Source organism: Megalops cyprinoides, chromosome 2 (assembly GCF_013368585.1).
Source record: "Megalops cyprinoides isolate fMegCyp1 chromosome 2, fMegCyp1.pri, whole genome shotgun sequence".
NCBI lineage: Eukaryota > Metazoa > Chordata > Actinopteri > Elopiformes > Megalopidae > Megalops > Megalops cyprinoides.
Window position 1 is genome coordinate 18,090,813 of NC_050584.1, and position 267,003 is coordinate 18,357,815.

At 41.2% G+C, this 267,003-nt stretch overlaps 5 protein-coding genes and 1 long non-coding RNA gene across 18 annotated transcripts in view; 3 read left to right on the forward strand and 3 right to left on the reverse strand.

Annotated features, from left to right (window-relative positions):
• ythdf3 (YTH N(6)-methyladenosine RNA binding protein 3) overlaps positions 1–1,856 on the reverse strand; it is a 15,576-nt gene extending 13,720 nt beyond the window's left edge. Inside the window, exons 1-2 of the mRNA XM_036522234.1 lie at positions 1,520–1,856; positions 758–782 (exon numbers count right to left, since the gene is read on the reverse strand). Of these exons, the coding sequence (XP_036378127.1) occupies positions 758–782; positions 1,520–1,543 (49 nt within the window). The 5' untranslated portion in view covers positions 1,544–1,856. The remainder of the gene's footprint in view (positions 1–757; positions 783–1,519) is intronic.
• A 26,760-nt stretch (positions 1,857–28,616) lies between these two features.
• On the forward strand, positions 28,617–33,535 carry LOC118773761. The gene is made up of 3 exons (XR_005004744.1): positions 28,617–28,651; positions 32,932–33,027; positions 33,458–33,535. It is a non-coding gene; the product is annotated as an uncharacterized LOC118773761 (long non-coding RNA).
• Positions 33,536–38,735: 5,200 nt separating this feature from the next.
• ggh (gamma-glutamyl hydrolase (conjugase, folylpolygammaglutamyl hydrolase)) lies at positions 38,736–47,540 on the forward strand. The gene is made up of 9 exons (XM_036521109.1): positions 38,736–39,158; positions 40,285–40,393; positions 40,649–40,699; positions 42,827–42,911; positions 43,032–43,170; positions 43,258–43,364; positions 45,286–45,376; positions 46,028–46,162; positions 46,606–47,540. The coding sequence occupies exons 1-9, from the start codon at positions 39,065–39,067 to the stop codon at positions 46,722–46,724; spliced, it is 930 nt and encodes a 309-aa protein (XP_036377002.1). The 5' UTR covers positions 38,736–39,064; the 3' UTR covers positions 46,725–47,540.
• Positions 47,541–53,456: 5,916 nt separating this feature from the next.
• Positions 53,457–135,722, reverse strand: LOC118772971 (sodium/potassium-transporting ATPase subunit beta-1-interacting protein 3). 4 transcript variants are annotated; one of them, XM_036521678.1, is made up of 7 exons: positions 135,228–135,722; positions 95,517–95,654; positions 91,362–91,442; positions 71,943–72,140; positions 61,316–61,376; positions 56,001–56,073; positions 53,457–53,899 (listed from the first exon to the last, which is right to left on the reverse strand). In XM_036521678.1, exons 1-7 carry the CDS (start codon positions 135,279–135,281, stop codon positions 53,890–53,892), a joined length of 615 nt encoding a protein of 204 aa, XP_036377571.1. In that variant the 5' UTR covers positions 135,282–135,722; the 3' UTR covers positions 53,457–53,889. The 4 variants fall into 4 exon arrangements, with proteins under 4 accessions (XP_036377571.1, XP_036377570.1, XP_036377572.1 ...); XM_036521677.1 differs by having other exon boundaries at positions 56,001–56,085; XM_036521679.1 differs by lacking the exon at positions 56,001–56,073.
• A 6,157-nt stretch (positions 135,723–141,879) lies between these two features.
• Positions 141,880–200,139, forward strand: unm_hu7910 (un-named hu7910). 9 transcript variants are annotated; one of them, XM_036516886.1, is made up of 35 exons: positions 141,880–142,168; positions 150,201–150,356; positions 150,762–150,806; positions 151,745–151,813; positions 162,724–162,801; positions 165,648–165,728; positions 166,107–166,406; positions 166,662–166,715; positions 167,028–167,069; positions 167,230–167,268; positions 167,436–167,468; positions 167,570–167,611; positions 167,898–167,942; positions 168,336–168,374; positions 168,609–168,644; positions 169,214–169,249; positions 169,626–169,679; positions 170,282–170,314; positions 171,279–171,320; positions 171,604–171,651; positions 173,147–173,185; positions 173,574–173,621; positions 174,076–174,120; positions 183,457–183,498; positions 188,619–188,704; positions 189,118–189,204; positions 189,698–189,848; positions 190,556–190,692; positions 191,311–191,409; positions 192,004–192,093; positions 192,429–192,566; positions 195,635–195,770; positions 197,239–197,330; positions 197,781–197,914; positions 198,801–200,134. In XM_036516886.1, exons 1-35 carry the CDS (start codon positions 142,132–142,134, stop codon positions 198,949–198,951), a joined length of 2,784 nt encoding a protein of 927 aa, XP_036372779.1. In that variant the 5' UTR covers positions 141,880–142,131; the 3' UTR covers positions 198,952–200,134. The 9 variants fall into 9 exon arrangements, with proteins under 9 accessions (XP_036372779.1, XP_036372771.1, XP_036372760.1 ...); XM_036516878.1 differs by lacking the exon at positions 141,880–142,168 and adding an exon at positions 146,975–147,211 and having other exon boundaries at positions 169,629–169,679; positions 198,801–200,138; XM_036516867.1 differs by lacking the exon at positions 141,880–142,168 and adding an exon at positions 146,975–147,211 and having other exon boundaries at positions 167,901–167,942; positions 198,801–200,138.
• Positions 200,140–208,533: 8,394 nt separating this feature from the next.
• Positions 208,534–227,273, reverse strand: LOC118773288 (clavesin-1-like). 2 transcript variants are annotated; one of them, XM_036522152.1, is made up of 6 exons: positions 227,097–227,273; positions 225,205–225,751; positions 221,567–221,741; positions 217,256–217,366; positions 215,307–215,539; positions 208,534–208,888 (listed from the first exon to the last, which is right to left on the reverse strand). In XM_036522152.1, exons 2-6 carry the CDS (start codon positions 225,603–225,605, stop codon positions 208,804–208,806), a joined length of 1,005 nt encoding a protein of 334 aa, XP_036378045.1. In that variant the 5' UTR covers positions 225,606–225,751; positions 227,097–227,273; the 3' UTR covers positions 208,534–208,803. The 2 variants fall into 2 exon arrangements, with proteins under 2 accessions (XP_036378045.1, XP_036378044.1); XM_036522151.1 differs by having other exon boundaries at positions 226,592–227,273.
• Between the last annotated feature and the right edge of the window lie 39,730 nt (positions 227,274–267,003).

The window sequence follows — 267,003 nt, forward strand, 5'->3', positions numbered from 1 at the left end:
TCATGGTTAACGCTACCTGGAATGACACACATTTCGCTAGTCCGTCAGATATATTCCATTTTCAAACAAAAAGGCACTGAATCTACTGCTTGTATAGAAATACACTCGAGAGAATACAGTACTGTAAATAACATTACATTAATCAACGCCATTCTTATCACAGTTCTCATCACATGGTACTGCATGGACTTCAGCTACTGTCGCATGTATATTCGCTAATTATCCTATGACTGGGAAGCTATCCACAAGTGGTTCGAGTCCCTACAACGGGAGAAAATGGGCTTTCATGTCCTGCGATATCTCTCAATTACACATGGAGTCAAGTAAACACACAATACAAATTAGTCCAAAAGTATTCATATCCAAGCCCAATGGTAGCAATTGGATGTTTCTTATTAGCACCCGCTCTTCCGAAGAACTGAGCTGACATCAAGAAGTGCTGTGTAACAGTTACTCATGCTACTAGCTAGCTACAGCTAATTGCTATACATTTAATTTACAATATTGAAACATTAATTCCGTTAATGATAGGAACATGATGTTATTAATAATCTGTTACTGAAATGTTTTTCAATGTTATGAAATTACTGACTGCTATGTAGCTAAGCAGGTAACCTGCTGTAAGAGCATCTCCACGATGTGGCAACACCTTATCCATCACTCGCCTACCGACCGTAATAACCTAGCAGGCTAGTAATCAATACAGCTCCCCAAAGAATCTCCGTCGGTACATAAGTAAAAGCATTATGTAACTTACCTTTATTTCCTTGTCCCTTGGGTCTCTGATATCACAGTGAGTATGTGCGCATCAAGGGGTGGGGGAAAGAAAAGAGGGTCGTCAGTGTATGAACATCAGTTTTGATTAGCTTGCTGGCTTGCTTGCTTTTGTTGTCGCTCCCCAAAAAATAAACATTTAAATAGGCGTTGTGTACACTGTGAAGGCGCATCTGGAGGACCAACCGCCACCGGCAAATGAAAACTCCCAATCAGCGGCCCAGGGTTTAACTGCAGCTTGTACCAGTAGCAATCTCCTTGGTTTCTGAGATAAATTACGGTTTTGAAAATAGCGGTGTTCTGCTTAATGTACGCACACCTTGCACTTTCTTGACCTAATGTCGAGTGGTCTCACAGCTCTGAGTACAAAACTAAAACAACCTCCCATGCCGCACTAGTTAGCGTTATTAGCTCGCCAGCTAGTCAACCCAAACAGCCACATTGATAGCTAACATTAGCTAGCCAGTTAGCTAGACTATACTTTGCTAGAGATGCGTGGCCGGTGAGCGAATCGGTGTTCGGCCTAGCTATCTTGCTAGCTACATGCATCAAACAGAAGACTTGCCCTGGCAGACTGGCATAGCTATCTTAGCAACTAACACTACTACTGGCACAGCCAAGACTGGGTTAGCCAGTTAGCTTGCAAGCGTTCACTCTTAGGTAACAGCTAGCTGGCTAGTCACTCTGCTTGCTAGTTAGTTAGCTTGCTAGCCAGCTAACAAGATTGCAAACTTGCAAGCGTTACCTGATCGACACTGGTCGCAGACATCCTCCAGGAACCAGAGCTGATTGCTATTTGTTAATGTCCACGGTCGCTCTTACTTCTGTGGTGGTACTGGTATTTTCTCTCTCGTCTCGGGTTATTCAGTGTGTCTGTATTTTTAGTCGCTGTTTTCTTCTATTCCAGAGGATTCGTATCGTCTTGAGTTTTAAGGATACCAACTTTTTGTTTGCTGTTAATATCACACGCGGGAAGGCTGTCTTATTTTCCTCGATCACACTCACTCCCTATAACTGTTTCAAATGTCAGATTAAAATATCCCTTACTCTATCTTGCTACCACAATGGCGGAGAGGCTCCGATTCTCACTTCCGCTTCACAGCTCCGTGACCTTCCGGTCTTGACGTTCCGAGTCATGCTCCAGCGTTCCAGCGGCTTGTTACAGCACATGTGCGAGTTTTGTAAAAGTCGTTAATTTATTTTGTAGCGAAGTGAAGAGCAATTTACTTTGCATATTATGTTAAATACCGTGTGACCTCGCAATGCTAGATAAAGCGAAAGTTGTGCGTGATGTAGCTACATTATTCAACAGGGTGATATTCAGGTTGCTTAAAATGGAAAAAAAAAAAAAAAAGTTCCATTCATTTTTCAGGTTATATCCCAAATTAAAATGTAGTTTTTAAAATGTAGACAAATATGAATTCCAGATTCCAGGCGGCTGAAGTTATGGGATCTATTATAGGTTGAGTAGGTTTTGTGTCTTATCGCTGGAATATTAATTTATATTGAAGGACACAAGGGTGCATTTGGCTGAAATATAACCCTCCACCATTTTCTCTTGAATTTGAAATGTTAGTCATTGGTTTTATCAATAGTCTTTTACATCATCAGACTGAAATTATGTGCAAAGATGTTCTTGCTGAAAAATCTAATCTATCTATCTATCTGTCTATCTATCTATCTGTCTGTCTGTCTGTCTGTCTGTCTATCTATCTATATATCGATGTATCTTATATGCCTGTCTGTCTGTCTATCTAGTTTTCAAATGTTTATTTCATTTCCTGAAATTTCAAAAAAATAACATCCACTAGTGTCGGTCAGGCCAAGTTATTTGTCTGTACAAGTTTGAACATTGATGGTTTTCTTTTTAAAATGTGTTTTTCATATGGGCATTGCCGTTGTATCATTGAAAAATACACAGTTCATTTGAACTGTGAAACCAAATTAAAACAAAATAACATAAATAACTACATAAGCACCATAACACATGGATTGCCCTGTTATTTTCCAGGGAAGGAATATAGTAGACTACATTCCAGAACAGCATGATACAAGAAGGAACAGGATTACTTAGACAAAATGATAGATCTGTACCGTAATTGAAAAGTCATTTACAGTTCAACAGTGTGGCTGAGTTGGTTGAGTAAAACTGTCGGCCAGGCTAAATAAGTGGGAAACACGCTCTGAGGAAGACGTTTGATTGCAGTAGTCCAATAGGTCAGTTGGAGTAATTGGAGACCAAAATAGCTATTGGAAACTGATATTGCTGTGATGCATTTGACTGTTCACCCTGCATCAAATTCCACTGACCGGTTATATACTAGAAGACCTCTCTGTCTAAAATGCTGGTGACAGAACAGTCTTTCAAATAGTGCTGCAATATCTGTTAAATGTGCTTTGGAAACACACACACATATGCGTGTGTGTGTGTGTGTGTATATATATATAATGTACGCATACATGTATGTATGTATAATGTATAATATTGCTATGCTATGCTGACACTGGAAACAAGATATCAATGATCAGTGTAAATGGGAGAGATGTATGTGAAACTGGCCTTTATATTCAGTGTTTTTCTCTTTAGTCTGTGGAAGAGAACCATATCTTATTTTACTCTTATTTCCTTAAAACAAGGACAGCCTTTCCCAAGGATTAAAAAAATGCGGAATTTCTTTCTATTTTCAATGGTGTGTTATAGAATAAATCATGCCTTGTTTAGCCTTGGTTATAGTCTGGAGCTGAAAACTACTGTATGAGCAGGATGTGACTCTCCAAAACTGTAAATCACTAAATTAATTACACATTGGCTAACCATGTTTACCAGGCATATGCCAGGTCTACTTCACCCAGACACTTTTCTAGCTGGTTAGGGAGACTATATATGCACTAATTACTTTGGAGTCTTGTAGACGATACTTCATCTGTCACAATATCTATCATTTAAAGGCAATGGTTTTCCTACATTTACCCATATAAGACTCAACCATGGATATAGAGACAACAGTCAGCTTATATATTGTTATATGAATTAAACAGCAAAGATTGATCTGATTGTGTGCAGGGTCATATTTTTACTGTACAGTAACATTTGAAATATGGAAAGGCTTCTGTTAAAAAATCTGAAATGTTTCTTGACGTATCTAGAGCATTGAGTGAGTTTAATGCCTCAGGCTATTTTCATACTGGTTGCATAGTATTTCAGAAGTGACTCACCGTAAAATTGCCAACACTTTCTAAGAATGTACTTGCCAAATTATGATTCTGGAGATTTATATTTGCATTATCAACTGTTCAAAAATCTACTAGGATTTGATTTGTTGTATAATATGATTACAGTATACACACTGTTGTTCCTACATTCAGCAGTATCCTTAGTGTTTCCAAGTTCAGGTTTTACTGCCCTTTCAGCCTTTGCCATTCTTATTCCACTTTGAACATGTTTAGCACCACAATACCTGTCACCACTGTACTGGGTGTGGTCTATCAGTCACCAACCATTGAAGGGCCAGCTCAAAATGTTTATAACATTTTAATACCCAATTCATTTATTATTCTGGATACTGGATACTGTCAAATGGTTTATTATCCATTCATGTGTTTGTTTGCATGTGAAATGTGTTTTATTTTCATCTTGAAATGAAGGACTTGTGCTGGAATTGATATTTTGCCAAAAGCTCATTGTAGCTCTACTTGTTTGATGTTTGTGGTGAGATGAAAGGGATAATTTATGGCTCGATAGTGCCCTTGTGTGTGTACTGAAATAGTACTTTATGTATTTTGTGGGACTCAACAGTAACGTTGGTCATTTTAACTTTAATCCAGTTTGTAATGGATATGTTTTTGAGGCCTGACTCACTTCAGGGGCCACACATCAACCTCTCAAGGGCCACATGAGGCCCCAGAAATGCAGGTTGTCCACCTCTGCATGAATATAATGATGTATATTTTTTTTATTTTCAGGGTAGTAGGATCCCAAAGGCTTTACAGACTGCCAAATGTCATGTGTCAGCCCCCTAGTTTGACATGACTGCTTATGAGCTTGTCACTCAGAGGAGTGAACCAAAGACTGACTTCAATCCTCATTCTGGTACTTTGCTCATGACTGCCAAATCACCCCTTCACTGGCTCATCACAGTTGAACAAGCAGTGGGCATCTGCTCACTAGTGTCTGTGTTCAGTAAGACTGCTATTTCATATGAGATAATTGTGCTCTCATAACACAATTGCTAATGACGACATTAGGAACCACTCTGCTGTAGGGGATTCATATTCCTGCATGTGCAATTTAACCAGCAATATCAGTACTGAAAGTCTGTACAAAGAACACACTATGAAATCAAATGGAAGGGCGAGGTATCATTATGGCTGTTTTTGTTTCCCAGATAACAGGAAAAGAATGGTGAGGCATCCCTTCAAAACGAACAGATTATATTGTATTATATTATGAATAGAAAAAAACTATTCCTCATATAAGTCCAGTTGACTTTTAACTGTCCTCCATGTCAGGGATTTCCGAAATGGTCTGGGTCCATGCATCCTGTGACCCACCTCAATCCCTCTCACAACAGTTTTGGAAGCACTGCTTTGTGTAATGCCTACACTCAATTGCAAACATGTGAAATAATTATGTTTTATTCACAGCTTAATAAAGAACAAATGCTAAAGTATCAACACTTTGAGACTCATGTTTACCCATGTTATGGTTTCACTCTACAATCAGAGAATACAATAACAGAGAACACCTGTACTATGACAATATGCCATAATTACTATTTGCATATTCCCGAATATTACAACTTTTAGCACTAATGTTACATAACATTATTGTCATTTAGCAGACACTCTTATCCAGAGCAACTAACATAGTTTAAATTTTACAAAGTTTTAATTTTTACATGTTATCCATTTATACAGCTGGACATTTACTGAGGCAATTTGGAGTTAAGTACCTTGCCCAAGGGTACAGCAGCAGTATCCAGGAGGGGAATTCAACTGGAAACCTTTCAGCTACAAGTGCTGCTCTTTAGCACTATGCGACACTGCCACCCTACAGGACACACATTTAAGAATAAAGGCACATTTCTTGGTTGATACCTTGTTAACCTAAACACCTAAATTTCTGTTACCATGTGCTTAAGTAGCTTCAAATAAACTGGATAGTATCCCTCAATCGTTGGGAACTCTCTGATTTACAAAGTCTTGACTGGATTTCAAGTGTTTATAATGCCATCTTGTGGCTATTTTGAGCACTAACAGCTATTGGTGAAAACACTCTACACTCTTCAGCCCATTGCTTCAATATACAGTACATTAAAGTAATAACTTCTACTTTTCAGCTGAAAAGGTACACCTCTGTAAGACAGAGGTCCTCTGTTATTATACACACATAGTGTATAACAAAACCTGATGGATAAACTCATTTACTTATCAAAATCCAAATTTATACACGACACTTGATGAGACAATGAAAGTGGTCTCACCAATCAGCCCTTATTTCTGTATATACCTAAAAGCAGACAGGTTTAAAAAGTGCAAACTGCAAATGTAGCATGAAACATATGAGAATATAGGTTGTGTATAAGCCTACTAGGAAAAAAAGACTGAGTTGGTCAAAGCTACGAATGTGTTGCCTAGACTGGGCTGTGACTGTGTATCAAAGGTCTCTCCTCTTATCTCGGTCTATTCTTGTTTGGAAATCAGTGTGAGTTTATTCTTACTGAAGTAGAAAGAAGAGACTTGAAGGATTTAGGGATAGGATTTAAGGAAAATATCACTATATGTAGAGACATACAACATTTAAAATGTCACATTTTCATTAGTAATAAGCTTAGCAAAGAGGAGTTTTAGATGGAAGGGATATGAATCAGCTGTGCCTGTGTGGTACAGAATGTTAAGAATCCATGATCACCCTAGCCCTGACCCCACCCCCTGTGAAATTGGAGTGGTCTGGCAACTCTGCAGTGACCAAAGCTGTATGAGTAGCTTCATGCCCAAACAGGCTCATGACTGTGCAGCTTAACTCAAGAGGTGACAAAACAGAGCTTCTGGACCTAATTACTTCTGGACCTACTTGGCGAGTCTGCCCCAAGAATGGTGTACAGAAAAAAACAAGACAGCAGCCAAATCCACAGCTGTGTCCCCATAAGCAAATCTTGCAGCTAATACAGTTTCTTCAATGTCTATCAGATAGTATCAGAGTCTTTCACAAACTTCAGTCTCAAGACCTGGTTTGTATTCAGTGTCACAATTTCTCTCTCTGAGGTTTAAGTGCTGAAACATGTTATGTTGTTTTTCACAGTAAGTTACATATATGATTGTTGTACATACATGGTTGTTGTACAGTAAGTGTTATCTCACAACTTCCCAATAGTAGCTGTTTAAATGTCTCATTCTGGAAAAGAAACATAAATCAGAAAAGTACACCTTTCATCGTTTTCCTACCACCAAGGACTGCCCACAAGATCAGCCAAAATAACTGCTGGGGTTCTGATAGACAGCTGTGACATTTTGGGGAATAGTTGCTACTTCAGTTTGGTCAGAAAAAAGAGAGAAGGCTGATCTACCATAACCCATAATATTCTTTTACATGAAAAGGATGAACTCAATGAAAATACCCTGCTGTTTCGTAAATGAACAGAACCCTTACTGGCAGTGTTTACATCTGAATTATATTCATATTCATATTCATATTCATATTCATATTCATATTCATATTCCAACTTCCCTCCTTGCTTCCCAGTCAAGCAAAATCATATGTTAAGAGGTTTGTCCCACATCACATTTCCCTCACCTCTCATGTTCCAAAATAAAAAGCTCATAGCTGATTGATTTGGAGTTATTCATGCTGCATGGCAGGGAAGAGTGGGGTCACAGTGACTGCAGTGACATTTTCTCCTTCTTTCAAATGGTTGTTTGTAGCTAAAAAGGCTTCTACCACACAGGGTGAAATACGTTTGCGGGGATCTGGGCTATTCATATCAGTATGTGTTAGTTTTGAGTCACAGCTATTTATAAACAAATGCCAGCCACCGGATTACCCCACTGCTGACATGAATTGCAGTACAGTACACACGCTGTGCGATAAAGATGGCTTTTCATACAGCGTGATAACGGAAAGACAGTGAGGTAGATTTTATTGTTAATGCTGAAATTTTCTCCACCTCTTGCAGATCGAAGTAAATGAGGAGCAGTGCCTGGTGAGCTGGAGACGCCAAAACTAGGAAAAGATCTGCTGTGTACCACACAGCACAGTGCGCGTGGAGCAGGTGGACACGTGCCCCTGCGAGTGTGTGAGGTGTGTGATTGGTAGAGTGAGTGTGTTTGTGGGGATGTGCCCATGACTAAATTGACAAAACAATTGACAAGGCCAGCAAACAGACCATTGTAATATGTATGCATTTTACATACAATTAACTTTTCATCTCATTTTGCGAAGCCTTTTGGCTTGCCATCATTTCTGCTGAAAAAAAAAAATGTAAATATGATCACTTTTTGCAATGCACTTCCTGTATGTAGTAGCCTGGGATTATTAAATATAATACTGCAAATAGACAGTGGTTAGAGCTCTGTATTAATTGGATTCATAATTGATAGTGCCATAGTTAGCTGTTGAGAGTACAACATAATGAGTTGCACACACTACATTAATGTAATAAGCCTCTTCTACCTGTAGCTACTAAGCAACATTAAACTAGTTCCCTGCAGATTACAGCTATCTAATCATTACTGAATTCTTTCACAATACACTAACTGACTTGTAAATTTGTAGTCATAATTTTTCATAAGCATACAGAGAATGTAATGTTCACATCTGTATCTGTCATTGCAATATCTTGTGAAGTCTACTTCTACTTAATTGCCTTATGACTGTGTCTACTTAACAAGGCTAATACCTCCTTATAGCCCCTTGAAAACTGCTTCAGTCTCAGGTAGCTGGCTACCTCATAGATCCAAGATGACCAAAAGTAACACATTGTGGCAGAAACCCTCAGCTATGTACTAATCTGCCAGTTTATGTTTGGGAATCAACCACAATTTCAATACAGATAAAACTAAGACAATAAAAAAGTAGTATGATACTGACTGTTGATCAGAATACAATGCACAAGGCCGAGGCTAAAGAATGACCTTTGCACCCAGCTGTTTCATATTTCCATTTGTTCATTTGTTATTTATTTTCTCATTTCTTTCAATTTTCATTTGTTGTTTTTTTTTTTCCTTTGGTTCATTGTTCAGTGCTGTTTACATGTTACTCATGCTTAAACTTAAGTAATACCGCTGAAAGTAAATATCATACAAGACAAAATCTGAATAATTATGTGGCATCTAGAATGAAAGTCATAGAATGCAATTACCATGACCCAAACATTCATGAAAAAAATAGTGGTCTATGGAAAATGATGCAACGTAAATTTCTTTTCAAAGGTATGCTGTTTATCCACGTAGATGCTAGCATTTTATTATTAGGCATCTATTAAAAGATGGCCTAAAGAAGCAGAGACCTTTCTTTGAGTAAAGGAGCTCAGCCCCAGTTTCTCACTCTCTGCCTGGACCAAGAGCAACTCAGATGAAACATAACCCATGCACCATTCCCCAACATTAGCACAGCCCTGAATAACTCTCAGGCGCAACACTGCAGAAACCAGGGTTTACCCCTGTGACAGATGTGAGAAGCTTTTAATGTTTTCCCTTCCAGCATCAAAGATGATTGCTCTTCCCACACATTATTTTAGAGCTCAGAGAATTTGGCATCATTCCATTTTACACCCTTCATATTTCATTTTGGCTAGAAATTAGGAAATATTTTAAGTTATATGAGTGGTAAGTGTATTTCTGGTTTTAATATTGCTTGTGACCTGTTTGGAAACTAAATTATCTGTCAGACCCACCTCCAGCCAACTCCCTGTTCAGCCACGCCCATGCTCTGAGTCGCCTGAGTTTTGACCACACCTGCAGCAAATTCAGTCAATCACCACAGGGATTTCAGGCACCTCTTTGTGCGGTATTGCACTTGTATGCTGAAACCAGTGTCTTGGTGGTTGTGCTTTGCTCTTTTCCTGTTTTGACCTGTTTGCCTGTGTTTTGACCCTGCTTATTGTCTGGCGGTTTGGATTGGTTGTTTGGTATTACGGTTTGCCCTCCAAGTTCTTTGACCCTGGCTTGTGTTTGGACCATTCTTGAAGATTTCTGTTTTGGATTTGTGGACACTATTAAAAGTACTGGAGCTCTGCACTTGGGTCTTCTGACTCTTTCGTTACATTATGTCATGGCGATGTAATTGCCACTCTTATTAATATAAGCAAATTAAATTTCTTTCTCCTACACATTCTTTTCTTACCTTTATATTTACTCATTTTGCAGGAATTTTACATCATCTATTTTTAGCCTCTAGTTTGACATATCAAGAAAGGAAAGAGCAGCATTTTGGTGACAGACTATGTAAGAAAATTCTACTGTGTAACCATGCACAACACTACAGAAACAAAGCCTCAGCTGGACCAGGCTAAGAGGACAGCCATTTACAAGCTGTCTATATTTTCTTACAGTGGAAAGTCAGCTCACATGCCACAGTCATAAGACATTTTTTAATTTAATCAGATTTTCCTGTATGAATTATTCCACTGATATATATATATATATCTGTGTATATATATACACACAGTATATATATCATCATACAGTATATATATCATCATCACCATTTTTTTGTAATCTTTTAAGTTAAGCAAACTATTATTACACAGCAAAAGTTTTGCAAATTTGTGTTTGGCAGTTCTCAAATATGTCATTAAATGTAAAGAGCTATTTTTATTTTCAATAAAAATGGCCTTTTCATTAACCTGATAATGTAATGCTGCACAGAATGAACATGATAAAAAAAACTGTGAATACAGCATGAATGACTTTTTCTGTAAAAATCTGATTCCTGGATGCAGGAAAGTGTTACTGGCTTGTATCTGACATTTACAGTTACCAGTTTTAGTGGAGAAATTGAATAAAAACTCAATGTTTACAGGGGGTGAAAAGAGAGATTCTGATAAACCACTTAAATTTTAAAAATAGGTTTTGTTTGAACAACTGGTATGACTAAGACTTGCTTTTTAAAAAGGCATTTAATTGAAACAAAAAAAAATTGTTTGAAAATTCTATAAAATTGAGTTTAGTAGTTCTCATTAATACTAATATTCTGGAGTGGAATTTTCTTTTTTGATAATAGAAATACATTTTTCCAACCTCCGTCTTGATTATGCTGATTATAAATAGTGTTACAAGCAATGAATAGCAGAATTTAAGAATACTATAAAATGTGAAGCATTTTGAGAAAACATTCTGTAAAAAAATATTTTCTTGTATATTCACATAAATACAAATGCATTTCCTACGTAAAGAACACATTGTCCAAACCCCTTCTTGTTTAGGCTGCGGGAGTGTAATCTCACAGAGAAGTGCTGTGCTGAGCTGGCCTCAGCTCTCAGCTCAAACTCCTCACACCTGAGAGAGCTGCACCTGAGTGACAATGAGCTGCAGGATTCAGGAGTGAAGCTGCTCTCTGCTGGACTGGAGAATCCACACTGTAAACTGGAGACATTGCAGTGAGTACAGAGTCTGTGTTTCTATTTCCATTTAAACTGGAGACATTAACCCTTTTGTAAATAAGTTGTAAAATATTTCAAACTGCCCCCCAGCATAACTTTTTTTATGCAATGGAGTGTGCGTGTTACATTACATGGTTCATTATGTTTTCATTAGCATTATTAAGCATCTCATCGTTTTCACCACTGCATTTGCTGTACTTTGTAACGTTAAATCACTGTTTGCTCAAAGCTAACATTAGCTAGAATCTATTGTTCTAATCACACTGTGGTGAATGTACTCGCGAAAGGGTTAATCACAATGGTGTGTCCGTACGCGCGAAAGGGTTAATCACACCTGTGTGACCATACGTGCGAAGGGGTTAAAGGCTTGAATGATGCAGGTGACTGAACACATTTTTCATTAGTAAGTCACTATTTTAGGAGACACTGAGGTCAGTAAAGAGTCTATGTGTCTGTGTCCATATAATTTGGATTATTGTACAGGATATATTAATTATATATAATAGATCTTTAGATCTTTACCCACCCAGAGGGGAATATAGCTTGCACATATGGAGAACCAGTAACACACAGTACAATTACAGGACATAAATGCTCACACATATTGCACAAATCACACACACTGCTGTTGGAATTTCTACCCCCTCTCTTGCTCGAGAGCAACTCTGCAGCACCCAAAATAGTTAGCACTGTTTATGTAAGCCTCAGCCTTGCATGGCCTGGAGTCTGGTGCCTAATTGGAAAAACATTGCTTCAGAAGGTATCCTTGGATTGATAGTGAGACCACACTGACCCGACTCCTCTCTGTCACAAACAATGACAGGCGAGGCAGAGTGGGAGAGTAGTTTGTGGGGTTCACCTGAGCAGTGTGCACCTATATCACCCAGGACAGGCCTTCATATGAGAAACTTTAAAGGTATGAGGTATTGTGGTTAGAATTATGTAGTGATCAAACTGATCACCCCTAAGTGGTTAAATATGAAGTGATTGAACTGATAACAACTACATGAGTGTATAAAATCATGGGCCTCTCAGTTGGTCGGCCTGCACCACATACACACGATCACAGCGTGCATGTGCGCGTGATTAGTTCAACATAGCAGCATTACATTGGAATGTGTGTCACATAGCCTGATTATGTGATCACCCTAAAAACTACATAAACACAATCACACCTATATTTATACTAATTATACCAGACTAATTATTATACTGATTACTACGTATGCTAAATGATCACTAAATAATCACCATTATTCTTCACTGCACACACAAAAACAATCCGTCCAGGAATATGTAACAGTAGAGCAGACATGGTGTCATCGGGAGGCACAGTTCAGCAGCTGGACACTAGAGGGGGTAAATGAGGTAGCAGCTCTTTTTGGTTTCAGTCGTGGGAGCTGGTAGTGACGGCCTGAGGGCAGGATGGTGTATTCTGTGTGCAGGGGATGTGCTGATGGATCAGCATTGATCTTCCTAACAAGAGATGGTGTATGATGTTCAAGGTGATGGGTCATATTGGAGATGGTTGTTTGTGTTAAATTTGCTGCAATGGTTAGTGTCCTGTTGAGTTTATTTTAGTTTAGGGTCCAAAAATAACTTATTGCTCCACCAGACAGAGTTGCTGGTAAATTCACCAGCCAGCTGGATTTTCCACAAGCCAAAATAATTTATTGCAATTTTAAAAACTTGTACAGAGATTTTGTGCCGCATTGCAGCTGTGATTTATTCCCGTTTTAGTCCATCTGTTGTCGGTCCGATTCTGTTTAACAGGAGCTATTGTAAAGGGCCCACTGTCTTACTTACAGTGCGCTGTGATGTTTCACACAGTGAAGGTGATCAGTCATAGTCGTGTCATAGCAGTTCTATGTCAAGTATTTTAGCACAGGTGGAATGCTCTTTGACAAATTAGTCAAGGACTGGAACTATCCATCTGGTGATTTGATTCAGAACCTTTTGATTGTGACCAATTTCAAGGGGAACAGAGCAGGATGGGGTGGGACCAGACTAGATGTGGATTGAAGACACACGTCTATCATCAGTCGCTTAGTCATAAGACAACATTAGGAAACATAAATGTTCTGAAAGAAGGATGGATGGAAAGGGTTTTCAAGAGTGCTTGACGGAGATGAATGTAAGGTACAGTGTGCAGTTTGTAAGATGTTCAAGTTGTGTACTGTGTCTTACCTTTTAATAACACACACACACACAATTTTTTGACAAACATCAGCAGACATAGGATATATCCCTAAATCAATAGGTGCCATTTTGCTTTACAAAGTAAATATGCATTGGATGGAATACTCAAAGTAAAACCTTTATTAAATTTCACCCACAGTGACATTGAAAAGGGTCGTAAAAAGTCTGAAATTGAATTTGCTGATACCTGCATATACCCTGAGTTTATTTTTATTTCATATTCACTGCCAGGTGATGACATACTTATTTCAAAATGAGCATTTCTATTCGAACTTCTTCATCAGACAGCTGATTATTAAACAGTCGATTAAAGAAATCCACAGATGTATGAGCAAGTTATGGTATTATTGTGGCCCAGCTCTTCATGAGATTCTCACACTACAGCTGACCTCAATCCTCCTTGATGAACAATGTTTTAAATTCCTGTAAAAGCTCCACAGTGACGTACCTCTGTTTTCTACCAATCTGCAAAGATGAAGTCATTCTGTTATTAGTTATCAGTTCTGATTTGAACTCATGGATAATTCACATTCATCTGTCTTCATGTGGTAAGCGTAGTTCAGTAAACCAGCAATTATCCCTAAGCTTTTTTTTTTTAACTAATCAACTACAAAAACTGTCTTAATTAATTAAAATGAATTCATCAGAGACAAAATGTTAAAGTATGATTCAAGATTTTAACTGGACCCTGTGATGCACACATCTGAATTGTACAGTTAGTAACATGGTGTATTATTCACTAATGGAGTCTGTCTAACCAGCGAGGGAACGTTATAACTAAAGCTGAGAAATAAAATGCAGTTATTTTTTCTGGTACTAATGGCTGTTTAGTTATCTAGCCAGACATACATCTGACTGCTTCTCATACACTAAGTACAATTCCTGAGAAACCTACACTGCTCTGTTTGTCTGCCATTTTTGTCAGGCTTACGCTTCTTAGGAGGCTTGGTAAAACGTAGCTAACTTCCTCTCAGTCTGAAATTAATGAGTTAGTTGTTGAATCAAGCCAAACCCCCCTCTCGGTAGAAGAATTTGCATAGTGCTGTCTTTGATTTCAGCAGCAATAAAAGAAAAGCTATAAAAACCAGACTGAATGAGGTGTGCATTTGAGCATTTTACACTTTACAAGGGTTATTTGACTGATATAGTACACTGTGATTCATTTATTTATGCCAGTTAGTGCGCCTCCTCAGCATTGGATATTGAATGCCAGGACACATTGACTGAAGGTCTTTCAGCTGAAGCATGCTGATCATGAAAGAACTGTCCGTGCACCAGTGTGAAAAGGTTTGAATGGCATATCTGTAGCCAGCATCTTTGTAGTTACGATCAGGCCAACCAATGCTGCATCATCTGCAAACTTGTTGAGGGAGCGGTTCTCCTGGTTGCTCTTACAGTCGTTGGTGTACAATGTGAAGAGGAGTGGTGAGAGAACACAGCCTTGGAGACCTGTGCTTGTTGTGATGGAAGAGGATTGGCCTAGATGGAGCAGGACATACTGTGTTCTGTCGGACAGAAAGTCCCTGATCCAGTGTTATGACTAGGTAGCCCAGCTCGCAAACTGCTAAATGCTAATGCTAAATGGCTGCAAAAGGGGAAATTGCTAGCCAAACCTAGCTGCATGGGTGTGAGGAGGAAAAAAAAAACAAACCCCAAAAAAATTAAAGAAATATGACTTTTATGATTTTTAACAAAACGCCTCACAGACAGTGGCATGCTGGTTTGCATGGCAATGCAAAATCATGTTGGCTGCTTATATCACATTACATTATTGTTATTTAGCAGATGCTCTTGTCCAGAGTGACTTACATTGGTTACAGTTTTTTACAATGTTATCCATTTATACAGCTGGATATTCTGGAGGCAATTGTGGGTTCAATACCTCGCCCAACAGTACAGCAGCAGTTCACCACTGGGGAATCAACCGGTAACCTTTTGGTTACAAGTCCTGCTCCTTACCACTATGTTACACCGTTGCCCCCATATGGCTGTTACTTCATATGGGAGAAAGTGCTATAGGAGAGAAAGATCATTCAGGTCAGAGCGTGTGGTATGTGACAGCTAGATTGCCGGCCAGACAGATAACTTTATTTCCCTTTCCAGACATCAATCTCTGTTGCTACAGATTCAAGATGCCGATCAAACAAAATCAAGAGTTCATACATCACATACACGACCACGACCTGTTGGGATGGATGCAGTTTAAGGTGACAGGAAAGAGGATCTTGGCAGGTGACCTCGCAGTCGCCAGTTTCACCTCTGATGGAGCATCAGGAATTGTAACTTGTAGAACGATGGAAGGGTTTAAAGAGTAAATTATAAGTAAAATACACATCACATTGAAAATAAAACTGCATGATCATCTCGCCTTTTGACAATGTAAGCGTTACTGATAACAACACATGATTAATGATGTCCATTGCTGTACTTGGGAGATGGAACACAAACTCATGGTCACTGACTGTGTAATACTCTGACTAGCATTACAATGTGGGAGTATTAATTTCACAAAACGGTTTTGCAGCAAAATATTTGCTTTGAAATGTCTTGCACTAAGAGGTGGCTGTTGAGGGTGATTTTTCTTAAGCACAAAGCTGGATTAAAAATAACTCTTTTCACCACACCACACCCTCACCTCCAGCACAGCGCAAGTGGTGTGATTGTTGGAGAAGGAAATTATCATCTTTGCACAAGCAAGGCACTTCTCACACAGCACTGGTTTTTCGTATCTCTTTTCATAACTCATAGCATAAAGTTGTGTTTCAGAAATATGCATTCATACATTTGTCACAAAATTAGGGTGCAGAGAATTACCAGAGCCCTCTGACATGCAGAATAGTCAAGTATAAGACTAATTATATTATATGAGAAGAAATCTGGACATGTCATTACTGCAATTGCATGTCTGTGATTACATGCTTATACAGTATGTAGTCTCAGTACCATAGAATCAGAAACTAAAATTAAATTTAGCCACTATAATACACTGGCACCAGTAGAGGGCAATATGGAGTCACACTGGTAGAGGGAGGAGTTCTGGTTTCCCTCTCTCTGCAGGCTGATGGAGTGTGGAATCACAGAAAGAGGCTGTGCTTATCTGGCCTCAGCTCTGCGTTCAAACTCCTCACACCTGAGAGAGCTGGATCTGACTGTGAATCACCTGCAGGATTCAGGAGTGAAGCTGCTCTCTGCTCTACTGAAAGATCCACAATGTAAACTGGAGACATTGCAGTAAGTACAGAGTGTGTGTTTCTATTTATTTTTAGAGGCGTTTGAACACACAAAATCAAACTTTTGTTTGAAACTGCATGTTACAAAAGAGCTCATTATATTTAATAACATTGTTATTATGGGGCTATTAAACATGCAAGGAAGTTATCATTTTAAGAGCTGTGTATATCCTTTAAAAATTCCACTCACCTGTGACTTTATTGCAGAATGTAAGAGTCTACACCCTGCATCTCTGAAAAGACACAAATCTGTCCTGGTCACCTAAACTGCCTCCTTGAAATAAAGTACATCTGAGGGAGTCAGAGTACAGATGCTTGCTCACTGGCTTTTAATGGCTGCTCATTTATTGCTGATTGGTTGTAAACACAGGAATCTCATTCTAATAAGTCTGTTATCACGGAATCTTCTTCCTGGACTGTGACACAGATGACTGTTAAAAGCAGTAGGAGATGTGTGTGAGTGTGACTGTGTCACTGTGTGAATCCTGACAGTGTGCGGAGCTCTCCCTTTGTCACAGGGCTTTGTGTTTCCACACTGCACTTCATAGACAGACTGTGTGTCTCACTTCATCCCTGTCTGCCCCTACAGGTTTGGCTCTTAAGAGCAGAACTACAGCTCACAAGACTGCAGAAATGTAAGTCAGATGAGATTCATGTTAAATATGTGTCACATGTTTCTAACTTTCACATGTTTAAATAGTATCAGTGCATAAAATCCACTTTGTAGGTAACAGAATGAGCACAGCCTGTTCTTTCTGTGTCAGCCTGTGTCAGTGAGACCAGCCTGTGTCAATGGCCTGTGTAAGGACTCAGGCAGGGACTCAGTCGCAGACCAAGAGAGCTTCAGGTTGCAGGTGGGTTTATTAATGACGGCAGGAAAGTAGCGAAACCAAAAGCAGGCAGGGTCGAAAACCGGAAGGCAGTCCGTGGACAAAAACAGGGTCAGTAACAGAAGCAGGCAGGATCAGGAACCGGGCAGGCAAACAATCAGGCAAAGGGACAAAACGGCAGGCAGAAAACGAAGACGAAGGGCAGGCAGAGTCAGGCACGGAGAATACAGAAATCCAAAAAACTGCGGGAACGAAACAGGTACGAAAACGCTGAGACGAACTGGCAAACAAGACAGGAACAAGCAGGGTAGAAATAGGGCTGGACTGATGAGGAGATGGGATGCAGGTGAACAGGCAGGCAGGTGAAGGTAATGGGGCAATCAGGTGGGCGGGGACCAGGCGGGGAGCGGGGCGGGGCTGGAACACAAGGAAAAACAAAAGCACATGGACAGGGAAAAACAAAAACACCACAGCTAGGAGGGCGGAGCCCTGACAGCCTGGCTGTGCTTACAGAGTCCTGACCCTCTGTTAAAAGCAGTGAATCAGACCCTTCCATACAGAACAAAAGAGCCCAAACCTGAAGTGTCTCTTTGTTAAATCTCACACAGCGAGTCCCCTTCTGCTTCTGCTGACATTCATAACATAACTCATTTGGACAGTTAGTTTACACACCCCAGTAGCTATACCTGCAATTTCCTTGTAGAGATCAGTTTAGAGTCAGTCATTTAGGGTTCATCTGTTAAATGTGTATGTGTAATATGTGTGATATTAAATAATAAATACATAGAAATTGAGTGGAAGGAAATTAAATCCAAAAGCCAAACCTAAGTGTTCTGAGTTGTCTCTGTGTGAATCTTGTCTCAGTTGAACTGAATTTGATTCCTGGTTCTGATCCAGTCGACTCTGGTGGAGACATCTCTCTGACTCTCTCTCCTACAGAAGTCCCCCCCGCTCTTGTCTGCAGATGTGTGTCATCTGCACATCCGCACACAGAGAGCTGTCTCTGTCTGAGGGGGGCAGGAAGGTGACACGGGGGAGAGAGGAGCAGCTATGTCCTGATGGCACAGAAAGATGCGACTGCCGTCACTCAGAGCTGTGCAGAGAGAGTGTGTGTGTGGGCGCTGTTACTGGGAGGGGGGGGGGGGGGGGGGGTGCGGCGTGTGTTTGGGGGGGTGAGGGGGGCTGAGGTAGGTATGATGAGCAGGAAACCTGCATTGGAACCTGCTGTTTAATAGTTCTGTGTGGGACAGTACTGTTTGCCCTGAGACACCTGCACCCCTCCCACTGTCTCAGAGAGTATCAGGACTGAACAACGCCCCCCTCTGGCCACCTGCAGAGCCTCCTCTGACACAATGAGCCTGTACTCCCTGCACAGCACATTGCATGCCAGGATGCAGGTGCACTCTGACTCTTAACCTCCTGTGTCCTCAACCAGCACGTCTTTGAGGAAGTCACATTCTACAGAAGACTTTGTACAGAAACTCGATAAGCGTGCAACTACCAGCATGTGAATATACATTAATAAATGTGACCACTGGAAAACGTGTTTTGTTAGACTTGGTGCACTGACACTTGTTCACCTCGAGAGAGAGTTGAAATGTAAGGAATATGTGCCTATAGACAATGACCGTGTCTGCTGTGTCCGCTCCTGTATTCTGTATAACACTGCCAAAATATGGCACTTCCTCTTAAAGTTTGATTATTATTTATTTTTACCTTTAACACAATCTTTACACAGCTGTAGAAAACGTAGTTTGTGTACTGGAGATTTTGTTCGGAAAAAAAGGTTTTCTATTCTCTGAAGAGTTCATTTCATATATGATACTCATTTACAACAGTAAATTCTGACATCAGGACCTCTGTGTGTTAAGAAACAGCAGAGTGTAAGCATACCTTATTGGTTGTAATACTATCGTAGACAAGGTCTGTTTTCTGTGTTGTATCAGTACTCTTTCTGTATCATTCCATGAGGTTTGCTTAATGTTTCCAGGCTACAGATGACAGATACCTGTGGCTAACAGGCAGCTCACAGACAGACTTCACTGCTGGGACACAGCTCCTGTGAGCTTATCACTACCTGCTCACCCTTTCACTTGTATTTATATTTATCATTCATGCAGGACTGGACAGAGTGTGCATTCAGCAGGCATGGCTTCTTTTCCCCTCTTCCACCCTGTTAAGCACCCATGTTAAGCTCTAACATGGAAACATCACCTTCCAGCAGCTGCACTGATCAGCTGCAGCTGATGCTTCCGGCCACAGTGAGCAGCTATTCACACACTACTGTCTCCCTCAGAGAAAACCTTTCTAACTCACCTGACAACCTGGCAGTCCTTTGGTACAGCTTGTGCTTGTATCCAGTAACGTGGGTTGAAATCCAGTATGCAACCAAAAACTGTTTTTTTGCAAACTAATTTTCAGTCTCTACTAGTTATGAAAATAAGCTCTTCAGGTGCCTGTGAGTTGCATCTGAAGTGAACTTTTCTTCTATTGTATCATGTTGCTCCGCACGTCCTGCACTGCTGCCTCTGCCACACTCCTAATAAGGAAACTGAAAGTAAAAATGACACTTCCTGTTTGAGTGCAGAAGAACATGAAGAGGAATTAACACATAAACACACCACACATTCTCTGAGTAAGCTCAACTGTTTGATTTGAAAAATGCATTATTCAAAAGGTGGACTAATAGATAAGGCAGACATATTTGAAGGAAATGTTGCTGGTTTGTATTCTCAGATTTGGCACTGCTGCTGTGCCTTTTAGTAAGATTTTTACCCTGAATTACCTCAGTAAATATCCAGCTCTTTAAATGCATGACATGGAGTACTGTAAGCTTTATAAGTCACTCTGGATGATATTGCCTTGTATGCAAACATTCCATATACCAGGATGTCCGGTTGAAAGAGTATCACCCAAAGTAAACTCAAACATCTCTTCTCAGGAGGCAAACAGAAACGTGAGAGAATCTTTATACTCATCATGAGGTGCTCAGAGAAACACTTCACTAAATTACCTCTCAGAACTGAGACATGAACATACACAGAAACCCCAGCGATACAGTCAGCAGCAGCAGCAGGGACAGTCAGCAGTGCTGGAGCCCAGGAGCAGTGATGGACGACTCACTGCTTTAAGTGACACTGTAAACCATGTGGATGTACAAACAATATGACACAGAACGTATCAGTTTACCGTGAGCTCATGTAACCTGTCTCTGCTGTAAGCTGTGAGATAGGAGAGCTGAACCTGAGTATCAACGACCTGTAGGATTCAGGAGTACATTTGTGGAAATGTTGATTTCTGGAAACTTGGAGCATATAAACAAGTGCAGAAGGGACAATGTTCCCAGATTTTGGAAATCGGGGGTGCATGTTTTAAGGAATTATATTAATTATTTGTCAACCCTCTGTGAGTTTTTACTTCTTTTTCTACAGTCTCACAAGCCTGGGCAGTCATTTCATTGCTTTGTTTGCTCTCTCTGGTCATACAGCACAGCAGTGAAAATTCCTTTCCCCAGGACACTCCAGGGTGTCATGTGATTGTTTAGCCGCCTCCCCCCTCCTTTGTGTGTAATTACCTGACAGAACGGGATGTGTGCAGGGGATCAGCCTGCCTGAGGAGTGAAAGAGCAGTTTATTGAGCAGAGAAGCAGTGTGGTCTTCACAGGTGTCAGAAAATATCATTTTTAATTAATAAAAATATGAGCTAGCAAATGGAGGCTGTGGGTGGTCATACTACAGGGGCACCAGGGAGAAAGGGCTACCACTTCTTCCTTGGGTGCTACTCTGAGTTGGCCCCTTTTCAGACAAATTCAAGAACCACCAGGAGGCAATTGAATGAGTAAGTTCATCAGTTTTTTCTCTCTGTAGGCCTGCTGGTGGGCGTTTGCAGTACCTGTATGGCTGATAGCCTGTGCTGGTTGGGTTGCTGACTGAGGTGTGGTGCTATGATTGCACTCTAGGATTGCTTGGTGGTTCACATGCTGAATGAATAAACTGTGACTCTACAGCATTACTTGGATCTACGCTTTGCACAACATGCTGCTGTTATTGGGATCTACTGGGTTGTTAATTTGCAGCTGTGTTGGACTTTTGTTCTCCTGGACTGATTGTTACTTTCCCTGGCTACTGACCTGCAGAACTAACAGTCTTTAAAACTTACTCTCACTTAGTCCCTGCTGTTTGATTTAGAAATGTCACTGGGCCTCAGAAGCTCCACTAAAGCTTGAAACATTACGGATCTACACACCGTGCCACTGATGGCTACATTAGCTCAAGGTGGCTGAACTGCTGGTCTACTACCCATATAAGAACTGTAGAACCCCACTGCTGGTGTAAGGGTTAGAGACACACTCACTCCACACACACACACACACACACATAGGGGGGTTTTATTTGGCACATGCTGCAACATAACTACGCAGCTGGAGGCAGCCTCCCTTCCAGGTGAGCCTGTACAGGTGAACCACTGACCAGAAGAGGGAGGCTAGAGAAAAATTGTAGCAGAAAATTTTAATGCGACAGCATTGGTGTTTGCAGTTTTTCATGCAGTCTGGATGGGGAGACCAGTACAACATTTGTTGGGGGCTTACACCATTTGTTGTTTCTTTAACAATGTTTGTTTTCCTTGGGATGCTGGTGTACAGAGTTTTGTTTGGGGCCCACCATGACCGTAGGTGATAAGTATGTACTGTTTGTATCACTCGGGCTCAGACAGCATTGTGGGAGTTACCTGTTCGCTGTTGGTTCCGTGAAGCCGTAGTTTGGACCATCGCTGCTGTGCCATTGATTTAAAATCAAAATAAAGTAAACTGAACAAACTGCTGTGGGTCCGGTGGCTGTGGAGCCCAGAGGACAGAGCTGGCCTATAAGCAGATCCCCAGAGTCAGTAGGTTCACCTCTGCTACCTCGGACTGGGAGATCTGCTTGGTGCCACTTTTCGGGTTTGACTGTTTTTCTGCACACTCACACCACAAAATCAGGTTATGCTGTGTTTCCCTTGTAAAGCCATTGTCATCATTTTATTTTGAGCCAGGGAAGGTTCAAATAGGTTCAAATAATTAATTTTAACATTCATACTGCAAACCAAGGTATTGACTTCTGATCTTAAGTACCGTTTGCTAGCTAGCTAGCAACTTAACGTTAGGTAGCTAACTAGCTAGTTTCCCTGGCACAAAAGAGGGAATAAATAACAACAAAAACAAAATAAACAAACAAACAGACAAAACACTTTGGAATCGGCTGTCGGCCAAATTGTTATTTTAAACATCGGTATCGGCCCAGAATTCCACAATCGGTTCATCCCTACTATTAAAGAAGCAAGACATGGTTAAAATATTTACATTTTACACCCTGGTCAACCAAACTACAGACTGTACAAAAAATGTATGGGCAAAGACTTCTTACACCAACTGTACCATTGTTTTAAACTGCTCAGTTATATGGAGTAATGCATGATACCCATCTGAATCAACTAACAAGTTTTTCCAAGTGAAGATGTTAAATAGAATACTGTACAACACAACACAAGTTGTCTGTCATTATATTGTAAGGGATGGAATAACTAGATTCCCAGAGGCTTAAAATAAAATCTTCTCCTGAGTAATGACATAAAAACAAATTTTAGCACCATATCAGCAGCCAGGGATGCGCTGACTACTGGAAATATGAACATTCTTAATACTTGGAAAATGTTTTGACTATGACTACTATTCATCTATTTTTGAAGAAATACCTGAAGATTGAAAGATAATAGTAAACTACTTTAAGTTTGTGCTTTCATTTTTATTCTATAGTACTGCCAATCAGTACATGAACACTGACCTGTGACCTTCTCAATGCCGGTCATCAAGTGAAAAAACGTCCTTACCGGATACACCATGTATTCAATTTTGTCTGCATATCTTGATCATATCTAACGTATGGCATCTGTTTAATCAGAATAAGAATACAGTATTGGTTGTTTTGCATTGTAACCTTAAATTTGAACTGTTGCATAAACTCATCTGAGCTACTAGCAGTAGCAAGCTAGCTAGCACAATGTCCCCCTGAGAGAGACAGCATAGTGCCTGTATTGTGACAAGACAAACTCTTTCATTTAACTACATAACTTTGTTTTATGTAGTTTGCTAGCTAGTATAGCTCAGCTGAGTCCAGAAGTTAGTATTTGCAAATTGTGTGAAATACTAACAAAAAAATGTTGGTCTCGTACTGTTATTTCATGTGACTGACTTTCTGACTGGCATCTTTTTGTTTCATGTCTACCATATTACTGAACTGCTGCTGTGTTGTTCATGTGAAGTGTCCTTAGGGTGAATGCATTTTTACAGCACCTTGATCACTCTGATAATATGTACTGTTACAAGCAATGAATGGCATGATTAAAAGCATTCCATGAAACGTGAAGCATTTTCAGAATATTTCATGTAAAAATCAAATTGTTGTATAGTCACATAAATACAAATACCTTTTGCAAACAGCACATTGTCCAAACCCCTTCTTGTTTAGGCTGAGTTGGTGTGACCTCACAGAGAAGTGCTGTGCTGCGCTGGCCTCAGCTCTCAGCTCAAACTCCTCACACCTGAGAGAGCTGGACCTGAGTGAGAATCACCTGCAGGATTCAGGAGTGAAGCTGCTCTCTGCTGGACTGGAGAATCCACACTGTAAACTGGAGAAACTGGAGTAAGTACAGAGTGTGTGTGCTAGAGTAGGTAAGGCGGAGTGAAGGAGTTTTTGAAATTTCAAAATTAGTTTTAATGTATTTTATCTTGAAAGTAGTATTTGGTCACAGAGATTACGGAATTTATGGTTTGCGTTTGCAGAAGTGTGAAGTGGTATGAATTTGCCTCTCCCAGAGTCCCAGAGCTGGTGACAGGCTGGATGTAGGAAGGTGTTACTGGCTTGTGTTTGATATTTGCAGGTATCGGTTTTAGTGGAGAAGTCATGTAAAAGCAGACTTTTACACTCATTCAGAAAGGGAGAAAGGAGAGGTTCTGATCACCACTTAAAAATTAACAATTCAATGTGTTTTAACCCTTTTGCACGTATGGTCACTCCAGTGTGATTACCAGTTTAGCACGTATGCTAAAACCGGTGCGATTAGAAAACTAGATTAGAAAAACTGTAGATAATTTCAGCCTTGAGGAAACAGCAATTTAACATGAAAAATATAGCTAATGCTAATTGAAAACTATGAGAAGCTTAATAACGCTAATGAAGACACAACAAACCATGTAACGTAACACATGCGCTACATAGCATAAAAAATAATGTGAGAAAGGGCTAAAAGTAGCATGATCAAGAATCGCATTTTTCTAATAGCTTTTAAGTTAAATAAAGTAAATTATAACGTAACAAAATCCTATAAAATTGATTTTGGAAGTACTCATATGTTACTTCATCTAAAGTGGTAGGCTATTTTCTTTTTTTGAAAATATCGATGCATTTTTACAGCACCTTGATTACATTGATAACATGTACTGTTACAAGCAATGAATGGCATAATTAAAACATTCCAGGAAATGTGAAGCATTTTCAGAATATTTCATGTAAAAATCAGATTCCTGCATCTTTCCATAAAGATTCATGTTTCCTTTGTAAACAGCACATTGTCCAAACCCCTTCTTGTTTAGGCTGAAGAGTTGTAAACTCACAGAGAAATGTTGTACTGCACTGGCCTCAGCTCTCAGCTCAAACTCCTCACACCTGAGAGAGCTGGACCTGGGTTTCAATGAGCTGCAGGATTCAGGAGTGAAGCTGCTCTCTGCTGGACTGGAGAATCCACACTGTAAACTGGAGAAACTGCAGTAAGTACAGAGTGTGTGTGCTAGAGTAGGTAAGGGGGAGTGAAGGAGTTTTTGAAATTTCAAAATTAGTTTTAATGTATTTTATCTTGAAAGTAGTATTTGGTCACAGAGATTACGGAATTTATGGTTTAAGTTTGCAGAAGTGTGAAGTGGTATGAATTTGCCTCTCTCAGAGTCCCAGAGCTGGTGACAGGCTGGATGTAGGAAGGTGTTACTGGCTTGTGTTTGATATTTGCAGGTATCAGTTTTAGTGGAGAAGTCATGTAAAAGCAGACTTTTACACTCATTCAGAAAGGGAGAAAGGAGAGGTTCTGATAACCACTTAAAAATTAACAATTCAATGTGTTTTAACCCTTTTGCACGTATGGTCACACCGGTGTGATTACCAGTTTAGCACGTATGCTAAAAACGGTGTGATTAGAAAACTAGATTAGAAAAACTGTAGATAATTTTAGCCTTGAGGAAACAGCAATTTAACATGAAAAATATAGCAAATGCTAATTGAAAACTATGAGAAGCTTAATAACGTTAATGAAGACACAACAAACCATGTAACGTAACACATGCGCTACATAGCATAAAAAATAACGTGAGAAAGGGTTGAAAGTAGCATGATCAAGAATTGTATTTTTCTAATAGCTTTTAAGTTAAATAAAGTAAATTATAACATAACAGAATCCTATAAAATTGATTTTGGAAGTACTCATATGTTACTTCATCTAAAGTGGTAGGCTATTTTCTTTTTTTGAAAATATCAATGCATTTTTACAGCACCTTGATTACTCTGATAACATGTACTGTTACAAGCAATGAATGGCATAATTAAAAACATTCTATGAAATGTGAAGCATTTTCAGAATATTTCATGTAAAAATCATATTCCTGCATCTTTCCATAAGGATACATGTTTCCTTTGGAAACAGCACATTGTCCAAACCCCTTCTTGTTTAGGCTGAGGAGTTGTAAACTCACAGAGAAATGCTGTGCTGTGCTGGCCTCAGCTCTCAGCTCAAACTCCTCACACCTGAGAGAGCTGGACCTGAGTTACAACGAGCTGCAGGATTCAGGAGTGAAGCTGCTCTCTGCTGGACTGGAGAATCCACACTGCAAACTGGAGAAACTGCAGTAAGTACAGAGTGTGTGTTTCTATTTCCATTTAAACTGGAGACACTGAGGATTACTCTTTCTGAGGTACTACAGTAACATAAGCTTGAAATAAAATCATTCACAAAATGCTTAAATAGTTAAATAGGAGTACATTAATTAAATGTTTTACGGTTATTTTGTTACTAAGTCGTTATTACTGGAGACATTGAGGCCATGAAGTAGTTTGTGTTTCTGTGTCTGTGTAATTTGGATTTATATACCAGATATATTGGTTTCATAAAGGTTGTATTTATCACAGAGTTGTTATTTACATAGTTCATAACACTTTCTGAGGTGTGCTGGAGTAGGGAAGGGGCAGTGAGGGAGTTTTTGAGATTTCAAAATTAGTTTTAATGTATTTTATCTTGAACGTAGTATTTGGTCAGAGAGATTATGGAATTTACGGTTATTGTTTGCAGAAGTGTGAAGTGATATGAATTATCCTCTCAGAGTCCCAAAGGTGGTGACAGGCTGGATGTAGGAAGGTGTTACTGGCTTGGGTTTGATATTTGCAGGTATCGGTTTTAGTGGAGAAGTCATGTAAAAGCAGACTTTTACACTCATTCAGAAAGGGAGAAAGGAGAGATTGTGATAACCACTTAAAAATTAGCAATTGGTTTTGTTTAAATGTAGCATGGTCAAGAATTGAATTTTTCTAATAGCTTTTTCATTAAATAAAGTAAACTATAATGCAGAAAAATCTTATAAAAATGATTTTGGCAGTACTCATATATGGTATTTAATCTAAAGAAAGATAAAGATTTTGGAAGTAGTCATATATGTTACTTCATCTAAAGTGGTATTTCCTTTTTTGAAAACATAAATACATTTTTATAGCACCTTGATTACTCTGACAATATGTAGTGTTACAAGCAATGAATGGCTTAATTAAAAACATTCCATGAAATGTGAAGCATTTTCAGAATATTTCATGTAAAAATCAGATTCGTGCATCTTTCCATAAAGATACATGTTTCCTTTGTAATCAGCACATTGTCCAAACCCCTTCTTGTTTAGGCTGTGGAGGTGTAAACTCACAGAGAAATGCTGTGCTGTGCTGGCCTCAGCTCTCAGCTCAAACTCCTCACACCTGAGAGAGCTGAACTTGAGTGAGAATCACCTGCAGGATTCAGGAGTGAAGCTGCTCTCTGCTGGACTGGAGAATCCACACTGTAAACTGGAGAAACTGCAGTAAGTACAGAGTGTGTGTGCTGTTTTAGGTGTGCTGGAGTAGGGAAGGGGCAGTGAAGGAGTTTTTGAAATTTCAAAATTAGTTTTAATGTATTTTATCTTGAAAGTAGTATTTGTTCACAGAGATTATGGAATTTATGGTTTGCGTTTGCAGAAGTGTGAAGTGGTATGAATTTGCCTCTCCCAGAGTCCCAGAGCTGGTGACAGGCTGGATGTAGGAAGGTGTTACTGGCTTGTGTTTGATATTTGCAGGTATCGGTTTTAGTGGAGAAGTCATGTAAAAGCAGACTTTTACACTCATTCAGAAAGGGAGAAAGGAGAGGTTCTGATCACCACTTAAAAATTAGCAATTGGTTTTGTTTTAAAAGTAGCATGGTCAAGAATTGCAATTTTCTAATAGTTTTTGAGTTAAATAAAGTAAATTATAATGCAGCAAAATCATATAACATTGATTTTGGAAGTAGTCATACGTGGTATTTCATTTAAAGAGGTGTTTTCTTTTTTGAAAATATCAATGCATTTTTGCAGCACCGTAATTACTCTGATAATATGTACTGTTACAAGCAATGAATGACATAATTAAAAGCATTCCATGAAATGTGGAGCATTTTCAGAATATTTCATGTAAAAATCATTTTCCTGCATCTTTCCATAAAGATGAATATTTCCTTTGTAAACAGCACATTATCCAAACCCCTTCTTGTTTAGGCTGCAGGATTGTAATCTCACAGAGAAATGCTATGATGCGCTGGCCTCAGCTCTCAGCTCAAACTCCTCACACCTGAGAGAGCTGGACCTGAGTTACAACGAGCTGCAGGATTCAGGAGTGAAGCTGCTCTCTGCTGCACTGAAGAGTCCACACTGTAAACTGGAGATACTGGGGTAAGTAGGCTAGAGTGTGTTTCTATTTCCATTTAAACTGGAGACATTGCAGTAAGTAGGCCTACAGAGTGTGTTTCTATTTCTCTTTTTAGGGTTTGATTATATAAGAGGAAGAGTGTTCATTGTACAATAATAATCACAGACAGAAATGGAGCTGGTGTTATGTTATGGGTGGCCTCACTGGCTGTCCCTCAGGTTATGACAAGCTGCCACAAATTTTGCTGCCAGAGAGGCCAAATCCTTGTTCTCTCCCAGAATGTACGGTTTCCTCATTCGTGTAGTTTCGAAACTCAGGGAGGATTGAGTAGAATTTATTAATGTCAGGGCTCCTGCCCCCTAGCTGTTGTGTTTTTGTTTTTCCCTGTCCATGTGCTTTTGTTTTCCTTGTGTTCTTGCCCTGCCCCGCTCTCCGCCCTGTATCCGCCCACCTGATTGTCTCCACCTGCCTGCCTGCACACCTGCTTCCCATCACCTATCAGCCCAGCCCTATATCTACCCTGCTTGTCTCTATGTTGTTTGCCAGATTGTTTCAGTGTTTCTGCCTGTCTCGTTTCCCGCCTGTTTCCCTGTTTGGATTTTGCTGGTTTTTGCCTTGCCTGTTCCTTGACATCGTTTTTTGCCTGCCCTTCTGTCCTGATTGCCTGATCTGCCTGCTTCCACGGTTTGACCCTGCCTGTTGCTGTTTTGATCCTTGTTTTGCCCTTGGACTCCTACCTGCCTACCTGGTATTTTGACCCTGCCTGTTTTGGACTGCCTGCTTGTTCAACGATTCTGTTAATAAACACCTGGAATTGGAGCATTCGTGGTCCGTGCCTGAGTCCTGACCATTAAATGAAGATTCTCTAATTTCAGTGTATTTAGTGCATTCGGTTAAGACTGCAGACTGCAGTGTGAGCACAGCCTCTCCTCTCTGGGCAGCCAGGTCTGCCTGTGTCTGCCTTTTTCGATGGCAAGGCTGTGCTCACTGAGTCTGTACATTGTCAAGGTTTTCCTGAGTTTCACGTCTTACTGTACTCAGGTAAGTAGCTGTTGTATATTCACGTTTTAGGGCCGAATAGCATTGTAATCTGTGTTTTAGTGATTTCCTTCCAATGGTTAATGTAATTTTCCTTTTCAGTGGCTGTAATTTTGTTGGGTCTAATGCTTCTGGCTATTGTGTCATTGTCCTGAGCCTCTGTGATGTGCGCTGGTGTTAAATCACTGAGTCTCAGGACAAATTGGCTCAGTGGGCTCCTTCCTCTCACACTCACTCACACATTCAAATTCAGATGCTTTATTGGCATGACAAATAGGCTCTTGTATTGCCAAAGCAGTCATAACAATCAGAACATTTACCGAACACATGCATATACATCGACAGATACAAGACAGAACAGATACATATGCAGAATCAGAATATATATAGGTGCAGTATAATAACCAGATTGATAATCGGATACCATTAGTACTTAAGTATTTATTATTTTTGTTGTGGTTGTTGGTGGTTTAAAGCTGTAGGATAGTTAGGACGACTGTATCTGTGTGTGTGCATGTGCACTTATGGGTCTGTGTGTGTGTGTGCGCATGTATGTGTGTAAAAAGTAGGAAGTATGTGTGTGAATGTGTTATTCAGTGTCCCTCAGGTGTTGGCAAGTGAGAACATATTGTGCAGCTATAGTACAGCTCTTTGTCTTCACCCAACAAGTAGGGTAGTTTTACTGTGGTTTGGTAGAGCATTGAATTTGCGGTGTTGTTCAGATTTTGGGAAGAGGCAGTCACGGATTGATTGGAATGCTCTGTTAAAGTGCAGCTCTTTCTCAACTACATTGTCTTTGCACTGCTAACACAGACGTTGGCCGCCAAGTCTTTTTGTGTCTGCCAGTTTCTATTGCTAAGTGGTGCTCACTGAGTCTTTATTTCGTCGGTGTGTTTTTCAAATTAGTTTATTTTAGTTAGGTAATCTGCTAATGTATATTCTCTGTTAAGGGCCAAATAGCATTGCATCTTGCTTTGTGATTTTGTTTTAGATCGCCAATATTCGTAATTGTCTTTTTAGGTTTGAGCCGAATATGTTGCGTAGTTTGGACCTGGTCTTGTGCCTTTTAAGTGTTAGTGGAACAGAATGGCTGAAGACCGGGTTCGTAGGAGAGTTCTTATCTTTGCTCAACTCTTGGTATTGCAAGGCTTTATAATGGAAAGAGTGTGGGCCGCTGAGTGTTAGGTGGTTGCAGAATTCGATTGCCCTTTTTTGATTTTTAATGAGAAGAGGATATTGGCCTAATTCTGCCCTGCATGCATTGTTTGTAGTGTGCCAATGGACTTTTAGGATGTTTTTGCAAAACTCAACATGCAGGGTCTCAACTGGATGTTTTTCCCATTTGCAAGTGGGCCCCACACTTCACTACATAAAGGGCAATTGATTATGTCACTGATGCAAATATTTTTAGCCAAATTTGGATCAGAATTTCAAAAGAAATTTGTCTTTTTATGGCAAGTAAAGCCCTGCGTGCCTTGTCTCTTAGTTCATTCACAGTATTCTAAGGCCTAGGTAGGTGTAGTCTAGTGTATGTTCAATTTCATTTGGTCCTAATCCAAATATGTGCTTGTCTTCCCTGATGTCTGGATCTTTTTTGAAAGATTAATATTTTAGTTTTGTTCATGTTAACTGCCAGGGCCCAGGTCTGGCAAAACTTTTGAAGAAGGCCTAATTGAATCTGGAGCCCTTCCTCCTTTGGTGAAAGAAGGACTAGGTCATCTGCATAGAGTAGGAATTCGACCTCACTTTCGTGCACGGTGAATCCAGGTGCCGATGACTTTTCCCAGTATGGTTGCCCACTCATTAATGTATATGTTAAATAGAGTTGGGCTTAAAGAGAAACCCTGTCTCACTGCACACTCCTGAGGGATATATTGGGTTCTTTTGGATCCAGTTTTAATGCCACACTTAGCTCCTGAGGACGTTGATTTTATAATGTCATATGTTTTACCCCCTGCACCACTTTCAATTAATTTGTAGAACAATCTATAATGCCAAATGGAATCAGGTGCTTTTTTGAAGTCAACAAAACAAGTGAATAATTTTTGATTTTGAGTATGTTTATCAATTAGGGTGTGTAGGGTGTAAATATGATCAGTAGCCCGGTAATTTGGTAAGAATCCAGTCTGGCTTTTACTCAAGACATTGTGTTTCATAAGGAAGTTCATGAGCCGGGAGTTAATAATACTGCAGAATACCTTCCCCAACTTACTGTTCAGGCACAGATGCCTTGGTAGTTGTTGGGGTCAAATTTATCTCCACTTTTGTAAATTGGTGTAACTAATCTCTGATTCCAGATTTCGGGGAAATATCCCACATGCAGAACTAGATTGAATAATTTAAGTGTAACAGATTGGAACTTTTCATTCATAGATTTTAGCATTTCGTTTAAATGCCATCAGGCCCATATGCTTTTTTTTGGCTTCGACTTGTCAGTTTGGACTAAAAGCTCCTGCTCTGTGATGGGGGAGTCAAGTGGATTTTGATAGTCCTTGATGGAAAGTTCTAATTTTTCTAGTTTGCTTACTATGTTTTCTTGGTCCTTGTTTTGATCTGATTGCACCTTCTTAAAGAGTATGGAAATAGTTTGTCCAGATATCTCCATCTTGTATCACTAATTCTTGATTTTTTTTTTTTTTTTTTTTTTTAAGTGATTCTGATTGTCCCAAAACCTATTGGTGTTTATTGACTCCTCAATCGATGTCAGTTGCTTATAGGTGTACTGAGCTTTGTTAGTGCTGAGTGTGTGTTTATATTGTCTTAGTGTCTCACAATATAGAAGTCGAATTGATGTATTTGGATCTCTGCATTTCTGATTGGATAATTTGCAGTTATTTCCTTATTGATTGACATTCTGCATCAAACCAAGTGTCTTAAGTGTTGGTTTTGATCCTGAACTTTTTAATCTTTTCAGCTTTTAATCTAATCAGCTTTTTCTGCTGTTTTTTCAAATATGTTGTCAACTGTTTTGGATTTCATGATTGTCAATGGCTTTCTTGAATTCCTCACATCTGTATGATTTCTTTATGTAAAACAGCTTATTGGGCTCTCACTCTCTCTCCCAGAGAATTACCAGAGCCCTCTTACATGCAGAATAGTCAAGTATAAGCCTAATTATGTTATATGAGGAGAAATCTGGACATGTCATAAATGTAATTGCATGTCTGTGATTACATGCATATACAGTATGTAGTCTCAGTACAATGTTGAGTCACACTGGTAGAGTGAGAAGTTCTGATTTCACTCTCTCTGTGATTCCACACAGCATTACTATGCATAGATACAATCGCCTGCTGGATTCAGGAGTGATGCTGTTCTCTACTGGACTGGAGAATCCACACTGTAAACTGGCGAGATTGGAGTGAGTACAGAGTGTGTGTTTCTATTTCTCTTTATAGGGTTTGATATGTAAGAGGAAGAGCGTTCATTATAGATTCAGATGTAACAGATGAGTTTCCTATGAGTGAAAAAATGTTTTCTATGCAGCCAGTCTGTGAAGGTTTTATTTTATAGATAAAATTTTTATTGACAGCATTGAAAGAACTGATTATTATATATAATACACAGTCCCTCTCTGTCTCTCCCTCTCTCTCTGTTCTTTCCTTATTGATTGACATTCTGCATCAAACCAAGTGTCTTTCTTTCTCATTTCACTCTCCCTCCCTCTCTCTCCCTCTATCTCCCTCTTTCTTTCCCCCTCTCTCTCTCTCTCTCTCTCCCTCCCTCCCCCTCCCTCTCCCTCACTCTCCCTCTCCCCCTCCCTCTCTCCTTCTCTTTCTCTCTCCCTCCAGGTACAGTTAGAGCTGCTGAAGAAGTGGAAAAGGTGGAAGCTGGGGAAGGACATAGAGGAGGAGTCCAGACAGGCAGCCAGCCCACATCAAGAGCAGCAATGTGTGCACCACATTACAGTTTAGATGCACTTACCTGTGACGATTAACCTTCTATATTTTTTTTCTGTGTGATCCAGTTTGTGGTATTCCAAGTATTGAGTCAATGACGGAAAGTAAGTGCCTGTTGCTTCGTTATGTTTATATCTTGTAAGTTTAACCACACATTCGTATGTATCCAGATAAGAGATATTGTCAATATTGTCACGATGCTCATGCTGTAATTGACTGGAGGAGTATTAGGTTCGCTATTGAGAAGGCTGTGATCCTTCATACGTATAAGTTAAAGTGGTACCATTTATACCGCTGTGAAGAGTTAAGCTAATAGCGACTCCACATAGGGAGGAAATATCCGCTGTATGTGGACACCATTATGTAGTACCCTCCTCTACCACAAGGTGTCGCCACTGTCCTTTATATAACCTGGTCAACGATACTATATGTGAAAGTTTATTTCTCTGAAGGGTAATATTATCATTTGTATGTAACTGCAGGTTACTGTTCCTGTTAGGAATGAGCATTGTGATGCTTCTTGATATATTTGTTTGAATGAGTCTTGTTGGCTCTAATTTGGCACTATATAGACATTTCTTTATTCAAGCTTCACGCTCAGCAGCAACTGGACGCCTTGCTCCCTGCATGGTCAAGGCAGGAGGTGCTTGTTCTGCCAGACATCGGCGTTTCGCCTACATTGCTCCCCAGTGGTGGAACGAACTCCCGGTCTCACTACGGACAGCTTCTTCACCCCAGTCCTTCAGACGGGGCCTGAAGACGCACCTCTTCAGACTCTACCTGGACTGACCCAGCACACAATTGCTGCCCCCCCCCCCCCCGCCCATCAGTGCTGTCGTAAATTGCTGTGCTTTTTAAATTGTGCTTTTAAATTTTGTCTCTTGTTGCCGCCTTTACCCTGACACTCATCGTGCTGTTTGAAGTTGTTGAAGTTTGCCGTTCGAAAGTGTATCGTACTAGTTGCCCTTTAGGCTGTAATTGTAAAAATCTGATAGTACTGCGTCCTCAAACAGACCTTGCTCTCAGCTGAGAACTGTCTCATTGTGGAACTGTACACACCCTGTCCCCGTACTGTCGCTGTACCTACTGTATGCACTTTTGTAAGTCGCTTTGGATAAAAGCGTCTGCTAAATAAATAAATGTAAATGTAAATGTAGTTTATGCCCTGTTGCTGTTAAGATGCCAGTGCCAAATGGTGATGTATTTTATTTTAGACTGATGACAATACTAAGTATGAATACTGCCTGAACGCAATACAGTTCAGTGAAGAAATTACGTCTCCACATCTTCATTTACCATCCTGTTTACTGCCACAACCTAGACGAGCTAGCCCTGCCTAATTACCTCACAAACACACCCAGATTCACTCTCATACATACACATGAATGTCATGAACTAAAACGCAGCATGCTCACATGAAAGAGGACATCTGTGAAAAAAATATGTACAATATGATCAAAATGTTAAAAAACAGCAACCTGAAGTAAAGCAAAAAAGATACAGGGTCTTAGCTTTAGCCTTCACACACACACACACACACACTCTCGCTCACACACACCCTCACACACGCATGCACACACACACACTCATACACATGCACAGACGCACACACACATATTGACTCTGAACCTCATACACTCCCTCACATACACACACACACACACACACTCGCTCACACACTCATACACATGCACGGACGCACACACACACACACACACAGCAACTCTGAACCTCATACACACACACACACACACACACTCTCATACAAGAAACAAGAATTATATATATGACTGATGAAAGAGATCAAAGAACTTCTGTCCAAAGCCAAACCCAAGCAGTAATGGCCTTTGAGATGCACTTTAATGTATTACAGAGGTGTTTATATGAATGTAATCTGAACTGATTGGAAAGGGGACAAGGCAGAAAGAGCAGGAAGCACAAGGTTCTATCAACGCTGACTCAGTCCTGCTGAGCAGAGAGGTGCTAGCTTCTCCCCCAGGCTCTGCCAGGCCTGGGTTCTTCTGTTCTGACCCAACAGCTCAGGCCATAACTCGAGCCCGGAACAGGCCCAGCTGGTACTCTCAACCAACCTATCGGAATGTTGTGGCCACAAACATTCCAAGAACCCCAGGGATCGTTCCAGAGATCCAAGGGCTGCTGGGACAGGGGTCAGAAGGAACTATGGGTAGAATTTCGTTGTACCCCCACCGTGCAATGACAATAAAGTCTATTCTGATTCTCTGATTCTGATGAGGTAACCACAAAATGTCATCTATGTTCAGAGCTTGTCACCACAATCATCAGTAAGATATCCCCCCCACCCTGTGCTCTGACCTCTGACCTTTGACCTCTGATTTTTGGCAGAATAATCAAAGCAGGTCTAGTTTGATTATTTGGCCATTTTTTTGCAGATTGCTGTGGGATTGACCTCGTGCTACTTCTTTATGCTGACTACCTGTACAGACCAAACGTTCTTTGATTTCTCAGTCTTTGCTGGAGAGTAGTGCGAGCACTGTGAACAGTTTAGCCCACAGCGTTTGGGATCCAGTACAGCTAAACCCTTTCCTTCGCATTCTGTGCTAGAGACGAAATCTCTTCACTCTCATCAGCCCTCCGCAGGGTCTCTCCTCATGGTTGCAATGGGGCACTGTGTCAGCCAGGTCTCCGATACGTCCGAACATCACGCATCTCAGCTCCGATGAGGAACCTTCAGTCTCGTGCCCTTGGAGTGTTTTGTCATTCTTTTCTCTCACAGCTGTGTCACTGTAATATTGATGTATATTTTGTGCTGTGCCAAGTGAGACAGACAGACAGATATTGCAGAACTTCCTTGCTGTACATAAATATGTTTGCTAGGAATTGTTTCAATCCCAGTGTCCCTCTTTTTGCAAAAGCACATTGATGACTATTCTGTGTGGAACCTCAGGAAGCAGTTGCTGGTAGATGTGAAACAGAGGTGGATGTCACATTTCTGGCACTTGACTTTTGGAGTAACACTGCATCCTGGAACCCTACATCTCTTTGTCAGTCATGATCATCCAGTGGGCTGTGGCGTCCAGGCACACATCAGGGGTTGGGATAGGTGCAGTGGGTCCTCTTCCCTTCTCCTCATACTCTCCAGCAATTGTGGAATTAGGACGACCTTTCTTGTGCTCCTGACTCTCTCCACTTCTGCAGAGGCCTTCGGCAATGTATGACTGTATAGAGCCTCATTTGGTCCTCCTTTCTAATGCCAGTGCCATTGCAATCTTTCCTGTACGGCAGCCAGACTGTCACAATGGTCATATCCAGCAAGTGGAACACCAGCCGGTGATACTACTTCTTTGATCTTATTTTGTTCCGGTACAGTGCAATCAGGGAATCAAGTGGATCCACCCCACCCATATTCTTATTATATTCTTTCACCACAGCAGGGCAGGGGACTTTGGTGATCACCTCTTGCTTGCCGTCCCACCTCTCAACCTCGGTGACTGCGGATGCTCCAACGTAGTCCCTCAGAAGGGTCACTGAGCGGTTATCGTACCACTTTACAACGTGCAAGGCGGTTTGTCCAACAACAGCAATTCTTCTGTTCAAAAGACCCACGTCCTGTTTTCTTCAGTTCAGCATTGCCCATCAAGTTGACACCGGGCAGTCTGTTGCCACGAACAGTACCAGTGCAGTGAATTCCCTGCTGAGCCAGGGACACCCGTGAACCAATTGCCGAAGAAGAGCTTGTGGTTCTGTTGTTTGGGTATAGGCTGGGCCAGGCAGAGGACAACATTGCCACTTGCTCCCACATCCGGTAGCTCAGGGGGCTGTACAACTCTCCCTGTGTAGATTTCAAAGTTGTGCGGGACACCATCAGAGCCAGCTAAGATGAGTAATTTGTAGCCCCATTTCCTTGGTTTTGCTGGCAGGTATTGCTTCAATCTATTTCTTCCCTTGAATGAGACCATCTGCTCATCTACAGCCAGCTTCTCCCCCATTGGGATCATCTTGAGCTTTCAGGTGAGATGAGTAATCAGTGGTCGGATCTTGTGGAGTGGACCAGCATTTTACTCCTGTCTGTCTTCATTGTTGTTGAAGTGCAGGGATTTTTTGATGGCCTCCCATCTATTCAGTGCCATAGTGTCAGCTACTTGGGACACTCGGCTGGCTTTGTTCCAAAACATGCAGGTGCCTGGTAATCCAAACAAGGACATGTACATGACACTACCTAGAAACTACTCCACTTCTTTAGTTTTGAGGTTAAGGGGCTTGTTTGTGTCACATTGTATAGCATATACAGGTGCATCTCAAAAAATTAGAATATGTATTATAGATGTTCCCCTATTCCACCTCTCTCTCTCTGGTACACCCCTAAGCTCAGGGTTCAGAAAACAACTGGGCATTGCCCTGAGTGGTTGTTCAGTGCAACAGGCTCACAAGGACCATATCCCTGACATCATGCCCTACATACTGTCCTCCTGCTTCTGATGTGATTAGTAAGTGATTTGGTAGTCAGTCATGAGTATAAACCAAACAACAGACTACCAAAAATGTGTAAGCAAAGACCTCCTTATATCTGCTGTACCATTGTTTTAAACCGGTCAGTTATATGTAGTAATGCATGATACCCATCTAAATCAACTATTGAGTGTTTCTAATTGAAGATATTAAATAGACTATTGTACAACAGAAAAATTCAGTAACTTCGAGTCATTATATTGTGAGGGATTGAATAACTGCATTAAGCAACTCTGAGGCTTATAATACTTATTGTCTCTTGTGTAATGATATAAAAACAAATTTTAGCACCATATCAACAGCCAGGGATGTGCTGGCTACTGGAAATATGAACATTGTTAATACTTTAGAAAAGTATGACTAGTATTCAACTTTTTTAAAGAAATACCGGAACATTGAAAGATAATAGAAAACTACTTCATCTAAGTTTGTGCTTTAATTTAAATTGTACAGTACTGCCAATCAGTACATGAACACTGCGTTTGGTGTCCATACGATCCACAATTTTATCACCAAAGAACCGCAGACTTCAATGAGCTCGGCATTTCGTGTCTGTATAATACAAAGATGTATTTTTAAAGAGATAGCCATTAGTGCTTCCGTTCCCCCCAAAATGTGTATTTCCGGAGTTCCGTCTTTCATCAACATCCTGAGTGCAACCGTTCCAGTTGATTCCACTTTGGATTGGTAGCCTACTCTCGAGACTGTGGTGAATATACTGTATACTTCTTGTTCAAAAACAGCAACACAGCAACTACTGAACTCGTGTAATTTTACTTAAAGTTAAACCACGGGTAACTGACCCAGGCTTTCTCTTGCAACACACATGAGAACTAAAAACACGAAGTTACGAAGTTGAGGAACTAATAGATGACTAAATAGCTTTGCTCCGCCCCAACACTATAACCCACATTTTATATTTTCCGTTTACAGTCCACTACGCTACTGTCTGTTGACCGCTTAGTAACAAGGAATGTTACTATAATTGGGCTTTCAGAAATAGTTTTGACCATGCAATGCTTCACCCTGCTTAGTCTGTTTGTTTTCGTAGACTTTGGCTCATCTGCAGTTCTGAGAACAGAAAGAAACGACGCGCCAGTAGTCGGTGAGTTATATAGAAATGTTAACATGCTTAGGTTAATCTTTTAGTTCGTGAGTTCGCTGAAACTTGAAAATACATGCTAGTAGGCGACAGGCGGTTTTTGAAGCTCAAAAGAATGTCGAAATGGAGTGTATTTATAGCAGACAAAAATGAAATTTACCCACTTTAGTTATAATTTAATTCTTGAAAACCTTTCGGTTTACAAAACTAGGAAAACAAATGCGAGAGTTATATTTGTTGTCCTCAACTGACCTTCATTTGGCATTCCGTCACGTGTTTTATAAGAGAAGCATAGCCTGCGTATCTCTCCTTGTCTTGTAAATTTTAGCGTCGCCTGAATACTATCTTAACGAAATGTCTATACGTCAGAGCAAATGGATGTTTACCCCAAAACTGTCATCAGCAGGTTACCCGCGAGTTCTGTTTAGCTACGTTCATGTGCGTAACGCCGTTTCCATTATTAACTAAACCACCAGAGACGATCACGACGTTCTACAGCAAAAAGACCTAGCAACAACGGACATTTTTAATTTTTTAGAGATTGTTAGTGATCGATACTGATGTTCTTATTCTCTTTTTCAAACATTTTATTCTGTCAGCTTTAACGCTTTTACTGATCTGCTGGTATGAAAACCTAAAGACAAAAACACTGAATTGGGCAAACTTACAGAAATACCAGGAACAGAGGAAGTAGGCCTGAGTTTATTTCTTAATACAAGAAAATTTCACAGACTCAAGTAGCTGTAATTACCGTGCGCACTCTGCTTAGTGAATTCCAAATCCTACCTGTAGACCTTGTTACAGTATTTCAAATGTAACAGGTAACCACTCGAAAAGCTCTGGGTTCAGATTTTGAACCATAGTGGGAATAGTTGTCCTATAGTGAAATTGGTTTAAAAAAAAGGGTTTGGTTTCAGGTACATTTACATTTATTATTTTGGTAGACGTGTTTATCCAAAGTGACTTACAAGTGAGGCAGAGTACAACACAAACGAATAGCGATATAAGGAAGTTTTTATCTTCTGGCCAGGGTGTCTGTACCACAGTGCTTTATACCTCTGTTAACGTAGGACCTTGCATTTCTGATGTGACTTTTAATCAAATATAAAATGTATCATGAATTACCTAGGTGTTTTGGCTCAAGAATTGCCGAAACCTCAGGCCTTCGCAACGTCATACATTGCGGCATCATATGTGAAGTTTTTGGAGTCAGCAGGAGCCAGAGTTGTACCTGTGAAGTAAGAATCACGGTTTTATGTCAAAACAATGTTCTTCCACTACAGCATGTACTATCTGTGATATGTTATTGTTACTGTTCATGACAGTTTGTCAGCGTTTAGCTGTTGACTTACGTTAACATATGTGGACTAAGTGCATTCTAATGCAGTTTTGAAAGGGGAATATACCCACAGCACATTGAGTACAGTGAAGTAACTTTATTTAGAGCTGTGACTGAATTGTTTTGATGATTTGGTTTATTTCCCTTAACACAGGGTTAACCAGACTCACCAAGAATATGAAAGGCTGTTTAACTCCATTAATGGGTAGGTTTGCACCATTCTCTTTGAGTTTGTGTCAGGTAGGTATATATGTAGCATAATCATCCACTATATGGACAAAAGTTTTCGGAAGCCTGACCATTACATTGTAATGACATTGTATTCGAATACATATACTTTAATATGGAGTTGGTCCCCTTTTGCAGCTATAACAGCTTCCACTCGTCTTGGAAGGCTTTCCACAAGACACAAAATGTCTTGATATGCTGAAGCATTAAGATTGCCCTTCACTGGAGATAAGGGGCCTAGCCCAAACCCTGAAAAACAGGTGTGGCCAAATACTTTTGTCCATATAGTGTATGTAAAAGCCTAAGACTACATTTATTGCAGCAAATACCTCATTTTGGCTAACTTAAATTTGCTAACATGTGTAATAAGAATGCAAGTAAATATGCAAAAGATAGATAAAAAAGACTTCTCTTGAATACAGTAACATCAATACTATATTTGTAAGTGGGATGGAAAGAATTGTTATGTTTTTGGGGGAAAAAAAAACTGTGTTTTCAATGCAATTTCTGAAAAACTGAGAACGGAAATGGGGAAACGCAATTTCCAAACAAAAATATAAGCCAAAACATCCACGTATGTATATGTGTGTGTGAATGACTGTCCAGGACACCAAACTGTGCTACTGGTAATTATGTGGATAATACGGTATTGGCCTTACCTCAGGGTCTTGCGAGAACAGTAGGGAAAAAATCAATGGTTTCTATAAGTGGTCTTATTCTGAAAGTCAAAAAGACAAAATAAATGATAATTGATTTTAGGAAGGCTAGAGGACATGCAGAACCTGTTTACATAAACACAGAACAGATGGAAACAGTGGAGGAACACTAATATTTCGGTGCTACCGCAGATTATAAACTGACATTCACACCCAGTGTCCAACAGGTACACAAGAAATGTCAACAGAGATTATATTTAACGAGAACATTCAGACAGTACAATATGGACAAAAAATCATTCAGAGTATTCTCACTTTTTTGTTTTTAAGAATGGCACAGCCAACTATCCATCAAAAACCAGAACTTACTAAACAAAACAGTAAGCATAGCAAGTAAGATTTTTGGGGAACAGTTTGGAGGTATTTGAGGATTATACATGGACAGAATCAGAAAGCTAGGGAAGAAAATCTCAAGATGGTCAGGTATTCACCTTGTAAACAGTGGATGGAAACTTCTGCCATTGGGCTACAGATGTAGAACACCAGTCTACAGTACAACCAGAACCCAGAAGTCTTTTGTAAGGACTGTGCAAACCCCCAACCCACCTTTTGCTGCTTGTCTGTATCACTGCATTTGTATGTGTTTGCTTTGTGTGTGTGTGATGCAAATCAAATTGTCCTGCATCCCACAGTGACAATAAACAATCGGTCAATCAACCAGAGAGAATGTGAAAGCTTACCAACAACAAAAATCAAAGAATACACCAGCAATCCAGTGCAAGGCAGAAGTTAATGACTCCATTTTGCAGTTGCAAGTGCTCTCCGCATTGACTGGATTCACCTAAATTAATCCGGTCTCATAGACAACTGTTGGCCCAATCTGTTACTCTAAAAGAGCTTTAAAATGTGACCAAGTCACTCCAACAAAGGAAGCTGCCTGGACTTGGTGATATCTCTCCAGAGCTACCTGATTTCAAGATCCATAAATTATTCTATGCAGACTGTTTCATTTAATACAGATCAGAAAAAAAAAAAATTCCTGTTGCTGGTGAGCAACAATGACTCCATGTTCCCACTAACTCAGCAATGTTGTTTCTGAGTTTTATAGCCACAAGAAAGATAATTTTGCAGTACAGGCTCCAGATCATGGATTAAAATTTGTCTAGTTGGTCTAGGTAACAGTTTTCAGATATCTAAGATATCTATCTATCTTACATATCTGCTATATGCATTGCTCTGTAAACAAATAGAAACTCTTGTGTTCACAAATCTTGTGAAGTGCCCTACATCTAATAAATGGCTTGTGTAAAGAAGGCCTAAGAAAGCCCAAATGACATGACACAGACTTTTATTAGAGAAACTTCCAAATTTAGTTTCGGGTTCATTGCTTGTGTTCCATTTTTACACACAAACCTTTGTTTATCAATCTTAAATTCCCTTTTCTGTAGAGTCCTGTTTCCTGGTGGAGGTGTTAACTTGACAACATCAGGGTATGCTGAAGCTGCAAGGGTGTTTTATAATCTTGCTCTTAAGGTCAGTTTTTTTTTTAAATACTCACAGTTGATAGCCCATCACTCACTGTTATGTGCCGCACAAGTAACAGGTTATTAATAATTATTTTAAATCATGTTCATGGTGTTTTTTTTGTCCTAGGCTAATTCTGAAGGTGATTACTTCCCTGTTTGGGGTACGTGTTTGGGTTTTGAGGAGTTGACATACCTGACCAGTGGAAAGTTTCTGCTGTCTCATACTAATACCACTGGCGTTGCACTTCCACTGGTTTTTACAAAAGGTGGGTTCTTGTCAAGGCAACTTGTTCAGTCTTTGGATACTTACCCTGAAAAGTATTGCATTCTGACAACTGATAATGTTTTTGCAGATTCAAGAAATAGCAGGCTCTTCAGGAACTTCCCCACAGACATCCTGGAAGCTCTGGCCTCAGAGCCCCTAACAGAAAATTCACATCAGTGGAGTCTCACTATGAAGGTATGTCAATCACTCACAGTTAAAGACCAGAGCTTTCAAATTACTTATTTATTCCCAGTACTAATGTTAATATACAGTGGATTTTACATTGATAAAATATAAAACCCAAATCAAGACTAGCAGCAATCTGCACAGTGTTAAGCAGTAACTCATGTATGAAGCTGTCTTTTATTGGAAATACAGTAATAAAAGTTCCACATTGTGGAGCTTCAAATCAAGCATACGATATACAACTGACCTTTTGAGCCAACTTGAAAAGGCCATGAAATATAATTCAAGATTACATATAAAGTTTGAAATTGTGGTGCTCTTTGAATGCATAAACAGAGATGAACTTGTGATGTGGATTTGGTATAGATCAGCAGTGTGGCACAGTGATAAGGCACAGGGCTTGTAACCAAAATGTTGCTGGTTCAGTTCCCCAATGGGGCACTGCTGTTGTACCCTTGGGCAAGGTACAAGGAACCCAAAATTGCTTCAGTAAAATCCAAATGTATAAATGGGTACAGCTGTAACCTATGTAAGTCACTCTGGATAAGAGCATTTGCTACGTGATAATAATGTAATGTAAGATTCTTTTAAAAATGGAAATCCACTTTTTTTGAGATGGAGACAGGGGGATTGTATTGAGTCTATAGGAAGTCAGTAATAGTACTGTAAAATAGGTCACTGTACTACAGCCAAATGCAGCACACAAGTACTTTTTTGTTGTTTAGAGACAGAACAAAGGGAAAAATGACAGCTGTGCCATAGTTGCTGTTTCTCAACTTTTTTAGCAGTTGTGTTGAGGGGGTGTGACAGGAGTGTGGCCATTAGTTTTGGTATGCAGAAATTGGCAGAAATGCTCTATGCATTAATATTTAAATGAACCTAAAATATCTCTTCTCAAAGACTGTCTTAACACAGAGATAGAACACAACAGTGCACCAGTTGGTAATACCAAAACAACTGGCAGGGGGTGATCATGAGAAAAATAAAGCTTTATTGAATGGATAGGAGAGGCTTCTACACAGTGACAATATCATATACATGAATCCATTGTATTGTTATAACTTATTTTGTTTATTTTCATTTATTTGACTCCTTTGTTTTGAGTCAATTTTCATTTATGCATAAAAGTTTTGTTGGTACACATATGTTAACTTCCATAGATACACTTCTGTTCTTTTGTGCTGGAAGTCACTCTGAAATGAATGTAATGTAATGTAAACATTTGATTTATGTTTATTGATTATGGACAAGTGTAGTTTATTGATTCTGGACAAGTGGAGTCCTTTTGATTTTCCCCAGTTTTGGTAAAATCAAAATATGGTGTAGTATAAATTGGGAATCAAGTATCAAGTTGAGTTTCCATCTAGGTACATATCAGATGTTGCTACAATCAGTATTTCAGATGAAGCAAATTACAAACATTACACAAAACGCTATTATAGAGGCAAAAATTATATGAAAATTCAGAACACTTAATTTTGCTTGGTATTTACATGAAACAGCCATGTGTCTCCACAGCATTGTCTTCCTTTTGCTGTAAAACACTGGCAAATTAGATTCAACTTGCTTCCTTTCTGTCCCTCTGACAGTTATTTGGTCATGTGTAATGTTTAGTTTGTGAAGCCCACAGTATTTCACACACTGAAATAGTGTTATGCATCTTTATTTTAGTAATCATTTTCTGAGCTAAACTGTTCATTGTTCAGTTGTCATGCATTTCTGCATACAGGCCTAGAGAGGAAGAAGTGTACTGAATCATTCACATAGGACACAAAGGATCTCTGATAACACTGGTTAAGTAAACATAGAATCAAACACTTTCCATAGTAAATAAGGCTAGTGTATTGGTCATATTTGAATTATAATCAAAGTTTAAGAGTCTGCACATTGCATACGGTTAGATTATTCTTTGGTCTTTAATTTGTTCCAGAGTTACAATAAAAGCGAGGAACTACGAATGTTCTACAAAGTCTTGACCACCAATTTTGATGGTAAAGTGGAATTTGTTTCAACCATGGAAGGTGAGCTCTTCCCAGTAACTTACCTATTATACATAATTAGGCCTTGATCACTGATGAAAGATAAAATGTCTTTTTTTTTTTTTTTTTTTACATCTCTTTAATGTGAACTCCTAACCAAAGATGGTGAAACTTCCAGAACATGGAATGGAATACAGGCAAAGAAGTTGTTATATGAAAATGGACATTGAGCACTATGATATTACATGTAATTTACTTAAGTACAAAAATGCAGACAAATTCTTAAATAATTCTTAATTTTTTAATAATTCTTAAAAAATGTAAAATAATTACATTTATGCATCCACTTACACAGACTGGTTATGTATTGTCAAATCAGCCTAAGGTGGGTTGTGTTTTGTAATGCGTTTTGTGTCGTAGGTGGGTGATAATCACAAATATGCTATTTATAAATGCACACAAATTCAGAACAATTTCCTTGTGAAAATATTAGCACTAAGCTGAAGGTTAATCATAGTTTCCGTAATAAAGCATACTTTCTGATACATGTTGTTGACCATATTTTTAATTTTGCATACGATATTTCCCTGGTGTGCATGATATTGAATGTTCTTCCTTAACTGCTAAACTGCTAACTGCTAGGGTATTTTGCTTCACTCATTCCTGCAGTGATGTGTTTTATGCGCTCTACAGCATACGAGTTTCCTTTTTACGGGACTCAGTGGCACCCTGAAAAGAATCCCTTTGAGTGGACAAGGCCCTACATTCCACACTCACCCAATGCTGTGAAAGCTACTTTTTTCATGGCTGACTTCTTCGTCAATGAAGGTAACATAATGTCAAACTTTTTATGTCCATCCAGAAAAGTCATGGAAAAGGCAACCGTGTTTTCAGGTTGTTCCTCTGTGTATCTGGTCTTTGGGTCAGCTGTTGGTACATGGATTTTGATGAAACCCAACAGAAATCCACCATTCCAATGCTAGCTAACAAAGATAGTTTTTCATTTCTTGGACATTTGTACAATATATTGAAAGCATTATAGTCTTAATTCCTGTTTTGTACTTCTCAGAGTTGGATATCAGCCCACTTACTTAGGATTTCCTCATACTGAATATTTTAAGACTTGTTGGGCATTGAGATTCACATTGATTATTTATTTAATGAGGTATGTTTTGATTGAAAATATTCTGTTATTTGCTTTACAGTTTGATAATATTGTGTTACTTTGCAAGCTGACACTTTTGCATGATACAATCTTGATTTTTTAACAGCAAGAAAAAGCTCTCACCGATTTCCAAGTAAAGAGGAAGAGTCTGAAGCTCTGATCTACCAGTACAGTGCAACTTACACTGGGAAAAAATCTGCATTTGAGCAGATATATCTGTTTTAATGGAAATGTGGAAGAAAAAATCCTTGTAGCAAGAGTTCAAATGAAGGAGGTGAACAATTAGACTGTGTAGTTCAGGGTGGATGCAGACACACACATACACACATCACACATCAGATGCAAGTAAACTACATATAAACACATAATAGGGCAACTATTCATAATATGATTGTCACCCCCTCACTCCTCAACAGTACACCAGAGTAGGTGGCAAACTGACTGGTATACTTCTCTGATTGGGAGAAAAAGTAAATAGCTTTCCACCAGCTAGCATATCTAGCAACTACACAAGAAGTAACTGAAGTGCTTTAAAATTAAGGGGGAACATTAACTCCACAACAGCCTGCCCCATGTGTCAAGCCACTTGTATCTTGAAAAACCCATGCTGGCATATTTAGAGCACTTTAATTCTATGCACTGTGTCTTATTTGTTGTCTTCTCAGCCACTGGACAAGGGTGATTTTTCACACTGTCTAATTGCACTGGTAACAGTGGAAGACGGGTATTAAACAGTGGTTTTAGCTGCTGAATTTAATGGGTAGGCAATGTGTTTACATGATGTGAAACATCCAAGAGAAAATGATTTACCAAATATTAATTTTTTATAGTATTTTGTCCTGCTATACTGCCAACTGCTTTGTTGGCTGACAGGCTATCAAGCTAGCTAGCTACTGTAGCCTAGAATTATGGTTTGTTTGTTGTGATGTATTGCAGTTACATTTTTGTTAATGTCACATTAAAAGTTGTCTGCGTTACTTACTAAGTTGAGTGACAAGGTAAACTAGCTAGCTAGTTTAATATCTATAGTACCAGTCAAAGGATAATGGGAAACATGCATTCAAAGACAACTTGATGTAAAGACTTATGCTTCAATGCTTGAAATTTGTTTCTAAGACAAATATAAATAGTGAAGTTGATGCCTATTCATGAATTTCCTTCAAAAAATGTCTAATTTTAAAAATGTTTTTTGGGTAGCTTTAAGAATCTTATCTTTTTTATTTCTTTATAACTGTTTCCTTCACTGCATAACTCCATTTGTGTTCTTTCATAGTTTCGATGTCTTTACTATTATTCTAAAATGTGGAAAAAAAAAACAAACAAAAAAAAGTGTGTCCAAACGTTTGGCTGGTACAGTTTCTTGCTTTGTGCATTAATGATTGGATGGCATATTCAAAGCACACCCATATTCCTTGCAGTAAATACACACCTAGCTAGCACGCCAAATTATCAGAGTTGTTGTGCAGGTCTGGAAAGCATGGAAAAAAAATCAATTTACAGATCGGGAAATTTTTACCGAGAGATTCCATTAGCTGAATTGCCAATTGTCAAATTTGACACTTTTACCTTAGATGTATTAAGTTCCTCAATGTAGGTAAGTAGCTAGGTTACTAGTTATGCATTGTAGCTGTCAGGAAGAGCATGCTGTAACAACTATACATTTTCATTATTAATTTTAATCATACACATTTGTGTAATACATAATGATGCTAACAGTAGTCTAAGCACATTGCACTGCATTAGCACTGCCACTTTCATTCGTATTTATTGAGGAAGGACATGACTATTGCAAACATTGTTGTAATATAAGAAGCTCTCTGCAGTAGGCATCACCATAAACTACTATATGATAGACCATAGATCATAGGACATTTTTCTGCTGCAGTTGTGCACCAAAATAACAACAGTAACATCGCTTAGTTTTTTGATAATTTACAAGTTTATTCATCAAGTGATAATGATTTTTTACAATGTGCGATCATTCAGCACCTCCACAATATCTGATTACACCCACATATTCCCTGCTGCCCTAAAAACATGCCCTGAGGATCAGAGCAAAAACTTCCTCATAGATGTCTAGAACCCAGTGCCTGGAAAAGCAAGGAATTTTGAAATGAGAAAGGTTGTGGAGCCCTATGATCTGCGTGCAATCTAAAGATTATTCCCATTGTGCTGTACTTCTTCATTTTGTTTCAAAAAGCAATAATAAAGACATCTGAAGTAACTTTTTGTCTTTGTGTGACTTCCTTGTCTGGGTAGGAGCTTTCAGCAGATCTTGTCCCGTAAGGTATGTCATTTAAACAACAACCTGTTTTGTTTTTGTTTTTTTTATTTTATAAATATGTTTGTCTTTATGTTGCGTTTTACCTGTTTAAATGGGGCACATTCTTGGTCTGTAGGGGTTGATTCCTGAAATTATTTTTCATATGAAACATGAAATTGAATGCTTTTTATATTTACAAGAGGAAGGCTAGCTTGCCTTGATTTAATTCCATGTATTACATAGCCAGCTTTCTAGCTTGATAAAAACAAAGCTGACACAGCAGATACTTTAGCAGGCGCTATGGTCAGCAGTAGTTGTAGGCAGTAGTTAGCTGGCAACTCTGCTAATAGTACTAACATAGCCACGTTGCTCAGTATCACATAAATAGATTGAAATGAATAAATAGAAAAATTCTGGCAAGATTCATATTTATTTTTATTTTCCCTTGCACCTAAGATGTATGTGGGGATAGACCAGTGTCAGAAAGCTGTTGAGACAGCATTCAGTAAATCAAAGCTGCTATCAGTCTTGTTTTAAATGTGTGATGATTTCATAGTGAATAAGGTACATTTTGCATTTGCACGTTTTACTTTTAAAATTCTGTCTATATTGCAGTCAAAAGCTTATACATTCTACTAAAGCTGTATTTTACAGCTACAGCAAGTAGATGCTATCTTTCTTGTGTATTAACAAAGTAAGTGAAAAATTCGGGTGTTAACCCATAGAAACTGGTTTGTCAGATGATGATGCATGGTGATGTAGTTCACATTCTATACATTTTATACATGTGACATTTCACTGCTTTGCCCAAGTAAACCATTTTGGCAATACAGCAGTCAGACCATGGATGTGTGACCATGGTCATCAAGGTGTACTTAAGTGGTGAGATCATCGATAGTACAGTCATACGTTGCCTCTTGATTCCTGAACTTATGTGTGTTGCCTTGTTTGACTGACAGAAGGATTTTGCCTGTGTTTCACAGTCATATGGCCATATTTCAGTATTTCATTGATCCATCGGCCGTGTAGGAGGTTAAATAAGTGAGTTTTTGCACTTATCAGCAGACCAGTCTTTCTGGGAATGTTATTTTATACTCTTTGGATGGAGGCCACTGCTAAATAATTTGTCTTGGCCCACCAGCAGAGAAAGTCTAGATGTCATGTAATTCCGTGCTAATTATGAGGACATCACTTAGCAAGAGGACAGGTTTAATTTCATCCAATACTGAAACTTAAAGAAAGAAGACCATGTGTATTTAATCTGTATGAGGAATACAGATTATAGCTTGTTGTGTGACAGCTAGGGAGGGCTTTATTCTTTGACACTTTGCATGAATGTGTCCCAGCATCGTTCTTCTGGCTTTGAGTGCTCCTTGCAATTCTGACATGTGAACTGATCTTCCACTTGCAGAGAATGTCACCTTGGAAATGGCTGTCCTCTGAGCCTGATCCAACTGAAGCTTTGTTGCTATAGAGTGTTGTGCATGGTTACAAGGGTGCATTCTCTTATGTGGATTGTCACCAAAGGGCTGCTCTTTCCCTCCTCGATATGTCAAGCTAGAGGCTAAAAATAGATGATGTACAATTCCTATGAAATGAGTAAATATAAGGGCAAGACAGAAAAATGAATGTGCAGGAAAAAGAAATTTAATTTGCCTGACAGTACCTATATTATTAAGAATGGCCATAACCTCTCTATGATATAATTTAATTTACAATTTTTCACAAGCAAAAATAAAACCAGGAATATATGTAGCTGAACAAAGCTTAAAACTAAAATAATTTATTTCCTAATTTCTAGCAAAAAACTGGTATTTGAATGGTTTAAAATGGCAAGTACAATACAACACCAAACAATTGTGTAGTGCATTCATTGTCTTCCATTACTAGTTTCTGGTGAATGATATTAGGGTATTTTATTTTTTATGAAAATTTTGGTAAACAATATTGAATAACTGAGAAAAAAGACCCTCATACTTAACAAAGTATGGTAGCCCCATTTTATACTATTGGGCAGTACTACCTTCTCATCAGTTCTCCATCAGTTTGCATCTCCTACTATAGTGTACAATCTTAGTTACTGGAGTTTAAAAGCAACCACACACTTCAATGGTATAGCAGGGTGCGAAGATTTACCTATGTATAGTAACAGGGAAAAGACAAATTGGATCTTGTTGTGGTACAATATAATTGTGTGTCCATAAATGAACAATGCCAAAAAGGAATATCCCTTTGGTATGGAGTAGACTTCTGCATGTGCGATTGGCCAATGGAGGTGCCACAGTTCTGTTTTACAGTAAAGAGGTAAAAAAGGCAGACTCCAACGAAACAAAGAATTTTGTTACTCCAATGTACAGTTTATTAATAACTGACAAGATATTTCCTTTTATTAACACTAATTTTACACAGTACCAAGACAAGGTTCTGCCTTGCTGAGGTTTTTTTTTTACATTGCGTTCCTATCAATAATACTTGTCAGATCACGTAAGAATGTGTAGATTTTACACAAGATAAAAATTAAATGTGCAAAAAGTTCTACTTTTCTACACATACATACACACAAAAAACATCCACAGACTAAAACCTTCACACATACAATGCCTGAATTAGTATCGGTGTGTACTTTCCAAAAGAAGAAAAAAATGACTTTATTGCAAGTTTTAATAACCTGGCAGTTGCTGTAGCATGGAAAATAACATAGGAGAGGGGTTGTACTTGTTTCAAGAACAATTAGGGGACAGTGCCAATAACCTAAAATGTCAGCTGGCCTTTCATCAGATATATTCTAAAGAATTCAAAATGGTACCGGGGGCTGTTATGCAAAGATAGATCACGCATAAAACATGTCATGGTTTGGGCTTTGTGTTGTAGATGGCACAAGAAACGTAGATTAGTATATACAAACTTCATGTCTTACCTAGCTACCCGAAGGATGGGCTTTAAAAAAATACACACAGCAATCACAAAAAACAGTCCATGCATGCATCTGATATTAATTTACATCAAAAAACATTTTGTACAAAGTCATCTAAATGAATGTATTCTTTCTGTAATGAAAAATGTTTACGTTAGAAACATTTTGTATGAAGTTTATACCTAAAGGAAGCAGTTGTTCTGTGACAAAGCCCATTCATGATCTAAGTTACTTCAAGAGTAAAAATAATAGCTAATTTACCTCTCTCAAATTACACACCTGCCCTGTGTTTCTTTCTCTCCATCTCAGGGGACTTATTCTTTATTTTGTTTGAACTGCAAGCAAGGGCGTAGTTTTGGTCTCAACATTGGTAGGGACACAACAACCGAGGGACATTGGAATTATGTAATATGACTTCACTCCAAAGGTAATGCGAACGAGTTCGCTCACATATTGGTAGGGACATGTCCCTACCGTCCATATGCAAAATTACGCCCGTGACTGCAAGTCACAGGTCTAATGCTGTGGTTTTTCCACACTTTGTGTATGATTTCTGGTTCAAATAAAGCGTCACTGTTAATTTCTGCAAATGCCCAGCAGGTGGCAATACAATCCTTGTGGTTCACTTTGTGAAAGCTTGCTGCAAGAGAAGTTAACAAATCCTATGCTTTGTCCCATTTGATCATTTTATTCTCCATGCCATGTAATTGTTAATGCTCTTGGAACCAGTCTATTCCATTGCTATGGACAGTGCAAAACGGCTTCTGTTTCCATGGTCTGTTGCTGTAGACAACAGACACATTTGTACACATTACATGTTCGTACAGACATCTCACCTCTATTTGGTTCCAAATGTACCCCATCAAGTCGCTGGAAAAGGTAACGATATGCTACCTTGTGATGTTCAATATTTCCATCACAAGCTTACATGATTTCATTAATTCTCTCTCAATAGGGAAGTATAATGTAAAATCATATATAAAAGGCACTATTTCAAATGTCACAGAACATGTGCTTTTCTCACTATCCTGTATCAAAAGAGTATTTGAAACCAATACATCACAAATGTGTCACATATACCACACATATATATGTGGAAAGGCTGCTTAACATGAATTCACTCCACAAAAATTGGTCTTGATGTGTCAAAGTCCATTTCATATTTCAGCCCTAAAAGCTTTTCATTGCATGTGTTGCTAAGGACCTGAAGCTGAAATGAGACTGACTTTCACAGTATGGAACATGTTTAAAGTAGAGATAGAGACAGCCAGCATATTTGGAGTTTACCTTTCTGTAAATGCATGAAATTTAACACATAACAGAAAATGTATAACAAAGATTAGATTTGTCCATATATGTGCTGTATAATATTCCTATATACACATGTATACAAACAGTCACTTACTGTTGGGGATTTGGATCTGTTGACAACTGAGGCAATCGCCGAAGCCACTATTTGCCATAGAATTTGTCTTGTTTCAAGTTTTAGGGAGTAATTTGAAAATGGCAAATTGTATGGTTCAATGAACGAAGTATATCAAAAGCATTGTTACTGTCCTTCAAAATAAACAATGTCCGCAATGGTCATTCTTTGCATTCAAAGCACAGCATACGGAGAGTGTTACAAATTATAAGACTAAAAAGTAACATGTAAGTACATTACAAAAATGATCATATTAAACCTTTTTTACAGGAGCTCTTATCTTACACAATAATGACATACCAGTTTAAGACTTGATAAAACGTGATGACATACATTCCGTTGACACCAAAGATTGTAAATGGCGACTTGGTTGTAATGAATCATATCATTGAAAATGCATGGGTATCACAAGTTCCTCATCTGCTTTTGGGAAAAATACATCATAAGACATAAAGAGGATGGAAACAAAAATCTGTTCTGCATCTTGCATTGCCGTTACGACCCGCACTCCTTAGGCTATGGTTTTCATTCTCTGAAATATGTCTGCTTGATTGAAACTGAATTGTTTGCAGTGTTTTTTTGTTAACAGAGGGATGCTCAGTGATTGATTTGGTCAAAGGTCATGGTGCGTGGGCACCTCCCCACGAGCACACTCATTTCTCACTCATCACACACCTCACACACTCGCAGGTGCACGTGTCCACCTGCTCCACGCGCACTGTGCTGTGTGGTACACAGCAGATCTTTTCCTAGTTTTGGCGTCTCCAGCTCACCAGGCACTGCTCCTCATTTACTTCGATCTGCAAGAGGTGGAGAAAATTTCAGCATTAACAATAAAATCTACCTCACTGTCTTTCCGTTGTCACGCTGTATGAAAAGCCATCTTTATCGCACAGCGTGTGTACTGTACTGCAATTCATGTCAGCAGTGGGGTAATCCAGTGGCTGGCTTTTGTTTACAAATAGCTGTGGCTCAAAACTAACACATACTGATATGAATAGCCCAGATCCCCGCAAACATATTTCACCCTGTGTGGTAGAAGCCTTTTTAGCTACAAACAACCATTTGAAAGAAGGAGAAAATGTCACTGCAGTCACTGTGACCCCACTCTTCCCTGCCATGCAGCATGAATAAATCAATCAGCTATGAGCTTTTTATTTTGGAACATGAGAGGTGAAAGAAATGTGACGTGTGACAGAACTCTAGATTTACTGTTTCACTTGCATGAGAAACATGGTGGGGACTCAGAATAAGGTTCGCACTTAAACACTGTCAGCAGGGTCTGCCAAACACCAGACATCAGAGTGTTTTCATCAAGCTCGCTCTTTGTGACCGAAAATGTCTGCTGATCTGAAAAGCCAACCTGGATTATGATAGACACATCAGCCTTCACTGTTTTTTCCTGGCTGAATTGAGGCAGCTCATATCCCTCAAAATGTCACAGGTGTCAATCAAAAACCCAGCTGATCCGATCGGTTTTGAGGGCAGTTCTTTGAGGGCAAGAGAAAGTGAAAGATGTGTTTTTATAATGAATATGATCCATTTCAGAGAACTATTTAAATAGGTGCTCTTAGAGAGAGATGTGCGATACCTCAACAGTTTGCTTACTGTACTACATCCATATATGTAACCCTTACTGTGAAAATGGCTTGAAAGCAGCAGACTGCAGGATGCTAGATATATTTCACAGAACAAAAGAGAATCCAAATAATTTTTAGAGATTTACAAATGAGAGTTGCATTGTTTGTATACCACCTTAACTTCATGTCATGATGAACACTGACCAAAGGGACTTGTAAATGTCCATGTACACTTGTACCATGTATACTGCTATTGCTATACAAAATGCTATTGACAATTTAATGGCATAAATTGTGCAATATGAAGTCTGACACACCAGTTCTTTTGCACGTGAGAGATGAGATTATCAATTCCTTTTTTCAACAAGCAAGCATCGTTGATCATTTTTGACACTTTAAAAAGAAAAGCAGATTGTTAGATGGAAATAATGAGGAATCAACTTCCAGCACTGGGAGAAAAGAGACAGCATTACATGCTAAGGAAATGAAGGCAGTGATAAGGAAATCAAATTACAGACTTCCTCTTCAGTTGGGCCTTTAGGAAAAGCATTTGATATTTAAAATTAGTGAAATGAGCAGACATAAAATAATGCATTTTTAAAAAACAGCAGTAGCTAATGCATTTATTAATGTTTGTGTAGAGGATACAGCAGCCTGTGTGTATGTGTGTGTAACACACACAGAGAGAGAGAGAGAGAGAGAGAGAGAGGTGGAACTCCCTGTCTGAGGTCTGTATCACCCTCACACTTGAATGCACTGGCAATTTTAAATCTCCACTGGAATTAAAGGCAAGGGCCCGAGCAGCTCTTTGTGTGTGCAACCACTAGACGAGAAGCTTGTCTTTGTATGACTTGCATCTGGTACTGTTCACTCAGTGGAAATTGTGTAATGTATTGGAACATGAGCATAAGACCCTGGGATGATGCATTCTTTCAGTACAAAAAGGCCTCCTTGCTTACACTGAGTAGCCATGACTGCAAGGCTTACAGTACTATACCTCTGAACTGCATTTATACCACCTATAAAACAACCCAAGGAAACACCCCACATTTAGTAATCACAGAAGCTAGAATTACAGAACCATGTTTAAGCATATCATGTGTCTCCCTCCAAAAACACTATAGAAACAATAAATAAAAAATTGGCCTTGTCACATTAGCTCACAGAAATCCCACAGAACCAGCATTAGAAGCTCTCGGTTAGTAGGTAGTTAAGCAACTGTTAGTTGTGGTTTCCATGGTCACCACCCCAATAAGATGTTAGTCCTTGAGTCCTGTTAGAAAGGAGACAGCTGGTAGGAAATACCATTCCCTTTACTTACAGGTAAACCGGCTTTAATTGGACATGGGAAGTTTTCTGGGGTGAATGGTGGTAGGTGTATGAATCAAGTCCACCTATAAAATCAACTGAAATCACAACACAACCAAAAACAATGAGAACTAATAACTGACAATAAAACACTGACAGATTATTTGGAGACTGGGAAAATAAAGTAATGCACAGCATGCAAAAAATCGAAATGAATATTGTCTGCATTTCTATAAAACTTTACATAAGAGAAAATGTTGTGTATTTTATGAATAGATTAGTTATGTCTGGTATTGTGGGCCATCTAAAAAGCCTAATTAAATATGAAAGTATGCTCTTTATACTTCATTTGCATAACATATCAAGCTTCCAAAGCCAGCCTTACATTAGGGGCTGGCAGTAACCAATGGAATGACAACATTTGCACTAATGACCTTTAAATAAAAGAATGAATTAAATTAAATAACGTAATCATTGCATTTCCAGCTGTTTCCAATCAGCTGTTTCCTATATCTTATTTTCAGTAAACCATATGACTACTTCCAGTCTCACTGTAGAGTGGCCATGCTTTTACTTCCATGAATTGAAATCCACTTCACCATTCAGGATGTCTTTGTTCCTTTCCTTGTTTTTTTTTTTTTTTTACAGACAATGCTATTAGTCTTTTTCCCTTGATGTTAATCTGAAACTGTGTAAGCACTTTTATGCATGTGGAGGATGGTGGTCTATATGGGCCTCTGTACTGAAAAAGTCACACTTGGGAAGACACTGTACTGGCATGAAAGATGAGAAGTTAATAACTCTAATCCTCTGATTTAAAACTTAGCTGTATATCGGTCTGGACTCCTATGATTTTTCAGAAAAAAAAAATGTGGCCAGGTCATCTTTCACAAAATTGTACAACATATTAAGATGCAGGATCCTTTCTGGTCTGTGGTTTCTTGTCTTAATCACAGATGCGTATGATCAGGATGTGGGCAAGGCATGTTTTATTACCTACACAACCTCAACAGATGGCTTTTAAGTTTCTGTGTTTGACCCACAATGCACCTAAGCCTAAGTGCAGAATCCTTCAACAACAAGGGTATTAATAAAGATATTCCTCAAGGTTCAAGTTTACTTCTCACATCAGCAAGGCTGTCTTGTGAAATCAGAAATAGCACTCTTAGAGACTTGGGATGATGTCCTCTGGTGCAAGTCCCACAGACCCTTGAATGGGTCTGTGCTGCCAAAACCAGTGACCGTCTGTACTCCTCAATGGACTGAAAATTATTACAAATGTCAGTCAGGAACATGCCAGGACTTCTAGTGTTCCTAATGGAAATATGTAGAGGGAAGGAAGACTCCATTAGCAACTATCCAATTACAGCTTCCTGGAGAAAAACTGCATGAGACAATTGTCTTTGCAAGAATCCCTCTACTTAGTTTGGGTCCTGCTGATCAGTGATGACAACAGCATTTCTGGGGCTTTGTGAGTCAGACATACAGCCAGGAACATAACAGTTATGATTCATATATTTCAGTATCAAAGACACATAAAATTTTGACAGGAATGGGTGATTAATTATGATCACAATCATATCAACTGCAGACGGGTGTTGGACTGTGAGCAAGGTGCAGGAAGTGTGTTGTGGGTTTACCCTTAGATATCAAACACTTCTAGTATCCTCCATGAAATCTCTACAGCTCAATGTTTAAACAACATATTGCTGTATGCTCAACTTTATATGGCCCTCTGAATTGGCTCTTACTCTACAAACGCACTCTTGTGTGTGTGTATGTGTTTGTGTGTGTGTGCGTGTGTGTGGGGCGGCAGTATAGCAGGTTAAGGAGAACTTGACTTGTGAGAACAGAACTTGTGACCGAAAGGTTGCCAGTTTGATTCCCCATGGGGGCACTTGGGCAAGGTACTTAACCCACAACTACCTCAGTAAATATCCAGCTGTATAAATGGATAACATTGTAAAAACCTGTATTTGATGTAAGTTGCTCTGGATAAGCATGTCTAGTTTATGCCATGTAATGTGTATACAGGGAACATAAACACATTACATTGAAAAACCCTTTAATACTTTTTAATTTTAGTTGCCATTACTTTAGCAACTCTTTTCAACTTACAGCATCCTAATACTGGAAGGAAGAACTTCCTCTTCTGTTTTTTCATGACTATCTGGTATAAGTTAAAACAGTCTGCAAATTCAGAAATGTGAAGCAGACTATCACTGCTGTATATCCCTGATGGTTGAGATGAAGATCTTATCCTTAATTAAAGGGCATTGAAAGAGTTCCACTTTCATCAGTATTGCTGTTTCATTTGGCAAGGTTACTTGTCTTCCCTGAGATAGATTCTAGCTATTTTTACTTGTCTCTGTGGACATGCAGCCCATAGACTTGAGCAATGCTGATGGCTTCACAGAGAGTATTTTTAACACCGAATGACAGAACATCGTCTGTACACTTACACAAAGTGGAATGGGCTCAGTCTGAAGAAGACTGTCTGATGTGGATATGGCAGCTAGTGCACCAGGGGAGCACATGACGACAGGACAGGAGGTAAATGAGATCTCATTCTTGGGGAATGCTGCACTGAAAATGTTGCATAAATACTTACGCAGACAAGTAATTTACAGAAATGAATGAATACATACATATTTCATACAAATGATCCCAGCTTCAGAACATTTCAAGAAGAAATACTTTTATAAAGCATCAGATCTCTCCCCAAATAAAACAGAATTGTCTTAAATAATTATATTAGTATTAAAATATTAACATTGCAAATAAATGTTTCTGATCCTGTTCAGTTATTGCAGCAATCCAAATAAATAGCATTTCTCTCATTATACTGTCCCTTTGTAGTAAAGCTTTAAAGTCAATCTTAAATATCCAAACATGCAAGTAACAAATGGATAAAACCCATAACTCAATGAGTTTGCTTGTTTGAGGCTGACTGAACATACAGTAAAGTGTAAGCTCTGGATAAACCTGTAGGTGTGTAAGTTTGTTGCCTGTCCCTAACACTCACAGTACCACGCCATTAAACTGAATGAGTCTTAAAGGACAGAGTGTCAGGATGTTAGCAGCGTGCAGCAATGTAGAGGCTAGTGAATTGGGTCTGTAACCCAATTAGTAAGGTAGCTAACTCAAGCTGCCTCAGTGAACATCCAGCGGTATCTGGGTAAAAGTACAGCACAATGTAACTTAGGCAATTTACCCTGTATAAGGGTGTCTGGTAAGCAAAATGTAGGGCTGGGGAAATATTTGGGCATTGCTACAGAGTGAATATTTGTATGTTGTATGGTGCACTCAGTGCACTCCTATTGGCATCTGTGAGTGTCGGGGGTATGTTGAGATTGAAACAGACCACCAACCTGCCTTTCTACAGAGTACATGCAGTGTAAAACTGAAGTATTTTTATGCTTGGATTCTAGGACCTTCTATTCTCTTGTTACAGCCATGCACTGACAGTACAGTGTATGCAGAACACAAAGCCGATGAGGTAGCCTTGCATGCTCAGAAGAGATTATACTGTTTCAGCGTCATGCATAAGGCACTACAAAAGCTACTCACATGAGCATGCTGAATTACCAAGACAGAGGCAAGGAGTCTCCTCTCAGGTTCTTTACACTGACTCCAAAACAGTTGAGCAGCTGCCTTTATTAACACCCTACTGTACTGACAGGATGCTGTCAAGCATCAGTGTGTGCTCTGTGTGCCCTTGTTAAAATCTGCAGCTGCCTCCAGACTCAGAGGCTAACGCAGAGGTGCGAATTCTCACCTCACGTTGTTTATTAGTTCCAACAAAAACTGCTGTTCGATTCAAATTCCGTCACTTTGATACACTATCCCAAAACAAAAAGACCCGCTCCAGCAGGAGCTAATCCTTCCAAAATAATTTTTCAGCTATGATGCCAATTGCTTGCTTATGTTTTTCTTCCTCCCAAATCTCAAGTGCTTTGGTCTCCAGCCTGTTTAGAGGATGTTTGTTGTCGCAAACATAGAGACTGCTCATCCACAGCATCAGATCAGAGCAGGAGCTTGATAACTTGATAACTTGATCCCCATAATGTTAGGATGGGCCGATACTGGACACAAATGACTTGATCAACCAATGTATTATCCATAACTCTGGATAAGCGCATCTGCTAAATGACTACAGGAGAATGTAAATGTATGGCATAAAGTATGTTGTATCTGTGCAGTGCCCACTTTAAATGGCTATTCAAAAACAAAGACAGTGACATTTGCTCAGTGCTTTTTGATCTCATGCATGCCCAGAATTCAGAGCCCAGAATGTGAAGGGAGGGCCATCTTAATGGAATTACATTCTACATTGATCTGCATACAACCACTTTCTAATGTTCACATATGTCACAGATTTCAAAGACAGGAGAGCAATTTCCGTGCCATTCCAATTCTAGCAGCATATATGACCACACCTTACTAACTAGTTAGTGTTGAGCACAGCACCACCATGCCTGGCAGGTTTCAACCATCTTTTGCTGTCCGACTATTGTCTGGAGAAAATCTGCAATGCCTCTGTCATGTACAGTATGCAGCTTTAACTGCTTTAATGATTCTGCTTTAATGAGTCTTTGTAAACAAAGGGCTTTGTGGCCCAATATCCAAGAAAAAAAACTGTAAGAAGCACAAGGCAGAGCCATTAAAATCAGAATATAATGAGCTAGGAAAAATATTTATGAATGCATAAATGTAAAGCGTGTTACATGAATGCATTGCTTGATGTGTTTTATTGGCCTATTAACATTTACAATGTCTCTGTGTGGATGATTAGGCCTCTTTGGTGGCCAGTAGCAGCAGGCCAGCAGAACAGAATGGGCCCCTCAGAGGAAGCCTAAAGAGACCAGGGGCGTAGAGATTAACGGATCCTGTTATCCTCTGTTGTTGCTCTTTCAAACACCAGCGATGCCATTACCCAGATCAGAATTGCTCAGGTACAGCAGGCTGATGGGAGGAAGAGACAGAATTAGCTTATCACTTCATGTGCTATTTCCACGTCCCTGCAAGGAACCTGATTGCTTATTCTAAAAAACCTGCTGGAGAGAGATAAAAGACTCGCTAACAGTAGATGTCACATCTCCCTCGCCCGTGTGGCTCTTCTGAAAGACCCCACCCCTCAGCCCCACCCTCACGTGCTGAAGACACATGCAGCATAGCACAAACACATGGGCACCCTGGCCAGAAGGGGCGTTTATGGAGCGGGTCGGGATGGGTGGGATGGGGCGGAGTATTACTGGTTAGTAAGAGATAGTGTCTCACCCTGGAGAGCTCCAGAGACGGGACCGGAGAGGGGGGGTCAGTACTTACAGCTGTCCTCTTCCTCTGTGAACACACTGATCACGTAGCAGGCATACACAAAGCCAACCAGCTGTGGAGAGAGAGAGAGAGAGAGAGAGAGAGAGAGAGAGAGAGAGAGAGAGAGAGAGAGGCAAACAGCAGACTTGTCAGGCAGTGACCTCTACACAGCAGACAACATGTGCAAATACAGGTAAACAGGTGTGAGCCAGCAAGCTCATTAAAACATGTCTTCTGATGTGGCAGTTGACAGCAATTACTTCTCTCTTCATATCCACGTAGCTTTTCTGTCTACCTGCTGTCCCCTTTTTTAAATTTGTTTTTTTATTCAAACCATAGCCTTGGTAAGGTGTCACACTACACAGAGTGCAATGGCTATCAAAACACTTAATGGAATCACATAGTGATCAAACGAGAAGGAAAGCCACACTTTTGAGGACACAGCTGAAAATTTGCATCTGAGAAGTGTGAAACTGAGTGAGCTTTGGTTCAGGTTGTCTCATGTGAGAAACGGCTGTCTGTGTTGCAGACCGGGCAGACAGATAGAAAGAGATACACCATGGAGAACACAGAAAGGCCCTCTGAACACAGATGATGACAGATCATCACTTACAAATCAAAACAGGCATAAATTCATGGTAAATTTTATACTTCTATTCATATATGGAACTTCAACCAGGCACATGTCCTCCCTCAGAGGGTAGAATAAAAAGTCAAAAAACTGTATGAGGTGCCTAAAATTACTCCAATGGCAATCACAAGAAACAAGCCTTGACTATATCTTCAAAGCATCTCGTGATGACATATAACGATACAAATTCCCATTACACTAGATACCTTCAAGGGCCCCAGGGCAAACTGTGAGCTTGACTGGCCACCAGTCAGCTAGAGTATGACCGGGAAGAATCCAATAAAATTCTTCAAATTGTATTTCCAAGCTTAGCTGTAAGCCAGTGTTCTTTGTTCTAATTAAGTTACCGACCACCCCGGTCACACTAGATGAGCTGATCAGGTTTCTCAACCACTTTCCAGTTATTAAACAGCATTACAATAGCATATCACAGGGGTTTTCCCCATCACTGGTCTCTTTTCCACACTCTGTCACTGGACATGCCTGAGGTCAAAGTGAGATTGGTTGCCACTGCTGTCACAGAGAATCATCAAGCAACTGCACTGAGGTCCTGACCAGACGTGGAAAATGGTTGCCTGGGGTGGCTCTGATGCCAAGGCCACAATGTTTGACCCCTGGTTTAGTGCTCTTCAGCTAACCATCCATGTCGTATTACGCAATGGAGAGTGTAAGGCTTTAATCCTTATTTCCACTTAACAAACCTTGTCTTTTGTTTCGCCTTGAGCACCTGCCGCAGATGTTGTATCTTTTAGGAGTGTAACGCGAGGTCAAACACTTCATCATGTGCTGCTTGTGATGCATGGCACAAATGCAACCGAGGTGTCTTTTTCATGCTTATTAAACTTCAGGGACATTCCAATGCTTGTACCAAAAGCTATCTAAATTGATCCTTCTAATGTGCCCTGTCAAGGCTATGAGTGAAAGATTTCTGAATTACACTCTACAAAACATTACTACATTAAACAATACAGTGGCCATGTGCCATTCAGTCTGCAGGCATGTGCACATTAGTGTGTATTTACTGTTTCTGGGCAGACATGATTTTCAAAGGCTTTAAACTCTACAGAGCTGCTTGAAATAATTCAACATTTTGCACACACACAGAAGGCCATACGAGCTGTCAAAATCAAAATGGTGCCCATTGATCACATAGTGCTGTCACTATCTTGGATTCTGTGGCTACATTTCAAAGTGCTCCTCGTACAAAGCAATAGATTTTGAAGATATCCATATTCCCTTACTCCCCCCAAAAAATCTAATTCATTTTTGTGAGTTAGCAGCCATCATGGATTTTGTGTTAAACATATAAATACTGAATCCTCATTAACCATTGCCTGTGTGGCTTATAATTTGTTCTGCATGATCAGTGTGAGAAAATTTGAACATCTGAGCATTAGAATTGCACAGCTGTAGCAAAATTTCATGTCCTCATTTGATCTGTAGTATATAAATAGACATAGCACATCCAACAGCGACAAATTTGCAGCTACTGGAAGATTTTTTTTTTTCAGTCTCACTGGAACAACAGGGAATCACAGGTCCACAAAATTCACAAATCTGTGATATCATACATTGTGTACATTCCACATTGCAAAAATGGACTATCCACTGTTCCAACACATTAAAACAGACTTCTGCTATTTTATATTTTATATTCTGTAAGAATTTAAAATTTCAAACTGGATATTTCCAAATAAGTACATTTCACACTGGCTCATGGAATAACGATGCAATGTGTGCTAGAATCATTACATCCTTCATAATAAAAGTCAGAACAATGATTGATTCATTCTGTGTAACAGGCGATTGACGAGCTCAAATAGACTGAATGACCTATTCTTGTCTCTACACTCCCTTATCTCCTAATTTTCTTATCAAGTACTGTGGGTGCCTGCAACAACAGGGAGTTTTATTTCTAAATTGCTAAACTGTAATGCAGTTTTTCTTCCGGTACAAATGTAAAATATACAGATTATGTCCAATGAATTTCTCTGCGTAACTGTCTTCAGCTTTGCAGGATGTGAGCAGAAATGAACAGTGTGACCATTCAACATGAAACAGTATCCATCCAGTTTAACTCGGGAACAGAACAGTGCCTCTGGTGTCTCCATAAACAACATCACATCCAAACGGTATCTTTTAAGCTTTGCAGTTTATCAAATGAACTGCAGTCTACATATTAAATACTGAAGAGGAGTTGTATAAATCTTGCCTGATATATGTTTTTCCTCTAATATCTCACAAGCTCCCTTTCGCTCTCTCCCTCTCTCTCAGTCTCTTCCTCTCTCTCTCTCTCTGTGTACCCATAGTACCATTTCAGTGATTTCTCATTGCAAGTGTGTGTAAATTTATGTATATCTATATGGTGTGTGTGTGTATGTGTGTGTGGACACGAGCAAGAGATCCTTTCATAAATTTGAGTTGTTCACAAAAAATACATAAGTGCTTGAACAAAGGCTATAACAACCGACTGTAACCATTCTTTTCTCGTTTATTTGTTCCTAGGAAATTCATCCCTGAATTATGGAATGACTGCATTAATCTTCTGACAGTATGCTTGTAAAATTCTGTAATGAATTCAGCTCCACAATCGGCCCAAACAAGCATGTAGTAACAAAGATAGCGGCTTGCAATGGATGCTTGTTCTCTCGGCTTGCAGTAAGTGATGAATCCTCATGGCTGCTCAGCTTATGAGGCGCTGAGTTAAATAGCATGCTGTACTCTCTACTGCTATAAATTATACATGAGTCAGAGCAGGAGGAATACTACATAACAGAGTCCTTTTGTCTCAATATTTCCAAATCCTTGTTATTTATTGTGCAAAAAGACAGGAAAAACCACTAATGTTTGCTCATATTTAATTCTCTCTGAAGAGGGTACACATAGAGTATTGGGCTGGTGGATAAATTCAGTCTCTAATGCAGAAGAAAAAACCAGCAGGAGAATTCTGATGTTTATCTGTATGCAGATTCTGGCCCTATTCAGGCCAGCAGTTCATCTGGTTTACAGCACCAAATGTCTTTTCTGAACCCTCACCTCAGTCATTCGCACGCTCTTTAGTATCTGGTATTACGCCGCACATCTACAGATTTATTGATGTGGATGCGACTTTGGATTTTTTTTAAGCCTATTTGTCTCCATTCCACAGAAATCTCTTGGGACTCAATTAAGGTGATTTGTAATCACAATTAAAGAACTGTAATTAAATGTGTGTAATATGTCGCACAGTTCACATGAGTGGATTTAATATTCCTGCTGGTGATAACCTCATTCATTTAAGATGGAATATTTACATTTTAATGTACAAACCCTATTAACTAAAATTACCAACACTTCCCGAGTAGCCTTTTTAATGCCTGAATTGGATGCATCTGTAGGCAAAGTCCTGCAAAACAAAGACAATTTGACAACTAATGTGACTACTGGTATGCTAAATGTCCCAAAGTCTGGGTGAACATAGAAGTTTCCAACCTGCGGTCTTACAGATTTTCAAGGTTCATCTAAGTAGTAGAATACAACTCCTTGTGCACATGGTCACTCAGCCTCCTAACTGACCCAGTTCAGTGGTTAAAGGTTCACGCTGGAACAAAAACCAAAAGCCTCATTAGCACTCCAGGGACCAGGTCTGAATACCCCTGGGCTAAAAATAGCACTTTAACATCAGGTCCCCACCTGACCTCAGGTCCTTCCCACTTATGCACCACAAGAAGACCGCATTGCTAAATTTAAGCAACATTGGCTTTTACTTTTCGGATCCATGTTTGGGGCTGTGGCGCCTTGATCGAATAAAGATAAGGCACCATGGTCAGAAAAACGTGGGATCCAAATAGCGCTGCAGCAGACATAATTGCTATGCTGAGTAATCAGTGATAGGGCTGTCTGGCTGTTTATAAATTTCATTTTATTGAATGGATGTGGTTGTGTTCCTGCAAGTCAGCAAATGCTGAACATGTTGCTCGAAAATGAATGCAGTTTATCATCCACCCACTTAATAAGCTATCATAACAGCAAGAATGAATATTTGTTCCACTGAAGCAATTACTTTTCAAATTGTGCCAGTCTTTGTGGTTAAAATGCATAACCCCAGGAAATAGGTTAATAGATTAAATAAACAAACAGATAATAACAGATGCAGTGGTAAGCACTAATAATGATTTGCACATTATTACACAGAAAAAAAAACAAAACATCATGCTGAGATTTATCAAATCTTTTTTCTGAGCTCCTTCCGATTCATATCAGCATTACAATTTCTTTTTCTCTTGTGAATATTGACATCCGATTCTCCTTCTCAAACTGACGTCTGTCATATCCAGTTTGCTGCTTCTTTGTGGGACGACAGCTTCAGAAGTTACTGTAGCAATTTACATTGGCACAGCAGAGTTAGTTGTGGGTGGTTACAGTTCTGACCATCTCCCAGACCATGAAAATTCACCAACGGTTGGTTACTTGGCTGGCAAATATGTGAGTAGTTGACTGACACAGTGATCAGAACAGGCAGATTTCAGCATGAAAACCTGTGCTTGTACATATTAAAATCTGCTACATTTCATCACCTCTTAAATGAAGAAGAAATACCCCATTTCTCAGATTCAAACTGACACTCAGTGTGCTCTTTATGCTGAGGAAGTGCTGGAGGGGCCTTATAAGGGAGTCTATGGCCACCACACAACTAAAGAAGCTACATGACCACACCAAATGTAACAGATCCACATGACAGTGCTGCACAGAAGCATGGAGCATGGAATCCCATAATTCATCATTTCACTACTGTCATATGCTGTTCGGAAATAATGAGGTGGACAAAAGGGTTGTAGTGAAAACCAGCCATTGTGACACAAACAATTCTGACAGAGAGTTTGCCAGTGTAATTCCTGCCAGACATGCTGTATTTCAGTTAGCCATGGTCCAGTGCTTTATCATTCTAATCCAGGAATTTTCAGGACAAAGGCAGATTGCTGCTTAAACAATGATAAGGCACAGAGCAGCACTCTCATTGCTTTTGGGGGCTGTGGAACTCTTATGGGAATAGGCACAGAATGAAACGTATTCCCTGGAACTGGCCCATGTTATTTAATATATTCAATTTATCTATGCATTTGATATATACGTTTTAATATAATCTCATTTATTCTAAAGCATACCTCAAATGATCAGTATCAATATCCTCAGCATATTTACAGAGATCTTGTAACCCCTGTCTCCTTTTGTGCGGGTAATTTAAAGTCTGACCCCTGAAAATACTCCCCATGACAGAAAAACTTATTATTCATCCACCTAACAGTTTGCATTTGCAGACTTTGGGATTTATGTATGAAAATCTTTAGCCATTATAATAAGGGACATTCAGTAGTTACCCTGTTGAAATGTTAGAAGGTTCAAACTTTTACAGCATATTAAGTGCAAATCCTCCATTTTCAAACAATCCTCCTCTTTCAGGCACTCAGAAGAGTATTGTCATTATTCAGAAAGTTTAAACGCCTTTAATTTCCTTCTCCGGCACTTAAAGCCGATCACAGCGGGCATCAGCGTTCCAGTCCAATGACAACTGCAGGGCCCGGAAAGTGCTTTCTATTCAAGGGGAAGAAAAATCCCTGTGCAAAGTGAAAGCGAAGAATTCCATCCATACGGAGCGGTATTAAAATTTCATTGCTCAATTTCTCCTGACGAGCTCATCCGACTTAGGTGCCATAGTCCCAGGTGGCCGATGCACTGCGTTTTCCAGCACTCACAGCCCACAGACATGCAGCATAAATAATACATTCTGATGGATAAACAAAAGAATATTAACATGAAACATTCATTGCTTTACAAATTTACCCCATGCAGGGCAGGGATAAATAGAGCCGTGCTGTTCTCTTGAATGATAAAATCACATTGCATAGTATGACAAAACCCATAGTACCATTTCACTGATTTTTCATTACGAGTGTGTGTACAATTGTATGTATGTATATATATACAGTGTGTGTGTGTGTGTTTGTGTGTATAGGTTTATGTGCATAGATTTAGATATATGTGCATAGATTTATATCCACACAAATTTGTGTTTTTCACTATGCTAATATTCCACACTAATCTGTGAACCTTGTTGATCTCATCTACCCCGATGTTCTGGTAAGAACTGTTCTGGTAGTTCTTTTTTCTGCAATATTCTGCCATTCTCCTTCTATAACATATCTGAACATCTTATCTTTGTTATTATTAAAAGAACATGCAGATGTTTGCTGGATTCAAAACTTATACTCATTTCAGTATGGCGGTCACACAAAATCAGCACTCGTTTTCATTTCATTAAGATTTTGAAGGCTGTTGGCAGGCTACTTTGTTTAAGATCGACTGCTATTACTTGCCCCCATTTAGAAAAAGCTCATTCATTTTTTTCTAGAGGTGAAATTGGAAATGTATCTCCTATGCAATAATTTGGATCATTACAAAGGAATCTTATTAAGTTTTATGTTGAATCCGCTTACATAAGAAGTTAATCTAAAGCTCATGAGGAATACGTTTATGTGCTTCACTGGACTAAAATACACCAGTTGAGATGAGGGAAGGAGTGGAGGAGTATATTTCCTTCAATGTGTGCAGAGCACATCTGGAAGCATTCACATTAGGGAAGGGCTATGTACTTGCAGGGGGGGTTGGTAGCAGAGCTTCTGTAAACTGAGACATCTCTTAGTGGTATAATTCTATATGTGAATGGTGGGAATTCTATGGTTAATTATTCTCTTGAGGAATCAATGTAAAATCTGTAAAAGGGGCAACCTTGCATCACCCATCCACACAAGAAAACTGTATCGACTATTTAATCTGATTATTCAAATCCTGTATTACACAGGTGCTGACTAATGCGTCTTTCATGTTCATTTCTGTTGAAGTGGTTTGTTTACAGCATCTATCCTATCTAAAAGCAAACGTTCTGTGGTTCACAAATAGTCATGCACCAAACATAAACCATTTGCTCATTCACACAGATTTTGAACACTGTAGCCGCCAAGTGAGCTAGTGAGTTAAATGAAATTTGAAAAACTTTCCCCCTTGAATACCGTGGACCTTCCATGTTACATGTTTCAGCATTATTTATTCCCTGAGCAGTGCAGCTTTTTCCAGAGCTGTCTGTATCTAAAAGAGGGCACTGCTCTCCTCTCCCCCTTGTCTCTCTCCACAAACAGAGGCAAGTCACCAAGCCTGCCTTGATTAATTATTTACAGGCTCCTCCGTTGTCCTCATTGTAGCGGCTGCCCTACCGCAGCTGATTTCTAATTAAATATGGCTTCCCTTTGATGAAATAAAATTCAGGCCCCCCGAACGTCATCCTTCATTTTCACATTGAATAATTAATGCCATGCAGATTCTTTGAAATTAGCAATGCACCAATTATTTATGAGGAGGAGGGATGCTGAGAAAACTATTCTAAGAGCCTATTGAAACAGCTGAAAATCATGCTCCTTCTTTTTCCGTGCTTTCTTCCTCTCCGTCTTTGAAAAAAAAAAAAAAAAAAAAAAAGAAGATCTATTCAGCGTCGAAGTGATTCTCTGTTTTGGAATTCGCCCAGCCAGGAATGCTAGGATGACTAATCAAAGCATCTAAATCGGGAGCCTTCTTATGAGCAGAGATGGCTTTGTTCCTGACTGACAGCGTGTTTATCAGCGTGGGCCGTGTTTGCGCCGGGCCCTGATCAGGGCTGTCCCCTGCGCTCGGCGCGCTCTGACACTGACAGGCAGTGACAAATCCTGGGCTGCTGGGGGTGTCACCTCCTGAAAGACAGCTGCAGTGCGTCGGCCCCCAGGGTCCTGCAGGGGTCTCCCTGACCCCAGAGAGATGAGCGCGTGCGCGCACACACACACACACACACACACACACACACACACACACACACACACACACACACCTCTGCTCTCTTACAGTGTACAGAATAGCTCTACATTGCTGGCTGCTCCAGGAAAAAGCAACTCCTCTTTTCCTTCCTCACTCACTCAAATGACTCCTTTAGTCTCCAGGTAACTAACTGAGCAGCTCCTGCAGTAACAACATTTTAGACTGGTGGTAATAAAAGGTGAATATGAATTGTCTGTTTTCAAATTGGGATTCCCAATTTGACCACTGCTGTTGACAGTTCTGAGTAGTATATTTCATCATTTGCCTTTTAAATGTCTTGCAATGCCTTTTGCCTGGATCTCAAGTTGTCAAAACATTGGCTGAAAAAAAGGAATTGGGGCAGACAGAATGTTTGTTTCTGTCTTTCCAGTAAAAATCTGAGTCCAGAGGTATGGTGAGATAAGGTCCACTCTAATGTACTAAAGGTTAAACTGGAGATTCAAACAGATACATTTCAAAACACTTTTACAGAGGAGGCCCTGAGCAATTTACTACCAGGACTAATGCACTGCTTCTCTGACGATTCATGACTACAATATAACTGACTTCAGAAAAAACAACGTAATATTACACCAGAGTCCTGTAACTTGAAATCTTAAATTACTGTTTACAAAAGAGAATGGATTTTGGAAGACATTAGCCCTACAACAAGCCATAAATACACACAGAATATTTATGGAGAGTTAGATTTACCTGCACGCGTTCAGACATAGAATATAGAATATCCTAGGTAATATAAACTGCATGAATAATGCAGGGCACTGATTGCTTTGTTTTTTTTTATTTTATTACACGATGAACCCTGGTTTCTCAATAAAAGATGAATGATGGACCAGAGGACTGGGTCTGTGAAGTGGTCCTTCTTTTTTTCAGACTTATGGTTTTGATGTGAGACACACAGTGCTGGCACTTGCAGCGGTGGCCAGCATTACGGGACAGCTGCGCGGTCGCTCTCCCAGGACCCGGCGCAGGCCGTCCTGCCTCCGCGCATTTGTACAGATGCGTGTCATCGCACGGGGGGCATGAGAGCAGCTCTGACGCAAACGCGGGCTGCATCTGTTCGGCCCCGGGGCATGTCACTCCCCTGGCCCATCTGCGATGGGATCTTCGACGGAAAAGGAGGGTGGCTGAGCGGCCAGTGGAAAACATACAGCCGTGGGGGGGTGCGGGACTTGAGCGTGACACCTGGGGATGGAATAGAGAAGGAGTCCACACAGCGCAGAGTGCGCGTGGCCCACCACACCGCTGGGCCGGTGCTGAAGGTTAAGCCCTGCTTATCGCAGCTATGCGCTGAGGAGGTGCCGGGCCCCCGCGGATTGGGCAGCTGCGGCCGTTCTCATGCGCGCCTCCTCCCAGCCGGGCTCGAGCAGTGCCCTCGTCATGTCCCCCGGCCCTGCTGAGAGCTCGGCTTTATCGGCTTTTCAGGATCACGGCAATATTGAACGGAGCGACAATCACCGCCTGCGATTACTTAATGTGAGGGGAGAGGAAGTGGGCGCAATAATCGGCAGCCTACCCTTCCTGTTCAACAGCCAAAACGAAAGCCTAGGGCCACTCTCATAACCTTACATCTCGGAAATCTATTGTGTTTGACCAGGATACCCATTTCATTTTAACAGCATTTGCTTTCAAAAGGCATTCGGCACTGCTTTTTCACACTTACTGCCATTTTTTTACAGCTCTGAGAATTGAACACATAAATAAGAAAACTCTTCAACAGCAGGACTGCAGAGTATGTTTCCACTTATCTCGAGACATTATTTGGCAGATATGTACCCCAGCTGATGAAGTGAGATGTAACTATTTTCAGGGCTCTGCCGATGAGGTCATTAGCCATGCAGAAAGAATCAATTACCCTGGGGCTGAAGCACAGCTTTGAATTTCCAACTACATATCGATTCTGATTCCTCACTCAATTAGTTTTGCAAGGAACCGTTCCTACCTGGGAGACATCCACTGGTAAAATGCCCGAATTAAGTGGATGGAGGTTGGGCTGCACTTAAACTTATTCGTTACACTGTTTCACATAGGTTTCGTTCCCCCTTAATTAAGGCAAGTCATTACGTGCTGAGAGGACTGATATGTAGGTGGTTAGCAGGGTGTCTGCGTGTGTGAAGTGGCGATACTCACGGCCAGCAGTATCTGAAGGGAGGAATGCATCACCTCCAGGTACTGGAACTCTATCATGCAGCCGGTGACGGAGATGTAGGAGTGGTCTTCCAGGCCACGGGAGCTGGGGGGCGGGACTTCCCTCCTCACGCAGCCTGGGCCGTGCTCTCTCCACCAGGAGCGGTGCATGGAGATGTTGAAAGTCATGTAGTCTGTGTCCTGCGGGAGCAAAGAGGAGCATTGAGCTTGGAGCGCACCCCACCCCTCATTGGGAGAAAACCTCTCGCTTTTTGCTTTTCTGTATGCCGCCCAAAAAACGAACAACAAACAAATCAATTTATAAGAATAAATGAATTCCAGTTGCCCCCAAAACTCTGGTTCTCCTCTGCAAAAATCCATAAATCATTTCCCTGCCGGGAACTGGAACTTCAACAGCAGTTGTTGGCACCATCACACAATTATCTTTGAAGAGCTCCGGGGCAAAGCGTCTAATGTCACTCTGGAAGATGTATTCGATTCAACCCATAGGCAGGTCCAACTGTGCTATTATTAGCAACATATTACATAGAGACTTTATATTAAACCTGAAAGAGCTATTAATTTCCATTAAACGGCAATTAAACTGGCCTGGCTTTAATGGATCCTGCATGAGCTTCGGGCTACGGTAAGGGAAAAGAGCAAGCTGATGCAGGTGGTCAACAGCATCCAGAATGACCTCTGCATTTCTGTTCCCAATTCTCAACACATTCTCTCCCTACACATGCAAAACACATTCTCTCCCTGCATGCAAAACACCACCAATACCAAATATTCCTGTCACCTCTCTGTCTCTTGGTCTCTGGCATGTCTTACTGTGAGAAGAAGCTCTCTGCTCAGTCTCTGCTTTTTGGAATACAAGTTCCATTCAAGACGACAAGCACGGAACAAAAAGAGCCATTACTTGCAATAAAGGATCGCTTTGTGCTGCAAGGGTTCACATTTTTTCTGACGATGCCATGTAGGCTGTGACTCAGACATGTATTTGATTCTCTTGATGTGACAGCTTTAATACGGCATGCATTATCTGTTGGAGGACAGAGAGGAATACACAAGCCTGCTGTGAAAGGACATATGCCACGCCTGCAATGAAAGAGCTGAAATCTGAAGTATTTGAGAAGCCATAACCCCAGCCATGGAAATAAAGCCAGGCATTCCAGCAGAATGGTACCACAGTGACAGAAAAACTCAGGGTATTCCATTTTAAACGCCAGCTCTGTGGATATCCTCACCATCAGACAAAAAAAAATCTGTCAGCCTTATCAAGCAACTGATCTAAAGCCCATGAATGATCAGTTATGTTGGCAGTAAAGGCTGTACACTGTTAAACTTTGTGACATTTCTTTTCCTGCGGCTCCCAGAATAAGACGCCTGCAGAACATTTCGGCAGCACCATCATTGGCTTTGCCTGATTAAAGACATCGAGCACTTTCTGTTCTGCTCTGACCCTGAGGCCTCGAAGCTCTGCCTTTGAAGCCAATGAGGTCCTTTGGGCAGAATGTCAGAATGGAGGCCAGACAAGGGCACAAGGGCTCCACAGGTCCAGGGGTCCAGAGGCCAACTTGGGGCGACACAGGGCATGATTGATGGGAGGGGACTGGGCTGACGGGAAGGCCCCAAGCCTGGCACCGTGGCTTGGAGATAATAGCTTTTGTCCAGCTGCCACCGCCTCCTCTCTCCCATATGCCATGCTCTGACACCTCTGGCAGGAAGGCTTCTTTCATGGGACGGCGTCACAAATGTCACCAGCTAATGTATGCAAGCTGCTGCCACCCTTTGCTGGTCTGATGAGGGGATGAAGAGGACCTCCGCATAAAAGCTGTGAAATTGGGGACAAATATAATAGATGTACCAGACTGGTTTCATCACTCAATGCGAGTGTGATAGGCATGACTAAAGTCCATTACCATCAATACCTCATTACAATAGCTGGAAACATGGTGAAGCCAGATATGCAGATATGTATGTAAATCAACAATCATTCAGAATGTATGTGTTAAAGGTCACTCTACACACTTCTCTTTCAAAAACTGTTTTGCATTTCATTTTTAACTGACTGCAGAAGCTTTTGTATTATTGCCACCTGCCCCCGTTCCTATGGCTGATCCCTGCTGAACTTCATTCAGCAGATTACACAAACTGCACCTCGCTTCTCATGCTAAACTCACATCATATGGAAAAACACTGCTCTCTAATTATCAGAATGTATAAGTCATGAGCAGATCGATGACCTTCAGCTCTAACTTTCAGTTAAAATGTTACAGTGGAATTTTGTATTAGTTCAGTGTTTTGTCAGGTCAATCACTGGAAGCTGTGGCATGAATAAACCTCAAAGGCAGAGAGAATGATATTCAGCTTTGTTGAAATATTTTCACAGATGCACAACTGTGACGATTCACTTCTCAAAAGGTGTCTTTTCCAGGAACCACACACACACACACACACACACACAAACAAAAAACCTTGCATGTAACAAAGCACCATCCTCAAAATAGGCTGCCAGTATGCAATTAAATGGTTAGAGAATGCATTAAAAAAATAAAAGTGATAAATGTGCACATTTACAGATCTCACCAAGGAGGCAATTAAATGCAAAAGGCAAAGTGACTGTACAATGTCCCATTAACATAATGAGCCATTTCTGGAATACATTAGCATAACAGAGTGTTTTACTGTTAAGATCACTGGATGAAAGTAATTAAATGCAAATGAAAAGGATATGTAATACTGACATTCATTTCCACAGTGTTCTTAAATGTGTGTGAGTATGTGTGTGTGTGTGTGTGTGTGTGTGTGAGTGTGTGTGTACGTACTATATATAGAGTGTTGTTTGCCTGGTCTCTGTGGTGAATAAAGACAGAGTCATTTGTAGGTGTCTTTCATAGTTTCTGTAGAATACAGTATTTCCTGATCATCAGCACATACGTGACACAGACTGAAATATTATACTTTGTCAAGAAAACTGCCAATGAGTCGTTGATTGTTCCATGGAGGGGACTGGTCAGCAGACATATATTCATCTATCTGAAATTCTGAAAGACAGGGCAGGGAAAAAGATCTGTGTGGACCCCTCAGCTACTCTACCTAAGACAGTCACTTCTTATGGAAAGGAAGAAGTCTCCCTCTCTCAGGGCTAGATTCCGAACACCACACAGTAATTCTGAGGTCAAGCCTCACAAGGAAGTTCTGTAAGTCTGACGTTTTAAGGCACTCAGCCTTCTGAATCAGAGCCATAACCATGATCTCACACTGAATAAGTGTTATTATATAAGACAACGCTCTGTATGTTTCTTGTTTGGGGTTTCTCCATTCATTTCATCCACTCAGTTGAATGCACAACTCACAAAAGATATGGAGATAATTCAGGCTGATAACTACACGACGACAGAAACCAGAAATTGAAATACAAATACAACAGAGAAGTATCAAGTGAATCATTCTCAAATAAATTACAACACATTTTATTTTTCCCAAGAAATTGATCTTGTTCCTCTTTTCAAAGCTATCCATTTGTCATGAACTAAATACATTTGTAATAAACAAATTCCCAATACGTTAAAGGTTACCTTGACCTCTGTGAAAGCAACACACCCCATAGCAGCGTGTTGAATCTTCATGTCAGAAAATTGGTCATAAGTACTCAAATCCTGCTGCAGAATGAAACCGCTGTCAAGAATTACAGTATGGACACCTGTGTCAACAGGGCTGCTGTATAAATTTGATACTGACATCCAAATGTTCTAGAATGCATGAGTCATTTTACTGGTCTTTTTCCGATGATAATTGCTTGTCCCTTATAACACTTATCTGCACCAAAGACGGAAATTAATGAAAGAACTGTCAGAAGCTATTTTGTCTCCTTCCAGGGGTGACAGGGACTTTAAATGGGGGTTAATTTGCCAGCCATGGGGGCAAACCTTATGAGAGCGATAAGGAAAGGAATTAACACTCCCCAAAGCAACAGAGCATTCTTTATTTCACCTCAGTAACTTCATAGATGAGAGATAATTTTGCTCATTTAATGTCAATATGAGAATCTGTGGTAAGGAATATCTCTGAAAGAGAAACGTTGTCATTTTGTATACAACTAACTGTAATTAATGACCTGAAATATGATATAAAACTCATTCATGTCAGTTGATAAAACTGTGGGGTAACAAAAAGTGGTTACATAGTTATTTATACGTATGTTTATATATGTTTTTTTTATATATGTATATGTTTTTTATTCAATTATCAGTTGCATGGGGAATGAGAACCAAAAGAAATAAACCAGTATTCACCAAACTTAAGAAAAAAGGTATGATCACACTTGAGGGCAAGTGTATTTGTTTCTCCTTTTATAAAAGTACACTAACCTCTTCTGATGCTTGCACAGGTCTTTTACATTACATCTACTACAAGTGTAGTATAGCAGTCCCATGTTTGCTCTTCCCCCCACCCACAGCCTGGTCTATGCCTGTGGTGCAGGGCACCAGGTATGGAAATGCAGTGTGGTCATGAACGCGTTAAAAGGCTGAACTTGTGAACGAAAGGGTGAACAAAGGGTCATTTTTTTCCGGTGAACGTTTGCAAGTAAACAACGTGAACTTGAGCTTGTTCAGGTTTGCGCGAGATTAAAAGTTACTGCTTGATGAATAAACACGGACGGCATTATTCCATACTTGAGATGTTTTTATTAATGCAACTCATCAGCTAGACAGCTTGACAGTTCGCAACCAACTGCCCAGATCCCGCGTAGCAATCACTGCGCATGTAGACGTACACATAAAATAGTCCCTGGACAATACCCTTATATGGCAGGGTACATGGTGCACTGTAAAAACTGGCTAGCTTAAACAATTTTTGCAAAATGGCTAGAGCAAGTCATTGGTGTACATATGCATGCAAATGAGAAAACAAAGGAATTTACTTTGTGATTTGAACTTTTTATTACTTTATTTGCTTTTGCACTTTCACTAGTAAAATACATAACTTATGAATGTACAAGTATACACAACCAGTGGGAAGTGGCAATGATTGGGGGCTGGGGATGGGTGGGTAGGAGGAGGTTCTACTGAAAAAGATAAGCTCAGAGCAGCTCATGTAAAAAAAATGGAAGAAACTGGGACTGTGAACTTGTTCAAAATTCAAAATTGTGAACTATGAACGTGAACTTGTTCATTTTAATCTGTGTGAACTGAACTTTGAGCTAGCTCATGTGAAGTGTGAACTTGCACAACACTGTGGAAATGAGAGGTGTTAAAGGCACACTGGCCACAAAATGGGATGAAATTAATGAAGTTTTGGAAAACAAAGGAATACGATACAATAAAATGAAGGGAAAAAATTTCATTATGTTGTTACTGTCAATCACGTAAACTGAGTTATTGTTGATACAGCATTACAGCAACTGGAAACTGCTCACTTTACCACAGATGCATAATAATGCATGACAATATTTCCACGTTCCTGTCCAAACCCAGTGTAAGGGAGTCCATTAATGAATAATAAGTCTGTCACAGTGATGTAAACCCCTATATTTAGAACAATGACACAAAGAACAAATCATCAGTTGATGGAGAAAAATATTAGCTCACTCATTGTAATAGGACAATTTATTTTGAAAAAAAAAAGCAAAAAGGCTTGTTTTCAAACTTTCAAAGCATTCATCACCATTCACCCAATTAATTTAAGATTCCTAGCAAAATAATGAAAATGGCATGAAAATGAAATAAGGGTTAATATACTGTATGTTCAAGCAATACTGTAGCGGATGTTTTGCAATGTGAGTCATTTAAAGCTCATTTAAAGCCTCATTTAAAGCTGTAGTGGTACAAGTCCACGTATTAAGAGCCACCACAGGTATACAGTGGTTTAAAAACAAAAACATACGCGGCGAACATCACCGTATTTGCCACACAGCTGTGTGCTCAGCCCTGAGCAGTGGGCAGGATCTGAGCAGAGTTTGCTTTGTGCCACCCACAGACTGCACACTGCTGTCACCCAAAGCGAGAGAGAGAGAGAGAGAGAGAGAGTGAGAGAGAGAGAGAGAGAGCGAGAGAGCGAGAGCGAGAGAGAGGGAGGGGGAGAGAGAGAGAGAGAGAGAGAGACAGAGGGAGAGAGGGAGAGAGAGAGGGAGAGAGAGAGAGAGAGAGAAAGAGAGGGAGAGAGAGAGAAAGACAGAGGGAGAGAAGGAGAGAGGGAGAGAGAGAGAGAGACAGAGAGAGAGAGAGAGACAGAGGGAGAGAGAGGGGGAGAGAGAGGGAGAGAGAGAGAAAGACAGAGGGAGAGAGGGAGAGAGAGAGAGAGAGCGAGCTTGTTTTCGCCTGCACATCTGTTTGTTAACGCAGCAAATCAGAGCACTGTCCAGACACTTGGTGGGATCAGAGGGCCCTGCATCCATCACGGCCTGGACCCTGCCGACGCCCCGACAGATGGCGGAGTTGGGGGGGGGGGGGACCAGCCTGCTGTAATTGATGAAGTGGAAGCGGGTGGCGGGAGCGCCTGCCGCCACTCTCCCCGCCGCCGCCTCGCCCGCCCTGGCACTGCTTTGTGTATCCTACCGGCTCTTTCCCCACCCAGCCCGCACACACGCACACACACAGACCCGCTGCCTGCGCACGCACGCTCACACGCCCACCCGCACGGCAAGCTGAGCACCCAACGCACGCTGGCAACTCACAAGGGCCAGGTTTCTCGGCGTAGCAGCGAGAAACAAAGAGATCGCCTCCATCCGCTGCGAAGCGTGTCTATTAAGCCTCTGTTTGCAGAGTGCGGCACTCTCCCAGAACAAAGACCCAGTTCATCACGCCGAAAAAACTAACTGTCAAAACGGGCTCCACGGAGTTGTTCACTATGGACTACCACAGACGTACAATTGCCTTCTCTTTTACCGACTGGCCCTTTTTTTGGTGTGTTTACACATAAAACATTACACAATGTGCAGCTGCTGAAGCGTTACCACACAGCTGCGTGCGTTCAAGGACATGTACCAACTAAAGTGCTTCCGAAAACTGAAAATCCAGTTTTCACGGTGCGTACCCAAATGGAGAAAGCACTGGAACTGGGCAGTGGAACAAATCCACAAGAACTGCGTCTTGACTGAAATCTAATATTCTGTCCTGAATTCTCAGGTACCCAGATGTACTTCAGTACACTATATCAGCACCCCATTTTATCATTGGTCCACTCATTTCCATATTTTTATCAGTAACTGCTACTGCTGTTTTTACCAGTATTCGCTAATACCAAATGACACCTTGAGTAGAGTCTCAGACTACATTTTTGAGTACTAGCTCCTGAGCCCTTAATTGGGGGGAAGAGCTGATATATCTGGAGGGCCGCACTGCCATTAACAGCCATTGTCAGTCAGTTACTTGCTGCCATGGTCTGAAATGTTTGATAGGGCTAGGTGAAAGTTTAGATGGGTCTAACCCACCCAGCCCCCCTCCAGGAGAACCAGGCCAGTTTTTCAAAGACAATGACACCAAGGCTGAATCTTGGTGTCACCCTGAGCAAGGTTTTGAGCTCATGGGTGCACTGCAATCTGACATTTTCTGTAGACTCAATGCATCAACTCAGGGTAAAGTGTAGGACTCCAAAAGAGTAAAAGAGTATGCGTGCATATGTGTATTTGCTCTTGTATCTGTAGCTGCACACAAGTTGACTTCAGTTTCAGCTGACTGCATGTGAGATATCGTTTATGTTGTTTGTAGTTCAAAGATGAGCGAGAGAGATCAATATGTTGCTTTGGTCCTACATGCGGCAGTTGAGGAGACAGATAGCACTGCTCTTGTGAGATAGCATTAAGAAAAGATTACATCTGCATTTCTTGCCAGAGGGTGCAAGATAATAAAATATAACAGCTTTGTTTACTTCATCTTAATCTAATCATATGGCCAGCAGTGATCGGGATGAGACAATGACAGCGGTTTGCCTCCTGTCTAGTCAGATCATAGCAGAGGGAGTGAAAGAAGACAATGTAATTGCTGCTCTATTTGCTTTCATTACACATGATTTGCAGTAATCTGGGGTTGAGATGTTCAGAGTGGAGATGAAAAAGTAATTGGACAATGGACGACCATGATGTGATTCCAAAGGAAAACAAACTTGTCCCAGAAAAGGCATACTTCATTTATGAAACTGATGAATGTGTTAGATAATTTTGCCAACAGTTTATATCTTATTTTGAATAAATTTGACATTATCTATCGTAATGTATTTGAATATAGGTCATTTTTCATTAGGATTTTTCAATTGTGTGTATGTATAAATTTGTGTGTGAGTGTGTGTGTGTGTGTATGTGTGTGTGAACGTGTGTGTGTGTGTGTGTGTGTGTGTGTGTGTGTGATTGTGTGCATGCATGTGTGTACGTGTGCGTGTGTGTGTATGTGTGTGTGAACGTGTGTGTGTGTGTGTGTGTGTATGTGTGTGTACACATGTACATGTGTGCTTATCTGTGTGGTTTCTCCACCCATCTCTCCAGGATGGCTCAGCCCTCTTCTCCCACTCTTACTGATCTACAGAATGACAAAGAATCCATGCAGTTGATCTGACTGCCATCACCAGCTGAGAGACCTTAGAGAATATCCATTGTTCAAGTCTCACTGACAGAAACATCTTCCTCCTATCTCCAAATTCTCCATTCTTCTCACCCTTTCAGCTCTATAAACATTTTATATAAACTTGTGTGTGGTTCTACAATATGCATTCTAACACCTGTAATATCTGCCTACTCCATGAGCCAAACGAGAAGGGAATAAGCAGTATTAAAACTGAAAATGTGTGAAGCTGAACAAGATGTGGTTATAAACCCAGTTCACACGGATAAATAGCTCTGACAGGTCTATTCCGCTCCCGAAAACGCAGCTCTGGCTGTTCAATCTGGACAGACTGCATTTTCACTGACTTAATTAGTTTTTGGAAAAAGGCCTACCTATAATCCCATTCTCCAAGCAGAGAGCACTGCTGTGTGCTCCACAGGACAGGATACAGACTGGCAACGGAAGCTTCATTAGCTAGGTGAGAGGATTTCAGTGTCTGACAATTGCCTAAAAATAAAACGGCACTGTGACATAGGTGTTTGAGCAAGGCGCTAAAAATTAGTCACGCTAATAAACAACCTGCTATATAAATGGATAATATGGCAAATATAAGATATGTAAGTTGGTCTGGAAAGGGGGGGTCTACCAAGCAAATAAACAATGTAATATAATATACAACTCTGATATGTGTGTAGGGAAGAACTACATCAAAATTTTATATATATATATATATATATATATATATATATATATATATCACATCGATAGATATATGTATTATATAATTTCACATCTAATTGCTCTTTTCAGACAATGTTTGGTTTTTCTAGCATGCTGTATTTTTAATAAATGTAAATGCCTTCATGATCTCACTGACTTAAAGCCTCTTACACTTAAGCAATGTTCAATATTCATCACACACTGCAGCCTTTATTCGGTTAAACAAAGTATCCTTCTTCAGGCACACCTCTCCCATTTCATGGTAAGACCTCACACATTTTGAAGCTGCAGGGATCTAACTCAATGACGGTCTTACTGGAGCCTCTGTGGCAGGTGCAGCAGCAGATGTGTCAATCAAGATCACTAGGGCACTTTCCCTGCGCAGGGTTACAGAAAAGCATATTAAGGTTATTCCAAAAACACTGGCAGGGATGGAGAATATCATTGTTCCCTCCAGAGCTGGATGGGTTTCTAGGCTGCTACCATCCTCAGGTTTACATTCACATCTCATCTTGCCCAATGTCCTCTGGAGAAATCAAGTGTTAGCAAATGGCCTGACCAGAGTAACCTGATTCCTTGCTGCTATTTACGGCCTTGACCCGAAGTATTTATACCAGCACTGCATTGTTTGCAAAATAAATGAATTGCATCGGCCCGTTGTCTACTCAGCAGCCCAGCAGTGAGAGAGTGAGAAACAAGGGACTTGTGTGGGTTTATTAACTGCAAATTGCAGTTGCTCAAGTGCTGTTTATGCTACAACAGACAAGGAAAATATAACCTGCTGGGCCTCCAGCAGGGAATCTATAAAAATAAGCTGGATATATCTGAACAGAATGCCTCCACTTTGAGGGCAAAGTGTTAGAGATCAAAACGTGTTGATGAATTGTCTTGTGGGTTGCTGTGGCAACACATAAAGAGACTTCTGGATGGGTGATGATAAGTCATTGTGGCACCTTGTGAAGTCTGCTTTTACAATTGAGTGATGATTTACCGCTAAGTTCCTTCGCTAGGCGATGTCTCACTTTAAATTTTCTTCATTAACACGAATATTCCTTTTAATGTTATTTCCTTGAAGAACACACCTTTGCTTAAACTGACATTAAAAGTGTTCACATTATTTTCATTCACAGGCCATTTATACACGTGGTTAAACAATGTTGCCTCATTCTTGCGACTTCTCAGTGTGTGCACAGTGACACAGTTGCACAGTGTTTATGAGTTTCCTGGCTCATAATTCTTCACTGTTTTGGCAGGACTGACGGTGGCTGTCGCTCCTCACTGCAATCAATTGCTCAGTCTCTGAGCTCATTGGCTGTAGCACACAAACGCTGGTAATCAGTTCTGGCGTTAATGCAGAGGCTCTTCTCTCCGGCTGTACAGCTAGCTTCAGCCTTCACTGGAGTGATGGAAATTAATTCAGAGTAATATCCTGCTGTCACAGGTATGATCAAGTGTGAGACATTACGAAGAGTGGCACGACACTGGCAAATATATTCATAGCAGAATGTTCACTCGAAAATCCGAAGAGATTGCCATAATTTAGGAGTTTATACACTCTGCACCCCACTTCACCAACAACAAAATTATACTCGATCCATCTGAGCCCCCCCATTCCATGTCAGTGCCGCACGTTTATCCACTGCCATTTAAGATCAAAGAAAACAGCACAGCAATGTTTATTATATACAAAAAATATTCATCAACATCTCAACATTCCGCAGTATCACAGTATGAACTCATAATTCTTTTCCATGACAGAAAATTAGTATGAAACAATGACGGTTACACAAAAGAGGATGATTAGTTCCAGAAATGCAGCTTTCTCTGAGACGCATTTCTCTCAGATGCATTGAGCTGTGAATTGCAGTGACACAGCTTTTAAGAGTGCAATTCAGTTTACAGGCTAATTGCAATTATAAAATATGTAATTATATACTGTAGTTATATGAATGTTTATCCACCAACAGGGTACTGCAACCATATGCATATAATTATAAGCATCCAGGACGAGTATTTGATTTGTTCATTTTTAAGCTTTGTGACTTATTGGTTCATCTGTGATCTGATAATCAGAAAATCCCCTCCCCCCTACCCCCAAAAGGGTCTTGGAAAATGTGTTTGGAGGCCCATAAGTGATCATGTCAGAATAAATCTATTCTAAGAATAACACGCAAACTGAGCAAAATGTGATAATTGGCTGATTTCAGTTCTAGACTCCTGCACACATAGGACAGATATCATACAGAGCTCCCGCCAACACCACGTGACAACAGAGGTTGCTATTTATTTCCCCCAATGTGAGATCAGTTAGGTCCATCAACGGAGAGGATGAATCGTGGAGTTATGAAACCAATTTCGCAGACTGCTGAAGTCAGGACAGCGTTTTAGTTGAGGACGCAAGAAGTTGAAGTACTCACAGCCTCCACAGAGACACCCCCATCCACACAGACCATGCAGCCACCCCCTTTTGGGCTCAATAACAGCGCGCTTAGAGCTGGTTGGCCAATGCAGATAAAAAAAAAAAAGCCTAAAAATCTTTTAACCAGGACAATGTACTGGACTTGAACATTGGAGCTGAGTAAATGCAAACACAGAATCTGCTCTGTTCCATCCATGGGTCAGGACTAATGGCTTCAGTCATTAATGCTGCTACAGCAGGTGTCAGTGTTGAGATGTGAGAATAATTAAAATATAAAATTGCTAACTATGCTAAAAACTATTGTGAAACGCTCTATACAAGGGTATAGATTTCACCTACAAACATCTCCACATATTTTTATATACAATAACCGGCTTTTGTTACAGACTAGATGCACAAATATCTATCCAAAGTGGAGAAGATACAGGATCAAGACAGTAGAGCGCCCATTGTGCAAGCGGAGAATTGCCCCTATCAGGAAGCTAACTATCAAAACGACAGGGAACGGGAACATTACTGATCACACGATAGAAGGTTAGATCGAGCTCCTTGGCAACACAGTTTTCTGCTGTTGTCATCACACGCGGGATTATCCGGAGGCTGCGCAGGACTCTAATCGCTTCTATCAAATATTGACTCCATCAGCAATATATGGTAACAAGACAAAGAGGGATCATATGCCAGTGCCGGACCACAGCGTGAACTTAATTATGATGGAATATGATATGAAAGCGTAAAAAAAGAAACCGGGCTTGTGGCTGAAACATCACAGGTTCGTCCCTTAGGTGCCTTCCCCTCTGGGTGTTTGTGAGCTGAAATCGGGCTCTCTGGGGATTCATTAAAGAGAAAGTCTCCAAGCACAGATGACATAAAAAAATGCACACACCCACTGAAAATTCACTCATCCCAGGCTGTGTAAATATGAATGATAAAACCAGGTGCTGCATCACTCTCTCTGCAGAAAACTGGGGTCCACACACTGATGGTATCAGAAAATAAAATTGCCGTGCCTCTAAAAACAGACAACATAACAAATGCCATTTAGGGGCTTATGGCACAAGCTGTACATGAATAAAGAAAAACACACCATGAGTCTTACTATTTCTCTTACTACACTGTGCCTTCAACTAACAACCAGTTGGTCAGAAAACCACAGTAAAGTCATGCTGGGAAGCACAACTTTGTTCAGAAGGTTAATTTGCTACAGTGCTGTTACAGCACCCAAAGTCACAGTGAACGCCACAGCTGGCTCAATAAATCTGTCACATTTTAAGCCAGTCCACGCTCATACCAGGGTGAACCCTGGCCGGCAGAGGAAAGAGAGAGTGAAGCAGAGGTCTCCTCCCCCTGTTCCTGAAGGTGCCGTGATGGATGGCCGGCCCACGATCCACATCCGTCTCCCTCCGCCGCCTCCTGGTGCTGGCGGTGTTCCCGCCCGGAGCTGTGATGGATACCTCCTCAGTCGACCTGCCGTTCTTATAATTTACCCTTTCAACGGCTTGTGTGGGAGGGAAACAGAGGCAGGCCCACATTCTGCTGGCCTGGCAAATCCAGACCATCATCATGTCCTGCAGGCATCATAACACCCCCACCCCCCCCCCACCGCCCCCTGTGTTCACCACATACACACTGCACAGCTTTACTAAGTCCCATGACCGTCAAATGACGTTCCACGACTCATAAATTCGGTATGACCGCTTAATTTCAAGTCACTGCAATGAAATGTATTCAACATTCCCCTTTTTAACTTTTTAATGGTATTCTGTCTGCAATGTCTGACTTGCAAATAACTGCAGCATTGCGAGTGTGGCAGAGCATATTTTATTGAAAGATGTTGAAAAGATTCTCTTTCATTCACAGATTGACAGTAAAATAATAAGTTTTGATGCTTTGTACTCAGTGTGTTATACATCCAACAATGATTTGATCTTTCTGAATAGATTCTGATATTCAATATGAAATGTAATATTTAATTGACATCTCTCTTGGCATATTTCTGTTAATCGCAGTCTGCTGCAAATGCACAATTTCCTCATAGGTCCAAGCTGTGCGTGATGATAACTATATGGCTTAGATCCTATTTTCTTTAGAACATATAATAATAGCTTGTATGTTTTTTCTCACCCCACACAAATATATTTTCCCACTAAATGCCTTCAGTGTAATGCATTTTCATATTGTCTGCCAAAGAAATTGAAATAAAAACTTTATGTTCATTTTGATTGCTTCAGTTCTCCCTGAAAATGAGACAATCACCAGCTGACACCTGTTTAAACCAAAAATGTATTTTATAAATATACAAAGAGCAAATATATGTCATGTTCCTCTTAATGAATTGATGCATATGAAAATGTTGCATTTAGGGATACATTAATACATAAATAAATACATTAAGGGATAGTAGGTTGCTTTTAATCTTTGCTGTTCACTATTAAGGAGGGATATGGATCTGTATAAAGCGCACGCTATAGGGACTTTACCTTTGGGGTATAATCATCATCATCTATGAGGTCCAATTTCTTGACATAATGATATGAAGTAAAACATATGCCCATACATGCCAGCAATTAGCTTCATTTGAAAACTTAACAAGGGAAACAATGTTTACAGCCTAGTACTTTTTAAAGGGACTTGCTTTTACTCTCATAAACTGCTCCCTGTGCAAATCATTATTCATAATTATGTTATTCTACTGCCCTTGCAGTTACTTCCAACAAAAAACTCTATTCAGTTGTTTAAAAAATGACTGATAAAATTACTCTGACTGAAAGAGCAATAGGAATGCATTCAAGCCACAGAAAACACAATTCATGTGGCTTTCATTATGTTGTAAAATGTCCTCACCAACCAGACAATATGGAGGGGAACATTTAAGTTGCAAGAGGAACCCCTAGCACTACCCAAATCAAAGCGGCCCCATATGTAGGAGAGACGTGCAGTGGGGCTCCTCTCATTCAAATGCTAATCAAAGCCATTTAATTTTCTCTTTGATAAATAAAAGGAATAAAGGAGAAGGAACTAAATCTGGGAGGAACAGGCCTTTCACTCGCATTTATCAATATGTTAAACAAGCAGATGCCGCTATATACAATTAAATCACCATTGTCATGGAGCTTTTTGAGGGGAGGTGGTTTCAATATACGGCTAATCAAAATGGGTGTTCTCTAGATTAGTTTCTGTGAAAACTACAGAACAAGATAAACTGTTGCCGAACAAATAAAACAGGCAGTGACATCTACATGTGTCTCTCTGCCCAAGAACAGTAACCAATCCTATTTTTTTTTCCCTTTCATAAACACAATCACATGCACACAAGTGCACATGTTCAGTGTTTACACTGATGAAATTGAAAAGATTTCAGTGGGCTGGCTGGGAAGAATTCACACACTTTGCTCCCCTGCCTCTCTGGGCCGCAGCCCCCATTCAGTTGGGTCCTGGGGCTGGTTCCGGGCTGATCGTTTTCCCTTCCCCTTGAAAGAGAGGAGCTTGCTTTTCTTATAGGCCGTCGAGGCCTGGTTGGTTCCCTTTGTGGCCAAAACAACAGAGCAAGTAACCGCTCAATTGTGAGGCCACCCGACATACAAAAGCATGTTGTTCCCTCCGTCACAACTGGTCTGGTCATGGCGACCCGAGGTGAGGGGGTAAAAAAACGGCCCCCGTTTTTTCATTTGGAGAGTGAAAAGGGAGGACCGAGATCCGTGTTGCAGTCAGAGATAAGATGGGATATCTAATCTCTCTGGGAATACCAGCAGAAAAGGCCCTCACACCAGCACCATGGCCTCTCTTTTTCCTTTAGAGCCTCTTTCAGACCACCAAAGTCTATCTCCTGCCGACTGATAAAAAAGCCTATTTTTGTCTCAGCGAAACATCAAGTATGACCTTGCAAAAAGTGACAGAACGTTGTCACATTCAGGCTGTGTTGGTTTCAGCCTTCCACTTAAACATCAGTGCTGTTACTGGAGAACTCTGTAGTGAATGGGGTCATTTCCAAACTTGATTCGCAACTGCTACCCTGACTGCTACAGTACCAAAGTATTGCAAAGATACTTTGAACACTAAACAAGCAGCTGCCATATCATGCCAACTCATTAATAAATGAACTTGTGAGGTATACAAGAGGAGAAGGTGATCTCAGGGTGCTAAGACATTCCTTGCACTGATAAAATCTTATTTCGTTGTATTATAATTCTGAAAAATATAATGAATCAATAAGTAGCAAAATGTTCAGTCCTGTGGAAAGGTTTTCTTGGCATACACAGTAATTATGCAGCAAGTGAAGTTTTCATTTTCGCTAATCCTTTCAGACGACTCATTTTTCATTAAATTAAATGTGATTCCTGTGAGACAAGGGCTCCTAGCATATTTCAATCAGGACTGTGCGGCTGAAAAATTCAACTCTTAACATCTACAAGACACTCATCTTGTTTTAATTTCCCCACTTTAAAATCCCATTTTTGAGTTCATCGGACAAGCAGAGGGATTTCTCAGTCAACTTCACAAGCCCCCCCCCCCCCTCCCTCCCCCTCCGCTGCACTCTCTCTCTAGGGTACAGTGACGTTTGGAGATAATCTTGGGAACACGACTGCAAAAAACTTCAAGTTTCCTCTCCATATCTTCCATTGCCGCTGGTGTCTGTGGGCAAGGACACTGAGGTCATTCCTCAATCCTCACACACTGACAGGAGGCTAAGCACACACAAGAATTCTGGCACAAGAGCTATAAAGATTCTGCTGGAACCCACAGACTACAGCTGTCCCCATTTCTGCCTTCAAACCGTTGAGAGAGTCTCTCATTTCAGTTACCGATAAGAAACTGCATGGAGATCATGTACTTGATTAACACAGTTCCACTCTTTTGAAACAGCTACAATGATATGCATCTCCTGCAACATACTGGATACTTAAGCATAGGGATTTAAAGCTTAGGTGGTGAAGTACACAAGGTCATTTTCCCTTGCAACAAAATCGTCACAACCAACACCAAGAACTCTGAGCCTAAACACTTTAACAGTAGTCGAGAGGCCCCAGGGAATAAGTGTCTGGATTCACACAGCATACACTCTGCATTTTATCTCCTGCAAAATTGAGTTTGACAAAATGTGGCTTTATTCACTTTGTTTCATTCATTACTAGTTGGCATGGAGACTGACAGCATTTGACACAGAGTTTTGATTTATTATTACATACGGTATGTGTATATGACTCAGTGTACTAACAAATATTTTCATTTACAGGGCTGTCTTCCTTTACAGCACCAAGAATTATAACTGAATTTTGGAATTTGCTTTTGAATACTCAATTGTCTGGTCCTTGAATAATTTTTCAACAGTATTAATCCTGATGAAAATCACCCATCATGTATGAGCGACTCCATTAAGACTCCATTAAGAATCATTACATAATCTTCATCTGAGGTAAATGCATACATTTTTAAGTTTTAAAAATGACCAACTTGTCTTAACATATGCAATCACACTGTATGTTTCTTTTGTATATTTGTTTTTTGCTATTTCATGTTGTCATTTTAAATGTTATTATTACTTTGCTTACAAGCTCTGACAAAAGATAGTTAGTATCTTAGTTGAAGATCAGGTCAAACTTGTTATGTCAACTTAATGGTAAATATGTGCTAGTGTACTAGTTATGTGCATTTTGTTAGCTGTTAATGAGTCAAGCATACATTGTGTATCAAATTAATCATATATGTACATTATATATCTGTTGTATTCAAAAACCACAGGCATGAGTATGTCAGGTTTTAAACAAAATGGGGTCAGACTACATACATGTAACTTCTTGAAAGGTCCATTTCCTCCTTCTAAATGTAACTCAACCCCTTACTGTTTCACTCTCTGTGGGGGCAGTGGGGGAGCCCCTTCCCTGGGATATAGAGATCTTGTGATTTCCTACAATTTGATCCGTTCCACTCCATTCCCTGCACTGATGATGATAAACCAGCTCCCCAGACAACCGGAGCAATCAGCTGAACAGATGGGCCTTCCCTGCTCAGAGCCTGGTCCCTGGTCAGAGCTGAGTGCACAGTTCCCTCCGGGCATCAAGGCAAAGTACTGTGGCTCAATCTCACCACCAGTCATCCTTTTCACCAACAGACCAGAGCCTCCCGAGCTAATCAAGATATATTACAGAAACGGAAATAGCTATGCCCGACCATTTCAGACCTTACAGCAAATTTAGATAAATGTGACCCAAGATGCTCTGGGAATACCAAATTACTGTGATCCTTCATTTTGTTGTTGCAATATCACAGCGCCTTCATATCTGTAATGTAGACGGAAATGATAATAGCATTCCGTAAATGTCAATTCAAGTAGAGAGGAGATGGAGCTTCATGCCGTTTTCTCTTATTTGCTTATTCTATCAAGTGCCAGTGTGAATATGTAAAGACACACTCCTTTTCAGTAATGATATATGTGTATGTTCTCAACTGGAAATGGCACGCAAGCTGAACCCATGCCACAGCACAGCACACACATAATTTGACGGTCAATTCGAAAGCATTTATGGTGATGCGGTTTAATGACTTGATTGATATAGCTGTTAAGGGCTTATTCAAATCAAATACTTGCAAAAATGTAATTCAATCAATAACAATTTTATCATTCACCAGAGAAAAATGCATTCTTAAAGACATTGATAATATCACAACATGTCAACATCATTGTCTCCAGTTCTTCTATAAAAATATTACACAACTGACATTACTCCATGTCTGTATGAAAGTATATACTGTAAGCAGAAACATTCAGATGGATTAATTATGCTATGTTCATATTTATCATAACTTCTGACTACAAGCACATGCAGTATCTATTTTCATACATTTCTTTTGTGTTATTTCATCTTATTTTTGCCTAAGGATAAAAGTAATCTACACTTGCAAGTGAAATCAGAGATAATTACACTCAATGTTATGCCGTCCAACTTTCTGATACTTGCAAGTGATACAGTTAATTATACTGCAGAAGAGGGCTTTTTTAACAATACCACCCAAAACTTCCTATTAGATAACAACATTCTGACAGACTATGTTAATTGCCCAGAATACAGCTGTGGTTATGTACTGCTATCAAATTCCTCTGGAATGGCAAAGAAACTATGTAATTGCTAGCTGAATTGTCACAATTAGCATTGCAGCACAGATCTTATCATGTACAGCATTCAAAATCAAAAACACCCATAGGACTTACACATGGCACAGTAGCAAAACACCAACTGTTTCTGCCCGTGTTAACACACATCACTTAAGACAGAGCATACTGCCAACGCTATGCTAAATTCCTGCTTAATGCCACAGCAATGTGCTGCCAAGACAAAACAGCATTATGAAAAGAATGCACTCATTAATCTTAATTACCAAGGCATATAATCAATGTTATGTAATTGGCCACATTAGACCTCAAGGACCTAAAGAGCAGTGTTAAAGCAAAGTTACAATATCTCAGGTGCAATATTGCAAAGTTGTCTGGAAAGTGCAGACTGCAGCCTTTTGCCATTAATATAAAGCTTTGTCTTGAACGACAGAATATGCAGCACCACCAAAATCTTGATGAGTAGCCCATTCATTCTGGAACTGGGATTCTGCTGGGCCTGTAAGACAGAGGCCCTGACTCTGAAGGTCACTGCAGGTCAGCCATAGTTTCACCCTAGTTACACTCAGGTACCAGGTAGTCAAACGTTCAAGTCCCTAAACATCCATCGAGCAGGTGAAATGTGATCTTACCTTAGAGAGGCCTCCTACTTCCAGATAAAAGCAGATAATGAACACATTCCAGGCAACCCAGAGAGCGGTCCAAATAGAGTACTGGAGAAAGAGAGAGAGAGAGAGAGAGGGACTGTGAAGATCTTGGGCCACGAGAAAAATCAATAAGGAAAAAATAGCATCAATAATGCTCCATTGGGATGCATTAAGGACAGCAAGCAACAATGCACCTCGTGGAAGTGAGAGAGCCCAGCTTTCCCAGCCAAATGTCCACGTGGGTATCAGCAATTCACTAATGCAATACTGCACCTGCTTCTACTATCGATCCAATGAAATGAAACTCATTGCTTTTCACAACACAATGATGCTAAGGACCCCAATGTTTGCCCCCGCCCGGTTCTGCACAATGTGAAAATACATGCAAATTGCTTTTTAAAATATATTCCATCGGTATGGTGTCTGACCACCCTGAACCAAGCTATCTCTGAACATACAAATTATGAACATGGTAACACCATCATATAATTTCAAACACAGGCAATTAAATTCCCCATAAAGGCACAAATCATGGGTGTGCTGGTATGTGGGATTTAAGGGAGTAAAAATAGGCTTCACAGAGTTTCCCTGGGGGTATTGAGCTTTTTATCACACATTTAAATTCATCCCTTTGCTTCTCTCCTCACTGCATTAACCCACATCTTACCAGGCTAAGACGCCCTTAGCTAACCACTAGTAATTTAGTGCATTTAGCATGTTCATTTCACCACCGCAGTCTCCCCCATATTCTCTGCAATAAGGAAACAGCAGACCTAGAGGAGCGGGAGAGACGAGACTCCTCTGTAATACTCTGTAATACTGGCAGCTGGCATCTGCGCCATGTCCCTGAAACAAGCACTCAAGCGTACCAAGCTGAATCACCAAAAAAAAAAAATTTTTGCTCTGAAATTGATATAATTACAGGCTTTAGAGAAACATTTCCGCTAATGTCTCCCTGAAATTCCCTGCAAAGTTTCCAAACAACTCATGGCCATCCCTCTGGCACAGTACAGGTTCCCCTATATTACAGTACAGAGCAGTGCGCTGGTAACTGCACTGTAAAGCCTTTGAAGAGGGAAAGAGCAACGAGAAGGCAGCCAAGTCATTTCAGTGAGACTGGTGGGTTTTGAATCAAGGGATGCAGGCACGGAGTGATCTTTAAAGGGAGGTTTTGATCCAAAGGTACAGGGCTGGCTAAAATGATTGGTGGCAGTGTAAAAAGATGCCTCTGAAGATACTGTCACCTTGCGCTCCCTTTAGTCATGTGATCAATGGTTAATATTTTCCAAGAATCTTTTTTGAAATGAAATGAAATGTGTGTTCTAAGCCTAATATATCTGTTCAGTAGAAGCATGTTTCTTTCTGCAAGCCAGATAAAAATCCAAAGCCATTGGACAGAAAGTGCCACTGATGCAGAATAAGTTAATAATAGTTTCCCAACGGATAAAACTAACAAGCAATTAATTAACAAGCAGCCCCTTTGAGCCTACATGTAAGCCCACCCCTTAATAATTTCTGCCAAATTACTGTGCCATGTTCTTATACGCTGCAGATTGTCACTGCTGGTGCGTTCAATTAGACAAAATTTCTCAATCCACCTACCACACAGGGTTCTCCCAGTTTTTTTCCAGTAATGTAACAAGTTACATTCCAGTACTGCCCATCTGTAAAGGACTATTCATCTACTAAGCTGTCCAGGAAGTGATACAAGTTTTAAAAATAACTCAAAAATAACTCTGTGAATAAACATTCAACAATATTATGATACTGTGTTTAGCCATGCAGGTGCAGTGCTGTTGTGTTGACTGTGACTGGTGTATAATCAACCACAGACTTATGGTGGGTTTTACTGTAAAATATGTAAACATATGTATACATACATGAAAAGTATTGTCAGACTACAATATGTTAAAATATGAAAAGAATCTGTTAAACGTTTAGTTTCATTTCAGAAAAAAATATGCCATGATGCTAATTTATGTTTTTGGTCATTAAAGCAAATTTATTCCAACAGAAGTATTTAAATGGAGCATGGCTGTAGTTTCAGTTAATTCAGCCACTTATTCAATTACCGGTATTATAATTTAAACAAAATGCCATAATTATGCAAATAAGGTGCTGGCCTTTACAAAAGTAAGAAAACGATTCTGAAAATGTGCGGTACCATAATTGCGTCCTCTATTTTAATTATATAGAAACGACAACTCAACTGATCGCACACATATGGAGCAATTGTAAAATGCCCTGGTAATGTGCTTTTTCAGTTTCATTTAGAAGCAAGCCATTAGTAGTGGTAAAAAATATATATTCATCAAATAGGAAGTCAAAACACGTACCCTTTCAGCACATCTGGCAGTGCTGGGGCAATCATCCGACCTAACTGACTGTTTGCTCTTTGCTTCTGTCCCATTAAGAGCGCCCTGTTTGCCCAGTTAATTGTCCCCATACTGTGTGCCACATCCATATGGCATAAATGATGAATAGAGGATGAACAGGAAAATTCATAGAATGCACAGATGGAAGTAAGCCTTCAGGAAACGCAACAGCTGTGGACTGTTTGACCAGGATATTGCTTTACTGCAGAGCTGAACTGCTTCTTTTATTATAGATATCCTACATCTCTGCGTTCTTTCTCTCACCTCAGTTTCACCTTCATTCGCTTACAGCACGTTACTGAATAAACCGCATTGCATTATTTGCCTAGCAGACACCTTTGTCCAGGGCAACTTGCGTAGCTTACATGTAATATATTATCCACATATACAGCTGGGTATTTACTGAATCACAGGTTGAGTTCTTTTCAAAAGTGCACAAGAGCAGGGTTTGACCCTGCAACTCTCTGGTTAACACATCCACCACTCTAACAACTACCCCTGTATATAGCTGCCAAAGAACACAGACTGATTATATTTGAGCCGGTTCTATTAAACAAACCATATCAGCCATCTAAGCACATATAACATGCAAATCCTGTGAAGGTCTCTGATTCATAACATTACGCGAAGCTTAATTTTCAGAATTTTTAAACATAGCACAGTGACAATGGTACTTGGCACCACACTCAGGCAAAAGCAACATAATTGACTTGAGCTGCAAAGTGACTGTCTATAATGCTTAACATCAATAACGAGTGCATTCTGCAGCTACTTTCATAGTGTGGCTGCTTGCAATGTAGGCAGAGCATTGAATTCCCAAAAATGTTCACTCATCTCAAGTCCCCCAGGAAAGCTACAATATGGTGAAAATTTTATGAAGTTATATGAATGCTTTCACAAGTCAAGAGCCTCTTAGAAACCTGACACACAAGAGCTGTTTGAAAACAATTACTTTATTTAACACTGGAAGCTACAACAGGTTGGGAATAAAAGCATTGGGAGAATAAATTACTTCTCTATTATAAAACTTGCATGAAGGAAAAAAAAAAAAACGATGAGCTAAATTGAGATATTATTTGACCGCTATTTGCCAGAGACCTTCTTTGAAGACAAAGGCATATAATCTGTGGTTGTTGATCTAAATTCAATTTGTAATGAGGGGAAACAGAGGTGATGAAAGACATTAAATTACAATAACAAGAAAACACCTCAATTTTGAATAGTTCATTCATTTAGAGATGCATATTGTAGGGACATTATGTCCTTCTAAAAAATGATGTGATTATGGTTAAAAATCTTGGATGACAATGAAACTGCATCTAGAGGGTGTTAAAACAAGACTGACTCCAACCATGACTGGGCTGACCAGCAAGATAGCAATTTTTACACTGCTAAAAAGTTAATATGCTAAAACCTTCAAAATATCCAATCAAGTGTTTCTACTCCCTTGTCACATAAAAAAATCAGATAAATATGGAAAGTTTGCCATTTGTGCACACATTTCCATTTTCAGAAACTGCATGCTAAATTCAAACTAATGAAAATTAGGCTGTGATTTTTAAAGCCAAGCCCTCATTTTAAGCTGTCACCAAAATAACACCACACTAAGCAATACACATAGCACCACCATACAACCAGGTTATTTTTCTTACAGTACTTTGTCAGGAACACCAGAGGCAGTCTTGACATTTGACCTTTAAAAATTCTGAAACAGAACGACTAAGTTTTCATTTAAGTGCAGTTACACAAGTTGACAAGTACTCACCACAATGATATATTTGGACCGATACTGAATGGTCCCAAAGAGTCCCAGAATGACGACTATTATGTGAAGGAAGTTTCCAAGTATGGGAGCCCATTGGTAACCCAGGAAGTCAAAGATCTGTCGCTCTAATGATGCGAGCTGGAGAGAAAGAAAGGAGATGTGATTGGTAAAACATTCCAGTAATTACAATGCACGTGTGTACCCCCAAATACACTACATACTGCAGCTGCAAATACATAGCATTATGGCAAACAATGCATAGCAGCTCAATAGCCTCAGAATGAGACGGCTTGAAAAAAACGTTTTCATCACAAAAAGAATTAGTCTTGACCTTTCTAGGAACAGTTTCTCTTGGTTTAAAAGTCTTTTACTCGGCTTCTCCGTGTGCAGTAACCTTTCTCCTTTGCTCAGACATTCACAAACACGTTGTGAACTCATAAAAAGTTCAATCTAAAACTCAAAGCTTTTCTTAAGACATAAGGAAAGCAAAAGGTTTCATTGGCAATTTGTTTATCTATAAACCAACATCCCATTTCTGATGCAGTCCTAAAACCCACAAAGTTCTCAACCTGATTAAAAAGTCAAAGAGTTGCTGTATCTTCCCTAACCGCTGTTTTTTCTTTTATAATTAATAAGCCCTTGTGAATAGATTTCCGACAGCAAGAAGATTAGGCATCACAGTGTGGATATTGTGGAAGCTTCCTCAGATCTTTAAAGGCATAAATGGCCAGCTTTTTAATTGTCTAATGAAGTGTTTCAGAGGGCCTTAATGCTCACTTTTTATCTTGTGACGCCATGAACTGTTCAACATTCTCTGCATTCAGAACCAGCCACTCAAGTGCAATGACTCTCGCCTACATTTTGTCAAAGTATGGAGCCTTGAACAAATGACATGTTTCATGAATAAAGTGTGTTAAAGAGCTCTCGGACAATCACGGTCAAGTTGCTGTTTCTGTTTTTTCTTCTTCTTCTTCTCTTTGCTGATTTCTTCTTTCCTCCTTGCTGATACAATCCTTCCTAATCCATTACTATTCTCCAAACAAGCCCAAGAGCTGCTCTTCCTTTTTGGTTGTAGAGGCGCCGTTTGCGCGGTTACCTAGGTCTATTAACTTCCTGGCCCTGGCTGCACCCTGGCACTGCAGTGGCAGAGGGCCTCAGCATCCCTTGGGGAGCAGAATCAGCCCGCCCCTGAATCCCACGCTTCATAACTACCCAGCCCAACAGCTGCCACCAATTAGACACAGTCAGGGACCAATCAAACTGCAGCCTGCAGCCACCTCAACACCTGGGTCCCGGCCACTCCTTCATTACCCGCAATATAGGAGATATAAAGAGACATGGCACTCATGAATCCAATGTAGGCCATTAAAAAGCCATCATCTCCACACCGCCCTGTGCAGAACAACTCTATTACACAGCAATGTCAATTAGTCCGGTCAGATGCTCACTCTCAGAATCATTCCTCTGGCCAGAATGTTTTGCCATGTGTGGATCTCACATTACACAGCTGCAATTCATTTGTACACATTCAGTGCTGGGTTTTGTCTAACCAAACATAAAAATATAATTGTGCAAAGACCTAGCCTGTGTTCACAAAATCTGATGAAAGCACTTTTTGACAAAAGCTGAAGTCTGAAGTGCAATATTTACCACATCTAGATTAGCTATACTAGCAATATACTATATATGTATAATTGATACTTTATTATGATTATACGTCATACATGTATGTATACATTTATACTTTAAATTAAAATATATACAACAAGGAAAGCATATACTATATATTTATACTTCATATACCATAAAGAAAAGATTGTAAAACTGTATGTACACTGTACACACACACAAACACACACACACACACATTTATGTATATATATATATATATATATATATATATATATAGAGAGAGAGAGAGAGAGAGAGCGAGAGAGAGACCGATAGATAGATAGATAGATATAAAATAGTAATTAATGAAAAGGACCACAGCTGGTTGCCTGAATCAGGTCAGAGCACAGTAAGCCATTTCAAGACACTGCAAGTGGAGAACTGTACAGCTGCACTTGGGAGATCATCACTTTGTATTTTGTAAATTGCGTATAACAAAAACCCTTATATACCCTCTCCTCAGAGACACTGGTCTCACTTGTAGCCTCACATGCTTACAAAGAACAGCCAATGCTTCACACTTTATCATAAAAACCCAGTGACCTTTCGCTCATAAATAGGACATTATCCCACAAACAGAGAGTGTCTTCCTATTTTTTATTGCTTTTCCATATGCAGGGACAGAGGACAGTAGTCTTAAGAACCCAAAACTTCCGACTGACAATGATGCCACTGTCATTCCCTGAACCTCTGAATTCATGATTTCTTCTTTTTCGAAAATATGAACCGCACTCTCTCGATTTGATGTGCAATTAGCAGCACTTCATGAGACATCAGAGGAGCACGGAAGACATGGAAACGATTAAAGCTGAGACAGGAGGAGCACAACTGGATACCCTTTTTGAGGCTCCTCCTGTTTGTTCCAATTCATAAAAATGTTACGTACAACCTACTCATTTTCACAACTCCAAGACAGCTGTTCAAAATGTGTGTGAATGTTTCTGAGGAAAACACGGCAATGATTGTTACTGCAGTACCTCTCAAGGGATCCTGACCCATATGAAGATGTTCAAGGCAATTAACTTAAACTGGGAAATGTTCCACTGCACATCTTCTCAAACAAAGCTGCAGACATCCTATAGGATTTACAAATCACTTTGTCTTTCAGAGACTATAAACAGGTTAATAAACATTATCTGTACATTGAAGGATGCCGTACAAGAAGGATTAGTGACTCCTTCCTAAGGTTTAAAACTTGTTTTCTTGCAAGATAAACTGACATATTTGTGGTGACAAATTGATTAATTTAAACTGTAATTAGGTAAAATATTCTCAGTATTTAAACCCACAAAGTATTTTTTTTTCAACAAAGGTCATTTTCCAATAGTTTGTAGGTTATATTGTAGGTAGCTAGCAGGAATAAAGAATAGCTATCAAATCAGTATTTTGATGTAATCCCATCAAGTAGGCTCATCATGTGCTCTTACTCAATCTGGGTTTCATTCAACACAAGACTCTCTGAAATGTTAGGGTGACACAAGAGTGATTTATGTTACCTCATGCTTTTCATCCTGGTCATTTATCTGTCAGCTCTGACAATACAACGTTTCGACACTTATAATGCCTACAATGTGCACTAGCATCTAATTCCACTTTGAATAATGGAGATCTTTTTCAAAAAAGCAGTGTTTGTACTTGTACGTCTGAAGATTGTTGAATACTGTTGGCTAGAATACAGAATACTGTTGGTTATACATAGATCACTTTCACAAAATATGTACACTGAAGTCTGCTGTTTTTTTTTTTTTTTTTTTTAAATCATCTGCTTGTTCCAAAGCCAAGAAGATGATTTTAACAGAGCACTCGATAACATTATGTTACCCTGGCTTAGCCAAAGCCAGTTGATAACATTATGTTACATTGGCTTAGCCAAAGATCCTATGAAGAGTGACTTAATGACTGACTTAGCTTATCGTTTTTTACAGTTATCCATTGTGTCCAGCTGGCTATTTACAAAAACAATCTGGTTAAGTTCCTAACCCAAGAGCACAATGGCAGCAGCCCACCTGGGAACTGAACCAGCCACTTTTTGATTAGAACCCCTGCTCCTTACTGCTACAACACACTGCTGCCTCAACAGAGCTAAACAAGTCAGGTTGGGTAGTTTTTTTTTCACTCTGGATAGTATTGCATTAAATAAAGAAACTGAAACACTCCATAATAAGAAACTATGGATGAATGAAGCAGTATGAAAATATCATCATCATCTGCTGTGGAGATCCATCCTTCTGCCATTATTGAGATACCTGCAGACTCTCCAAATCTCACAAATTAGTGCCTGAATTGTAGCTAAAGTTATAGTTTCACAGCCTGCTCTGTGACCTAAGATTTTACCTGCATTTTCTGCTTTCAAAGGGGTGGAAATAACTCGAAAATCCCTTTATTTTATTGATGACAATATTATTAAACTTTAAATCACCAACAATGACAATGGATTTCAGGTTGACCTTTCAATGTTTTTTTTTTTTCAATTTGCTAATGGTAGGGATCGTTGGTCACCTCTGAGGGTTGAGACTTTAGCCTAACGACATTGTGATACAAGGGTAACTGCACTGCACTTTCAGACCATATGTCTGAGTCTACCCCACATGGCTGTAATTAATGAAATTCGAAGTAAAAGGGCATTGTTCATGATGGCTAGGGCTACTTTGCTGGCCTTTTTGCCCTCAAAAGGTACTAATTCATTACTGTGGGAACTGTTCAGTCAATCCAGTCCATCAATCATCGAGGGACACTGTGTTTTTAGGGATGATTACTTCATCCCTGCAGCCAAAGATAATATTCATGTGCCAACTGGATAGCAGACAAGTGGTCTGGCGTCACTTGAATCAAAAAGACGTAAGCATCCCCTTTACATCCCTTAAACTCTGCATGAACCAAATACTGGGCCTGGGCTAGGTTTTCCCAGAGCTGAAAGCAGTTTTAAACAGAGATATTTACAACTGTGAATTTGCAGCGCTTTCGGCCTTGATTCTGCAGGACGAATGACAGATATTGATCATTGCTGCTGCAGCTGGACGATGACAGCTTGGCCATATTTCTCGCTGATCGCAGTCAGCTTGATGGACGATCGCTCGGGTGACGGGTGATGGATGACGCGCCTCACTCGAGTATGCGGAGGCCTTACAGCCTGACTTGTGAATGTCCCTACAGGCATCAGGCAGCACGATGTGCTCTTCTCTCAGTGACACGCGCCAAACACTCATCCGTGAGAAACCACCACTCTAAAAATGTCAGATCAAAGGGACCAGGAGCTGAAAATTTCAGTATTAAGAGTATGTAACTCACGCTGAACAGAGTACTTAAGTAGAGTGCAGGAATGGCCCTGCATCAGAAAAGCTTTTCACTGTCATCTTTTTCTCTCTCTATTTTTAAATCTGGAAGACCCCAACTCTGAATTCTTGAAGATGCTTTACTGCAGTTAGGACTATACACACCTGACTGCACCTAGCATGGCTCCCTGAAAATGTTTAACCCTGGTTTTCATGGTTGCCTGAAAATCTTTAATGCTGCAATTACATACCTATTTTGAGACTTTTATCTTTGAGCCAAATGGCAAACATATGTAATTATTTGCAAATGAAACTCTGGGAGAGTGTTGTTAGACACAATGTTCAAATACCAAGTAAATGGCCTCCACAAGACTGATTAACAAATGTTTACATCATCTTAACCTGAGTTCACATTTTTCAGAGAATGACCTTATGTGCACTTTCCAATGTGTCTTGCCTTCATTACCTTTTTTTCATAAGCACCACATGCTTTTCTTCCTTTCACTATCCATTGTAAATGTGAGCTGGAGCAATATCCCTGCCACCATGAGAGGTTTATGGTGACAGATCACCAGTGATAAGGCGTGCGCACACTATGCAGAGGAGGAGGGAGTGTAGACTCTGCTGTGTTCACTCAGCCAATCCCTGGCACTGCTCGCTAGCGCTAAGGTCAATCCTTCCTGGGCAGACGGAGGGGGGGGACCGCCGGTGTGGAAGTGCTGAAGCAGCTCCACCGCTGCTTTGATCTGTGGGACGAGCGCCAGAAACCTTGGACTAGCGTAAACACCCCCTCCACCGCATGCCAACCGCTCTAACCCCCCATCCTGGGCGGCTGAGGCCAGGTTTCTGCATCATCTCAGAGTCGGGTTCAGACAGATGCCCTGTAGGCCACATGAATGATTCAGAGTCTGGTCTCATAAAGGTAACACTTGAAATTTGCCGGATCTGTTTTACCAGCCAGTTAGGATTGTGTGGCAATGACACCCGACATCCTGTGTGTGTCTTCATTAAGAGCAGCTTTGGGTAAAAAAACATGTTAAACTGTCAGAGGGTCTTGCCACTATTTAACCCTTTCTGAACACTAATGAATTCAGCTTATTGCAAAACTAATTGATTAGTGGGTCATTCTGAATCCCCATACGTCCAGTCATTTTTAATGCATCCACTTATGGCTAACCTTAATTACTTAACTAACTCTTCAGTTTAAGAGCACAGCAGAAACCAAAATGAACACACTGGAAATTAAAGTTGATGAAAAAAAGAAACTGCTGCTCTCATGAGCTGAGGTCCAGATTAAGTTGATCTACAATGGACCTCTGTCAAATTCAAGCAAATTTTAGTTTTGTTTTTTTTCCAGTGCTTACAGGACATCACAAGTTTGGCAGTTTCTGAAATTAATGAAAATATTATGTAAAAATTTAAAAAATTCTTAAATTCTTTATGCAAGGAACATTGCCATTAGATTGAATCTGGGTTATCTCCAGCTAATGAAGAATCTTGCTTGATTTTCATAACAATACACAATTAAAAAAAAACTATTCTAATGGCATTGACACTTTTAATTTAAAGAGTTCAAAATTAATATAGCCTGCAAAAGTGCTACACAGTGTGCATTTAATGCATACAGTAAAAATGTAAGTAGGGCAAAAAGTTGGTGAGATAACCTCTGGAACAAATGATGGATTCATGCAATACTGACTTTAATAAACTGTAATAATCTCCTTTTCCTGTCTGATGTGCACTTCATGAAAGCATGCACATCTTTACTAAACAGTCTACAACAATCATCCCGACTTTATATTAAAACTCACTGTAAATAACGTGGATCTGCAAAAGCAAGGAAAAGTGTGAATCTCTGCCAGCTGCCCAGTTCAGTCCTATTCAGAGCTGATTCTGTAATTCCAGAGAAGTTATCAGTCTGGCCAGGATGGTTCTATTACCTTTCCCTGAGAAAATCCCACTAGAAAGTGCATCTTTCATCTCCATCTCTCAGCCCCAGTTTACAACATGAATAATGAACAACAGAACAAACATAAGGGGAAAAAAGCACCTTGCTGCCACATTACAAAGTCAGCTGTAGCATCTCTTCCAGGCCATTGCTGTTTACAAAAATTCACCAAGCCCACAACTAAAGAATACATTTTTTCCCTGTTTGCAGATCTTGTACACGTGACTGATATATCTGCACCAAGGAGTCAAAGTGCAGTGATCTGTTGCTAATTTGGACAATAGCAGATTTCAACACAATAACCTATTTAAAAATAATTACTAATTTAATAAACTAATTTAACAGGCAGAGAGCTTTGAATGTATGAAGAGGTTAGAAATCATGGTTTCCCTTTATGCATCTTTCATGATTGACATTTGCCTGATTGTTTAACATAAGACTTCTGCAAGCCTGAGCACAAACATGGCAGCCTTGTCTCTCAGATTAAAAGAGTTGAGCGAACACAAATCAATTAACAAAATACAAAACATTTGCCTGATTTCTATTCATCCTGTTCACAGTCTGAACGTCCTGTTCAAAATCTGAATTTCCCATAGTTATGAAAGATTGCCATCTTAAGAAACAAATGGTTTCTGGGCTTTGCAAAAAAAAAAATGCTTAAAGTGGACAAATTGAGACAAATATGATTCATGCTCTGATGGCTTTACTTTATAAAGATAAAGAATAATTGTTGATGGGAGAATAATTGTTCACAGAGTTTGTAAAAAAGCACTTGGATTTTTTTCTAATGCCGCGGGGAAAACATTTATTGCAACGTCACTGATAACATCACATTACTTTGGTATGATAATCGAGTTAATTCTCAGCAGTTATTATGTTGTTTTAAGATAACATGACTGAGTCTCCGTCATGGCTGCCATCTTTCCAACCACTCACCAAAAACACGCAAAGAGGGGGTACTACATAGACAGTGAAAAGTTTCAGTATTTTCAAATGACATGAAATGGAACATAAGAAATATAGTGATCAACCCTCTTAACCCCAACACAGAATGTTCAACTACATTCCTTATTTTCTTCCAACATTATACTTGCACATACTAGCTGGTTTCTGATCACAGTGATTGTGTACAATAGTGCCTTCATTAAGTGGACACTTACTTATCTGCCATGCCCTTATTGGGGTACACATGTAATTATTTCTATGGTGAGTTTATCATTAAAAAAACAACTTCAACAACTTCTTTGTTTTGTTTGTTTGTTCATTTAATCTCATGTATGGTGATATGCATTGTTTACAATTAAAATCATATGACTCGCATGATTGTAGTCATTTGAGCTGAAAACAATGTCTCATTGAAAGACAACGCCATCACCTTGCAGAATGATTGATATGAGTCTCCTAATAGAATGTGAAGATCCTGTAGAACAGGGGAGGGATGGTGAGCGGGAGAGCACCCACTCCCCAAGGCTGCCCCCTCCCTCAGTGAAAGGAAACGCATTCTTCAATACCACACGCACAGCTCTAAGCTCAGCAGCTGCTCAGTCTGAATACGTTCCATATTCCTGAGGGTGTCCTCTGCTCGTCTGTAACACGTCAAAAAGCGGCCAGTGTCAGAAAGAGCTCATTTACCGTCCCAGCCGTCCATATGTAAAGTGGCCTTAGACAGATGTACTTTAACAGCCTTCAGATTGCACTAAAAGTTCAGTGCAACTCCAAGAAAACTTCGTAGGGAAACTGCTTAAAGAAATCAAAGAAACAGAGTATGCATCACGTGCACAAAAACCTGACTAAGGATATGCTGTTCTTCAAAGCATTCAAACAAAATGATGAGGATAAGACCATCATTATCATGCGCAAATAATCAATGTCACACAGAGTCCTATTCTTATCACACAGAACAAGAAGATATAATATTACTTAGTACATGTAAACTATTGATTTCATTAAATGATGCAGCTGCTAAGAGCTGCTAACAGCTCTAAAGAATGCAAGTTCATGACCTCAGGGAGGAAATTAGGAGACAGCGGGTTGGGTACAGAGGTCACAGAAACTCAAACAGTCCATGTTACATTGTCAAACATTGAGTTTGTTATTATTTCAACGATGGAAGTGAACTGTACGAAAACACATGGGCAAAGTCTCTTGTGGCTAAGCAGACTATGAGTTCGGAGGTGATTTAACACTACAATGTCTCATATCAACCAATCGCATAATACTAGCACCCTGGGGGGGGGGGGGCACTGTATCTCACTCAAACTTTGTATTTCCTGTAAAAGGGACAAGGTAAAGGTAAATCTGTGGTGGTACCCCTGGTCATGATCTCCTTTGAAGCAGGTGTTTACTGCATGGGTAACGCAGCACACCCTATGCACTGCAGCATTTCACAAGTGCTGAACGAGGACCGAAGCACAGGGCTCTGCCAAAGAGGCAACGGAAAAGACAACTGTGATGGATTCCGCAGCTCGTAGATGTCCATCCATCGATGAGACAAAGAGGCCAGTCATCAAGGATGCTGGGTAGCTTTCTGTCAATAAGAGGAAGAGGTGGGTCTTATAGAGCCTGCTGGATAATAGAGATGTGCTAAAAGGACAATTACAACAGCAACGTGAAGTCTCAACTGTCAGTCAAGTCGGGCTTGTCGTACTACCCCACGTTACGTCTACATTGATAACTGCTGATAGGCTGCTTAGTCACCTTCAATCTGCTGTCTCAGGAAGGGTGCAGACAACCCGGACAATTACCCGCGTTAGACTTTGAAGTCGAGCATCATCCCCGGCAAAGAAGCAACAGCCTCGCCAAGAACAGTCACTCATAATCGAGGACTGAACAGAGGTGGCCGACGGAGGGCCTGTCTACCTGCAGGGTTTTCAGAGGAAGGTGTAACAAGAGAACCTGACTCAGTGTAAGATTCTTTATGACTACAGCCAAAGGTTCTGCAGTTAGAAAGTGCAATTAGTGCAGAAAGCCACTTGGACTCAAGCAGCTTTGAAAGGTGGTGGTGATGTCACTGAGTACTATTTATAAACCTGAATGACCCCTTGTATTCTACTAACGTCTTTAAATGAATGAAATGCTGAAATGTACAGAAGTACCAGAGACAGGGAATAGCTAACCCTTCTTTTGCCCCATTAATCTTATAAAGGAGTCGGTAGGTAATTTTTTCATTTGCTCTCACTTGCCTGGAGGTATTTAAACTAGGAAATTTACTGTAGCTCACTTTAAAACTTAAGTGAAACATTCCTTTATTTCTGGTTTGTAAAAGGTCAGATTTGATGCACAGAAGCATGTTAATTTAATCACGGCTAATTCTGTATTGTGTTCATTTGATTATAAGTTATTCACAGCAAATGGCATTAGCAGGCTCTCTGCACGCCATTTCACTTAGAGATGTTAAAGCAACAGTGTCACTTCAGCACTTAGCGGGCCAGAGGCATCAGCACAGATTTCAAGAGTCACTTCCTCAGCTGCAAGTGTTCGTCCTCGACGGCACTGCCTCTCTGCACGATTCATCTGCGCCCTGAAATATTCAACAGCTGTGTGACAGAAAACATACGAGCACAGACAGAGCTCCAGAGAGATATGTGTAGGCTTTTGTGTGGGCTGGCATTTTGTGCTGTGATCTTTCTACAAATGTCCCCAAGTTTCAACAAAGTGTGAAATTTTCCAGATCTTTTATTATAGCGTGGACATCACTGAATTATCTTTAATACAAAATGATCTTAAATTATCATAACCGTAACACAACTATGATTTTGCAAAGAAAAAAGCCAAAACAAAGAGCACAAACATTTGCATCATAATTCTGACATTCTTTGATTCAGTTTGTTCAACCCTTTTAATGCATTAATTAACAGTGTTTACTCGTCCGATTCAGAATCACAGAATAACCAAGAGAGTGAGCTCTTCTAGAATTCATTTCTAAATTTTCTAAAGCTCTCTTTGGGAAACTATTACAAGTGGATTTTAAATATAGATCAGAAGACACTTCCTGTTGCCCACAGCAAATGGTGATGAGTATTCATGTGCTACAGCAGCAAATATAAGCCTCTGATGTTATCTTTAAAAAAATAAAATATGTGTACATCCAATAATTCTGTGCAATGCCATTCAGAGACAAAGGCATCAAAAACAGTGAATGCCTGCACACTCAGAATATAGGCCTACTTATTTAATCCAGGAGATTTTAGTCACGACCTTACGAGAAATATACACCTGTGTAAATATCATACAGCTGAAATAAATCACCGAATGTTTTTGTTTTCTCTACAGAATACAAGTTCATTCATAAACATCAGTACATGAATATGGACATTATTTAAAATAATATACAGTTTTTTTGTAACTCCTGACACACAGACACACAAACACACACACACACATACACACACACACACAAACTCACACATATTTTTTTCCCTGTAATACGAACATGAGACAGTAAAACATCATGAGACTGTTAAGGATGGGAGTCTCGGAAGGCTTCATCAGTGGATTGAAGATCAAGCAGTGGAAATGTGCTCAATGCTGTGTGAGATATATCCCTACTGAGCTCAAGGAGAAATACTGACCCTGAAGCAATCCTTATCTTGCCGCCTGCCCTTCTCCCCAAGCCTCTGTTGTACTCTAAATGCTGTATTCCGGGGGGCTGAAGACATTTCATGCTGAGGAGTATTCTGCTCATGCTTGGGGAGAGCTCTCAGGAAGGCCAGTCGGCGATGCATCCAACTCAGAAATCCCCTTTCATCATTACACGGTTGCTTGATTGACAGGCATCACTGTAAGGAGAGCTGGCACCGTACTTGGAATAGTAAATATGACTTTAATACATCTCCTGATAAACATACACAGCGTTCAGTATGAATCTTGAAACTATCATTAATGATTTCTAAAAGTAATGATCTACAGCAGAGACATGAAGCATAATTAAGTAAAGGTAGGCTTAAATTAAGTACGGTAAACGTACAAGAAAGATAGTGCTGGAGGAACACAGGATGGAAGAATTACTTCATCTGTGGGTAAGTTTGTCTTTGGTTCGACATTTACAATTAAAAGTAAAGATGTACAGCAGAGTAAACTGTTTCAGAGATGGGATTTAGCACTGTGTATTGCTCTCCTGTGTCAGCCAGGCTTGCCAGACAAGTAAATGCAAAATCAGACCTCCCTGCCTATCTTTAATCCAGATCCCTGACAAAATGAGCATGTGTCTGAAACTTGCCACAGTTCCACCAGGACCACTCAAACAGGACTGAACCAGAATCCTCTTTATCAAAAGTCTTTCCGGATAATTGCTGAGCCCTGAGATACATTTTGCAGTTTCCAAAGGGTCAAATTACAAGTGGGCCTAATTTCAAACACGACCCCATCCCTGCAGCTCCTTACGTGAGACCAGGGTTCGAGAGATTCTCTTTAACCCGGGATGTAACTGATTAGCAATGTCATGGCCTTTCGATCTGTGTTATCACAACCCATCAGCTCCTCACTGAGACATTTCCATCCAAATAATCTCCACGCAGGACTTGAGATTGGTGGAAAACCATTTAAAAAAGAATTGTGTCTGTGAAAGGGCTTATATTAATTTGAACTGATTTCATTCTGATGGCACTCAACGGCTAATTGTAAAATTAATACTGATAGCTGTGTTTTCCATGATCTAGGCAAGACAGAATCAATTTCAAATTGTTCACCACAGATTAATGATGACATTATGTGCCTTTTAATTGGTACAATGGTCCAATTGTCTAGCACAGCAGAGTTCAAATAATATACTTCTTTCTGACTGGGAAATATTCTTGGAATGCAGATTTCTACCTAAAAATTCAGCACTTGGCTAAATGACTGTGACTAGTATCAGCTATGTAGTCTCTTTAAACTTGACAAATCTTGGTGTCTTATTAGTTGTAAGCCTATTAATGCAATATAACTCAGACATAAACAATGAAGTAGCAAGTAGCTGATAACAATGTGTCACGATCAGCCCAAAAGAGCACTACAGAGCTCAGAGATTCATGTCTGAGTTACACAGATTAGTCAAATCCTGATTGTTCAAATTGCATATCAGAGTTCCATAACTTTACTGCAAAGATGAAGGTGTGACATGTGCCAGTGAGTCTAGCCATTGATTTATTACACAATTAAATTCATGTAGTTGAAGGCTTTGGAGTCGGGGTAAAGATTAGCGAATCTGAAATGCCATTGCAGTCGGCGGCAGACCTCCCAGCTGCTTGAAAACTGCCACTTCTACAAATTAAATCCCAAAGAGAAACATCCATAGGCAATAAATCACCATGGATGAAGATGAAAGAATCGTCTTGTTTGTTCACAACCTACTTGCAGAACTGCCCTCACGCAACTTAATAGGCTGAACCACTTAGGATTCAAGGGTAATTTGAAGGGAAATTCGCCGGTGTCCATACCACACATCACCCAGCGCGATTTCTATAACATCTTTAGAGGATTATCTTCATTTTCAATGCCTTGATTAAAGTCAGATTTGAAATAATATCACATTAAACAAAGCAAACAAGTAATTAATTTCATTCACTGTTGGATGCATAATTGCACCTTTACACAGCCTTTATATGTATAATGCTGGGACTTTGTGCTCTGGAAATTGATATATTTGAAATGGGCATGTTTACTTCACTCACATATATTATCTGGAAGGAGGAGGGATGTGGTATCATGTCTGTGGGAAGGTTTCAGTATCCAAACAATCACAGCTTTTGTTCTGACTTACACATTGCTGCTGGTACTCTGTCCACCTCAGCGTTGTCATGGAAACAGCCATTGCTACCATTTGACTTCATTAGCCAAACAGAACGCCTGTGTTTTCTATGTAAAGCACTGAAATGTGCAGAAATAAGAAACATGTGGCTTTGCAGTTTAAGCACTTCGTGTTATTTACTCGACTGTAAAGACGCACACATTGACAGTCATTCATAATTAAAGTAAAGCACAGGCTAGTTTAGGGAGTCCACTCATCCATACTATAACCAACAAACAAAGTAGCAGAGTTCCTATATTGTCACTGAAAGCAGACACAGGAGTCAGCCTTGTTAACTCACCCAGTTTCCGCATGTCTAACAGTGGATCTCAGCCAGCATTCACCAGGCTGAAAGGAGCTGGTCCAAAACATGAATAAGCAAACTTGTTTCTTCTCTCCCTCTCTCTCTCTCTCTCTTTCTCCTCATGGGGAAACAGAAACGGAGGCTGTGTCTGGTAACAGTTTGAAATCTATGAGCAGAGCCTGACCCCACTACTAAAAAGCTGAGTGAGGGGCTCTGTGTCTGTGTAAGCTAAGCAATGCAGTAAGGTGTCACTGAACAGAAAACCTTGGAGGAGTCCCTCTCACCTCTCTCCGTACTAACAGATTTCATTATATTATGTATTTATTTATTTATTATGTATATTGCGCTTTCCAAACTCACCCAAGCGACTTACAAATGTTACATTTTATGTCTTGTCATGTTTTTGCTCATGCTTTAATGCAAAAACTCATATTCCTTGCTTAAGAGTACAATAACAGTACCCTGTCTGGGATGGCAAGAGGGGCAAGGGTCTACGTAGGTCAGACTGCAGAGAAGTGCTCATATCAGCCTATTCTGTATTGACAATCTCCTGGCAAAGAGGAAATCTATATATATAAGGTACTATGAGAAAAAGGTTGGGGCTGACTCATTCAAGATAAATTCTCAGATGCAGATTCTCCAAAACTGAACAAATTCAAACACTGACAGGATTGTTGGATTTTAGCACATTTGATTTGCTTTGCCATGGCATTTACTTCATCTGGGCAGCCCCAGGATCAGTCCAGCGGCTAGTAAAACTTTCCACAGGAAAGGGACACTTTTGTCAAGCACAGACATTTGTGTTAGTCCCAGCTCCCATCTGTAAGTGCTACAAGTAGCATCACGTACCGCCATATTAAGATAAGTACAGCTGGCAGGAGCTGTTCTTCAAGAAGCACAACCATTTAGACCAGACTTGCAACCAAAGACTTTCAGTGGTTTCTTCAAATGCAAAAAGCCCTGCTCATTTTCTTCTTTCTTATTATGCTATTTGGTAGAAAATTATATTGTTTTTTTTTTTTTTTGTAGCCAAACTGTTCTGACTGGCAATATATGACATTGTGAATTCGTGCTCCAAAGGAAAAAAGTAAGAGGACTGCATTACCACAGTAACTCAGCAGTCATTCCACATTTAACCTCAATCCAGTACTATTCAATTAGAAGCTGCTAAATGTCAGAATGTCTAATTTGTAATCCACAATTGTGTATTCCACTGGGTCCTGGAGGTAATTCCGTTGTACATATTTCATATTTAAAAAGTTATGAGTGTGTTTATACTCCACATTATCGATCATCCATCTCCCAATCAATGACCAAAGAAGAGGCCGCTAATTAATTGAAACGAACAACTCTGGCACTGCCCTGGTGCACATCAGAAGGCATTGTACTCCATCTGATTGTAATGCTAATGCATTAGGCACTGGTGAGCGTACCGCTTGCACTGTTGCCATGGGCACCTAACTGCTCTCTCTCTCTTCCCCCCTGTCCAGCGGCCAGCATGTGAACAGAATGCCTTGCCCTTCGACAGGAAGGAACAATGGAGCGTTTTCTAATCCGGGGAGAGATGGACATCATTAGCCCTCCAGCTCAGTGGGACTCTTCCCGCATGCATTGACAGGGCTCCCCCGGCCGCCATTGTTGTGTAAATCACTGTTCCACAAGAAGGACCGTTTGAGCCTCACAATCAGTCACAACAACTCGAGGAAGAGAAGCACATCCAACTGCTGTCTCTCTCTCTCTTTCTCTCTCTCTCCCTCTGTGGATACAAACACATTCATCTTTTTCTGTACCTTTTTTTTTTTTCTTGGTTCCAAACGATGCACTCAGAACCCCCCACCCACCGTCCTGTAAAAGATGAAGGACAAAGACAGAGCGGGGCAGTCCTGAACACTGGCTGTAAAGGCGCAACTGTGACAAGCAGTTGTTTCAAACAATAAAGCGCTGTTTCCAACAATAAAACTGGGCCTGTAAAAAACTGGACCAGGCTGGAAGCCTCACTCCATATGTTCAAAAATCACATTTTATCTCAGAATGGGTTTTAATCTGCCACTTCCTTTAGTGTTAGATGACACTGTTTCAGATTTCCATGCCCTGTGCCCCCCCCCCCCCCCCCCCCTTTTGAAGTGTCAAAGTGAGGAAGAGGTCAGCTGCCTTTCCTGTAACCTTTTATAGGCATAGGCAAACATGTATTTAAAATGTATTCCCAACTGTCTATAGGAAAAAGATGAACCTTTCCATGTCATCTAAAGAAACAAACCACTTGACAGTTTAAAGAATAAAATTTTTAAAATCTGCTCAATAAAGTTTCCATCCCCTCTTAAAAACCAGACTGATTATTTTCAGCCTCTCTGAAATATTTAGTGACAATACATTTTAGAGAATATATTTTTAGCCCTATCAATATATTGAAAATATATGCATGCTGTTTTGGTATACTGAAATATATTTCTGCTCTGTATTATTGTATTTCAAACACTTTTGTAATATATTCCTGGACTGAACAACATCTCAATATATATAATTTTCATATATGCTGTTATCTCTGTCTGTAGATTTTGAGCAAGCATTTGAATCACTGACTTCCCTGAAAGCAGAAACTAAGGCATCATTTTCCATGGTGACATACAGCTTTGTACTTCAGCCATGATGGAAATGAATTACCGTGAGCAGCAGGAGGAGGGGGCAGGAGATAGGCAGTTTATTATGATACACCTTAATGGATTCTCAACAAGAAACACCTTATGTTAATGGGAGAAGCATCTTCCACCATAATGAAAAGCAAATCTACTTTTCGCAGAATGACACACAAGACAGAACACTAGGCAATTTTCAGAGAAATTGCATTTAGCTCCAGGCCATTTGTGTGAGAAACAAGCCATTGACAAAGTCTTACCAAAAAGAAATGAATAAAGCACATACCTCCTCCCTCCTGTCTTTCATAAATCAATCAGAATGCACGCTCTAGGATGACAGTAACTTAATATCCATCTCCCCTCCAACTGCTGCATTAACATATTTATACTGATGTATTTAAATGCCACATGCCACCATAAGATCTATGTCTACAAACACGACAAGGGCTGAGATTATGAACCCCGAATAAGATTTTTCAAATTCCACCATTTGAGAAAATAGCATAAAATAATTTGCACAGCATATCATTCTGAAAAGAGGCAACGGCATATACAATAACACACTAATGTCTGCTGTTCTGGCATTCCATCTTCAACAAAAAAGGATGTGATAATTTAGGTATACATAACTCCCTGGGGAGGGGCAGCAACCAGCAACTACACTGAGCTATCACACTTCCCACAAGCCAGCAACAGCATCTTCTATTAGTAGCTGAGGGAAGCCATCAGTGCAGCTACATACTCCTTGCATCCTTTCTCACATGCACATGTATCGCACATGGAACCCTTTTATCGGTCACCACTCTCTACCTTGAAGGTAGGTTCTTCAGCAGAGCGGATAATGGGAGGGCTGGCAGGTGGCTTATCGGGTACGAAAACAGTGGCGTCCCGAGGATGAATCCTTCCACCACGGTTTTAAAAAACGAACAGCCAGCTTTGCTGTTTAACCGCCTTGCAATGTGGCCATTAACACTGACACATATGAATATTGGACAGAAGCCCACACAGTATTGATGCTTCTGCTGGAATGTGAAAGGCTGAGGACATAAATTAGAGTGGAGAGATGCACCGTTATTCCATCCCTTCTCTTGGGCATGTGAACAGACTCAGTCAGAGAGCCAAGTTCATCTGAGGTTACCTTTTTGTTTCTGGCTTAAGCATTCTAGCGACGCCATAATGTGAAGACAAGACCATGATTCTGCATCAAAGATGTTAAAAACCCTGTGTATTTACATATTTTGTGTGACAGTACAGGCATGTCACATAATTCTGCAAAACATAACTGTTTGGTCTTTGCTGCTTATTTAACATGGTTTATTAAATGCAATGAGCATTTGATCATTTTCATTTTTCTAAATACTCCTGAGCGTGATAACAAGCATGATACAATCTGATGTAGTGTGAAAACCATGATATGAGTATTAATACCCTAAAAGCTACTTCATATTAGTGGATAAGAGCAAATGGAATTGGGTGTGCATTCTCTGACATGCCTGATTTGAAGGAACACCCCGCTCATTTAGTCCCATAATTCCTCTGCAGACGAGGGACATATTGATCATGAAATTATTCATGAAAGCTAAATCTCATCAGATACTCGGTGGGGGCAGGGAGCATTTTCAGCAACTCCCACAATAAACCGAGGTATTATCCACCTGCACAAGGATCTGTTCCCACTGACAGTCCCCCAGAGGGGCATATGAGGGGCAAAGCTGGTGGCAAAAAAAAGAAAACAACAAACCATTCCACCTGCTGCACCAGCCAGAATCAGCCACGGTAAATGCCATAAAAGCATAGCTTTAAAAAGACAGGGAAATGGACCATTTCCACTTAGAATCACCATCCTTCAAGCGTGAACAAATTGCTTGCTTAGAAGCCTTAACAGGAAAGACGACATCAAGGGCAAAAGCAAGTTTATCATGCGCATCCTATCACTTGTCCAATTGCTGGAAAAGCTGAGAAGGACCAGCTGTTTAAGCACTGCATTGTGTGGGAGAGAAATTATATACCTATGAAACACTTCCTGGTCTATTTATGACCCTCAATCAATACAAAGTATTCATGAATGGCTCATTAGTGCAGGCAGTAGAAGTGATATATATGCAGTTTCAACATAAAGCTCCACAAGTAAGAGTAATTGTATCAGTTGTGTACTCCACATAAACTCATTATTATGCGGCAATGCACCTCAAAGCTCCTTCAGTATTCCCAATCAACTGCATCTTATTACACTCTGAGGATGGTGCACTCTCTGTTGTTGTGGCATATTATGCTCTCCCGTTTTGACAATTTGCACACCCTCACAAGTGTGCTAATATGCCAAAGTCTGGTTCAGTTACAACCTTCTAGAATTGAAATAACTAACCTATTTTCTGTTTGGCAGCCACTATTGTTAATTTGTTAACATCCATTTCAGCTGTCACCGCGGCCTGCTTGACTTCACCTCCCCTCTGAGCTCCACCACTTTAACAAACGTCGGCAACAGTCCAAATAACAAGAGGAGAAAAAAAGACAGAAGAAAGTGCCTATCTGATCTAGGATCCAGAGCAAATAAAATGTTACTGAAAAGCATCTGTCTCAGAAGAGAAGTGACCTAATGAACAGGAGGTAGGACACATCCATTTGCCTCTGCGGGGAGGTTTCCGTGGAAGCCCTTTTATTCAGGGCACTGATGTCTCCTGGACCCCCAGGGGTGAATTTTCTGACAAGTATCTTTTTGATGCTTACTCCAGAGCAGACCTCAATGTGTAGTAAGAAGGAAACCAGACAGAGGCATAACATGCATTAACAGTTATACAGTCTAAAGGATATCATGAGCTCTGTTCCTCAAAGCCATGTCATTCAGTGGTATTTCCTTCAGAACAGCATAAAACCTGACGTGGTGTCACCTATGTGTTCATGAAACAATGTTGGAAGGGGGGCACTTTTGGAATGTATTGCATATACATTCCAAATGTATGTGCCTATATACAGTGCACTATATACACTATATATATATATATACACACACACACAAAGCTTTCCTCTTGTCACAAAATATATGTTCCATGACACATCAGTTTGTATGAGCACTGCAGTGAGTTATTGATCACCACACACCACAGAGCAGTTCAGACTGCTGAACAAGACAGCACACAGGAAGAAAAGCACAGGCAAACACCTTTCCTTGCGCTGATATTTGGATGACTCAGGCATCTCTCCCACGACAAACAAGACTACCTGCAGCCACAGGAAAGAGGCGAAATGGGAAAAACCCACAGGCATCAGGTCTGCCTGACAGCAGGTCTGCATTGTCTGGCGTGAGCGTGGCAGAGTGTTCAATTATCCAAGGACATCCATTCGACACACCCATCCGTTTTCAGAGACTGTGTAAAGCAGCATAACGCGAGGGTGTCCTCTCTGGCACCGCGCTGCGCGCCACCGCATACATATTCAAACATTTTCAGCCTTCCAGACTCAAAGGCAACATGGAGTGTCTCACAGTCCTCCACTGAGGGAATGGGTATGGCTTTCACCAGTGCTTCTCGAGCCGAGATATAAGCTCACATCTAGCCCACATAAAAAAAGGCACTGAACACGTTCAGGCGTAAACACAGCCCACCCTTTGATGAATCCTTTTGTTACGGCAGCGAGCCTCTTCATTCATGGGATCTGCCGATGTGTTGACAACCTACATTATTCATGAGCTCCTTCTGCGGTTGCTCCAGCTCTCCTTTGTAACTTTGCTGCTTGGAGTTTGCATCTGTTGGTTGCCATGGAAGTAATCCCAGGAGTTCATAGCACCCCCCCCCCCCCCCCCCCCCCCCCCAAAGCTAAATGTTGTCTACCCACAATTCCCTGTTGTGGGGAAAGGTCATCATATGGCATGCCTGCTACACACAGTCTTTAGAATAATTCAATAATTCGTAATATGTACTGGTGAGTATACATTTTCAATTCAAAGTAAATGGCTACCTAAAAGGTTTCCACAGCACACAAATTGGTTTTGCTGTCCATGTGGATTTGCAAACAGCTTGAGTTTGGCCGATTAATAAATAACAGGCATTAAATGTAATCACACTTCAGTACAAATTATTTAAATATGGTTCACTATTTGACACATTTTTATTGTTTATACAAACATATTTGCATTTCTAATAGGAAAAAAACATAAAAGGCACAGAACTGAAATCCCCATTAGTTACTGCCCTGTTCTTTTGAAGTACAGCTCACCACAAAAATGCGCTTTAGCAATATGGCTTCCAGGCCTACGGGTGGGACAATTAGAATATTTAAAGGGGCATCCAGCAGTGGTTATATTATTCATGATGTTTCACAGCAGGGTAGGGGAGGGACTTCTCCCTCTGCTCCTTAGAGTTCAATTAATCAGAATCAGACACATTTCCCAATTTTCCAGGACTCTGCGTTATTGCCTATCAGACTCCCAGGAGTGGCCTGCCACTTCTTGACTGAAAAGTAAGGGTGCCCAGATTTCCCCACACTGCTGTCAGAGCTCCATCATACATCATGGCAATGTTTGCAACGTTTTGCTAATCACCACTTTTATAATAACATTGCATTCCTGACTAGCCTATTAATTTTAATGGGCTACAAGACTTCCATTTAATGCTTCACTGGGTGTAATAAGGCAGCTGCTTTTCTTCGCATAATCATGGTTTTTTTCAGGGTTTCAGGCGTAAAATAGAGAGCTACTGCCCAGACGCAGTGGAGTAAGAGAATATTTCCACATAGAGCACCACAAGACTTCTGTGCAGGCAAACAAATCTCACCCAGGACACACCACAACTTGTTTTCTTCCAGCTCTGTAAGTAGCGAGCAAAACGCTTTGCCACATAAAAAAACACAGATCTCTGGAAATGTAACAACCTTATGAAACCACTACTTTTTTTGCACGCACAAGCCATGCCTAGTGTTTCTAAAACGACAGCAGTCAGATTTTTCTGGTGTTTAGCAGCAATTACCTCAGGCCCTCACGGTGTGTTCCGCGCATTTGGGTTTCTTTAGCAAACCATGGCGAGGGTGAATGCTGCCAGGTCGGGCCCCCAGGGGCTCTTCTCCTTTGCTATAGACAACAGAGCGCTGTGTTTCCACGTGGGACGTGGCTGCTCTCTGATCTCTGCCCCACTTTAACTACATTTCATTTCAAATCCCACAGGAAATGAGCCCTGCCTACCTGATAATAACAGCTCTCTCATGCCAGCGCCATAGCCAATTTGAGAATAGCAAAAACCACTGGCAGAATATTGAGAGGTAGCAAGCTGCCCTAATTTTAGCTGGCAAGATTCTTATAAATGCATACTCATTCTGATGGGAAAAAATGCCACCATTTGGCCAAGGGGGTCAGTAAACATGGTTGGAATTTCCAAAAATGTTCATGTTCACTCTTTATCCTGAGAAAACTACCAGGCTTACCTGTTGATGTCAACAAGTCTACATTAGATGCAAATTACATATATGACAAACTCTCCCTCCGGTTCTTATTTTCAGGCTGTGAGTGTCCCATTCTATAACAGGATTCCAAAAAATCTGAAATGTCAGGCTATCACAAAATTAAGAAGGCATTTTTCTGTGAAACCAATCTAACATTAGCACGCTGCATGACCCTTTCAGGTGGTATTTAAATATGTGTTTAGCCAGTTATATTTTCTTATTATTTGTACCTACCCATACTTACTTTGAAATGATCTGTACATGATATTATCACAATATTTCTGCCAAATAAAGGTTCTTTGTCTGCTCTATAACACTGGTGGCTTTTGAGGTTTACTTAAAATTCCAGTTCATTGTTTTGTCCACTTTGTAAAATCTGATTATGAATATTTGAACGTGTTTACATTGGGTATGAAAACAGGGTGAAGTGGCTTGAATACCTAGCTCAGTGGAACAATAACTGGCTTTGACAAATGTAGCATCCTAAAGTAGGATGGCTACAGTGGATGAAGTTAACATCACACAGTAGGTTAATAAGTTCTTCCAGATATGGCATCAATGCCCTGTACTTTTCAACAGCACATTGAGAGGTTAAGAATGTCAGTAATTATGGCATACATTGAAGTACACAGAAGTTATATTCTCTGTTACCCTGTATTAGTTATGCGGCATTGCTGAAAATTGAGTATTGTTTTGTCCCTGAAGAACCTGACTGAAAAGCTGAAAGCAACAGCTTCAAACAGACTAATATGCATATTAAAAACAGCCAAAACAGTGAAGCATACTCAAGCCACCTGGGGACAGCTCTGTACCCTTAATGGCAGCTGTCCTAAACAATGACCCAACCTTTCCCTTTTCTGCCTCAATTATTCTCTCAGCTTACAATCAAACTTAATTTACATATGTTCAATGACAATTAACTAGGCTGCACTGCAGGTGGTATCGTGCACAACTGAGAATAAACATTAGCCTGATTTCAGACAACCTTAGGCAAGCACTTCCAGCTAAAATAGGTTTGATGGAAGAAAAAGAGAACCAAATATATTTCACTACTCAAATACCAGAAATATGCTGTTTGCTGAGTGATTCTAAAGAAAGCATTTAGCAAATGTTGAGGAAAGTGCTTTCACATTTCGATTTTAGAAATAGCCTGTAACATGCCTCATGTTTTTTTGTCCATAACAGTCCTCCACATTATATTTTTGTTTGCTTGTTCATGCTAATAATAATCTAATGTTTTTGCTTTTTGCTCATTAAAACTGTCTGCATTTCTGTGCATCTTTGCAATTATTTTCAGGCCACAATTAATCGTAAGAAATCCTTCAGAATATCTCTAGAAATGCCTCTGATACTGTAGGTATCTCTGTAAATAGCTCTGAAATTAATGTATTCATCCTGGTATTTATAAACAGAAAAGAGAAAAGAAGTGGATTGAAGTGCTAGGAGGGTGGAGAAATCAAGATTTAAGATTTCAGACTATGTTTGGTGCCTAGCCACAACACAGAGGCAGTAACTGAGCATTTGAGTCATGGAAGACAAAGCCCTGGGCCTAAAATTCCCAGGTGGGCAATTACGACAACGCAAAGCGGTATTTTTCTCCTTTTGATTTGAATTATTCATTGGTGGAAAATCATACCTTGCTTGCGCTCGCTCCCTTTTGGATATGCGGACATTCATCACTCACAGCCGTGCCCGCAGTGTTTGAAAGAAAAGGTAAAATTACACGACCAGCAAACAGCATGAGAGAGGTTGCAGTAAACATGGCTGGTGTTGCGGAAAAAGCTGGTTTATAACGCAGTAATCTCTTACAACACCAGCCACCTACTGCATTTCAGACCTGCTACTGTCGCTTAATGCATTCTCTCAGGTATGTCTGCATTGATTTGAAAAGGAGCCATGGATTTATTTGCAATCTCATTGCCTTGTCTTGTGGCCAGTGATTCTATTCATTTTTTTACCTGCCCTGGTCCAAGCCAACAGGAACGAACATTCAGCCCAGTCTCACATGTCAAATAAACCACGAAGGGAAACGCACAACGTCCTGTTCGCTGAACACCACTAAGAGTGATTTATAAGACTATAAGCTTTACGGACTGTTTCGTTCCTTGTGCGTGTTGTGAGGGTAGCCACATAACAAACTGGAAGCCTCCACTTCCAACATTTCCTTCGATCCAACAGCCTGCTTCCTTTCATAGATGACTGGGAAGGAAAAAAAAGCCCAAAGAAGCCAGTAAGCCATCATCTGTAGTGACTGATGCTTGTTTGCTTCTTCACACAGTGACCTTCAGTTTCCACTTCCAAAGTATCTCAGCTACTGGTGGGAGAAATACAATCTTGAATAATCTTTAAAAAAAACACAATACATATAAAAGTTGTTCACAAAAAAAAAAAAAAAAAACAACACATATCATAATAAAAAACAGGACTAGAAACAGGACTAGGAACGGAAATGGACACTACATCAGTATTCACTGACAGTGGAACTTCACACAGCCTTGATAGTTCATCAGTTGCACAGCTCTTCTTAAATTAAACACACATGCACACATTCATCTTAGACTGAAACAATAGACTGAATTCACCATTCATTTGTGTGATAGCTGCAATCACTTCTAGCAATCTACAACTCGCGCTCAGCCAGAACAGTAGGGCAGTGTAGCGCAAATGGACAGTTTACCAGCGAGGTCTGCCTGAAACATATTCCATTAGGAGGGGATTAGGACTTATAGGTCAGCCACCTCTGGGAGAGGGATACTGATGACACGTGCCTGAGCGGCGGTCTTCCTGGCAGCGAGGCGTAGGTTTACAGCGCTGTCATCATAAGTGTATTTACCCGGGTGACAGCGCTGCTGAGACAGCGGGTGACAGAACTCAAGGCCCGCAGTCAAATCAATAGCCCCGTGCATTAGGGAACCGCAGGTGAGTGATGACCCCGTGGCTCCTCCATCACTTACATGCCTTATTGTGGACCGCTTACAGTATGGGATTCAAACTGAAATATGACACAAGGGACAGAGGTGAAAAAATCTGTGATTCTGAAGAACAAGATTGTTTCTTCACGTAAACAGCCGATAGAAAGTATTGGTTATATAAAAGTGAGCCATCCAAATAAATGGAAGAAGACGTTGATGAAGAGTCCTCAAAAGTGTGAGTGACAGGACATGTAAAATTATACAGTCAAAAGAGGGCTACAGCTAGGTTATTATTGAATTCAGATTTAATTACAAATTCACTGCATGTGCCTGAAACCCACATTAGATTAAGAGCAAAAGTGATCTCATGCAGCTATGATGTAACCACAATCCATACCCCAGGTCTCATAAACAGAACGAAGGGATACCCACTTGATTAGACAACCATGTCGACAAAAATAACCCATTTGAGGTGTAGGACCAGAATCGTGGCTTAATGCATCTTCATAATATTAGTAGTCATGATCATATTTTTTTTTTTTATTTTAATGTTTTAATGATGTTTTAATTCAATTAACTCACTTCTGACATGGGGCAAAAGACATTAGGAAACATGTATGAAACAACTTATGTTTGCTAGGCTAATCTAAGAACTAAGGGCATTCTGCCAGTCTTGGCTCATTACCAGTTTAGTTTGGCAAATACAGTACATATGATCCAAATCAAAAATTCAGAGACTGACAATGCTGTGTTAAGTCTGAAACAAATCCAAACTCTGCTATATGATCTTAACACATCCACAGCTCTCTATAGTCGGTATATACATGAAACGTAAAATTAACTTCTACCCCCTATAATTCTGAATAAAAACAGACCATTGATGAATATAGTTGATATGGATACGGTTTTTCCATTTTCCACCGAAATCAAAAAGAAAACCGCATGTATATTTGTAAGGCTCACGGGAAGAACATTTGCCGAACCCTTCAACATTATTAAATGATCCCCTAGCACATGATCAGCTGTGTAACAGTTCTTTTGTAATGTACAACAAATAGATATTGAACCCAACTTTTTTATTTTTATAATGAGGGTAATATTCCTTTTTTTAACACTGTTATTGTGAGGAACACCCTTCTACAGTCTTGGAAATAATAATGACATATGTAATGCAAATGATCCTTTTTCATTACAAATATTCACCACACGTTGTACATTAGAACACTTCCCCTGGCCATTTTGCCCTTTATTGTACAGTAATTGCTCCAACAGGGTAATGTTTGGAGTGAAACTAGCTGCATATTAAATTACTGGCCACAGCTGGCTTAACAAGCACAACCCTGACAGAGCAGGCAGGGTTTGCCTGCACCCAAGAACACAAAACCTATTTATGCCACTGCAAACTACCAGTCTAATTTGATTTTGTCAAGGTCTGCAAATATGTTGGGAATTTCTGTAGCCAAATGTTGTGCCCTCAATAACAGCTGTTTGAGGACTGTTGAATGTCTCTGCCCCACTGTGGTATGGACGGCAACACACATATGCTCAATCTGTTTGCAGTCAAATATGGAAACATAATCCATGAGACAGAATTCCAAAAACTACAGAAAGAGGTCAAAATGTACAACACTTTGGGTAACTCATCAATTAACCGCTGAAAAACTTAGGAGGCAATCACTTTAAACTCATAAAATGTGATCTGATCGATCTTTACATGATGGTGTTCAGTGTTCTTCAGAATACTTTGTCTGATGAAACCCCTTGAAACTGTCCCTCCAGGACAACCATTTATGGCATGGGGTATATTATGTTGTTGGGAATGCACCACTATGCAGCACAGACTTTACTACTATGCTATTTAAATGAAGCATCTCTCTGCCCACTCCTCTATCACAACAATAATAGCGTGCTGGTCCTACAGAATCCTGCATCGTGGCTAAGATCAGTATCACTAGCCATTTAAATTTTGAATTTAAAATGTATTATTTTACTATCGCACTAGATTTCACATGAGCTGAGTCTGAGAAAGCGCATCGCAACGGAATAGCAGAGTGTCTGCCGTTGGAATTCACCTCAATATGGTTAGCTTCAGGGGTAAACAAGAGATAAGGATACTCGGGGATCACGCAGCGCCACAGCTCAGTAAACAACATCAGACTGAACCTCAACCACCAGACAGGGCGCCCCTCTTTAACAGCTGTTTGAATGAGGGAGCAGCCTCTCAGACATGGGGTAGGGATCCAGCTATGGCCATTAGTTGGCGGTATTGTTTTAGCTCCTGATGCAGAAGGCAAAAGGTGATGTAAAGAGGTGCAAAGATGCAATTCACAGCTCTCCCGAGCTGAACCGTAAAACGGTTCTGTTATCATCTTCAAAAATATCCTCTGTATCCTGTGTGAATGAATGCACTGTAGAAAAAAAGCAAAAAGAGGCTTCTGTGAAAATGTGTCATAGCAGGCTCTGTGCTTGACTGAAACAACTCTCCAGCTAAATGGGCTCCCCCAGCCTCAGATAAAGGCTGTGAGCTGCAGCACTCACTATCCACACCTGGCATGTGACCTTTGCCTTGATTTGGACACAAGCGGCCAAGGTTAGCGTTTCCAGATACATTCTGCTCTAAATGGGATCCAGGGAGAGGAATTTCAACAAGAAGTCACTCTCCAAATCCCAGCATAATTGGTTTGACTGAGCGCCTTCTCCCAACTGACTGAAGTGCATGAACCGTAGATTACTTTTTACTGTTGGTCTGTAACTATATTAAAATAAGGAGAAACCTGAAAGTCCCAGGGGCTTACCTTCCCATAAATGAGCAACTGTCAGTGATTAAAACATTGCTGAGAGGTAACTGTGTTCAATGCTAACAGACTCTTCTCAGTGTACTGGGGCGAATGTTTGTTCAGAATAGAAAGCATCCTGAAACAAAAACAAAATTCCATAAACAGGTGTGAGTTGTGACAACAAGCCAAAGCTAAGCTGTTTCCACCTGAATTACCAGAGGACACAGAAATACTTTTTTCTCACTTCAGGGTGGAACCCAGCCAGCTTTCCTCATTCTGAATGAGTTTCCATGATCTGTTTAGTTGTTCAGATCTGTGTCAGTGCAGCCTACTAGCATCACTGGTGCTGGCCTACTTACAGCCCAGCTGTGGGCGGCATCATAAAACTGCATAGCCACATCTCATCCATATGTGTTGGCACCAAAGAATGAGAAGATAAACACAGTATGCTGAAAGAAGCATGCTGCCATTGCTGATCACACCAAACAACAGCGGTAGGTAGAGGAAATATAGAGTTTTGTTTTATTTTCCAGGGAAATTTCAGGCTTAGACCGCAGATGAAGGCATGCCAGCATTCAGGGTGACATCACATGTAACATGCGAGGTAATGCAATGGAAAAGCAATCATGCTGTAAAGGGTGAGCCAGTTTTGCATGGGGAAAGGTTCTAGTTTTACAGTTGAAAGGGGGTATAACATGCATTGAATGGAAAAACAACAGCAGAGTGAGATTTCTGTGGGTGGGCGTCCGCAGTTGCCTGTTTGTCTGTGGTACATAATAAGACACACATCGCCCATTTTCCATTCCTCATAGGCTCAATTAAAGCCGGCCGCTGCCAGGGCCCCCAGCCACCTGAGTTCAAGACAGAACACCATTATTAGGCTCATACACAGCACCGAGTCAGACAAAAACACAGGCCCTTCCTCAACCTATTGTTCCCCTTACAGTACCAGCAGACCCCGCCACCAGTCCCCAGACAGCCCTTTCACATTGACAGATCTACCTGGAGTCCGGGAGGCTCAGCTTTCGGAAATGCGGGCTGACCCCGGCGGCCTGCACTCCCGCTCTCAGGATGGAGTCTGCCGCAATCACTCTCCCAATTATCTGCACTTCCGGCATAATCATACCAGCCATTAATCATGCACCTCTCCAGAGGCATGGGCCAGGTTACAAATTCATGTTGAGAAATTGAGGTATCAAATAGGTACATTAAACCTTCCATATGCTTTTTTTTTTCAGATGCACTCGGTTTTCACTGTACTTGCTTTTCACTGCCTGACTTTCATTGGTAACATGCACACATCTTCATATACTTAGTCTAACTTCTCCCGTGGGGGGAATAGAACACACTAACAAACCCCACAATAAGAGAACAAGAAAGGGTAAAGAACATAGCCGCTCTTATTTCCTCTGAAGGAGCTTTTAATCCTCAGTAAGATCTTATTTACATGTCGTGCACAATGATGATCAATCAAGACGTCTAATTCAAATGTTAATCACTCGATGTACCGTTCAAAGGGCTGAAGCTCAAAGCTATTCACGATCAAGAGAACAAGGAAACATCTTCAGTCTACAACTTCCTGAGGATCACAGGGCTTCGTAAGACTCGCCTGATTTGTGCAGGAAACAAAAGCTTTCGGAACCCCTCAGAGTTCCATCACTGGAAAGCGTGACAGTCATGTGACTTTCATTTGTAGAACCGAATCCATCACTCTCTTGCAAGTATTCATTTATTCAAAGCCTAAAACTTAAAACAGTGAGGAGCACAAGTAATATTATTCATGCGGTTAAGGCAAAACAAAGAAAATCACTATCCGTGCAAGTAAACCCTCCTGACTCCGTGTTCTTTTCATCCATCGTCATGCTTAAATCCCCACACTCCCACTTCACCCCACCCCCAAAAAAGGCCAGCATTTCACTTGTCTTTGTTGTTCGCTTGATGGAATTTACAATACTGACACACAGTATCTGTGACAGACATTGTTTGCAGATACTAAAATTCATGTGTCTTATGCGTGTGCTTATGGCTGGACACAATGGCAGGGTGATTAGACCATTCATTAATAATAAACACAGCAGGGGGGAGGCCTTGTCAAACTGTGCAATGCTGCTGATTAGCAGCAGAGTGCGTGTCTCCATTATCCTCGTCCACCTGAGCTCAACACCACTAAGGTGTAAAAGAAACCAGGACACCAGAGGTGTTCTGCGCGAAAGATTACTGCACTTGGAAACAGGACTGATTTGGTAGATGAAGTACACTAATGGATTCAATCAGCTTCGTCCTTCACTCTGACTTACAAATAACTAGGAGTAAATAATAGGAGTTTTCCCTCATCTCAATGCAAACACAGTTGTGCTTATTTATTCTGGTATTCACTGAACTCACCAAACTGTAAGCTGGAAGCAACTTTTTCATTTAAGTTCAGTTATAGGAAAATTTTGATTGAATCCAGGGGTGTATGTCACTGTGGCCACAGAAATCCTGTCCTTGCACTCCCATAAACTGTATATTTCTCTGCAATCACTGACAGTGAAAAATATTGTTGTGGTTTATTTGCCAATCTCTTATTGTCAACAAAGACATCTGTGAATGATGACAGCACTGCTCATAAAGTGCATTTTAGCTTTGTAAAAATCTATGTTCACTATCAATACCTTCCCTCCAGACACCTCAAGCTCTGTGTGCCAGCTGTCACACCGCACCTTTAAGAAGACAAAAACAGACTTGAAGTCTTATAGCCGCATGTATTTTATTTGACATGTACACTGCATACTGTGTAAAGACATCCTCTGTGATGTACGCGCGGTGTGCATCAGCTGCAGCCTTGACGCCTTTGCCGTGTTCTGGGTGCATTTGTAGCGAGAAGGCCTCTTTTCTTCTTGCGCTCAGGGGTTCCACTTTTGTGTGGCGTGTGGATAGACGCCAGCCCCAGGGAAACTTGCATTTTTCGCACACTTGAAATGAAATGAAATTTCATTACCTCCACCGCACCCGCTGCAGCTTTACAGTCGGTGCTGCCTGCGGTGGTCCGCGGCAGGGACTAAGTGTGTGATTCATTAAATGGACCTACACCTCAGTTTCAGATGGTGGGGTGGGGGTGGGGGTGGGCACGACATTTATTCAGCACGCCCCTTGCTTTCACATCCAGCCTGTGATGAAGAGCACGCGGACCCTTGTGAGTCTCTGTGGACCGCTGGGCTAACCTGCGCCACGCAGACCGCTGCAGGGCACCTCGCTTCACTCAACGCCAGAGCAGAAAGTCCCTGGCCAGCTCAGGCAATGAACCAATCCATCACCTCTCCTTTAACTGAGGGACAGCCAGCCTGTTACACTGCCCTTCGGTGCTAAAATGGAAACTGGCAGGAGCATTGAACCAATCAGGCGGGATTCCTGATAAACACAGGGCATCACCAGGAGTGTTCCGCCAGCCATCCAAAACAACTGTGCCCAGCTACACGGAGCCGCAGTCCTCATCAGCATCCTGAACCGGGAATGTGTTTCCACTTAAGTGATTGTGAATATTCTATGATTTTTTTTTTGTGGCTTTACTTTCCATTTGCTCATAGCTTATGCAAAACCAGCCATCACCAATGCATGATATTTCAAAGCTTTCCAGCTCTTTCATTTCTGTTTTTTTTCCACAGTCATGAGTTTGGTGGCCAGAAAACAGACAGACACAATGTGTTTCAGACATGCTGTGCTTTCAGCTGGAGAAAAGCTCCCTGAGGACACTCAGATGCCCCTTGAATCTATGGCAAAGGCAGCAACAATTCATGTTTAGACAAGCAAATTGTCTTTTAAGTGCTCTGAGACACAAACAAGCATTGTTTGCACAATGATGAGCAAACCATGGAAAGCTACTAAATATTAATTTTCTGATCAATACACAACTGAACATTTTTATACAGCAGATCCTTCATAACACATTCCTGTATGACTGTTTTCATTTGAATACATAACTGCCAAATCTTAAAATTCACTAAAGTGTGGTATTTGGACATATTTAAGGACATTGTGAAAATGAGAGCGAACAAGTATAATAACATCTGTGTTGTTATGGCTGTCTGCCAAACCACCTTGCAGCAGTCTTGTTCTCTAACCGAATAGCTGAAGCTATCCTGGGCAAACCAGGTCATGGCTAGAAGTGATGATGTTGGACCAGTAAGGGGATCTGTTCCCCAAGGCAAAGGTGCAGAACCAATGCCCCAGTTCAAAGATGGGGATACTGTGTTGTAGTTTGTGCTTTTTTTTTTTTTTTGGAGAAATGTTAAACTGATGACTTGACTCACATTAAGCAATACAAAATCAGACTATGGTCAAAAATGGTACGCCGCTTATCCTCCCCTCGTCAAATGGCTGATCAGACTCCTCACCTCTCTGCCCTAACTGATGCATGAGGAATGGATGCCGTGAATAAGCAAGAGGTGCTACACATCAATGGGGGATGAGACAAGTTCTCCCCCATTTTACATTTTCAGGATCCTTCAATGAAAGGCCCTTTGTTAATGTACGTTAGTATCATTATTTATTTTTATCATTGGAGATTAACATGTTTGCACCTTAACTGCAGAACCTTAATCACATAACCTTAATAGCACGCATTCCATAGAATGGAATGTTGGCACCTTTGAAGGGCCGATTTAGCAAGGCCCTCTGATCAATAATCTCCATGCTGGTGGACAAGCGTGATGGAGTCCCCTAGGACTTCATCTCATTCAGCCCCCCCCCTCCACACGCTGCATTTGCCACTCACACTGTTAGATTTATTAGGCCATTTTTTTCACTCTTTCATCTATCTTGCTAACTGGCAGTGCTGGACTACCCCATCAATCTCTGTGTGTATTGCAAGAAGTTATTTTTAGACAAAGAAAATGTGCCTTCTGCAGATCATCTGAATGATTGACGTGACGAGGTCTCTGTGCTGAAACCACAGTAAATGTGATTCTTTAATAAGAAAATGTAATCTGATAAAGTGTCCCATTTTCACATATGCAAGGAGTGAGTGGGTAATGCCCTTGAGCCGGAATGAAGTTGTGAAAAAGGTCATTAAACTGCCAAGAGACACGCTACAACGTAAACATTTGACAATAATTACATTGGCCAGGTTACATCTTATTCGAGATTACACAGTTTTTCAATAATGTACGTTATATACACACATAGTCCAAACCTGGGAAACCTCAAGCTTATCAATCAGGTTATGGTTAATGTGATTTTTGAATGAGATGTTACAGAACCAGTAAGACACATTTTTCTGTTTGTCTGGTACATTATGTATGACAAATTCCAACAAAGGACTCAAATTTATGGTAAAAATTTAAGAAGTTCCTTCATTTTTCTTCTAGCCAAACAATCACAAACTCAAATAATTCTACTTTACCCATAAAGTAGTGTACACATGAACATTCATTCACTATACCAATCTAATAACCACCATAAAGTGGTTTTGTTTCCACCACCACCAACCAGGATACACACTTATGACATCTAATCAAAGTGACATCCTGAATGCTGAACTCATCTGAATCCAGTCGGTGTCTAGACTATCCAACTACTCTCTTGAATACAGTACATCATCATTACCAGCCATTTTGTACAAGCGTCACACAAGGGGTGGCAGTTTAGCATAGAGGTAAGGAGCAGCACTTGCAACTAAAAGGCTGCTGGTTTCATTCCCTTCTGGGGCAATACTGCTGTACCCTTGGGCAAGGTATTTATCCCAGAATTTCCTCAGTAAATATCCAGCTGTATAAATGGATAACATTTATACAGCTGTAACTTTAAAACTGTAACTTTTGTTAAGTTACTCTGTATAAGAGCATCTACTAAATTACAATAATGTATGAAATAAAGGGAGTTTAGGTGCTTCTTCAGACTCAGAGTGTGAGAGTGGATGAGCTCTAGCCTTAACTCAACACCCACTCAGTCCTGGGTACTGTCTGCACGGGCCTTCACTCAATTCTTTTGTCCACTAGGAATATCATAAAAAAACACTTATAAGCTGTCATTTTCAAGGTCTTCTCATACTGCAGCTGAGGACACCCCAGCCAGTTACTGGACACGATGGCTGTAGGGTGGCCATTCAACTCATTAATGAGGCCCCTAGAGCTTAATCTCAGCTTCCATGAATCACACCGATTTAACTACACATGCGATTTCACTGAAAATGTAATTTACGAATCACCTCTGTGAGAACACACATGAGGTCCCTTGAATAAACACAGCAAAATGCAGCAAGAGGTTCATCTGGCAGCTGCATATTTTCTGTTACTTCCAAGCAATTGCATTCAAATTGCACATAAAATGAAGTGTCATCCTTGCTGTTTTAGCGCCTCCAGCCCAGAGAAGGTCAGTCTGTTGGGAATGTCATTCCCTTGCATCACTGACCACACTGCCCTCCCCAACATGGGAAGGGTATGGATTTCCTCAGTTCACCGACCCATCTGCTATTCCAAGGGATGGTGGAAACCCAAACATAAAGAGGATGCCCAGCCGTGTAATGGGATTTCCCCCCCCCCCAGAATCACCCAACAGAAATGTGATAGGGTGTGTGCGCGCACCCCTACTTACGCTGATATATAGCATACACTGCAGCCATCAAACGACACAAGCTTAACTAAATGGTCCCTTGGCAAATCAAGGTACAATTTTCCCTCTCCTGGTGCATTTTGCTGTTGTTGGATTACACCTTTGAGATTCTCATCTTCCTTAATATTCACTCCTCAGACTCTGTGCTATTGGCATATGCTCTGAGCTTCATATCTGAAGAGGGCCACCTGATGATTCCAGACTGTAGCCCCAGAACAGCTACAGATGGGGCAAGACAGTTCAATCACTATTGAAACCATGACCTCCAGCACACTGGAGAACCAGCAGAGATGCATTGAAGCAATTCATTATTTGAGCAGAGGACATCTTGCCTTTTGTTTGTGGGCAGGAATATTACTGTTCACTCAGAGTCAAGGTCACCATAAGATTAAACTACCAAGCGTTGCCCTGTAGGGACTGCGTGCACAGTTGCTTGATTATAATAATTCACTGATTAGGCAACTAAATAATGGTAGCAGATTTTCTCAATTAATTGACAAAGGAAATTGTTAGAACTAAATTCTTGTTAATCACAAAATGAGCCGTAACAAAGACAGTGTAGTGTTTCAGCTGCCATATTAAAGTGACAGGCGCAATAACAATATTTTTTCAACAAAAATATGCAGGGAAAGCCATCAAGAAAAATTCCTCACATTTGTGTTTATCAACTTACTGTATGACAGCTCACAGTAAAAACGTCTTCCTCCCTCTATTCCAGCAATTCATGTTTGACATTGATGCCTCTCTTGCTGTTGATTTGTTTTTTCAACACTGTACAGGTTTATGAATATACGCTTATTCAATTTGGGTTTTTCTACAGAGGAAGCAATCCTCTAAAATATGACCAGAGTCTAACGACACTAACAGAACGAGACACAAGATATAGAATACTTTGTTCTGGTGGAAGTCTTCAAGCAATGATGTGGTAAATAGCTTCTTTTTTGACAACTGAAGAAATAAGTCATTTCCATGTTTCATTCATAAAGAGAATTAATGATAGGCCCTTTATAGACGCTACTCTGGTTCATCAAGGTACAGAATCTCCTTTAATCCTCACTGATTAATCCATCAGCACAAAACAGCAAATAGCAACAAGCTTTTGAAGACAGCAATTTGCTTTCAAAATGTTTTACCGAGTGACACCAGTCCCCTGCATAAAATAATACAGACATAAAAAGAATATACCTGCTATTCACTGGAGATTTAGAAATATTAATTAACCTGTTTAGCTCCCTTCGAAAGAGCTGTACACAGTCTCAAGGTTTTCTAAAATGATAAACATTCACAGGTTTCTGCATGTGTTTGCACTGAGCTCTATTTGATCTCTGACCTAAATCTTATTTGTTGATACACGAGCTACAGCATAGTACTGCAGCTCATGTGAATGCTGAGAACCAAGTTGTCTTTTTTGTCTTTGTGTGTGAGACAAAAAGGCTGGGCCTCTAGAATATCCCTACTATATATGTATAATCCTGTTAAAAACATCATTTAAACATTGCCAGAATATCACATTTGTGTGCGAATAAACCCATAGAATAGGTCACCTGATTTTCCCGCACAAAAAAAAAAAACTTCAAACTGCATGTTGAGATGGAAATGGATGAACATGGAAATATGGAAGACAGATGGTTTTATATTCAGATTCTGCGCTCAGGATAAGAAGTGTCGCCCCTTCATAGCATGCACCCCCTAGATCAAGTTTTCTTTTTCCTCCTTTGGCAACAGCCAAGCTCTTTTCTCAGGTTTAGAGCATGCACAAAGTAGTACCACACAGTTTTATATTATGGATGTAAAATACAACCACTAATTGTATGACAGGATCTGCACATTACAAAGACAATGCATCACACACCAGGCAAGCCGAATGGCAGCGGGGTAAATGTGCTCTTAAACAGAATGAGAACTTGATGTTAATGCCAGAATACACATACAACTCATACAGATGAGGACAGATTTTTAAATGTGAACATGACCTATATTTTCTACAAAGTTTGAAATCCCTTGACTAATGTTTGTTTTCAGCTACGTGAACTAATTAAAGGAAACATTTGATTCAGAACTGTTTTGCATGCGAAGGCTAAGCTGAGCATTACTCCAGTGAAGCAAGAGTAACTCTGTTAGACTTAGCAGATAATACCCCTCTTTCTTCAGTCTTTACAGGAAAGATACAGCAAAGCCAACCGGTCTGTCTTACTGTTAGGAAACGCATGCTTTGTTTTTGTCATTCATGAATAATGACATTTGTTAAATCTTTGCTGACACTCTTTCATTATGATAAAAAAAATGCCTTGTGTACGCATAGCAAAAACATTTTTTTTTTCATTCATTCCTAGTTTTCAGGAATTTATTTTCTGTGAAACTCCTTGTAAGCTCTTTGTCATGTAATTTTCTAAGAAAACAATAAGCTGAAGATTTGTGAGAGACCTCTTTTTCTCTATTTTTAAAGTAAATTCATGTAAATGGTTGCATGGATGCTTGACTTGACATCTAACATCATTAAATGCTCCATCAATGTGCGGCCATGTACTGGTTGCACTACACACCTTGCGCTACCGTTACCAAGAGAGCCAGTTGAGCTATATTTAAACTGGTCCTAGAGGGCAAGATGGAGGAACAGTGGGGAGAGTGGATGATCACTTCTGTCCACCTGCTCTGACTCAAGAGACCATCCCAGACAGGATCCTGACAGTGATCCTCTTCAATGCTGAAAATCCAAACCCACCATGCCAGCTCGAATTAAACAAACCCCAGACTCAGCTTAATTTACTCCCAGCCACTGGCCAAATATAGGATGCAGACAACCGATTCAATGAGGTGTGGTTCTGCAGGGAAGCATCTTGTATGGGGCTTAAGCAGATGGCACTGGCATCAGGCCATGGCGTGCGGAAGAAGGGGTGCTCACAGCTGAGGAGCACATTGGCTCAGAGACTCAGAGAGGATCCAGTCTCCAACACAAATGGCTTGTAACTCAACATCTTTGCAATAGCCAGAGCAAATCCATATTCCCCATATTTGCAGGCAAGTGTAGCAAATACAGTACTTATTTACATGTCTAATACAAAGATTCTAAAAAAAAAATCTCTGATCATTGTCCTGAACCTCACTCTGAGCATTGCTCTAATATGGTTAAAAAATATTCCAAATAAAATTTCCCCCAACAGGTTATCAACTGCACAGTTGTTGATGGGCTGCTGCATTTATTTAGAGCATTTAGCAACAGAAAACATGTGATAAAGACAAAGAAGGATCACTTGCAGAGAAACCTGGATGCAAAGCAACCGCAGTCTTTTATTCCACAGGCCTGAAATCTTAGCTGCAAGACATAACTGTTAGAACACTACCCGTGCTGAAATGCAATCAAGCAGAAAATGATGTGCATGGGTCTATTTCAAACAACGTTTCAGGAAAAAAAATGCTGCTGGGTTAGATAAACTACTCTCAGCAGTAGGTGAAATTCCAGTAAAACATGTAAATCCTATTTTCCTGAGCCGTGGTTTCACAACGTCCCATCCCCGAGAATTCATAATGTTCCCTACTTGGAGCTGCTCTAACACTGTTTTGCTGTGTTTTCCATCTGTTACAGACTGTTACATGGTAGTATTAATTGTGCCTTTTATAGAAGCATGTGGATGAACGAGTGTAGTGGCCCAGTGAAAATCAGGGGCACAGCCCATGTTGGGTGAAAAATAGACGTTTGTTACTAGGTGGAAATGTAATTGTTTTTAATATCACATTCACTGACTTATTTATTTATTTTTGTGAAGGTCCTTCAGGTATATGTATTCTCTCAAGCATGAATATGGAAATTCACTGGTTCAATAGCAGGTTTGCTTACCTTTCTCAAGTTAAAGGGTCAATCCCATTCTGTGGGGTATTCTTATGATTACTGACTGGCTGACTTTTTTTCAAGGACCAAATCAATAGATCTCAGAGCCCTCGCTAGCCTCCAAAACAATTCATTCAGGTGTTTTGCACCTCATGCCAAGATAATAAATGACTAAATGAGTTTATCTGAAATTTCCTACAGTGTCCCCTGGAAACAGATCCATGAAACAGTGCAGGACATAATGGGAAGCATTCGTGTTATCTTCCTGCCATATGTCTATTGATGGCAATTGTATCTTTGAGGAAACAATAATTCCAAACAGCAATGAAGCACGTGTCTTGTGGATATGCTGCATGAAACAAAGGACTCTAAATACTTAGCAAGTCTGATGTGAGCGAGATGCATTCTGAGGATGCTGCTCTGGGACAATGCATTCACATCACCATGGTTCCTTTGTGTCCGGTTGTCTTCAGAACCGAAGTTGCGATATACTGCCTCATTTGCCAACCGAAAATATTTAAATGGCATACGATGTAAATCATATTTAAGTTCTTGAGAGTTAATGCTAACGGTTTTAGAGACTAAGGTATTAACTAACTGTGTGTCAAAATAAGTGTAAACTATAGATTTTAGAGCAAAAGTAGTGAGTGGAAGATTCATTTGGTTTTCCGTGATGAAACGCATCTTACCTGAGAAACACAGCTTGTTTAAACTGCCATTTCCATTACAACACAGGCTTATAAAAACATGGAAATAGTTGCTTCAGTGAGGTAAAGTTGATATGGCATAATTAATAAAGACAAAAGGCATATAAGGAAATTGTTACAACTGGCAATGTGTTTTAAATTAAATGAGAGTACAGAATAGCCATCTTAGCAAATTACCAACAGCGAGAAAACGAAATCTCTTTATGGTTATCATTGGGTCAACAAAGTAAAAAATGATGTCAACTAACGAAGGTTGCCTTGCCCTGAATAATCACTAGAACACATTTCCCCACTTCCAGTTCATTTTACACGTTTCCACATTTAGCTAACCCTCCCAATTTCCCATAACATTTGATGAACTCGAAATAGAGGTGTTGATTTTCTCAATACAAGTCTTCTATATGATGTAATGACTGAGTAACTACAATAAAATAATACGATGATAAGCATATGACATTTTTATAATGTGGACCGAACGTCATCAAAGCAGCACTAAAAGATAGTAAATTTCGCGTGTGCAGACTGGGAAATGTGCATGACTAGCCTGCAAAAAATATAGTTATTTATTAATCTCATTATAAATGTATGACTAAAAGTTTACCTGTCTTTTATAAATAGAAAACACGCTCCATTTTATACCCAGCAAATAGTCTTTTCATACTGGTACAGATTACCGTTACCTCTGGCTGATGAACACTGATACTGTGGGAAGACAAGCGATAAACCTGATTATGTAGACCAACAAGATCACCACAGCCTATACAACATAGCGGTGCAAGCACTGTGGCAAAGACAATGAAAAGCCGTCTGTTTGCGCTAATCATTTCCATCCCTCAGGATCAACAAAAATAATCAACAATAAAAGCAACGTACTCACCAATTGTAAAGTGCATAGAAAGATCAGAGTACATCGTCCGGTGCAACAACCCATTTTTTCGTTTACAACTGAAAAAGCAAGCTTTCAAAGAAAGAATAGTCCACAGCCGGGCTGATGAGGGCAGCTCAAGTGGTCCGATCTCCAAATGTTAGAAAACAGGACTCAAAAAGACGAACGTTCTCGGTACCCCATGCATATAACGGCGCGCGAAATTCAGAAGTTAAAATATATCTTAATATGTTTCTTTAGGAACACAGGACCGAATCACCCGTCTTTCCGCGTGCATGTCGGTAAGAAGATATTGAGACTATGAGGATTCTTGTTAAACCCCAGGCGCAACGTGAGTTGCCCCCCGCTTCAAGCTCAATTGTGCTTTTTAGGTTAATGGGTAGCTTGTCTCCGCAGTGAAACTTGAATGGCCTTGATGTTCTGAGGAGCGCTCCTGACGCTAGGTGGGAGTGACTGTTACCCTGAAACACAAGCGATACAATCGAAGGAGATGTGGGATGAGTCCTTTGGCCCCATGTAGCTAATTAAATCCCGCGTACTTTATCTTGGATACAATGTGTTACTGTGCAGTGCCTGCTGTGCGAGTTTTTGAGCCTGATTGTGGCTTGGTTTTGTGCCATTTCACGTTTATGTCATTCAGCTTGTAGTTTTCTTCGATATTCTGCTATTGAGCCTTTCAAAGGAACTGCTCTGTATTTCTATTGTTTCAAACTAATGCCCTTAAGTAACTGTAAAAATATTTTTATGTCTTGATCAAATTGTTACTGACATGTCTTTGAGACCAAAAGGAAATTAGTTGCCTCGGATTCAGCAAAATGATTAGTCCAATTATTGTTGTCAGATTTTTTTTCTGATATGGTACTTTATTGTGATGACCTTGTGTGATGAGATGACCCTCCAGGTAGCCTATTAAAGAAACAGTGGAACTGAATGGACTAGAAGCAAATTGCTATTTGGACAAAATGAAAAGAATGTTCTTCATTTCCTGAAAAATGTCTGATATCATAGTAAACGTACAAGCTCTGTCTAAGTGTCCAAGAGGAACTGAAGATAGCTGTACTTAGTACCAAAATACAGCTTCCTTATCAAGAGCCTTAGTGTACCTTAAGCACTTCTTAACTGATCCTGGTTTGTGGTCCATTTGAATCACAACCGTGCACTGACATATTGTATGGAATGAAGATTTTTTATTTAGTATGTCATAATTTACATCATAAAGCATCACCACTTCCAGGTAATACTAATACTGCTTATTGTAATAAAATACTATGAACAATATGGTATGTGGATGAGAATCTTATGAACTGATATTTGTAATTGCAAATATGCAGTATACAACGGGACGATTTGCAACCTACAAAGTAACTGGCTTCATCCGGGGATGTACTTGTGTATTTCCAGGGGAAATGATGAGAAATAATTGAGGAAATGTCACACTAGCTTAAAGAAGATGCACAACTTCCCCCTGACTATTTAGCTTGAGCCAAAAACTTTTATGAAAACTGACAGAATGGAACATTGATAGTGGACTAATAAAGCACAGTTTAGGGCCAGTTTCTACCATTATTTTTATTCATAAATCGCCCTCTTGTGGTAATAGTGACAACATAGAACATGAACCATCCATATTACTATCACTGTAAATATTATTGGTAGTATGTCATTTATTTTATTTACGATGCATGAGTCAATTATGAAAACAACAAATGCATGATAGCCCAAAATCTAATTTTTAGACACACACTTGAATACAGACTGAGAACAAAGAGGAGCACAAATATAATAAAACAACTCTGAAAACCTACAATAGTTCTTCAACCCACAAAAAAACGTAATGCGGTCAATTTCTTTTGATTGGATAATCGATCTCAAAAGAGTATAAGAACGCAAAGACGTCAGACTGACAAGATTGCCACACAGGCACATCTTACTACAGCTTTTGCCACAGTGCAAATGACCTCCTGATGGGTTTGTGAGTCGTGGGCAAAATGGTATGGTGCAATAATCTGACAACACAAAAGTCCAGAAAACCCCTCTTCTAATCATGAACATAACATCTGTGAATTGGTCACTGCACACTGTAAACTACAAACATCATTCTGATTAATCATTTCTCTAGTCTCAGTTTCCCTATATACCTTTATACCAACATATTTGTTTCTTTGTCCTTCATTGGTAAAATAGGTAAATTATCAATTGAATCCCCAAAATTAAGTGAAATGTTAAATTACAGTAGAATATGTTAAGATACTTGTAAATTCATCTACAATTTTATACAACTTCGTTTATGCAATATTTATTCCTTGCTTCCTCATTTGACCTCATTTCTGTTTGTGTTCATTTGCAAAATCAAGGAGATTTCACAAGGTGATGATTAAAGCTTCAGTTGCCCCCTGCTGGTGAAAGGGACAACATGAAAATGTAACAAAAATAATATGAATGAATAAATCAATAAATGTCTATGGCAGCCATTAAAAAATGACAATTTTTCAAACCTATGTAGTAAACACTGTACAATCAAACATATAGAAAAACACACACACAAAACCATACCTTCTAAAAGTCATTTTAAAATCACTAAAATTGCTAGAGATTCATATATACACACTTGTCTAGACATACAATGTTTTACAGTATAAAGTCATTTGTGCTTCAAGGAGACAGAAACATAAGCTGTCCCAGTACATAACATATGACATACCAAACACAGTGGCTTCTAACCGGGCAGGTTTAGCCATGTACAGACTCTCCCGGCATGTTCTTCCCTACCTTCCAACCTGCTTTAACCCATTTGTTCTCAATTTTTTCTCAGACATACAAACTGTATTCCATTTTTCATGTATTCCTTTTAAATAAACAATATCTATTTTAAAACAGACAAGTTTGTGAAAAGTGTGTTTTACTGTCCGGTTTCAAAGCTTTTGATAAAATAACATGAATATAACCTATGAACACCATATGAACACTTGTGTATTATAGTAATTATGTACTATAGAAAACATTGAGGAAGATGTGAAAAAAAAACATCAGATAAATGTTGTCTTATCATGAGCTTATTTTGTGACTCTTGCCTTTTTTAAACTTTTACGTTCATGTTCTTAGTAACAAAACATAAGATCCATGTTTATTTCCCTATTTAACATATGATTTAAACATAACACATAGGTACACTAAGGAAAACATTCAGAAAAGTGCATCAAAAGAAACATTTTTATGTTTATGTTACTCGGTTAATTCTAACTGCTTCAGAGTCATTTTCTGACCTCCCTAAAAGTACTTTATGTTATATTGTATATTTACATTCTTCATTGATAACAAAAGTAGCTATGTAGCGTTTATACATCAGAGAGAAAGGTGCATTTAAGTAAAATTTATCTTCTTCATTCATCTGTTTCGTGGTTTAAATAAAGGCAAATCTTTAATTGTGAGGGTAAGACTCTTTAGATTCCATGTAACCTCTAACTTCAGCATTGAACCACAATTGTACCATGTTTTGTGCCACAAACATGAAAATGCAACAGTGATGTGTCATTGATTACTTTCATTTTTTTCACTCCTCAAGAAATCTTTTGAAACACTCAATGTACAGCGCCTTTTTACACTTATTGCATGGTGATCAAACGCACAACATTTCAAAAATCGATTGCCTGAGTAAATAGCCAGTGTGAAGTGTTGTCAAACAGTGCTGAATCCAACACTGCCTTTGTTAGTGCTGATCTTCTTCTTCTTCCATGTCCTCTAGTCTGCATATAAGGGCCACCACCACTTAATTGTGATTCAGTAAAACAAAGGAGAAGATGCATCCTGGTTGTGAGATTTGGTCATGATGCTTGTCCTTACTCCATCATTTGACAGATACTTCAGAACACTTGGCTTCCACATTCATTGCCATGGTGACAATGCTGTTGTCCTTCAACCTCAAAGTTTGAAAAGGACATCAAACAGATGATTTGGTCTTCATGTCCCAGAGCTTCTAGGGCATTGATACTTCTGGTCATCTCTTCCAGAAGCATCAATGAGGTAACCAGGTTGCCATGCATGAATCTGCAACCCTGAGGCACCTCTGTCTGCTCAGCAAGACCTAGAATAGCACTGGATACCTGATCATATGTATGTGTTTCACCATATGGTTGCACGTGGTATGTATACCCTGTTGAAGAGGCAAGACTCCAAAGTTTAAATCCATAACGGGTTGTTTAACCCTGAATGAACTGCTTCAATCCATGCCACCCATTATGCAGGATCATGCTTTCATCAACTGATAACCAATAAGGTTTTTCAGGACTTGAGTTTCACAAAGATTGACCTGACCTTGTGAAACGGGTCTCTAGTGGCCTTTGAATTGGCAACTGGATGGACTGACTCCATTATCTTGTCAAAGCGGTTTCTGTGCATGGCAGCATATATGCTGACATTAAGAACATCTCTTTCTAATGACCATAACATGTGCCTTCCTGGAACAATGCTGTATCCTAAGGTAAGAAGAACCCCATTGAATGTTAGGAGCTCATCCATTTGCAGATTAAGTTTCTTGCCCTTAGTCTGCGTTGATTAGAGATTTGACATTTCAATCATAACGTCTCTCAGTGATGGGGGATAGAGCAACAAGACATCCACAGGGCCAGGGTTCATTTTGTAGAAGCATTGTGCAGGAGTTGATTCAGAGATTACATGTTCTGGTATATTGCTTGGTGCTGGTGTTCTTGATATATTGAAGACATGGTCCCTATTTATGATATTCTGTAACAGCTCTCTTTTTTGTGTTGAAGGTTGTTTATTTACAGGTACTATACAGAACTGGTTATGATGAGTTAATTGAAGTATTGGGATCAGCTGGAGTTGATTTTCGGGTGGAGCCTCTGGTTTTCATCCCACTGGGTTTAGAGACCTGTGGTGTAGATAGCATTGAAAGGGGGTGGGCTCTTCAGTTCTTTTTCTTGTTGAGCCTATGGTGTTTGGTTTGTCATTATTGGGTGCAGCATCAGTGATCTGTGGTATTGACCATGCCAAATACTCCAGCATTTGAACTTAGGGGTTGGGCTGGCAAAAGATCGGTGTCCCATGCATCAGGCAAATCAGACCCATTACTGTCACGGTCATTTGTCCCAAGTTATAAATATTACTTACTGATTTTTGAAAAGTTTATTATTTATATTATTATTATTATTAATATATTATATTCATTGTACAACCCAAATGTCTCTGGTCCTACAAATTTCAACGAATCAAGTTCCAAAGTTTCCAATGAATGGAATGGGAAAGGACAAATGCACATTTATACTAAATGGTTAATGTGTTTTCATGCATCTATATGGAATACAAGCATACATTTAATAAATAGATAAATATATGTTAAATTGCAAACAGTAATTAGTAATTAAAAATGAAGAGGCTGGACAGGAGTGTTTCTCAGATACTAATCTCCACAATGTTGCTCTTTGAATGGCACTGAAACACCTGTATTCCTGATTCATTCATCCACTCTAGTGCAGCTTCCCCCACAGTTTTTAATGTCATCTTAAGAAACGTACATGATGAAATGTAATAAATCCTGCTTCAGAGATCTTATTTCTTGAAAAAAGTCAATTACATATACCATTTTAAGTATTGTTGTCTCTAACACCCCCCCCCCCCCCGCAAAATCTCCCTATATATCCATGTCTTCCACACCTGTCTCAGATAGTTTTCACGTATTATGAGGCCGTAAATGTGCAGTGAATTCCTCTAGCTCCCCCACGTGTCTATTGGTTAACTGCTGATTTCAAAAAGGGGCGGGGTGGGGGCGTTGGCATTTACAGTGTTTGTATGAACAAAAAAAGTAATCAACTGCCTAAAACCTCACCGTTATAGCTGTTTAAGGGCAGTTCAATTACAGATACATGAACAATGAACCCCATGTCAAGGGTCAAGGGAGAGGACAGCTGTTGTTGAGAGCACCGTGTGTTATGCGTTATGAACTCTATATGGACTTCTGGTGAATCTTACTGGATTATAGTTTGAGGTCACTTTTAATACTGTTTACGTGCGTAGAGCATCGATATCCGCTGAACATTCAGCTGCGTTTTTTCACCCTCTTATACGGTTGTAATATACTGAAGATGGGGTTTTCTAAATGCTCTTTACATAAAAAGACAATGTTAAATATGAAGTAAAATATTTTATTTATACGTTACGTAATAATTTCCAGTACGTGTTAAAACACGTACGTATTGATTATATGACGCATTATTAAACATTTACAGTTCATACAAAACGTACATATCATTCGATTGATCTGCACATCCAGGTTTATGCATGGCAGCGTGAGAGTGCGTGTATTGTCCTTGCCATTAATTATGTTACCAGGAACACAGGCTATTAGACATCGTGTTCAACCAGTGTTGTAATTATAATTAACGTTGCTTTACTGCTTTGTCAAGCAACGAACGTATTTTTTCTCATTCGCAGTGCTGCACTCGGCTACAAAGAAAACTCAAACAATCATTCCGATAACGCCATACTTACGTAACCACTTTATACTGGTAAAATATCAAAAGCCCTTGATCAAGTTCTCGCGATGAATGATATCTTCCATTTTGCCACGTTCCCGTGCTGGCAAAATAGAACTTTGAGGGCGGTGCTAACCTGAGGGTATCCACACGATTGAATAAGGCAACCACCTCTACACGGTGATTGGATTCAATTATCATTTTCTCCGCCTATATTTTCGTCCTAATTTTCGGACTGGAGGAATTTAGAATCACTCAAAAGTAAACGCGTTGCAATGGGGTTTGGTTTATGAGGGCATTGGGATTTGATTTCTCTGGGATTCCTCAGTGTTAGAATTGAAGAATAGCTCGAGAAATTCAGTTTCCGATATTAACTTCTGAGTCGATCTCACATATTTCTAACGGCCATGGCTCAGAAGAAGAACACAAGAGCTACGAAAAAAGGTAGGTTGCCATCTACCTTTAATATGCACCCTGTGAAGCACTCAACCTTTGATACCAGTGCAGAAGGCCTGTGAAAGTTTATCAGCCTTAACTGTTTATCTTTTTTTCGAGACATTCTTGCAGATTATAAATTGATGCACAAATGCATCAAACATAAGCGTCCCACAAAGTGCATCCTTTGCAATGACTAATACTGTAAAAAAAAATCAACCCTCGGCGTTGCAAACTACCAACATTGTCAACGATATTGCTGTGTCGTTGCTACATTTTAGCATTACATTTAAAATGACGCGGCTACAGAAAATATTGTAGCTATTAGTGATTGTTCAGCTATCAAAACTTACTGTGTTTCAGATAAACACATTTCGGTTGTAATATGTTTCGGTAGACTTTGATTGCCACCATCTTAACGCAGCGATTTTACTGGGCGCTTCCTGGTGAATCCAAAACCTGGTTCCAGAAAGTGAAGGAACGAGGGATCATTTCATAGCCTATGAACTGGAAGCAGCGCCATGGATTTTTGCAACAGTAATGTTACGATCGATTTAGCCCCGCCTGTGGAATCACTTTCCGAGGAAACCACGACTTCCAGACTACAAATGAAGTCGGGCAGTGTTATGGGTTCTTTTCATTGCACCACTTGCGGGAATAATTATGTCCAGCATGGTTAAGACCAAAGCGAAGAACACGATTTGCTATTTTCTCAGTGCTCACGTGTCAAAAAGCAGAGCGTGTGGGAGGGGTTACACGTGGCCATTGTGGTCGTTGTTTCAGAGCAGGATTACGCTGGCGTTTACTGGTTTCTCGTGTATCGTTTTCCAAAGATTTCAAGCTTGACGATACAGCGTTAGACCCCAAAGATGCCAACAGCACGCCATCGTACCAATTCAACCTCTTCAAAGTTCTGTTAACCGTTTCCATTTTCTTTAAAGAATTGTATTGTTATGTAAGGAGAACATGAGGTTGTCGTGTACCCAAGTGAATTGTGCTGACTTGGCGTGGGATTCTTGGAAAATATCCCTAGCATTTAAAATCAGTATTCCAATTTAGTATCTGAACGTAATCGAAAACGTGCGTTAATAAAGTTTGAATGAATACGACGCGTAACTTAATATCTTTGCCTACACAGCCGCTCTACAACGCCCCAAGTATAAATGGATAACATTGTAAAGAACTGTAACCTATGTAAGTCGCTTTGGATAAAAGCGTCTGCCAAATGAATAAATGTAAACGCAAATGTAAGTAGTACTGCACTTCAAACACTTGTTTTACTGTAATAGCTGCAGATGTTAACAATTCCATTAAACTTTAGAAACGAAGGAACCAGGACAGTTGCATGTTACATTACCTACCAACACATTTAACGAAGGTTCGTTAAATGGTATGTGCTACTACAGCCAGGCTCCAAAGCAGTTGCTCCATGGAACATGTTTCTGTTCATACTTTGTCAGTTGTTTTATTTTTGAATGTAAGTTATTCCTTTCAGCACACATCCTCTCACTGTTGTTCACCACTGGCTGAAGACAAAGGTAGCTGGTAAAGGACAGTAACAATTTTCTGTGACTTGTGTGTGGATAAGGGGTGTTTTCACAGTCCTAAAACTATACTCAGAATGATCCTGCATGGTGTGTGGTGCTCTATGACATACTGTACGGAGCTTTCTGTGGTTGCCCTGAAGCAAAGTTTTTTTTGTTTTGTTTTGTTTTTCAAAAGATTCAGAAGCTTGCCTCTAATTGAACTTGACATATATGCATGTTCTCATGTCATACACGTGTCATACATGTTCTCTGAGAGTGGGTTAACCCATAAGCTTTTGCTCTAATTTGCAGAGACTTTTTGCTGTATATGAAATGTTTCTTCTCCTGCATCAGTGAGGTTTGCTGTCAGTACTTCTAGGAGCATGCAGTGTTTTGCATCTTCTATCCTATTTCATTGAGCCATGGAATTGTGAAAATTCAGTAGGTCAAGACATATATGTGTTCCTCAAAATATTTCCTTGGGACAAAGTATGTAAATATTGAAAGGTATTAAGATACAAAGATGAAATGTTTTCTTCATGCATCAGTTTTAGTCATGCCTTTGTAGCTCTGGCTGATATGATTACCATGCTTCCTGGTAGCAGTAAGTACTCTTATTTGTATTAACACAAAACATTTACTGTGGAGGTTTATTAAATACTCTGATATATACTTCAGGATACAGCAAACTCAACTTGGAACATACCTTGCTCTCATGTATATGCTATGTATACTCTGTATTCTACCCAGGGAGGGGGTGTTTGAAAATTCCCTCTTTGGATGTGCTACCCAATTCTGTATGTGATGTAGGCTCCTTAAAGCCACTTGCTGTGACCAAATCTGTAGAAGAGTCAGAAGGAATTTCGGCCTCTTCTGCAGTAGTTCCATAGTTGTGACAAAGGATGACATTTTTTGCTACCTTTGCTGGAAACATGGAAACAAATGGGACTTGTAAGATGAATGATTTTAAATCTTTCAAGCCATATTGCGCATTTCCCTTTTGTGAGAAGCAGCTAAAACGTTTGGTGCTGGCCTTGTTGTTTGAAAATAACTTGCTGCTTGAAAATTGAAAGGTGACAGGAAATTTTTTTAACATAATTTTAAAAATACTTTTGATATCTGAAAAATGTCCGTTAACAGGATACTTATTGACATTAATAATACAACTTCATACGTGTCATCTGCTTCATTATTGTGGAGATTACAGAAACAAACTTTTTTTTTAAATTAAAATAGCAATCTGAGGAACACATATCTACTTTGGCAGTGAGAGCTAATTAGCTCTCAAACAGTCATTTTGAGTGAAAAAGATGAGGCTGAATTTTTTTTTTTTTTTACTTAATCAAAATACTTCTTTAATTTCCCTGCATACTTTAAATAATCCTCATGCCATGTAAAAAGCAGAGGTGGCGTTGAGCACTTGAAATATTTAGGCAATTTAGTTTTACTGTGTTTAAAATGCTTGTGCTTACTTTACCCTTATGCTTTGTTTTAAGATCGTCATAAAGACGTAAAGAATTAGTTTATGTGAAAACGTGTGGACTGAAAAGACCTTAACTATCTAATCTAATGGACTAGCAGCAGCATGATTGGTAGAGGACAATATTGACTGCTCACAGCTTCTGAGTCACTCTCTGACAGCATTTGCATTTTGTGCATCGTGTGCATTTTATTTTGGATCTCAAAGACAGTCTGATTTCTTCTCTTGGCAGGCCATTGTGGTGAAGCCAGTCTGGGGGGAAACACTGGTGGCCATCAACATCTCTGTGCAGCTTGTTTAATTGTAATGCATCAAGAAAATTGTCAACACTGTGTACTCTGCATAAAGGAGTCATTTAAAAGGCCATCGTAACTCCGGCCAATGACAAAACCTGTCATGAACGAGGCTGGTTGGGCGTGGATGCAGCGCATGAGTGTAGCGTAAAAATGTGAATGTTACTATAGAGGAGGGCTGTCTGGTTTTGGAAGTCTGTAAAAGTCAATGTGGCTGTAATTATATATTTTACTTGTGCAATCTGCCAGAAACCTAGACCACTGGATAGCTGTATCACCAAGAATAACAACCACTGACAACAGGCAGCAATGATTATTTCTGGGTCAGTCAGTTACATCTAATTGGTCTCCAGCAGCAGGGTTTACCAATCTGGGGTCTTCAGGATGCCTTGATTAGATCACATGAGTACATGTTCAGTGTGAAAATTGAAACAGTCCATTTTGCACGCTATATGAAAACGAGAAAAAAAAAAAAGTGTGAAAATGGGCTAGCTGGTGTGACAGTTTTCCCCTGGGTTTTAGTCTTTATTCCCATTCACACACTACACCTCACAGTGATACCATTGCCCACAAATGACGTGTAACCAGAGTTGCTTGCATGTCGTTTTCACTTCTTCGGGAGTGTGTTCATGTCCCTCCTTAGAGAGGTTTACGTCACCCTCAGCATTACGGAGGCAAAAATAGCGGGCATAGCCAGGGCTGGTTTCCCTTACCTAGCTGTGAAGTGGTGTGATATATCACTTCCCTTGCATTATCTGTCAGTTTGAAGATTTTTTGTAGGGGTTTTTGTGTTACATTTCATAGATTTAATTTTGTTTAAAAGCAGTTGTTCTCTCTTTGCTAACTGTCCAAATGCGTGAAAAGCATGTAAATTGATAATCACCACTTGCTAGTGCTTTTAGGACATGTTGTTTTCTGAGTTCTTCTCCTTTAGTTGCTTGTTGTCAAGTGAGTTCTCTCTACTATTCTTGAATATGAAAGAGCTCCTCTTGTTGTCTTCCATCACCCAGAAGAGCTAAAACTTTCTTTGAGCCCCACTCAGTCAAGTCTTATTACTCTTCACAGAAATGGGAAATTTACAAGGACATTTACATGAAACTTGACTAAAGTTTGTATCTGCTGAGCAGCAGAAAGGCTATTTAGAATGGCAGCATGCCTACAGAGCACAATAGGGAAAATATCCACAGACAGCAAGATAAGCTATTCAGAGCTGTCCATGTATGGGTAGAAAAAATGTTGGCGACAGCAGCAGTGTAATCTGAGAGTTTGCGAGGATTTATGAACGTTGCAGTTAAGTGAAAGCGCACTTCGGCGCAGAGCTCGTCTGAGCTAACACGGCGAAGCGTGCCTTTTGAAAAAATTCAAGGAAATAACAAGGCTGCTTTTGTCTCCTCATCATTACCATCAGTGGGGAGATCGAAGGAGGTTGTTTTTACACGGGCTGTCCTATCAGGTACCAGGACCTTGGAGTGTCACAGAGCGAGAGCGCCTTTTCCATATGAGTGCCTAAATTTGTTTGGCCAGTTTGGAGGACTGCTCTAAAAATACTCTGCGCGACGAGCTGGGTCCTATATCGAGTTCTAGCTGAGTTAGCTGTGAAAAGTCTTGGGCAGCTGCTGCGCACCAGGCTTTTGGGCAGGAACAGCGGGAATCTACTGCGTTTTTTTTTTTTCTTTTTCTGTGGTGGGTCTTGGACAATCTGCATGGATGGGGGAGCCTAATGCAGAAGTGAATAACGTGGTCGACGAATCAGGTAGGGCTGCGGGACCGGCGGAGACATACAGCCAAGGAGAGAAAGCCGTTTCCAGGCTGTCCGAGTGAACCTTTTCCCCCCTGCAGTGAAATGATTTATACTTTTTGCCTGTGTTGGAAGATGTGTGTGAATGTGTTGTGTGTGTGTGTGTGTGTGTGTGTGTGTGTGTGTGCAGTAATGTTTGTGTCTGTGCAATGGAATGGTGACTGGAGAATCACAGGGCAGGTGAAATAACCATTTTCTGTTCCTACAAATATGGAAGAATTATACTTCAAAGTATGGAATAGAAAGCACAAATATCTTCCCAGTTGAGCACAAGTTTCAGCAAGTGACTTGAAACACTATGATTGATTGGACCTTGGGGGCTGAAGTGTCAAAGTTGCATTACTCTTGTTACAGCTAGTATTATTAGGGAAGAATCAGCTGTTCTGATTTTACAATAAATTTATTGCATGATTCAGTCGTTCTTTGACTGGGGCCCCTTTGGGGTCCAACTTGACATTGGCAAGACTGTGTGCTGTGTATGTCCTGTGTGTGCGATTGCTTCTCCAGGAATGTTGCACTGAATTTGTGTGGAGCAAGGACAAGCACCTGTTCTTTGTCCCCTCTCTTTTCCTGGGTCTGTTCAGTCAGATCTACACACATTTAGAACTGCACGAATAATAGCTTGGCTTTCCTGAATGTTTCACTGGAGCTCTTGAAAATGGGTCATGTTTGTTTCCATCTATGGCAAGAATGTTAGTGCTGTAACAGGGCTGGAAATGAACTGTTCATTTGAGGGCAGCAGAGAATTATATGGAAGTTAAACTCCCTTTGGTGTCCCGTGGTTCTTGTAAGTCAAAGAAAAGTATCGTTTTTTTTTCCCCCATTTGTTTTTGGTGCCACTTTTTGCTTGCCCCACTTTCCAGAAATTGCCATGGGCCGTTCTTGTCAAAGAATTGAAATTGAGTAAGAAGGAATTTTGAGGTCCCTGTGTATCTGCCCCTTGGTTATAGACAGAGGTCACGCTTTGTAGAAAATGAAATTCTAAACTATAAATGCAATACTTGATTACTTTGTAGCCTGGTGAAAAATTTGTCATTTTGTGAACTGATTAGAAGCAGCAGGTATAATCTAAAGCAGTTTGCAGTGAGTGTATCTGAATGTGCAGCAAGTGCCGAGTGATCGGTTGCAAAGACATTTCGTCAAACCAGTTTGCACTTGCAAAGTCTGGCATCTCAGTTTTTGAATATTCAGTGTGGTCCTTTCTCTTTGTTTTAGTGTTTAGGACAAAAACAACATTGCCACAAAAATGTGTGCAAACAGTTAATGCTTATATTTCAGTTGTGGCACCAGGTCATTTTTGACATAAACCTCCCACCTGTTTTACATGTGCTCCGTTCATTTATGTGAAGATAAAACCAGAAAACAGTTTTCACATCAGTAATCCCTGTAGAGGGTACTGCTACCCATGTAGCTACTTATTATGTGACGTCAAAGACCAAAGAGAGGATTATGCTCTCTAGGTCTAATTGCCTAATTGTGTGGCACAGTTAAAGAAATGTGCATCATCTAATGTAGATTGGCTGTTTGCATTCTAGAATAAGCATTCTTATGCCATTCTTAAATAGCCATTGTCAAAATTCTTAAATTTTGACAATGGCACTTTTAACGTTGTTAAAAGTACCATTGTCAAATTTTTTTTCAGACTTTTTAGATCTCATTTTCAACTGTACTTTTTTTTTGAGTGGGTGTTTTTCCAGTATGTAAATTGTTGCTTAATACTGGTACTTTGGAATGAAATTACCGGTCCTCTCATAGACCAGTTCTAATTGACTCAGCATACAAGAAATGCTGAAGCATAACAGAACATTGCCATGGATGCTCATGATATGTTTGCAGAAGGTCTCTTTTGCAGCCAGCTATTTCCTGAAGCATAAAAACACAAAAAGTTGTCAAAACAAAGGTATTGATTACCTCTGCATTTTGCAATTTGTCTCACCTAGAGTTGCTCTCGTGTACAAAGACACACTGCCACATGTGGACAGTCCAACAGCAGGCAACACATCTGCCTTTGTCATTAGCCTAGGCCCAATTTATCAAACAAGCAAGTTCGCTGTTACAGCAAGACCAGCCCCTGTCATTGAGCCTGTCTTTGCCTGTGTCAGTTGTTTGACGCCGCATTTGAAGACAGGTCTACCGAACTGTTCCACTGCATGGCTGTGTATGTAAAATGTAGATGGCATGTGTCCAGCTGCAGAGCTGTATGCCAGGTTAGGGAAGAGGATAAAGGAAGAAGACTGCACGCGTGTGCTTGTTCCCGGGCAGCATATTTTTAGCGGTCTTGTTGCAATTCGGATCAGAGATTATATTGTGCTCGTTTAGGTTCCAGTGTGGAGTCTCATTTTGTCCATTACAGACACTGTAATCATTCCCCCATCAGTGTGTATGAATAAATAAACGGCTTCCTTGTGAGGCTCTTCAGAACACTGTTTGATGTTCAGTCCTCTTGATATCTGAAAGTCATTGTCAATCAATCTGTTGCTGACTCACTGCCTCCAGGCTAGTTTCATGCATCATTTGTTCATATCTGCAGAGGCTTACCTTTCACTATTTGCCTGTTTTCCACAGCTTACTGTGTCGCAATAAAAAATATGCATGGCTTCCTGTGTTGGAGCTGAGTCATAGGCTGAAGAATAAGATTTTTATCAACAGAGATTAAAAAAGGGCTGTCATGCTTCAGTGGACTGAATAAAATGAGGAAAATTAACAAAAAACCACAAAAGGCTAAGGATAACACATTTGGTTGATTTCCATGCAAGCTATATTATGTGTATTTTATATATGTATTAATACCTGCTTTGTCTAAAATATCTATTGGCATCTTAAGACAGTGCTACCAACCATTTAGCCATTTAGCAATACACCTCACTTTCTGAATTAAACAAAAATCATAGATCCTGCTGTTGCTTTTATTATTCCTCTTATAGTTCTTCCTCTCCTTTTGTAGAGGCAAAGCCACAGTCGGCGAGTAAGAATGGAAAGAAGGCAGAAGGGGGCCAGGGAAACTCATTTTTCACCTGGTTCATGGTGCTGGCTCTGCTGGGTGTCTGGACATCTGTGGCTGTGGTATGGTTTGACCTGGTAGACTATGACGACGTACTTGGTAAGTTCTTTTCACCCCTAGTCCAGTTTTCTACCCATCTCCTTTAATTCAGTCATGTTTGTCTCTGGATTATAATTAACCAACACAAGTGATGTTTAACTTCCATGCAGGCATACACAGCAGACCTAAGATATATTGTGCAGGCCAAAGAAAAGCTAATGGAGAGCTAGAAATAAGATATACATCCTTGTAATCCATCTCTAACAATTTTCATCTTCGGTGTTTGAATCTTTATTTCATTTTAATTCTTGTGCATGTGATGATACAGCTAAACATATTCTTGATCTAGAAATTTTAATGTAGTGTGACTTTTAATTAGCACTAATAATGTCTTCATAATCCTGATCTCCTGATGTTTAATCGTATCTGATTTTCATCTTTATCTTGTCTTAATCTTGCATGCAGCCAGGGCAAAGGAGTTCCGTTATAACATTTCAGAGGTATTACAAGGTATGGTCTGGGTCAACACTCTCCTTTACTGAATACATTAACAGTCACGACAGTCATTTCCGCCAGTAACGAGCTAAACCCTGTTTTTAGATTAATAATCCACTACATAATAGAGAAGACTAATAATCATGACTATAATGAGTCAGGAAAAAAATGTTTTATGTCATGATGGTTAATTAGTCTTGCATTTTCTCTTCCATACTGATACTTACTGTCACTTTGTTTTGCATAAGAACCCCTGAAAACTGTTATTGTTACAATTTAAACAAGTTCCTGTAAATGGCCCAGCTTCACTAATCACCAAATTTGATTTCTAAGTAATTACATGTACAATTACATGGTCCCTGGGTTAAATGTGTGCTTGTTTTTTTTTTTTTTTTTAACTCAAGAGCAATTTAATGAAACACATGAACAGTTAGAGTTTAAGGGTTTTTCAAGACTATTAATAACGCTGGGACGAATCCAAGAACAAGGTCACTATGGGAAGTCAAACTATAGTCGCTTCAATGCACATCTCAAAATAACCAAACGAGTAAAGTCCTTGAAAGCTCACTCTAGTTACAGTACTCCACAGTATAGTAATCCAGTGCTTCATTACAATAAATGTCAAAGGATTCTAATGTAAGTCATGTATTAGAATAGACTATGAAGGTGGCCCCCAGTTTCTTGGTCTTATTAGGATTTTTGTTCAGTCTCCATTAGAGAGAAAAAAAACTTTTTTGTCATATCTAAAGACATGACAGTATATTGATTTTGGGAAAGCAATTAGTAGGACTTAATGACTATTGCTGTACCCTCAGAAGTACATTTTGCTATGCTCTTTTATTGAAGGAACCCAGACTCTGTCTCTGGAGAGCAAAGTTTCCCAGCTCAGCACTCACTTGGTACAGGGTCTTCCTTTGGGTGGGTGACATCTTTAACGTCCTTTCCTCTCTTAGGAAAATTGGGAGCCTATGATGCTGATGGTGATGGTGACTTTGATGTGGAGGATGCTAAAGTACTGCTAGGCAAGTCCATTCATTTACATTTTTGTGTGTGGTTTGAAATGGTTTTGTAAAACAAGTTTGGCATTTTTTTTGCATGACTGACTTCAGGTTACTTTTGGTCTTACAAGAGCCCCAAACTTAAAATGGCTGTTTATTCTTTTGAATTGATGTGCATGCGTACATCAAATCAATCCTGAAGGTCTAGGCAATTTGTATATAAGAATGGAGTACTGCAAATGCATGGATTTATGAAGGTCACACTGAGATAAAACATCTAATATAGTGTTGCACTTAATCAAAGCTGTTCATATTCACTTAGCATGAGCACATGTTTACAGTGTGCCCAAATGGCAAATCAGTGCAGTATACTAATTTAATGCTATTGCTTGCCCCAAAGAGTTTTGCATTAAATAAATAATTTGAAACGCAAATTACAAATGACGTAAGAGTATAACATCATAATACAGCAGTATAATATTCTAAAACAAGGACTCCTAAAACTGTAAAACTCAGTGGTGTGTAGCTGCCAGTCATTGTGGTCAGTGAATAGACTGGATAGGCCAGTAGTGCAAGCATTAATCCAGTGCAATAGTGTAGCTTTAGGCTGTATTGTGTATGGCCCAGTTAGTCTCCTATTGCACCCCTCTCTGAAGTGCTTTTGCTGTGCTCTGACATTCCTTTCTTGGTACCTTTTTAATTCTGCCTCTCTGTTGGTGTTGAGGGGTCCCTCAACTTCTTTAACTTCCTTGACTACAGCCAAGGAAGCAACTACTAGTTGTCCTATCAACTTCACCTGGCTTAACGTTTCGAGTTTTCCTGCTCTCCTGCATTACTACTCCTCTTTCTTTCTCTCTCTCTCTCCCTTCTCCTTGTTTTTTCCCCTGTCTGTGTAGGCCTGTCCAAAGATGGCAGTAATGAAAATTCAGATTCCCTTGAGGAAGTCCTTGATATTTTAGCTGAGGAGGGCTCTGATTGGTTTTACGGATTCCTCACATTTCTCTATGACATAATAACTCCGTTCGAGAAACTGGAAGAAGAAGAGAGTGAAGCGGCAGAGGATGTTGCTGGTACGTCACAGAACGAAGGGGTTCAGGGTGTAATTTTAGACTTGCAAAATCAATAGCGATATCCTCCCCACTCAAGCTGATAGCCCAACAGCAACACTAAAGAAGACATGTTAACTAGTTGCTCTCACTGTCAGCTCGTCTTCAAGAGAAAAAAAAAGAATTTGAAGAAAATAATTTCAGCAATGTTGCCAATCCTGTCAAGGACTTGAAGGGGATGTCTGAAAAGAGAGAACCCCTCCAAACCTGAGAAGATTTCCTGTGGTGGAAGTTGCCATTGGGAATATTAAACACTTTACACTTTGGTGTACAGTCATTTATGTACTTACAGCTTTCCTCCAGTGTGCAGTTGTTTGCACAAGCTACCCCAGCACCCACTAATATAGGACTGCTATGGTATAAGCATATGCAATTAATTGATGCTCCTGGATGTTATCTGTGATACTTCTTGCCACCATTCTAACCATGCTGCATGTTATATTACACTATTGACAGCAGCACATTGTGCAGCAGATGTATTATAAGAAATGTTTTTTCCCCTCTCTTGTAACCATTTTAACAGGTTTGAGGTTGTTTAGGTACCAGTAATTTCAGTACTTTTTATGTAGCCATATTTGTGTTCATTATACAGTCTGGAAAGTACACTACCTTCTTGGTATTCGTCCTCTCCCAGCCATGTCTTATTAATGTCTAGTATCCATTTTAAATGTAGATTGTGTCTAATTCATTGCTAAAGTAAATGTCATCCATTATTCTCAAGTATCTTTTCAGGTTATTTATAGATGTTAATGAGCATGTCAGGTCGCAACAGGCTTTTTTTTTTTAGTCATTTCCCTTTCAAACATGTAGAATATATAGTGAAGTGTTGTGTTTTTCAATTTGGCGTTCCTGATGCAAGGGTATTGAAGGCCAGTTCACAGTATGGTATTCTCCCACGATCATTTGAACTGTAATATTATATTCTCTAGTAGTCAGGGGAGTTCTGGAAGGACACACAGTAACTGGCCCTCTGTCTCGGGCTTTACTGTATTTAAATGTGTATCTGCATGGGAAGATCAGCGCTGTACAGTGGGGTAGTGAGTCCTGCTGTTGTTCAGATGAGTTACAGGTGCATGGAAAGGTTCAAGAGGGAGATTAGACTGGTGCATGTAGCTGTGGACAAGCATGCATGAATTGCAGTTCAACTTCACTAATGCTCCCAACATACAACATAAGCCTGAATTTCCATTTCGCTATATAATGTAGAAAAGAGCACTGCTTTACTAATAATGGCTATTAATATAAAATATTAAAAATTAGTTGCCTAGACATGCAACTAATCTATTTTTTGTCTCTGAAAGTGTCATTTTCCTTGGTACTGCGGAGGATATGGCATTGCTCATATTCTAATGGATTTAAAATAAAAAATAAAATTGCCAATGAACTTAGCCTGAACCCCAGATTTCTGTAATGGCCACCAACATTGGCTCATAGCCATATGAACATCAGTACTGGGAAAAACTGGCTGGCAGCCACCAGGTTCCCATTAAGTGCCACTATCATTCAGACTCAAACTCCATTTCTTGACAATAATAAAGTAAGTGGGGAGTATTTTATCTGATAACTGAGATGTTTTCAGATTCTATAGCAGTGATTGAAAGACCAGTTTTATTTGTAGAGGGGGGAGAGAAAGTGGCGCGCTCCTGACTAGTTGGTAATGTGTGCCTCAGCCGCCTTTGTCCAGCTAAGCTCACAATAGCTGCTTTATCAAGCTAATAGAGAGGGATGTTTGCCTGAGGTGGAAGGATTTGTGTGGCCGGTGCATATCTCCCCTGTGATGCTGACTGCCAAACCACTAAGACGAAAGAAACGTACATACAATAGAATTTGTAGAAACCCAATTAATCCTGAATTGTATTATTTAAAAAAAAAAAAATCTTACATATCCACTATAAGAAGATTAGAATTCTATGAAGGGTTGGCATGGATGCCTGTACTGTTTCTCATTTTGCCTAGAATACCACAGGGCAAGCTCTTTGTTTCACTTAAGTTTCGCAACGTTCATAAACGTGAATGTTGGATGTTGCTAATCCCATCAGTGGTGCTCTTCAAGTCTTTTAAATGCTGTTTTTCACGTGACAGATGTGTGTGATGTCGAGAGGGTTTTTTTTTTTTTTCTCCCACGTGATCCCTTTGCAGTCATGGCCTCGGCATGTACAAGAGTCTAACCGTGAGATCAGCGGTTCTGTGGAAAAGAGGCTTCGACGTGTTTTGCATTCCTTGTGACTGACTGTTTGCCATGCGCCTCGGTGTTATCCAGAACGTGCGGCTCAGCATTGTTTTTCCTGTTTGGTGTCTCTGAGAGAGAGAGCGGTCCGCCACTCACTTCTGCGGGCACTGGTTTTGTGCCTCTCTTCTTTAAAAGTGTGCATGGTTCTAGACGTTGCTGTTTGAGCTCACAGATCATTTGAGGGAGCGCTCTTTATTTAGTGGCACTTCAGCCCGGCCGCGTAGACCGCGTGACTCGGGGGGGCAGCCGGCGGATCGGCGCTGCCCTTATCGCGCTCTGCATCGGGCACACAGGAAGCTGACAGAGTAGCAAGCGGTTTGAAGTGGATCAGCAGTGGCACGGGCTGGGGGTGGCTCGGCTTGCACTGCAAGCAGGGCATCAGATCAGTTATCTGCTGAGTTTTGGATCTCAGGGGACCTCAGTCACTTCTAGGCTGAGTGCACTCCACCACTCTACTACTGTTAATTCGTAATGGTGTCGCTCTCATAGCGTCACTCTCTTAAACTTAAAGTGACTATTTACCAAGCATCTAACTGGATGTTGAAAGCTGAATTGGGGGAAAAAAGGTAATATGTTTGAAAGTGAACCCCCGGGAAAGTTCCCAGGAGCTTGCAGCAGGCATATCCCAAATAATTGGCCTTTTCTAAGTGGTTTCCATATCAACCAAACACTTTCCTGCATTTCGTTCTCTCCCAGGCCAATCCTAAATGCTTTTTAACCACAAAGACTGTGGGAGTATGTCTCTGTGTGTATATACCCAGTCTGTCATCAGAAAGTTGTAGTTATATTTGTTAATCAAGAGTGTCAAATGATCTGTGAGTGTCAAATGCAAACAGATTGTGTTTATAACATTTAGCAAGTACTGGATCTGCAAATTTGATGGAAATTGTAGCACATGGTTTCAGTGGTAAAAGCTGGATTTGTGGCATGGACGTGCATTGTTTTGGTGAAATTCTCGCAGCATCACTCTGAAACGCATGTGACTTTATCTTCTTGACGCAAACTGGCTATGATGTCCTTTTCTGAAGTCCTTACGGAGAACCTAACTTTCATTTTCTTTTCAAATACATCAGATGAAATAAAAATAGAAGTTGCCGTTCCGAAAAAAACAAAACCAAAAGGTACTTGAGTTTGTCCTGTCCATATGCATTTTTGTCTTCCTTTGTACTCATTTAATAATTAGCATTATCTTTGATAAGTTAGATAAATGAGAACCATAAATGAAAACTGGATGTAATATTACTTAAAACATATTAAATGTTTTCTGTGCTTGGCTGATGCATTTCAATTTCATCTGGCTCACATGACATTACAAGGAAAGGGTGTGGTATTGTTGTCAGTCAAGGTGAAACATATTGATTATTACTTGATGGTTAACCTTGTGCTTTTTTTTTTCGTTCAAAACAATTAGAGGAAGCAGCCACAGTAGTGGAAGTCCATAAAAAAGTCAAACACAAAGGTATTTTGCCAAATTCTCTTATTCCCCTCGGGGGTATTTTATTCCTTGCTGGGAATAAAATGGTGACAATTCAGCTTGTGCATTTGTGTGTGATTTTATTGGAAAGATGATGCACTATATCACATAGGCAATGGTGACCACAGATGTGCTTATGTGTCAACGTTTCACCATCTAATTTTGCAGTACTTTACTGTACCTTACCTGTGCAGTTTTAAACCTTTCACGTGTCATCACTTGTCACCTAAATATTCTGTAAAGCTTGCTTTTCAGGCAAGGTGACAGAGTCTCATTTTTTTGCCTGAGTTGTCAGCTGTTTGCTTGTTTATTGCTGCCTCTGTCCGTGACATGAGTCGCCCAGGGTGTTGAGAGCAGCAAGAAGTCAAACTTAGATTGTCTGCTTCGGAATTCACTGCAAAGCCTGCCCTTTGCGATCTGCACATCTGTGCATCTGTGGTTGGATTTTTACACTGCCTGTTAAATCAGCAAGGCGTGATTGCCTCAGATCACCCGCTTGGCCATGTTGGATTAAAAGCCTTAGTTCCTTGCTGAAAAAGAATGGCTGTTGTGAGATGGATCAGGCAGTCTAGACCCTGCCATTGGTGACTGGGTCCTATGTGGGGGGGAAAAAAGGGACTGTGACCTGAGAACAATGCGACCATCAGAGCCACATGGCCTCTGACTCCTTTTAAACATTAAGCAGGCCTCTGTCTGACAGTTACTCATAGCTGCTGTGGAGTGAGGAGGGACTGCTTAGACTATCCACCAGTCATGCAGCTGTTGCTTTTTTCAGACTGCACCACTTCACTCTGCTGTTAGTTCTTCACCACATATCGTGGCAGCCACTGGCCTAAGGCCAGCATACCTGCGGCCGTGCTCACACCTGTGCCAGCAAATGCTGTGTGCTGCTGAGCATATGGAACGGGCACAAATGTCCCGTGGATCTCTACTTGAAAGCGGGAATTGGGTGAATTTAAAAACGTGAGCTTGCTTGCTTCTCTGTAGCGTGAAAGTAACAAAGGCCTTTTTTAATGCACACGTCTGACAGGCCAGCCACAATGCTTCCCCAAATGTGCAGCATGTTGTGGTTAATTGATTTTTTTTTAAACTTCCCTTTTGTCTTTGAAAACATCAGATGAGGAGCCGGAAGAAGTGGCTAGGAAAAAGCCAAAAGGTATTTCTTTCTCCTGTGTTCTGTACTTGGTTTGAGATGGCTGCAAGTTCAGCTTGGTTTGTGATTTGTTGCTTTAAAATGTCATGTTGAACCATGGTTGGCATGATTTTACAACTGACAGCAAAGAAAAGCAGACTTTTTTTGATACTTTATGCGCACCAAACTGATAACTATGTACAGCTGGTAATGTAGAGTTTGGTGAGTTCAAATTCCCAATTTTTTTTGTCTGTTCAGTTTAACATTGCATATTAGTTTGGTTGTCAGTGTGGTGGTGAATGGACTAAAGGTGTGCTTTTTTCAGTGTTATTTGAGTGTACTGAATAATACTAATAAAGTGATTCTAAATGACTGCTGAGTAATGTTGTTTATTTAACTTAGAGTTTCACAAAATGGCCACACTTATGGGCCTGAGCTGAGTTCTGGTGGAGGTGATCAGGTCAACTTGAGACAGCGCTGATAGGGGTGAAGTTGTGGAGGAGACTACCTCTGAACTCCTTCACCCCTGGCCAGTGCTTTTCCAGAATGTGTGACAATTTGCCTATTAATTGCTCTTCACGAATGGCAGCCTTGTGCAGTTGTGTTTTAAGGCTTACTGCTGTATAACAGGGTACAGTGTCCTGCCCCCTACCCTTAACAGATAAGTATATGATTTGGGAGCTTTTGTCAGCATAATTCCCTACTGTAATGCTAAGTAGGCTTGAGCCGGCACAGAAAATTTTGCACCGTCATTGTGTGTGTGTGTGTGAGTGTGTGTGTGTGCGCGTGCATGGTCCGGATAATCCACTCAAAAAGTTTCTCCCACAAGATCGTTCCCTGAATCTAGTTTATGGTCCTATGATGTATAAAATGCCAACAAGCCGTCACATTCATTTTATTTCAGTTCTCTAATTTTTGATTAGTTGGATCACAGTTTAATGAATGAGGATAGCTAGCTAGCAAGTAGGGATACTGGAACTGTGTAGCTGCTTAATTTTCTAGCTAGCTTACTATGATGGAAAACCAAACAGCCATCCAGACTCGAATGTATTCACGAGTGGGTCAGAGAGCCCAGTTTAATGAAACCTCTCACTGACCCAACTCGGTGACCTTGATTACAGGAGTGACAGTAATTTCATTTTATCAGTTGATATGACTGACATGTTTTTTTGAAGTCTGGTGTGGAGGTATTTTGTGGTCCCGCCATAATGGAATTTTGAAGAGAGATACGGATGTAATACCAATCCAAAGGCCTTCATGGCCAAATAGGGTCATTAGAATATCAAAACATTAGATACATAAATTAACAATGAGGTGGTGAGAAAACACACGTTGTGTCCAAAGCTCATCTGTATGCTTGTAGTCGCTCTATAATAGAAAACCTCGAAATTGTTACTGTAAGCAAATATGCAGGACAAGTGTGTTGTTATTGTCCTTGCCACTTTCGTGGAAAAAGGCATAATACTCCAGCCAATTTGTTGTTCTCGTGAAACAGTTTTGGACAGCTAACATTAGCTTAAGTAGCAAATCAGCTTGCTTACTAATGAACCAAATAACATTTGTTAACCCTTTACTTAAGGCCGTCGCATTGTGAGCAAGTATTTGATAATTTGATAATGTCTGTTTGTTATCACTACAACTGTCCTGATGTAGCCATTTACCTAGTTAGCTGTATATTGATCTCCCTGCATATGTGAATCCAATCAGCAAGCTAATTTTATTGCAGCTTTTTTTCTGAATACATGCCTCCTTAATATTATATTCCAAATACAAAACACTAAGAGTGCAGTGGGGGTAATGTTTGGATATGTGAGTAATTTATCATATTCACCACATTCCCAAATCGTACAAAAGTGCCATTGTGTATTAATGCCAGAGGCAGGGCAGCCAGAAACTCCCTTGTTACTAAGCCTATTACATGGAGTAATGGAGTACCAAGGGATACTGAAAGCACTTTCCTAGAATAAAGTGGTAGAATCTCATTTTGTGTCCCAGCATCTGCCTCTGTATGTGCAATGTCATTGATGTCATTCAGTTCTTGTTAAATTAATGTTTGTCTTTGCTTGTTACAGCTGTAAGTGTGGAAATGGTTAGGCCGCTGATGATTTTTAACGTGTAGTGTCTGGTTGGTTTTGAGTGCAAGGCTATATATGTTGCATCTTGCTACTAGGCCTTGTGGTGCTTGTTGCCTCTGAAAATGGTCAGTCTGCAGCTGTTTTTATGGTTAAGTGCAGTTTTTGATTCCCAGAGCACTCCACAAAAGAAATTGGGCGGAAGTTGAGGGAAGCATTGAAAGAGCAACTGAGGATGATCCATGAGAAGATTGAGGCCAAAAAGATAGCCAGAATGGCCCTGTCTGAGGTCAGGATCATGATTGCCAAAGAAGAGGAGGAGAGGCGAGCAGCCAGGGAGCTGGAAGTCCAGAGAGAGGAAGTAGCCCAGAGAGCTAAGGAAAGAGCTGAGGCTAAACTCAGGGAAGAGGAGGAGAAGAGGGCACGGGAGGAAAAGGAGAAACAGGAGAGAGAAGAGGCTGAAAGGAGACAGAAAGAGGAGAGAGAAAAAGCAGCAAAGGAGAAAGCGGAGAAAGAACGAGCAGAGAAGGAGAAGGCAGAGAAAGAACGGGCAGAGAAGGAGAAAGCGGAGAAAGAACGGGCAGAGAAGGAGAAGGCTGAGAAAGAACGAGCTGCAAAGGAGAAGGCTGAGAAGGAAAGAGCTGAGAAGGAGAAAGCGGAGAAAGAAAGAGCAGCGAAGGAGAAGGCTGAGAAGGAGAAAGCGGAGAAAGAAAGAGCAGCGAAGGAGAAGGCTGAGAAGGAAAGGGCTGAGAAGGAGAAAGCGGAGAAAGAAAGAGCTGCAAAGGAAAAGGCAGAGAAGGAGAAAGCAGAGAAAGAAAGAGCAGCAAAGGAGAAGGCTGAGAAGGAAAGAGCTGAGAAGGAGAAAGTGGAGAAAGAAAGAGCAGCAAAGGAAAAGGCTGAGAAGGAGAAAGAGAAAGAAAGAGCAGCGAAGGAGAAGGCTGAGAAGGAGAAAGCAGAGAAAGAGAAAGCAGAGAAAGAGAGGGCTGCAAAGGAAAAGGCTGAGAAGGAGAAAGCGGAGAAAGAAAGAGCTGCAAAGGAAAAGGCTGAGAAGGAAAGAGCTGAGAAGGAGAAAGCGGAGAAAGAAAGAGCAGCGAAGGAGAAGGCTGAGAAAGAGAAAGCGGAGAGAGAGAGGGCTGCAAAGGAAAAGGCTGAGAAGGAGAAAGCGGAGAAAGAGAGGGCTGCAAAGGAAAAGGCAGAGAAAGAGAAAGCGGAGAAAGAAAGATCCACCAAGGAGAAGGCTGAGAAAGAGAGGGTAGAGAAGGAGAAAGCAGATAAACAAGACAAAGAAGAGAAACTGCAGAAAAAAACAAGTAAGAAATCAGTAATCCAAGCAAAAGACACTAAGAAATCTGGTTCATCTGAAGGAGATAAGAAAGCAGACAAGGATGGTAAAGCTGGCACCAAGAAAGATGAAAAAAGCTCCAAAGAGGAGAGAAGATCTTTGAAGGATCTTCTCAAACCCTCAGGCAAGAAGTCTCCCAAGGAATCCAAGAAGTGATGTAACACCATTAAAACTTTGGTTGATGTTTAAAGTTCCCTAACGGTTGTACATAGGGAACTGAGGCTGCAAGGTTCTACTGGATAAGCAATGGAGAGTCAGTGTAGGGTTGCCCCCCTTGGAATGGTTTATTCCATAATACATAGCCTCAACACAAGGGATTTGTCCTTAAAGAAGCTGAAGTAATATTTGGAGGTTGGAAGTTGTCAGGTTGCCTAAATGTGTATAGTGTGTTAAGCTGTAGTATGCCATTGAGATTCAGCAACTGTATTGTTTTATTGGAGATCTCATACAAGAAAACTGTAACTTAATTTTATATTAATGAGTTTCTCCAGTTCTTGATGAAACTGTAAAGTCTCAAGCAGGTACTGTGTAACTCCATGTGTAGCGCTAATAGAGATGGCAAATGTGTTAACTCTGTTGAAAATATTGTGTGATGGGAAAGGCATTTATATTTCTTATTGAAGAATATGAGTTCTGTTTGTGTTGAATAAACCTGTTAGATTTTCACAGATGTTGTGTCTGTGAAAGGCACTTCTATATTTCACAATACAGTGAAGACCTTCTTTCTCAAAGTGCTGAAATACATCAATATCATTGTTTACCAAGTGTCAACGGCAAGTGAAAGGAGAAAAACAAGCATTTCCACATTTGATTCCAGTGCATAAGTCAAACTTGCTTGTTACAAAACTGATCTCTGATATCACTGGGGAGCTCGACCGTGGATCATATAACTGGTGCTCAACGTGTTCATTTTGGTGCTGCCTTCAGGGTGAATGTAAAAAAGACATAGCTGTTAAGGTGTGCCTTCAGTCAGTCTTGTTAAGTGAATTGTGGATTCATGTGAAACTGAGTTTCAGACCATCAGGCTGTTACTTGTGTATATTAAGATTACTGTGATATTCAAGTCTCTTCAGCAGCTATTTCTACAACAGTTCTAACATGTTAGTCAGATTAAATGTGTGAAAAGCTCAATGACCTCACTGATTTCCTTGAACTGTCCTCAAAAATTTTATTCTGTCTCACTCTTGTCTTTCCTGGACCTTCAATACACATTGTTTGATATTGTCTCATTTCATTCGAAGCTGATAAAGTTTGGGGCTAAAAGGCCAAGAACAAAAGTAAACCCAAGTCAGTTGTGTCAATTAGACTTAGTTTAGTTTTGCTTTTTATGTCTTGCCATTTCTGCTAAATGTTTTTTTTTCTATCTCAATCTTGCTGACTGTACTCATATGCAGCTTTCTTCAGTTACTGGACCCTATGCATTTGAACATCACTCTTGATATTCAAAAACTGGTACTTGGTGATCCATTCTTCTGTCTCTGCCAAAACTGAAATATGAGAGTGCCATTTCTGAAAGGGGTAAATTCTCACAAAGAAAGTAGTGCTTCATAAGTTTACCTCGCTATCTGGGACATGCAGGGCTGAAAGAGAAGCCAGCTGCTGTTGTGATAATGGAAGCCGCAGCACATGCCCCTGCACCTCCAGTGGAAGAACCAGGTAAGAGCACACTCACATCAGACATGCCTAAACCATTCACCATTTTCCATTGTTGTCACTAATCCTTCCCTTTTGAATGAAATACAAGCTACTGTATTTTCTCACTACCAGAAATATACAAGAAGACACGTAACAGACTACAAGTTAAATATCCTGCCATAGTAAAGGAATGTGGACAAGATGTCGTACAGCATATTCAAACTTACATTAGAGGAGCAATTTTTGAGGTAATCCTCATTGGTTCAGGACCATAAGAAGCAGTGCTCGCCTAAAGTTAGGTGCAGATAAGCAGGTATTTCCACATACCATTTGTTATGTAAACCTAGAAAGACATAGGCAGTGTTCAGCCTTGTTTACCCAATATGTTCTCTTTGACATTCACATATGAGATGCACTCTCACGTGGTAGGTTTTGTTACATCATCTGTTCAGGAATAGGAATGATCAGCTGCACCATTTTTTAAATAAATTTGTTTGCTGCGTACTGGTTGCATTTGCCGAAATGGAGCAAATCTTCTTTGAAGCCTTCCCATTGATCTGATCATGGCATGCCCAGACTTGTACTACTAATGTTCATGAATAAGGAGTTTTCTCATCTTGTCATCAGTACTTTGTCAGTGTCAAATACCTTGGAGTTAAAATTATGTGTTAAGTTAGCAACACTGGAACATGATTCAATTTCTGTGTTCTTGCAGACTACAGATCTACATCAAAGTGACACATCAAACACTTCTGCTTTTGTTTCATTCTTTAAATATTAAAGCTGTATACTTAACTTTTCAAACTATAAATGCAATAGAATGCAGTTCAATTTTATTGCCATCATATTGCCATGTTTAGTCCCCTGTGCGTGATATGTGATTTAACGACCTTAAATTCTCATAATTTTGGTAGATCTGAGATGCGGGACGAAGTTTAATGGGGGTAAGATACACTATATGGCCAAAAGTATGTGGACACCCCTCCTACTTATTGAGTTCGGGTGTTTCAGCCACATCAATTGTTAACAGGTGCATAAAATCAAGCACATAGCCATGCGATCTCCGTAGACAAACCTTGGAAGTAGAATGAGTCGTACTGGAGAGCTAAGTGATGTTAAATGTGGCGTTGTCATAGGATGCTGTCTTTGCCACAAATCAGTTTGTGAAATTTCTGTCCTGCTAGATCTGCCCCGGTCAACTGCAAGTGCTGTTATTGTCAAGTGGAAGTGTCTAGGAGCAACAACAGCTCAGCCACGAAGCGGTAGACCATGCAAAGTTGCAGAGCAGGGCCGCCGAGCGCTGAAGCGCATAGCACGTAAAAACCGTCTCTCCAGTGTTGAATCACTCACTACAGAGTTCCAAACTGTTTCTGGCTGCAACATCAGCACAAGAACTGTGTGTCGGGAGCTTCATGAAATGGGTTTCCATGGCCGAGCAGGTGCACACAAGCCTAACATCACTATGCGGGATGCCAAGCGGCGACAGCTGGAGTGATGCAAAACACGCTGCCACTGGACTCTGGAGTGATGAATCATGCTTCACTATCTGGCAGTCTGATGGACAAATCTGGGTTTGGCAGATGCCAGGAGAGCGCTACCTACTGGAATGCACAGTGCCTACTGTAAAGTTTGGTGGAGGAGGGATAATGGTCTGGGGCTGTTTTTCAGGGTTGGGGCTAGGCCCCTTACTTCCAGTGAAGGGTAACATTAATGCTACAGCATACAAAGACATTTTAGACAATTGTATGCTTCCAACTTTGTGGCAACTATTTGGGGATGGCCCTTTCCTATTCCAACATTACTGTGCCCCTGTGCACAAAGCAACATCCATAAAGACATGGTTTGACGAGTTTGGTGTGGAGGAACTCCAGTGGCCTGCACAGAGCCCTGACCTCAACCCGATTCAGCACCTTTGGGATGAATTAGAATGCCGATTGCGAGCCAGGCCTTTTTGTCCAACATCCGTGCCTGACCTCACAAATGCTCTTTTGGCTGAATGGGCACATATTCCCACAGACGCACTCCAAAATATTGTGGAGAGCCTTCCCAGAAGAGCGGAGGCTGTTGTAGATGCAAAGGGAGGGCGGGGGGGTTGACTCCATATTAATGCCGATGGTTTTGGAGGGGGATGTTCAGTAAGCTCATATAGGTGTGATGGTCAGGTGTCCACATACTTTTGGCCAGATAGTGTATCTCAAAAGGCATCTAGTGTGGATGTGTGAGAATATAAATGTAGTCTTCTAAGGACCACTCACATTTGTTATTGGTGTATCCAAGGTACAGTTAAAACACTACTGTTTTGTCCCATTCTGCTTTAATTCAGTATTCATGTTAGATGATAAATGTGAGATGAACTCCTGGTAAGTGTACAGAGAGCAGTCCTAGATGCATTTTGAGTAGATGTAGTCATACATAATATACATCTATAAAATTATATACAGATATATAATGTTACATATATGTAATATTGTGCATTTGTGTGACATATGTTAGTGCTCCTTTGGGAGAGTGAATAAAAACATACAGAAGGTTGTTATATTGGTAGACAGACTTAATAATGGAGTAGCAGGGAAGCCTCTGGGTGTTACCCTATCCAAAGCAGTTGGAACAGTAGTACAGTTTATACAGCCGCGTTCTGTGATAGCTAGCATTTGATTTAGAGAGACCTGGAGCCATATGTTTTAATTGCAGTAGTTTATATTGTAATGACTTATGACAGTGCTGAGCACACGAAAGATCCTTGAGCAGCATGGATTTTTATGAGCGCTACTGCCTGGTGTACAGGTAACAGCTGTATAGCAGGCTTTTGAGGCAGCAGCCCATGGTTGCATGGTTTCAGAGGCTCTGAATGGATTTTTCTGAACCAGAACCAGAGCCCGAACCTGAAACTGTGGTGGAGGAGGAGATCCAGCCCATTGTGACAGAGGAAGTGGCGCAGGCTCCGCCAGGTGTGGATGGGATTTGGATTTTCACGTTGCAATCTTGTTTGCTTATACTCTCTGTACCTCACCAGGAAATAAGCGCACGTTCCAGATTGGATGCAATAGTGCCGAAGGGGATTTTGCTGCATTTCATTCCGTAATCTGCTTGTTTTAACCCTGCTGTTCAAACTCTGCCTTTGAAAACTAAACATGTCACAGAACATTAGCTTGGCTTGCTTCCCTGCTTGCCTCAGTTCTGTTTTCAGATCTAGATTGTTTCTTCATCCGTTAGACACACAGTTCTGATCCTATTTGCCGCTTAGTTTAAATGCTTGCACATGTTCAGGGATGTCATTGTTATGTGTAGTACAGGTCCATCTTAAATGTTTTTTTTTTTGTCGACAGAGCCGGAGGTGGTGGAGGATGTGGCTGAGGTGGAGCCCGAGGAGGAGGCGGCACCAGCCGTAGAAGAAGAGGTCGCTGCTGACGAAGCCCCCGAGCCCGAAGAGATTGAAGCTCCAGAGGAGGAGGTAGTGGAGGAACAGGTTCCTGAGGTAGAGGAGAAGGTGGAGGCGGTCGAGGAGGAAGCTGCCCCTGAGGCCCAAGAGCAAACCTCAGAGGAGGTGGAAGAGCCTGTCGAAGAGGCTGCAGAGTCAGAGCCAGAGCCAGAGGCAGAGCCTGAGGAGGCTGCTCCCGTAGAAGAGGGTGAGAACCTTCTTCAGCACTGAGTGCACTCACATACACAGAGGGTGGGAAAATGGCAGCTGTTTGGTGAGCCTTTCAGTCTAACCATGGTGCTATGGTACTGAAACCCTAAGCAGAGCTAAGTAATGCATTTTAAAGGCCTGGCGATGAGCAGTCCTGTAGCTTACACCTTTTGGCCAAAATTGAACACTTCTAAATATATTTTCAATACTTTGGTCATGGGGGTGCAATTATAATTCTCTTTGCTCCTTTCAGAAGCTCCAGAGACAGAAGACGCAGAAGAAGCTGCACCCATTGAAGAAGAAGCAGGTAAAAGCTGTCACCATGGGCCAAACTGTTTAACTGCCATCTCCTGAAAAGAGGCGTTCATACTTTGGTAGCATGGACATAGCCCACAGAGAATTCTGTCTGATCTTCGCCATACTTAGTCTGCTATAAGCCACATAGCTGGAGCTTCCTCCAGCACAACAAGATGCATTACCATCTCCCCTTAAATACAGTTAGAGGATCACATTTTGACAATAACAGAGTAAACAGACTTTGTAAAAGTCAGCTTCAGTAACTCAGTTTCCTCTCTCACATTGTTCCAATTGAACTGACGCCTGATTCTCATCATTACAGAACCAGAGGCAAGCGAGATCCCAGATAATGAACAGCTTGCAGGTGTGTTGAGTTTTCACAGCAGTTCACAGTCAGCAGTTTTAACTACAGTGAGATCACTCCAAATGGAACAGATATATAGTGGATTCACTCTTATGTTAACAGTCCAGTTTCCTAAATTACATGCAGCTTCCTTACTGACTTTGCTTTGCTCTCTCTACAGAGGAAGACTCTCCAAGCGAGGACGATGGAGAAGTCCAAGGTTTTTATTGACTTTCTTGTTTGTTTTCCAATATTTGTAGGCTGTTTAATAGCCCTGACATTCATGTAAAACCAGCTGTAGAAAGGGATTGCACTTAAAACTGTGTTAGTTCTCAAAAGCAGTGAAGTGCATCAAGTGTTGAGCATTGGTGTTGTTTTGCCTTGCAGATGCTGCCACTGTCATGGAGAGTGAAGATGATGGTAAGAATCAAACTCTGCCTTGAGATTTTGCCTACGCCATGAGACTGTGGTAGCTGACATCTAGCCCCCCTAACATTATGTAATTTCATTGCTTGTAACAGTCTATGGATCTCAGACCATGGAGGTGGAATTTGAAATCCAAGGTTCGTTTGACTCTGTGTGCTGTGTGCTGTAGATAGAGGTAGTCAAGGTCTTGTAGTGCTGTACCATTTCCAGCTGTCATCATCACACATCAAAGTGTAATGTCCTACATTTCTCATTGTTTCATTGTTCTTAAATTCAACTCCATTGTCATTCTCTCTCTGCTAGCGCTTTTAGGTTTGATAATCATTTTCTGATCTGTCACACGACCAAATGACTCTTCTGAATACACTTTGAGGTCCTGTTCACTCACATTTCATCAGCGTATTTATTTATTTATTTATTTAGCAGCTGTCCCTCTTCCGGAACTTGTGGAGGAGGATTCGGATTCCGGTAAGTGTTCACCCCCCCTAGTGCAGTTCGGATTAAAAATACAGATGTGTACATCTTCGGGTCAATGTTGAGCTTTCTGGTCTAATAAGAATGTGCAAACAGCCAATGGAAGAAGAAGAGAATATTAGCATAAACAAGACCAACTTAGATGTTGCACTTAATTCTCAGTACAAGGGTTGTTCTGGTGTAACACACACTGAAGATCCTGGTTTCAGGGATTAGACAGTTTCCATCTTGCCAATGTGTTGCTTATCTGTTCTGCAACATCTGTTCTGTATGCATCATAGTGTTGGGTGCTGTGGCTGGCAACCAGTATGCACAAATTGTCTCTCCTTGTAATTGAGGTCTTTGGGTTGTTAACTGGTGTTTTATTTGTTTGTTTTTTATATCTAGCCGACAGCGCAGGCGATGACCTGGATGCACACCCATATGGTAAATATGATAATGTATGATTATTATTCTGGCCTAGGTCGTCAGAAATGCCTCAGTGCTCCTTCATTTGCTTGCCTCCCTATCGTATCATGTGATTATGAGTTAGACTTTTTCATACATAAAGTTGTCTCTCATTGCCTTTGACATTGAAAGTGTGCATCTGCTAAGAAGGTTAAGCAGTTATCTCCTGGCCATGTTTATTTACGCTGCGTGTTTATCTTGCATAACCTGAAGAGGACAACACAGAAGATGTTATTGACACAGCAGGAGGTAAGGTCATGGAAGAGAGAAGAGCTGGAAAAGGGAGCTGATTACCACTGCATGTGTTGTTGCTCTTTGCTTCGGTTTACAAATTTCAAGAATGCTGAAAGAATGAGCAATCATCAGACAGAAAATGCAAGACATACCATGTCATTAGTTGAAGGGGTTTAAAAATGGTCAAGGCAAACCTACAGAATCTGCACAGAAAGTTTTTACCCAGTCAAGTCTTTCCCCAAGATACTGAGTTTAGCTGACAAGTCAGTTTTACTGGACAGTTCTAGAGGACTTGGGTTATATTGAAAAGTATCCTAATAATAATCCTATCCTTACAGATAAATGCGCCTATGTGATCTTTTAGGATCCTCATATGGAAACAGATTTCCTCATGTAATGTTAAGATATAAGTGGTAATTTCTTCAGTGTCTTTGGCTTAGTATTAACGCATTTTAAGTGCATGTACTTAATTGCATTGGACATGCATACATTATTGGAACTGTCATTTTGCATTAACTTTATTGGTAGAACAATAAGGCATAATTCCAGTGTTTTTTCATTGGTCTGAATTTGACTTATTCTAGAAATTGTCGAGGATGCTCAACCAGAAGAAACAGAGGGTAAGTGTTTTTAATCTTCAAGTCTTAAAACACGTTAAATGTTGATTTTGTGAACTGACTGTGCGTACCGAGTGAAACATTTTACCCTTTTAAGCGCGTCAGAGTAAGGGTGGTAGTAACGGCTGTGGATTGGCAGCCAGGCAGCCGCTGTGGACGTGACAGGCTGAGCAGCCAGCTGTGTTTGCGTGCACACTTGTCCCACAGTGCGTGCACAGGTCGTAGAGTGTCTCAGACTGCCGTGTGGAAGCGGCTGTAGTCACTGCTGTGATAGAGAACAGGGAGCCGGGACTGTGGGTTTGAATACAGATCTAGAGATGCAGGGCAAGAGGAAATAAGAAGCAACACTCGTCTGACTTCTGCTTCCCCTTTCACACAGAAGAGCCGCAGGAGGAGAGCGCGCCGGCGGAGTCCCAGCTGACAGAGGAAGCAGGTCTGCTACTGACACTTCTTGAAGCCTTCCCTCCTCTATACACATACATGCACATACACGCACATACACACACCTTCGCACAGACACACGCACACAACCACACACAAATATACATACATACATACACATGCACAAACACCCCCCCCCCCCCCCCCCCCGCGCACACACACAACCACACACATGCACACTCACACACACACACATGTGCACACACAACCCCTCACAGGCACACACACGTTATCACACACGTGTGCATGTATACACACACCCATTCACTCAAGGATGGATAGACAGACTGACACAGATTTGCTTATACGGAAACGTGCTGTTGTGGGTACAGACGCAGATATGTACACGCAAAACGCACAAAGCACAGGCATACGCAGATAGGGGCATAGGCCCCTAGACACACAGGCACAGGCGGATAGGCAGAGAGTGGGTCTACACAAGCACTCACTCAGACTGGTTCAGATACTGACACATTCACGCATGTGTCAATGTCAAGAATGCTGCAGTTAAATATGTGGGAGGACTGGTATGAACATTAATGTTTAGAGAAATGTTTATCCACCCTTCTTTTACCTCTTGCCTTTTCTCAACAGATCTAGAAGCTGAGTCTGTGACTGAATCAGAAGGTGAGACAAATGGCAGTCTTTAACCTTACATAATTATCTTCCATAATGTCTATTATGCTGTTCATTGCTGTTATCTTTGCTAAAGGGATTGCAACGCCTTCACCCAGTGAATCACTGTGTATGAGATGCTTATTTCAGTGATGGTTCTGATGAAACCATCCTTATGCAAAGTGACTTTGGTTTTCATGTTCTGGCTGTAGTCAAGTGATAATGAAGAATCTTTATTGGCAGTGGTATAAGTAATTTTACTGAACCACAGGAAATGTTAACATGAAAGGATAACTTACTGAGTTATCTGCTGAGTCTGTACATAACATAGGGTAGAAACATGCATGGTGTGTCCATATTTCATCTATTCTGGTAAAGCCACACTAAATTTCATAGTAAACGTATTGTTGCACTTACCTTAGGATTCAGGGGTTATCTGGTGTCCAGATGAAGTGCATAGTGCTGTATCGGGGGAAAACTTTTAAGTGAATGGATAGTTGATTTCAGACTCGCTTCAAGAAGTCACTATTTTTTATGTTTTTCTCAATATGGCTCCTCAGAACATGCTTAGGTGGCTGTCGTGGGCTAGTTATTTTGTGTCTATGGGGATAGAATTTCATAAGATTTCAGTGTTACTTGGCAGCGATCCCTTCAGGGTTGCTTAGTTTCCAGCATAGGCTGTTCATTTGAGAGAGAGAGGGAGGAATGAGAGATGGTGGAGTGCATTCTGAGGTTTTGGGCTTTGTATGAGACTTTGATTGCTGGTAATATGACCACAAAGTAATTTCAAATTAGCTCATTGTGTTTCATAAAAATAAGGGCTCTTTGGTGTAAACTTGAGAACAGGTGAGGAACAGTGCACACATTTATGAAATTGCACTTGAAAAATACTCTTATTTATAAAACTCTTTAACAGTGTCTCAAGTCATGACACAGAAAATTTTCTCGTAAGATTAAAGGATAATTCTTTTAACAGATGAACCGGCTCAAGAAGAATTACTTGAGGAAGATCAAGGAGGTAAATCATGCATGTTTAAGATGTTACTCCTAGTGGTAAATCTTTGAATTTCAATGGGGGAAATGTTCTTTGTTTATGTGTTATGATTATGAGGGTGCACTGTAGCAGATGATTGGCTGAAGGGAAGCAATTCTGTAGTAATGAAATGGTGCACGTTTTTTTGTTTCTTAATATTGTGCACTCAGTGAAGAAGGAGTAAGTACTCTAACACAGACAGTCTGTTCTTTGTGGGAGTCACATAGTATGATTCCTTATTAATTGAATTGTTATTATTTAATTGTAGCAGAAGAATCCATTCAGGAAGAGGAAAACCCTCAGGAGGAAGTAGCAGGTAAAAGTCATTTGTGATTCATGGAAGGCTTTCATTGGATTGTTTAAGAGCGCTGCCACAATTTTGACGTAGACAACACTTTGTACACCAAACAAAGTGCAAGATGCATTGGTTTCTATATCAATAAAGTATCTTTCAAATTGCAAAGCTGCACAGCTGTGTCCTTCGGGTCAGAATTATGGAGCCAGCATAGCATGGGTGGGGAGAAGTATGTCATGCATTTGCGTGATCCACATATAAGCTTGTGGTCAGGGTATTTTTCTCCCTTTGTGGTGTTCAGTTACATGCGTGTAACGCTATAAAGACAGTGAGTGTTGGGGGGGCAGTCATGGAAATTTCGTGAGAGGGGGTGGTAACGTGGAACCCGAGACGCTATCAGAAGCTGCAGTGGAAGGTAAGACCATCCGTCCTTTTGTGCTGAACTCGTGTTTCTAGGTTGTTTCGTTTTGCCTTTGAAACGATATGGAGCCAGTGCAGGAGATCCTGCCTTATCACATGGGAAAATGAAATTGAGAGCGGACGCCCCGTGGGCTCCCTCACAGGTGCTCCCAGGTAAGCCCTGTTGAGCTGCAGGTGGGTGTGGCCAGGGCTGCCCGTGCCCTAGATAAAACGACACCTCTGGGGTTGTGTAGCCGGCAGGGGGCTGGACTGCTCTCTGTTACATGCCCACCAGGGCATCATTACACTAATGTGGATGTCATGCCACATTTATCAGCATTGCTAGACAATATCCATTCATAGCATTGCCAGTTTGGGGTTTAATTTGGCTCACTTACACTGGTCACGTTGTGTCTTGAATTTGCATGAATTGCTGACCAAGAATAGCTGTTTTTAGCTGTGTGGATTCTGTGCAGTGCCCTCCGCCACCCCCCAGGCCGTCATTCTGCATTCAGAATACAGCACGAAGAAAACCAAATTCATTGGCCCTTACCATGGATTTTCATCCATCTCAGGAGTTTCCCCGTTTGCTCATGTTTTTATTTTAACAATATCATATGGAGTTAAGCTTATTCCAACTTTAAGCTTGCTATTGTGCATACATTTTCGGAGTTAAGCTTTCTTCTGTGATTGTTCATATGAATGGTGTGATGTTTATCACATCATTCACCGAAACATTTGTGTCACTGCAGAGCCCCACGTGCCAAATTCTTAATCTGTGGGCCATTCCACTGTGATTTACTTTTGGCATGTCTGTCATATTTGTCTGATAGTAACATATTTGAACTCAGATGTTGAAGAAATGCACGCCAAATGAGCACGCCAGTTGATAGCTGCAGTAGATGCAGATACAGAAAAAATTACCCAGTCAGTGGATTTCTAACAAAGAAGGCATACAGCACTCCTTATATGTGTTAGCCACGGAACATCATGTCTATGTGTGCTGCAAAATAAACAGAATGACCACAAGCACAAAGTGTGTATGATGGAAAAGAGTGTATTGCTGCAAAGTGACTGTTGAATGATTCTCACTATGGTTTGCTATCTCTCCCCTCAGAAGCTCAGGAGGAGGTATCCTTTCAGGAGGAGCCAGCAGGTAAATGCAGTAAGCTGTTGCTAGATAGATCTGTGTTAGTTTCATCCCTGTTTGTCTTGAACTGGTAAAGCTGGTAACAGCTGTTATAGATGTTATCAGCTGTGGTATTTCATAATAATCTCTCAGTGTCACAATTGACATAGGAAGAAAATTAAAAATGTTTTGTACTTTGCATCAGGTAGGACCGTTAGTCATTGATCTTAATGAGCATGAATGTGATATGCTTGAATGAATATTGGACATATTTTATTTGACAATGTGGCCAAAGACCACTCGCATGAACCTGATGTAAAGAGGCTCTCTCTAGAGGATCTTGTCTGGTGGTTTATGAGGCGGGTTTAGGAGTGTGAGATATTTAACCATCTAATTCCTGGTGTTTTTCTTCCAGCAGAAGAGCCAGCTCCAGCAGAGGAGCAGCCTGTGGAGGAATTAACTGGTAAATGGCTTTGCAAAAATGTTCACTTTTAAATGGGGACATGTCAAGATCACTAATTAAAGCCTTTTTTCTGCTCTGAGTTTAATAAAAAGAAAAATAATCGGCATGTGGTGGGAGGGGCACAAGACTTCACCAGAGGGGTGTAGGTTTGAATGCCTGGGTGCAATGCTGTTATACCTTCAGGTGGAAAAATAATCAGCATGTGGTATAGTGGGAGGGGCACAAGACTTCACCAGAGGGGTGTAGGTTTGAATGCCTGGGTGCAATGCTGTTATACCTTCAGGTGAGGCGCGCTATGTTTGCTACCCCTATAGAAATTCGGCTTGGGTATGGCGTGTATAGCATATAAAGTTAGCTCCTTTTTGAGCTACACTCGATAAATGGTTCTGCTAAAAAAAAAATGAGTAGTAAGGATTTACATGCCTGCTTACAACAACTGCTCTCATTTGAACAGAGGAGCCTGCTCAGCCAGAGGGCCAGCACCAGGATGAACCGGCAGGTAAATACATTGCACATCTACATTTTCAAGTCGCCTTGGACTTTTAAACCATCTCACTATACCAAGGAAAAGTATAAACTGCCTCCGTTTCAATATTGAATTGCCCTTTCTGAGGCAGGGTGATGCAGTATTTTAAGTAAGGCCAGCAGCTTTCAACCTCCAAGCATTAGTCCTTTTTACATGCTTTGGGTGTCAAACATTGATCCTCCAAGTACAATGAAGAAACAAAAGTCACATAATTGCAGTCATAAAGGTAAAAACACTGCTGGTTTTTAGATGCTGCATTAACCTAAGTGGCCTATTATGATGCAATAAAAAAAAAATATAGGGAGATCTGTAGGCTGTGATTTCCCTAACAATATATTGAGTAGTTCATAAAGATTTTTGTGTTCCCAACTGTGACACAGTATGAATATGAGCCTTAGCAGTCAGCATGAGCTGGGCAGACCTGAACAAGTGATCATGTTCGTGAGCCACCTCATTTTGGTGTAATCCTAGCTCACGTTCACCTGCAAATTTGTAACGTGCCCAATATATGCACAGTTCTTCTCGTATTCGTCGTTACTCCGGGCACGGTCCTGGCTCGTGCACTGTCTCGGGGTTAGGCAGCGCCCCGGAGGTGGCCCGGCCATCTTGAACAGGCGTGGCTGTTTCTCACTGCTCCTCATTCACAGCTGTTCTGGACAGGCAGGTTAAATTCACTGGGAGGTGGAGGCCACTGTCACTTTTAGCTGCGCCTGTTGGAGACTGCGTTAATTTTAGCCACCATACTTCATCACTGCTTTCAGATACAAGGTCATTTCAAAGTGCTGCTCATTCTTTAATGCTTAAAAACAAGAGAGGCATTTTACACCCTTCAGCTCCTTGTGTTGTTTTGACTAAGGGGACGGCAGTCATTGCACACAAAAACCATTTCACGTTTAGACATTTTGAAATGTTTCCTCTCCAAGTAAGTCAGATTACACCAATGTTCTCCTGACACATAGTTTTATTCTGTGAAAAAAAGTGGCATCTGCTGTCAACAGACAGCATATTACATTGCACAGTGATGAATTTTGAATAAAATCGTCAGTATGTCAACTATCTTGAAATAGTTGTTTTGAAACTATGTGTATACTGTCTGTATACACCGGTACTTTCATCTGTTTGAATGGTTTATTTAACAGGGACAGTGCACGTTAAACATCATTTCACTTTGCACGTCTGTGTGAAGTTAACCAGAGTAATTTGGATTCCTAGTCCCTGGATAGGTTAAAACAACACATAAAACTAATAAAACAACAAGTGTTTCTGTCTTTTTAATCGGAAACAAGTTGCCTAAGTAGCTAACTTACCTAAAGTTGAGACCTAGTCCTTTCCAATGACAAATGATGGGTTAAACAAAGTTAAAGAGGCTAATAACATGTAAGGCAATGCTGCTGCTCATTACACACCAATCTCAAGTTTTTACATTGCGTTCCATTGCATTCCATTTAGTGCACACACAGGCAGTAATAATAATGGCTAATCTGAACATCCATTCAAGTCATAGACACACTCACTGGTGAGAGATACACTAGTTCTTCATCTCCACAAACCACTAACACATATGCCAGTCTGTGTCTGTTGGTAGGGGGTGGTAAGGGGCAGTATCTGACACCTAAATGTTGCCAGTTCGATCCTCTGGTGGGCTGCTCCTGTGCTCTTAGACAAGCGACTCAAACCAAATCACCTCAGTAAATATCCACCTGCATAAATGGGGAACATATAGAAACCGTGAACTGATAACAGCGTTGTGTAAGCGAATGCAGTGCATCGATGTGGTATTTTGTCTGTCTCAAGAGACAGCCTCATAAGATGTATTTCCTCAAAGTGTCTTGATCCTCGTTACTCAAAAACCTCCTCTCGCATTTAAATGTTGTCATCAGACTTGAACATGCAAATTTCAGCGGAGCAATGGGTCCCTGTGAATAATTGTCACGGATCACTTTCAGTAGGGGCCATGCTGTTTCCTGTGGTGGAGCTCAATATAAGTCATTGTAGATTACAGCAGTGCCTTCACACTGCGTATGCTGGGCTTCATTTCAACTGCTTTGAATTCATGAGGTTTGATGGAATGAGTTTCTTTGAATGCTGATCTGTATTTAACATGTTTACGGGCTATTTACTATGCATCCTGTGAAAGAAGTGTGCTATCTGTGATGCGTTTGTGTTAATAAAAAATTTGAAAGACTGAATTTGTTCAACACCCTTTCAAAAGATGTCGAACTCCAGATCAGTATCCAGTTAACAGCTCTAATTACAGGCTCAGTTGGAAAATCTGCATACACATTGTGGCCCCAGGGTGAGGGTTGAGAAACATTTCTTAACAGACACTGTACAGTGGAAGGTTTTACCAAGAAATAATTAATGGTTACCTTTCAAGGTCCAACTTTAATTGCGACTCTTGAAAGATACAGGAAGTCAAATTTAACAAGAAAACGCCTTTCAGCTTGCTGTTTTGCCTAGCGGAAGAGAAAGGCTAACGGAAAGGGCCTAGTGAGATATGGCCTAAGATAGAGTCTGCGGGCTCCCTAAAGATACCAAGGCCATCAGGGTACCACAGTGTTAGGGGACTGCAATAGCGAGGGAGACCAGTAGCACCACCCCCAGGCCCCAAACAGGGCTCTGGTCTTTGCACTGATTACAGTCACAATGAGGGCTACACCTCTTGCCTATTGCTGGAGGGAAACTTAAATGGAATGAAGTTCGCATCTCAAAGATGTAACAATGAGCCAGTATAGTCACGTTGTAAAGAGTGCCTTACTGACATTCCTTGTTATCTCCAGGCTTTGGCTCTGCAAGGGAAAACTGCCTGTCTGACAGGCCTCTGTTAGACTAAAGATTCTCTACAGGAGTGCCATTGCCTGGGGGCACATTTAAGCCCATCGACACCTGTGACTGCAGATCTTGCAAAAATATAGATATTAGTGAACCAGCCATTCCGTACAGTCTTGTTGTACATTTGAAGCATGCTGAGGTTCCAAACCTGCACGTCCAAGTCCAGAACTGCACTTCTAAGCTTGCAGTTTTATGTGAAATAACTAAAGCCCTTTGTCTCACAACATTGACTTGTTTGTGAATAAAGTATTGGCTTAGCTCTCGACCTCAGTTGATTATCCTTTCTCATTTCTGTTGATGCTTCTTGCCATAATGGCCTCATAAGTTGTTTTGGATAAAAGCATCTGCTAAATGAACAAGCATAATAGATATTGAGTGGATCTGACTGTGGTATAGCTCTGTGACTGGTAGTGGGTGTTGATATCTGATATCTGGCAAAACCGTGCAGTGAAAACACAGGGAAGTTAATGGGTGGGAGGCACAGCTTTAGATGAGGTGTGTTAAAGCTGTTAGAAGGCCATGAGTATTTTTGTTGCTGTTGTTGTTTTCCCAACCTGTTCTTCGAGCTTCTTCAGTCCAGTGAGTTTTTAGCCTTTTTTTTAACACCCTAATGCAGTTTCCAAACCGCACTATAATGCAGTGTTGTTTGAGAGCATGCAATAGGACACGAGGACAGTATTAAGCTCTGGGATGTCATTAGCAGGAAAGGAGTCATTAACAGAATCATTGGAGTAATTGGTTCTTTAAGAGCTGTGGCTGGAAGAAAAACCATATAGGTGACTGTACAGTAATTAAGTTGGACAAGCCTGTATCACGTGAACAGCTGTGCCCCCTTGTGGCTGTTCTCTGAAATAATATTCAGTGGAAATGGTACTCTTTAAGCTGTCATATTTTGAAAAACGTAATGGCAAGTTAACAGTTTGCACATGCTTAACATAAATCATCCTATGATCCTGTCACTGACTTGTTTAAAACCATCCTTTGTTGTACCAGATTACAAGTCAGTGTGTTGAATACACCAGCGTACCACTCACTAGGGCAATATTAACGACACGCCCTCAGTATGTGTAGTACCACCCCCAGCCTGTAACGTATATAAAATGTATGTAAACTGGAGTCTTGTAAATCGAGGGCCGAAGTGCTTGGGTGCTTTAATGCATGGTCATTCACGGTATAGCAAGAAGAATAAGACACTGAAAGAGGGGAAGACAAGTCACCGTGTTGCGGTTTGATACATAATATGTTGCGTAGAGCTTGCGTAGAGCGTTTGTTGCAAGCAGGAGCTGTCAGTCTCTGCTGCCATACATGAACATTTCCTGATGAATAGGGCTCTTGTTATTGGGGGAATAAAGACGAGTAACTCATATTTCTCATACACATATTTGCCTTTGCTTTTTTTTTCACTTTCATGGTGGAATTATGCTGGTTTCTGCTACATTTTAATCAAGCAAAGCCAGCCTGATATGCCATTAATGTGAAAGGTGGCTTGTGCTTTTGTCACTGGCTGCTCTCTGTGTGGACACAGCTTCTATTAGAAGGAAAAGTCAGTGACTGCCGATGACAACAGCAGACAACTGTGGTTCAGACTGAGATAAATGCTTATGAATTATCATGCTTTCTTGAGGATAAGCAGTAAAATTGAGTCTTGAATGTAGGGCCCCAATCCCTTCATCTGAAGATGATGACGACCATTAACATAGTATTCTTTTGAAGTAGGTCACAGTAAGTCATGCCCCCCTTCCGCAAGGCAAAGTCGTAAACATCTATGGCCGTGCCTGTGCTGTCATTTGCATAAGATAGGTGAAAACCTAATCACAGAGCAGAGGTATTGAGAAACACAACATAGCCTGACGTGAGTTCTGTCAGCCATTTCCAAAGCTTCATGGAAAAATAGTTGAAATTTACCATGAGCTTATGATAGGGATATCCAAGCATTTTTATAACTTTTAAAGGCTATTCTCTCAGTTTAGCAAAACTGCCACGGAGATACAATGGGTTATTCCTCCAGCATGTTTTTGTTTTCAGTAACTCTGACACTGTAGATTCCCATCTGTGCTCTGACAATAAATAATTCAGAATTTCATTGTGAAGCTGTTAGACTTTTATTGCATGTAAGCTCTGAGGAATAGCTTTTTATTTGACAGCGTTTTAACAAGCCAAATTTCTCATGGATGCATTGAGTCGTGGTGAATTGAAACTGTTCTCTTGGTGCTGGGATGCATGCGCGTGGTGGTGGGGGGCTGGGTTTGGTAATCCACCAGGGATGTGACCCTTTGACCCCTGAGCCAGGAGTCCTCGGCAGAGCGGCCATTACGTGCTGCACTGTGAGCGTGAGGCGTAAAATGGCCGCCTCCCAGACCAAGCGGCCCAGAGGTGCCCTTCAGTGGAGGATGTGCTGGGGCTGAATCGTTACTGAGCATGCCCGACACCACAGGGTGATTTAGTAGCACTCAGACCAGGGACACAGGGTGCAGCGAGCTGTGGGGCGATTGTGTCAGTGTGACTGGTGTGTCTCCTGTGTGAATCTACAGGCCTGTGTCCTTGGGAAGACCATGTAAGGGGCTGGGAAGGCTAGAGCCCCTCCCTCTGTTCTCTCTAGCTAGGCTTTTGCTGTTTCTCCTTTGAAACACAAATGTGCTGGTGACCCCTTGCACTGGTATGAGCTTGCACGGTAGTGAGTCAAATTTTCACTGTGTCATGGAGAAACATGATGGAGCATTTCACTGTTTTTGGTACTAAGAGTTTGATCTGGTGTGCAGGCTTGCACATTGTAAATTGCAGGTTGAAGGAAATGTTCTAATATTAAGAGCAAAATTGGTCATGTTCAACCAGTACTGAATGTCTTCTGAATGAGACGCAAAGAGATCAAGGTTGTTGACCCTCCCATACCCTCTAGTTCTCATCTGGGTATATGAAAAATGATAATGAAATCAGCATGTGAGCGGTATGCCAGGATTACAATTGGAGAACAAAATATCTACTCTGTCTACGAAGAACTGGAAAGTAAGTTCATGTACACAGCTTTCCCAATCATGATCTCAGCAATTTAATAAAAATACCCCACATTGATCAGTACAGGATGATCCTCTTTACACAGGGGAGGACTGTGGAGTAAATCAGTTTATGAATTGGTATAAATCACATTTGTGGGAATGAATTAAATTATTGCACAAACACTTTGTGTAATTATATGAGCCACGTTGCGGACGGGCTTCTGTTTTCTTCTTGAAGTACCCCATCACAGACTTGAAGTATCTGCATGGGTGGAATAACTGCTGACTAATTGCAGCAGTTTGTGCTACACAGCTGGCATGCTCTTCAGTCCGTAGTGTCGATATCCTGGAGATACAATACCGCGGCTGTTTGAACAGAGTGCTCATGACTGAAGCTGAGTGAGACACCAAAATGGATTGTTTTTTTGCATGTTGGTGCAAACTGATGAACGCGCCGAGTTCCGTCTGGTCCTCTAATTTAGAATCTTCCCCCTTGTTTTCCAGATACGTAAAGCTTGAAACACAGAAAATTGGGACACCATGAGGACCAGCCCAAATTACATTCCACTGAAAGGAAGCCGAAGCGCATTTTCCACCATTGAGCAAAACAAAAACAAAAACCAGAACAAAGAGCGATATGAATCGAGAGAATTCTGGCCAGTGGCGTCACAATCATGTGGTTAAATGTCAAACGTGAAGTCACTTTTTTTTTCTCCTCTGCAATGCTGTTTGTCAGATTTTGTGACGAATTACTTACGTGATTCTTAGTCACCCACAAACACATTACATCACACATTTTTCTGTAGAATTTGATTTGTGTAATTCATTTTTTTTTCTATGATTTTTCTCTTTTTTTTTAATTCAACTTTTCCATCATGGCAAATATAAACAGTTTTCTTTAAGAACTGTGATGAGATTTATAGGTAGAGATTTATTCTTAAGTAGTGAATTATTAAGTTCTTTCATTCTTTTCCTTTTCTTTTTGTTCTGTGTTAGGCACAGTTAGTGTAATTGTATTTTTTGGACACTGCAGTGTATACAAACAGGTAGGGGGAACATGTTGCTTTGTGAGTCACGGATTTCCGCATTGTATCGAATCGCGATGGTTCAGCTCTCGTTTGACATTGCTGAATCACGTATCAGATGTAGAATTGACATGTTGGTGTAAAGATACTATGCAAATCTGCACTGATCTTTCATGGTGGCTCCTTTTGACGTTTTGTATTAACAGTATGGAGTCTTAATTCGTGTTGCATATCGAAAAAGAATTTATGCTGGCAGGCTAACTCCCCGGATTGTCAGGAATCTCTCTGTGCGAGTGTGACTGCGTGTGAACGTGTGTGTGTGTGTGTGTGTGTGTGTTGCTTCGCAAAACAAGCTGTAAACTGTTATGAGAAACAGGTTGTGACAGATGCAGTGTCTTTTTTTTTTTGTTTTTGTGTCGCATTTGTATTTTTTGACTCGTCGTACCTCTTTGTTAACCTCTGTTGACAACTGCAAGCCGCCTTGATTCAATGAGCTCAACCTTGACAGGGCAAATAGGAGCATGTTTTGTATTTAGATGAGCAGATGTGGTTACTGAGCATTGTGGGTGACGTACAAGCTTAGTCTTTGCCATTTTTTCCTGTTATGTCTAGAGCTTAATCTGTGTAAGATATCCAGGTTTAGTTGACGGCTATGTCAGTGTTGTGCAACTTGTGTAGTTTTACAGATGAACGAGTTGTGTGGCTCCAAAACTCTGAAAATGTTTTATTAAGCTCACAGGGGTCATGGTGCTCGGTACATCTGTCCCTGTTCTCAGACACTACAGCACAGTACAGTAGGCCTTTAGGATCCTTTGCCATTTGTGTTTGGTCCAAGACCTGTGAGATGACATTTGTCCCCTGCTTTTGGTTCCTTCAGGTAGAAATCTGAAAAGTGAAAGACTGTAAAATGTGTAGCGAATAGAGAAGAGATGCAGTCTCAGTGGAAAAGCCTTGATATGGACCTGATGACTCTAAAATGGAGACAGAATTTGTTTGAATTTCTGGGACAACTTTTTTGTGCTTTTGTGCTGTCTTTGTTGTCGATGGTGTTGGTGTCATGCTTAATGTGGCTCTGAATATATGTATAATTATACAAATGGTTATGAAACACGGGGGGAAAAGTTCACTTTTGAAGGAAAGAATCTCGCTTTTGCTTTTGTGTCAATGTACTGTTAAGTGATTTGGGTCCTGCCAGGATAAATGTTTGATATGACAGACAAGGAAATGCTGCAATACAAAGCTTTCTGAGAGGAAGAAAAAAGTTCTTTATTTGAGAGCACATCTGTAAAAGCAGTTTAATCTGTAGTTTCTTTGGAATATTGTCTTTTTCTATAACACTAGAGGGTCTTTCTACTCTTTTGACACTTTTACAGTTAATGTGAATTCAAAAGGTGGTGATAATTTTACATAATCCTACAACCATTCAAGGCTTGTAGGTTTGTTCTAGATATTTTTAAGACACTTTTTAGGCAAATGTTTTTAATGTTCTGGTTTATAAGAAAAGTATTAACATTTTAAAAGCCATAAGTGACCAGTGGAATCGTGGATGCTAGGGACAGGATGATGCAGTACTTCAAGGGGGAAACATTGCACGGATAGCAATAACACTAGGACAGTCTCAAAGGATTTATTTTCTCTGCAGTTCATGCTCTGTCAGAAGCTTACACAGTAAAACTGTTTTGTCAGAGGTTTATATTGAATCCTGTTGTACAGGTTAACAGGTTTAAATTATTGTCAGAGTGCATTCTTTGAAGTTTTGATGGCTGCCACAGTCTTCTGTAAATCTTCTGTTTTGAGGCTGCAAATAAAGATTTGGGACAAACTCCTTGTGCCATTTCTTTTGAGAGGCATCCACAGTCACACATCCAGACACAAATGTTATGAAATTCAGTCAAGATGTTTGGTTTCATTTGTTTATAATGACATGAAAGTAACTGAAATAGTTACCAAGTACATCCCAAATGCCCTTATTACAGTCAATGATTATAACACCCAAGGGCAGTCCTTCAGGAAGAACAGTCGATCATATGCTGTTAACATGTTCATTCATCCACAACGTGCACACTCTTGATACAAAGGTTAGTGTTGCCTGACCTATTCCACCAATTTGATCTATTCCATTAGCTGCAATAAAACCCTATTCATATTTTAAAATCGTCAATGATGCTAACATGAAGGATGATATGTATTACTTTTCACACTGGACATGTGCATTAAAATTTCTTGTCAGACAGTTGGCAGCATTGTCACAATAATTCATTATTTAAGTGCAAAGCAGTCAAGGAGAATTTGTCTGTGGAGATGCAGGTACACGATTATGTAGTATTGTTCTACTCTCCTGATATGTTCTTATGGTTAATGAAAACATTCTGAAGCTGTATGAATATATGAAGACAATTTCCATATACGTGCACTGCTTCGTCTCGTGCACAGTATCACAGTGTCCTTCTGTCTTACAGGAACAGCTGACGTGCAACAGGAAGAGAAGCCAAAGGAGAAAGGTAAAGTGTATTGTTTTAACAGAGAACCATGAAAGTACTTAACAGTTCTTTTGAAAACCTCCAGGTGGCACCAAGGTTCCTCATGTATACCGTCTTCTGAAAAAAGAGCTTGCCTCTTGGAGCGTGCTTTTTACAATATGTTTCCTTTAGGTCAGTCTGACCTCAGACACTACAGAGGCCCTTTGTACATTATAAATGCTGGATAATGGAGATGTGTGTTCCAGTCTTCTCACAGCTCAGGTCTGTCTCGCTTTTATGAGGCTTCTAATCATGTCGTTAAGCATGGCAGGAGAGCTGCTGTTAAGGGCCTAATTCTCTCCCCGGTCTTAATGTGCATCTTTTGCACCCTACTCAGATGCATTAACAAAGAACAACAGATCTTTGGCCAAATGAGTGTTAAATGACTTTTTTTGAGGACCAAGGGCTATTCTCTTAAAATCTATCAGCAGGGAGACTTATTTTGTTTTTGCCACTTAAAATTTATTTCCAGTGTAGAGTTCTCTATCACTTTAAGATTTTAGGAGTAAGTCAAGTGTTTAATTTGAATACAGACCCTAGGAAGAGTGTGTCATGGGACACATCATGCTACAAGCTACTAATTAAATTCAAAGGCAGAGAAATAATTGGTACATACAATCAAACAATTCCCATGGGGTGTATTTTTTTTTTTTGATAGAATCAGCACTTTTAAGGTTCAACGCCAGGGGGCTGTACTAAGTCACATTGTTCTTTGACATCTGTCAAACCTGTTCATCTCTGAGACCTGTTCAGCTGACAACTCGGAGACACTTTCCTAAGCACAGATAAAAGTCACCTGTCAAAGAAATCAGACATATCGGAATTATACTTTTAATAAATCTTTTAATGTGTGAGTGTGGGAAATGGAGGATAGCATATAATTTTAAAAGTGCATAATGCAATGCTCTGTCTCTATTAATTACTTTTATGGTGGAATCTTCAATTGTCATGTCTGAAAAGCTCCATTAGCGTTACAGTCGTAAGTGCTTCTCCTCTCTGACAAATGGCAGTTAAATCATTTGTCATCTATTAGAAGAAGACATACTGGGACATTATTGTTGATCTCTTCACCTGTGATTAGTTTTTAATTACTCCCTTACTTTTTTACTACTTATAGAATGTCCCTGGGCACATACTAACACTAATTAAAACATCTATGTCCATGAGCATTTTTATTTAAAAATACTAGTGTTTTCTTAACATTTACTCCTTAATGCAAGAATTGATCTCATTTTTCAGTATCTGTAGCCTGAAATTATTATTTTGCAGGGTTGTTCTTTTTTTACTGTCTTTGTTTGTGTAATAAAACATTCGTTGATTAACCAAGGAGGTAGTAGCTGTGTCTACTAACCTCTTTTAGAATACAATTAAGTATTCTTTTCTCTAACTTCAGTATCCTTTTCTCTAACTGGATCTAGCACCATATAGCAGTCTGGTGACAGAATAACAAGAGTATGTAATAAGTGCATTCCATTGTCAGACATTTGCATTATTCATGTCTTTAAGGCTCAAAACAAGGATATCAAGGATGAAGAGACTGACTGCAGTCATGGTCCTAAAACTATGCTTACTCATCTTGTGTGGGAGGGCTGTTTTCCCTCATGTGTCAGAAGTCAAATAATATATACTGAGCAATGTTTAGTGTATAGACTTGCCAGAAATGTATGGTGTCAGCGAAATAACTGGTGACATTAGGTGTAGACTGATTCTAAATGGCAGTCCTTGCATTTTAAGTTATGGCATCACTTCATAGTCAGGCAGTTAAAATGTATTTGTTCTGAATGGGGTGCTGTAGCACTGTGCTGCTGTTGTGTATATTTGTGAAGCAGGGCAGTGTCCATGCGCAATCCTGTGTGCAGGCTTTTGAGAAGAACATTTGCAGGACTCATTCAGCAAGACTCTTAAGGTTTTTTGTTAGGGAAGATACTTTTCTTTGAATGGCTGTGATTACAGCTATATCTTACATTTACGTTTACATTTATTTATTTAGCAGACGCTTTTATCCAAAGCGACGAACAAAAGTGCATACAGTAAGTATAGCGACAGTACGGGGACACGATGTGTACAGTTCCACAATGAGACAGTAGTTCTCAGCTGAGAGCAAGGTCTGTTTGAGGACACAGTACTGTCTGATTTGTACAACTACAGCGTATAGGGCAAACTTCAAACAGCGCAATGAGTGTCCGAGTAAAGGCGGCGACAAGAAACAATTCAAAAAGCACACAGCAATTTACAACAGCACTGATTGGGGGGGCAGCAATTGTGTGCTCGGTCAGTTCAGGTACAGTCTGAAGAGATGCGTCTTCAGACCCCGTCTGAAGGAATGGGGTGATGGAGCTGTCCGTAGCAGGACAGGGGAGTTCGTTCCACCACTGGGAAGCGATGTAGGTGAAACGCCGTTCTCTAGCAGAACGAGTACCTCCTGCCTTGACCATGCAAGGAGCGAGGCGTCCAGTTGGTGCTGAGCGCAGGGGTCGGGCTGGTGTGTAGGGCTGGATGAGTTCTTGGAGGTAGGTAGGGGCTGTCCTTGCAGAGAAGGCGAGGGTCAGGGTCTTGAATCTGATCCTGGCAGCGACAGGAAGCCAGATCTTGTAAGGTTCTCATCTGGACAAGTGATGATTTTTTATCACATTTCTGATTTTAATCAGTAGAAATATTGCTGTGTACAGAGATAATGTTAATATAAATATATATTATTATGTCTCATTAGAACAGGGTGACTGACAGGAGCCACACCTTTATTCATGGACTACTTAAAAGTCAGGGAATATTGATACAGAATGCAATTTGATACAAATCAGTTTTGCCGGAGAGACAGAGGGGTCTCTTCACAGATGGTAAATCTTATTGTAAGGTAATGAAGAGCAAGACACAGTGTAAGTAATTGGATTTTTCCATTGTGTATACAGTATGTATAATTGATGATGTCCTGGTGTGATCCAGTCTGCAGCGAGAAAGAAGCGTGGTGTTTTCCCATGAATAATGAATTTGTGTAACTTTGCTTCCATTCATTATTATGTTTTTTGTTGTAAAATCTGATTCTTGCACTAGAGTTGGAGTAAACTGTATATACGCACAGACAGACAAATTGGTTGATCCCCTTTCACCCATAAACACAGCCTGGTCACAGTTATTCCCAAGAAGAGAGATTTAATTGAGTGACCATTAAAAGAAAAGAAAAAACAAACCAAGCAAGGAAAAGTTATCATGACGGCAGGCGCATCCGAAAGCTGCTAAAAACCTTAAGCACCTGAGAATCGATAAACAAATTAAGCACAAACATAGGAACAGGAGAGGCTGAAGAAGCCCCCTAATGAATTTGCGCAGCGTAACCATTCCATTTACCTGATGGACGATAATGACCCAAATGTGAATGGCAAGTGACGAGCCCATATTCTTTATTTAACATACGGGGGTGCATCTGCCAGGACTGAGGGCCCCCGCAGGGAAGGGAAGTCATCATTTATTAAAGCCGTCCTACCAAAGAGCAGCTGCTGTTGGTGCGAGGACAGTGGAGATGGGCCCACAGAGGCCCCGCCTGCGCATCTGTCTGTCCCCATTGTCGCTCCCGCGCAGACCGCGCGCTAACGCGGGGCGTCTCCATCCCCTCACAGTGCCCTCTCAGAGCCGTGTGGTGGAGCTGTGCCTGCTCTCCACAGCGATCGATAGGTCACCTTCTCTTCTTTTCATGGTTTGCTGCCTCTTGCTTTATGCCGGGGGGGGGGGGATCAAGTGCTAAAAGGCCTTCTTGCGGGGAAGGATCGATCTCTCTGAGCTCTCAAGCAGATGTTTCTGTAGCGGAGCATGACCGACCAATGGCCATCTTGAATACAGTGATATATTCTAAAATCATGTATTTTTTTAATCTGGCAAACTGTGATCATAGTGTTTCCTTTCTTCCTTTCTAGAGCTGACAGCCCTCAGTTTTAAGTCTATTACAGTTGGAAATCACAGTCATGCCCACTAGATATGAATAATGAACCTATTTATGAGATAACTGCTGGAATACAGATAGGATTTCATCACCGGTTTTTAAAATTTTCACACATTTTAATGCTCTCCAAAGGAGTGTGCTTTGTCTTTATACGACGAATATTCTGGTACCGCACTCCAGTAGGGGGTTCTCTCTGGAAGGGATATTTGCCGTTGTAGCTTCTCTCTGACATACTGTCCAAGCTCATTAATCACTTGCGTTAAGTTCATTTGGAGGCAGGCTCTCCCACATGATTCTTGGGCTGTTGCTGACGATGCCTTCGCCCCGCGGATGCATAATGCAGGGTGATTTGTGTAATGTGTGCAGATAGGGAGATGGGAGCCATTTTTATTCACAGCGCTTAAGGCACAAACCGTCTTCGGCGTGAAGTGCACTTCGCATATGCTGTTTCATAGCTTTAGCTTATCCTAGAAGAGCTGGAGGCCTCAGTGAATCACAGGGCAAATGCCTGGATCATCTTTTCCTGCCGTCGGTTTTTACTTTGGTGTTAGCCAGGCTGGATTTAAAACAGGAGAAGGCCATTTTGAGGCATTACGCTGTCTAGAAAGCTGAACGCGCTCATTCGTGCTAGAAGTTTGTTTTGTCTTATGTTCTTGTTTCAAAAATGAAACACCGCTCAGGTGTTTCATTTTTGTTCAGTTTTGTTTTTGGTCTTTTTTTTTTCATAGCAGTGTTCATAGGGTGGATTACATTTGTGCTCATATTCACATTGTGTAGAATGCACTCAGTGCAAAGAACATTCAGTCTGGCCAAAATTGTCCAGTGTAATGACAAAAAACGCAAGCAACAGAGTTGTCACACTGTGCTGTCACACGTACATCCCTAATATACTTCCTACTGTGTGAAATTGCCATTTTATTGCTGAATAAGCACTTGTCTTCCTCTCAGAATGTGTGAATGACCTCTTTGCAGTAGTATAACGCCTGCCAAAACGTCATGTCTGTTTTTATGGAACAGATCACTGCCAGACACCGCTGTAGCATATCCTTGCTGTCTTAGTTCAGAGGAATCTTTGGTTTGGCTCTCAGCTCTCTAAAGATCAGGAGGAAAGCATTAATTTTACAGATGGCGTAGTTTTGCTTATGTCGACTGTCTGTCCCCATTTCAGCCAAGAAGAAGAAGCCCAAACTGCTGAATAAGTTTGATAAAACCATCAAAGCTGAGATAGATGCGGCAGAGAAGCTTCGAAAAAAGGTACGGCCTGAATTGCGATGTCATGAAGTTCTGTTCCATTAAGACCCAGGCTTAATGAGACCATAATACATATTAGGTTCAATTAATAATCAATGTCTTCCTCCACTGACTCAAGCTTAGTCTTAGTCTACTGTCCATCTAGCGTTTTTCCATCCTTCTATATCCATCCATCACTACTCGCATGGGGAGAATTTGTTTTGTACCTAGATTTAAGTACATTATTCCAAATTTGTGTGCAATGACTCATGAGCAGCTGTCTTCTCCTTCCCCTGCCCCGGCCTCCATCCCCTCCTCCTAAAGCCCTCCCCCGGCAATAATCATTTTCCCTGGTGCCCACCCACCGTGAGGCACAGGTCTGTGGAAGGAGACGGGAAAAAAAGTGAATGCTCTTTGGCTTGCTTTGTTTACCTTAGGGAAAAGTTGAGGAGGCTCTGCGTGCTTTTGAAAGCCTTGTCCAGAGATATCCCCAGAGTCCCAGATCCCGCTATGGCAAAGCACAGGTAAACATACATAGACACACACACACACACACACACACACACACATTGCATTGTCAGTCCTGCCGTTATAACTTGCATAAAAGTGGACAGCTATATTGTCAGCTGTGTATATTATCAGAGGGAAATGAACCCTATTGATTTCTCCATAATTTACCACTTAACTGTATACTTACCAAAATAAATGATGGCTAAAATTTTAAAAATGGCCTTGCAAACTTTGGCATTCTCAGGCCTGGTTGACCTCAAGGTTTTGATACACATTCTGTTCATTCAGGGCTTGAATAGTGTTATGTTTTCTTAGTCAGATTGCACAAGTTAACTTGTGGTGAGGCTTGAATGCTTATGCTCACACTCACTGGTCTGGGAGTGTTGCTTAGACTGGTCTGACATTGTTGCTCATTCAGCTTAAATGGATACACTTCTGTTATTTTGAGCTGGTAGTGGCTCTGGATAAGAGCGTCTGCTTAATGAATGCAATGTAATGTTCACGCAGTCAGAGGACGACCTGGCAGAGAAGATGCGTAGCAACGAGATTCTGCTGAGGGCCATTAACACCTACAGAGAGGCAGCCGAGCTGCCCAACGCACCCGCAGACCTGGTCAAAGCCACACTCAAGAGGCGTGCTGAGAGGCAGCAGTTCCTGGGTAGCTGCAGCGAGCGATCTGATCCACCTCCTGGAAGATCTCTGCCCACATGATACCTGCATCCAACCTCTGCTCACATCCCTTTTCTTATTATTCTTAAACTTTGGAAGCAGTGGCTCATTATGTTACATTTATATCGCAGAAGTTACAAAATGGTGGAGATCGTTGCCAAACACTTCTAGTTACAGACTTCTTATGCATAGGACCAGCACTAATTTTCATAGGTCAGTTTTGGATGTACGGCTTGTGCTGTTTAACATTTCTGTGACTTTAAGGTTTTGGGTAAGGGTTCAACCTATTCAGTCAAGCCAATAATTGTCCAATAGTCTCAGTTTGGGCTCAGGTGGAAAGATAATCAGAAGGCCTCTGGCTTTCTCACCGGACCTGATCAAGAAGTATAAACATTTATGAGGAGCAAAGCTACATTTTAACCGATACTGGGAAATGAATACATTAACTGCACTGATCATTCGCTTTAATGACCATCTGGTTTCTCATGGTCAACACCCTTTTCAGAAGTCACAATCCTCATTTGGCAGCATATTTTACAATAAAAATCTCACTCTCATCTGAAACACCTGGTTGAATATAGCTGGATTAAAATGGAATTTGATTTTAATGTTCACAGCATTTTGTTAATGGCTTTTATCAAGCAGGACAGAGTGAGCTGGTATTTTCCATTGACTAAGTCCTTGTGTCATCTGAAGGTCGTATGCGTGGAGCTTTGGTGACCCTGGAGAAATTGGTGCAGATTTTTCCAGAAGACGTTTCCCTGAAGAATGACCTTGGAGTGGGATACTTGCTCCTGGGAGACAACAAGAGTGCAAAGAAAGTGTATGAGGAGGTGTGCGGCTTGGTTTGGTTTATGCATATATAATTTATACATTCCTGAGTAGAAAACATAAGTACTTTATACATTCCCTTTTGTCTTTGAAAAAGGCAAATTGAATAACAGTCAAGCAGTTCAGATTGGGGTGGACCCTCTGTTACCTGGTTTGTAAAGTTCAAAATGCTGTAGAGCACAGTTAAGCTCCAGGGATAGCTTCAGAAGTCCTTTGGATCCTACAGGCCTGTCACATGACCCCAGAAAACCAAGGGAACTTCACTGGTTCTGGTGTAAATTATGGAGGTGTTTTTAAATGGGTGCAATGCCAGACACAGCATTTCCAGGGACACAGAATACTTAAGGTGTGGCCTTTCCTGTTCATATTACATTTAGCCCAAGGCTGAGTCTGTGCGCTCAACAAGCATGCTGAACACACACTGTCTTTTTTCTATTTTGACATTGCACCATTATCGGTCTGTGTGGAGCCCGTCCATAAATTGACATGCTGTTATCTGAGGTGCAGGATGTGCTGTCGTCCTGGTGACATTCATTTAGTGCCATTAATCCATTATCAATTGCCTGGTTCTTTTTTTTTTTTTTTTTTTTTAATTTCCTCACCCCCCCACCCCCCGGCAGGTCTTGGCCATGGCTCCAGATGATGGCTTTGCCAAAGTTCACTACGGCTTCATCCTCAAGTCGGAAAATATGATAGCTGAAAGCATCCCATTCCTCAGGGTGAGTCGCATGTGAGAAATGAACCGTGCTTTCGCATTTGTAACGTGGCCCAGGGGCCGTGCTGGGTGCTGCTCTAAAAGCTATTTCCCTGCTGACTGCCGTTCAGTCGTCTGCAGTGAAATTGCGCTCGTAGCGGTTTCTGTCGCTAAAGACTAAGGGCCGTTAGAGCCGGCTCCTGCAGGGATTGGCTGGTGTTTCCACCAGCCAATTTCTCAGTGGCTTAATTGCATCTAAGTGTTTAATTAGCTGGATACATTTGTACCTATTCTGACCCCACAATGTAAGCAGAATGTCATGCAGAACAAAGAGCATTTTTCAATTACATACAATTACTCATTATGAAATAGCTTTTATTATGTATTATGTAAACATAGGATCTATTAACCATTACAGTAACCAATTAACAAATGCTTGGTTCAATACTCCTTCAGAAATGTGTAACATTTGTATGACGTCCTGTTGTGTTTTTCTACAATGAAACACCATTGAGAAATACAGGTCAGTAATAAATGGAAGGTGTGCATATTTATTTTGTGTTCGATATGGAAAGTTCATGGAAACAGATGTGTTTACACATCACTGCATCTTTTCCAGGAAGGACTGGAGTCGGGGCACCAGGGCACCGATGATGGGCGATTTTACTTCCATCTGGGTGACGCGCTGCAGAGAGTCGGAGACGACAGCGTGAGTTCCGACGGAGTATTATGGGATGCCTTCCTCTTTATCATAGCCTCATGTCTGCCGTGATCCAAGTGATTTAAAAGGATGGAGCGATTCAGGGTGTTGTGGGTAAATGTCACATGTGGCAGGGAGGATGATGAAAGCCTTGGTGGGTTAAGAGGGTCCATTACTCCTGGCTTGGCAGCCGTGTGCTGTGCTGGCCTCTGTAAATCTATGCCCCAGCAGAGGGCGCTCTCTGGGAGGCCTGCACTGCAGCATCACCTCTGACATGTGCCTCCTCAGGAGCTGAACCATCTGCCTGCTGTGGAGTACTAATGACTGCTTGATGTCCCCTCCAGGCCTACAAGTGGTATGAACTGGGACACAAAAGGGGACACTTTGCATCGGTGTGGCAGCGATCGCTATATAACGTGGACGGGCTGAAGGCGCAGCCGTGGTGGACGGCCAAAGAGACCAGCTACACTGATCTCGTTAAGGTACACAAATATGACATGAACCTCTGTGTTTAATGACCATCGCTTGCAAGACTTTATTTGGACTATAAAAATAAAACAGTTTCGATTTGCTTAAGATGTCAGATATCACATCAAGGAAAGATTGTACTTACTGGTACTTACTAGTATTTCACACTTCCAGTTTCTTATCTCTTCTTTGGATGTAGCTGCATACATTTTGCTACCCTTGAAATGAAAGAGTTAGATATTCTTTAAATAATGTCATAATATATACAGGCAGTCTCCCTTTACAACATAGTGTGTTCCTGGAAACCCCAGAAATTTATTTCCCCATAGACACAATGTTATAGAAAAGTGGCAGTTGCTTTGGAAATTGAATTTTTCATGAAAAGGTTAAGTCAAATATTCATAAGCTGTCAGTAATGTTTTATTTATTTTATTTTATTTAAATATCCAAGTATTTAAATATACTTGGAAATGGAAAAATGGAGTGCAGTGTTCAGCATTGTGACACACATTGCGCCACGGTTCAGGAATTTGCAAGAGCCAAATCACGGCCTTCCAGCCAGCATTTGACAGGGCGAGCCAGACAGCACACAGACACAAAGGATAAAATAAATAAATCTTCTTCTGCTCCTCACACACCCACTGAAATGAAAACAAACTGAAATAAGACAACACAAGAAACTAAAACAAACATTTTGTTTCCTGCAGTTGATTACTTAATTTTACTTCTTTGTTGGCTTCATTCAAATTCTCACCTCTCTAAACATTGTAAATCCAGATTTTGTGTCGAAAAACATTTAATGATGACATTTTTATGAGTCTTTGAAGCGCTCGTCTCTGTAGACCAGACTGTTGTAAAGCTGAGGGCTGGCTGTATCTTTGCAGGAACCACTTTCAAAAAGCTATGAAGTCGCACAGGTTTACTTTCTGGCACGTAATTGAGTCACTGCCGAGTAAAAGTGACATTGTGCTTCGTGGATGTATGCCAGATCCCTTCCCGCACCAACAGTGAAGACCCAACATATTGTAGGCAAAAGACAAAGCTAGAAGTAGACTGTTTCTCTCATGTTTTAATCTTTTCCTCATGATTGTCAGCATTTTCAGTCACACACTACTGTAAGGAACATTATTTTCCATGTGCTTTCATTCTGAAATACCATATCAGACTTTATTGGAAAATTGTATGGTAAATAAGACAAAAACAGTGAAAGACCTTTGTTTTTTTCTGAAATGTGCTGGTAGGTTCTCTGCAAGACAAGTGTGAATCCACCCATAGACTTGTTCATGAGCTTTTGCACAGAAGTAACTTTTATAGAGGAATTTACTTGTGCCTTTTGTGGGGAGCCAATAGCACTTCATCCTCCGTGATAAGGATGTGTGTAATCACACAAGTAAATTAAATTAGAATTCAGCTGAAACCCTGGTGTGCCCCAGAAACCCAATCCTTCTCAACCCATTGGGATTTGTGCTGTTTCATTTAAAAATACATCACTATAAGCACACAGAATCAGTGGTTTGTAACTTTTTCCCCTTGAACTGGAATGACTTTAAGTATTACAAGTAGTGCAAACACATTGTCATTAGTTTGCTAGATCTTTGTACTGGTCAGTCAGTAAGTAGTTTCAGCAGGCCTTATGGCCAGACTTTGGTATCTGTCTGTCAGAGATTTGTAGTAATCCTCTGCTGTCTGATGGCCCTGAGCTGAGGAACTAGTCCCACTCAAATGGCACTGGCTGCCCTATAATACTGAAGTCTGGCTGGATCTCTGCCTCATACTGGGTAAAGCAAAAAAAAAAAAAAAACTCCTGCTTCAAAGCAGATTAACAGCAAGCAGGGAACTTTCCATCTGATTTCTGTCACTGCTATAGCAGTGCATTTTGGGTCATCACAGAGCACCGAAACTATAATGGCGTCTGAGGAAGTCAATTGAGGAGTGCGTTACTTGTCACACACTAAGTGTCCCTTGCCATTATTGGTAAAATGTGAAATTGACATTCACATATATTCATCAATAGCCACCCCTGCTGTGCGGTGTGTTGAGCCCTATCTCAATTTTCCCACAGCCAAGCCTGTAAGAAAAGAAAACGAGAGGGTAAACGAGTAAACGCGAATCTGATCTCAAGTGCCGAAGTGGGCCGGTGCTCACACGGCATGCGCCGTCCCCGTGTTTCAGAGCCAGCCGCTGGTGCAGCCTCCGTAATGGCATGGACTCGGGCCATCCGCTGAATGGCAGAGATATCAGCAAAGCCGCTCAACAATAGCAGGCCTCCGTCCTCACTTTTATTTTGATAGCGTTTGTTCATTTGGGGTGGGCCTGACAGAGTGGCTGCTCACGCTCCCTGGGAGCTGTCCTCTCCCATCAGTCTCCTGGCACGACGCAATGCTGAAATAATGGAGGGAGGATTAGCCATCAAAACAGCGCGAGCGTACTGCTCCCGAGAAGAGGGGCAGCACGGCGGTACTGGAACATAAAGAGGCTGCTCTTTAATGTCCGTATGGAACCATCTGGAAATTTGTGACTCACTGTTACCGCAGACACCGAGTGCAGAACATTCATTTCTCTCCCACACGGTAAAGATGAATGGCATCATGCTGTTTCGTAAAGGTCATTACCGTGCACTGTCGCATGATAATGGATAACATTCAGAATTATTCTCTAAGATTTATGTTCTTTCAGAGAATATTGTTCTGATGCCATTCTCAGGAACTTTTCATGTATTTTAATCAGCTGCCTCTCAAGATAGCTCTTTCCAGCGGCAAAATGAATGTTCACCGTATCTCACCGTACAACCTTTGATAATCTCAATCATTGTATTTCCCACTTAAAGCTCTTCCCGCCATTGTAAAACAATTAAATCTGTAAGATTTGAAACTTGGCTTAATGATCCTGTCACTCTCATAGACTAGAGAGGGGATGTTGAACCATTTTAAGGCACAAAAAGTATGCTGACACTGTGTGTCTGTGTGTGCGTGCGTGCGTGTGTGTGCGTGCGTGCGTGTGTGTGCGTGCGTGTGTGTGTGTGCGTGTGCGTGTGCGCGTGCACGTGCACGCATGTGTACGTGTATTCCTGTCCCTCTGACAGACTCTAGAGAGGAACTGGAAGACCATCAGGGACGAGGCTCTCTCATTGATGGACACCACCAGGGGGCTCTTCGTACCTGAGGATGAGAACCTGAGAGAGAAGGGAGAGTGGGGCCAGTTCACTCTCTGGCAGCAAGGTACCGTCGAGCATCCAACGGTCTGACATACTACAGAGGCGAGACCCAGGCCTGGTCGCACGCCCTGAGGCGGTGTCCACGCTCTGGCTGTGATGCGTTTCACGCTCGTACTATCACTATCACACCCATTATGCGCACGTATATTCACACTGCTGTGGGGAATTTCCACTCCGAATATTCACGCCTCCGTTATTGGATTAGAGGCGATAGGCTACCCTCTACATACTCATCCTAACAGTAGAGGCATTTCCACCGCGCAGCCACCCGTGCCACATACATTTGTTTGCCCTTCAGGCAGGGGTCAAAACCATGGATACCGCTGCTTCCAATGAGCCCCGAGTGGTCTTAATTGGCAGGCAGAAAAGGCTGCTATTAAAGGAACCTGGCGCAGTGGAGTGATTTATTACGTACATTAAACACAAATGAGCTTCTTTGTGCATCTTGAAAACACCTGTGATATCGAAGATTAAGGAGACCACATACCACATTAAAAAGGTTATTACAAATATTTTATATATTATATTGTGATTTATGTATATAATATATTGTAATATATAATAGATATTATTACAATACACACAATGTAATATATATTGTGTGTGTGTGTGTGTGTGTGTGTGTGTGTGTGTGTGTGTTATCCAGGAAAATGCACTGTACTGCAGTGCGTTAGGTGTATTTAAGCTGTTTAGTACAATGGTCATGGGCCTTTGACTCCTCTGTGGAGAAGAGCATGTTAGATGTTAGTCCATCCCCTTGTAATGTTAGAAGCAAACCGAATACAAACCACATAGCCTCTCTGATGTATTGACTGCGTTTTAGTATACTGTTTTTATCTTTCTTTTTTAATAAGACATACACCTGAATGCTTCCATGGGTTTCTACCAAGCATTACATTTCATGCATAGAACAGATGCAAGACCACAGAGAACAGCACATTTGAGCTGAAATTCATCACAGTTAATTAATAGCATGATGTGATGTATTTCCATGTGTAATCAAATTTCCTTGGATTCCTGTCAGTGTTTATCAAACAGAAAGGAGCATTCCAGCTGGCTGTGTTGTTTTCCAGTGTTTTACCCTCGGTGATAAAATTGTCAGGTTATTCTTTGTTTGTCCCTTACGGACTGCCATCTTAAATGACTATGTTTAAATTGTCTCAATTTGTATCTACAACAGTGGATCTGTTCATTATTTGTTTGATATGTATGAAATCTATTCCAAATTACAACTGGATGTACAAATGAAATACTTGCCAGTTCCACCACAGTGATGTGGTGATGTGAGGAAAACCCCTCAAGCTGTAGCCTCCTCGCACCCTCCACCTCTCACTTCATTCCGTACTCCTCTAATTGGTGTCTCTCAGCTCTCCTCAACATCCCGGCCCTTACAGCGACCGTACAATGTAAATGCGGTCTGTCACCCTCCGCATGGCCGTGTCAGCCTGCCAGCCTCTGCCTCTCTCCCTCAGGTAAGAAGGTGGAAAATTCCTGCCGCAGCGTGCCCAAGACCTGCGCGCTGCTGGAGCGCTACCCAGAGGCCACTGGCTGCAAGCGTGGACAGGTGCGTCACGCAACGGCTAATGGCCCCTTTGTCGCTCTGCCAAAACGAGCCGGCGATCCTTCGTTTCCCTTATCACTCACAGCGAGCGTCTCCCTCCAGCCAGGGGAGGGCAGAGGCACTAGAGAGTCCCCGGCAGCCTCATAAAACAGATAAATGGTCAGGGGAAATTGTACCGATCAAAGTGCCTCAGCGCAGGAAGAGTTATACCGTAGGATACGTTTTCTGCCAGGGTAAGGACGTTTTTGAGGAGTGCCACCCGTCCTTAAAAAATACAGTGCTGAACCATTTGCATCAGTGTTCACCCTTGCAGTGTAAGCCTGCTCTATCAACACAGTCAGTGAAAGTGTTGGACGTGGGTGTCACAGGGATAGTGGGTGAGTGTTGATGTGGCCAGTGGTCCTCTGGAGGAATGGGGGTGGCCTTCCCAATCTTTTCTCTCTGTCCTTGCAGATCAAGTACTCCGTAATGCAGCCGGGTACCCACGTGTGGCCCCACACCGGACCCACCAACTGCAGGCTGCGCATGCACCTGGGCCTGGTCATCCCTAAGGAGGGCTGCAGGATCCGATGTACCAATGACACCAGGTGAGCCCAGCCGAGCAACACATGCTATTATGCATTAATTTATTAGGTAGACATTATTGTCAAGACTAGTTTACAAAAAGGCATATATAAGTATGTGTGGTAAGTCTACACCATAGCCCAGAGTTAATAATAAAATACTATTCAAATTCAGGAAACTTTGAATATCATGTCTTTCCTCATTTGTTGAAAATCATTCACATTTTTAATATTAAATGTCACATTAGTACCTTTGTCATAGAATTTCGGAATCCCCTACAGTCCTGTGCCTCAAGATTACATTTTATGTCAAGACTTAAGTTTGCATTAACCTACAGTGGTTGTAACATTGACCGATGTAGTCAGACGAGGATAAAACTTAATCTTAATTTAATGATATAATGCTTACCGTTTTCTATGTGTCAGGGGAAGTCTGTGGCTTGTATTTTTAGAAGGGGAAAAAAATGAAGGCCTGGGGATTATTTTTAAAGATGTGGCCTGGCACACACTCTCGTTCCTTTGATGTGAAAGGGGGTCATCCTGTCGTCCCATAATGAATCGCCTCAGAGCCCGCCGCCTCACTGACGCTTGATAACGCACAGCCATAAATCCTTGCCTGCCTCCGCAGAGAAGAGCTTCCCGTTTTCTCTCTCTCGTTAACAAATGACTCAGTACCCAAGCCGTTCGTTGCTCTCTCCGTGGCATCACTCTAAGAAAGATCTCTCCATATTTATTCATCATTGAGGCTTGAGTTATGATGCAGCAGCCAGGGCTGACGACAATTGGAAACATCTTTTCGCATTATCTGAGGCAGAGCGTTCTTTTTTTTTCCCCAAGACGGGGGTGAGATTTGTGAGTTACATTGTTACAGAGTTGATAACGTCCTTTATCACGTGTGCTGTTCTCGCAGGGTCTGGGAGGAAGGGAAGGTGCTGATCTTTGACGACTCCTTCGAGCACGAGGTCTGGCAGGAGGCGGACAGCTACCGGCTCATCTTCATCGTGGACGTGTGGCATCCGGAACTGACCCAGTACCAGAGGCAGACGCTGTCGCCCATATAAAGGGTTGGATTGGCACTGCCAGGTCCCTGAGCAGTGCCCTTACAACCACAATCACAGACACTACTGTTGTGGCTGTTACTTCACACTCTTAAAGAACAGCCATTCCAGTTATTACACAGGGGGGTCAAAGGGACTGGAGTATGGTTAGTTTTTTAGCTTTTTGGGGGGAGTTAGCTGAAGCTGGTGTAAAATCCTGACAGGTTCTACACTGACAGCTTCACTTATTGACTGTTATTGGTGGTACTCAAAAAAGGAAGAGGTGATTTACAAAGGAGGTTACACGAATTTCAGATTACCCACTGAAGCCCAAGCAAGGATGGGAGAATGTCATTTCTGCTTTCAGTGAGAGAACACACTTGACTGTCAGGTATTGTTTTGTTTTTTTTTTTTTGGTACAAATTTCACAGTGCACCTTCCAAAACAGATGCTGCTAAGACAATTGAGGGCCTCTTGCTGCCTTGAGCTGTAGAGCATTGCACCTCCCCTGGTCCTGCTGCTGTTCGCACTGTTAAAATCACTGAAAGCATCCCAGAAGTGTAAAACTGTTTATCAGCTACAATTATGGCTTGGCTCTATTTTCTGACTAATTGGGCTTTTAGTTGTTCATGTCAGAGCTTTTTAACTGTCCACAAAATACTGCAGCATGTAAGGTGGAATCAAAGGGTGTAAACGGTGTCTGAAATGTGTAAATTTGCTAGTGCCATGCTTTGTGCGATTCCATTGTGACATAAAACTAGATCACTGCTCTACCACAGTTACCATGAAGGAATTCATTACCGTTTTTAAAGACATTCTTCCTAAACAGGGACCACTTGCTTCTGTCATGGGCAAATTTGTACTCGTGTACCTTCCTTTCTTGCAAAGATCATGCTGTACCATTTATGGAGATGTACAGTATGCCTTTTGTGTTAGGGGAAAAAAAACACTACTTAAAGGGTCTTGAATAGATGAGAAATTACTTTGTTTACTTCCGAGTCATTTCAATAGCAGGGCACTTTCCATGTTTTGATTCATTATTTTAACAAGAGAATAAAAGCTACAAGTCACACAGGTACTGCTAAGGGAGGTTGCAGTGTGCAGCGTGGGTTTCCCTTCAGTGGTCATCATGCCAAAAAAACGTGTGTGTGAGAGACATTCATTTCAGATCCATATATTGTAGGTATCATTTGTGCCTTTTTTTCTTGGTCTTATATTAATGTACAACCACAGACACCCTTATAAAGGTGCAGTTGTGTCATCTCTGTAATGTGAATTAAAAATATACTCTAGGAAAAAGTGAACGTGTTAAAATATGAGATTGAAATAAAAGGTATATATTTTTTGATATATGTAAAAATGTGTCCAATATTGGTTGTTAGTTATTGTCACTTTCATATATGTAACAAAACATAAGCATAAAGTTACATAAATGGCAGTAATTGTGTTATATTTTCGCATATTTTAACACCTTACTTTTTCATAAGGATATGAAGCAAGAAGACTTTGAATGTATTCAGGCTGTATTTTTCTTATTTGAGTAGTATCTATGTGTAGAGTATCAGAGTGTCAGTTAAGAGCCTTTATTTCTATAATGCTGGAATGAAATATGTTTATACTGGAAAAGGAACACTACATCAAAAGACTATCCAGTTGATTAGTGCCTGCAAGGGCAGAATGGAATTATGGGATTGCCTAGATTTGAATTTGTGGTGCCCGTCCGCCAATGGGTATAGTGCCTCAGCATTACTCCTGTTTGGGTAATTTAAGGAACCATGCCTAGCTAATGAGTGGGAATGTCTTAATTTTTCCCTCCTGCATCAACATTTTGCTGTTACAAATATTTTTGATACATTTGATATCAGGTTAATTTTTTATTATTATTTTGTTGCCATTATTGCAATTATTGCACCACTACTGCTTTTAACAGGCCTTTTTTGAAAAAAAAAAGTTTGATTTACGTTTGATTTATTGACTTGCACTGAATAATGTTGCCTCAAACTGGTTATGACTGAACAGCTTTGTCGATAAAAGAAAATGAAGTAACAAGTCGAGGGCAGGCAGAGCTTTCACTGTCACAAAGACATGGCCGGGATAGAGGAGGGATGAAGGATGGGGAGATGGATATTTGAATTATGCAGCACCTAGAAATGCTTTAGATGAAGTGGTGCAGCAGTACACACTGGGAAATTCGTTTTCAAAAACGTGGTTTTACTTATGTTACCTGTTGTTTTTTTTTCAGCAAAGGCACAGATGGTTCTTGCTTATGCAAACCAGCCTTATTAGTTATCATGTGTAAATATGGTCTCTTTCCATTACCATTATTTACTGTCAGTTCCACCTTGCCTGCATAATCTGTTCTTCATCATCCACAAACTTTTTTGCGCATATTCCATATGTACATTTCTGTGTCTGTCTCTATACTGTATATACGTCCATATCTACTGTATTCAACATTTCAGTTAAGTTGCCTTTTCATTTTAATGGAAGGAAATGCCCAATCTTCAAACGTGTCATAATGTTACAACCACTGGGGAATTAAACAGGTGATGGTATGAGCATTTGGCATCATGTGACTTTATTGGTTAAATTAGAATTTATGATTATGACATTTAAAAATGGATGCTACTTCATCTTCCCAGGATATAGTTATGGTAAGAGATATTATGGTCTTTTGTTCCTTCACTCACGCTCTCCCAAAAAGGAGTTCAATGTTACTGTAGATTTGTTTTTTTAATATGTTGGACTACACAGAGCCCATGTATTTCAATATGTTTTGAGAAGGCTTTCTTGAGTGACATACTCAGAAAACAAAATAAAAAAATGTTTCCAATATGCCTCAATGTTCTAAATAAGTCCACTTTCTACAGTCCTTTTCCTCAGATTAACCTCTGATTTTTAATCTGTAGCTTTAAATTTACCATTTGCTGTGTTTGTTTTAAAAGAAAAATCAGGGTTCTCTACTGCCTTGAATGAGCTACAGCCATTTCAAATATATGACCAATCTGTGTTGTCATACCCATGGTTGCAATCATAGACAAAGCTGCTGCAAGTAATCTTTACTTGTCATTCTGGTTACTGCCACAGTGACAACAGATGTGCGGCTGAACAGCTGGAGTTGCACAGCAAAGCTCATTGAGCCGAACACAGAATAAACCGATAGCAGAAGTCCAACACATGAGCTGTCAGCACGATTGTCCTCTTCTTCAGTAATGGGCAGACCATGCAAAGCTGTCCCTATCACACATGACATATTGTACATGGGGAAGGTCACTGCCACCACACTGTTCCCTTCACATCCTAGCAAGGGTACCAAACTCCAGGCAAAAGTGCGGTCTTCTAGCAGCGGAACCGCGAACAGGGGCCGCTAACAAAAGGAGCCTGGGTTTCTGAATGCGCCCCTGCGATTTCATCAAGGAGCTTGCGTTTCTGGAGCGCTGCACAGGAGATGGTGTGAGAAGTGGGGCAGGCCTGGCTGTGTCGTCTCTGGCTATGAATAAAAGAAAGGAGGCCAGCTGGCCCATAGACGGAGCTATAATTGGTGAAAACGCGCAGCATGGGGACACAACGCGGGGAGAGGAGAGGCCATGTTGCACATCGGGCCAGACAAACGTCTCTCTGATCTTCGTGCGTCACAAAGAGTCGATTTCATCACTTATTGATACCATCTTAAGAAGGGGGAGGGCGCAGCTAGAGTCTGAGAGAAGCGATGCATTAAATGGCATGCTGAGACGCAGGGGAATAAGACAGACTAGTGCGAGAAAAGAAGGAGGAAGGGGCTTCAGAAAATTGCACAGCAGGGCATCCTTAAAGGATGCTATGAGCATGTATTTGCTTAGAGTAGATTTTGTATTTGCGTTACAGAGACGTTATTGTCTTGACACTGTCCACTTTTTTTGACAAATCCACTTGGTGAGACCAAAAACATCTTGTTATCTTGAGGCCCTTAGATGTTGGAAAAATCCTTTTTAATGGGATGTTTTTCAGCAGCCTCCATGGCAGTCAGATGCGTCCAAGTTGATCTTAAAACCAGAGATGTTTTGTATAATCTTAAGCATGGCAGGGATGAAAGCTTTTGAGCTTTTTTATTTCAAGGAGTATTGAAACGCAGAATGTGCACAAACTGTACATTACTGTCCCCAGTATTTATTTTTCATCTCAGATTAAAAAACCAAGTTGTTCCTTTGTGAATTTTATAAATGCTTAATTGCGTAATGCTTATTATTGCAGTCTGATCAGTCTTACCACAATGGACAGGTTTGCAATAATGCTGAAATGATACCAGTCGCACAGTGCAACTAGAAGCATTTGTTTTTCTGTCTTTGTCGATGAAAGGCTCTATGCTTCAAAATTATGGGTTGGTACATCGTTATAGAGAGATGGTGTAATTGAGCGTGATGGATAAATATTGTCACAAATTGATGCACGTGATAGACGTTAGCTTGCAACTATAAATTGAGAACAATGCTTAAGTCACGTGATCTCTTTGCTAAGACCCTGTGAAGGTTTCTGCTGCTCATGATGACACAGAGGCGGTGCGTTTTGCACATCTGAGAACGGGTCTGTCCCAGTCATTGCAGTTGTACATCACAGCTCAGTAGGGGCTGTATAGGAAGCTGACAGAGGCATTACTGAAATTGGCACAGTTCTAGGAGCACTCCAGGATCTACCCATGAAATATAGATGGCATTTCACAGGATCACAAGATACATGAGTTTGCCTACAGGTAGTGTCAGTACAGTAGTGCTCATTACTATTTGAAGTCCATAATGGATGAAGTGCATCTGAATGAGTCTCTTTATTAGAATATATTTTTGTTATATATTTTATTTCTGTGAATTTTTTATTCATGAGGTACAAATAGTTCATTATCTCAGTATCCATGTTTTTTTTTTTTGACAGGACAGGGCAGGGTGGGGAGGAAATAAAATTCCTGTTTCTATGACGTTCATTTCAAATGGTCAATGAACAAAAGAGAAAATCAAGTTTATATCCTTGTATTGAAGACTTACAAATGTACTTCCATAAATAACGTATATGAAAGTTTTACAAATCACGTAAGAAATAATATTCCCTTAAGGTTAGCCTAGGGAAATGTTATTTTTTTTTAATAAAGTGGAGGTAAATGAATTATTACGTTATTATCTAACACTGCACTTGACTGCCTGCCAAGCCCCATAATACAGTTAGACTAAAGCTTGGGGGAGGATTGGTGGTGCATCATTTTTGTTTTTTCATAACCTCACATAATGTCTGTTTCTATGGTGATAACTAAGTTGTGGACTGAGCAATACAGCACAGGGACTAGTAACTAATGTATTAATCTGGATACCATGGGAACCAGGGTGCAGTAGCAAGCAATTTGCTGAAGTATTCCTGAACAGTGTGTGATTCTAATGGCAAAATATACCTTAGTGGAACCACACGTTTCTACATGCAATGCCTTCCTTAGTGCATTCCCTCATTTCATTTTAAATGGAAACATCTCGCAAATGAACTGTGACAGATGGAATTCCCACTAGTTGACTGTGATTTGGTTGGAGCGCAAGGCATATAAGCAACTGTACATTTTAACTACTGATATTCTTAAATGCAGTGCATGTGATGCAGTCTGCAAACTGGAAAAAAAAAATCCACAATGTTTCACAAATGCACTGAAAAACATACCCATATGGTGTGGCAACAGGTTTTGTACATTTTGTCAATTTGTAGATGGATTAGATTTCCTTCTAGTTATGACCAGTAGTAATTACAGGAAGCACACATAAAAGAAATAAAGTGTTTTGAATATGGAGTGCAACCTTCTGGACAGCGGTTCCTGGCAGAAATTGGCCATGCATTTTCATGGTTCAGACTTTTTAAACATCGGCTGTCTATATGGTTCCAAGCAAATTGGCTAGGTGTCACACTTTTTTTGCTGAATAATTCATTTATTCTCAGAATTTATTCAGAATTATTCAGATTCTGCCCTTTTCCCTCAGTGAAAACCACATGGGCTTTTATGTTTGTGGTCCAGTCACACACTTAAATTCTAATAGTAGACAAGGTTCATTGTTACTTCCTTGTTTGGTATGTAGTAGCTGATATATATGTACTTAGCAATATCTCTGACTAAATTAAATATGCATGGCATAATGAGCATTACCATCTTAAATGGTAATCAGGCAAAAGTCAAATGAAAAGAGGGCTATTCATTTTAGAAATACAGGAAACACAAAGTAAACTAACTTTGGCCTTATCGCTAGTGTTAGCATTATCTGACAGATCACATTCTGTATTTATTGTAAGGTGAAAAAAGGAAAGCATTCTCTTACTCTACTGCACAGGGCACATGTCAACAAAACATACAGACAGTCAGGTTATGTAGCTGATCTTTAAAGACCAAAAACCTCCCCCCGTGAGAATATTTTGAGGTGCCCAATCATTATAACATTTCCTTATCTCAGTTGGTTTAGATCCAACACTTGGATGCTGTCATTTCTCTCGGCAACAGACAGTGTGGAAAATGAATATACATGCTGATGAAAAACATACACTGCAGTGCCTCACTTGGCAGTATTCTGAACCTGACAGAATATCACTACAATTTTTTAAGAAAGACTTTTGCTGACAGTGTCATAAATTGCTGTTCAGCAAAACAATGACCAGTGGCACAGTGCCATGTAGTATTTAAATGAGAGGAAAAGTGCATAGTAATGTAGTGTAGACTTGGAAACACAGTATGCCTGCTGTAGGTATTTCCCTTTTTACTAATAATAATCCAATAAAGAGTGGTTTGATTTTGTTGCCAGTCACAGTTGGATTTTTTTTCTCCTCTGGTAAAAAGGAGCAAGCATTGATGGATGCTATTGTCTTTAAGTGGGAAGCTTCATCACAGGTTCCTCCGGGTGGAATTCTTGTCATTCTCTGCCTTCTCTCAGTACCCGCTCAGGACACATGTGAGCCCTATAAAAGGTCACTTACCCATGTTCTCTCTCTGCTGCCTCTGTGATTTATCCCATCCTGCTGCCTCCTCCCCGCTGCCACCAGATCCAGTCCCCGCCTCCGGGAGGGTGACATCTTACGCTCCTACCGCGCCGATGCGGCACAGACATGTGGAGCTCTCCTTCAGATCCTTACAGGGCAGGAGCCCCCTGAAGGCAGAGGCTGTGCCAAAAAGTTCTCCTTGACATTGTTAAGTCAGCCTCCCAAAAAAAACCTCTCTGTTAAACCTGAATAATGTAAGAATGTTTTATTGTCATTAGCTTTTCACATATTTGACGGTCTTATTTGGCATGTATAATCAGATGTGTATAGTGAAAGAGACTTTGGGGTTATTAAATTGCTTATGTAGGATCAGACAGCCCTATTATTGTATAACCATATAGACCATTTCTCTATGTGTGGTTGTAATTTTTATCTCTGTTCTAGAGAGGGTGACTAAGTAGCATTGATTTTTTTGCTCTATCTCTCCCTCCCTCTCTCTCTCTCCCTCCCTCCTTCCCTCTGTCTCTCTCAGTTCTGCGCTCCCTTTGCCTCCTGCAGTTTTCAGCCGACGGCGTGGCCTCAGAGAGAGAAGATTAACGCAAGGTGAAGCCGAAAGTGCATTAGCGTGCCGCTGTGGGGGAGGAGGCCTGAAATGGCGACGGCGTTCCTGTGAGCGAGACGAGACGGTGCTCACGAAAACTCATCGGGATCGGCAGCTCGGTGCATCCCCACAGAAAACAACGGAGAGTCACCCTCAAATCAAAACTCACATCAAAAAACCGCGATGCGTGAACCGTGCAGAGGGCGGCGCAAGCAGCATCAAGCGTATGATGGACAGCCACTGTATTCCAATGACATCAATGACAATGACACAAGGTATAACGTACCTGGGCGTGCTTGACTTCAGGCTCTACTGAGGGGGAAATAAATAGTTAGTGTCTGCACTGCTGTCACCCACTTGATGGAGGAGGCTTTTTTATCCTCACCTGGACGTGGGAACATCACAGCAAAGTGTTAAATTACCTTTATGAAATAATAAAGCAATTATCTAGTAAGAAAGAGGGTACAGACAAAATGACTGAGGATAATAAATAGAGTCTGATGAGTGCTTGTTGCATTGTCGAGACCTGGCCTCAGTGCGCATCCCTTCTCAGTGCGCTTTAAATGAGCATTAACATTAAGGGTTTTTTTTTCTTACTCTCCCAATATGTTTCTCTTACTTCTAAGACTATACCCATCATACTGTTATGTAAGTAATGACCAACAAAAAAACTTTACTTGGTAATTCAAACAAGGGCCAGGATCTTTAGTAGACTGAATATATGCCCTGGTCAACAGCCAAACGGTATAAATAAAGATACCACTGTTAAATTCAATCAGTACCTTAAATAAACTGCCAACGGACGTCATGCTCAAGTGGAGATGACTGGCTGGGTCAGGGGTTATTTACAGTTTGTGTCACATAGCTGGTTGATATATGAGTGGCCTCTTTGGCTATATGTAGGGCGGTAGTGTAGCATAGTGGTTAAGGAGCAGGACTCGTAACCGAAAGGTTGCCGGTTCGATCCCCGCTGGGACACTGCTGCTGTACCCCTGGGCAAGGTACTTATCCCACAATTGCCTCAGTAAAATATCCAGCTGTATAAATGGATAACATTGTAAAGAACTGTAACCTATGTAAGTCGCTTTGGATAAAAGCGTCTGCTAAATGAATAAATGTAAATGTAAATGTAAATATCAGTAGTCCATCACATGGTCACTGCCCCGACACACAGAATCTCTTTGACGCGGAGTGCTAGGCAGAGAGGCAATGGTTGCCATTTATTGATCACTAAGGTATCGAGCCCATAACCTTCTGGTGCCGAGGCGCACAATAACAAAATGAGCTCTCACGCTGTGTGGTGTACATCAGGGTGTTGTAAGGCTTTTTATATTATTACCTTACACTATTGGCATTTAGCAGATGTTCTTATCCAGAACGACTTACAGAGGTAATTTTTTCACGTTATCTATTTATACAGCTGGATATGTGTGGAGGCAATTCTGGGTTAAGTGCCTTTTATACATCTTTATCCTGTTTGATATCCTGTTCTGAAAAATCTCCTCTTAATCATCATTCACAGCAAGCAATCAATTCTTGGGACGATGAGAATTTTGTATGATGACAGCTGTCTCACAGCTCTTGTAACAATGTGCATTAAGTTACCGTGAAACAAACAGATGCAAAATAAATAACACCTAAATCCCAGAATGAAACATCCATCGTACTGTCTTAGAGCTCAAAATCATTTAATCATGGGTAGCAATGGCAAAAGCTGTATTTAAAACAAATTAATTGGATACAATTTAAAAAAAAGTTTTGGCAGTATACCGATTTACACTTCAACCTTCACATTAGAACAGATACCTCTACCATCTACCAAATATTATCACTGTGTCACCAATATTTGTAGTTCCTCCATTCATGTGGATGAATGAGTCTGTACACACACTTTAAATATACATTTAAATTAAAAATTTTATCTTCACTTTACATTCTTTTTCAAAATGCCACATTTTCTTTTATACATCTGTACTGCTGAGGTCACGGTAGTTCAAGCTCCAGTAAAGTAAATATACAATCCTTGAAATCAGTCAGTTTTTGACTGTCAGAGAAAAGAAGCATTTACAGTCACACACAGTTAAGACCACCCATTGCTGCAAATCTAAATTTTTTTTTTTTCTGCGCTGCTTGTTCATTGCAGAAAAAGATGGTCCGGTGATCTTTTTTTGTCGGCTGAACTTAGCAACAGAAGTTGATGGGATTTGCCATAAAAAAAGCAAGCATAGAGCATGGCGAGTCCAGATCCAGTCTGAGTGATTGCGCGGCCCAGACGCGCGCTCTTACCGCTGGCCGCCCGTGGGATTGGCTCAGTCCAGAGCCAGCAGGGGCTGCGCGGTGTCCTCGTCCCGGTCCTGGTGCCGCAGTGTCCCGGGCTCCACCACTGACTGTGACCTGGAGGGGACATCACAGGTGCCGTGAGCTCCAGTGGCTTCCCTATGTCCCTTTCGCCTCACCTGCATCGATTCTGGTGTTAGGCTATGCGTGTCTTTGTGAGCTATACAGTTCCCCTGTGTCTGAATCTGAGATCATGTTCATGTAAATCACTCCGCCAACAGTTCTTTCCCCCTTTCATTATGATATATTTTCCTTGCAGGCCCTGCTATCCAAGCTTACATTTACAAAACTTACATTTTTTTTTACATGCAATTGATATTTTACAGCTGGATACTTACAGGAGTAATTCAGGTTAAGCGCCTTTCTCAAGGGTACAGTACAACGGCAGTGCTCCACCTGGGAACTGCACCTGCACCCTCTTTGAATCAGGCTTGCCTCCTCAACCACACAGCCATTGGATGATATCTTACTTTCTGCTTCCAAACCTACATGCCATTTATGCTGGGCTTAGAAAGCAGTCAAGTTCCATTACAATCTATGGAGTTTTCTAAAGCTGTCACCACAGGAAGTAGTGTAGCAGAGTGATAAGGAACAGAACTCATAACCAAAAGGTTGCCAGTTCAATTCCCCACTGGGGAGCTGCTGCTGTACCTTTGGGCAAAGTACTTATCCCAGCATTGCCTCAGTAAATACCCAGCTGTATAAATGGGTAACATGTAAAAAAAAAAAAAACTGTAACCTATGTAAGTCACTCTGGTCAAGACCGCCTGCTAAATGCCATAATAACATCACACAATGGGTGAATATGACTTTCTCCCTACTATGCGATCATCCCATTTAGTCTGGTTGCTGTCACATTGATTGATAGGTGATACCTAATACTAGGACAGAAATCCAGGATCACGGATCACGGATCAACTGCTCTACAGTAAATCACTAACTCAACGGAAAATCACTAACTCAACGTGATTCTGGAATGGACACATGATGCGAAATCACAGCTATCAAAGCGATTGTGATGGGTGGACTTGTATGCCACATCAGTCATCTTCCATATTTCAGTCTCAACATTTTACCTCATTGTTTAAAAAGTGGCCTATACTGCACATCCCGGCATCACCTCAAGGAGAAGTCTTTGAGAACTGCAGTGCACCATCTAGCTATATGCTAATCTTTGTCATTAAAAGCGCCAGCTGGATTTACCTATGCCAGCATCATGCTAAAGCTGCCTCAGAGGGCCGGAGCTCAGAGCCCATGCAATCAGCATGCCTTCCAGCACTGTGATAAGGCCCGCAAAGCCTGCCAGGCTGAAACAGCATTTAGGCTCCCTCCGGTTCCTGCCAGAGATAAGGGCGACGTACAAACTGATCAGGGAGTCTGGAGGATGACAACAGTGCGGAAGACTTGCGGAGTCAGCAGCAGATCTAACAGAGGAAACGGCAGAAGATGAAACAGAGCCGCTTCATGGCCGCGCGCGTGCCTGGCCACCCGCTCCAACGGATTTGAAGGGTAATGCCATTTGAAATAGCTGACTGTGATCACTGGAATTCACTCTATCCATAATAAATAATGAAAAATAAAAAAACAGCCCAGAGCCCACAGTGAATGATGCATTTCTGCAAGTTCCACTGGCGCTGTACTTCAGGGTGATGAGAGAAATTCATCCTAATAGGAGGAGCAGCTCACCGAAGGTCACTGGCAGCCTTATTACTGGAGAGTGCAGAACGTCTTTGTTTAGAGACACTGTGGTTAAGGAGTTTGTCGCAGCCATCTCTAATGATGGCTAGTGGACTGACACCTCCCCACTCCCTACTTTTTTGCCATGGATGTGTTTTGTGCATCTGTGCAATGTGAACAAAGAGTGTTAATCATGTCTGCTACTTAACCATATCGATACAACATTCTGGAGATAAGATGTTTCCCTCTGTTAAAACAAACCACTGGATGTAAGAAGATCACAGTACCTAATATATGCTCCTGAGATTTTCAACCCCAAAGAGATCTTAGACTGCTGTATCACTTCAAAGCCAATTAAAATCCTGACGAACAGGTGACTTTGGCAGTCTCAGAACCAAAGCCCCGATTGCTGAGATCTTTGCAAGAAGCTCTGCTCTTTCTCTGGCCTTGACTAAGGTCAAATCCAATTGTCATGTGTCAATATAATGCACTGGCATTTATAATTTACAGGAACTGGCAGAAACTCAAAGGTTCAGCAGCAGCACAGGCTGTGACTGAGAGATAAACAATATTCTGAAATAGATATGCCATCTGTGCTGAATTCTGAACAATTTCAGGGAGCGATGAAAACAAACCCAAACCCAAAACCCAAGACAGGAAGATCCCAACTCCGTTTTAAAAAGCAATTTTGAAGAGAGAGAATGGATTAGGTTAAAGCACAGCCCAGCTGGTCCTGCTGTCAGATCTGTGGCAGAGAGTCACGGTGCTGTGAGAGAGAGAGAGAGAGAGAGAGAGAGAGAGAGAGAGAGAGAGACCGCACCCCCCCCCCCCCCCCCCCCCCCCCCCCCCCTTATTTAAGTCAGTTTCAAACCTGTAATGCTGTGTGGCCTCTGACATCAGCTCACCCTTTTCCATTCTGAAGGGAAGCACTTTGCTCTGCAGAGAAGACTCATAACAAAGCAGCTCCTTTGGGTTTGTGTGCAAGTGATGTTACCTTTCTTCCTTTCTGCTCCCTCAGAACATACAGTTAGCTCTGCCATCAAGACAGCACAGTGTGTCTGTCCAGCCACTAATGCAAAGTGCTCTGGAGATGAATACAGGATGTGAAGTTGGTGTGGAGACAGATACAGGATGTAATTGTGATCTGGGGATGGAGCCATGCTACATTTGGCTACTGATGGACTCCTTTTATTTTACTTAGCCTAGCACATGCCCTTCTGTAGGGGATTTATGTTAGCAGTTTATCCATGTACACCGCTGGATACTTATTGAAACAAGTCAAGTAAACGCCTGAGGTGCACACCGACAACCTTCTCATTACAAGCCCAGCTCCTGAACAATTATACTACACTGCAGTTAATGTCAACCTACATGGCCTGCAAGTAAATGAAACATGTGGGTGTCGGTGTCACGGCGGGACCCTGAAAGCTGTTTCTGCCTTCAGCTGACACAGAGGGAGCCTTCTATGCAACCTGAACTGAGAAAGAGGAGACTTCTGTGTACATTCTTTTATAGATGGGTAATTCAACGTACAGTTAAATGACACAACTCTGACATAAAGCCCTGCTGCGCGGTGCAGCTGCACTAATCTCCCACATTTTGTTGCTTTATCCAGCTTTGCCCAGCAAGGAGCTTACAGAGTGTACTAATTTCTGGCATACTCCTTCCACTTCTAAGGCTGAGCACCGATTAAAACCGTGCAAAGCCAGATGAAAACAGATCCTGCTAAGACAATTCTCAGTGAGAGAACCAACCGGAGTAGTAATTCTCCCCCAGCGTCACCCCGCAACACCAGCCAGATAAAACAGCTCACCGCTGTGGGCCCCTGAGACTGTGAGCTTTCACGGAGCCGCACGTGCAACACCGAGCAGAGAAAAGGCACGCATCAGCGTCTGTTGCATCTGCATCTGTCCATAAAAAAAAAAAAATGACAAAATAAAGTTTGCTAGCACAGACGATCCCTTCTTACGCGCATTGGTACGTGCGGTTTGATTGCCGTACAGTGCTGTCAGAAGCAATTGTCCTCAGCCTTGTTTTTGGATGTGCGGAGGAAGTCATTTCACTGGAGCTTGAAGGGCACGGGGGGCTCCAGATGTGTAGCCACCCCCCCCCCCCCTCGCTCCAGCTGTCACCCTTCTTGACCCGCTGATGGCCAACGCCTGCGGCTCTGTGCCCGCGACAGCAAGCATCTCTCCGCCGATGCACAGTCTACTGCTAATTAACTGAGGTAAGATACTGACAGCATTTAATCTGAAGACACAGCTCTTCCGCGCTCACCTGATCACCTGAATCGCTACAGCCTATTTATAATGTCCCAAACTTCAAACTTGTTGTTCGTTGTTTAACGCACTTGTGTCTATCCCAGCTAGCTTGTACCTTGTCTGGCCAGCAACTGAAACGTGGTCATGCAGAGCTTCTGATATTGTGACTCCTTCTACGGTTTTTGCCTGTGTTGCATGCTGCCTCCCTTTGAAGTCGCTTTGTATAAAAGCATTTCCCAAATGAATACATGTAAATAAATGTTAACTTCCAAAGCTGCTGAACTGTAATAGTGATTGCGTGCTCTGTGTGTCATCCCAACATGTGCTGCTGCTTCCTTTCTACTTTACACAGGGATGGATGGGTGATATCTGCTGTCACTCTTTTTTCATGATCCCCCATTCATTTACCCTCAGCAGCTGCTGAGGCATCATGGGGTCAGACACTAATTAGTGAAAGCAGGGACAAAAAGAGGTGGGGGGGGAGGGGAGGGGGGGTATCCTTGCTGATCCACAGGATTTAATAAGATGCTACAGTCTCTGGAGGTTAGTCTCTGATGTGTGTTTTTTTTTCTTTATTTTAATTAAATCGATTCTGAGGGAGGAGTCTCCAGAGACCTGCCCGTCCATGGCTCCCTGTTGATTGCACAGTGAGTCATTCGGCTACAGGGGTCACGCATCGTGCCGAATCCTGGAAGTCCTGCTCCACTTGTCCCCTCCCGCATCGCTGATTCTGCATGGGCGTTCTCAGCCCACTGCGACTAGACATCAGAACCCCTGAACTCAAACACAGGATCACTCTGCAGGCCTCAAATGTGACACACATGATAGGGCCTGTGTCAAAAAAATTCTCAAACATGCAGTATAACACCCCCCCCCCCCCCCCCCCCTCCATAGCGACTGTTTCTAATGTAGAAGCTCCTTGAGCTTTTATGAGTCTGACATCATCCCTCATTTTAGCCAGCTAACAGCACGGTCATTTGCACAAATTCTTTCCACAATAAATTATTCTGTCTGCTCCACAATTGTGTAGTAGGTGATGTCAACATGTCCTACTGGGGACTATTACAGTAGCTCCTAAAAAAAGATGTATATATACATCACATATTTCACAATATTTTCAAATTAATAACTATGACAGAGAATGCTGTATTCACAAGTATTGACTATTAAAGTTTCTTCGGTCTCGTTAAATCATCTTTTATTATATTGTGTGATTTGGTGTTGACCCAAGAAGCAGCCTCAGCTTGTCAAACAGCTCTGTATCCATCTGTCTTTCTTCATCCTCTTTCATGGAGAGAAAGCCTGGAGTTCTTTTTGTCGGGGGAGAGGAAAATTGATTGCAAGAAAAGGGCCACAGTAGGTCTGTGTCAGCAGGCGAAACGGAGACAGTGAGAAAAACAGCTGGGACTGCTTGCACCAAATAACTGTTTCTAAATATAAAGGCGGGTTTACGGATTCTTTTTGCTCAGATGTACATCTATAATATGTCAGGAGGCTCTGATCCCAGGTAATTTTGTGGAAGACAGAGAAATGACTCGAGGACAACAGCAAAAATAGAAAAAGAAACATTTGCTTGGCAGATATTCTTATCCAGAGCATCTCACATATTTTTCCATGTTATTTACTTTTACATTTGGATATTTATGAGGTAATTCAAGTTAAGTGCATTGCCCAAGGGTATCACAGCAGTAGTCCACCAGGGAATCACGCCGGCACCCTATGAGTTATGAGCCTTACTCCTTACCACTACACCATACTGCTACCTAATAATAATCACCACAGGTTGCCGTCCAGATTGTAACTGATTATTCAGGCCTCTGTAGACAGACACTTCATATAATGGCAGGAGGTCTTGTTTAGCTGGCAGCATTTAAAAAAAAAATCCTGAAACACAGCTCAGTTAAGAGAACCATATTCTCTCTTCATTTCCAATGTTGAGGTTTTTCTGATGAAACTTTGCCCGTAAGACCTCTGAACTTAATGTCTGGGAGTAGCTGAGGAAGTGTGGCCATTAAAACAGCCATCCCTTCATCTCCTCACCTGGGAATAATGCAACCAACAACTTCCATAAAAGGAAACCATCAAGACATAACAATGTCTCTCAGCAGCTACAATACATCAATTCAAACCTATCATAATTTCAGCCACAGCTGAGAGCACTTAATAAGACTGTACCATCCACGATGCAGTATGTAAATTATATAAATCTTGCTCAGGAAAACTGAAGCTTGGCTTCAATTTAGTCTATGGCATAAACTGAATAAAGTGCTGTTGCCATGAGAGTGATCAAAAATCCCTTTAGAGGGGACATGAAGGCAGAGGAGAGGATTAAGTTTTCCCTGTAGAAACAAGGTTAGCCAGAAGCCTACTGCCATTTATTTGTGAGAGCACATATTAGTGGGTTGGTGGATGCGAGATCAAAATGTATTCCAAGTGGCAATGGGGAATGCTTCTGCCTCTATCCAGACTCCATGGTGTGCTGAGGTTCTGTCAAGGAGTCAGTGTGACCTGTGCCTATTAAGTTAAAAATGTCTTACCTTTTCATAAGTTTATCGGAACACTCTTTCTCAGAGATTCCAAGAGCCTCCTTCACGTGAAGCGCGTCGTACGTGTGCGTGTATTCGGTCTCATCATTATAGTCCGGGCCTAACAATGTCCGAGCCCACATGCCCATGTCGTAGGGGGGCAGTGTTCCGCCAAACTCAGATGGCAAGCATTCTGGGTAAATCAGCTGGTGTAAACTATTCAGATTGTTTCCATGAAGAAAAATCTGTGGGTAGGAAAGAAACAGGTGATTTTGTGACTACGTGGATACATTTTCATTTGATTTGATACATAAATTGCACTGTTGATCGTGTACTGCTGTGAGATGAAGCATCCTTAAACTCAGTCTAAACAGAACAGAACAGAGCAGTAGAAATAAAATGGCTTTTGCAAGGTCATCATATGTATATTATTATACAGAATAATATTATTATACAGAATGTTGTTATTGTATGTCTATAAGATCTGCAATGTGATTCTATCACTGTACTCTGAGCTTGCTATTGTTCAGTAGGGGTGTAACGGTTCTGAGACAGAGACTGAAACGGCGATCCATGGCAATACAAACATCCATGGTCTCGTGGGTGTCGCAGTTCCCCCCGCCCCCAACCCCAACCCCAATCCACTGCTACCACTGCAGATGCAGCCTGTTGAGCTCTCATTACATTACTAATGTAACAAAACTCATTTTTCATATATAACACATGTAAATCACAAAATGATTATTCTATTTAATAGTGGTGTAACGGTACACGTATTTGTACCGTACCGTTCGGTAAAGGGCGTTCGGTTTGGTGCGCGTCCTGATCCGAGTGAATATAGTCCAGCTTTAATCATACACGTTATGTGCATAACTTTTTCATGCTCTGATGGTCAGTCGACCGAAAACGTTAGCGAATAAAGTGATACTTGACAAGATACAGTGTGCCCTCTCTTCTACATTTCTGTGTGCCGAACTGAAATTAAAAACTCAGTTTCCTCTCTGATTCCATAACAGAGCCGTAACTTAGCAACTGAATTAGCATATGTTCAGTGATGCAGTCTCGTAAGTACAGTGGCCACAAAGCCAGCGCTTGAGGACCCTCCCGTATCCTTCAGGTCTCCTGTTTGGGAACATTTCGGTTTTCCAGCGAACTACAGAAGCAATGAGCAAAGACATGTGGATAAGACAAAGGCAGCGTGCCGGCATTGTTCAACTGAAATCAGGTATGTTGCTGGCAGTACGTCGAACATGATTACTCATTTGAGACGGCATCATCTCAATGTGAATATCACCGGTACAAGGAAAAAACAGAGTGGAGTGCAAACACTGCTCCTCGTGGCATTTAAGCAACCTCTCCCTGCTAATTTAGATCGGGCAAAAGCAATAACAAACGGCATAGGTGTTTGCCTTTATGCGCATTCCTTATGTGTTCAGGAAATTATGGCCAGTTTGCCACTGTTTACAAGTTTGTACAGGTTTATATGTTTACAAGTTTTACAAGTTACAATTCATAATAAATGAAAAAAAAATTCATGTTTGGCATGTCTTTTTTTCACTTGTACCGAAAACGTACCGAACCCTGACTTCAAAACCGAGGTAAGTACCGAACCGTGTCTTTTGCGTACCGTTACAACCCCTATATAATGTTCAGTTATTTTTTTGTTCCCAATTATCAACTCAGAAGCCGCACATGCATAGACACACACAAATATTTCCAGGTGGAAAATACTTTTTTTTTCCTCAACACTTCATCTAATGATTTTCCTCATCCTCAGCGTGCCTTCACCTCTTTCTTCCCAGTTCTTTGTCTTTGTAAGAACGAGGCTGGGAGTGCCCTATCTGATCATAATAAGGTATGGAGATCTGGGCAGCAAGCCCTGGTTGTGACAGAATGTGAGTGAGCATGAGAAAGAGAGAGACCGTAAGTAAGGGTTTGTGAGATAGATAAATGGTAACTACCCGTTTCCTGGTCTTGTCTTTGAGGAAGGGCTTGATTATTGTGTACAAAGCATGAATGTACCATGGCTGGTTGACGAAATGGATTCCACCAAATCGAGCAGGGAAGCTGTCCTGAGAGCACAAGAAGACAAGAAAGCAGTCTGGTTATAGCCAGTCATCAAACTGTGCAGCACTATGGTAGAACCATGCAGACCTGTACTATACCTTAACATTACTGGTCTTTAGATTACAAGTCTTTAGCAGACACTCTTATCCAGAGCTTCTTACATCAGTTGTAGTTTTTTTTTTTTTTTTTACAGTGTTATCCATTTATACAGCTTGATATTTACTGAGGCAATTGTGGGTTAAGTACCTTGTCCAAAGGCACCCCAGTGGGGAATTGAACTGGTAACCTTTCAGTTACGAGTCCTGCTTCTTAACCACTGACCCACACTGCCGCCCCAACAAGTATTCGAAACCAACTAATAAACAGACATTAAGAATCATACAGGGGTTAATATGTTCTGGCAATGAAATGCAGCAGCAGAGTTGAAAGGTCCATTAGCAATTCCACTCAAGCAATCGTGTCAGTCACTCTATCAACCACTCAGTTTTGTTGCCACCAACAGAGCTGCAGAAAACCAGCAGTCACTGAGTTGTCAAAGCTGCTTTTGTGTGCATTTTGGAAGTATCTACTCCGACTTCCACTCCCCCGTAACAACAGTCCACTGCACATATGGAGTGTTTTTCTTTGTTGGTGATGGGCCAGGAAGAGAAAAACATGACATCCACTCCTTATTTGAGGAGAGCTGCCACAAAGTGACTGCAGACGTGCAGGCCGAAAAGCTTCTGACAGGAGCATAGCCTGCAGCAAGAGCTGAGCTGCTGCGGTACAGAGGAGCCTAGACTGTCATTTAATGGAACTTTCTCTATAAAAAAAGAAACATGACTAATGCTGATGGGCTTTCTTAGAGTCTGCAACATGCACAGATTGCATTCTCATGTTTTTAATTCAAGCAAATGCTCAACAAACATCACACCTCATTCCTTTCTATCACAATCCAGCTGTGAAAGGAGTAATTTAATTAATTTGTGTGAAACTACATAAGCTGAAATCCTGCTCATTTTGAAACACGGTGACAATGCAGCGAGATACCAAAGGGAGATTACTGCATACACGAGTCTGCTATGGATGATGACGTTGCTGCTCTGGAGCCAAGAGAGGAGTGTGCCTTGGTCCCCATGTGAAAGAGATGGATTGTGTGCAGTGGGTTAATTGAGTATCTTGTCAGAGGTGCAGTTCACTGGTCCCTGCTCACAGCAAGTACTGTAGTACCACACCATATACATGGCAGTCCACAGAATGTTTTGATTGCAGCAAGACAAAGAACACAATGTCCTCTCTGCACCCTACTGGTAAAGAAACGAAGAGGGCAATATTCCTGCATCCTAATAGTAACCTCCAGGAGGCCTTCTGTCCTCTAAAGATCACATAGAATAATATGTTCCATAAAAAATATTCCAAGATGTTTACAAATTCAGGAGGCACACTTGCTTGTCATACTAAACACACTTTTAGCTGTCAGCTTTAATTGTGCTGGTGCCCACACTGTGGATTGATTCTAAGCTTAAAAACCACACTCCTCTGAGAAAAGCCTATAGGTTTGCTCTAAAGTAGAAACAGCCTTTAGACTGGTTACTTTCCAGATTTAACTGAATTCGATCCTGTGTGTATTCTTCCTTCATAGATGACCATCCTCAGATTTTTGGGTAACTCCCACGGTCTTGGCCACAGCCTCATGTTATAAAAGCAGGTTCAGGGGCTCTCGCAGATTGTCTGATTGTCTAGCCACCCCAGGCAGCGAGGATGATTGCCTTCATGTCTCAACAGGCAACGGGGGTTGTGAACTTATCAAGGTTAGAGAGCTGTCTGTTTTTTTTTTTTTTTTTTTGAACAACTGGGATAACTTGTGTCTGAAAGGACAGCTGAGGTGACTCTAAACCCTAAACCCTAAAATCATTAGCTTCCGTTTTTGTTTATTTGCTACAGAAATCTATCTGTAATGCCATTTTTTGTAATTGAGAATACAACTATTTTTGTGTCAATGCATCACTGTGTATTTTCGGCAATTGCAAAAATTGATGAGACTTGGTCAGGTTGCCAACAGTGATTCACATCTGTATCAAACATGCCCAAGTTCAAACCACATCTAAAAGCTCTAGCTTGCTGTTCACCAATCAGATGAGATGCAAGGTGTGTAGCTGTAACTCAACTGTGAGTCTTCCAGCTCAATACCCTTGCCGATAATTAGGAAAGTGATGTCCTAACTTGCCACTGTAAATTTCAGAAGGAATATAAACCCTGAAGGCCAATTAAACTGTTGGAAATGTTACATCTCAGGGCAAAAGTGAACTTGGCTTGTTGCCCTAAATGCTGTCCCTGTCCCAGTAAACCAGTGCTTATGTTATTTTAATCTAATTGACCCCAGGCTAGCAATGACAATTGTTAACATTTATAACTCATTTAGATGTGATCAAGGACAACAATGATGATAGTGATGATGACAATGACATGGCAGCAGTATGGTGTGGACTTGTAACCCAAAGGTTGCTGGTTCTATTCCAAGGAGAGCCACTGCTGTACCCCTGGGTAATATACTTAAACTGAACTGCCTTAGTAAATATCCCACTGTTTACATGGATACCATGTTTAAAAAAGTCGTTCTGGACACGAGTGTCTGCTACTCAAAAGTAATGTGATGATGAGAAATAACGATGATGAAGACAGTGGTGTTGGTAACTGCTGATGATTATGATGGCATGTCAGTCTTCTGTAGCTTTTTATACACATTTATTCTGCTAAAAACATACAAGCAGGAATCATATTTTGCTTCAGCCAGTTTTCTTTCTTTTTTCTAAAGCATTAACCAAAACCCTGTACTTAGGTTGCGAGCGTGTGGACAGAGTGTCTGTATGGGTCAATTGCCCGATGACAGTCTAACAGATGTGGTTAAAGAAAGGTTATGTGAACCACAAAATACAGACTCTCAATATGAAGCAGTTACCTCTGTTCACACATGCTTCATTTCACTAAATTCATCTTTCTGCAGGGCAAAGTTTGAGACATTTACCAGGGTTGAAGAGGTTATCCTGATTTTACCAAGAGTCAAAATATCTGTATTATTACTTCTTGAGAAAGTCTTCTACCATATACAGTTCTCACATAAACTTTACTCTTTTAGATATTAATTCTGTTTTTTTCTGCTAAGACACTGAGTCAAATCAGAATTACCATGCTGTAATTTCTATTACCCATAAAACAAGAGAGTAATTCTTGAATTGATAAAGGCCAATGTCAAGCTTGTATTGTAAAGCAGAATAATTTCCATTTTTATTTGAAATCACCTTTGTTAATAAGGCTTAAGACTTCAGATAAATTTACAGTGTGACATTTACAGTCAACATACCCTAATAATCTATTCTGAGCAAATGTCACAAAGCAATCCCGCACACTGTGAATATCGCGGGGTTGGAAATCTGAACACGCATAACCCTCCACTTGAGCCAGTTACTTAGCAACAGGATGCTACATCAATATGTAAAGGTGGTTCAACAGAAATGTCAAGTATTGTTTATCTGCTCATACCGTGAGATGGGCTAGCATGGTTCCATTCACGTTCAGAATTTGGAACAAAGCAGAGGCAATTCCTGCAGTGCAGAGGGGCCCGTTGGACCCTGTGCCATGGACATTGCACACACGCTGGATACTGAAATTGTTTCACTTGGATGTGAGCAGCTCTTTCAGAGAGAAATATAGCCAGGTCATGCAGTCTGGTTAAAACCTTAAGGATTTTGGATCAAAGATAGCAGTTGCTTTGACAAAAAAAAAAAAGCTGACAGACTGCTCAGCTTTGAGACTTGGTTCAATACAATCTCTTAGCAAAATAAAAGAGCACTAGTCTATTGATTTTTTGTGGATTTACAGCCTTATCGTGTAATGAGCATGAACAAGATCATTCTTTTTTCTATTTTTGTTCTCTGCCGTTATCCACTTTTACTCCAGGCAGAAGTGTGCTCTTTCTTGACATGCACACTGGAGCAAGGTGCAAGGAGCTATCACAGAGCATCTTAGAGTGGAGTTAAAATGTTCAGCTGAGGGATACCTGTTTTCATTTACTACATTTACTAAGTCCTTGCGGTTTGCTGAAGTCTGTCTTCCTGGCAAAAAAAAAAAAAATCAGATAAATCAAAGGGCTGTTGGGACTCATTAGGCACACATTCTGTTGATGACTTCCTTCACGAGCTGACAAGAATGACTACCGTGCTTCCTACCTGCAGTCCTTCAATGGCGAGCTTGAGTATGGTGGGGGTGAGCTTGGAGGCTTGTTTGAAGGAGAAGTTGCTCCAGTCAATGATTAAGATGAACCCGTTAATCTGCAGCTCAGGGTCTTCTATCAGGACTTCCAGGGACAGCAGTATGGCCCGCAAGATGTCGGTGAAAGAGTTCCTTCGGGTGAGACAGACGGAGAGTGGGGCATTTATCCTGGTGATGCTCTATCACTGACATTTACTGTATAAGCAGAAAGTTCATCATAGCGATGGCACTTGGATATTACAACAATCTGCCACCATTACCCTTGCAGCAGTGTCTTAGTGGAAAGATTGGGGCCATAATTGAAATTGATAGGGGGGACAGTCACACCTGCTGTGAGAGGCATGGTTTTATTATTTTGGCATATGCAAGGCGCACCGCACACCAGGATACCGCTGTGCAATGACTGTGCTACAAAGCTAACTATTCTCACCAAGTACAAAATTCACATAACTGTCATTTTTTCAAAAAGATGTAAATATCCAGAAAGTCATGTGAATAGTGGCCAGCCATGTGATGTTGGGAAAGGGAAAAAGGGAAACAATCAGTACGCGGGAAGTATTCATTAAAGATGTTCTCTCAAGGTCATCCTGAAAACAGTGCGGGAAGGCTGACAGTCATGTTTAGAAATCAAATCAAAGTAAATCCAGTAAGGGTTTAAACAGATGCGGCACAGCGAATGGCCAAACGAACGCATAATGAAATTAAGTGGATCAACTGAATGGAGGGTCGTGATCCATCCGCCTGGTAATACCGCTAGTGTAAACCCTGTGGAAAGGCAATTTCCCAGTTAAACCAATTTTGTTAAAAGCCAGCCCTAACCCCACCTCAAAACCTGGAATCTCTCACCTTACGTTTTCACTACAAGGTGGCAGCCTAGCATCATGGTAAGGAGTAGGGCTTGTAACTAAAAGGTTGCTGGTTCGATTCCAAGCTGGGGTACAGCTGTTGTACCCTTGGGCAAAGTACTCATCCCACAATTGCCTCCGTAAATGTCCAGCTGTACAAACGGATAATATGTAAAAACTGTAACTTTAGTAAGCTGTTCTGAGTAAGAGCGTCTGCTAAAATAACAATAATCTAATGTAATGTAACAGCATCTCTCTTCATGACCTCCAAGCCCTCTGATGCTACTGATGGCACAGATTCACTCAGCCACTGGTAATATGCACTAACTCTACTGTGCACATGTTTTCATTGAGATTTGGCATGAACCCATGTAAAGCACACGGTTGTGTACTCACAGCTCAGATATTCTAGATGGATCAGTACTGCGTAGCTCATTTGCACTCAGAATTGCTTCACAGACATAATCACAATGTCAGTTGTGTCAGTGTAGCGTCAGCCATGTCTCAAGTACCACATAAAGTGTTTCTAAGTTTGGAAATAGAGATGGTGTCCAGAGACTGACACCTAGCTGAATGCATAAATACTCCATGCTTTCTGCAAATGAATATTAAATCATATGCACTGACATTCTGAGCTAATGAAGGACACTCTTCTCTCATTCCCATAGGGACACGTTAATCTTATTTCATTTAGAGGCCATAAGCAAGCAATAATAAAAAGCAGCACACAAGGTACATCAACAAGTTAGGCACCATACCGCACTCTAGATTTATTCTCTCTGAAGTGCTTTTGGTTAGACTTCTAACATTATTCTCTCTGAAAAACTCTTTTGGTTAGACTTCTAACATTATTTCCTCAGAAACACGCTTGTGGTTAGACTTCTAACAAGTGAAGCAAAATGTGACAAAAGACTTGACAGCCTCCATTATCACAGGGTATTGTAGAGGCATGACTCATGACAACTCTAAAGGTAATTATCCCATCATTTGATGAAAAAACGATAGAAAGCAGCGATGCCATCACATGCACCTTTGTTTGACTGAAAATGAATTACAGATTCTAAAACAAAAAACGCAACTCACTTCATCTCTTGCTAATACTTCCCAAAGATGTAAGTATATGAATTCCCATGTAAAAGAACAGTTAGGTGCATATGTGTATATGTGTTTCAAGGTTTCATCAGTAGCTTACTTGACATTAATCATTCAACATAAGTTAAAGGTAACACAAGGTAACAAAAATGTATATATATTTGAAACAAACCTTCAAGACACCTGCACCAACCACACTTCCAAGGATAGTTTACAGTGCAGATGTAGCCCACCTGACCAAACACCTTTCTATAGGTTTTACTTTCATCCTACAGCCACCCTAGAAGTCTTTTAACATACCCTCTGCTGCGAACCCCCCTGCCCCCTCCTCCATAGCTGCAAATTCCCTTCTCCCACTGAGTAGTTTGGGGATTTGAGGTTAGCATCTGAAAAGCATAATGTATGCCTGCCCTCAGGGCTGTGAGAGAGAACAGACATTTCCACTCTCCTGATCTACAGCAATCACTCCTCCCCTGCTTTCCCATAGGGACCCATGGGCCCTGTACTGATTCTTACTCACACAGGCTTCTAGCTCTTACTCAGTGTGGACCCTCTGGTCTGGTCTATAGGTTGAGATGTTAAAACAACCTGCATGACTACATACTGAATTTAACATCTCTGAAGATTACTATTTCCGATACAATATGCTATGTGTGGATATGTTTGTTCTCTGTTAGAGAGAAGAGTATTTTTACAGGGTTTGACAGCAAATATTTTATTGTTGATGTTATTACTATTAGGATTATTATTATTATGTACTTTCTTTACATTATGTTGTTGTCATTTGGCAGATGCTCTTATGCAGAATGATTTAAAGAGATTACAACTTTTACATGTTATCCACTTACACAGCTGGATATTTACTGAGGCAATTCTGAGTTTAGTACCGTATCCAAAGGTGGCTGTACAGTGGCAGTACCCCAGTGGGGAATTGAAGCAGCAACCTTTTGGTTATTAGCTGTGCTCCTTACCACTATGATACACTGCCCCCACTTTCTTACCTATCTTGGGTGATTTACATGTCTTGCATTTTTACACATTACTCATTTATATATGGGTTGTAATGCTGTAATTAAAGGACCTTTCTTGAAAGTGACACAGCATTGTCCCACTAGAGACTAAGTCCCATGACTTTGTGGTTATAAATCCTTCTCCCTGACCACGTTGCTGCATAATATTAGCACTAGACTGGTTACACAGAAGGCCTCTGGGTTAGGAAACAGACCTTAGTGTTAAGTGACTGCATGTATTATACTTCTTACAATGATCAAGCAATACTTTCTTGCTTGCTTCCACACAGGCAAACAAATGGCATTAAAATTTATCCTGTGTGAGTTTCAATGCTGTTTGGTAACCTTAGTGGGAAAACATCATTCTCATTTTGACAGCACAGCCCAGGTCTTACGGGCACTGTGTTCAACTTCCTCAGGGAGAGTTTGTGGGGAGACCCCTGAGGTGCAAGTAGGAACTAACAGGAGAACAGGCTACTCTGGAGGTACCAGCACAGAACAAGGAGATGTCTCCTTGTTCTGTGTATGGCATCTTGCTGAGGACACCGTGTTAGAGTCTACTTAAGTTTATGACTAACGTGCCACCTTCAGCACTTATATTGGACTCAAATGACATATAAAAAGGAAAAGCGCATTGTAAATATTTACCTACTCTGGTCCCAGTTAGACGCAAAAAGGATGAGTATTTTCCTCCCGTACTGATCTGGGGTCTCCAGGACGCCAGGGAACCCGTCCATCAGCGCCCGTTTGATCCCGGGGTCGTCGGCTTTGAAGCTCTGGAACATGTCCAGGTTCTGCTGCCGGTACTGGAAGTACTGGGCCAGCAGCTTGAACGTCTCGATCTGGTTGAACTTGCGGGCTCTGAGGAAGCGCAGGATGAAGTCGTCGTCGGTGCGCAGGAACCCGATGTCGGGCCTCGTGATGATCATGTCCCTCACTTGCTGGATGTCCTGGTGCAGAGTGTCCGGGTTCTCGTTCAGCTCCAGGCGAGCCTTCTCCGTCGTCTCGGAGCTCAGGCCGGCGTGCAGATGGGTCATCGTGTCCCTCATAGAGTTCCACGCTCGCGATTTCAGTAACAGGGGTTGCCGACGTGATATTGAGATATGCCCAGGGTTCTGTGCATAGTTGAAAAGATCCCGCTTCAGCTGTCCCGAGGAGGTCAAGTAAGGATGTGCAATGAGCTGTATGCACGACCCTGAAAAGGGAAAGAGATGTGGAAAGTACCAGACAGTGGTATTAACATGAATGCGTTAGTGTATGGGGATTCATTCAAGCCACTTGTAAATAATTTCACCTCATACAAAACAGCAAATTCAACATAAGAACATAAGAACATATGATGACGAGAACAGGCCATTTGGCCCAACTAAGCTCGCCATTTCTTAATTAAAGAGTATCCAAAACTGCATCAAGTCTAGACTTGAACACAGCAAGGGTCTCTGCCTCAACTACATGACCTGGCAACCTATTCCATGTACTGATAACTCTTTGTGTAAAATGCATATATGGAACGAATGGCTAAGCTAATAGTTGAACTGTACCGTGTTTACAGTGACATATGTAACAAAGAGAATTAAGTAGCTGCATCCTTCACACGGTGCTTTGCCATACTGTCTACTTTGGCAAATCGGACATACTGAGTGTTCCGTACATTCTGACATTCTGCACAGGAAATAAAACTCAATCGCCCAAAACACGTACCGCTATCTATACAACATCCATCACGGGTACAACGTTTTGAGAAATGATTCATGCATTTGAGAAGAAATGATTTATGCACCTGTGAGCAAGATTCAAGACCGCATATCAGTGTGTCACGTGCAAAAATGTTGAATTTTCATACAGAAAACAGTTCTTTGGCATTTAAAGATGTAATGCGCCCAAAGCCCTCCAAAAATCTGCTCATTTTACTATGGATTTGCTTGTACATTTTGGTGCTGTACAACGATCAAACCTAAAATAAAGACTTTTATATTTTAATGAAACAACGGCGAGTAGATAAATATCACAGAGTAGTATGCAGTGGAATACTTACTATCAATTCTGAGTCCTTTCCCTAGCTGCTAGGTGTCCAGTAGTTCAAACACATTTTCGAATTGCAGATACAGCGAGCAGTTGGCCATCTGCCGTCTATAAACAAGGCAGGGCAAGAAAATAAAGCAGTTCGATTTGAATGGAAGGCTTGAGCATCCTATGAAGGCGCCTCTTGCAATGCAACAACTTTTCTTTGTATTCCGTTGTGTGTCTGCTATATCTGAATGGGTCCACCCCAGAGGAGACCATCGCGTTTAAAGTACATTAACATGGTGTGAAGGGCTTGGGGGGAAAAGCGACCCACAAAAAGGAAAAAAGGCGGTGTCAATGAGCGGGCTCAGCAGGATGAAGCCGGGATGGAAGGTGTGAGGATGAGGAAGATGGAAGAGTTGCAGATGGAGCTCCGCTGTGAACTGTCCAGGCAGAGGGGTACTGGAGAACCCTCGAGCCGAACACCGTCTGCTGCAATGGTGTGATACTGTCTCCGTTCTAAAATGGATTCTTACCTTTCAGTTCAACGCATGTGTGTGTGTCTTTTCTCCTTATAGTATCAAAACCAGATTTCCATTTTACGACGCAGAAAATAATGATTCGATTCTTTGAAGCTAGCTTTCCGGCGACGATACAGGATACGACAAACCTCTCAAACGCGATTCAGAGAACCAGAAGGCGTGTTCTGTGCTCATTCAGTCCGCCCGTTCGGTGTCACATTTTTATAGGTCCTAAGGATGTTCAAAGACAATCGATTTTTATTATTTTTACTTTGCAGTATTTGGCCCAACTGTAAAATGAAAATAGATTTTTTTTTACCAAAATGAACAAAACGTGTGAGTTAAACGAGTAAAGTGCCTATAAGCTATTGGATCTATAGAATATATGAACGCCATGATATTCATTGCAGACAGAATTTACATGGTTTTTTTTTCCCCGTGCAGCTTGTCACACCTGGTAAGAGTGTGTTACATAGATATAATCGTGGTATCATACACGGTATCAGTATGTTAAAACTGAAGACATTCTCTAATTTTACCAACTGAAGTAAATGATAACGTGTAGTTTCGACTGACATTTGTGGCCCACAGACGTAATGGAGAAAAACTCATGTAAAATGTAATTCATGTAGAAAGCATGCCCGAAAACAAAAATCAAGAAATGAAATGTAAAACAGAAATGTATGTCTGTGTCCCCTCCACAGTCAGACTTGTGTTTATGTTCATGGTAAAAATAATAATAATAAAAAACTATCAATATTTACAATATTAACAGGCAACAACAGCAACAATATTAACAGGCAATAGCAACAATATTAACAGGCTGCAAACGTGTGGTGCGTCAGTTGATCTGTGCACATGCTTAATGATCTGTCCGATCACACGTAAGAAAACGAGAACAAGGTGTAATTATACAGGACAACTAATCTACTCCCAGGAGGGCACGAAATCAAAGCAAGGATAAAGTTTTTAATTATTAATCATTATTATACCTTTGGGCAATTGGCCAGTTTTTAATTTGACTCTGAATCTATTAGTTTTAATTGTGCAATAAACGCACTATATATACGTTTACTGCACAATTAATACTAATACTAAAATTACAATAATACTATTAATACTAATAAGATTACAGTATATTGGTTCACATTGGTAGTATTATTTTAGAAACTTTTACATACACATTCATACTTTTTACATACACTTTTACAAACATTATATATATATATAGTGTGTGTGTGTGTGTTATTTCCTGTGTATTTCAAAAAACTGTGAGTTATAGTTTACAAGCAAGAAAGAGGTCAAATGAGATGTGGTCCAAAGCTTTGCTTGCTGGGGTGGGCATGACTGGTATTAAAGCAGAAAATTTCATGACCTTATTAATTAAATGGGAGATACTGTCTGTCCAGGAGGAAAAGATTTATGCTGGGTTTTATTCAAATGTGCAAAGAAATACTGCTCATTTACCTATGGGTCCCTTGACTCACCCCCAGGAAAAAACAGAGAGCACAGATCACAATGCCCTGATTGACCATCTGTTCCCCACACCACTGACTCAGATGAATAGGGCATGGATGCTGTTCATTACCTGCTCGTTCAGCTCTAGTGGGTGGACATGATGGCTTGAAAGGAACTTAACACACAAGAGGACAAAATAGATCCAGTATTGTGCATCACCTCACAGTTCCAATTGCTGTGTTTGCAATTGATTGGAATCTATGATCAGAAATAAGAAATAGGGTTAAAAATAGGGTAAGAATGCAATATGAGAACTTTTTGAAACAGCTGAGTCTTCAAGTACAAACACAATCAAAGGCTTGGCCAGCTCAGTGTGGCTACTGCTAACACTGAATATTACATAAGTATTTGAACTGAAAATCATTAATGAAAAAATGCAGAATCCTGTTTAGATACACTGAATTCTCAAACCTTCTCAACATGACTACAGCTATCTCAATCAGAAATCAAGATCACTTGCTGTTTGACTGATAACGGATACAAAAGCTCATTAGGGAAACCCTAAGGGTGTACCATAACAAGTTGTCTGTGGGCTGCCTCCCAATGTCCTGGCTCATGACTATGCACTGATCACTTTTTCATGACATGACTCCAATTGCGGGATTATGCTGTAGTACGGTGCTCTGCTGAATTTTTAATCTATAGTGGCTGGAATTTGACTAGTGGGTGGGCTATTGATTTGAGACATTCAGTGTGTAACTATGTGAAGCATGGAGGATAAAGTGCAGTTCTAATCACAGACTGTCAGCTGCTACTGAATAAAATGGTAAGTTTGAGAGGAACTCCCTCGTGTGGTGACATGAGGGTAGTGAAGGTTTGTGAATCTCCTTGAGAGGATTTTTCTGCTGAGTAATGAATTGCAACCTTACTGCTTCTGGTTTACCTCATGCGAAAAATGAAATATTGTATTATCTCCTTACAGTAAAATTTCTGTGCGGACTCTTGCATCATACAATGATCACACAGCGATAAAAGTAATACTGAAAAACATGAGCTAATAACTAGAGATCACATCACTGATTGAATTATACAAAGGAGACATGAGAAAGATACAGATGTACAATAATGTGAAATGCCAAAATCATAATCAGATTATTATGAAATCATAAAATCATAATAGTGGAGCATAGTGGTTAAGGACCAAGACTCATAACCAAAAGTGTGTTGGTTCAATTCCCCGCTGGGGCACTGCTGCTATACCCTTGGGCAAGGTACTATCCCTACAATTGCTTCACTAAATATCCAGCTGTATAACATTGTAAAAAACTGTAACTGCTAAATGCCAAAAAATGTAATGTGATTGTTATTGCTTATATCACCTATATCCTTATCTACAGTATGTTGATAAGGATATATACCTGCTTTGTAATTGCTTCAAGAGCCTTATGCACAGCAATGTAGTGGAAGGTTATAGCCTGGTAGTCATGTCCCAATGAGGTTTTGAGGAACTGTGAATCACCTTCCAAAAATACAACTGGGATAAAGGCCATTTGCATTTATATCACTTTGCATTACAATTTCCCTGGACAACTAAACAAAAACAATAATAACATATCAACTCTACACACTAGACCTCATTCAAATACAAAATGTGTTGTGTTTAGATTTTTAAAGGAATTTGACATCTACCACCAAAATACACGTTTGTAAATTTAGCAATTTATCAATATTATTTGTTATATCTGTCAGTATTATATGCTTTGTGTCTATATCAAGATTTTGAAAAAGGATAATGGAAATGTTTTCAAGAACACTGTCGGTGCCTCGTACAGTACGTCGTCTGTATCAGCGGCGCTATGCTGTAATAATAATAATAATAATAATAATTAATATGAGGAACTAATCTGTGTAATTATGGAAAACTAATCACCGCCTAATTACACAATATTTTACAAGAAAGTGATCAGGCCGACCTAATGAAGCAGCTCTGTTACTCTGTCATTGTGCTGAATGAGTCATCTGAGAGGTATTGTTATTAACTACAGTTTCAACTACACCGTTCAGTTAAATTTAGAGCTTAACTTAGGTGCTATCCAGCTGGGACATTATTCATAAACCTGTTCCGTTATTGTGAACTTTACATTATGTTTTTTTTTTTTTTTTAACTGCACATGCCACTTGGTGTGGCTGGTTACATGTTAATAATAGGATCATATGAGCGTCAGATCACTGGAATATGTTTTCATTTAGTTAAGGAAATTGATGGTGCCACCCACTGTAGCTCCTAGTGCGCCAGCAGTTGTGATGGTGATACACAAATGGTTAACACGAATCATGTTATTGTATATTCTGTATTATTCAGTGAAGGATGTATAAAAATACCGAACACTTAAACTGTGTTTCATTCTATGGATGATGAACTAGCAGTTCCAATTCAATGTTTAAAACATAAACTTCCATTTTGCCGCTAGACGTGGAACTCCATTTCAAGAATGAACTTATTACTAGACTTACAACGGCCTAGACAGATGTGATTTGCACAAACAGAGTGAACTGTAGGCATATTATAAAAACACATACGATAAATCAATTAAAATGGCTGCTAATCAATTTGCTTGCTGCTTGGCGCCAGCGCGTGTTGTTCCTGGTGTGTGCAGGCCCGAGAATGGACCTCAGTATTGGCGGGGTGGGGTTAAGGGGTCGCTGATGTGTGGGGGTTGCTGCGCGGGAAGTAGAGGTTGAAAACCCCTCCCTCACAACCCCCATCTCACCAGAAACTAAAAGCATATTTGAAAGGCAAACTCTGTCATGATACTGCCAAACAGAGACCGTTGTTACCGTTTAGCTCGCCACGTGAAAGTGAAAGTGCAAATATACGTACAAAATTAGATTACATGCATTGTAGTATCATCGTGTGCTTTCCAGTAGTACAACACAGTGTCCATCGATTTTCTCCGAACAAAATTATGTGAAACACCTTTACGTAGCAGGAGTTATACTGTTATTATAATCATTCACCTGTTGTGCTGCTCAAGGTGACCGTTTTCTCCCGTTACATTAACTACGTGCTTCACCCCTGTTCTCCAGCAGAGGTCACTGTGACCAAACTATGACGCCTGAGGCTGTATTGTACGGCGCTCTCCGGGAATCCCCCTCCCCCACGCACACTGATGTCATGTCGAAATGTCAACGTGTGCACGTCGGCACTGAATAATTGGGGAGTGATGATAAGTAGTACCATGAGTCACACAGTATAATTCCCACGTTTTATTGCCGGTTTTGAACACAGTGTGTACGCGAGGGTTTTTATTACATGGAATTTTCCATGTGGGATTTTTCACTTCCGGCCACATGTTGTGATGGTCATCTATATCATTGCTCATCTTCAGTATTCCAGTTGTAAATTTGTTACATTGAATGTTGCTTTTGTGCACCTTAATTCCGTAGGAGTTACTTACCTGCATCAATGAAAAGAATGATATATGTTAATGTTTGTAGCCTCCATCAATAATTGCGTGCCCATTTAAAGTAACAGCATTGCAACCAGTAATCTGGCCCAATTCGTTAATTCTTATGACTGACAGATCTTAAAAGCAGAATGGTTACACTGAGAAGGTTTCACTTAGCGTTGTAGCTGTGGTTTCATTTGAACCGTTTGACAGTTTTAACTATTGATTTTTACAGCCTAATTTTAAATAACTCTGATTTTATATTTTTACCCATTCTGCTGAAATACTAAAAACATGTTACTAGCACACTGAAAATTTTGAGATGATAAAGCTTAAAACGTAATATCAAAAGATAAATCACTGAATTACATGGGGGGAATGCTAATTTAAAACAATGCTGAACATGAAAACCACACAGATTGTATTACAGCAGCACAAAACAGCATGTGCTTATATAACAGTTAAGTATAAATTAGTGCTCTGGCAATGGTAGCTGACATATTTATTGACAAATCAAAGAGGTGTATTTCTAAGCTGCAATCGTGGTAACAACTAAAGAGATTAGGTTTAAACACAGAAGAGGACTGATTGAAAAGCCTTAGTAACAACGTGCTGTAAACAAGTGACCATTTTAAAGGATGAGAAGAGCAAGGGAAAGTGCTGTACATCATGTTTTCATGGGGTACAACTGACTATAAAACACCAGACAGGGTGACAGTTACAGGCACGCTCATCCAGAGCCCCCCTCTCATAGAGCTGTAACCATCACCTGGGACTGAAGGGCACCCAGCTCCAAAAAAGAGGCTTTCTGTAGCAACAGTTGTTGAGTCAGTGAACACATCCCTTTTGATCACAATGACTTTAAAGCAGGTTGTTTTCTCTTTTTTTTAAAAATTATTTTGCTTAAATAATGCAATATACCAAATATGTGCCCTTTGGGTAATAATGCAAAGAGTATTTGATCCACAACAGAAGGGCACCATTCTGTCTCTGCCAAATTTCACATTCAGTGTGAAAAAACCTACACAAATAAATTATCGTCTTGAAAATAATCTTACACATTTTGAATCCACGTACATTTGTTTTTTTTGTTGTTGTTGAAACAACTTGCACTGAAGTATGCTGTCAGTGTGACTGTGTAACTCAAAGAGGACACCCTTAGGGGGAATGTATAACAATACAGCATTTAGAGAGGGTAGGTCGAAATGTTCTCAGCCAAAGGAGAGAGGTGATGCTGAGCATCTGTGCTGAGATGATTAACAGGCAGCTTTCCAATAATTAAGAGAGGGCATCAGTACTTAACAGACTTATTATCAGTGTAGTAATTCAGCATTTGGACAGTTGGTCACATCGCATATATTCCACCTTCTCTATGCTCTGTGATTGCATTCACATGCAATTCTTCATGTGCCAAAATTGTATTTACCAAAAAATGCCCAACATGTTATTGATGACTGCTAACATGTGCTAGAAATACCAAAGGAGAAGATACAGTTAGTTTCCCATGATGTCAAGCAACATGATATAGAAAGTGGTTTGCTTGTTATCTAACTACCTATCCACTTAGGTATCTATGTAGCTATTTATGATGAATATGTATATTATTACTCTATACCACTAACTCAGTTTTATCGAGCTAATTATAGCTAGCTTGTTTTGGTAATTGTAAGGCTAAGGACAAGGAATTTTCAAATTAACAAGATAACCCTGGACTTAGCCTGTCTTAGCTGGGCAATAGTCTGAGTCAAAGATTAAAGATCAATTTACAGTATTCTATCTAATTATAGATGTAGCTAGATAATTTATGTATTATGTACTTTTGACTAGCCTGCCCAGCCAGGTCTGGATTCTGTTGCATCAGACACCCTTGATATTTCTTATCACTAAACTTCCTAGCAAGGTATCTAGCTTGCCTGTTGTTATGAACAACCAGCCAACTAGTTAATTAGCCAAGCCACCTCATTTGTGGCACATTCTTATGCATAAGCAAGTTTGAGTAAATAGGTAGGCTGCTTTGTTAGCTTATTATTTGGTTAATTAGATACGTATCACTATTAAAATCCCTTTATTCATTATTGTTTTTATTGTGAAATTTTTCATTTTAACAGTCGCAGTTGACTGGGCAGAAGCTTGTGATGTGCAAACTAGATTTCCCTCACTGATTGTAATTGTTGTATTAGCTAGATTATAACTAGTTAGCTATACATATTGTAGCAGCTGGTTAGTAACATTAAAAAAAAAACAGTTTACTTCAGCCATTTCAACTTAGCTGTGTTTATATTTAACATTTGGGAAACTAGCTACAGTAGCTAGCATACTATTTAGTTCATCATATAATTAATCCGTTCTGGACATTCTAATTAGAGTTAGTCATGTGCTTACGTCCACACCAGGACAGCACCAACATCACTTCTAGCTTCCAGGAATTTGAGGCCTTTTTTGTCAAAGTGTGATGTGTAAATAGGGCCAACATTAGATTTTACCGGAAGATATCTACCACAATGCCCTGGGAAAACCCACCTTCATTTGAATGTTGTAGGTGGGGAATAGAAAGAAGAGTGGGCATAAACTACTTTGTGGTGCATGCTGGGGTCGGGAGGCAGAGACAGCTAATGTTGAAGAAATCACTGTCCATTTCTACTGAAATTTTGCAAAACAGCATAATCCATGTAAAGTATTAACCATTTAATTGGTCCTAGACAGCTTGTATTGAGGTTGTGGCAAGAAATCTTAGTGCAAGTATCCATTCACTTCTAATTCACTGGAGAGGGGAAGTATAATGTTCTTACTTTTCAAATTGATAAATGGAAGGTTCTGAACTGCTTCAGTGGGTTTGTGCACTTCAGTTGGATACCCAATACATTGTGAGGTAAGGAACGACTTTAAACATGTATTTTTTGTGGTTTAGCTTCACATTAACAATTGAAACAGCTCACACCATTTAACCAGAGGGCTAGCATGAACGGATTTGAGCAATTTTGTCTCTTTTTTCGTTGTATGACCCTTAATTAACTGATCTGTATAACTTTGTGAGCTGAACACCTTGCAGTCAATCAGTTGATTCACGGATGCACTGAGCCATCTTGTCGTATGTGGACAAAACGGACAAACCGAGTCAACTCAGCAAAACAATTAACCTGCCTTCCTCCATTGCTGTAGACAGCAGGTGTAGGAGCGGTCTGTTGCTCTCTCTGCCCCAGCCTGTATTGCACATGCAGGAGCGTCAGGTCTGACCCAGAAGGTTACCTACACAGAGCCTGCAAGCACGCCAGACCTGCAGGCTGCCCACAGCAGCGCTGGGGGGAGCAGCTGAATGGCACTGACCTCATTGTTGAGTGACTGGCTGCTTCCCCGAGCGAGGCACGCTCTGCCCCCGGTCTCTGCGCCGAAGAGATGCATTCCTCGCAGCCAAGAGACGGGCAGCCATGGCGAGGCGCTTGTGTTCCGCTGGCTCCCAGGCTAATGCACACTCCGCCACCCTTGTTTGTGTGCGAGGGCTCTTTGTCAGCTGGGATGACTTTAAAATAGACCCATTGTCTCTCGCAGCGTGGTCTGGAAATATTACTAGCGCCATTTGCCATCCCTGCTGCGAGGATCCAAACCCAATAGGGTGTTCGGAGCAAAATAAATAAAATGCTCTTATAACAAAACAGGAAATTCCCCCAGAGGAGACAGCTGGTGATAAATTCAAAAATCCCATCAGGAAGATGTGCAGCTGAAGGACATAAATGAATACATGTGCACACAAAAAGCATCAGTTTAATTCCTCAAGAGTAGATAAATGTAAAACCTTTAGTTGTAAGTCATGCTTCAACAAGATCATAATTTCCATTTTTCACTATCTGAAGCCTACAATACAATATGCTACAATATGCTTCTTTTTCATTTCTTTGATGGGCTGTTCTTGGAGCTAAGTGCCTCTCATAATGCACGGTCCTTGAAATATGCACACTTCCAGGTACAAGAAGAATCAGTCATTACTATAGTGACAGCTGCCTATTTCACTGGGACCATCTGAAGACACACGTTATTACAGAATGGAGGATTCTTGTGGTGTGTATGTGTGTATGTGTGTGTGCGTGTGTGTGTGTGTGTAAATGTAAATACACACACACACACATACATGCATGCACAGCAATAGTATTCAGCCATGCATGGAGTAGACAAAATAAAGGACACACCAAATGGAAAAGTACTAGTATTTTGAAGTAACTAAATCCCAGTTAAAAAGGTGTCTACACACGTGTTAATTATATATATGACATTAATGTTTGAAAGGCGTCAAATAGTTTGCGTGCCTGAAATACAGGTGTGTCAGTTACAGCATTGGCAAAATGATTTGATGTATTGAGGGAAATTGACGCCTTATGCCAAACAAGGAAAAACTGCATCAGGAGAGAGGAACAATGGTTGTATGTGGAAGCTCACCAACAGGGATAGACAGACACTTAACAGGATAGTTTCTGAAAACCACAAAACTTGGTAGGGCTGCCATTCTGAAATCACTTGTAACCAAGGCCAACACGCAACAATGCATAACATGATGAAATGAGCACAAAACCTAGACTTAGAAACAGTTGAAGAAAGTGATATGATATGTTCAGTCATTTTTCACTCCTTTTCTTACATCTGTACGGGATTATGTTTGGAGAAAGCTGAAGGAATCCTTCAATCTCTATTGCATGCTTTCAAATGTTAAACATGGTGGCAGATTTGTTATAATATGGGAGTCACTAGGACAGATTTTTTCTCTGTGTGGTAGAATTATAGCCAAGGAATATGAAGCCATTTGACACAACAAGGTGCACCCTATGGCACAAACATTGTTTCCTCTAGTTGTTTCCATATTCCAAGAAAATAACATTACCATACACAAGCCAAGACTGGTTTCATGAACACCATGGTAAAGTGAAACCTCTTCCATGGCCTAATCACCACAGTTAACCTTAATTGGACTGTATGGAGTATATGTGTAAACAAATATATGTATTTGTGTGTGTGTGTGTGTGTGGTTTGACTGGGTACTCTCATATGTCAGGCCTGTTTAAGCTGTGCCATTGGGTAGTGCTGACAACCGGCATATGGAGCCACACTGACAGACTCACTCTCACAACCAACCCTGTGGGATTTTTTTTTTCACTGGTATCTCTTTTCATTCCTCATTACTGTGGACTGAGCTGTAATTGATGGCCAATGATGTGTGGCTTTGTAGAGAGAGGGGCAGCAGATGATATGCAAGACCAGATGTCATAGTTGTTGCCCAGGTGATGTCGATGCTGAAAGACAGAGGGGGGGCGATCAATGAGATAGAAGGAGGGCTCACGGGGAAAGGAAAGCAAGCGTGCTGAAAGAACATAACAAGGGGAAATGAGCTGCAGGACTGGGGGCTACCGCGAGCAACACTGTGATGATGATAATGGTGACGGCAATGATTAGCATGATGACGATAACGATAATGATGATGGTGATGGCTGTTATGACTAGAATCATGGTGGTGATGGCTGATTTCACACATTTTGAAGGATGGAATTTTTTTTTCTCAAAATCGCAGTTTAAAGCATCAGCATTGTAACTGGACGTGGATAAGAGGTTTGGCTTTAGAGAGGCAGAAGCTGAATCACCACTGCTCCCCAGGCTGAGAGAGCTCAGAGGCCTGTCATCATGTCCCTGTGCTGCCAAGAGCGCTGCTTCATATTTACACAGCAGATTCCCTCTGCTAATGCACAGCCAGGCAGAAGAGGCAGATTTCAACAGCGTGTTATTGTAAAGGCTTCTGTCACTGCCGTGCCGACAATACAGTATATTTTAAATAACCCATTGTCTTTCCTTCCCTAAAGCATTACGAGCCATAACAGAGGAAATACTACCAGGCTGTCAAAAGAGCTTTTCCACCAGGAAACCCCTGTGTGAAAAACTTTGATTAGACAATTGGTGTTCCAGGGCTGACCCTATCCTTTGGAGAGAGACACCCCCCCACTCCACCCATAAGAAAAATAAGCAGAAACATACATAGCATACGTCTGCTTACAGGCAAGGTAGAGGCAGTAAGACAACTGCTACCACTCCCACCTCTGGTGGGGAAAAGAAGGGGAAGGGGTGAGACGTGAGTGAAAAGGAATTGCGTTCACAAACAAAGCAAGGCGCACAGAGGTGGAGACAAAATCTTATCGCATCATTTCTGTGCATCTCGAGACTGACATATTATCGCTGATATAGCATTCTGTAAAAAATATGTGCTTCATTTTAGTTGCCATCTTACACCCTTTTTACACTCTCTAAATGTTATTGCATGTTGAACATTGGAAAGCCAGTGGGAGGAGTGGGCCTGCGCTTCCGTGACTGACCACAAGGTGTCCCCAATCCATAAATAGTCCGCACACAAGGGCCAGCGACAGAGCAGGATAGAGCTGTCAATTGGCCTGCCGCGATCAACATGATGTAAATACATACTGATCAGCTTTAATAACGCAGTGCATGAGTCTTTACGGCAGTGAACCTGCACTAATGCCGAGCTTGTAATTAAGTCAAGCCCATCTGGAAAATTAATGACACGACAAATGTTGATCAATATGGGCCCTTCCTCTCGAGGTAGCATCTGAGAAACACATGGCCTGCCTTCTCGCGAGCCCGTACAGTGTGGGCCCATTACAGCAGCCAACAGATTTAGCCTCATTAATTGACTAAGTGTCTGAATGGATGACTCCGATATCACTGCCCACTCACAGGCAGGTGGAGCGTCAGATCGGAGTACAGTACTTGGCAAATATGAATATTCCTCATGGATATGGCTACTTCTGTGAGCATGAGTACTGGACAAGTAGTCTGGTCTATTATCCATTCTAAGGAAAAAGTATTAGAGGGGAATGGGTAGTTTTACCTTCATCTGCAAACAGTGTGCTTATAAAGTTAAACCCTTGATCTGATTCTAGGAGTTGCATGGAGAAACAATGTGGCAAACTGCTGAAAATCAATCATGAAGTCAGTCATTTCTCAGAGCATTTTATTGCCTGGCTTCTGATATGTCACTGGCCTGAAGTCATGTGAGTCACACAACAACACCAAAAACACAGTGTTCTTTCACATCATAGGAGACGCCACCTGTAGACAATTTATGTGTCTATGTCCACAATCTTCAAGCTGACCTTCAGCCAAGTACAGTACACCTTATACAGATTTGTCTTTGAGTTTGTAAGTAATCATGGGAAAAAGAAGAATGTAGTTTGGTTTCACTATGGCATATTTTGAACAGTGCCAGTGTTCCCTTAATTTTCCTTTGCTTCTCCTATATGTAAATTGCTTTTTTATTCTTTGTCAGTAATATCTGAAAAAGTAACATTCTATAAGATGTAACCATTGTGAGCTTGCTTTCCATGTGGTGATAAGATTGTTTGTTTCAGCATATATGCCCCAGTACTCTGAATCCAGGAAGTGTTTGAATATGGAGGCAGAAAAATGTATGATTTTACATATGAGTTCCATGAACACTTAGACAGATAGGTGTACACAACCATCAATGTATGCCATATGGTGGAGAGGAGGGACTAATCCTCCATAACCACAGCTGATGGTAAAGAGAACTTTGTCGAAAACTTAAATGGCTTCAAAATTCACTGTAAATGTCCATCAGACACAGTGCATTTAAAGTTGATGAGATGATGCTAGCTATTTTAGCGAGTGCTTTCTGCCCTCATAAACTGATTCTGGATTAGGATCAAAATTTTATAGTAAATGATTGGCGTTGGGGTTGGGAGTTGGCAAACTGATTCTAGATTTGTTGTCAAGGACAGAGGTACCTAAAGCTATTTTGTGATCACAGTGGCCATTAGATGGCAAGGGTATCCCTAGAATTACAAATACCTGCAGCTATCCTGACAATTTTTCTTTTTGTTAATTAAAAAAAAATCATTATGAAAACATAAAGGAAAGCAAACCGGAGAACCGTGTGAAGGTAGTATGTGCCTGTCCCATTCTGCCAGTTGTCAGTGTGTGGCCTATATGAAAGCTGCAAATGAATGAAACTGGCAGAAGACAGGAAAAGAGAAACTACAGGCTTGCTTTGCAAAATTACAGACCAAACTATGCAGGAGGATGTTATAATCTGGCAATCTGGACCATTTTCAACATAGCTAGCAAGCTAACTAGGTAATAACTATAAGAGGCATGCTGCTGTCAACAGCAGCACATGCTCAAGGAGCAATGTGAGTGATTAATGACTGTTTTTGAGACTAGCTAGATATCACCCACTAGTCACACAAACCTCGAAAGATTACAACAACACTGCAACTGTTAGATGTGCACAGAAGCAAAATAATAAGGGCATGCTGCGACATTGCTGAACGAGCCCCTCTGTTTTCTTTTCTCCTTTCCAATAGTTGGATTTGTTAAAAAAATGTGCCCATGAATGCCACAGTACAGCCATGCTTTACTGTGGAGGCCATGTTTTTCGGTGGCATGCATTAGTCAGAATTTTACAAGAGCATTTTTCTCTGTCATTTATTATTGCTTGCCTTGCTAACTGGCTAGCTAACCATAAGACGTGAACTGCCATAATGAGCTATGCTTAACTTTACACACAAAATAGTGGTTCACATATTTATGACATCGTGTGAATACCACTTGTGACCTGGAAGAACTTTCCTGGCTCCTTCAGTACTCCTTCGGAGGTTAGCTAAGTACACTGTTGACAGCAGTGTATTATATATTTATCTACAGTTTAGGTTTTACATCATATCACAGTAGCTTAGCGGGTTCTCTTATCCAGAGTGATTTACATAGCTTACAGTTTTTATGTTATCCGTTTATACGGCTGGATATTTACTGAGGCAATTAGGGTTAAGCACCTTGCCCAAAAGTACAGCAGCAGTTCTCTGGGGAATGGAAAAGGCAAGGTTTATTCAAGAAAATCTGTTGCTTTTCAGAGGATGTTTCATTGTTGGGGACATAGTTGAAGGCACAGAGAGCCAAATTTTCTGTTTTAGGTTTTATCTTGAGCAGCAAATTCTGTGCAGCTGAAGATGTGGGGAAAAAACAAGATGAGATCAGAACACCAGTTTAATAAACCAAACTACACATATTTTTTAGCGATATATATTCATTATTGTCAAACTGACATGAGTCTTCAGTTAAAGAAAGGCTTCACAGATGTCGTTCAACTGCACTGATGTTTTTTAGCATCCTGATATTCAGCTGTCTGATTTAAAGAGCGGTTTCATCAATCTTTATCCCTCCATCATGTAAGTTTGCATAACAGCACAATCACTTATGTGATCCATGTATTCCCGCTGGTTGTTTAATTTTCGTTGTAATCGAGCTGTGCATTCAGCCAACCATACCAACACATAGCGGTTTAAAAACAATAATGTTGTTTCCACTGTTATGTGCTGATTTAATCTGGAGTCACAGCTCTAATGTCACACTGGAGGAATGTAGGTTTACATAAGCACTTGCTTTTGTTTCATTCAAATATCTTCATTCCATTTCAATAACACTGCTTGGAGGCAAAGCACTGATGTATTTTCTAAACAGAATGTCATTATTTGTTTAATGCAGAATAATAAAAAATGTTATGATCTTTGCTATTTGACATATTAGCCAGGTGCAATGATAATACACGTAAGAGGCATCTATACATCACAATAATGAACCCCTTAAAATAAATGACAAACCTCTTCTAAAAAGGCTGCAATTGACTAAATGAATTCCATTGACCATATTTTTTGCCTCTGATGAAACTAATTAAACATTAACAAATACTCTTTTTGTATGGTCCTACTTCCATTTCTATAATGTTTCCAATACACGCATGATGAAAAATGTTTTTACAAAGTCAGCTGTTTCGTTCTGTTTTGTTTATATTCCACTGTTATCATATTTTGTCTGCTCACCCAGGGAAGAATGCCTTTTAGATGGAATTCTACTTTGCCTCATCATCGCCCTGTTCTATGTACAGTGCCAGTCAAAAGTTTGGACACATTTGATTAAGATGATGGGAAACATGCATTCAAAGACATTTTGATCTAAAGACTTATGCTTAAATGTTTAAAATGTGTTTCTTAAACAAATATAAATAGTGAAGTTGATGTCTATGGATGAATTTTTTTACAAAAAAAAACTTTAAAAAAATATTTTTGGCTATTTTGAATAATCTAAAATATAAGATAGTTTTGATGTGTTTATAGCACTGTTTTGGTCAGTGTATAATTCTATTTGTGTTATTTCATAGTTTTGATGTCTTTACTGTTATTCTAAAATGTGGAAAATAGTAAAGATAAAGAAAGAAAAGTGTGCCCAAACTTTTGACTGGTAATGTAACTTTACATTACATTACATTATTGTCATTTAGCAGACGCTCTTATCCAACTTAAATTGCTTTGGTAAATATCTGTTGGTGTAAGTGGTTGCTGTATAAGTTGTTGTGGATAAGCACAGCTGCTAAGCAAATAAATAATCTAATGATATCATCTTGAGAGGTGTGATGACCTTGGACACACAGGCCGTATCTGTCAAGTAGGAGGTGCAGATGCATGGAAGAGCAGGGTACAGTGGTCCCCACAGAGACACGCGGGTCTTGATTTGACAGTCGTGTTGACAGAACAGTGCTGGCTGTGGGCAGCTATGGTGGTCTGTAAAGACCTGTCAGTCACCCCGAGCTCAGACAGCTGTACTGTAGACCCCTGCTTCTTTCTCACAGAGCTGTGTGATGTCTGACAACACGTCAAGTTTCAAGTGCTGGAGCAAACCTTACCACCATCAAAATTCCAAAAGAAATTCCTCACATTCCTCCGGCATTTTCAGCTCATGGTTAACTTTAGTTGCAGTCTCATTGCAGCAACTTTGACTTTGAAGTGTTTACCTCTGACAAAGCAATATGGAAATTTGCAGAGGTAAATCACGGCTACAGTGAAAGAACACTGCTATCCTAATAAGTCATGCATCTCAATTAATGCTACTTTGCCAGATGTAGCCAGTGCCTCAGTGCTAAATGTTTATGAACATGTTTTATAAGCTGTAAGCCGTAACTGACACTAACAGTTTGTAGAGATTCATAGAATCCCTCTCCCCAGCGCTTGAGTATGAGGTCTTTCTCGCTACAGCTGTGACGTAGCCCGACCACATGAAAATGATTCTTGCCTGGAAAAGGGCAGGCCTGCTGAACCGTGCCGTGATGTATGTGATGAAATATGGTTGCTGGGTGTTTGGGCTGGGGTTAGCGCTCCACGCTTTCGCCCCGCCGAGGCTGAGGAGTTGGCCGGGGTAGCTCCAGCACTCTCTCAGGAACCATAATCAGGACCACATGTATGGAGAGGGAGGGAAAGGGAAAAAAAAAAGGGCCGGAGACGAGCTTCTGTTTGGATGGCTGCCTGCTCTGGAAAGCGCGAGGCGCGCATTCCAAGATATTTAGTTCACACAATCGCAGGGCCAAACACAACAATGAGACAATTAATTAGCTACGCGGCAGCGCATTGGACCTGACTTATTGAGGAGGGGGGGAAGGGGGGGGGGGGGGTGCGCGCATGCCGTAAACTTTTCCAACCCTTGACACGGGGCATATGCTCAGTGGCAAACACAGACCGCAGCTTTCATTTCTGCGCTGCTCTCCAATTCCCCTGACCGCTGGGGATTGTTCCAAAGCGGTTACGAGGCAGTTGTGTTTTATTGTGAAATATCACTTCTTTAAAATCTCGCAGGCTGTGTGGAGACGATCAACGCTGACCAAGCTGCGTGTGTTTTTGCCTCGGCTCCCGGCTCCAGAAGTGTGTATGCGCGCAGAATGACTCTGCCAATTACAATAAACACTTTTTTAAGGGATATTGAAATGTGAAAAACTGAGCCGTAAAGCAGTGTAACCTTTTGGTGTTGAGATCTGCAAAATGTGTTATGACAGATGTTGAAAAACAACAGCAACAAAATGACAACGTTTCTTCAGTTGGTCAGCTTTACACCCTTAATTAGAACTGAATTAAAATGAATAGAATTAAAGAGGCTGTCTTTAAGAAAATGAAATGACTAATATAATCACATACTAATTTGCAGCAAAATTGTTTCTTTATTTAGACACTAAACAAACTGCAGGAATCAAAGGAAACATTTATCATCTGACATAGCATGGAATTAATTTCTCAGCTGCGTCTCTCTCAGTGTTCTAAAGGCAGTTGTCAAAATGTGTTTTGATTTCACCTTCGTATCAACCAACCCTGAAACTGTCATTGCCCACAAGTAAAATGGAAAACCTGAAATTTATTGAAAATGTATTTATTGTGTACCCATGAAAAATGTAATTGTAGAGTATGTGGTGTGTGCAACAGATATACCCACACAAACATACTTACACACATGCACATGCGCACAATAACAAGCACACACACACACACATACAGGCAAGAACACACGCACTCAGGCAGAGCAGCAGGCAGCCATAATGAGGTAGAGTGGCCGTACGGCCCTCCTTCCTGCAGAGGCGATGATGTCAGTGGAGGACGGATCCGGCGGAGCTGTCTGTCACGGCCTCTGCTGGCGTGACAAGGGGATGCTGTCAGGCCCCTGCGAGGACAGCTGTGCTCTTCTCATCCTGTGACAGGATCCCAGGAGACAGGTGTTAATTGCATTAATCTCGAGGAAGCAAATGCTGATCAATTAGCACGGCTCCCTAGCAGGCCGCTTGTCAGTTTGATCCCCAGAGGCCTCAAAAGGGCACCTGGCCTAAGACCTTTCTGTGGCAGACAGGCACCTCCTGCCCTGCCGTGAGCTGGGTTTTCCCCAGGAGCGCTTGCAGAGGACTGGTTTTTCCATGAACAGGGGTTTTGGCTGCTATTTTGAAAGGTGTAGAAGTGGTAAGCCCCCTGAATTTTTATGAATACTGTTAAACATGTTGTTTGTGTTCTCATGGTTGAGTCCTTCCAGAACTGAGTGTGTTTTATGTCTAAATGACAAGCTTAAGTCCCTTTTCCCTCATCAATTCAAAACAGGATGTTTCATGAGTTTTGTTTATGTAATTTCTTTAAATAAAAAATACCCTGCCACTGATTTCTCCCTGTATTGTCAGCTGTTGGAGAAAGAGATATCTTGCCAAATATACATAATAATATGCACGTGTGGCTCTGTGTGCACGCGTGTGTCTGTGCGTGCTTGTGTGTGGGGGTTGGGTGGTGTTGATTTGCTGAGCGCTGCAGTGAATGGCAAGTGTGAGGAGGGTTGTGTGTTGTTCATTCCATCCTCGCTGACCTCTCTTGATGCAGGCAGTCAAATGCAGCCCTTGTCCTGTCCTGTCTTTGGATCCTGCTGACTGCAGGAAGAGACCTGCACTTCCCCCCCCTCCGCTCCAGTGACTCTCCCTAGGGCTCTCAGTCCACTTCAAAGATCTGCCTGAAAGCCGATAACCCTCTCTTGTAGGGCTGTCTCTAATTTCTGGCATTAAGGCTGCAAAACAGAAAGGCATGACTTCATGACATGTGTGTGTGTGTGTGTGTGTGTGTGTGTGTGTGTGTGTGTGTGTGTGTGTGTGTGTGTGTGTGTGTGTGTGTGTGTGTGTGCGTGTGTGCGTGTGTGTATGTGTCAGGGTGAATATGTGCGCGTACACATGCATGTGTATGTGTGTGAGTGTGTCTGCTTGTGTGCGTGTATGTGTGCATGTGTATGTGTGTGAGTGTGTCTGCTTGTGTGCGTGTATGTGTGCGTGTGTGTGTGTGTGTATGCGTGTGTGTGTGTGTGTGTGTATGTGTGTGTGTGTGTGTGTGTATGTGTCCGTGGAGTGATGTCACCGGAGTGCTTTGCTGCATCTGCGCTGGCCAGCCTCTCCCTGGACAGCAGAGTAAGAAATGTGGACTGGCAGGAGGGGTGAGAGGTCAGCTCCCTCCTGCTCCAGCACTGACCTACTTTGCATGCATCCCAGAGTTGTCCCCTTTGTTAGCTTGGTATGCAGACCTCGGTGTTTCTACAGTGTCTTCCTCCTCACAGAGGGAAAGCCTTTTTTTTATCTGACTCTGCTTTTCATCTGTGCCTTTTGCATTGTGGAGGACGGTAACCCAATTCTCTGCGGAGGTGTGGTTGGTCTGGCGGCGTGTCGTACGTCTGTCGTGATTATGTACCTACCGCAATTACTGGGGAGCATATGTTCCAGAATGGAAGGTCAATGGTGTTGCCACACACAGCCTGTGGCTATGGCTCGATGCATAGCCGGACTTCTAGGCCTGTTTGTTCCACCACAATGAGCCATTCTACTTCCTCCGACCTCTTGTTTTTTTGTGTCATTTCCTCATACAGTTTCCTCCACGCTGTGATAAAATACAACTGAGTGATTCATATTCTATTATTAGTCTGTGGGTAAAGTAATTAGATATTTCTAATAGGAATGAACTGTTGTCACCTTGATTTCTCTGACAAAAATAGAATGTTTTAAGAGACCTTTTACTGGACTGTGCCATCGTGTGGCATGAGTTATGAAGATATATCTCTCGATGGACATATCTGGAATTGGTTTTTGTAGTGCCTGTAGTAAAATGGTGAATTATATACGACAGCCTATAGAAATCATAAATTATTAAAAAGTCAATGGCATTTTTTTATTAATAGTGTCTCATTCTTTATGTAGTAATATGAAAAGATTTTTGAGAACGACATCTTCTGTAATTAGAAATAAAATTACATTCCAAAAAATATCTTGCTGTGTTTCCGGGGGGGGGGGGGGGGGGGGGCTGACTTTTGTTACATGTTGTTTTTCACGTTAACCTAGTTATACACAGTGTGATTTTACAGATATTGTCCTTGACACAGTTATCATCATGATTTGTAATACATATTCCTTGTTATTGATACACATGAACAGTGAATTTCATTGAAACAAAGGATCCTTCTGTATCTCACAAATGGAGATTAATTTATTCCATCTGTAGTCACTAAAATATGATTTAACTGTGGGTTTGCAATACCTATCATGAAATCATTTGTATTTTCAAAAATATGTGGCTGTAAAATTGTAATTATTCTCTTGGTTTCTGCTATTCATAAAATCTGGTATTTTTTGCTTTTTAAAAAATCTCATATTGTAATCCTTTCCAAAAAAAATTCTCTATACTGGTTCAAAATAGAAAAAAAATGGGCCACTAACTCACGAGAGACCAGTGTCACACCATCAGGGACAACTGGCACCAGAAAGCTTACTGTCGGTGCCGCGGTCCTTTCGCTCCCTTTCTCAAGTGACACAGTAATGGTGGCTTCTGGGAGAAGGCCGCTGGCTCTGCGAGAGAGAGAGAGACAGAGGGAGAGGGGGAGAGAGAGAGGGACAGAGAGAGAGCGAGAGAGAGAGCGTTCACTCTGGCCCTCGCCGCACGCCTCCTCCAGGGTGAATCCATGTGGAGAGCGTCCGTGCAGGCCGGGGCGCCGCCTCGCTGACACACATCCAGCCCTGCACGCACCAGCCATGGCCGGGGGCTGTAATCTGCCGCGAAAGGCGTCCATTCTGCCCAGCATTTCGCCCCACGGCTCAGGGGACTGAATTAAACACACACCCCCCTGCCCCAACACACACACACACACACACACACACACACACACGCACACACACACGACCTCCGAGTGGTAAGTATGCCACACTGTCACACGCATGGTGCTAAAGCTTGCGAGTAGCTGGCTGCTGTTTTTATTTTCACTCAATTTATTTTTATATGGTACGAGTTGCGCGGCGCGATAATTGAAACGGTGTTAATGGCGTTAATTAGCGCACGTGTTGGCGGAGAGCGCGGGGCCGTGAGTCAGTGTCCGTGAGGGATGAGTCCCTCCGCTCCTGACCTTTGAGTGTGTGTTTAATCAGTGTCCGGGGCCTGCCTGTCGGAGGGCAGGGGCGTGCTCTGGGTGAGTGAGGCCTCCCTGGGAGTGGGGGTGGGGGATGGGGGGTGGAGGTGCAGTCAGCTCGGAGCCAGGGACACGCCATGTCCACTGCTCGGTTCCCACCAGATGTGTCGGGGGAGGACTGAGCATTTGGCGGTTGGGCGCCCCACATTTTCCAAACGCAGCCCTGGATCCTGCATTCGTGCTCTGAAGCACCCGACTCGAGAGCAGCGCACCCACTCACTTTCCACCTGCTGTTAGGTTTGCAGGTCCCCTCTGGTTAGATTGACCTGGGCAGGTGCCTTTCTGCATCCCATATAAAACTTTTTTTCCAAAACATTTTGCAACAGAACGTTCTTTGGGCGCTTCCTGTATTAAAGATTTATCTGAATGACAGGATTACAATGAACGAGTAAAGCCTACATCAGATATAGTTTGGTGTTTGGTAAATTTAGGCATGCATGGTGTCTCCACACAGTTCCACCTCTCCTCCACTCGGTGGCAGCACATTCTTTGACAGCAGTCAGTATCAGGGCCCTCTTATCAGCTAGCACCGAATGTCATGTTATTAACCATAGCTTAACACGCGATTGTCCATGGCAGGGGATGCAGAGAGCTGTGACAATTTTGCAAGTTATTTCCTTTGCAACGCATGGCCCAGCCTTCTGTAACAAACTAAAACTTGCATCCCTTTTGTCTGGCACCTTATTTTCATGTAGAAGCTCCAGGATGTAAAACTGAGGAAGTGTGAGCTTTAGTGTTTTAATGAAAATTGAAAGGTGCATTGTAGGGGGAAAGTCATCGGTGTCTGGTCATATCTGCAGGATGCCTACCTACAAGCGTCAAAATACCGCAAGCGGTAATTGTTTTTAAATATCAGCAAGCGGTAAACAGAAGCTTGTTTTTGTTATACTGTGGTTGTTACAATCACTTCCGCAGAGCATAATTTTGTGATGCCAAACCTTATCATGATAAACTTCATTCACACATTTGCTGTAAGAAAGGAAATGAAATTCTGCAGAGGCAAAGAGTGGTTTGTCATTCGATTGCCTTTGCTAGTGACAATGTTGTGACCTACACTGGTCAGAGCCCTAGAATCAATTTCCAGCTCAATGCTCAATGAAACAACACTCTAGCATCTCCTCTTGCATGACTGTCTAATGTTTTCCTAATGTGCCACATCGGCAGAGAACTCATACACGAGGGTAGCTCCATTTTTTTGTAGCTGACAAACACGTGAATAGGTCCTCAGATGCCACTGATGTGGTTTAGGACTGGATATATCTTCAGAAACATGTATTACACAGCTGTTGATAACTTTTACTTCAGCATTAAGCTATAAGACAGCTGTTGTAACAAGTAAATGTTGACAAAGATACAATGATAATTAGAAAAATAAAAAGCTGTACAGAAAGCGTAGAATAGGAAATAATAGAAAAAAGCTGAACCTGGAAAGGAGGAAAATTGACAGAGACTGCAAATTCAACCCATCCATTGCCATACATGGTATGAAATGACAAAGAAAACATTTTTCAGCAACACGTTTCCATGATGTTGAGAAGGGCTTTGAAATTGACAGCATATGAAACTTTCAACCTGTTAGGAGGATCATTTCAACCAGTTTAGAGGGCATAGGAAATAATCTTTAGAGTACAGCTATACACACACAGCTATATCTTTGTCTTTAAAGACTTTTAAAGTGTTCCACAACTGCAGATTTTTTTTCCCTCTATTGGAGGTTGCCACACATTCTCCAGTGTTTGCCTGCTTATTTCAAGTAGTGGGAGGGGGGGAGGGGGAGTTCTTTTGTCTTGTGCTTTGGCCGTCCAACTGAAGAGCTAATCGGCAGACCTGTGGTGGGCACATCTCCCCCCCGGCAGAGGCCACTTGACCCCACCCCTCACAGCCGGGAGTGTGGGGGATGGGGGGCGTGGGGGGATGGGAGGCGGGGGAGGGGGGAGCCGGGTGGGGGGAGGGAGAGGTCACAATCCCGTGGTGGGAAAAGGAGAGCAGCAGGCCGCTCTGCCCTGTGCCACTGACTCATTGTTTCCTGTCTGTGGTGTTGTGCTCCTTAATCCACAGCTCTGCTCTAAATAGCAGGCATTTCATCCAATGAGTGCATTGAATCATTTTTTTAGTGCAAATGCTCCTATATTTAGTGAATTATGCTGCCAACAGTGACAGGCGCGTTTTGAAGTGCGTGTGGTGTGTATTTACGCGTGAGTATATGTGTGTGTGTGTGTGTGTGTGTGTGTGTGTGTGTGTGTGTGTGAATTTGTATTGAAGGTCAGCCTCTTTGAGTTCCCCTCAGTCTTGGTGTGTGGAAAAAAAACAGTGCAGTGAATTTTCATGGCATTACATATTGTCTAGTGTTTTTTCATCTACATAATACCACTCTATAAAAAGTAATGCATGTTACAAAAAAGCCTTATACCTGTATACTATTTTTTACAATTAATCATATATGTGACAAAACAACGACACCCTATCTGAAAAGAGTATCACCTCATGTCAGTCATTACTTGTTCCACTAAAGTGACAGCAACAATAATGAGCACTCGTGTTTATCATTTCATCTGTAAATGTATTTTATAATGAAATATTTGTGTTTAATATGTATAGTGGCTGTCATTTCTTATTGTTTTGATTAAAAAAATAGTGACAATTTAATTACAGGGAAATGTATTATTTCACATACCAATTAGAGATTCGTTATATAAACATTATTTGCATATGATTAATGCTCCTACCAATTTACCTGGAGATGCTGCAGGTCAAAGGAGTTCCCCACGGGTCAGTGCTTGGTATCTTTTGTTTTTCCTTTAATACCAAATGAGAGATCTCTACCTGGATGAGGATCCATCACCTGGAGCTCATTCTTTCTGTACCAGCCAGGAAAAGACCTCTCCATGACCTTGGGCAGCTGTACAGTGTCCTCCTCCCAGACTGTCAAGATCCTTGGCATTATCTTCAATAAAATGTCTCCTTAACAGAAAACATCACATCAGTTACCTGGATCAATAGCTTCATCAATGGCATATGAACAGTCCATACATTCTTCACTGCCTGCTCAACCTGGTCCAAGCACATGTACTGTACTGATATGCTTCGACTGTATGTCTGTACTGGTTGGCTAGCGCCATCTGGAGCCATCTGATAACATTCAGACAAAAAAAACTGCTTTACACAAATGACCGTGTTTTTTTACAGGATTGACAATGACCACCACCCATCTTTAATGGCTGAACTAGCTGGGGTTCCTAGTATTCCAGAGCTCATGCTCTGCCACTGATTTTTGTCAAACTTTTGTGCTCTCAGTCCCTCTATGCCATGGTTGAACACATATACACACACATACACACACACACACACACACACATACACACACACACACACACAAAACAGTTACCTGCTTACATCTGCTGACTACTCAGAACTCACGTCACATTCAGTACGCTGGCGCAAGTCTACTAAGCATCCAAGGGCATAACTCCCTGCTACCTCCAATCCATCACCAGACCTTACACCCCTGCATGAATGCCCGGCTACCTCTGGTCATCTTGGCAAATCCTCCCGTATGTGGTCGCACATGTTGACATGGCCTCTTTTCCTCAAGGTAGAATGAACTGCCTGCAATCATCAAAGTTGCAGAATCACTCACCATCTTACAGGGCTGCCACAGAACCCACCTGTCTTTTCCCAGAACATGAACATATCTTACATACCTTATGCTTAGCTACTGGTACATAATTACTTCAAACATATCTATATATCTATATTATGCACACAAGCATACATACATACAATATTCTGTCACAAGTCACGGGACACCCCATTTGACTGTAGGTGTTACTACGAGTGTGACCACATTGTTTGAAAACAATAAAACATTGGAGCGGCCCGTGCAGAGACCCAAGCTCAACCTGATATACTGTTTGGGATGAATTGGAAGGCAGAATCAGGGCAAGGCCTAGACAACCCTCTTCAATAGTGGAGTTTACTAATGCTTCAAAGTAGGAGTAGAGGACAATATCCAACATCACTGGTTTCCTACCAGAAATTAGTAGACAGTCTTCCATGACACGTTGAAGCAGCCATTATATATATATATATACACATTACTTGCGATTCTGTACCTGTGAGGTTGTACTTGTTAGTTCTGTGACATGGGCTAAATGCGTTTCTGTGCTGAACTATGAGTCACTTTTGAGTCCCCACTCAATAAATGAATAAATAATAACAGAAGTCTTGAGAAAAACAGTATGATCACAGATTCCAAAACAACAACATAAAAAATACTTTTCTTGCAAAAATCCACATTTGAAAGCGGTGAGGCTGGGACAATGTGGGAGAAGGATTTTTTTTTATATGGTACAGTGCAAATGCTCTCTCCAAATGCTTATTTCTTCTTGCATGAGGAGGTCCAGGAATGCCAACAACTTTCAACTCTTCCCATAGACTTGGCAGGGTGGGCACATTGAGCGGTCAAGCTTGTTTTCACGTGAAAGGGGAAGTTGATAAATAACATTCCCACTTTGCAAACGGCGTTTAAAAAAAAAACCAAAAAAAAACCAAAATGATGTCCATTGTGGGGCGACATGCGGGAGGTGGAGGTACCAAGGTAAGCGGAGCGCTCACCGAGCGCGGAGTGGCTGGACGGGATCCTACTGGCCGCGGGTGGGGGTGGGGGGGGACGGAGGATTCCTTTGTCTCTCTGATGTGCCGTTGTCGGAAAGGCGAAGCTGGAGCCCGGCCTGCGGAGGGCCTCTGCCATCAGCGGTCTGTTTTTGTGTGTCACTGATAAGATGGTATTCTGGAGCGGGACCAGCCTCATTCCAGTGTGGGCCCTGGCACGGGAGAGGGACCGGCGCTCCCCAAGGAGTGATTTATGTAAGCCACCAACTATTTAGTAGTCCAACTGTAGGAGGATTTATATGTTGTTTTAGCTAAGCCAACAGAAGAGGCATTGTAGTGTCTTTATCAAACAGAAAGCCTCCTGTTCTGCCTTTGAGCTGTCCGCCGCGCTGAGAACACAGGCTCCTGACAGATGAATGTCCTGGTGCCAGCGTCGAGACTAAAGCCATTCTCTTCAAAGGCAGGGCTTTTCGGGAGATCGGGCAGCACATCATCAGTAGGGGCAGGCCATCCATTGTGGCGATAATGACGCCGGTGCGAGGACCATCTGTACGCGCTCGCCGCGGAGACGAGGAGGTGGCGAACAGCAGCGAGGTGGTTTGTAAAGGGCTCGACCAAATGCCACGCGGTGATTAATATCGGGGCCCGGGAGGTGCCAGCGACGGTGCCCACGCCAGGCTGGGATGACTCCCGGTCGCACCTGCGCTCTCCGGCGGCGCTCACTTCCTCCAGTCCGAGCGCTTGGCGCTTGGCATGTGCCGCAGGGCACAGCCGCGCTTCCGTCAAGAGTCCGATTCAGCCCTGGCGAAGACAAGGAAAATCCACCGCGTGCAGGAAGAATGACTGTGCCGCAGAGTGTTTTTATACTTGTAGCGATTGTAGAGCAATGAAAGCGAGAGATTTTAAAACAGCAGCAACTGGCTTAAGGGAGCTAAGACTGCATTGTTTATTTGCTTAGCAGACACTCTTATTCAGAACGATTTACACAGCATATACCTGTGCTCACTTGGGATTCAAGCCCGGAACCTTCCATTTGTAACCCGAGTTCCCCAGCAGCCACGATCGCAGGCATCGCAGCGCAGCTACCCAGTGGTGGGGACTCGCTGGTTTCCTGTTATACTCTCCGCAGTCTCTGAATGGGCGTAAATATCAACCGTGGAGATACGGAGGGGGGCAGGGCATTGGGGGGCACTGGGGAATAACGGCATTGTGCTCATCACAGTATTTCATTTATTATGTCTCATAAATACCCAGCTCCCCCCCCCCCTTCCAGACCCGGGGAATCTCCCACGTTAGCATATTATAAATGATAATATGATTTAATGAGAATTAATGCGTTGAGTCTCCTCCCATGTGCTCTGCAGTAGGTCCACAACACACTCCAGTGTGTGTCTCACTCATGTCCACCTCACACATGCTCCCTGCTAAATAATTCAGCACTCCGTTAGCCGGGTCTTCTTCCAAACGTTGCTCTCCATCAAATCAAATGCTCAGATCAACAGAGCTATAAAAAAAGGATCACTTTTGCTCACCGGAACGTAAAAATAAACCCGCTCATTTTTTTTTAGGCTGAAAAGATTAATGCACCGTAATGGTATCTCCGTGATTCCAGAGCTGGATAAGGTTGAGGAGGATGGGAAAAAGGCACGTTGTTAAACACTGTGATCTGGGAAGACTGATGTCTGCGGAGGCTCAAGTAATATTTCACAATACATCATTCCCAGCTTCCTAAGCAGCTCAACGTAAATTTCCCAATAACTCTTTCTTGGTAAACTGTGTAATGAGGATATGTGCGCGTTGCACAGTGTCTAATTTCTCCCTGATATACAGGCCTCTCTCTGGGGCCCCATGGTTCTGAGATGCCGCCTTCAGAAACGAAGGCAGGAGATAATTCACCTCTTAGTGAAATATCTTCATCGAGCGTGGTGCCAGCAAGCAGAGACATCACTCTGCTGGGGATTTATAGAGGAGTCTGATAGCAGCACTGGGGAAGCGGTATGAGAATGAGGAGACCGAATCTGCCCCGCTCTGGGTTGGTGTGTACCTTTCTCACTCTCTCTTTTTGCAGTTTGTTTTTTTGGTGCAGACAAATGTCGCACTCTCCTGACTGATCTGGTTGTATGAAACACGATGACAGGTTATGTTTCTGAGCTGGAATATGTAAACAAGTTCCACATCAGTGGTTACATGACCACGGTAAAAGGAAGTCTGGCTGGCATGTAGGTAGGTACAGTATGTACCATATCACAGAGCAGAAACAGGAAGTGGGGCAAAGAGGAAATGGAAAATTACTGAACTGATGGTAATAATATAGAATTCAACATATTAGTCATACAATTCAGAGACACCAGTCTGTCATATCATCTGAATGGATTCGGCATTTGTGGGAAGATTTGTGTGGGTGTTTTGCAACATGAGGTATGCCCTTCTCTATGTGAGTACACAGATTGAGGTATTACTTTTCAGCTAAGTTTATTAAAAAGATTTGAGTGCTTCATCAAAACCCACATATGCAAAACATACGCACATCCTCACCTACCAGGGCCCAATCTAGCCGTACTTATTTCCAATTTCTTACAACAATTCACAGCTGTTATTTAAAAAGAAGTCCTCTTAACAACTAATGATTGCATCTGGTTCCAATACGATCAGCTGAATGACGCCGGTACACCAATCGCAGAAGATTATGTCGAGTCATTCCTCGAAGTATGGATGGACGGGAAAATTGACAGGGATTTTTTTTTTTCCTTCTTCTCCATGTGGCGGTCCCTATCTCCCTTTCTGTCCGGAGTTGCCATGGCGCCCCTACGGGCTGGGCCTGCGGCGCGGCACGGTGACGCGCGGTGAAGGGGCCCGCTCGGCGTGACACTCATCAGCCGGGTCGGGATTGATGCGCTGCCTCTTGCCCTCAATGTCACGCGCGTCCCATCCGTCTCCTGGGGGAATATGAGGCGCGCGGAGCGTGTGACAGTTTTACATTCCTGCAGGTGGAGAAGGACATCGGGTTGCATCTGCCAGAGCTGGGCCGAGAAGCCCCTCTCTCCTTTGTCACCGGCGGCGGGGCTGCCGCGATCAATCAAGCGGGCGAGGGTGGCGCGTTATGACGACTGTAAATCGCTCTTTATCTGGGAGGTGCAGCGGGGGCCTCCGCGGGAGCCGGCGGCCAGCAAGCACTGCGGAGGGCGGGCTTCTCGCGCCTCCTTGGCCTGAATAGCAATCACCTGGCCAACGCCGCCCCCGTCACTTAACAATGCACGGCGTTCATTAGTCCCTCCCTAAAGTGTGGGCTTGACAGGGTCTTTCTCTGTGTGACAGGATATTATCCCTTTCATGTTGGGTCTTCTGCGGTTCACAAAGGGCATCTTAAAGGCCCGGGGCTCTGAGATGATCTGTGATAAACAAAAGCCAAGAGAGAATGAAACAGGCCCTTGTTACATTGGGGGGATCCTCTGCAAATCTTGTTATTCCTTATGCTCACTGTATGGTAAGCTGTTATGAGGACGTGCTCCAGATCAACGTTATGTAATCACATCATGTGACCTATTCAGTAAACACTATTCATGTTGCTTTACCAGGTATGAATACAGGAGAAGACATTTTAGCGTCCAAAAACATCAACGTGCAACGCAAATAATATTTAATGCATACAATGTATTATTTGAACCCAGTGAGTAAATCGAGGATTGGCTTGTGAATGTGACTGTTTTGTGCACCTTCATTTGACGAATTAGCTTAAAAAACCAGGCCTGCACAATGCTCTAATTCGCCTTCGAGCTCGTAGGAACGCATTGATAATAAATGGTGGATAACCCACCGACAGTGTGAAAAAAAAAACAAAAGCTTGCACACATGGCTGGTGTCCGTGGGATACGAGAAGAGCCACTCCATAAAGATCGACCGAGTGTGCCAAGACAACAGAGGACGGCACACAAACAACAGACGTCCTTAAGGGTAGCGCCTCTCCCTCCCCGGCGAGAAGATTTAATTGACATGGTTCAAGAGCTGTGAACTACCTGGAGGCCGCGGGCCGCGCTCCACGCCCCTCACGCTCTGGCGGCCTCCCAGGGATGGGCTTCAGACCACAGACCTGCAGTCGCCACCCAGGAACAAACATCCGTGTCCGTTTAATCGCGCCTTCGAGGGAGGGCCCTGCTCGGCCGCGCGCTCGTGTGCACGGCCTCACGCAGCGCTCCGGGTGACTCACTCGCAGGCTATTCCTTGCCTTGGTGTGGACACACCAGCTGCTTTGCCTTGTGAGATCACTCACCGGCTCTCCCATGATCCTTACAAATCCTGTGCCTGCACCTCAAATGTTCTCACCAAAGATGGCCGTTTGACCTGTGGTCACTGTAGCTGCCCGCACACGCGGAATATGTGAATAAACAGCAGAAGGAGGGAGAAAAACAAATGATAAAAACTGGGACTTGCATTTAGAAGAATGCAAGATGGACAGACATGGATGTTGTGGAGGAAGAATAGATTCGTTGGCCGTTTATTTCATGGTCTTACATCATGCCAGAGCGTCCCCCAAGCTGACTCAATGAGCGACGGCCCCCATTTATCCCACACTAGAGTCTTGAGGGGCTGAAAAAACTTCCCTGTGGAATGCTACATCTTCTGAACATCGCAGCACAAGTGAAAAACCTGTTATATCACCTCCAGTTTTCAGCCTCATTAAGATGTTACTCGGCAGACGGTGTAATGCAAACCTGAAAATGCCACAATCATTTTTTCCCCGTTTCTTTCCAGGTCTTTGCACTTCTTAGCCAGAGATCTTTTGCTCGTTTAATCTTAACGGTTATTATAGAAGAGTGCAAGGGACTGATATTTGTTAATGTTTGACTTGTTTGTTGATTTTACAGTTATGCTCCAAGCTTGCTTCTTTACCAAGAGTCTTTACTGGATTGTTGTGGACTATTACACTATTATATGTTGTGGACTGTTGGAAATAGAATGGAGTTGACAGGCATCCTCCTCTCCTTGTGATTCCCCCCACCTGTTCTAGTTTAGCTGGTGTGGTGTATGTTATGGCTGGTGCGTGGCAGGTTCCGGCAATCAATGGAAGCACCATCGGTCTAAGCTGCACCTCTCAAGTACAGTGCCACAGCGTGTAGGTGGTAAATGTTTCGTATCTCTCTGATCCCTTCTCGTCAGTTGAAAAGGGGTTTCTCCGTCTCAGCTTTGTGTTGAACTTGTAGCCAAATTTTTCCATAGACCTCAGCATATATACTTTGTACTTTCCAGATCAATCATATTTATGTCTCATTTGTCCAAAAATAATGACTACTTTTGCACTTCTGCTTCTCCTGCTGCTATTCCTGTCCTATAAAACTACTGTCTAAGTCAGGAAGTAAAATTTAGTCCAGTACTAATGTCTCTGAAGCCTTAATGCTTAGTCTCATTAGTATCTGTATTTGCGGCAGTGTAGCATAGTGGTTAAGGAGCAGGACTCATAACCGAAAGGTTGCCGGTTCAATCCCCGCTGGGACACTGCTGCTGTACCCTTGGGCAAGGTACTTAACCCACAGTTGCCTCAGTAAAATATCCAGCTGTATAAATTGATAACATTGTAAAGAACTGTAACCTAATGTAAGTCGCTTTGGATAAAAGCATCTGCCAAATGAATAAATGTAAATGTAAATGCAGCTCTCCTCCCCAGGACACAACTCTTCCACATGTGCCACACTTCTTCACTACATGTACCTGTAACATCTACTGTATATGTATCTCGCACACACCCACCTCTATATGAATCTGTTACACATACAGTTTCTGCAGTTGTGTCCATCCAGACAGCACCTCATCCCCACCCCCAACCCCTCCCCCCCTCAACACACTCACACGCACACACACGCTCCAATTACACCGCAGCACTGACCTACATTCCCTGTGGGAACTGACCCATTCTGGTCCAGGAAGGAGGAAGGCTCTACCAGCACACAAACACACCTGCAAGCATGTCAAATGCACAAATGCATGTGACAAGCACTCACTCACACACACATGAAAACAAACAAAAACAGTTAAGTGGGGAGTCTTGCAACTGTGAGGCACTGTGGATCTCTGAAGCACTGTTCTGAAACATATCTACACTTACTGCTCCAGCATCAATACAAAATTATACAATACAAAAAAAAATCATTTTAGGTCTGTTTAATTGGAAACCCACATATCTATGTGTCGACCTTACATACAGTGCAACATCTGAGGCATAAAGAATTCTTTTAGAAAAATCACATTGGTCCTGATGAAGCCAAAGCAAGGCTATTTGTGCGCACCTCAGGAAGCTGGTGTCAGAGCTGTCTTTTATTGAACGGCGAGAATGAGCACACTGGCGGTGGTGGCAGTGCAGGGGGGGGGGGGGGGGGGGTGATAGAGGATGCCCTTCCTTCCTACAGAATCCATGTGCGTGAGGGCTTTTATTGTGGAGAAAGTGGGCCCCTGCCAAGGCCTGCTCACTCCAGTGAGCAGCGGCGCACGGGAGCGAGGGAGGGAGGGCTGTGAGAAGAAAATGAGCTGCCTGAAGAGTCAACAGGGACACAACACAATTTCAGAAAGGTACAAACATCCATCATCCGCAGGGAGCGCTCCCACCGGCGCGGAGACAGGAGAGCGGGCCCCAGCGGGGGGACTCGGCTGACCCTAATGGGCAGGATTTATTCTCTCCCCTGCTCTCTCTCTATGCGTGGTCCGCGAGCCCCAGCCTGACAGCCGGTCTCCAAGGAGCTGGGAGCTCGGAGCTCAGTCCCCGCAGTGCCGGCAGGTCCCAGCCTTCACGCCCCGGAGGGATGTTTCCCTGAGCCGTTCCACCTCACCCAAGTCCCTCGTAACCCATTCTGAGGAGCCCGACTGCCACCACCCGTTTACCGGAAAACCCAAAGTGTGAAGCCGGGAAGCCAGTCTGACCTGTAATGTTACAGTTCAAACAAGACAAGGCAGGCCGGGCTGATCCCGCCGTCCCCGATCACGCTGGCACCCCTGACCTGTCCCGCAGCGTCTGCAGTAAATCCCATTAGCTGGGACCATGTGCAGCTGTCAATAAGTTCCCCCCCACCAACACACCCCTCCACCCCCCGGTTGCCTGTGCGTTTACATGTGTGCCGGAGGTGGGTATTAGCGCAGAGCGGCCGTTTTAATGACTGCGCGGCGCGGGGCAGGGCCACCATAAAGAGGCTTGTCATGAGGCGGCAGGATATGAGAACAAGCCTCTCCGAGGGAGCGTTTTCACAGATATTTGCAGATGTCTGTCGTGGCTCTCTGCTTCCGCGCCCACCGTTTGTGAGGCTTCGAAAAAGAAATTACCGACGCACTGAAAGTGTCAACACGCCTCACACAGGGACTGGAGTGGTTTGTTTGAAGCCAAAGGACATGCACTCACGCTCTTAGCTCTTTATGAAATGTACACAAACATGCTGAGCAAGCAAGTTATTTTAATATGAATTAATCTGAGTGGGAGACCAATTACTGAGATTATCATAAAAATTCTTAATAATGTAATATCGATGTTTATGATGTAATGATAATGTAACTACATTTACATTGTGGCGAACAGAGAAAGGACTGAGAGCATGCAAGCATGCTCCTGCTCATTCTCATCTTCATCTCCAGGAAGATCATTTCAATCTCTGCCTCAGCCTGATGCGCGGAGGATAGTGCACATATAGCTGCAGGTCAATCGTGTATCAGTAATCTTCAGTATCGCATGGAAAAAGGCAGAAGGATCATCAAAAATTGAAAGGTTAAAAATCATGGAACCGCGGTATCTTTTTTATGTCTGGCAATAAATCAAAAAACCTATAGGCTAAAATTCACAGCCACCTGAGATGTAATGACCGCATATGATGTGCATGGCAAAGTAGTTTCAAGGGCTTTTCCAAAGGAAGAAAAAACCTGATGTATAGAAGATGGGCAGATTGGCTCGAGGTTTCAAACGCACCCTTGTCACCCACACCACTAATTTGCATTCGTCAATTGGGCCAGTATAAATAGGGCCAATTACCTATGCTTCAGTGAGAGCCACTGTTCTTGATATCTCCTTCAGCCTTTCTCTCGCCAGCTTCATCAGATTCCCTTCATGGGCCATTTACTAGGTTGCTCGTTTTGGGGCCACCAGGGTTAACCATGATGTTCTGGGGGAAAAAAAAAAGAAACAGTTTTACACACACTGGGGCACTTCTGAACTGAAATATTACACTGTTACTCTGTATAATCATGGACACATGCATAATCATCGGCATGCTTTGAATGTTCTGCACAATTTGGAACACAGAGCATTATTGACCTGTATGGAGCAGATCTGGCATGGTCTCCTCACTTTCTACTTCTTCTGCAGGGCCCAGCCTAGGAGGCACAGACCTGTCAAAATGTCTAATGGCAATGCTCAGCCCTCATTAAAGGAGTGTCTCCTAATTAGCCAGTCGCTGACATCTGATTATCTAATAATTGTTTAGATTAGTCTCACTTGGGTGCCTTGATCATCGACTAGAGGATTCAGGCTGTACTGCACATCAGTCTCATTATTGGAATTCACACATTGCTTTTATCAGGCCTCAAACACGTACCACCGCTATAAATAAACATGAACGCTCCCTGGCTGTATTGGAGAGTCCTGTTCAAAGCGCCACGCAGTAAACAACGCCGCTTGCTGAGGATGCCCCTTTTAAGATAAAAAGGTTGAAGCATTTAACACATCACATATCCCTGTACTTCAAATGCTCTTTTGCCAGCAATACAGACTCGCGGTGTTGCTGAAACGCAACCTTACATAGGGAGCAAGGCAGGCTGTGGGAGATTATGCAATGACAGACAGGGACACTGTCCTGGTGCCTTGAGTGTTCCCTTCGATCCATCTCCAAGGCCACCCTCGATGGGAGCCTTCCCCGGGCAATAGGAAAATCCCAAAGCGGTCACAGACAAGAGCCCTTATTTAACGCCACGAATCACAGGTGGCATGACGTTGAAGGATAGCCTTCCTGCTGTCCGTCCCCACCCCGAGGCCGCCCCGCCCTGTCCCCGTTCCGCTCCCCCCGTGTCGGCAGAGTGGCTAACCACAGCGCATAATTACCCCGGCGACAGATTCAACACTCGGCTCAGCAGTCTCTCTCTCCCTCTCTCTCTCTGAACGACGCTGCAGTAAAAACAATGGAGTGCTGGTTCGCAGCAGACGTCGGAGCAAACCGCAGGGCCTGAGCTGAAAAAAGGGGCGCCATGCGGGGACCAGTCTCGGCTCAGTAAAGCGGAGGTACACGGTCTCACAGTTCGCCTCTTACGGTGCACATCCTCTCTTATGGTGATGACACTTGTCTGAGCAATCTCATTTTTTTGTAACAAAATTGCTCATGGGTGTTTCATTTAGAGTGATCTAAGAGATAAGTATTTGCAATAGTGAAAGCAGTTAGTTAATAGTGGCAGAAGTGTGACCTGGTCACCATTTTATCTGTAAAATATTCAAACCATTATGAACAAACTGCTTTCACTATTGCCGTTGTACGGACAAAAAATTTCATTCATTTGAGATGTGGAATTCCAATCAAATTATTCACTTGATGGAACAGACAAATTAAATGAATGCATTGTGATTCTCCTTGGACACATATGATATAAAAATACATGCGGTGAGAGTGGAGTCACACAGAAGCTTGTCACCTTCCTGTTGCTTCATCAATTTAGTTTGTTTGGACAAGTCAAAGTGGAGCTTTACTGCATTTTGCTAGCTGTAATTATTCACAAAAAGCATTTTTGATGAGGATCAGAGCACACTGGATGAGACTTCACAGCACAAAGGAGTCACACATCCAGTTTGCATACCACTGCAGTTGCTAATTGCACCAAACTGAATCACTGTGCGCTTAATTTAACACTGCTGATCAAACAGAACATAATTGTCTCAGAAATGAAAAGGAGCTGGGGACTTTAATAGTATGCATTAATTAAATTATTCTCTCATATTCCAGCTCAGAGCCACTCACCCTGCTCTGTACTCATTTTTACCACTCTATCAGTTTTGAAATGTAATAGGTCCTCAAATATTTGGTTCAGTCACTCACTAAATGAACACTGATAGATCAATGCAAAAAGTGTATTACTCTCTGCATACGGTGAATTTTGCTGTTTGGACTAGAACAGACAGCTTCAAAACCTGTGGAAACAATGATTGACTCTACACTGAAATGAGATCTTACTTTAGTTCAGTTCTGGTGAGATCCTACCGGCGCACATTTCAGAAGAGTGCCATCACCATATGATTTCTACTAACCACATGTTAGAAGGCTGTAATCACATCAGGACAATTCAGCTAGAAGTCCTCCTGATGCATAAAGTCATCCAAGCATACTGTTCAATCTCTTTCTTTCGAAGAGGCTGCTGCAGCCACCTCACAGCAATGCTTTCTCTCTCACACACACACACAGACACACACATACACACACAGACACACCCGCACACACATGCATACACGCACACACACACAAACACATGTGCGCACACCCACACATACACACACCCCGCCTCCTGGTCCTGATCTCCTCTCCGGCAGCTGACGTGATCAGCAGATGTTGCCAAGGTGTTCTCCCTGGAGGGCTGAGCTCATCCTGACTCACTCCCATCAGCCTCCAGCTCAGACAGGCTCCACAGCTCAGAAAAGGCTGACCGCGGGGCGCCCCCCCCTCCACGCCCAGCCCACTTTGATGAAGGGAGTGTGTGCGCTCTGTGCATCATCAGGGTCCAGACACCCCACGCCAAATTCATTTACACTAATCAGCGGCCATAATCCAATCGCAGAATTCATGCAAGTCTTGAAATGAAATCAAATTAGAGAACAATTAACCGGAATCAGGTGAAACTGAAAAGAGATGTTCAAGACATTCTAAGATGTGCATATTCTACTGTGGTGCATATTCTAATGGAGACAAATTCAATTCCCAAACATAATAAATTGATTTAATTATAAATTATGAGCTCATAATTGTGTTGCTCCATATATTTTTGTCTCTACCTCATACGCCATTCCCCACCCACCCACACACACACACACCCACACACACACACAGACACACACAGACACACACAAACACACACACACACACACACCCACACACACACCCACACACCCCCACACACACACAGACACACACACACAAACACACACACACACACACACACCCCCACACACACACAGACACACACACACAAACAAACACACACACACACACACACACACACACACAGAAACATGCTCTTTAGGAGAAGTTAAGAAAGGTAAGAAGGGGAAGGATAGAAGGTAAAACTGTCTGGTAGAGAGTGATAAGTCACTTCCACATTTCTTCGTTTTCAACTGTAAGGCTCATCTCCACAGCTCACCCAGAGAGTGGTCTCTTCCCCCAGCTGTGCAAGAGGTCCCCTCTACGACCTGAAACTGGATCCCCCCTCTCAGACAAAAGACTCCCGGCCTGGTGTGTGGGCTCCAGCAAGCCCAGCCCTCCCCTAAGTCAGCCTCGGGCCTGCGGAAACAGAGGCTCCGCCCATCAATAACAGGCCGGGGCCTGCAGCTCCGTCGCCATGGCTCAGCCAGAGGGAGGAACTCTCTCTCCACTGATAACTTCCTGTCATACAGGCCGGTGAGAAAAATGAGGGGAGCACCACACACACCGGCCTGAGTGGAGCACACTTTGCATTGAGGGTAGCACAAACCTGGTTTTACGATGTGTGACAACACAAGATGGCTCCAAAATAAATTCACGGTTCATTTAGTCCCACAAATGTTCTTCAAACATATTTCTTCTCTAAGCTACCTTAGAGGAAGATTTCTTCTTCTAAATCACAAAAATGTGTGAAGTGTGAAACATTGGTAAAGATCATTCAAAGATCAAGTCTTTTTATCAAACCAGAAAAATTGCATCAAATGTATTAAAGCTTGGTAAATTACTAGTCTTATTTTGGATTGCTCATGTTCTGTAATAGTCAAGTATTTATGGTTTAACTTTTACTACATGAGGATAAAACCAAAACCAAAATTACACAGACCACCAAGGCTCACATATCTGTAATATAATTACTTTCTCATCTGCTCACTGTGGTACAAATGTCTGAAATGTGATGTCACCAATCTCTACCTCAAAACTCTATATATCACTATAACAAGAATGAGAGAGCTAGGATTTTTAATTTTTTTGAGGTAATGAAAGTATCTTACCACCTGACACCGCTCTAAGGGTAAAATTGATATATCTACTTTGGTTAAAACTGGGAGTGAGTGTCATTTTATACCTGCTTACCTACATATATATATATATATATAATTTTTTAAATACATTTTTCAATTGATACTGTGCACTCCAGAAGTCTACGGGTAGACAGTAAAGTTTACATAAATAGAGCAAATGCCTAAATAATTTCCATTTTCATTCTCTGCATTTTAATTATTTTGGGGATGAGTGTTTTAAATTATACTTGCACAAAACCTAAAGATAAATTATTTTTGAAAAGGAACGGTCTTTTACAGCGGCCTCTCACCATAACTGCAAGTTATGGCTAAATTTCCTCCCATTTCCCATTGTCTACGAAGACAATGGATCATACTCATGAAACATTTACTACACCTGTCTTCTTTTTTCAATAAGAAAGAGAGAGAGAGAGAGAGAGAGAGAGAGAGGGAGAGAGGAAAACAACAAGGCGGTAAGCTGTCACATAAATCTTTTCAATTACAAGGCCCCGCGATCCGCTCGGGCGTGACTGCGTCATCATTTTCGACGCGTTTCAAGTTCAAGGCATGAACTTCCGCCTTGCATGGTATACTGTTTATGGGGAGGGGAGAGAACCGAACATGTGCCTTCGCATGTCGTTCAGTACGCAGATTAGGGAAAAAAAAATATCCACTCCAAGTTCTGAAACTTTTGCTACCTGCCAGAGAGCAGGGCATGATCAAACCGAACGGATTCCTGCGCTGGTGGAGGAGCATGTGCGAGCCGTGTAGCGCCAGTGCCGCCCCCCGCTGTGCTCTCCGCCGCAGATACGACCGAGCCTGAAGGAGCGGGCGCGGGAAAAAAGGGCCGTGATTGGCCGCCCGTCCGCGGCGAGCGGGGGGCCAGCGTGTGGCCTCTCGTCTGCGCGGTGATTAATTGACGGGGCGAGTCACGCTATCTCTTGATTCAACCTCGAGTGCGGGTGATTAAAAGGGTGGTGCCAAAGGTGGCCGAGTTACACAACCTTTAATCATAGCCGTCTAAGGGCTGCCTCAGCCAGATAGAACCAGTGACAACATTGCCTGCTTTTTTTTCCCCCTGCCAGAGTCGGGGCATAAACACACAAATGGAGGGAGTGTTTATCTAAACATGGGAAGATGTGGGGAAAGGCTTCGATTACATTCTTTCTTTGTTGTTTTCCTTTGGAGAGTTATGATGCATGCAGGTGTCCATAATGTTTTACTGTTTTTTGATTTGAGGCTAACAGAAGACCTTGGCTCTTGTGGAAAAAAAACGTGTACCCCTGTGCACAACAATGTGACACAGTCACTCTGAAAAGACTAACGTTACGTACAATGTGTGAGCTGTGGATGAAATCCTGACTAATTTATATGGTTCAAGAAAATAAGGTTATGGGTATTAAAGCAGTGATTAATATTCCATGAATCATTTGTGCCCTGCAGAAAGAGTGGTTTGCTAGTTTTATATCTACAGGACATGAAACAATTTCCTTGTCACAAAATAATCAATGTCCTATCTGTCTGGGCTACCCAGCAATAGCGAACACAGCAACAAAGGGCTATTGTAACGCTAAACAAAGTTCTGTTATGTGTAACAATGCCACTAAACCGTCCTTTTCCAGAACTAATGCACAAAACCAAATATTGCATCAACAACAATCACAACCATGCCTTATTCTCCTCTGTGTGAAGAGATTCATGGGGTGGTCATGTCCCCCAGAGTCACTTTCATTTTGCCCACGTGTGAATTCAAGAGGCAGAATGAAGGAGCTCTCTCCCAGAGAGAGGCAACAATGCCAGGCCTCAAAGGCAAGCATGATGAATTATTGAGCCCCCGGTGCTGCATCCAGTCTGTGATGTAAAAGGGCTCGACTTTTGTCTCGTTTTCTTTTTTTTTTCTTCTTCTTCTGCGGGGCCGGGCTATTGAAATCCAAAACGTCCCATGTCTGGGTTCACCGAGGATCTCACAATACCACTAATGCCTCGGACGCGGAATATGCAACCTGAGACCGAATAATTAAGTAACGGAAACCAGCGCAGCGCGCGGGGCGAGGCCCTGCAGATGATGAATGAAAAACGTCGGGCTGAAAGAGCTCGCCTCTTTCACCGGGTTCCCGTGGACGCGCCTGCTCAGTGGAGACGGCTAAACGAAATTGGCAGGCTCAGTCCCTGCCCAGGCCCCTCCGTCTCTCCAAAGAGCGGGTATGGTTTTCACAGTCGGCGCGGTCGCGGCTCAGCCTTCATTAGGGTTTGATTATGTTGCCGCGGAGGTCAAGGTTTTTTGCAGTGGCAGCGGTGACAGCCTTGTGCCGAAAACGTCCCTGGCGCTCTGGAGCGATGGCCCGCGTCCCAGCGTACT

Bases quoted from the DNA above. Each gene is read 5' to 3' on its own strand.
- ggh (XM_036521109.1), top strand. From the start codon at position 39,065: ATGCAATGCTTCACCCTGCTTAGTCTGTTTGTTTTCGTAGACTTTGGC. The intron at 43,171-43,257 runs GTGGGTTCTTGT...ATGTTTTTGCAG, and splicing joins TCCACTGGTTTTTACAAAAG to ATTCAAGAAATAGCAGGCTC. The intron at 46,163-46,605 runs GTAACATAATGT...ATTTTTTAACAG, and splicing joins TGACTTCTTCGTCAATGAAG to CAAGAAAAAGCTCTCACCGA.
- unm_hu7910 (XM_036516859.1), top strand. From the start codon at position 147,166: ATGGGGGAGCCTAATGCAGAAGTGAATAACGTGGTCGACGAATCAG. The intron at 165,729-166,106 runs GTGTGGATGGGA...TTTTGTCGACAG, and splicing joins AGTGGCGCAGGCTCCGCCAG to AGCCGGAGGTGGTGGAGGAT. The intron at 195,771-197,238 runs GTACCGTCGAGC...TCTCTCCCTCAG, and splicing joins GTTCACTCTCTGGCAGCAAG to GTAAGAAGGTGGAAAATTCC.
- LOC118772971 (XM_036521677.1), bottom strand. From the start codon at position 135,281: ATGGGTTGTTGCACCGGACGATGTACTCTGATCTTTCTATGCACTTTA. The intron at 95,655-135,227 runs GTGAGTACGTTG...CTTTCTCTCCAG, and splicing joins TTCTATGCACTTTACAATTG to CTCGCATCATTAGAGCGACA. The intron at 72,141-91,361 runs GTAAGATCACAT...TTGCTCCCGCAG, and splicing joins AAGTAGGAGGCCTCTCTAAG to GACACAGACTACATGACTTT.
- LOC118773288 (XM_036522152.1), bottom strand. From the start codon at position 225,605: ATGAGGGACACGATGACCCATCTGCACGCCGGCCTGAGCTCCGAGACG. The intron at 221,742-225,204 runs GTAAATATTTAC...TCTCACCCGAAG, and splicing joins TCTAACTGGGACCAGAGTAG to GAACTCTTTCACCGACATCT. The intron at 215,540-217,255 runs GTAGTTACCATT...TCCTACCCACAG, and splicing joins AAGACAAGACCAGGAAACGG to ATTTTTCTTCATGGAAACAA.